The sequence below is a fragment of the Mustela erminea genome, chromosome 19, assembly GCF_009829155.1.
Source record: "Mustela erminea isolate mMusErm1 chromosome 19, mMusErm1.Pri, whole genome shotgun sequence".
Lineage (NCBI taxonomy): Eukaryota > Metazoa > Chordata > Mammalia > Carnivora > Mustelidae > Mustela > Mustela erminea.
Window position 1 is genome coordinate 40833517 of NC_045632.1, and position 288358 is coordinate 41121874.

Here is a 288358-nt window from a genome sequence, read left to right on the forward strand (position 1 = left end):
CTGGGCATAGCTGCTCAAGAAGTGATTTTGTTCTCAGGATTTGCAAAGAGAAAGAGATCGTCCAGAATAAGAAACATGGCATTGCTGTTCCATTCTGCACTGTGTAGTTGTTCCTGAAATGTTTAGTCAGATCTGGGACCTCACACATTGGAACAATCCAGAGGTGAGAGAAGAGGATGCTGGGGGGGTGGGGGGGGGCTAGAAACTGTAGAAACCATGAGGTATTACTGAAGTTGTTGGGGAAGTACTTTGGGAACTCTATTAAAAAATCTGAAGAACTCTCACGCTTGTAATGAAAGTGTCCTAAGTGTCCTAAAAGAGACAAAGAGACAGGAGACTATGGATGAACTTTGGATGGAGCCAGATGATGGCTCTCTCCACGGGAGAACAGTTTTGAGTAAATTGCCTGAACTGTGATATGGGCTCTGCCCAAAACTGAAAGAACACTCCAGGAATCAGTACTGTCATGTGGTAGAGTGGGCACACCTATAAATTTGTGAGGTTTCTGCCACTGGGTCAGCTGTAGACTGGCTGGTCCCATGGTGCTGGCATTCCACTCTTGTTAGGGATCAACAGTACGGGTACGGGGGGAGGGGGCAACTGACATTTATTTGAGAAGACATTTTGTGCCGGGAGTTTTGTTGGACTTGTTCCAAAATGCTGACTTGTATGTGCCCTGCCATAGCTCCATACGATAAGTATCTACTTCTGTAGTCCTGTTTAGTAGGGATAAAATTGAGGTTTAGCAGAATTAGGGACTTCCTCAGGATGGCAGAGATGGTATACGATCATTCTCAAATATCCCCCGCCCCTTTTTTTAGATTCCGTAATTCTATGCCACTTTTTCAAATTGATCCTCGAAGAGCCTTGGAGGACTCATTTCTAATTCCGTACCATGCTGGGAGTGACCCCAAACATGGTCAGCACGCTGAAAAACCCAACCACAGTGAAAATCCATTTTCACAACAGAACAGAAAAACAAGGGTCTTCAAACTGGGTCATTTCTAATTACCAAATGTAGCTGAGATGGCAGAGAATGAAAAAGGGAAGTAATAGTGGCAGAATATTTGTGATACACAGGATGGCTTTCTAATTTAATATTTTATTCAGATTTCCAAGAGGTAAAAGTTCCAGACTTGGCAACTAGGGAGGTTATGACTCAAGTCATTGAAGGGGAAACCTGGAAAATCATGATCAAAACTTCATTATGCTCATAATTAGGCTAAAAATAAGAGCATACGGGAGCTAAGGGAACACGAGCGCTGCAGATATTGGATTTCCAGTAGATAATGTTGAAACGGAATGAATATGTGAAGTCATATTATTGTAGGTGGAGACAGGAAAGAAATAGATGGAGTTAATAACTTAATGCACTGAAGAAATAGCAAAGCTCTAGAGTGATAAATAGAAGTAGAAGGAGAAGAAAATAAATGAATAAATAAAGCAGAGAACAAATGGCCAATAATGCTGGATACTAAAATCCTAAGCTGCCATCAAAGATAATAAAAATACGGGAATGGATATGTAAAAAAAAAAAAAATAGAAAGGCAAGAACAGAGTGCATATGGCAAAAATGGAGATAAGAAATATCTCAAAACAATGTAAGAAATCTCTAATTAATTGGTGAGATATATGTAGCTCATAAAACTCTACGAAATTAAAGTGTAGTGGGGTAGCCCCAAAGGCATCTGATTAGACATGCAGAGCAACCTGAGAGAGTGCCACAGTGTAGCAGAAAAAGAATGGAGATGTTACAGTCTAGGGATTTGTTTTTTTTTTTCTTCCTGCAGGTTGAAGAATGGAGTGGAGTATTTGAAGGAACAGAGATGGATTTGGGGACAATACTGTTGGGGTTAAAATCTTGGCATTATGATGTGGGGAAAGTATACCTTTTGCCAATTTCCCTAATCTCTGTAACCTCAGTATTTCCTCTGTCAAGTGGGAATACTAGGGCCCAATGTGGTGCCCTCTTGTGAGCATCAGATTTGAGAACTCCGTGTGAATGGCCTGCCCAATGGCTCCCCACACGAAAGCTTTTTTGATTGCAAAGTAGGGGGGTGGAGTGGAAAGAGTGAATACAAAACTGAACATAGATGGGAGGGAGGAAATTCACCTTGGTTGAGCCCTTGTCCTGTTCTGGACATCGGTACACACTCGTTTCGTCCTCGCAGTGACTCTATGGCAGTAACCTTCATTTCCCCCGCATTTCAGAAGAGCACATTGAGGTGCACAGAGCTTAAGTGAAATCTCTTTGGTCTCTTCACTAGTAACTGGTAAATCTAGAAATCAAGCCCCAATTTCTGAACAAAAGGTCCTGTTCTTGGCATCACACCAGACAGTTAAAATGGAGGCGCCATGTTCATGGGTCCAGTTCAGATGCCTGAAAGCCGTGACCTTACTCTAGCTGTTTGGAGTCCCGTTTTCTTCTCTTACGTTTGAAGAACTTTGTTTTCATGCTTTTGTTTTCACCTCCAAATGCATTGAGTAGGGAAAGACCTTCCGCTTATAAAGGCTCTTGAGAGTCCATGAAGTTGAAAAATTATCCCAACTCGGAATTCTCCATCCTAGGAAACATGCCAGGGGGTGGAAAGTATCAGGAGGAGGAGGGCGCCTGGGTGGCTCCATCCGTTAAGTGCCTGCTTTCGGCTCAAGTCATGATCTCAGGGTCCTGGGATCAAACCCTGCATCCGGCTCTCTACTCAGCCCTGTGTCTGCTGCCCTGCTCAGGGGGGAGTCTGCTTTTCCCTCCCCCTATGTCCCTTTCCCCCCACTCGTGTTCCTGCTCTACTCTTTTTCTCTCTCAAATAAGTAAATAAAAAATCTTTAGGAAAAAAAGAGGAGTTACCTAGACTCCAGACACCATTTAGGAAGCAGAGGAGGAAAGCTAAAGACTAGAATAAAGAGCCCTGAGGAGACTCTCTGCTCCATCCTCTGTCCTTTCAGCAAGGAGATCTTTAATTTAGATGGAAGACTTCTGCCCCAGATGGACACGGGCGGCCCTTAGAAATGTGTTCTCGGTGGAGGAGGTGTTGGGATGGATTCAGGAGAGGTATTTCATGCCTCACAAATCACCCTGAATATTTCATGTACATTAAAAAATTAGTAGACAAAACCAAGCTGTGGCAAATAATTTTCCTAGATTTGCAAAATGTTTTTGATATACAGCAGGGCAGAAGATTTATCTGTGGGCACATTAAGCTGCACTTGCAACAAAAGGCTGTGCATTGGTGCCCATCGGCAAGCGTAGCAGAAAGAGCCGCATGGTGGTGAGGCAGTAAATACGGGCTCAGCAAAGAGAAATATTAGCTTCATTTTTCTTTACCTTTTGCAGAGTGGATTGGTGAGTTTCTGCTCTCCGAAGGACAAGATAGCGTTGCTCCTATATGAATGAGTTTAAAAGGTATAAACAAGGGAGTCTGATGGCCTAATTTGGCGGGGTCCAGTGGGAATCTGCCTCCTTGTAGATAATGAGATCATATTTGGAATAGATATGCCACCAAGTGAGAAAATGAATTTAATAGAAATATCACTGCTATTTACAACTAAAGGAACATTGGCAAAATTTTCTGAAAAGAGAATGAATTCATGGCCTGGGACTTTTTTGGGTGTGGAAAAGCACTTAGTATGTGACCCTCCCCTCATCCTGTGGATAAATGCAACACGAGTTTATAGTAATTCAAACCTCTGAGTTATATTTAGCTAAGGTTGAAAGAGTTTGAAAATTCAGCCTTGAGCTACATTTACTGGCAGTAGGATCAGTGTCTTATATTCTCTTTCCACCTTTCTAGGTTCTAAAATTCTCAGAGCCTGGCTCTAGTCTCTTTTTCTCAACAGAGGATATGCCCCACCATTGGTGTTAGAAGGACACTGGTTCACCCATAACTCTAGACAATGACTGTGGCTTGATCAATGAAGAAGAGATGTCCTGGGTCTTCTGCTAATGGAAAATTATGCAACCATGGAGAAGTTTAATTTTTTTCTTCCTTTTGGCCCTTTGGCTTTTCTGCACACGGGGGTATGCTTCCTCGGAGACCTCATGTTGTTGATGAATGCAGAATTGATTTGCGTATACTTGCAGCACACACAGATTAATCCCTACACGTGAACCCTGAAGTAGGCATGTTTGTGGAACAGCCCTGAACGGGAGAGTGCATGTGCTTCCAACCAGCCGAATACTGGTCTCCCTGGAATCTCTTTTCTTTGGAAACTTGAAGAACCAGCATATATAGTAGCCAGTTCTTTCTTATGATTATAGATAGTGGAGGAAATAGACATGGTGGACCAAAAATGAGAGTAGGATGGAAATGCTGATGATGGCCCTTTGTGGCATGGCATGTCTTGATCAGTGCTCAAGAGATAGTCTGTGTTTTGAGTTGCTCACCTTCCTAGGGCACATTCACGGCTGTTTCATTTGAGTCACACCCCGTATCTACCATGCTTATCTCCATTTTGCAGGTGAATAAACCGATTTGTAGTGTTTTAATGACTCCTCAAGGTCACACTGTCATTTAATATCAGAATTAAGATACCCATTTAGAGGTCACCAGCCACAAACCCAGAAATGCTCAGGCTCAGGAACCTCAAGGAGATGATACCCTAGGAAGAATCACAACCAGCCAGAGAGGCTTTAGGAATCCTCCCCTCCCTTCCAGGTACCTGATTTCCTCTCTCTTCCCTGGTGAGAACCCCAGCCTCCTTTTATGGATGTGGGAAATAAAATGAGATGAATGAGCTGGAGACTTAAATAGTTATAAAACCATTAAAGAGAAATCTGTCTTAAGTTATCACCTAAGGGGCCAGTAAAAATTGGTCGTCATAGAGGTGGATTTTTAAATAAAGTTTGAACAAAATTACACTCAAATCCCTAGGGATGCTGCTAAATAATCTTTTCAAACAGGGGGTTACACAGCGAGGTGACCTTCCTGCCTCACTGCCTGTAAGTTTTATACGGAGATATCCTGTGTTGAGCAAGCCTCTGAAGAATTCCCATTCCCTCTGTGGATTCTTTTGTCTCCTGGGTCTTCTATTATCTTGCCCAAAGCAATATACTAATCTTGGGGGAGGGGTTGTCAGTGCTTCCTGCAAAACTGGGGACTCACCTGAAATTTCTATCCTTGAAAATCTAGTATCCTTTGAAGAATCTTTATCTCAGCAAATGTCTGCGTATCTAAGAATCTCTTAACCTCCCATCTCCAATATTATCAGCTTCTTGCTTGAAAACCTGTTCCAATACCCCATCCTGTCTCCTACAGCAATTCTTGACTCTCTGTTATTTTCTCCTGCCCTCCCCCCATACACCTATCGCAAAAATCACCTCAACAATTGCCTCCTATGTTATGTGCTAAGCCTAGTGCAACTGGGATGGGTTTTGCTTCTTTATGTCCCACACCTGCCCTACTGTGTACACGACACTCAGACAATATGTTTAAACCTGGGAGAAGCTCAAAGGCGGTCTGTGGCTGAAACATCACCCCCTCCCCTGCCCCAACCCCCACGCTTAGGGCAGTTTTAACCCACCGTAAGGAGAGAGTAAATGTTGACTGAATGGAAAGTAAATGAGTGGGTGAGTGGAATGTTTCTTCCAGGAAGGCACGTGAAGGCTTCCCTATCCCCAAGACACACCTGGTCATGCCCACTTTGCAGGACTGTGTGCCATACTTCTCTGACAGTCCAAATCTTCCCAGGCCGTCCAGACTCCATCTGTAATGTGCTTTCTATATGGACACACCTCCTCTGGTAACTCCACCTTCTAGCAGCTTTGTTACTAAGTCAACATTTGTGGATTGTTTGGTGGAAACTGATGGGAAAGAGAAGCTGCTTCAGGAAGGTTTGCATTGAGCTGAGGCAGTTTAAGCGGAAAACATCTCTCCTTCTTGACCTCATTTTCAGTCATCCAGAGCAGTCTAAGATGGAAGAGAGTGGGAATCTAAAGATGTTAGAAAGGAGATGCTGACTGGTGAGGGTCAGCTCCCAGGTGTGGAAATAGGGTTGTAATTTGTGGGTTCCAACTGACTCTATATCGAAGGTGTTTCCATACTGAGGGGCCTGGGGCCGTCACCCCACCTACCCATGTCAGAGGAGTGGCTAGTCTCAATATGCCTTTTCTCGAACAGTGCTATGTTTGAGATTTACCTGAAAGGTGAGATTTATATTCTCAGAGACAGCAAGAGGCAGCCACAGAGATTAGCCCATCATCTGCCATTGTCCTCCTGGAGGGCGATATCTCACATCCCAGAGAGTTCATGCTGGATGAAAACCACTTTCCAGTGCATTCAGTCCAGGTATGCAAAGATGACGAAGACCCAATGCATCATTCTGTCTACACTTGCCTAAGAGGAAAATTGTTTCTAGGCTGCAGGCAAGATAATTGTTTAGTCTTGATACCACATTATATCAGGATGGGGCTTTTGTCAAAAGCTCTTCATGACCATGATTCCATTAAGTTTCCCTACACCCTGTGATAGAGGAAACACCTTGCTTCCATCACAGATGGGCAAAATGAGGCTTAGAGAATGTGATGCTTCTACAGAGGAATTGGGAGTGAAAGTTGATTGTGACCTCTGAGTCCTAGCTTACCTGGTAACCTGAGCTCAGTTTCTCTCTCTGTATCATTTAGGAATCTCCACAATCAGCCAAAAGATTTGTATTTTCTCATTACCTTAGCAGCTTCTTCTGAATAAATCTTTTTTTCCCGGCACAAGGAATGAATTTAAAGGAATATATTAAATTAAAAAAAAAATTGGCTTGCAAAGCAAGGTTCTGCTTTGACCCTAATATCTCCCTCAGATTTCCTCCTGCACACATATGTCCTTATCAAACACAATTCACATTCTCTGGAAACAGGTTGAGATTGGCGTCATGGCCAGAGGCAGGAATGAAGGTGTGGGCATTATCATAGCAAATAACAAGCGAGTCGGTGATGGCTGTGAGGGAGTTCAGGTTCCAGAGCACTAATTGCTGAGAGTTTTCCAAGAGTAGAGGAACTTGGATAAATTATAATTTTTAATACAATTACATTGAGAAATACGTTTTGAAGAATGAATTTTAAAAATTGAGGTCACTGATGCTTTTGCATTTCTCTCCATTAGAGGGAATAAAAACAAGCTTTTTAATATCATTGCCTCATGCCAGCTTATCCTCTTGGCTCCTTGAGATTTCTCACAAAAGCTCATTGGATATCTGGAAATCAGCTCCATGAGCAACTTTAAAATAAGTACCTGCATATCTAAATATACACATATGATGGACACACTGCTTTTCTTAAAAAGTAGAATACATTTCACATGAACTTAATCATAAAAGAAAGACACAGAAAAGCTTAAATAGTAGGCTTTTCTGTGATATTCTAATTTGATTTAAAATCACTCCCAAGGGACACCTTCGTGGCTCAGTGGGTTAAGCCTCTGCCTTCGGCTCAGGTCATGATCCCAGGGTCCTGGGATCGAGCCCCGCATTGGGCTCTCTGCTCAGCAGGGAGCATGCTTCTCTCTCTCTCTCTGCCTGCCTCTCTGCCTGCTTGTGATCTCTGTCTGTCAAGTAAATAAATAAAATCTTTTAAAAATAAATAAATAGATAAATAATAAAAATAAAATCACTCCCAATTCAAATGAAAAATAGCCTCTTTGAAAAAAAGTACCTTTTTCCCCCTGATGAGAATACACAGTCACTTTGAGGAATTTTGGAACTGCTGCAAAAGTAAAGAAAATAAAAAGCACACATCATCTCACATCTCAGAAGCAGGTGTTAATCGTTCAGTAAATTTTCTCTCTCTGTCTTGACTTCATTTATCATTTTTTTTCCCACTTAACGGGTATCGTAGTGCACATAGAACTTTATATATTTTCTTATATTCCTTTTAAGATCCTCTCATGTTCATTTTCCCATGTTGATAAAAAATCTTCCAAAAACGTTTTTAATAGCTATCATATAGATACTTTCATTGCCTTACATTATCAATTTAAGTTCTTTAAATGTATTTCTTAATGAAAGAAGGAATATGAGCAAAGTGGGTTTGGATTTCATTTGGAAGAAGAGTGTATGAAATCACACAATTTTAAAACCAGAAGATTACTACCTCGCCTCATCTGGAGATCTGAAAATCCCAGCCTAGGGGAAGGAGACTTTTCCAGGGTTACACTGTGAAGGAGCAATGGAGGGCAGATTGGATGCAGAAATCTATTGATCTGGGAACAGCTACTCGTCCTCCCTGTGGAAGGCATGTTCCTTCAAGAAGGATGATGCCTTAGTCCACTCCTTGAGGTAACTTGCTTCTGAAACCTGCACCTGGGGCCCCACAGGACATGAAGAGACTGAAAGGCGAGTCTTTATAGGAAAGGACATCTGTTGTTATTTCAGGTTTAAACAAGGTCTTCTGCCAAACAAATCAGAAGGGCGTTCTGAGAACACCTGCAATAATGGGCTTAAAAATTTCAGATGCCAAAAAAAGAAAAGAGAAGTTTCAGGTACCAACATCAGAAAAAGTACTGGTGATACCATGTTCTGAAACTCCCCAGATCTCAGATATTTCATCACTAAGTGTCTTCATCATGATGTTCAGGCAAACGTGCCTAATGGTCTTACAACCTTTGTTGAGTAAGTGTGTGTCTGTTATACCCTCACAGTCAGTATGGAGTGGAGGGAAAGAATACCCTCCTGCTGGTACTATGGGAGCAGAGAACAGAAGAGAGAGAGCAGAGCTGGAAGGATCCTTCTCATTCAGACATCTGGGACAGGGAGAGGAAACGTAAGAGCTGTGGTTTTGTATTTGTTATTAGAATTAATTGCTAGACAACGAAGAAAGAGACGGAATGGATAGAGGGAGGGGGGGTGGATGAGAAAGAGAAGGAAGAAAAGAGACATGGAGGGAAGAAGATTAGAAGAAAAAGGATGGAATGCCTTTTATATGTTGATCCTGTTAGTAAGTACTCTAAGTATATTGCAAAGGAATGCCAGCTTTCTGAGCTACTCATTCCCTGAAGGGCTTCCTGAGAGAGAAGTTCAGAGAGCTTGGTCTCCACCAAACCCGTCAGCCCCATGTTCTCTGATTATATAAAAGGAAGACTGGATGCAGGCTTGCAGAGGAGGTCAATGTTCCTAGATGTTATTCTGTCCCTGGAAAAGGGGAGCGGATGCTACCTCTCCCTGAAACCAAAAAAATAAAGATGGGGTGGACCAAGACAGTCATCAGTGAAGACTGGGAAGACAGCACAAAAATCTCCATACTGAGGTCTCAGTAGATTTCTGCCCTGCCCTTCAGGTACCAAAGCAGGAAGCCAGACACAGGCAGTGAGTGTGTGGGATGCTCATACTTTCCAGTAGATTGGTATGGCTACCCCCAAACTTCCTCTCAAGTTCTTTTGTCCCAGAGGCTTTAGCAGGTGGATTCCACATGTGGTTGCAACCTGAGGTTTGGTTGAAGAAGGTTGTGAGTTGGATGAGTGGCTAACCATGGAGGGAATGCAACAAAACATGTCAGTTTCATCATCTGTGAAACAAGAATAATATTGCGCTCTTCTCTCAATGACACTTAAGTAGTAATTGAGCTACATAAAATATTTAACATAATGTTTAGTATAATGTTTAGGATTATGAGTAGAGTATGTTTGTGTTCTAAAGAGATTTATTATAGGAGATTGGCTAACATGATATTGTAGGAGGCCAGGCCTTGAGATCTACCTGGTGATTCCACAAGCCAGAGACCAAGGAGAGCTGAGTGTGTAGCTCCAGTCCCAGTCTTAAGACCTGAGACCAAGGAGATCCATTGAAAAGCCAGCATGCTTGAGATCCAGGCTTTGTCTCAGCTCAAATCCCAGGGAGGAAGAAAAGCCAATGCCCCTGTCCAAACTCAGTCAACTACAAAGAATTGTCTTACCCAAGGGAGGGTCAACCTTTGATCTAGCTCGCCTTCATCTGATTGGATGATGCACACCCGCGTTATGGAGAGCATCTGCTTTACTCAGTCTACTGATGTAAATGTTAACCTCATCAAAAAACATCCTCACAGACACTCCCAGAATAATGTCTGACCAAATGTGTGGGCACTTCATGGCCCAGTCAAGCTGGCGTAAAATGAGCCATCACAAGAGAGTACCTGACATAAAATAAGAATTCCAAAATGGTGAGTATTGATTACTCTTCCCATTTTTAATATTTTGGATCATTTCATTTTGCTTCATACCTCCTTTAATGAAAATGCAAAAAGTTACTAAACAAATCCTGGATGATGATGGGAAGGCATGGTTTTAGTAATACCTTAATTATAACCTGAGTCTAGTGAGATTGAGTTTTGCAGGTTAGAACCATGAGCATTTAAGCATTTTGTTTACACAAATATCCTACACGAAAGCTTTGGAGAACTTTTGTAATAAGATTCACCCATGAGCCAATCTCCTGTAAAACATTTTTTAAAGGTGTTGGCTAACAACCTCTGTGCATCTTTATTTATAGAGATACGACTGTCCATCTAGGTCAGATACTCAGACACACATAATCCTAAAGGCTTTTGGAACATTTGGAATAATTTAACCAACTTATGAATTTAATTAGGTTTTTCTCCACGTAGTGTGTTGGAAGAGACAGCAGTTTATACAAAGACCATAATCTAGGGAAAAAAAATATATATTTTTTAGAATGGAAACCAGGTCCACAGGGCAATTGGGACATTTTGCTTGTCAGCAAAATAAATTTATTCTGAATTTATGAATTGATAATAAGCCACCTTCTCATAATGATTAATGGTAATTAACCTTTTAAGGCTCCATCACTTACCTGGCCATCTCTGGCTGACAGCCCTGGGAGATTGGATAGAATGCTGATGGTAGAAAAGACCTTTCTCTGGACTCCCAAGGTCCTGTAAGGTAGAAAACAACATTTCTGTGTGGAGATGCCACAACTCTGATGCAGCCTCAGAGAATTTCAAGTGAAGGAAAAGTATGCACATGGGCCATCTTGGTGAGAGAAAGGAGAGCGCTACTCCTGAAAGCTGTGTGACTTTGGTAAAGTCTTTTCACCTGTGTGAAGCTGTCTTCCCTCATCTTGTAAAATGGAGGAAGAGTGAATACACTAAAAATTAACATTTTCAACGAAGAGTGGGAATGCAGAGGACCAAAGGCAAGCCCTGTTGTCAAGCGGCCAGCATCCGATAGAATCTGTCTTCCAACAAGTGAGCACTTACCACACATCCTGACACAAACCTAGCTCCATGACCTTCTGGTTTTGCCTGCCTTAGGCCTCCCCACCACTGACATGGACAATATGAGCTTCAGAGATAGCTTGGAAGGAGATCCAAGTAGATGGAGAAGTCGATGTAGGTGGGGACTTAGTATGTAAGATGTTTACCAAGGGGTGCTCTGGGGAAGAGAGGGGAAGAAAGCAGGGTTCGGCACAGTGGGAAAATGTGAGGCACAATGACAGGTGTGGTTGATGCCAAATTGAACCCGGAGTCTGTCGGAGTTATTATTATTTATTTATTTTTTAATTGAGGGAGAGCTGGCCTCAATATGTGCAGCATATTGATTCGATATTTGTGCCCATCAGAGTTGTTCTGAGTCAGCATCGGTGGCCTAGGCTGTATACCTTTTTTTTTTTTAAATTTAATTTAATTTCATTTTTTATAAACATATAATGTATTTTTATCCCCAGGGGTACAGGTCTGTGAATCACCAGGTTTACACACTTCACAGCACTCACCATAGCACATACCCTCCCCAATGTCCATAACCCCACCCCCTTCTCCCAAACCCCCTCCCCCAGCAACCCTCAGTTTGTTTTGTGAGATTAAGAGTCACTTATGGTTTGTCCCCCTCCCAATCCCATCTTGTTTCAGTCATTCTTCTCCTACCCCCTTAAGCCCCCATGTTGCATCTCCACTTCCTCATATCAGGGAGATCATATGATAGTTGTCTTTCTCCGACTGACTTATTTCGCTGAGCATGATACCCTCTCGTTCCATGCATGTCATCACAAATGGCAAGATTTCATTTCTAAATGGGCAGAAGGCTGTATACATTGGCAACAGTCAGTCGCTGGATGCAGGCTGCCCCAGAGTCATGACCTTGACCAAGGTGGCACTCTGCCTATGCCTGAGAGAATCCCTCAAGGGGCTGTGTGCTGAAGGAGGTTGGCCGAGAGCCCTCCAAGCTGCTGTGGCCACCGGCCCTTCATGGAAGGGGACATAGTGTGGCCTATCACAGTGTCCTCCACACCAGCATCCAGTAAGCACTTACTGTATCCCAGACAGGCTCTGTGGGTTGGCTCCTGCTTTATCACGTCACTCCTGCCACTACCCTATGATGGAATTAGTGTACACATTTGCCACATGTTGAAACTGATGCCAAAGGTCTACGAACCAATAACTTGTGCACCTAGAAGTCAAACCACATCATTAGTTCTATTTAATGTAAACTTGCATGAGTCCAAAGCTTTGCAGCAAACTGTCAGCTCATACTAACTGCCAATTCTTGCTAGTACTTCTCTGATTTTTACATGGGGACTGGTTTCACTTCCCCTCCCCATCACTTTTTAAATTCCCTCTCTCTGTGGAATCGATTCCAAACCATGACTCCATCTTTCCCCAGCTAGGTGGAAATAATCATTACCTGTTCTTTGTTCTCCATGTGTATGGCCAGTTCTGTTAACTTGTAGAGCTGTGAACTTGTCTTTCTGAGCCTCCATTTTCCTAATCTGTATTGTGGGAATGATAGTAGCACCTATCACATCAAATATCTAAGAAGACTAAAGAAATAAATGCATAGGTATCATATTGAGAAGATTGGTAGTATATAGCAAGGGCTATCTAAGTATTTGCTAGTATTTTTATTTGCATATTCCTCTAATAAAATATGTCACTAATATCATTTATGTTCATGCATCTGTAGATTTTTTTGTTTGTAAGCATATATTTTATAAGGATAAGATAGTATGATCGATATTTATTTTAATAGTTTTAGGTCTTAGCATAATACCTCATAGCAGTTGGTACCCAATAAAAGGCTATTACATTGAATTACATTTTAACAAAATATAATCAAATTTTACCACTTATAAGCTTTAATGTCTTTCAGATTGTTTACTTAGCTCCATGCATCACGCTGTCCAAGTCTATATAATTCCTTCCTTCTTATTTGAAGTCAGATGGATTTGGGGATCAAAGTCTGGCTGACATTTGTTAATTAGCCAGTTTAAGCCTCTATTTCTACATTGGTAAAATGAAAACAGAGTGCCTAGTCACAGGGTGTGTAAACAGAATTAAATGAGATATGTAAGTAGAGTAATTAGGATGTGGCACATAGCAAATCCTCAGCAAACGTTTGTCCAATAGTAGTAACAGCTACAACAATCATGTCCACAATCATTCTTCTAGTTGAATTTATTCAGTGCTTCTTAGCCTTTTGGGAGATAAAAGCAGCCAAACTGGAAGGATAGTAGAAAGATCATACCCACTGGAATCTGGTTACATCCAAAAGTATCTTTTAACCTTTGAACGAATTCATCATCTGCGTTAGTCTTGGTGTGTGTTTGTTTTCATTTGCAGTTGGGAACAATATCATGCAAATGTCATTGAGTTTTTAGGGTTAAGTGGGGTAATGCTTCTGAAGCATTTCATTTAGTGACTGAGATCCAGAAAGCATGCATAAAATCTTAGCTTTGTGATGCATGTGTAAAACGACACACAGAGCTCCACGTGTAAAATGACACACGGAGCATATACGCAGGGTTACCGAGAGAGCATGGGGAATGCCAGCGCGAAGTGGGTCCTATGCACATGGAAGCTTTTCCATTAGAGATCCTGTTCTCCCCTAGAGGAGACAGGAGACTCCCCAACCCCACACCCTGCACAATACTCGGGAGAACGTTAAATGGTGGAAAAACGTGACAGTCTGCTCTAATGAGACATCCCGTTGACTCTGGCTGCTCCCAGGTCAAGCTGCCTGTGTCAGAGCAAGAACGCTAATGGACGAGGTGGCTGTGTCTTTCCATCTGACTGAGCTCTGGCTTTTTAATGAAGCAAGCAGCCCACACGCCCAGGAGGTTTGGGGATGTGTGTGTGCCTGTGTCTCCAATGACAAATGATTTTTGTCCTAAAAAGAGAATGGAAAGAAATGACAGGACATGAAGGCTCAAAATATCCTCTTATTTGCATCCATCAAAGAAAAGCTGACCAAGACCTTCCCACACATACAGATGACCCTTGCACCAGACAGGAAGGAATAAAAAACACACGGCTTTTCCAGGGGGGCCATAATACCTTCAGTAGCTTTAACAAAGGCTAGTGTCAGCTGCTTGACTTCTTAATGATGAATAATTCATACACATCAAAGCGGCTCTCACAAAGTATTTTTTTCTACAGCCTCAAAGACAATGAAACAACAGCAAAAAGGCCAGAAGGGGAAAGTTTTTTTTTTAAATCACATCATCTCTACTATCTGTCTTCCCTACATTATAATACCCATGCTCTGGTCTTGATTGAAATCAACTGCAATGTTATTTTAAAAGAACATTTTTTAAAAAAATACTCTGATTTGCTACTTAGCCCACCTAATAGCAAACTCCTATTCAGCCTTCAAAGCCCAGCTTAAAATTCACCATGTTTTGAAGTCAACTCTGCCACCCACCTTTCCAACAATGTCAGTCTAATCTTTTCTCATTATATTAAACATAATCTCTCGACTGCAATCATTATGAAGACCTTATTCCTTTAAATCTTGGACTCAGACTTAGAAAGTCTAAAGCTTAGACACCACACCCTGTCTTATATATCTCAGGATCACTAGCACCCAACATGGAGCCTGAGATATAATAGAAATGAATAAATGTTCATAGAATTGAAATGCTTGGATTCTTGAAATAAACAAAGAGCATACTTAAACTGAAGAATTGGAATGCTAATATATATTATGTCTATAAAAACCAAAAGTAGATGAAAAGAGTATTTCCAGAACCTCAAAAACATCGTTGAGCATTATTTTCTTTTTATCACTTTGCGTTTACTAAGAAACCAAATCAAAGTCTTAGAAATGCAAGGAGTTGGGGGATCCCTTTGCAAGGCTTATCAGCACTCTTTAGGGGGCAAGCATTTTAAAGTGAAATATTTGTCAGAGCTGAGATAAAATTAAAATGGCAGACTCACAATGTAGGTTATTTTTATAGTCTGTCTTAAAACATAAACTCCTTAAACTCCCTTCCTTTTTGATCATCATAAATGAAAATTTACTACAGACGTACACACATCAAAATGCAGATGTTACCCACTTTTTATACTTCTCAACTGTTCGCCGCTTCAACAAAATACCACTTCAATGTCAAGGGAGAACACATTTCTTTTGTGGCGTAAATGCTCGTTATCAAAGGGAAAAAGGACATATATTTTAAGCTAAACCATTTATTCACTGACTATATGATAATGCTTATTGTGTGCCAGATACTGGGCTAATCACCACGAAGATATCTGGGTAAGAAATTGTTGGATCTTATACTCATGGACATCATAATCTAGCAAAGGAGAAAGATGCAAAGATCATTGTTTTAAAATATATTTTTCTACTTAATGTATGAACAGTTATGGTTTTATAGAAGGTGTTGTGCCTGATTCTTTCTGGGGAGTTAGAAATAGTTTCAGAGAAGAAATGATTTTTAATCTGATTCTTGAGGGCTGAGTGAAGAGAGATTTTCCTGTGGAAGAAAGGCAGCTGGAGCTTGTCCGAAGAAGTGATCAGTGCTTTCAAAGATCTGGGGTTATAGAAGGTATTGATGGAAAATACCATATGGCCGGGTGCCCAATTTATGGAAGGGCTGAAGCAGACAAAGTTGGAGAAACCAAAAGATAGCCTATGGCCAAGACCCTTGAATTATAGGTTGATAAATACAGTGTTTATGTTTAAAGATGACCTTGTCAGCCTCTTGGGTGAGAATGGGGAGAAAAGAAGCTAGGAGCACCAATTAGCCATTTCTTTGCGATGCATGAAGTGATGACGGTTGAACTAAAGCTACGGAAGAGGCTGCAGAAAGAGAGTCTCGGCTTTTCAAGGTTATTGTGATCTTTCTGAGAATATCAAATCCATAAAAAAAAGCAGACATGTCAGTGAGGATGAGGAGGAGCAGAGAATGACTGAGGGGGGAAGAGGTTTACACAGCTTTGTATAAAATTAGTTAAGTTATAGAACTTTGAGAAAGCTGGGAACTTAGTCCAGACATTTTAAATGGCTATGTTGGGGCCGGGGTGGGGGTGGGGGTGGTGCCTGGGTGGTTCAGTCTGTTGAGAATCTGACTCTTGGTTTCGGCTCAGGTCATGATCTCAGGGTCCTGGATTGGGCTCTGTTCTCAGTGGGGAGTCTGCTTGAGATTCTCTCTCTCTCTCCCCCCCCCTCCGTCCCTCTCCCTCTCTAAAATAAATAAATACATCTTTAAAAATAAATAAATAAATGGATATGTCAGAACCCAAGATAAAATGACAGTAACAAAATGAGACATAGTGAGTTTTGGGTAAGCGGGTGATGGCCAGGACTACAGAGCCTAGAACCAAAGACTGTGGTGTTGACTGAACTAGGGCAGGACTATCATCTGTAAGTAGCTTCAGGATCATGCATCTGGGTTTAAAAGGGTGGTCCTTATGGGATTGTGAGTGTAGGTGTGCAGCGACCATCTTGGATAGACGGTGAAGAGGGTAACAGAGCACATCCTAGCTCTCTTCTCCCACCGTCCCTCAACAACTCAGGCTCCTTACTCAGACAGCAATGAAGATTTTGCTACTCATGAGTCTCTCTTTTATGACTGTCGCAGGTATCCAAAGGAACATTCTGGCACCTGGGTCTCAACAGCCTGGGTATCCCTTGCAATCAGGAAATGTATACCATTTTAGGTGGACAGCAGCATGAGTAGGAAGGGAGAGAGAGATTAGAATCACATATGGAGGAACCAGGGCTATGACTCAACAAGACACAGACATAGCTAAATTATTATGCTTCACACCAAGGCATGTCAGGAGAACCAGCAGACAATATGTGGCCAAAAAGATTTAGAAAATAAAAAACAAGAGATAAAATGCAAGGTCAAGTGGGCAGTTCAGAAACCAGTTCTCCATTAGTCTGGACTTCTCCTTGTAGGTAAAGGTTAGTCTACCTTTGACCTTTGCTGCATTCATGTCTTTCCCTGCATTTGCAGAAAAGCTGCTATACAGTTTTCTTAATGATTGAATGATGAGGAAAATAAAGGCTTGCCTTTTAATAAACATATATAAAAGGAAGCCATCGGTTGATCCTAATGAATGAAGAATTCTAATTCCTTATCAGGCAAGTAAAATTGTTTTGCATGCTCTTCTGAAATGCAAGTTGCCAGATCTTCCTTCATTAATTCATTAACATATATTCACTGAGTATCTTCTATCTGTCAGGCGCTGTCTGCATGTGAGACAGTGCTTGGATACATGAGAGAGAGCAAAAAAGGGCATGATCCCTGTTCCATGGAATTTACAGTCTGCTGAGGAATGATAGACATTCAGGACATAATCCCAAAACTAAATAATTGAAATTGAGATTAAATCTCAAAGAGGATGGAATAAGTTTCTGTAAATGCAAATACAAGCAGACATGACCTTGACTCAGTGGGTGGTGGGTTACGGCTTCTCCAAAAGATAAGTCTTGAGCTGTGATCTGAAGAATGAGTATGGTATGAGCAGTTCAAACAGTGGGAGCAGCCTGTGTGAAAGTCCTGTGGCTAGGGTCCTGAAAGATCTCTACTGTGATTGGGGTTACAAAGAACCAGGTAGAGGGAAGAGGGGAAAGTATTCTAGAAAGAGGCTAAATGACAAGGAGGGAGCCACATGGACGGCTTTGCTAAGGTTTTGGATACTTTTCTTACTGTTCGAAGAACAGTGAGTTTCCATACACAAGTAAGTTCCATGATTTTGTTGCTTCAGTATGCATATGGCTTTTGTTTCCTTAACCCTTCACAACAGTATGATCAGAGCTGTATATCTTGGTTTAAGAAAGAAACCATAAATTAAATAAATTAGACAATTTTGCAACTCTCAAGAAATCCACAGTTTACAAGAGAGAAAAGTAAACCGGTAATTGTGAACCGTGCAAACTATGGTAGGAAAAAGAAAAGCTAGGAGGAGCTCATACCGGGGTCTCCTCACCGAACCTCCAGGGCAAGCCCAGATTCCCAGCTGGGGGACAGTTGAGCCCAAAAGACAAGTAGAGTTTTCCTAACCTATTTTGAATAACAGCTAATATACATTAAATGCTTACTGTATTTATATTTATAAATATAAATATATATTTATATTTATATACATATATAAATATATTTATATATTTATAATCATATTTATATTTAAGACAGCAAAAGCCACGGAGATATTTTCTGTTATTATCCTCCCTTGAAAGATGCAAAACCTGAGCAATCAGAAGCATTAAGCAGTTTGTTCAAGATCACACAGCTAGGACATGGGGGGAGAGCTGTGATTTGAACAAAGATGCTTAAGATAAGGGCCAGAGTGCAGGGAGACTAAATTGAAGATTTCAGATCAAAATATTAAAATACGAGATGTGATGATTTAGAATGATTACAACCTCTCTGAGATTGTAAGTGCAGCATCTTTGCCCAAATTTGTGAATAACAGCTTGTGCCAAAATAACACTAATCTCCACCCTTAAAATAGTGGAATATTTTGTGTGATGGGCATATTAAAAACGAATAATGCATATGCATCAGAGAACACATCAGTACTTAGACAATCCAAAAGGACCTGTTTTTATATCATTTGACTTTTCTTCTCTCCCCCTATAATTACTTCATTTCAGCTAAATCACACTGTATTATGATTTAACAACTGGAACAGTCACTTAAGCATTAATGTTTTGCAAGCACCTTTCCAGCGTTCCCACCAGCTATCCAGGCTTAAAAGGGACAACAATGAGGGATCAATCACTTAGTGGCCCAGATAAACCACATAGATGTGCCCAGTGTTCAGTTTTGCTGTTGAATGCTGCCCTGGTCGGCAGCTACCAGTTTTCTTATTATTAAACTCTGAGGTAGGCTAATCATGGAGTGAAGCAAGAAAATGACTGATGCTCTTAAAGGTAAGTGAAGCTGGCAGTGGGCGGGGAAAGGCACAGGTATTCTGACTATAGATTGCAACTTTGCCTACCTTTTCAAAATTCATTCCTCCCCTCTTTAGCCCATTCTAAAACATTGTTTCTTTCTTTACTCATTCACCTCCTAATGAAGAGACAGAATGTATCCGGAAGCTGTAAGATGAAATGCAGAACCCTAATCGTTCCCATGCTTCCTGCAGATTTGAAATTCCAGCCTGCATTTCATTCCCATGCATTTCTTGGAGACTCCACACATGTGTAAATAATCAAACGTATCGAGTGGTCAGTGGGTGTTTTCTCTGCAAATGCATATGGAGTGGGAGTAGGCAGAGCCCTGAGTACAAATAGTGACTAGTACTTGCAGATTTAGGTAGGGACTTTTAGTCTTGGAAAGAATCTTCATGACTGCCTTCCAGGCCCTGTTTGATAAATAGGGGGTCCTGGACATAGATGGGGGATGTGCACCGCCCAAGCTTGCAGGATGAAAACACTGGCTTCCTGACCTGAAGCGGCTGTTTTTCCAGCTACCCTGCACAGACCTAAAATAGCTTTGCATTTCCTACTAAGCTCTATGTCCCCTTCTTCCTAATGAGAGGCATAATCCATCATCATTTGGAAGGCACTCATTTTTAAAAAGTAGGAAATGAAATTCCCCAGTGTAGTTACATTTTAATTTGCAAGGAACCACTGATTCAGGAGCAGTATCTCTTCAGAGGAAGGTCATCAAAACGCATGCAGGTATCAACCTTACCACTCCGACTCGCTGTGAGTCTAGGGGGCACAGGTCAGAAAACTTCTTTCTGTACAGGTTCAGGCTGTAAATCTCTTTGGGGTTTGTGGCCCATATTATAGCATCACTGAACCCTACTCTTGTATCAAGAAAGCAACCATAGATGGCACACAAAGGAATAGGTGTGGCCAAGTTCCAATAAGACTTTAGTTATGGAGGCTGATCTTTGAATTTTGTATACATTTCACAGGATACAAAATCTTGTGAGGTTTTTTTTTGTTGTTGTTGTTTTGTTTTTTCAAAATGTAGATGCTGTTCTTAGCTCACAGTTCTACAAAAACAGATGGCAGGTTGCATTTGTCCCTGGTGCCATACTTCTGTTCCCTGGTGCAGAGTACAATACTTGTAACTGTTTCTCCGTGTGGTTTGAACTATTAGCAAATATTCCTTTGGCCACAGGAGACTTCTTTTTTAGCACTGGTCCTATTTTCCATTGTATTCCAGAACACAGCTAGATATTTCCCTGTAGAGAAGTCTTCAAAATACTTAAAGGTGTAGCTAAATCTATTCTTTCTCCCCTAGATTATAATCCTCCTCAAAAGAGTACTGTATCTGATTTGTCTTGAAGTTATCGAGATGTAGCAAACCACCACACCCATATTATCAAGACTAAACAAAGGATTCCTGGGGTAGGAAAAGCCATTCTAAAAACTCATTAGAATCCTTCAGTTTCCTTCTCACTGTAGACTTCATGATTCCAAGTATGGTTTCAAGTATTTTAAACTTTCATTCATTCGTGTATAGAGTACACGTGTCTAGAGTACATGAGCACCTACACAGTAGCATTCAAGTCTCCCTATGATCTGATGTGGGTGAAATTCTAATCTCCTCTCATGATATGCCTCCACGCGCAGTCACTCCCTTACTCCACCGAGAGTGACAATCAGCGTGCCAGGGACTGTTCTAGCTCCTGAAAGTCAGCAGTGACCAGGCCAGTTAGAATTCCTGTTCTCACGGAGCTTTCAGCCGGGTGAGGATCCTCAGCGGGTAAGGGATACGGAACAGTTGTATGAGTAAATGAATAGAAACATGCATACCTCATGGCAGCAGACCAGGTTGATGATGCATGGAGAGCGGCTCATGAGAATGTTTATATTGTGCATTAAAAACAAGTTAGCCCTTTCCAGATATGCCTAGTCTTCTGCCCCACTCGGGGCACCCCAACCCCCAACACACATACCTAAATTTCAAAGTATCATCATTTGCAATTTTTCCCTTATTCCCAAAAAAATCACCACTGGGGAGGAGGGTCATTTTGCTTTGCTGTCATTTTTTTTTTTTTTTAAAGACTCTGTCATCCCACCTCTTTCTTCCATCTCATCTACATTTGGCAGTTCCAGAAGATAAGTCCCCTCTTACATAGGGCATGGAAAGCAGCCACATTTGAAGAGTCCAAAGGAACCAGCCTAAAGCATTACTCTCCACAGAGAGATGACACAGTTTAAACCCAATTAATTCACGTCTTAAGTTCAAGGCTTCTAGTTTACTAACATGAATCAATACCTTACATTATCAGTTATGTAGATTCAAACCAGTGACATTTGTTGGCAGTTTTTGGAATTTGTATCAAAATCCTGCCAAGTCGGGCTTCTTTGGAAGCCAGGTTATGCTCCCGTCTGGAGATGTTGCAGGTCAATCTTAGTTTGCTTTTTTTTTGTTGTTGCTGTTAAATAAAATAACAAGAAGAGTATAGGGGGAAACTTGGTGCCAGAAGTATATTGAGTACTTGATAAATATTAATTAACATTAGTGTCACATCCCCAACTACATATTTCAATGTTTCATGATTCCCGGACCAGTTTCAACGTTCTTTTTGAATTTTCTTTTGTTCATTCATTCATTTGTTCAGTAAATATTTATTAAGCATCTGTGCGGTACTCAGAGCTGTATTATGTCTCGGGGGAGGAAGTAATGAATGAGCAAGACACCAATTCCCTTCTTGTGAAGCCTACAGTGTTCCCTGTCCTAGCACAAACATGTCACTTTTCAATCCAGACATTGCATCGATGTCCAGCTTTCGCTTACATAAAGAGTTAGTCTGCCAAGAATTATCCTCCTGTGCTTGGCATATCGTAGTTGCTCAGTAAATGCCAGTTGAACAAATAAATGTGAGCTGAATGAATGGATGGTGAATGGCAATGAATGTCCCGTATATTTGAATGCTGAGGTATGAGTCAGAGGATGTGGACCCTTTTTTACCCTTTTTTAATGTTTTTGAGAGATTGTGTTGTGTGTGCATGCACGTGGTTTGCCTAATTTACTCTCAGTCAAAGAAAGTATCCCGTGGAGATTTTAGCATGTTTAGATTAAAATTCTGGAACTAAACTTTATATCCAGTTGCCATGACAACTGTGTTATTGAGATAATTAGATACTAACCCGAGTGTCTAGAAGGGCCAGTCATTTCTGGAGTGGAATTTGATGGAGAAAGAAAGTCCTGTTGAACTTCGGGTCCTAGCCCTCACAGTTATTTATCTCTGACGACCTAGGATCCATCAGCCCTTCTGTGTCCGTGTGTTAGCACTGCCACATTAAAGTGCCACAAATTGCATTTACTAAGCAACAGAAATTCATTGTCTCATGGTTCTGGAGGCTCCGTGTCCAACATCAAGGTGTTGGCAGGATTCCTTCCATTCAGGGTGGTGAGGGGGAAGGGTCTTTCCAGGCCCCCCTCTCTCTCCCTGGCTTGTGGATGCGGTCTTCACGCTCCCCTGGTGTTCTCTCTGTATCATGACATCATCTTCCCTCTCTGTGTCTCTCTGTCCAAATTTCCCTTTTTGATAAAGACACCCTAATGACCTCACTTTAAAACTTGATGACCTCTGTAAAGATCCTGTCTCCAAATAAGATCACATTTAGAGATACTGGGGGTTAGGACCTCAACATGTGAATTTGGGGGGAGACACAATCCAGTGCATAACACCTTCTCCCCAGCAGAGGAAACTGGATCTTACTATCATGTGACCTCCCAAGGCATTATAAAGATGCAGTCAACAGCCCCATTTCATTTAGAGGAAAGGGAGGCCCAGGGAGGTGTAGCTATTTGCATCAGATTATATGGCTGAGATCATTGGAATAGTCCCATCATGTATGATACCCCAGAACGGTGATACCTCTTTGTTATCGGATCGTGTCTAGGTGTTTCCTGTTTCCTTTATGAGACAGGCAGAATCTCAAGCAAAAGACTAGATATTGTGACTTTTAGTGCTCAACTCCATTAGAGGAAGGACCAAGTCTTCCAGATTCCCCCAATATTAACTCATAATCAGTTTCGCGCAGCTCTGGCAAGCCCGGCAATAAAAGAGATCCAAGGTGCATTTGCCTTCTAGGCAGTGAACCTAGATAGCCACCAAAGCTGTCATTTTTTTCCTTCTGAAAATGAAATGTTAATTTACCCACTAGACCCTCCACAGATTTAGTTTGTAGGCTAATAAGAGTTCACATAAAAACAAGGGAAATGCCATCCTTGCTTTGATGTATAGTCACAAAAAAAGGAGTTATCTTTATAATTCCCTTCAAAGGGGGCAGGGTTTGTGAATGCACTTTCAGTGGGAGATATAAAGGGACCTGTCAAACCCTGGTGTGATTTTAGGGATACAGAAGAACAGCAGCCGCCTTCCCTGATCCAGCCCAGATGGGAGCTCCCAAATGAGGCTGACTTCCTCCTACAGCACCAGCGCCAGGGTTTGGTGCTGCCTCAGTCTCCTGGACCTGTTAAAGCTTTCAGGGCATTATTTCCTTTTCTTCTTGCTTATTAATTGATTGATTGATTGATTGATGTGTTGGTCCCTTGTGCTCTTGACTTGAAAAGTGAAGAATAAAATGGGAGACCTTTTACCCACATTACCAAAGACAGTCCTGGCTGGGTTTTGGCACCAGAAATGCCAAAGATACTGGGCAGTTTGGGTTTGTCTTTGGTGCTTTCCTTTCAACGATTATGCAGAAATGGTTGTCAACAACAGAGTTCATAGCAAGGTCATTCAAAGGCAGGAAGGTAATAAAATGTTTTCATCTTTATGGGTTAATAATGGGTTACTTGATATGTAATGCCCATTGTTTCATACTGCATCCAAATTTTTAATTACATTTTATATGTCCATTTTGCCGATGAGGAAACTGAGACCTGAGTGAGTCAGGCAGTTTTGCCAAATTTAAGCAATTCATTTAGATTCCATGGCAGGCTGATTGGCCTCTTCCTATATACTCTGATCCCATATGCCATAAAATGTCCATATTAACCAAACATCTGCTCATTCATTGGCCTGATGTCTTATTGCTGCCTTTGTGGATCTAAAATAATTCATTTCATAAGTGATGAAATAGATCTTATCTCTCAAGAACCATATAAGAGATATAGTTCTGGAAATCTGAGTGTTTGTTAGAGTTCCCCTTGTTTAGGATGAGGTTTCCTGTTACTCACTTTAGACCCCTCAAGAAGTCCTGTGAATGTCATTCTCTCATGTCCAGATTCTCATGGCCTTGGCTGCCCTTTAGCTACCGGAGGAGGGCAGTGAGGTAGGAAAGCACTGGCTTGCAGATCTTGAACCTGAGCTCTTTGTTCTCAGTTTTGCCTCTGGCTACTTGCATGACCTTTGTTAAGTCACCCAAGTCACGAGACTCCATTTGTGAAATGAGTAAAAAATGGGTATGCTATTTAAATACACACAAGTATGTGCATGCAACTCCCCCACACACATACAAAGCTGTATACATATAATTAATTATAAATGCTCAATAATTATTGGGACCCTGCTAAAATTCAGCTTCTGTCCTAGAGCCCTTATACACCTTAAGTATTAAAGTTATTCCTGTTGGGACGCCTGGGTGGCTCAGTTGGTTGGATGACTGCCTTCGGCTCAGGTCATCATCCCGGAGTCCTGGGATCGAGTCCCACATCCGGCTCCCAGCTCCATGGGGAGTCTGCTTCTCTCTCTGAACTTCTTCTCGCTCATGCTCTCTCTCACTGTCTCTCTCTCTCTCAAATAAATAAATAAAAATCTTTTAAATAAATAAATAAATAAAAATAGAATTATTCCTGTTTATCAAAAGAGGTGATGGAGGGTCACAGAGATTAAAAGTTTCTGTGGTCACACCACGGGGAAGTTGCAAGTCAAATTCAGGAGTGTCTGGCTTCAAATCCATGCTCTTCCTACAATATATATCCCCTATCTAGGATTGTCTGAAAGATTTTACTGTAGTTCATATAGATGCAACTTTGAACATAATAATGTTGAATATAAAGGAAGGTCCCTCTGTGATCTGACATTCTAATGGTGTGTCTGACAAGGACAACTAAATTTCAAAGGTGCTTCTCTGGGCCATAGGAGACCACTGGTGTATGCAGCCAGCCAAATGATCAGAGGGCTTAGTCTACCAGAGATTTCCCTGACTTTGAAAGTGCCCAAAAAGAGCAGGGCAGGCAAGTGCCAGACTCATGTACAGCATTTGTGTCTATTCTCATGAGTAAAACAAGATATTTCAACCCCAGCCACCTCACCTGCCTTGAAAATTTGGCTTGTTAGCCATACACCTGCTATACAAATTTTCCAGTGCCCATTTGACTACAGTTCCACTTTTCTGGCTATGATTTCCTGTGAGGGGAAATTTATGACTGGACCTAAACAAACAACTGTGACCTCAGCCTACCTTTGCTCTACAGCTGGGAAGAGACCATCTTTAAAGTGGTGAGAGACTATTTTTGGCATTGTCATCTCTTACTCCATTTCTATTCCATTTTAGGCATAACAAAGTGTCTCATATCCTTTCTGGCAAGAGGAGGGTTGATTTTTTTTTTAAAGACTTTATTCATTTATTTGACAGACAGAGATCACAAGTAGGCAGAGAGGCAGGCAGAGAGAGAGGGGGAAGCAGGCTCCCTGCTGAGCAGAGTCCGATATGGGGCTCGATCCCAGGACCCTGGGATCATGACCTGAGCCAAAGACAAAGGCTTTAACCCACTGAGCCACCCAGGTGCCCCAAGGGCTCAGAATTTTTAGGCACAGATAAATGTGGGTTAAAGATGGAGGGCTGTTCCTATCACTACACTGGAACCACCAATCCAAGTCTCTTAGAATTAGGCATAATTCCCTAATTCTAAGATTATTTCTTCATGAAATATTCCCAATGAAAATTTGTTCTGGACTTTGCCAGATGTGTAAACTCTCTTCATTTCATATGGCAACTGGAATATTTATTCAATAATCATAAACTAAGTACCTGTTATAATGGAGTAAATAGAGTAAATAGAATAAAAAGTACAATAGGGACTCTGTTAGCCTCAGCTCATGGTGTGGTCTAGACATGAAAAATGTGCTAATGCAATTATATTATGATGAGTCCTGACCACTTCTCTTGATGGGGTGGAGTTTTGAATATCAGAGGTAGTTCATTTTGCTTAATTTAACATTTTCTCATCTTTTCTGTCATACTTCACATTTCTCTTCATCCTGCAACCTAGATCATCACCTTTACGTTCTATACCAAATATTTACTTTCTCCAACCTCTTCTAATCTACTAATTGGCAAGTTGTCAAGGGATCCCTATTACCTGTAGTACCAAGAATAAATTCTAAGGATGCCCTTGATGCTATAGGACCATGATATACATCAAGACTCACCCTCCATAGTCCCCTCCATAAACTTCACACCCCACACAGCTGGGTTCATCTGTCTCCTTATGGTCATAGGAAAACCCATTCACACTGATTACCTGTTCTTTTTCCTCCTCCTCCCACCTCTGGTGCCCTCTACCTGTAAATCCCAAATCATCCCTTAAGCCCCAGCTCTGGACTCTGCTCTCTCCAGATCTTCCTCACCTGTGGCCATGGAATCTTTAAGTTGACTGAGTCACCTTTGGTCACGCTCACTCCAGTTCAGAATTCCATTGCCGACCTCTGAGATGATGACGGATACCACCCGCGCTCAACATTCACTAAAAAGAACCATCCCAGGATTTTTCAGGAAGCAGTACTAGTCGTTGAATTGTTCCTATCTCTAGGAATTTCTTTTTCTGCCACCAGAATTCACGTCCCTGGAACAACGTTCACACAGGTTCCACTCTGCCTTTTGAAAGAAAAGTACAAGTCTATTGTCTTTTTCACCAGCTTATCCTTCACAGGAGGGAATGCAGCCATTTTTCTGCCTTCCTCACCCTGCTCAGATCTCTTCTCCTGCAGCCCAAATATCCTAATGGCCTCGCATCTCCTGGGGGAACGCTGTGTTCTCCCAGCGCCCTGTTCAAACGCAGTAGTACCCCCAGTGCGGCCTACCATCCCAGCTGCACTCTTTTTATAGAAGAAGATGGTTCACCTATTTCTTCTCTTCTTCATTGATTTTGTTACTCAAACTAAGTTCATAATTGGTTTTTTTTTTTTTTTTCCCAGCAGCTATTTCATGCTGGTAGTCATTGTGAGAACAAGGTCAACCGAAACAACCCACTTTGTCTGCAGACACTGCTGTTTAGACAGACCCTCTCCATCCAGTGCTTGACTAGTGGAATTTAAAGCTTCATCTAGACAAGCCCATGCGGTTTCCACCCCACCATACCCTGCATCCACACAATAGTTTGCCTGCCTCACTAGGGTTCTAAGCACTGAAAGCTTCAAAAGCATGAGCAAAATATCACAGGTCCTGAGAGGTGGACAGAAATATTTAAACGTCATCTGATTCCAGCAGACCAAACTATCAGGAATAATAGTTATGTTTTACACATCAACATAATAATAGTTAATAATGATGCTCCGTATTTATCCACAGCCTTTGCTCTGGAGACATTGGCAGAGTAAATCAAGTCTAACACAGATATTAAAAAATAAACCCCTGAATTAACACCAGCATGATGCCCCCCCCCAAAAAAAAACCAGAATGCATAATATAAGGTTCTCTGATAGTCTGGGAATGAATGGTTTTGCAAAGCTTGAAAATCTGGCCCGTAGGATGATAAGAAAGTAATATGTCACCTGTGACTAGTCCTAACTCCTACCATCAGGGTTGGTGTTGCTTTCATTTCCACTCTGGAGAAAAGCAGAGAAATGGAAAGCAAAGAAAACACAGTGAAGTTGGCAAGATTACCACCTTGGAGAAAAGACTCTGAGAGTAGTAGGTTGGTGGTCTGAACAGAGGGGAAGGGACCCACTGAAAGGGAATTTTCAAAAGCTGCCCTGTGAGGGGTGTGAAGCCATGTTACATGCCTCCCTTCTAAGGGATGCTAAATAAAACACATTAGTCTCTAAGGCTTTGGACATAAAAGTAATGACTTCTGGGAAATGTAAACAGATGCCAAGTCCTATAGGTACCAGCAGACTCACAGCCAGGACTACGAGAATGAGCAGGATTAAGAGAAGAGCTGACATCTGCATAAGAGAGTTATTAGGCATAAATTAGTATATGCAAACACCTCATCTGAAACACTGCATCAATTATCATAAAAGTAATTTATACATGAGCCATTTTAAGCAGTAATAATGCCTTAAGCATAAGGAAGAAAGTTCTAACGGTAAAATTTTAAACATAAACCATAGACCAAATGTAGAGAAAATAATATACAGAACTTAATTGTAAGTCTTTCCATATCTGCAAGTAAGCCATGGAGTTATTAGTGCAAAAAATATTTAATAGACTAATAGATTAACCAATATTCCTTAAATGAGAAAGAAAATACAATTTAGTTTTCTCTCTCACTCTCTCTTCCCCACCCCAACTCCCAAATACCCATATTTGTTGAGCATTTAACTGTGGAAGACATAGAACATGATTTTTTTTTTTTAAGATTTTGTTTTTAAGTAATCTCTGTGCCCAATGTGGGACTTGAACTCACAACCTCAAGATTAAGAGTCCCATGCTCTACTGACTGAGCCAGTCAGGTGCCCCTAGAACATGATTCCTAAACAGTGCCTGCTCTCAAGGAACCAGTAGAAACCACCAGGGAGATGATTATCAACAACAAAAAGCCAAAATCTAAGGAAGAAGGTGCCCAGTGACACAATGTGAAGATTAAGATCTCTGTAGGGTCATTGGGAAGATGATCTCACTGGGAAGAGGAAACAATCAGGAACAATCAGGAACCTTGAAGTTGCAGAAAGGTCATCCTAAGGGCACCCATAGCAAAGACATACGAGGAAAAAACAATACAAAACAAACCAAACAAACAAACAAAAACCAGAAGATATAATAATGGTGGTCAGAACACAGGGGCTATCACTGTGGGAATCTGTTCTGTTGGTAGACTATGTCAATGTATTCATGGTTGTCTCTCTCAATTTTTTTAAAATTTTTTTTTAAGATTTTATTTATTTATTTCACAGAGAGAGAGAGAGAGATCACAAGTAGACAGAGAGGCAGACAGAGAGAGAGAAGGGGAACCAGTCTCCCCGCCGAGCAGAGAGCCCGATGCGGGGCTCAATCCCAGGACCCTGGGATCATGACCCAAGCAGAAAGCAGAGGCTTTAAACCACTGAGCCACCCAGACTCTCTCAATTTTTGTCCAGTAACACTGTTGGGCAATATCCAGTCTGCCGTCATGGCTGATTTTTATTAAGCAGTTACTATATGGACTAGTTTTATTGTCAGTGCTTTGTACTTTGTGCTAGATTGATTGTACTGTTGGCCTTAATTTTTGACCTCCTTGTATCCATTTCCCTGTCCCTTTTCATAACTTTACAACTCCCTTCTATTTTGCTTTGGGGTGGCTTTGTGGAGGAAATAATGTTGTACTAGATCTGAGTCTAGCCTCAATTGACTTAGAACCTCTCCCTCTTTCTCATTCTTTCTGTGTGTGTGTGTGTGTGTGTGTGTGTGTGTGTGTGTATCTTTATCTCTGTCTCTCTCTTTCTCAACTCTGCCCAAACCACAAGAACAAGTCCAGGATAGCCTCCTAGAGAATAAGAAACCATGTAGAACAGAATCTAGCTGTTCTAGCCAAGTCCATTCTAGACGAATACTTGAGCTATCCAACTCCCAAACATTTCAGAGAACACAGACAAAATCGGGGAAGCATCCTACCCATGTTGTAGCTAACTGTGCATGCAGAAGTGAGCCCAGGTAAGACAGAACTGTCCAGCTAACCCACAGACTCATGAGCAGTAATTTTTTTTTAATTTTAAAACATCGAATTAAAAAAAAAAAAACACTGAATTTCATTTGTTTTGCAGCAATAGCTAGCGGGTATATCTAGACAGCTCACAATAAACTGTTAAGTAGGTACTAGTATTCATCCTCATCTTACAGAAGAGATAACCAAAACTTAGAACAATTAAATCACTTATGCTAAGTCACATGTATTAAATTATAAGAGCCCATATTTTAATTCAGACAATCTTTTTTTAGAGCCAGTTCTCTTAATCACTTCACTGTATGGACTGGCCATTAAGATCCAAACTTTGTGGTTAAATTTGAAGTAGACAAAGTCAGGCACATACTAAGTAGCAAGACGAAGCTGCAAAGCCGGGTCTGCCTGACTTCAGAACTTCATGCTTTTGCTGCTACGCTAGCCCTTCCCCCACAGAAAAGAAATACTTGGAAATGCATGTCCTGGAAAAGGAAGGTTGAGGTCAGAACATGTGGGCTTCTGCACACCAGGCCAGAAGAGCTGTCCCCATGTTTGTAGATGATAAGTGGCCCTAAAATTCTCTGAATGAGGGCAGTGCAGGAATAGGTATCTCATTAGGAAGTTTAAAAAGCAGCAGGAGCACTTTTGAGCAAGCCGTAGCCCAGGAATGAATTTGATATTTGTGTTTTCTGCCAAGAAAAATATTTGCCTGTAGAAAGTGGTCCTCTCTTTAGCTTAAAAATAAATTCAGGATGGATAAACCTCAAAAACTTCAGGGGCTGGGTCAGAAATGTCTCTTGGATGCAAAACATAAACGCCAACTTTGTGCAAACTTGAAGTGTCCATATTTTCTTAAATCATAAAATATGTTGGCAAACTTTACTTCCACAAGAACCCCTACCATGAGGATAATCTTAATCCAGCACAAAAGAAAAATATTTACAGGAACTGAAGCCAGCAAGTTTCTCTCCCCTGTGCTCTATGATATACTGACTACCCTGATTATGTGACAGTTTGATAGGCATGGTAGAAAAAAATGCTCCGGAGTATAAATATTAATGCTTAGGCAGTGATTTGTGTAAACTGCATAGCAAAAACAAAAGGACAGATATAAGTTTTTCACATCTTTTGCCTTGTCCACAGCATGTATTATTCACCCCACATGTTTTCCATCTGAACGGCTCGTCTGTGTGACTGGGAGCCATATTTTTCTAATACTGAATTCTCATATAAGTTGTTGTTGTTTTTAAATCAGAACAGAATTGAAGCTGGTTTGCAAACTGGCGTTTCAAACATCGAAATTGAGCCTTAAAAGCCTTTCGTGAGTATTATGTGGTATCAGAAGGAATTCAGTGTGACAATATCACACAGCATCAGTATATTTCTAAAAATATTTTTAAAGACCATTCCAAATGATGCAGTCAATGTGGACGAAAAATGTCGGAATCCTCTTCTGGGCATCATCTGTACGTTAGGGGCTGGTGGCCTTATGCTACTTGTTGAAGTCTACAAAACGGCCCTCAGTGGTGACTTGGGAAAAGAAGTTCCTCTGCTCTTTGCCAGAGGTAGAAAAGAAGATGAATTCTTGGGGCACCTGGGTGGCTTCTTTGGTGAAGCGTCTGCCTTGGGCTCAGGTCATGATCCCACGGTCCTGGGACCAAGCCCCGAGTCAGGCTTCTTACTTGACCGGGAGCTTCCTTCTCCCTCTCCCACTCCCCCTGCTTGTGTTCCCTCTCTCACAGTCTCTCTCTCTCCAAATAAATAAATAAAATCTTTAAGGAAAAAAAAAAGAGAGAGAGAGAGAAGCTGAATTCTTCCTCCGGTATCCTGCATGCCACACATTTCTACTGCCACGACTCATACTTTTTTTTGTTCTCGAGCAAGGCAACTATACAGGTTCTCTGTTTCTTTTTTCTACCAACTATCCATCCTTAAGCTGCAACATGTAGTCAAACTGAGGAGAAATTTACTGTGACTCTAATATAGAGTCGTTGCTTATTTGGCTGATTCTGGTTAGCCCCAGTTAGGTGGGAACTGACCAGGCTACAGCTTTGACCTTGTAGGGTGAGTGGCGGGTGAGATCTGGGATACCATGTTCTACCCTTAGAGCCTTTATCTAACTAATGGATCACCTACCTGCTGCTAGACCTTGAGCGTGGTGCTGGGCATGTAATAGTCTGGAATGCACCAAGAAAGACATGCCCCTGGTGACCATGGGAGAGAGACACATTACAATCCGTAAAAAAAAATGTGAACAAAGTGATTTTGGGTTTTGCTCTGGAAGGAATAAGTATGGTGATCTAGTAGAAGGTTACTCTACAGTGGAGGGTGTCTGTAGGGTGATGACATTGGAGTTCAGATCTGAGAGATGAGGCAAAGTCAGTCACATGGGGTTGGGTAGGGGTACCTCCCAGTGAGAAGAAAAAAGGAAGTGAAAAAACCCCAAGATGAGAGAGAGCTTTGCATGTTTGAGGAACTGGAACAGGTGGGAGAAGATGAGGCTGGGGAATAACAGCTTCATATCATTTAGGCACTTGCCAGCTGTAGCAAAAGTTTAAGATTTTATGATACATGCAATGGAAAGTTTTTGAAGGGTTGCAAGCAGAGATGTAACATGGCCTAATTTATATGGAGTCTCACTCCATACTCAAGATAGGGTCTTCTCTCTAACCTCTACCTCGTGGAGGAGTTTCCTATAGAGTGATAGAGTGACTTGTCTACTTTCTGGCTGGAGCTGGAATCCCATCCTGACCCCAGGGGTTCTGGTTGTTTCATGACTCCCCTCTGGTTGTTTCCTGGTTGCGCTCCTTCTCCTGGTGATCGTCACTTTCTAGATCTCTCTTCTCCGTTAGCTTCCCATCCTTTTAATGAGCTCACGTAATTGCCCTGGCTATCCCTGAATTCTCTGTTTTGTCTCATTGTAAATAGTGGTTAAAGAACCAAGAGAGTCAGCCCCAGAATCTGTATGGGTCTCTGCTCTTTCTGTCAGCATCAACCTGGGCCACCAGCATGCCTTCTCAGAGGGAAACCCATGAGAGATATTCTAAAGCTTAAAAATCCCCAAATAGACATATTCCAAACTAGTAGACTATGCGAGAGATAATTGTATGCTTTGTCTTTCTCTGGTCATCCAAATCTTGTTAAAAATGACAGGATTGAATCCCAATCCTAATTAATTTGTTCCTTGGTTCCTTTCTCTTGTTTCCTTCCATCCTCTTTCTTTTTCCTTCCTTATTTTCTTCCTTCCCTCCTTCCTTCATATTTTCCTTTATCCTTCTAATTTTTCTTTTGACTTTCCTCCTGTCCTTCCTTCTTTCTCCCTCACCTTCACCCTTTCTTTCCTTTCTAACTCAACATCTAGAAGAATGATGGAGTCCTTTAAGGGACTTATGAGCGTGATAATCTGGTAATGATACTAATAATGGTTATGATGACAATGAAATAATCATTTATTGAACATTTAAATGCTCTAGGAATTGAACTAAGCTCCTTATAGACATATAATCTCATAAATCCTCACAACTCTAATGAGTAGCGTTAGTATCTCTATTTTAAACATGAAGAACTTAAAACATTTTAAAGGTGAGAGTCTTGTCAAGGTTGCACAGAGGGTGAAGGACAGACCAAAAGGTCCACGTGTGGAGGTCCTATTCCTTACCACACTGTTTTGGATGGCTTGTGTAGTTTTTTGTTTGTTAGTTAGTTTGTTTGTTTGTTTGTTTTTGAGAAAGAGGGAGTTCTCATATGGGTTGGGGGAGTGCCAGAGGGAGAGGGAGAGAGAGATTCTTAAGTGGGTTTCATGCCCAGCATGGAGCCCAAATATGGGACTTGATCTCACAACCCCAAAATCATGACCTGAGGCGAAATCAAGAGTCAGGTGCTCAGCTGACTGAGCTACCCAGGTGTCCCTGGTTGGCTTGTGTTGTTAAGTATGACTGATCCTATATTCTGTACTGAGAGCTTTATAAAATATATGCATGTAGAGACAGAAGCATCTTTAACTCCGGTCTTTTAAATGAAGGATTAATGGATCCAGCAGGCAAATTATTCTAATCTTGGCTTCTCATTCTTTCTCCCAGAAGTGCTGGTAGAAAGTCTGGACTGTTGTGTGGGATGGAAGAGGTCTGGCCCATCTGGAAAGAGCCATAGTCTGTCTGCACATGTGTGTGTGTGTGTGTGTGTGTGTGTGTGTGTGTGTGTGTGTGTGTGTGTGAGACACATCACTATATGCCATTCTCTGTCCCTCAGTCTGAGGTCGGTTTACATCAGTAGGGTTGTATCTCCCTCAGTTTATACAACTCCCCAAGATATCTACCTACTGCAGGTTGTACTTGTTTGAGAGTTCAGAGGTTGCTCTCTGTCCTGCTAACCTGAACCGTCCATTGGTGGTTTTGGGTTTGAGGGTTCCCTTTCATTCCCACCACTATGGCTTAAATAGGAGCATTTTAGATTCTGTTCAGAGAGAAGACTTAATCCAATGTGGAAATTTATGCCAAAACCAGGTTATCCATTGGGCAAATACAGCCAGCATAACCCTTCTTTTCCTCTTCAACCCCTTTAAATATCCCCTGTCACAAGGCTCAGCAGTGCCTCAGGGGTGTGACAGTATAATCACCGTATGCCCATTAGTGGGTTGGCTCAGTTGCAACATTTGCTTTCAGAATAAGTACACCTTTGAGATGACTTCTTTATAACAGAATGTAATTTAAAATAAAAAATCCAGCAGGTTTTGTATTTTAAGCTGTTGATCATTGAAGAAACTGGTCCTATTATCATTTACTTTGCTCTATCAAATAAGACATCATTGCACAGAGGTATTTATTTGACTAGGCAAAGTACACAGAGGCATACATACAAAATCATTATGCACAATGGTCTCTAGGAAATTAGAGTCTGGGATGAAATATTATTATGCTTTAGGAAGTCTCCGTGGCCTCAAGAACTGTTTCCAAAAAGATACCCAGGCTAAAGAGTTACCAAGTCATTTTTGGTTGTCCTGTGAGTTGCCATTTTTTTTAAATATTTTTTTTAATCTGGGGATATCAACATGTTTGGCCAAGTAACAGAGTATACTTTTCCACATAAGTGAATTTCCCAGATAACTAAGGCTTAGCCTCTACCCCATTGGAAATTGTTTCTTTTAACTATTGTAAAGGGGAAACCATTATTTAATGTATCACATACATCTTTGCCTTTTCAAACAGAAAATACAGAAAGCAGGTTAACCTTTCTCAATGTCACAGGCTACCATTATCAGCAGTTGTGGCAGAGAGAAAAAGTACAGTTTGAAGTTATTTGATAGTATGTACATGTTTATACTTTGCTTCTCTTCACAAAGAATTTGAAGCAGTTTACAAAATTGTATGGAATACATAGGAAAAAGACAAATAATTGAAGGAACAAACATAACAGGAAAATACAAACTTGCAAATATGAAAGACAGGAGATATCCACAAACAGGGACTTGCCTTAGTGTTCTGGCTGCAAGTGAAGGAAATCTAGCTTGGAATTGTCTGAGGACAAAATGAGGAATTAATTGCTACATTTATAATACTGCATTAGTGAGGAATGATGGAAATGGTCTTACGGTTGACCAGAATTAGCTCCTGAACACTGTCCGGACCCTCTCTATAGGTCCCTAAACTCTGTTTCTTTGTGCACTGGGTCCTATTTCTCCCACTGTGTAACAGGGGCAAGGTGGTCTGGCTCACAGGAAAGTACATTTCTCTATCACTTCTAGGAGAAAAAAGTCTTGGAGTAGGAGTCTAATTGGCCCAGCTCAGATCACATGGACATCCTTGGACAAATCTTTCTTGGTCAAGAAATTTTTATTATGATCAAACCAGTCACATTCCAGTACCTATCTCCAGAGTAAGTGAGTCTGTTATTAGATAAGGAAAAGAGATGATACCCAGGCAAAAACAATAGCCATTATATAAGCATTCCACAGGACCTTATAAAATACTCAGTGTTGGCTGGATTTTCATTTAAGCTTCCCAGTGGGAAAACCAAAGCAGGAAACATGATTGCTAACTTGATTCTCAATTTCTGTAATACACTAGGAAAGAGGGAGACGGGAGACAGTAGAAAAAGAAGAATCAGTTTTTCAAGGGAAGCTAGCTGCGCATTCTCTTTTATTGATACCAGAGGAACTTTTCACATGGAGGTGTCTGAGCTAGGGAACCATGGAATACTTGAATTCAGAACGTAGGATTTTAAGGGGCTCCCATCCCAAACTCTGGGGTTAGAATGGCCCTCCTTGAAGAATCAATGAAACAAGATGGGATTGGGAGGGAGACAAACCATAAGTGACTCTTAATCTCACAAAACAAACTCCTCAGTTTGCTGGGGGGAGGGGGGTTGGGAGAAGGGGAGTGGGGTTATGCACATTGGGGAGGGTATGTGCTTTGGTGAGTGCTGTGAAGTGTGTAAACCTGGCGATTCACAGACCTGTACCCCTGGGGATAAAAATACATGTTTATAAAAAATAAAAAATTAAAAAAAAAAAAAAAAGAACTGTCCTCCTTTGCCTTGAGCAGTGACCATTGTTTTCCACCTCTCAGTCTTCTACTGGGTCCCCCTAGGGTCTGGGCAGCCTGCCTTTGCCCACATTCAGAACTATCCCTGTTGCAAATAGCAACAAAAATAAACAAATGAAACATTCTGGATCCCTTACCCATAGCAGGGAATAGATGTCCACATCCTGGACACAGAAATTTGCACAAAAGGAGCCGTTCTGGAGTGCTCAGATGTACGAAAAAAAAAAAAAAAAAAAAAGCCCAAGAATCCAGAGACCTTAGTAACCCCAAGGAAACCCTGGTCTCTGCCTCAAGGTGCTGTTTTTAGATGTAATGAAACAGTCTGTATCAGTCCACGCGCAAGGGTATACTCCCGGGTTCATGGTCATGGAGATGTGGATTAGTTTGCATTCTTCTGCCAGGAAAAACATTAAGTGGCTTTTTGTGAAGCCCACCTTTGTTGTACATAAAGGGCAGTCTGCGCTCCTGTTCTTTAGTGATTCGTCTTCTCTCCTGACGATACCATGCCAAGCCACAACCTCACAGGAAGTGGATCCGACTTCCTGAGCTGGAGATGCTGTCCCAAGGCCCTGAGGGTACTTCTTGGCTCAGCCAGGCTTGCATCCACTGAGTCCTCTGCCTGCCAGGTCTCTCTGTTGCCTGTACTAACACCATTAGAGAGTTTTCCTGCCCCAGACTGCCGTGGCTTATTTCTTTATTGCTGGCCATTTCTATGATTGTTTTGGGGGGGACAAGAGTTCCTAGTTCTTTGTATTTGGATTGTTCTTTAAATGGGCAGGTAATCTGTCTCATCACCTTCAGTGCGCCAGACAGTAAATGGCACTTTTCGAAGTGTTTTATAGGTTGGAAACCATATAAGGAAGTTTATTAGAATCGTGTTTAAAGGTAGCCCATCGATGCTGAGTGAGTTCTAAAGTCTGTATGGCGGTTGGGGGATGTTTAAAGGCTTTCAGAAAGCCATTATTTCTGCCTATCTCAAGCCCATGTCACTTATTTCTAATTTCAAGAATAAATTCGGTTAAGTAATAGAAGTCTGACATCTAAGTAAGTGAAATATAACTGTTCTTAAGCATATCAAATAGCCAGCAAACCATATGTTCTGCATCTCTTCAATGACTAGCGTATGTGTTTTTGTGAATAGTTTGGGGACCCCAGTAAACTGTTGCCATGTCCACAATGAAGAACATCGTCACTGCTCTTGTACCACATATTATTTGCAAAAAAAAAAAAAGAGAGAGAGAGAGAGAGAAATATACCCAGAGCTTCTCTTCTAGAGGGACAAGTATGTTCTGTATGAATGCAGAGAGAAGCACCACCTTCCGTACACATTACTGCTTAGAGGAACCGCCAGAGTGCTCACATGTTCTGAAGAAGGAAGCAGAGAAGCAAGTGCATGGGTGGTTGCAAAGGGAGAGTCCTGCCCGAGCTGGGGTGGGAGGCATCAAAGGGTGCAGCTTTCCTGGGGCTCCAGAAGGCTTCTCATCAAGATGCCCTGGAACTCTCCCAGCTTTGCTTCAGATGTTCCAAGCTCATTTTGGTATGTGCATTTACATCGTCTCTGCCTTCCTCAGGGGACGTGCTTTAAAGTGAGGAGATTCTGAATTGGAAGTTTTGGAGTTCAGCCTGCCAACACTCCTCTAGAGGAAATAATGCAGCAGAATGACAGGATCACTCTCCAGGGCTTAAGTACAAAGAAACGAACCTTCCTTCCCATCCTACTGTCACCCCCAAAACACGCACACGCACACACACACACACACACACACATACACGACTTCAGGCAAATTGCTTAATCATCCCAGACATGTTTATTCACCTGCCAAAGGTGAAGAGCAATGCCCAGACTCCATCAGGGTGGTGGTGGGGTATGGAAATTAAGTACAAAATGCCAAACATGGGGCCTGAGACGTAGTCAGCACTCAATCCTTTAAAAAAAAAAAAAAAAAAAATATATATATATATATATATATATATATATATATATATATAAAATTACATGACAAGATACTTTAGGAGGCAGCTGAGATTGTCCTCTCTCCATGTAAGTCTCATAATTTTTCCAGCTGAAAGTTTGTATCCATTCTCCAAGGCTCTCTTAGCACTTTGCCAGTTTCTGGGCAGACACAGTCATGGTTTACTTTGTATCTGTGATATTTGATGTGTGTGTGTGTGTGTGTGCGTGCACGTGCACACACACATGTGTGTGCACAGGCATGTGTAGGCCCCAGTGTTTATGTGTGCATTGTGTTTATGTCTCTGTTTCTTCTCAGATTTTTTGGTCTTTAAATGTACTTGTCCCAGACAGGAAATGTGGCTTCATCTCTTTCTCTCTGTGCTGTGTACACAGGACGGGTTAATAACTTTGTGACAAGTTTATTTATTTACCTCCGTGTGAGAGCTATTATTGTGTTCCAGGCCACTTACTAAGTAAGTTACTTTATACATGGTATTTTATCTAATCTCCTTAACAGTACTGGAAGATAGGTTTCATTAACTGCTTCTTTATAATAACGATTTATATAGTCAATCAGACTGTAATGACTTAGAACCCCTGCTGAGCAGATGACGAAACCAAAGTTCACGGGGCTTCAGTGATTTGTTCCATGTCACCCCCCCTACAGAAGTGGGGGATCTGGGACCTAAACCAGCTGTCTGTGACTCTAACTCAGGCTCTGAAATCTAATTCATCAGTGGCTCTCAAAGGGAGGTCTCCAAACCAGCGGCATCAGCATCACATGGGAAGGTGTTAGAAATGCACATTCTTGGGCCCCTGCCCCAGACCTGTTGTATCAGAAACTCATGCAAACTTTGCATAATAAGACTTTCATGTGACACAGATGCATGCTTAGGTTTGAGAACTCCAGCCCTAAACCATCAAATCAGTCCCAGGCCTGGAAGTCAGGGCTGGAAATGTGCAATGTGGGGGTGCAGGGGGCTCTGGTTCCTGATGGCTTGAGTTCCAAGCCTGACTCCCCCACTTTCTAACCGTGTACCTCTGGCTATGTTAGTCATCAATCCTGGGCTCCAGTTCCTTCATGTGCAAAGTGGCCATAATGACAACACACTCAGGTCACTGTGAGGATGAAAAATACTGATAAAACATTTCACCCAATACCTCGCACATAGTAGGGACTTGGTAGGTGCTATTTGTCATGACTGTGATTTAAAGATTTTTTTAAAAAAGATTTTATTTATTTATTTGACAGAGATCACAAGTAGGCAGAGAGGCAGGCAGAGAGAGAGAAGGGGAAGCAGGCTCCCCGCTGAGCAGAGAGCCCGATGTGGGGCTCGATCCCAGGACACTGGGATCATGACCTGAGTTGAAGGCAGAGGCTTTAACCCACTGAGCCACCCAGGTGCCCCTGATTTAAAGATTGAAGAATACTTTTCCAACCTTGTTCTTCAGCATCTGACTCAGAGTTTGAATTGTTTTGCTTGCTTTTTTTTCTTTTTTTGATAAAAGAGAAAATAACTTGGGGTTGGCCTTGCTTAGGCTTCTGAATTTTTCTCCTTGAGCTATGTCAGTGTTCTAGGGATTGGCAGGTCTTTCCCCTCTACTGAATTGTCCATCGATGCTTTGGCAAGATTTCCTCCTTTTTTTATGACTTAGTAATATTCAATTACATTTACGTAGCACATCTTTTTTTTTTTTTTTTACTTTTTTTTTCGTTTTAATTTTTTATTTTTTATAAACATATAATATATTTTTATCCCCCGGGGTACAGGTATGTGAATCTCCAGGTTTACACACGTCACAGCATTCACCATAGCACATACCCTCCCCAATGTCCATAACCCCAACATAGCACATCTTCTTTATCCATTCATTTACCCATGGACACTTGGGTTGCTTCCATATCTTGGCTATTATAAACAACACTACAGTAAACATAGGGGTGCCCATATCCTTTCAGATTAGTGTTTTTATCTTCTTTGGGTAAACACCCAGTAGTCCTAGCCAGCATTCTTAACCACAGCTACCTTAATGAGCTGTCAAGAGAAATAAGTAAAACACAAAATGGTGCTTGGCACATGAATAAAATTATGTATTAAATACCAGTTGAAGCAATGAATAATAATAATAATAGTAAAAATAATAAGAACAATGAGCAATGATACTAATAATGCGGCTGGAAGGAGATATTTATCATTTGTTACAGGCGGGATTTAATCTCCTGACAACCAGGTAAGGAGATGCCTGTCTTGCTCATGAGTTCAACCAGCACTTACACAAGACGCCTTCTCTCTCTTCCCCCCCGGTGAACTACTGGTGTCATTAAGAAACAGTTAACACACATCATCTTTCTTAGCTATTTTTGCTGCCTGCCATCTGGAGTGCCTCGGCTCTCTTGGATGTGTTCACACTAAATCAGCAGATGAAAGCATTAACTAATTTCTCCATTTCAGATCTGCTCATTTGGGTTACGATGACCTTTAAAACTAGTGTCACCCACCTCATAACCATGTGCCATATGTTGGATGTCAGATAATAAAGCATATTTAAACTTAGCAGGCTCCATAACACCTTATGGCTGACTGGCAAGTAATTAATGACTTCCTTACCAGCATCTTCTGGGCTAAGGCTGACAAGGCGTTTTGTTTGCCACTTAGTGTCCGTTTGCATTGGAACACTTTCAAACATACTCCAGGGAGATTTCATTGTATACTAAGCTTCCCCATTTACTCTTGGCGTTTGAGGCCAGGACGCTTCCTCCCCAGACACTTATTTCCATGCAGAAGTATAGGCTAGATGGACGTCACTCAACGCTTAGTGTTTTACATAGGTTCTCATGTACCGCTCAGTCAGCTCACAGGACGAGGGTTTCTATACCCATTTACATCTACTTAGCAGACAGAGTGAGGATCAAAGAGGCTGAGCCGTTTGCCCACTTCATGGAAGAGCTTTGATTGGAATCTAGATTGTTGACTCCAGATGCAATGACTTTATTTTCATTTATGTTCTTTTTCACTGAAAGACAAGATACTGTGTTCACTGTCTTGTTGTTACCATGCTCAAGGAATCAAGCTCTGCCCTTGTTCTGTCTGAATCAGAATGGGAGACTTTAAGCATTAATTCCCAAATATTTCCAGGCTCCTTCCAGTTCAACCTTTGCACCACCCCCAGGGTCCATGTAGGGACAACTGAACAGGGGTTCGGACAGTTATCTTGCCCAGAACTTGTGTATCCTGCAACAGCCATTCATTCACAGCCTCGACCAGTAAGCCATGGCTGGACTCCTTTGTATACCATCGGATTTATCAGAAATCTTAAATCATACTACTTTATTGACCACATATGAGGAACAAATATTAATCCGTTTACCTTTTCTGAACCTTAGATTTCTAGGGGCTATACTTGATCCCAAGAAAAGTAACTTCCTGTCTTTGGAAGAAGTATTCTAAAGTGATTACCTGGGAATGAAGGGGACCCAAGGGAAACCACATATATACCCAGCCGCCCATGGGTTCTGATACTCTATGACTCAAGTTAGACCAAAAGAATTAGAATGGGAGAAGATGGGACCCTGGGTGACTTAGCTGGTTAAGAAACCAACTCTTGATTTTGGCTCAGGTCACAATCTCAGGGTCATGAGATCAAACATGTGTTGGGCTCTGTGCTCAGCAGAGTCTGGTTGAGATTCTCACTCTTCCTCTTCCTCAGCCTCACTCCCTGCACATGTTCTCCCTCTGTCTCTGAAATAAATTTAAAAAATAATAATAATTAGAATGGGAGAAAAGCAGTGCCATATTCCCAGAATTTCCTACAAGTCCATTTCTTGAACAATGAAGTTAAACAGTATTAAAACATAGCAATCTAGGACTCAAAGGATCTTTACCTGAGTTCATTTGTAAAACAGTGAGAGCCTGTTTAGGTAAGAGCCTGCAGAAGGGGTAGGGAGAGCAGACTGGCCAAGCAATAAGATGACTAAGATAGCTCCAGCAATATCCAAGTCACCATATCCAAGGAGGTGACACAGCCTGTGATGTGGTTCTATTATTGTTAATGGCCCAAAGGTTCCTTCATTGTGGAGGGTGGCACAATACTAGTCCCAAATTTGTTCTCAGGTTAGAGTCCATTGTATGCCCACAGACACAAAAGTATGGCATATATCCTTCTGTTCTGAACTTTCCTTGACCATTTGTAAAATAAATTCTATGTTGAAATTAACATGACTATAATAAGGAACAGTAACAACATTTGCCTTTTTTTAAACAAAAGGCTTTCTTTGGTCATTTCATTTTTCATTTACTCTTCAAGAGTGATAGAGAACTTTGAGGAACCACAATGTGTCTCACCTGCCCCTACAAACCCACCTGAAATTCTGTCAGAAGACCCTGTAGGTTTTTTGTTACAGAATTTGTCACAATCTGCATTTGTCTAGGGTATTGATCGCTTTAGTTCATGGTTTTCTTCTTTCATCAAAGCCTAAGCTCCAGGCAAGCAGAGACCTTGTCTCTTCTTGTGCATGGGAACACAAAGAGGCCATTTTACCCACAGCATCAGCCCATCTACCCATCTTGGTGTCCAGATAAAGAGGGTCTGCTGTAGTTTATTTTCTCAGCTCTAAAAATGACATTGACATGGCCATGGCGAGCAGCAAAGACACTTGGTGAGACATCAGCCAGTGGCTGGGAGTCAAAGATTAAAAAGATCAACCAAGCATGGCAAGATGAAGACGCCCAGATGAGAGTGTACCAGCTTGCCCTACTTATAGTTCTCAGTTGGCTTCTCTGAAGACTGGCTTACAGGCAAGGTGAGGCAAGGCTTGCTTTAGGGAAGTTCCCTAATACCTATAGGGAGTACCTGGGGACAGAAACAGACTGACACTAAGTGTTAGCCTAAGCCCCTCCTGGGATTTGATAGAGCATAGGTGAAGGGAGCCTTGATGGTCAACAGGACTTGCCTGTTATATCCTAGACCAGTTCATAAAAGGAAATGCCCACCCCACTTCCAGTGAGATCTAGCTTTCTCCCCCTAGGTTCATATAAGGTATTTAATTAAATCCAATCTCATTGAAATGTTGCATTTGAGATTCTCCACTTTTCACTTCTTCATTTACTTTCTGGTATAAAGACGCCCTGGGTTTTATTTAGTCAGCCATCTAACTAGAAATTGCACTTTTCAGAAAAGATAAAAAATAATGATCATCTAATTCCCTATTTTCTACAGAGCCACTTAACTTTCAAGTGCTCAGTACTAATCAATAAAAGCCTTTCATCACAAAACCCAATAAGCAAGATCAAATTCAAGGGAAATGCTCAAAAGAGATCGTGGTTGGCACCCAAACCATTTTGTGAGGTCAGAATCACTTTTCCACATGAAGCTAATTCCTACTTATGGCCAAGAGCCATCCCACCTCCTGCTCTCTGATCTCTTGCTTTCAAATGCTGAGTCCACTGAGTGTCCTGCTGAGAACACAAGGTCTACTATGATCGGTATGTAGTGAAAACCTAAAACTGGAATTGATAGCAGATATGTTGTATTACTAGTTTTGTGCCCAAATCAAGGGCAGCTTCTCATCCAGGAGAATGTGAAGGCATTGGTTTAGGGAAGAAGCAGATGTGAGAAACAATGTAAAGATTCAGTCTCTCTGACGATGATAAGATAGCTTTTGGACCAGGTATTTCTGGGCTTGTTCCCTACACTCCCTTCCTTTTCCGTACCTCTCCAGGGAAGATGAACACATGAACAGGAGAAACAGAAGTGCAAGAGCCTTAATTTTCAGTTGGGTGCCAGCCCCAGATCTCAGTACAGAAAACTCTGGTAAGCTGAGTTGCAGTTCACAGTCAATATTATTTGCCTTTCCTACCAAGTTCAAACCTAGCCTTTGAATATTGTCATCCTCCATGGGAAGAAAAGAAAGAAATATGAGAGAAAAAGCTGCCAACAAATGTAGACCAATCAGTTTCCTTGGAATTTGCTAAATGCTGTTAGGATTCAACTCTAACTTCTATAAAAATAACTTTCTTGTAATATAGGTGGAACTTACTGAATACTTGTTAATGTATGTGGGTATGTGTGAGAAAAAGAGGGATCATATGTATACAGATAAAGTCTTCTCATGGGCTTTTTTTTTTTTTACGTTGTTGTTTGTTTGTTTGTTTGTTTGTTTTTAATTTATTTGACAGAGATCACATGTAGGCAGAGAGGCAGGCAGAGAGAAAGGAGGAAGCAGGCTCCCTGCTGAGCGGAGAGCCCAATGTGGGGCTTGATCCCAGGACCCTGGGATTAGGACCTCAGCTGAAGGCAGAGGCTTTAACCCACTGAGCCACCCAGGTGCCCCCTCTCATGGGCATTTTAACGCCATTTGGAAACACATTACACATTACTGCAACTAACACATTAATAATTCCTTGAAATGTACCCAAAGCACAATTCATTGTTTTTTTTTTTAAATTTTATTTTAAAGATTTTATTTATTTGACAGAGAGAGGCACAGCAGGAGAGAGAGCAGAAGCAGGGGGGAGTAGGAGAGGGAAAAAGCAGGCTTCCCCACCACACAGGGAGCCCGATATGGGGCTCGATACGGGGCTCGATCCCAGGACGCTGGGATCATGACCTGAGCCGAAGGCAGACGCTTAACCACTTTGCCACCCGGGCGCCCCAGTACAATTCATTGTTAAATAGATTTTTTTCTTTACTTATTTTCTGTATTGTATTTAAATGTTACTATCAGAGGTTGTTGAATTTTGTTCTAAGTGAGAGACCTTACCATCCATGGGTAGCAGCAAAAATACACATAGGTAGAAAACTGTTGCAATATACATGGTATCACCAAATGGACAACAGCCCACAGTTGGGCTATTATACTATTATAAGCCCACAGCTTATAACAGTAAAAGCAATGTAGAAGCTTGAGGAATTTTTTTATGTTTATTCCAAGAGAACTCAGAAATGGGTTATTGAGAATTGCAATGCAAAACTATTGAAAATATACTAGTTCTGGGTGCCTGGTTGGCTCAGTTGGTTAAGTGACTGCCTTCGGCTCAGGTCATGATCCTGGAGTCCCAGGATCGAAGTCCCACATTAGGCTTCCTGCTCGGCAAGGAATTGGCTTCTCCCTTTTGACCCTCCCTCCTCTCAGACTCTCTCTCTCTCTCTCAAATAAATAAATAAAATCTTTAAAAAATAAAATAAAATAATTAATATAATATAATAATATATTATTATAATTTATTATAATAACAATTACCAATAATTACTAGTCCCTACACGAGTTGGAACATTTTTCTTCTTCAGATCAGGCTTAGAAATCAAAGTAAAAGAAATCATTCCCATCCAAAGACCTCAGTCCCAAAGATGCTGCTTGTTCAGGAGGATGACAACAGCCAGTGGCTTTGTACTGAACTCATCCATGTGAACCCACTCACCACTGAACAGCTCAGCCTACGCTAAGGAGCCTGTGGGCAGTACTTTACTGACCTTCAACATGACCAAAATATCCCTGATTGAAATCTAACACAAGGGCTGAAGTTGGTTCGGAGCCACTTGACTGTTTTCCTTCTAGAACCTGAACTTACGAACCAAATAACCAACATTTTTCATAAAGCTGGTATTTCATAAAGGAGAACTCTAGGAATCCCACCTGCAAAAGGTCAAAATATTGATCCCTCTCACATCATTGGCCTATTTACGATAGGGAGTTTGTAGGTTCTTCAGTTAGAAAACCTCACCTCCCCAACCATCCCACATCTACCGGAGGCCAAGCAGAGGTCGCTCTTCTGACAAATGGCCATTAAATTGGAACCACTTATTTGTACAGAGCACCTCGGTTGCCTGGGGGTGGGGACTTTGCCTCGTTTGTTGGTGTGTCCTCCAGGTCTTCCCATGGATCCCATGCATGTTAAGTCAAAAATAAATGAATGGACAAGTGAACTGCTTTAAATTTAGTGGGAATATTAGAAATCATAGAAACAAACAAAAAAGCACTGGTCCCTTTCTCAGAAAGACTTTGGCATTTTATTTTGAGCAACTTGAGAGCTGGATGGCTTCGTTTTGTAACTGGGCTACACAGTTTCCATCATCCACTGTAAGGAACTCTAGTTTTACCAGATCTTATTTTGACTTGAAATGTTTCATGACAGGTTTATGGTATTAATTTCCTCCTCTTGGGTGCCTGGTCATTATATGTGTTTTCTTCGGATGATAAATCAGCTTGCTAGGGCCAGATAGACAGATCGTTGGGTATGTGACCATAAGAAACGGTCTTTAGCGAACAGACCATGAGGGATTGAGACCCACGGTGGAATATCCACTCTGCCAGGTTGCAATGCTAGAAGCCACTAGAACATATAAGTAATCAGCTTTTAAAAATAAAGGAGTTTTAATTAAATGATTTCTCAGAGCCTTATTGCTGACACCGTCACTTCTATTTCTAATGGATTTTGAGACTTGTTGTTCAGAAGTTAATCCTGTTAATAAGATTCGATTTTCTTTTTGCCTTAATAGTGTACTTTGAAATACTTACATGAGGAAGCCAAGGCATGTGTGGTGTGCAGGACTGCTGAGGTTCTGCGTAATCTTCGCAAATGAGACCAAGAGGAGAATGGAGAGAGATTGGAGATAAAAGGGGGAAAGATAGACTCCTCTGTGATTTAGGAAAGACAATAGGCTGTTGTTTCCTTCTGTGGGTCCAATGCAATCCTGTTCAGTCTGTGATGCAAGTGTCATAGCCAATGGCCTTAAACCTGAAGGGACCAGCCAACTCCCTCTACACATTTTGGCTCCTTAATAACTGCATAAATGGCTGTACATTTGATTAAAAAGAAAGACAATTTCCTGGCATAAAGCAGGCCTGCCTGTTCTCCAGATTGTCTTTTGGTGAGATTTCCCTAATGGACTTTAATCTTCTTTTGTGTTTAAAACCTTTATTGTCTACCTTCGAGACATAAAATCCGTGGCCCCTGCATAGAATCCTGAAACACATTTGTTTTACGTACTCATTCATCATAGATACACTATTAAGAACCTACTGTGTGCAAGACAGTGGGTAAAGAGCTCAAAACATAACAAAATTTCATTTGTCTATTTGAGAACAGCAATTGAAAAGGAGGGCATCGGGGTGCCTGGGTGGCTCAGTCATTGGGCATCCAGTTCGGGTCATGAACCCAGGATCCTGGGATCGAGCCCCACATCTGGCTTCCTGCTCAGTGGGAAGCTTGCTTCTCCCTCTCCCACCCCTGCTTGTGTTCTCTCTCTTGCAGTGTCTCTCTCTGTCAAATAAATACATAAAATCTTACAAAGAAAGGGAGGGCATGGCATGGCAGGTGAGGGATGCTTTAACTGAAGGCGGTGTGATGTCATAAGGGAGGCAGACTTTGAGGCTCAGTCTGTGCAAGGGACGGACAGACACAGGGTTCATAAAGAGGAGCATCCAGAAGGCAACCTGAAAGTTAATCTAGGGCAAGAGGGTAAAGCTCTTGAACACCAGCCTAAGCAAACATGGGCTTTATTTTGTAGATGTGAGAAGTGATGCATTTTGGTAGGAAGGGGAGTGGGGGAAATTTATTGTCCAGGCTAGTGCTTGAAAACACAGTGAAAGTTTGGAATTAAGGAATATTTTCTTACACTTTAAAAATACTGTTTCCTAACTTTCCCAGAATTATAATATATCTGGTTATTGTTGATGCTCCACTGAACTGAAAACTTTTATTAATATTTGTGGTTTCATTTTATAAAATTATCATAACTGATGGATTTATGGTTCTGAAACAGTAACCAAATTTTAATAATGAAGCCATTAATACATACCTTGGCTTGAGGGTATGATATTTGTGACAATGTAATATTTGCTCTGAAAGTAGGAATCCCCAAACTAATATATTTATATCTCCATGTAAGTTGCACAAATGTCTCCCCAGCTAGCAGCACATTGTGTTTTCTTGACAATCGGAGTTCTTCCACTGATGTTGGTGCTTTCTCCCTCTTTGCAGGGTGGAAAAAAAAAGGATGCTTAAAATATAAAAGAAATTAATTATCAAGGTGATCTTGAGAGACTTAAAAAATAATTTAAGAAGGAATTTCAATTTGAAAAGCTCACTGTTCCTGGTGCTTCTCTGCAAAAGCTTCAGAGTGTGTATGTGTGTTTCCTAAGACTCACTGCTGCATTTACATTTAAATGAAAATACAGACATACGTGTTTGACAAAGACCATATACTTATCCTCCTTAAAACCATTCTTTCATAAAGGAAACAGAAAACATCTCGCTATGCCCATGCATCAAGATACCAATTTATTCTTTGTGGAAAAAATAGCACTTTAGGCAGCTGTCTGGGATATTCACTTTATTTTTTATTTATTTATTTATATCAAATTTATTCATTATTTTGCTGGATGGACGTACATGCTGAGTGTCAGTTTGCTGATGAAATGAATGGCTGGGGTTTGTAATCATTTAATTACTGACTATGAAATCTGAGAAAACTTTGAGGTTTGTTTTGACCACACTGTGGTCCCCTGATGCTACCATTTTTGTTTTCATGACACTGAGACCCAGATGGTCAGGTGGCTTACAGTAAATTGTGCCCCAAGTGACAGGGCTGGGATTTGGAATTCTATCTCTTGACTCCTTGCCAAGTGCTCATTTTTTACGTGTTTCTGGGATGCTCATTTAAGGTACTTATTGGGAGAATGTCAACTTCTGAAGAGGATCTTCCAAAAAGGATCTTACGTGTCTAAGATCTTCCTATTTGCTCAAAGCCAACCTGTGTCCTAGGTTGGGGATTACATGGACTGGGGGATGTGAGCAATTAGTACGATAGAAGAAGTAATTCTGATAAAGTCAGGGTGTATAATTACTTCCTTAGTGTGTGTTCTTTTGTTCTAACTCTAATTATTCTCTCAGCCGGTGCCATAATATCTCTCTTATTATCTGTATTTGTGTTGTGTGAAACTTGAAGACCTGAGTTGCTTACCTAATGTCATACAACTAGTGAGGTTCAGTGCAGAGTTCTGAACCCAAATTACTCAGAAATCAAAGTCCATGGTCACCTTTACGATGCTTGAGCTAACTCTTCCTGCCCAAAGAACTATAGCCAGAATCTGTCTTCACAAATCTGCCCACTACCTATCCCTCTGCACATCTTGTCCCTCTTGCTTCTGAACTCCATACTGATAAAATGCAACAACAGATCCAAGTGTAGGGACCATGTATGGTGGTAGAAATCATTATTTCCACCTAGAACCTCTGGGGTCTTCAATATTGAGTATCCAAGCAAGACTCACAGGCATTACACAATGATCTTCCTAAAATGACTAATGCTGCAACATGGGTATAAACCACTTTGGGAAGCTCCCAGAGCTAAATTACTCTTCTGACTCAAACACCAAACTGCTCTTCTGGAGGGGCTTAATTATAGTTAAGCAAGTACTTATTTTCAGTCCTTCGGGGCCAAGTTCACCCAAACCTCTTATTTTCCTAAGATGCAAAAATGTTTCCATGAAAGTGATTTTCTCAGTTTTGCTTATTTATTCATTGATTTCTCTATTTATTAAAAGAAACACAACTACATGCAGCACTGGTGAGGTAGACGCTTGGATGGGAGAATGCTGTTGTTTGTAAAGCATCTAGAAGGGAGACAGATGGGTAAATTTGTAAATTTGTAAATTTGCTTCCTGCCCAATGTCCTAGGGAAGGCACGGGCAGACACAGATTCCGAGGAACTGAACTGGAATTCCAGCCCAGCCACTCGTCAGCTGCTGAGTATCTCCAAACCAGGATCAGAGATGTAGCAAAAGCTGGTTTCAAAGTAACAGAGCTCAAATGTCAGAGCCAGTGCACATGTAGAGTAGATGCTACCCAACCAGCACTTGGAAGTAAACTTCTGTAGAATCGTGGAAGCTAATATGAGTTCTGGACAAATCCATGACAGATTGAGGCCAAAGAAGGAGATGAAACAGAGCTGCCCCTGGTCCCACTCATGGAGTTTTCGCAAGCACACTTGTTGCCGCTGGTTCTGTTCCCTTTTGAGCTGTCTAAAAGGCACCACTAAGTGTTTAAAATTTACTAACTGGCAGCTATTTTTCAGCAGTATTTCCCCGAAGACTGTAAACTCCACCAAGGCAGAAAGTAAATCTGTTTTGTTCCTTGTCATGCCCCAATTTAGTTCATTGGTTGGCCCCTGGCAGGTATGTCCTAGAGGCAATGGTTACAGTTACTACTAAAGGTCTTCCCATTTTCCATATTCAGATTTCTTTAATGGACTCAGATAGTTTCCCAGTTTTGCTGTACTCTACCATCTTGGCTCCTATGTTTGCATTTGTTTGGATCTTCTAGCTGCTTTTCAGTTTTCACTCCTTTTTGTCCCACGGCTCTTAATTTCTACTGGCACCTGATTCTCTTTCTCTGTTCTACACCTCGCATTACCGTCCTGACTACCCTTATGTCCTTGTGCAAGTCACACAAATATCTGAGCTTCATTTTCTTCCACATGTGTTGGGTTGCTGGGGGACTATCTAAGAAAAATGCATGTAAATTACCCTGCACACTATACAACATGTATTTATTCACAGCCACACTACAAACTTTATAACTAATCGTGGGCTAGGTAAACTCTTCTGATGGGACCTCAGCCTGGACAAATGGGGCCCTGAGAAGTAAACATGTGGGTTATGATCCTGTTGCACAATTTTCTGGGTTGTTTATAAAGGTGATTTCCAGAAATGAGCTGCTGTGAACAGAAGGCAAAGTAAAGATGTGTACATGCTGAAGTCCACCCGTACTCAGTTAACAAAGGAGCAGAAATTTCATTTGCACTGAAGAACAGAAAAATGGTGCAAAGTCGAAATTTATTTCACTGTGAAAGAGTTAAAAAAAAAAAGATATCTGGACAGACACAGGCATAAGCAAAAGCTCATGTTCCCAGTGGCCATAATGCTATGTGATTCATAAGGTCAGATTTTACAATTACAAATTTTGCATAGGTCACTCCTTTAGCTTGGAAGATAATTCTTTCTGAGATGTGCTCTCTCCTACCCTAGCTCTGTGTGGCCTGTCACACTCTTTAGGTGCATCATTGCAATTCAGCAGTGTAAGATATTCTAAATTTGACCTAAGCTTTGGCAAAATTAAATGTGCCCTAGCTAACTCCAAATTGAAGTTGGTTTTCCATTGCCCCTTTCCAGTATTTGCCACTTTATAGGAAAATGAAGTAGAAATGAGTAAACTCATCTACATATTGCAAAATGGGCTAACCTCACCTACCTATGAATCTGAACAGAATAACAGATAACCTTTACAGTCCATAACAAAAAAAAAAAATAAATGATATAAAAAGAAATGTATGGAATCAAATTATATGCAATATGCATATACCAAATCAGTCTATAGTTGAATAGCTGAATGTGCTTTATGTAAAGTAGGATTTAGTCAAGCACTATATACCTCTGCTCTCGAAAGAGTAGACTAACCATATTGTTGGAAAAAGGGTCTGGCCCTGATGCTGAAAACGAAGGAGAGAGATTTTTTTTTTTAAGATTTCATTTATTTATTTGACAGAGAGAGATTACAAGTAGGCAGAGAGGTAGGCAGAGAGAGAGAGGAGGAAGCAGGCTCCCTGCTGAGCAGAGAGCCCGATGCAGGACTCGATCCCAGGACCCTGAGATCATGACCTGAGCTGAAAGCAGCAGCTTAACCCACTGAGCCACCCAGGCGCCCAAGGAGAGAGATTAAAAAAAAAAAAAAAAAAAAAAAAAATTAGGGGTGAGGGAAGATCCTGGTGGAGAGAAAAGGCAAGAGTATTCCCAGGCAATGGCTCATCAGTCCATGCTGCCTTCAGAGTGACCTCCCTTAGTACCGGGTGTCATCTGTTAAAAGTCCTGTTCACGAACCTTCATTTTTCCCTATAGCCCAAAGGAAAAGGGCAGCCTGATGACTTGGCAGTCAAGATGCTCCGGAGCCTGCCCTTGTTCCCATTTATTATTCCTCCTTTCCCTCTAAAATCCAGTACACGTCCAATCGTTCTTGAATCTTGGCTGTATGGAATGGAGCCCCTCAGCTTCCTCTTCTCATTCTGGTGTCTCTCTTGGCTCCTCCTTAACCGTCCACATCCCCCCCGCCCCGCCCCAACCATCCTTATTCCAAGGCTCAGAAGGTGCCCTCTTTAGCTTGAGTCCTGTCTTGCCCTGGACCCTCCCAGTCCCCAAAGCCTGGAACATCAGAGGCTTCACAAGTTTGGGGGTGCAAAATGGCTAAAAGTCTGAGCGGTGGGGTCAGCCACATCTTGGTGACGACTCCTTTTCTGGGTGTGACCTTGGAAGGCTAACTTATCCAGCTTCCCCTGAGTTAGCACTGCTTGAATACCCGACGACCGTGCTCTAAGTCTTATATCCTAGCTGTGAAAATTAAGAGATAGTGTAAACAGAGATTCATGGCATATGTTCAGTAAAAGGGTTCATAACTCCTCATCGCAGCCTTCCATACTGGCTCTGAACTGAGGCTCCTTAAAATCCACTGACACTTCCGATGAGCCCATCAGTGTTAGCAAGAAATACGAAGTGAGGGGTTCGTGGGTCACTCCTTCAAAACACACTTCAGCAAGGATTTCTTTTTGAAGATGGGAGGATAGCATGGGATGTTTACTGAAAAGGCAGATCGTTCTGTCTCCCATTTCCACTGATTGTGTATGTGTAGGTTGGAAGAGGGTAGGTCCAGGAATCTGTATTTTTAACAAATACTCCAGCTGATTTTGATGTGGAAGTCTAGGGAACACCCTTTGACAAACAGGACCTAGCAGAGATAATACTCTAAGACGGGGAACTTAAGCCGCTATTTATTTTTTAAAGATTTTATTCTTTGCTTGAGAAAAAGAGAGAAAGCAGGAGGGAGAAAAAAAAATCTGAGATAGATTCTGCACTGAGCACAGAGTCCAACCTGGGGCTTGATCCCATGGCTGCAAGATCAGGACCTGAGCTGAGGGGTGCCTGGGTGGCTCAGTGGGTTAAAGCCTCTGCCTTTGGCTCAGGTCATGATCCTAGGGTCCTGGGATCCAGCCCCGCATTGGGCTCTCTGCTCAGTGGGGAGCCTGCTTCCTCCTCTCTCTCTGCCTGCCTCTCTGCCTACTTGTGATCTCTGTCTGTCAAATAAATAAATAAAAATCAAAAAACAATGTTAAAAAAAAAGGACCTGAGCTGATACCAAGAGTCGGACACTTAACCAGCTGAGCCACACAGTCGTCCCTCAAGCCATTAATTTAGTGTTGCTTGACATATATAGCTTTTATTGTCATACCATGCCTTTGCATATGTGTGTCATTGCATTGATGTGAAAATCATATAGAGAGAAGTACACACATATAATATTTTACATATGTATATTTAACCATTTGTGTGTCCATGTGTCTAACCACTACTCAGATCAAGACAAAACCATTTCCATTAATCCAAAACACTTCCTTATGTCTCTTCCCACTAATGTCCATCTCAGGGCTATTTTTACCTTTATCATCATAGTCTAGTTTTTACCTGTTGATGAACTGTATAAGTGGAATCCTACATTCTTTATTATCAACATCCCATTTATGGGATTCACCCATGATGTGGTGACATGATAGACATTAAATCTCTCAAACATTCTCTCTCCCTTTTCCCCAATGAAAGCTGCCTTCCTCAGCGGTGTCTGGAATTGCCTAGAGGGACCGACCTTTCTGATTCTTGAAAACCACAGCACACAGCCTGCAAGTTCCGAGCTGACTCACTGAACAAGTTTCAGATGTGACCTTTTTGAAATGATGCCTCTTCTGACACAAGCACATGTTTTCCTATCCAGGCCAATACTTTACATTCAATCCTGAAAGTAGGCACAAAGGGGAATACACGTCCTGGGCACCATCTATAATTAAAGATGACATTTTTTCTGAACTTGGAAAATAAACAACAACCTGCTGAATGAATCAGGACAGAGAGCACCACTGATAAAATCAGCAAAAGGAGCAGCCCCTTTTCAAATCGTATACCCCTTGAATTACATTAGCAATTTAGTGTGTCGTCTGTTATTCAGCCAATTTTATAGAAATTATAGAGAGATTCATTCCTAATTAAGAATAATCTGATGACTGGGCTTGACCCAGTTAAATTCTTATCTTTATGACATCAATCTTTTATAATGCTTCCAGAAACCTTGGCAAAGGCTCCAATTTTATAAGTAAAAATTAATTAATTGGGACATTAAATTTGAAAGATGCTTTTATCTTTTCCCTGGTTCATGCCTTCACAACAGAATGCAATGATTAACAGTTTTATTCAAATATATAAAATAATTCCTTGAAGATTTCTAACCACTTCAAGTACTCCAAGTATCAAATGATATAATGTCGAGATAGCAAGACACAAAGGAAAGTGGATCTTTTGCAGATGTTTTATCAAGAGAGCTCTCTGTGGTAATCACTCACACTGGGGTAAGGACTTGGTGGCCTGATGTGAAGCTGACTTGGGATCCAATTATATTGCTGAGGAAAAAAAATTCCAACATGATTTTTTTGTTGTTGTCAAAAAAAAAAAAAAGGTTTTTTTGTTGTTTTTTGTTCAGAATTTTCAAAGCTTTTTCTCTGGAGAATTTTCCTAGCTGAACTCATCTCATATGACCACCCACCAAATAAATTCTTAACCTGCATCTTGAAATTAGGATTGGAATCCATTGTCGCAAAACTAGCATTGGATCTGCTTATCCGTATAGGTTCCTTTGTTGATTTGCCTGTTCCGTCATTCGTCACTACTTCCCCAAGGACGGCACACTTGGAAGAGAAGAGTTAAGAAGATACAAACTCCAAGAGGCCAACAAGGACTCCTAGTGGGCCAAGTAACTGCCTCGGAAGGGTTCGCTTGGCCAGTCTGAAAAGAGGCCTCAAATGGCATGCCCCAGCACTCTGACCTGCCTGAAAGTTTTATTAAAAACTTGGGAGAAGCTGGGGTGAATAAACGGATCCTTCCAAACGGACTAACTTATTCAGATACCATGAAATGAATAATAACAAGACACTGAGTAGAGAGGAGGAAGCCAGTTTGCAAGTCTGAGAAGAGGTGCTGGCAAGCACTGCAGTACCCCTTTTCACAGATTCTGCTCTTTTTCTCACCCCAGAAAGGGAAAGGGTGGGTTGGGAGGAAGATCACTTGCTCCAGATCATACAAAAGTACTTATTAGAGCTGATGGCTTTCTGAGGTAGGTCTGTGGGCCACAGATTCTTAGGCACACCTCTTATTGAGAGGTGGGGTCTGTGTCTGTGGCCCTTGAATCTGAGTCAAGCTTTGTGATCTGTCAAGAGACAGAGTAAGGTAGAAGGGGTGCAGGCCTGGTTAGGAAAGGCCATGCAGGTTCTGCCCGGTTCCTTTGGGTTACTCGCCCTGGGAACCCAGCCACTGTGCTGTGACAAAAGTAAAGCCCATAGAGAGACACACGTTGAGGGAAGCCAGAGCCCCTGGCCCTGACCCACAGTCCCACTAACCTGCCAGCCATGTGAGCAAACCCGCCTGAAAGTGGATCCTCCATTCCCTCCTTGAATGCGCCCTTGAGGAAGGCACATAGAAATCCTGAGTGTTCACTGCCAACCACAGAGATGGAGCCCCAGGCCTACGGCGTGAGGGCCTTCAACATGGATTTATCAGTTGAATCCACCTTGTGATGGGTTAACTTGAGTGACCCAGCTGCTCCAAAGCATTTGTGATGGAAGCTGACTGAAGGACAAGCTTAGCAGAAAGTACACATGTGTCTTCAAGTACAAGGAGGGTAAACCCCTTCCCCTCCCAACCATGGCCCGCAGGGAATGCTCAGTTTGGGGAGCTCTGGTCAGGAAAACCTTTGAAGAAGCTGACCAGTATCCTGGAGGAGTTAGTTAAACAATGAGTGGTCTACAGATTCTATCCTATGCAGAAGAGACGGTGGTACCATTAACAGCCAGCCAGCCAGAACCAGGGACGTGTGGACCAAAGGTTAAGGACAGTTGCCAAAAACCAGGGCAAAAATGCGGTCACCATGCATGGAAAGAATGTCCACTTTGAAGCTGGATGACCTGGAGGATCCTCCCGGCTGTGGGGTTTCCGGAGAGTCTTACACGCCCAGACTATGATCTCGCTTACAGAAGGAAGGGGATGATCTCTATCTCCCTCATAAGCCTATAGGTACAATGTTTAGTTTACTGAAGATAATTTATATAAAAGCACAGTGCAGAGAAGACCCTCAATACTTATTTGCTATTAAACTCAGGAGTTTGAATTTTGGCTTATTTTTAAAGGGAATGTCCAGGGGCTCCCGGGTGCTCAGTCAATTAAGCACCTAACTCTTGATTTTGGCTCAGGTCATGATCTCAGGATCCTGAGATCGATCCCTGCCACAGGCCCTGCTCTCATCAGGGAGTTTTCTTGAGATTCTGTCTCTCTCCCTCTACTTCTCCCCACTCTCTCTCTATCCCTCTATCAATCAATCAATCGATCTTTAAAAAAAATTTCTTTTAATAAAAGGAGGTGTCGAGGGGCGCCTGGGTGGCTCAGTGGGTTAAGCCTCTGCCTTCAGCTCAGGTCATGATCCCCGGGTCCTGGGATCGAGCCCCACATTGGGCTCTCATTCAGCAGGGAGCCTGCTTCTCTCTCTCTCTCTGCCTGCCTCTCTGCCTACTTGTGATCTCTCTCTCTCTGTCAAATAAATAAATAAATAAATAAATGAAATCTTAAAAAAATAAAAGGAGGTGTCTGTCAGTGACATGATTTACCTTAGAAAGCAGTAAGCCCCCTATCTTACTTAGCTTCTTTCAAGGGCTAGGTGATTACTCATGAGATATATTGGAGAACATTTTGCCATACGTGGGAGGCTGGCCGCAGTGTCCTCTAACTTCCCTTTGGTCCCTGAAGGATTGCACTCACAGCTTCCTTCTGCAGCTCCAACGCTGTCTCCCTTACATGTCCCCCACTCCCATCCTAGAAGCCCCGTGTGGCCCAAATCTCAGTAAGCATTAGCATTGCTTCAGCATAAGATGAAATCCCCATGAGTTCAGTGGCCAGGAGGCCATTCACATTCAGACTTTGAAGCTGTGCATTCCGTAGTCCTCTCTCCCCTCCACCATCAGTAGAGAGCTTCTTGGTGGAGATTTTAAATATTTTCACAATTCATGTATGCAGAAAATGTTGTCTATCAGACAAATGTCTGTACATGAAAGGAACTATGAACATTTAATATTCTACACCAAATGTTGAAACCAAAATTCAAGGGCATTTTGTTCTTTGAATCAGAGATGTTGTCATGCCTCTTCTTCCCTCTTCTACTTTTGTGTCGCAAGTTACTTTGGGAGCCAGAGCTGTCTGTGAGGGGATTTAGTTTAAATTTCAGCTTCCTCCCTTACTAGCTCTGCAAACTTGAGCAAGTCACTTAACCTCTCTGAACTTGAGTCTCCATATACAAAATGAAAGTAATAGTAGTTACCTCTCAGGGATGTTGTGAGAATTAAATAAGATGAAATGTATGCTGGTGCCTGGGGCAAAAAGGATATTAATACATATTAATATCTTAATTTTTTTCCCACTGGTTGATTTCTTTGGGCTGTGTCCATGAAACTGAGAAAGAAGCATCATTTTTTCCCGTCTCTTTCTCTCTCCCTGAGACAGACATCTGATTTGTGCTTTATCAGAAGAAATGGCATTTAGGGAGTTGAATCCTTATAGAGGAAGGAAATGTAGCTCCCTTCACTTGCATTTTTTTTTGTTGTTTCTTTTTAATTTTTATCCTGGATACTGTGGCTGTTAGTTGCCCACCTCAAGGCACATTCTCTGTCAGCTGCTTAATCTCAGAACCCCCATTTTTTGGTGCAGTACATTGCCTTCTTGGGAAAAAGAGGGGGGCTATGTTTCTCATCCTCCCTTTTATCCAAATGCTGCCATGTGCTTACATTCTGGCCCGAGAGGTGTATGAAGCAATGATGTAGACTGCTTCCTACTTAAAGAGAGTCAAATCAGCTGAGAGATGCCTCCAATTTGCTCTTCCTGCCCATTTTCCTTCTTTCAGCCTAAACCTTTTCCTTGCCAGCTGTAGCATCAGTACTAATCTTGGACCATAAAGTAAGTTGGAAGACATGATAGAGAAGAAAGATAGGACCCTAGATCTCTGTGGTCCCAAAGGAAGGAGCCATCATAACATTTTGGACTTCTCAGTCTTCACACTTCTTTCACTTGGGATACAAACCAATGCTCAGCCATTGCTACTGTTTTTCCCTCTTGATTGTAGCCAACTCTAATGCGAACCAAGAAACATGGTGTGTGGGGGTGGGGGCTGTTCCAGGGAGAATACTGTTGGGAGTAAAGTTTCCTGATCCACTGTCCCTCTGGAGGACTCTGGCAGTTACTTCATAGGAGGCAGCACAGTTGGGACTGTGGTGGCAATATAGTTCTGTGTCACAGAGCAGAATCATATGGTAGAGGCCAACAACTCATACAATCATCAAAAACCATCACAGAGTGTGGAGATCCCTGTGGATGTTAGCAGTGTATAGATCTGGAGCAATTACTCTAGCTTGGATTGAGGAACGGGGTGTCATGGAAGTATTTGACGGGAAGATGTCTGTGCTTGGTATGGAAGGATAATGGGCATTAGCCACAGGAAGAAGGGACCTGCATTCCAAGGTCTGCAGCCCAGGCTGACATTCCCCACACCCCATGGCTGAGTCTGTCATCATTAATAACTTCTCCCTGGTCTTGATGTTTATTCACATCTGTCACAATTTAAATCTGGCTCAAAGGCCACTCAGAATCCCAGCCACTCAGTTAGTGTTGGATACAGACAAGTGAACACTTTAGGAAATCTGAATTTAGTAATTACCAACTTAATCTCAACAGCCTTGTGATTTGGGACATACTCTTCCATGTAACTGGCCAATTATCTGGAGAATTGTTCCCATCCATCCAGTGGTGTGTAGGGGCCAACGCTTAAGGCATAGTGACCAGGCAGAAGCTCCAAGTGCCCTTCCAAGATAGCGGCTCAGCACTTAGCAGACAGAGAGAGTCTGAACCTCATTGCCCAGGGGGCTAGGGCCCTGAGAGGTACAAAAATGGATTAAGTAGATAATCAGGCAAGATTGTATCAGCTCTTTAAGACATAATAGATATAATTTTATTGCTTGCTTATAGAGAATGAACAGAAACATCAGCAGAAGAAAGAGTTGAGGTTGCATTTATCAAACACCTACTATATGCCAAATTATTGTTATATGCATTTAGTATACATAGTCTTACTGAATCCTTACATTAACACTGTAAAGGATATATTGGAACCCACATTATGTAATTGAGAATAGAAGGGATGTCAGCGATTAGGAAAGATGACCAAGGGTCACAGAGGCAATCAAGGATTTAGGATACCACTCCAGTCTACCTGCCTCCCTTGCACAAACTCCACACTGTCCCCTCACATCAGAGAACATTCCATCCCTGGCTCCAATTCCAACATATTCCATGAGGTAAAGAGAGCATGCTTTTATGAGTGAAGACAGGATGGAGTGGAGGCTAATAAGGATGATGGACGAGCTGTGTTTCTTGGTTTTTCTGCATCAGGAGATGTGGAGATTTTCCCTGGTGGAGAAGAGCTACCTGACAAGATATGTTTACTAGAGATGTTTTATATTCCCTTCCCAAAGGGACAAATGTAGCTTCTGGTCTCTAACTAGGAGAAATAATTATATGTGTTTCCTTTTTGTCCTCTACCCAATAACGTTTGCCAAGCTGTTTGCTAATTACCCCAGAAACAACAGGTCCTCAACAGAAACTAAAGAGTGATGTATTATCTAAGTACCTTTCACTCTTAACACTCTGGGTTAGAGCAGAAAAGAGAAACACACCATATATCTTCAGTTAATGGGCAACCAAACAGATGACTTGGCAGAGAACAGGAGAAAGGACAAAAAATATCCTCTCTATGCCACAGGAAATACATAAACCAAAACAAAACTCAATATCACTGTCAAATGCTCTTGGGTGCTCCCCTGAAGGGACAAGCTCACACTCCAGGTTTGGCTAGGTTATAAACTTGAAAGCTTTCTCTCCTTTGCCCCTAAATTATCCAGCACTATTTCATCTTCCTCCCTCAGAAGAATCTTGACAACCCCTTTGGCACCTGGGAGATGGCTAGGTACAGCAGGAAGAACATGGAATTTGAAATCATTAGACCAGAGATTAGATCTGGCCCTGCCTCTTACTACCTGTGTAACCTCAGGCGAGTCACCCTTAGAGTCGTGCAGGACTGTTGAGAGGAACAAGCAAGGAATATGTATGTGTAAGCATTTTGCAAACTCACAGGCACTCTATAGTTTAGAAGAAAACAAGTAAACATTGGGTCATATCGTAAAGATATAGAATGTGAAAGTCACAGAAGATGTTAGTGATTAAGAGAATCGCATTCCCCATTCACTGAGCACCTACTAATTGCCAGGTATGGTGCCAAAAACCTTTCCTCTTTCTGGGGAGGTGCTATAGCCATGCCCATTTCACAGATGAAGAGGCTGCCCCTCAGATACGGTGGTTTATTCATAGGCTATCGAGCTGATAAATGGCAGTTAGGATTAAGATACTAGTGGGTCTGACCCCGAGACCCAAGCACCTTTCCACTGCACCACATTAGTTTTTTCATCAAAATTCAGATAAAAACTCCATGTCAGCTGACACCCGTGACATATTATGAAGTAAATCTAGCTGGATGCCATTGGCAGCACTCAACAGCTGGCTCATCTCCTGACTGGCACAGCACCCAGATGGAGGTTGGGATTGATTACTCTCAATTTGTCTGTCTCCTGTCTCTGCCACTCTTTGGAGCGAGGTCACCTCTGCTCCCTGGACACAGAAGGAAACTAGCAAGCGTATTGGAGAAAGAAGGCAACTTTTGCTTGAATTCTGAACACGCTCTGCAAACTATTCCACTAAAGTTTTGCAGGCTTAAAATGCACTGATTTTATACAAAGTGAGTGCAGGCAGAAATTGGTGAATTTTGAGTCAGATCTGTAGACTGATTATCACATTGTGCCAATATCAACTTCCCAGGTTTGATAATGCACTGTGGATCTTTTTTTTTTTTTAAGGGATTTTATTTATTTATTTGACACCAGAGAGAGAGAGAGAGAGCGAGATCACAAGCAGGCATAGAGGCAGGCAGAGAGAGAGGAGGAAGCAGGCTCCCCACCGAGCAGAGAGCCTGATGTGGGGCTTGATCCAGGACCCTGAGATCATGACCTGAGACGAAGGCAGCGGCTTAATCCACTGAGCCACCCAGGCACCCAATGCACTGTGGTTCTATAAGATGCCACCCTTGGAGGGATCTGGGTGATGTGTGCGTGGGACCACCCTGTGCTATTTTTTGAACCCAGTGTGTTTGTACTCTTTCATTTCATGGTTCTTCTGCCTCCCCTTGTTCATATCTCAGTGTCCCAGCCCCCTTCACCTTCTCATAATACCCCATATTTACCTTGATCTTGGCACTGAAATCCTACTTGAATTTCTTCCATTATCTTTTATATCCTACTGCTAGACTCTGAACTCATCGAAGACAGAGATATTTCCTTTATTGCCACAGTATGCCAGGAAACTGTATGGAGCCTGGTCCATAAATTTTTGCTGAATATATAGAAGAATAAATGACTAAGCTATAGTAGAGTCAGCTTGCGAGTAAGAAACCCATGGATAACTCACCAGGGAGACACGGGGTAATGTTGCTCTAGTTTCCGGGGCTGCTACACGATGCCCAGGCTGTTCCCAGAGGCCCCCTTCTGCAGGTCATTTCACTTACCTGGTACGTCAGGTGCGTAATGGGAAGTACAAATGGTGGGAACTGAAAGTAAGTAAAAAGCCTTTCTCACACACATAGCTCCACCTGAGATTTGTGCAGCAATTTTCAAAGTGAAATAGAAGGGGGAAATTGATGAGATAAAATATAAAATCACAGGGAAGAAAGTTTCCCTTTGTATCATATGGACTCTCGCCGTTACTGTTATTGCAAAATGAATGTTCCTGTTTTCTTGGAATAGTCACATGGCACTGGGCATGTCACCAAGGTGCAATTCGATCAGCATTAAGTGATGCAGTAGAGTTTGGGGTTTGGAATGGAATTTTAACAGAAACAATAAAACAGTCGGGATGGACCTTTCCCAGCATCGTGAAGTGAAATGTTGTTCCTGGAGTTGAAAATACGACTCCTGGCTTATCCTTGCACAATTATGCACATTCCTACTGATCAAAATAAGGTCCAGGCACATTCTACACCATATATTTACTGTTTTTCAGTAATTCTCAGACACATTTGACTTACCTTTTATTTTCTTTTACATATTAACTTTAAAATCGAATGCTACTGGTCTGGCAGGCAGAAATCTTGATGTAGTTGTCATTGCCCATCCAAATGTATTAAAAGTTGTAGAATAAGGATCAGTACCTTAGGAAATCCCCATTGCCATAATGGCATACTCTTTCAAGAAATGCTGTATCACCTGGGTCGTGGTATGGGGAAGACCAGGTATCAATAGCTCTCAATTGAAAAGCAAACCTGAAAATATTTACTTTGAATGTGAAGCAGTTTTATTAATACCCTAATCAATTAATTTCACTTTTTTTTCCAGATAAATGCACAAGAGTTTTATGTGACAAAAGCTCATGTCTTAGTAAGTCTAAAGAAGGTCTTTCAATGAGTTTTTCAAAAACTCAGTGCTCAGTGATAAGAAATTACTGTGTCATAATTTAATTAGAAGCAATTTTTCTTTTTTAGTTTTACCTATAATAATGATATACCTTAAAATTGATAGTTCCTGGATACAATGAAGTAAATTGTGTTCTCGGTACAAGTGTCAGAATTCAAGTTTATAAAACATATCGCAAATTAATTATGCAAAGCCAATTAGAGAAAGGACCTTTCTGCAAGCAACTACTGTCAATACCCAATATTTAGAAAGAGAAAATTTTCTGAAGTTTCATTTCATTGAAAATAAAAATTCAAATAATATACGGCAAAAGTGGAAATTGCCCATGTTACATTGAAGATCCCAATAAAAAGTTAGTAACAGCTTAGTAAATGCATTTCTCGAGTTCCCTTGACCACAGGAATCCATCTCACCACTGAAAGAAGTAGATTGTGGCTCCATTAACTAGGATTGTCTTTTATTATTATTATTATTATATTAAGTTTCTTGGATTTCAATTCCACTTTAGTTAACATATGGTTTTATATTAGTTTCAGTTATACAATATAGTGATTCAATCATTCTATACATTACTCAGTACTTAGTACTTATAACAAGGATTGTCTTTGACTCTGATCTAAAGATTTCAAGAGTAGAAGGGCACCTAAACAGAGCTCTTCATTGTACAGATGAAGGAATTTTCACCAGGTTGATTTTGAGGCTTAAATCCCTTCTAAGGCTTTGTTTACATGCCAGAAACATGAAAGGAAAATACACATGACCAACTGAGCCACCCAGGCACCTGAAAATGTTGCACTCTTTTGAAACTGACACTCTAGAGGGAAAGCGCAAATATGAAGATACATAGTTAAATGCATTTTTAAGCTTCAACACCAGCATTGGTTCTTCCAGAAGGACTCTTAAGACCTAGTTACTGATTTCTTCCTCTCTGCTCCCCCAGACCCCATGTTTTCCTTCATTATTGCACTGATGTCATTTCATAACAGTATCAAATGGGCCATTGGACAGTGAACTCCCCAGGGACAGGGAAGAGCCTTTTCATCTTTAGATCCCCAAGGATGGCACTGATGCAGGACTGTTGAATGAATACATACGTCTTTTGGATTGCTAAAACTTACTTGTCCTAATGTGAGGAGATACCCTTTTGCTTCTGAACCCCAGTAACCAAAATGGAGATATTTTAAGTGGCAGGGCATATGAGGAAGAAAGTAGTCTAGGTCCCTTTATTAAAAATTGCAGGGGCACCGGGCGGCTCAGTCAGTTAAGTGTCTGCGTTCGGCTCAGATCATGATCCCGAGGTCCTGGGATTGAGCTCAAATCAGGCTCCCTGCTCATTGGAGAGTCTGATTCTCCCCTCCCCTTCTGCCCTCCCCCTGCTTGTGCTCCCTCTCTGTCTCAAATAAATAATTCTTTTTTAATTCCATAACTAATTCCCCCAAACACACCATACAAACAAGGTTGGGGACAGTCTGTGGGAGGTGCTGAAAATCTCCGTCCGGGTTTCATGAAGCTTATTGAAAAAAGAAATCAGGAGTCCGTAAACCATTACAAGGTCTGTTTCTAAAAATGCCGCATACCTCTACCGTTGGGTCAGTGCCCGTACTTCTGTGCATCCCTCTCTTCCTTACAGAATGTTTTAGGATGGCAGAGTGCGATCAGGCTGTAAAGAAGTTAAGGAATGTCTAGGAATTGGTGAATGAACGGTGAGGGTCAGTTCAGGAGTCCAGATCTCACTTTCCTAACCTACGTCTTACTGGTTTTCCCTATAGCACAAGATATCTTTGAAAAACAAATTCCTCAACCTATCACTCCTAGCTTAGGATAAACATCCCACCAGAAGGTACCCACCAGGCCTTGCAAGACTGCCCCAAGGCTACTGCTCTGGTTTCTTCGTACTGTACCTCTCCTCTTCTCTCACTGTACCCTAGCCATACTGACTTTCTCCCCTCCCTGAACAGACCTATAACCTTTCTGACTTACATTCTTACTTTTGGAACTCTTTGTCCTCTCTCTTCATTGGGCCAACTCCTCCTCCTTCAAGTCAGTGCTAAATATCACTTCCTCCAGGAAGTCCTACCTTATCCCCTAGGCCTAAGTGGGATCCGTTATCTGTTCTTGTTGCGTCCCAGAGTTCTCCACTGGAGCACCTATTACAGTTGAAATTAAATAGTTATGAGTGTAATAATTAGTTGGTTAACTATCTCCCCCATTTGGATACCCCCTAGGGAAGACCACCTGTCTTTTTCACTACTCACTCCTGAGCACATGAAACAGTCCCATTAAAGTTCAAAAGTATTAGTTGGACAAAAGAAAAGGAATATGTGAACGAATATATAAATAATGATTCCTTTGGGGATTAAATGGGTACCATGCAATATAAGATAACACACCCCTCATTCTACCCTTCCCATCCTGCTAACCGTTTTCCCACCCTGCAGCTGCCTTCTCAAAGAATCTCAGAATCTCTGCTCTTTCAATCGTGTAAGCTTGCTGTTGGGAACACCCACAGACGCTCTCTGCAAACACACACAACGCACTCTGAGTAATCATATTGATTCGGAATTAACGGCCATTCAGATACCTCATTGAAGATGCCATCTGGGATGTTATTGCTCTTCAGAGGTAGATCATATTCTGAGAAAATCTGTCAAAATGTAGAAATAACTCATCAAAATGGCCATGCAGAACCTCACTGCACTTCAAAGCGAAGCAGAGTCTGATGATGCAGGTTTCATTCCCCCGAAGTAAGATGCAAAAGCAGGGAGGGCTGTTTCTTTCCTGTCTTCAAGAGTCAAGAGGAATGGAAAGTTGAAGCACGTGCAGGAAAGGATCTTGGAATCCTTTGCTCATTCTGAGACATCTCACTGAAGACAAACCCTTCACTTCTCAAGATGATCGCTGCTCCTGAGGGGTTGTGCTTGGGCAGAACTCAGTTTCGGTTCCTACCTGCCCATTTCCTCTAGAGGTTGCCTGTTTCCCTGGTATAAGTACTCCCACCATGTTCTGTTTCAAGCTACCTGCAGTTCAACAACTAGCTCCGCAAATTTCGGAATGTCTAACAATTAAATCTTGCAAGCTAATGCAAGTCAGCTTCAACAAACCACGGGAAGAACATGTTCACATCCTGCCTGCCCTCCTTCTGGGTTGCTGCCACGCCTCAGCTGTGCCTGGAGAAACCCAAAATACAGGCTTCTCAGTAGATGCCTACCCCCTCCACCATCTATGTGCACCTCCTGGAGGTAACCCAGGTTCTCTGGGCTTCTGAATCACCTCCTTCACTTCTACAAAAGACCCGCCCTCCGTGGGCAGCAAAGCATTGTCATAGTGGGAAATTCAGTATTATTCAGCAGGCACTTTTGAATTGAAAATAACATTTGAAAAGGATTATCCTGGGCAAAGTCATCAACTGCTGTGTACTCATTGAACTTAAAACAATACAAGACTGATTACTTTTGTAGTCTATGCAAATTACAAATGACATTGGTATTAAATCCTCAGTATTTAACTTCACCTTCGAGTGCTTCCTAGTTACTATTTTTTAAATCAAAAAGCTGGACTTCCGTGTGTGTGTGTGTGTGTGTGTGTGTGTGTGTGTGTGCTTTCAAAATCAAGTTCTGTATGTATGTATACGGCCCTTCAAGAAACAAAAAGGGAAGAATCATGTCATATCTGAAATATGCTAATAATCTTAAATGCTTGTGGAATAAGCACTTTATGAAATGACCTCAGTTCTCTGAGATTTCTGACCTCCCACATGGCACCTGTAATAAAATGTCATGCCTTTGGGTGGGTGGGTGGGGGTTCCTCATCTTTAAATGAAGGTTTTACCTTTTCCTAGTACTGAGCTGAACACCACCCTCATTCAAGGCTTGGCCTGGTGGTTTTATCGTCTTTGCATCCACTTTCAAGAGTATCATGGATGCTAGCATTTACCTAATTTACCTAATTTACCTAAGCGTCTTCAGTACACACAAACACTCTTTAAGGAGATTGAGCAGCATGACCTTGGACACCAGGGGTATGTGAGGGAATAATTCTTTAACATGGTCTGGTGGGAAATGGGAGTGCTAATATCTGCATAGCACCTACTGAATACCCAAAGAGTATTCTGAGCATTACATAAAATATCACAGTGTATTCTCTCAACATTTTAGAAGACATACATTATTTCCCTCATTTAAAAAAAAAAATGTAAAACCAGATGCTCAACAGTTAAGGAGACCTTCCCAGAGTGGTACATCTGAAACTGGGCCCTTCTAGTTGCAAAGACCTTTTCTTTCTGAGAAGCATCCCTCTGTTTTATAAATCCATGACCCAAGAGCTGCCTGGAAGCTTGACTCACTCCCTCCATCTATTTCAAATGAAAAGCAAAGGCACCTTCTGTCTCCACCTTGTCTAAAAGCTGAACTTGAGATGATGTCATGGGAGAGCCAAATTAAATCAGTACAGATTTATCAAGGTCTTACTTCATTAGAATTGCCATGCTGGGTGTAAAGTAACGACAGAGTCCTTCCCAGTGGGAAAGTTAACTCCTCTGTACAGACAGATGTCGAGTACGATGAGATAGAACCTGATTACAGCCAGACCTGAGCTCTTCCTCTCATCCTTTGACCCCTCCTTGTTCTGCTTACGCCGGAGACTTCTAGTCCTCCTCCCTTCTCTAGTCTTCTCCCCCCTCAGTTTCCAAGTCACTGGGAACCTACCTGTGCCTTAGCTCTGGATCCATGCATAGAGCAACCCCACTCCACCATAACCCCTGCCATCGCCCCAGCACTCGGTTCTACCAACTCTTGCCTGCACTATTGAAACAACTTTTAAGTTAATTTCCTCTTTATTTCAGCCCACACGTACACCCAGATTAATCTTGTGTTTATAAATGCGGTCTTTGTCATGACACTTCATGTCTCCAAAGGATGTACAAACTTAAAAAAAAAATGTAAGTCATATTTTATCAGAAAGAATCTTGCTGAGAAGCCTAGGAAATAAAACAGGTGAGAGCAGATCAATTATACTTAAGACTTGAGAAGTGGGAGGACTTTGGAGCTTGGATTTCCTTCCCCGGGCCCCAGAGCATTTCCAAGGAGCCTCCGTGAAACACTAGGGCAACACAAGCAGTTTGAGATCACTGGCCTGAGAAGTAAATCCCAGCTCATTAGCAAAATAGTCGAAGCCCTTCAGCCCTTCTGTCAGGCAGGCTTGAGAGCCACCCCACAGGGTTGCTGTAAGAATCATGATCAGTAGAGTCAAGGACTTAAAGCACTGTCCGTACGTGGTAAGTGCTCAGTAAATACTTGTTTCCAGTTCTTCACCCATTCGTGAACCCTTAAGTTTAGTCTGCATGAGCGTCTATGCCGTGTTTTCAGTCCTCATTTGGCTATCCCTAAGTCATGCTCTCAAACAGTTTCCTCAACCTGAAATCTCTTTGCTGTCTCATTTCTGCATGCACAACAAGGTCGCTCTTCTGAGGCCCACTCCCTCCCAGGTTCACATCTCAGCCAGGAGCCATCCCTCTTACCTCTGGACATTTGTAGACTTCTACCTGGGCCTCTCCCAGAACCTGGTTGCATTATCAGCTGTGCTATTCTTTTCTATCTCTCCCAGCCTAAAGGGCATGCTACGAACCATGGTTGTCCTGGTCTCTAGTCCTTCGTACCATAGCAGGTTCCCTGTAAATACAACTCACTTCATCCCTCAGGATGATGACGCGATGCCACCACTTTAGCATTGCCTACTGCTGAGTTAATCAGGATACCTATGACGATGAAATACTCCAAAATGTTATTTGAAAGCTAAAATGTCATGCAAGGTGAGAATTCCTACTTCTCAGAACATTTCTGATTGGATCGTGCAATGTGCTTGCCTGGCAGCCTCCTTTTAACCACTGGTGTATTTCATTCCTGTTGCTGACATGGAGTTTTCCTCCAGAATGCACTGACCATCATGCTGTTCTTGTCCCAGCCAGTAGGTCACGACTCTGCTGAATGAGGAATCCCAACAAGGGAAACTGCCCACAGCCCTGAGCCTGCTTCTGTGGTACCTCCCACCTCCTCAGCTCCTACCTCCCACCTGCCCGGACTGGGCCACTTGCCTCTCACACTTGGATTACTATGGTCAGCCTTCTAAGCTAACTCTGTCCCACTCTTCTCTTCTTGGCCATCCTTCAAGCCCCCCATGAGAGGGGTTTCATAAAACAGGAATGTGTCCACATTCTTTATTTTATCCTTTCTTAAAGCCATAAATAGGCACATTTCCCAAAATTTGATCCATGGGATTATCATCAGAAACCCTCAGAGTACTTGCTAAAATGCTGACTCCTGAGATCTGTCCTAGACTCAAGCCCGAGTAAACTGCATTTTTCAGTAACTTCAAAGGTGATTTCTGTGCACACCAAAGTTTAAGCAGCCAAGACTTAAATACAGGCCAGTTGTCCTTGTCAGCATCCCCTGGAAGCAGGATTGTCTTTCACATCTTGGTGCCATGGACCCTCTTCCCTTTCTCCATGGCATGCTCTTGCCCTGTGAAATACTGTTGTGTCGGGGACTGCCTCCGGCCGGGAAAGTCCCCGCCATTACAAGATGGCGCTTGGCTCACTGCCAGCAAAATACGCTGCAAGTAAACAACGAACTTTCTGGTGAAGCCCGCCTAAAGGAGGACATAGTCATTGGCTGTTTCAAATTTAATCAGCATAGTAACAGGACTCTCATTGGCTCTCCCCATTGCTTGGCCCCTTATTGGTCACCCTGCTGCATATAAGCTAAGGAAGTTGACGAAATAAACGAAAGATGAAACATTAACACCATACCAGGCTGATTGTCGTCCTTGCGGGATTTAGCGAGAACGACACTGTTGCTTCCCTCTTGCTGTCTAGGAGATGTCACTACTTCTAGAAAAACTCTTATTTTCCTATAAGGTGTGTTCAGTTCCCCCATTCAGGGCACCTTACCCCCTACGAACATTGATTTGTATGCTTTCCCTCCAATCCCCATAAGTCATCCCCATAAGTCCACCATAAGTTGGAACCACATGAGGATTTAAAGTTAATGTAATACTGGTTTTTTTGAGCCACAGACACAGAGTATGCTTTCTCTTGGTGGCCTTCTTGCTCAGTGACAGCAAGTATATCTGTGTACCTGCGTGGGTCTTAACTTCCTCATCTAAAATGACCACATCACTAACTAACTCCACCTCGTTGGGACTAAATGTGATAATGCATCTGAAGCACTTAGAAGGGTACTCAGAAAATATTAACCACCCTTTTGTTGTTTTTAATATTATTCTTTTATTATGTTATTATCTCAAGAGTGAAACAAAATGTCTGCCATAAAGGGTCAGTAAATTGGTGTAGACCTGGCCTCCTTGTGATGCTATTGGGATAAGATCTACATCCTTGGTTAAAAAAAAAAAAAAAAAAGTAACATTAGCTTTCTTTTCACCCTCTTACCTTATATAAGACAAATGTCCAGACTTTGCTGGCTTATCCACCAGAATTAAATTCTACATGGAGTTCCTTTGATTGCTGATGGCTCCTCCATGGCACAGGCAAGAGAGAGCTACAGTGGAGGAAGTGGGGGCATTGTGTCTGAACCATGAAGAAGGTGCTCTATATTGTCCACCACATACCAGAGACCAGGCTCAAATGTACAAGACTTTACTGGACACTGTGGGTGAGAGAAGGGGAGAGCAATGATGATAACCATTTATATTGATTGAGCATCCTCCCAAGCTCTTTATTCAGTCAAGAAACATCCATTAAGCACCTACTGTGGCCAGACACTACACTACGAATGATACCAAAAAAATGTTATACTAATTATTAGTCAAAAATTCCTGTACTTGGATAGTTTACATTTCCATAGGAAGAAAGAGTAAATAAAAACAATGATAAGCATAAAAACCTGCAGATTATGACATGTGCTAATGAGAAAAAAAAGAAATAGAACACAGTGAGGAGAATTTACATGTATTAACTTAGTAGCCCATTACTGAGTAGACAGATGTTATATTATTCTTAACTGAAAAAACAGAAGCACAGAGAGGCAAAGTGGTTTGCCACTAGCAAATGATCAAGTCCAAATTTAACTCAAGGGATCTGACTTCAGAAGCCATGCTGCTAACCGCAATGTGGGCCAACAACCAACGGCAGCAGCACTACTCTGGGCAGGAGTGCCGCCTTGCCTTGCTTGTGGCTACCATGTGGAGTGGGACAGTGGGACAGCTGGCCTCCTACATAACGACTATCCTGAGCATGACTGTTCTTCAAGGATCCAAGCCCCAAATGCAGTGAGGACCAGAGAGATGAAATTTTCCTTCACTCCAACCTAATGCCTTCACTTGTTGGCTCTGGTAGTACCTCCAGCCTCCTTCCAGGAAGACCGATAATGGCAATGTCCAATTCTTTCAGGGAAACCCAATTCCTCCCTGCAATTAAAATATATTAGAAAAGAATTGTGCCACCTCAATACTTTATTTGCTATTAAAATCATCACATTTTGCATCTCAAGGAATTAAATCTTCATTGAGTCACATCAAAGCCAGTCCATTTGAGTTTCACTGCCTCTGTGTCAGTGATAAGAGGTGGCATGTGCCTACACATCCTTGTAGCAATATTTTACATCTCTAATCATAGACCCTCAGAAGAACACCCATAATTCCAAAGTAAACTGATACATATGTATCATACAATACATATATAATGAAAACATAATTTCTTCCTCCAGAGCTGTAGAATGGTCCGCTACACAGCTTTGTAGAACTTACTCTCTGCCCAAATCACATGTCTTGAAGTGGGTCAGGGTTTCCATTTTTTTCTAGGGTCTTTGGGTGGGACTTTGTTTAATGTTGTGGTATCTAAGAGACCCCTGATGTGATTTCCATGGAAGGAGAGACAGTCTGCTACAATGATCAATGCAATTAAGTCTAAGAGACAGAGAACAATTTAAACATTCGAAATGGCAATTTTCATGTTTCAAAAATCTTGGAGACACTGTCATATCCAGGACTCTGTGTGATAAGTGCTACAACTAGGACATCCCAGAACTGCTGAGATTGAGAAACTCTAAATGGCTGACCCATCCATCAGTCCACGCCAGGACAGATAAACTCTTCACCAGAGGTGAAGCCCCCCCACCCCCGTGTGGTGCTGCGGAATGGCTCCACGGCTGTTCATCTCTTTCTAGCCACACGATGCTTACACCCACATCCCTGTGTCTGCTCCTGCTTATTCCCCTCAGAGAAAGTCATCCTGATTCTTTTCCACTTCCTGAAGATCTACTCTCATTATCATGGTAGCTGGTTCTCACCTCGGCTGCAAAGCTCTTCAGTGAAAGCTTTACCCACCTCTGCATCTCCAAGATTGAGATGCCCAGATTGAGAGAAGTGGTTCTCCACATTTTAACGTGAGTCTACATTCCCCTTACTGCGGTCACATACACTAAATAGGAATCACTTATTCTCTACCCATCTTTATTGAGCAGAAACTGCTTTCAGTACTATGGAACTGTAGTGATAGAACAGAGCCAGCTGGACTGGGAGCTGTTTTCACAGAGCTTTCAGTAGAATAAAGAAGTGGCCACACATTTCCCTTCTGCTTCACACACATGTGCATTCTAGGCACTCAATCAATATCCAATGACTGACTGACATTGATTGATTAATTGACATCTCTCCTTAATCAAAAGCTCTGACTTTGAGATCCTATGTGATGCCAGGCCATGTGCTAGGCACTGTGATTGCTGGGTGTGCGAAAAAGAAACAGTGTCAACCCTCATGAAGCTTTGAACCACATTACCTACGAAAAGCTTAGGGTTGGGTCAATCATATTTAAAGAAATAGTATTTGTAGAAGACTTCTAGACAAATGCATCTTTTCACCAACAGCGTCTACTCTGCTTTTTTTTTTTTTTTTTTTTTTGAAAGACACTGTTTAAGCCACACAAAGACGTGTGGTTGTTATGACTCTGAAAGTAACAACACTGATGTACAGAGAGGTTACGTGACTTTAGCCAGTTGACCAGGTGGTGGAGAGCCTGGAGCCCTGCATGGGTCCCCTGAGTCCAAACTTCAAACACTATCCCCAAACATCTGGGAATGCTTCTCTTACTTTTGAGGATCAGAACTGTGCCAGTGCTTTTTTAAAAAAATCAAATAATATAAAGAAGGAGTTGAGAGTCTCATGCAGACTGTTAAGTATTATGGAAAAATAAATGAGGAATAAAGTTAGTTAGGTCAGCAAGCATGATTTTCAGTGTGAAAGAGAAAACATAAAGACAGAGACTGAAGAGGTCAAGTAAAATCTTGCAGCCCAGAATTAGACCTAGGATGTATTTTTATTCCCTCAAAAATTGTACCTCAGATCTACTCTTTGAAAGGATCTAAAAACATGTGGGGAGTACTCAGTTTTTCTGTGCAAAATATTTGTATTAGTTTAATCACATGCAAAGATTTTTAAAATACCAGATAGGGTAATTTGTTGGAGAACAGAGGGAGACAGATTTCTGTCAATTATTAAATAACTTAGTTACTGTTCACAAAATACTTTGAGTAATGTAGAAGGAAACTTTATAACATAATGGAATATCCCCAAATTACATCTCACAATTATATTAAGACCATACTTCCAAGATCCTTATAGAGTCATGATAAGGTAACCCAAGTAGTTTTTCTTATAAACAAAAGAGATCTGTCTCTTACAGGATAATTATGTATTATTCCAATAAAAGATCCAAGACTTCTCCAGGCTCTGCCTCAACCACATGAATAAGAGCATCAATACCAAGTAATCCTTGTATCGTTGCTTTGGCCAAAAAAATATCTAGTTATTAGTTGTGGCTCGGTTTGGTTTTTCCTTGGATTTCTAACTCATTCCTGAGCAGAAGGGTGCATTGTATTTTACGTTAGCAATATTTCTTGTTTATTCTCATAACTCCACTTAATGAAAAATAGAACTTGGTCTGGATTCTTAGTGTCTTGTGGCTCTTTGTTGAGAACTAATGGATTTGAGACACAAATCCATTGCAGTAGTGTGGGAAACCATCAATATATTTTAAAGTCAGCAGGTATAGTGGAAAAAAAAATAATGAAAAGCTGAAGTCTCAGCTTTAGGTTCTAGCTTCCTAACTTCTTGTACGTAAACTTTGGAAAATTATTTAACTTCACAGAGCCTTTGTTTCTTCAGCTATAAAATGGGCTGACCCTCATAGGATCTTTGGAAGTCATGAAATAGTAACAAGCATGCAAAATATTTTGCATATAGTATTACACAATAAAAATTATTTATTCCTTTATCTTCTGAGCTCTAATACTACAACTGTCTGCTAGATTTTTAAAGAGGAATTCACTGCAACCATCTATGTATTTATTTACATACTAAATGTATATCCCTATATATGTCTAATCTATGTAGATTTCTACTTTACATGGAATTTGTAAGTCTTTCTCTTTCAGATTTAATGCTCTTTAAAATTCACCTCTTTCTGCCACTAATAACAGTTCAACCTGCATAATATTCCTCTATAACTCACATGAGCAAAGCTTTGATGAATCATTGGTTGTCCTCTCTTTCACCTTCCCAGGCTCTGCAAGGTCCTTGTCATAATCAGTCCCCTGCCAGAGTCCTTGACAGACAAAGGGAGAGAGCCTTTCTCAAGAAAAAGATGGCTGTGTCCAATCTCAAACCCAGATCCACTCCCATTTAAAAAGCAATGATTCCTCCCCACGTTCTACATTTCTGGGCACCAGTAGCATAAGTATTTATTTTGATGTAGTGTCTTATTAGGGATATCTTCACTATGGACTTTGTGCGATGCTGCTGTCCTAGGGAAAGGATTCAGAGACTTCTTCGTTGCCACGGGCATCTTGGTGGAAAATGTCATGTTTCGTGAGAAAATGGGCCTGATTCTCTGGTTCCTGTTCACTTGCCATTTAGTCTTTCTTCTTTTCCTCTTTATTTTTTCCCTTCTCTGCTCTGTCTTTAAACATTTTTGAAATATTGTGATGTGCCAAGACCTTTGAAACACATGGGTAAATAGACGATTCATTTTTAAAAGGTTAATTACCAAAAGTCGGTTTCCAGGTGTTTTAAATGTTAATGATTTAAAAGACATGAAAATACCATATAGATTGTAAATCACCATATTTTTGATGGTATCCATAAAAAATTGTGGTTGGGGAATCATGAAATTCTGCTTTTTCGGTGCTTTCTTCTTAGAAATACCTTACAAGTGGTAGAAAACTCAAGTAATGTTTTAAATAATTTATCTAGCTCCATGTGATGCAATAATCTCTTTGGGGAATACTTATTTTTCAAGGATTTAAGAAGAGTACTTTATGCAGCCTTTCAACACCACATCAATATGAAATCTATAATACAAACCTGGCTTAGAAATTGCAAATGCGTGTATGGATTTCTGTTTTAAAAGATAGTCACAAATCAAATGACAAATTAGAAAAAACATTTTGCACCAGAAATCACACAAGCAGGATTAATATCCCTTATAGAGAAAATAGAGAATAAAAATACAGAATAAAAATAACAGTTCTATAATAACATGGGCAAAAAATAGAATCAGGCAGTTGAAAGAAGAAAGAGAAAGAAAGAAAGAAAGAAAGAAAGAAAGAAAGAAAGAAAGAAAGATGCAAAATTCCATAAATATGTGAAAAGATGCTTAACCTTGATCACAGAAATGCAAATTAAAGCTACAATGAGATACTTTTTCTCACCTATCAGGCTGGCATAGATCCAAGTGATAACATTGTCTTTTGGCAACTCTGTGGAGAAATAGGCCTTTGCCTGCAATGTTGGAGAAAATGCAACAATGTGTAACTGGTCTGCAGGAGAATTTGACAATCTCTAGCAGAATTACTTAGCCATTTAAATTTGACCCAGTGACTCCGCTCAAAGACACATAGACAAAAATATAAAAGAAATAGGCAAAAGACCAATTCTTGCAGCACAATTTATAATAGCAAAGGAGGGGGAGAAATTGCCATGAAAATTGGACTCTGAACACTAACATATAGCCGTATAATGCAGGTGCAATGTCAGTATGAGAAATATATGATAAATAAAATGTACTTTCAAGTGAAAAAGGAAAGTGACAGAAAGGTCCATGATATATAAGAAAAGGAAGAGATACAAATACACAGATACAAACATGATTTGAAATATATATATATATATATATATTTTTTTTTTGAAATATATTTTTTGAAAAAGCTACAGAAGGGGAGAAAAAGGGGAGAAGAGACAGCCATAATCTAAACTCTCTGGACTGAAATAGGCTTGACTCAGGAAACACATCACTATCTTAATGATTATAAAACAGAATTAACTCTTAGGAAGGACTTTTCTAGAAGTGATATGAAAAGTAAAACAAATTAATGGTGTTTTAAAGTTGTTCACATTAGCACAGACAGGAAGGATTTTAGTAACTTTAAGACAGCGGTTTGACTGTACATCTCTAATAAGATGCACAAAGTTAACTCCAAAAAATCTTCAGTTCTTTTTGGTAATTTATTTTGTGGTAATGGCGGTATCGCTATAATGAGACTGTTGCATAGGGTGGGGGCAGAATTAAGTGTAGAGTGGTAAGTGGGAACTAGGAGCTTCAATATAAGGGTAAGGAAACAAACACTATTGAAGAAATTAAGTAAAAACGGTAGGGACACCTGGGTGGCTCAGTGACTTAAGCATCTGCCTCCAGCTCATGATCTCAGGGTCCTGGGATAAAGCCCCAAATCTGGCTCCCTGCTTAGCAGGGAGTCTGCTTATCTCTCTTTCTGTGCCCTGCCCCTTGTGCTTTCTCTGGGTCTCTTTCTTTCTCTCTCTCTGAAATAAATAAGTAAAATCTTAAAAAAAAATTCTGTAGTTCTAAATTAAAACCCATAGTGCATTTCTCCTATAAAGCAATGTATATCTTCATTCTGTTGTTTTCTTTTTTTTTTAAGATTTTATTTTATTTATTTGACAGATAGAGATCACAAGTAGGCAGAGCAGCAGGCAGAAAGAGAGAGAGAGAGAGAGAGGAGAAAGCAGGCTCCCTGCTGAGCAGAGAGCCCAATGTGGGGCTCAATCCCAGGACCCTGGGATCATGACCTGAGCTGAAGGCAGAGGCTTTCACCCACTGAGCTACCTAGGCACCCCCAGTTCTGTTATTTTCAAAGAAGTAGAAACAATGGCCAATTCAATAGCAATGAGGACTTTAGGTATATAGAGTATGGTCTCTAAGGACTATTTTCCATAAACACACACACACACAAGAAAGGTACAAGATGAAGTCTGAATCATCTTATCATACCACAAAACAAGGGAGCTCTCAAAGACTTCTAGTCATCCCGTCATGGCATAAGAACTTAAGAGTCAAGTTGAGTCCACTGGTAAAAGACAGTAAGTTAGTAAGGATAATAATAGCAATGGAATGAAATACATCAACCACACTTAAATTCATCCATGAGACCATAATTTTATCTAAGACACACAACACTGATTACTTTGGGATGGTGTTATGGAACTGATTGATTTATTCTGAGTACTGATAAGTAAAGGAAAGGAAGAGTCTTTCCTGTATAAACTATATCTCAGGGTTATGAAGTAGTCTATAAGGAACAATTTCTCTTTGTAGAATATTTCCATTAATATGTGAATCCATATGGAATGATGCAGGGCCAGCCATTTTTACCCCTAGTGAAATAATACATCCGAGAAATGATCATTGATGGGTTGTTAATACCACGGAAGGAGAGACAGTCAGACATTAAGAACCTCCCAATGAATTACACACTACCTGTGAAGTTGTCTTGAAAAAAAAAAAAAAAAAATCAAGCCTGAATCTAATTAGCCCTCTGGATCGAACTTCCAACGTAGAGGAACGGAGGAAACAGTGTCACATGTTCAATAACATCCTGGAGATAGAATCAACAAAATCTAGAATGTGAGAAATTCTGTAGGACAAAAGGATTTGGTTCCCTCCACAAATAAATTGGAGAACTGGAGAAAGAGGCAGAAATGGAAGAAGAAACAGGATAGGGAAGGCTAGAATGTGAGAGGAAGGGAAGGAAAAGTGAGGAGTTTGATGACGAGAGTATAGTTGTGCTGAAGTCATAGTTCTTTACTTTTAGAGGTACATAATGAGGTATTTACACATGAAATAAATTGTTGTCTAGAGCGTGCTTCAAAATTGTCCAGGGAAGGGAAGGTCGGTAGGGATATAAATGAGGTAGAGTTTGCTGTGAGCTAATATGTTTTGAAACTAAGTGATGGATACGTGGGGGTTCATTATATTATTCTTCCTACTCTTATATATGCTTGATCTTTTCTAGATTTAAAAAAGCTTTATTAAAAAATCATCAGAGACCGCATGGTAACATTTATGAACTTGAGAGTGACAGATCTTCGTTTAAACCTCTCAGTGAGCTCCTCTGTGGTTTTCGGATTGAATTCTAAACCATTTAACATGGGACATAGACTTGCACAGCCAGGCCGTTGCATGTACTATCTGTTGCCTAGAATATTCTCTATATTTTAGTTCTGCCTGGAGAAATTCTGCTCATCTTTCAAGACCCAACACAAATGCAACCAAATTTTCTTGCCTGCATTTCTGCCCTAGGTTTAGGCAGCATTAATTGCTCCCTCCTCTCTTCTCTTTTCATTACACTCTGTACATTCAGCAGTTATTTATTCACTTGATTATTTAAAAAAATTGCTTTTTGAATGACTAATGTAAGCCCGACATTGTGCCAGATACTACAGATATATATTACAACGACCTAGCCCTTGCCCTCGTAACCTAGGGGATGATGGAAAATCACTTAAACTGTAATGAATGTAATGCCCAGAGGGATACTAGGAGCCAGCTAAGGGAACGTCTGCTGGGGAAAGCTAATCTGGAGCAGGGAAATCCTCAAACGCTCTCACCCAGAACTGCCTTTATGTTTGTTTGTCTCAGTATCCCACCCACGCGACCTTGTAAACTCATTCGGGTGACCCTAAAATTTCTTAATGATTTTGCACGCTTTCTTTTCTAATCCTGCAACTCTACAAAGTAGCTATTATTAATTATTATTATTATCCCCATTTCAAGATGATAAAACTGAGGTTCAAAGAGACAAAATTACTCCCACTTAGTTAATGTGAAAACATGGTCTACTAGATGTCAAGCTTTAAGTGCTAGTAGTGTTCCATGCTGCCCCTGGAGAATGAACTTAAAAGTGAGAAATTTCCAGCTGATCCGTATAAATGTCCGTGGTCAACATTCTTAGAGAAATAGAAATATCCTTGTCCTAAGGGTGATCCTTGTGTCAGCCGGTTGGATGTCCTCTTTTCAGTAGGAAAACCACTCTCGATAGCTGTAGTACTCTCAAAAGGCCATGTGGAGACCACGGAGACCAAGAGAAAGGAAATGAATACCTAAGGCAGTGCTTTTCAATCAAGGACGCTTTTGCCCCCGAGGGGACATTTGACAATGTCTGGAAACATTTCTGGTTGTCAAAAACTGGAGAGAGTGTTCTACTGTTATTTAATGGATAGAGGCTGGTGTGCTGCTAAGCATCCTACAAATCGCAGGACAGGACACCCCCTTAACAGAGAAATTTCTAATTCAAAATGTCATAGTGCTGAGATAGAGATCCCTGCTTTAGGGTAATTAGTGGGCACACCTTTCTCCTCTATTACATATGGCTGAGCCCGATGGCTAGAGCTTCTTTTTCCCAACACTTGGAGATGAATGAATGAGACCAAGATGCCCTATCCCTTCGTGACATCCATTTAGTGCAGTTATTTGATTCCACCTGCTTTTCATCCGAAACATGGGCTTAAAAGAATGATTTATATTGCCAGAATGAAAAATCTAATATCTAAGAAATTTGGGGTGACAGTCCCACTGGTTGAATATACTTATTTTAATTTCTTCATGTTCTTGTCCAGTTCTCTCTTCTGTGCTCCCAGAAAGGGAGATATGGAGTACGGGTTAAAAACTCCAGCGCTAAGACTAGAATACCTAAGTCCTCCTATTCTCTCTGTCACCTTAGGAAAGGTGACAAAATTTTCTTGTCTGTAAATGGGATGCTAACCTCATGGGGTTGTTAGGAAGATTCAATAGGATAGTCAATGCAAAATGCTTAATGAAGTGACCGGCATTAAAGAATACTGTATAAATATTAGCTATTACTTTTTCATGTCTCTAATCACAGTATAGTTCCTATTAAATATTCTTCTTATTTATTTTCCACCTAATTGGGTATTACAAATACTTTTCATGTTGCTACAAAATTGTCATCATTAGAATGTTCAGTAATTCATCTAGGCAATGGATATGTCACCATTTATTTAACCTGTTCTGTGTTGGACATTAAGGCTGCCTCCATCTTTAAATACACACACACACACACACACACACGCACACACACGCACGCACGCACACACACACACACACACATATTAGCAATTTCCATTCATGCACCTTCTCCTGCATTTTGGATTATTAAACCCAAGAGAGATCCCCAGGGTTGATTACCACGTAGGAATGTATTTATAACTCTTGACAAATTCTTTCCAAAAAACAGATTTATAAAACTTTACTGCCATCAACAATATAAAAGCAGGACCATTCCAATGCATCTTTTGTGTTACCATTTTCTATCAAAATAAAAGATACAAAACGGTATCTCGTGGTGGTTCTACTTAGCACTCCGTTTATTACTCAGGCTAAACCTCTTAAATGTTTATTCACTGGGTGGATCTCTTCTTGTGTATTGTTCAGTATTTCTGTCATCTATGTATCGTTAGGATGTTCTTAATCATTTTGTAAATACTCTTTATATATAAATTATATTAATTCTTTTTTATTAAATACTCAGGTAAAATATCTCCCCTTTAAAATCACCGGACCGAGTTCTCTGTCTTCGTATGTATTAAAAGCAGGTGCATGATGTTGCATTCATGCCTGTGACCATGTGGAAAGTATCATAGCTGACTCTTGTTTCTCATTTCTAAGGAATCTGTCACATCATTTCTGATCTCCTTTCAGAGTCAAAGCCTTTTCATCTGAGTTCATTCTCTTCCACACTCCATTCCCCTGAAATTGCACCAGAAACCCATGATCACATCCTACCACCACCGATAAACCCTGTGCTGAGCGCTATTGTTCCTCCAGGCATCTGAAATCGTTCTAATGTTCAAGCTTCGAATGTCAACAGGGACTGTGCACCCTTCACTCTCAGTGGATGCCGCATTTTATGCCCACCCATTACTTTCTGTTCACTGCCACCAATTCATACAGTGCATCAATTTTCTTTCATTTTTGTTTCTCAACTCCTACGGCAAAGTTTAGCACCATAAAATATGTGACATGACTCGATGAAGCAGCAGCTTTCTGCTAAAACTTCAGAGCAAGAGGCACTTTTTTGTTGTAAAGAAAGCAAGCCATCGAGCTACCAGCTGTTCTCCTAAAAAAAGATGTGGCAGCATTAGCCATGCAGATATTCTGCAGTTGTTCCCTGGCCGTAATGAAAAGGGATTTTTATTTTTTTATTTTATTTATTTATTTTTTTTTTAAGGCTCAACTGCATGAGGCTTTCAGGAACTGTCCACAGCAATGAGACAGGTTGTCTTCGTAATGGGTAAACTGAGTCTAGGTGCCATACTCAGCCATTGTTAAGGTCCATCTCTTCATTTCTTGGTTCCTTCTGAAACTACAGGAAGGACATGTAAAAACATAGACAATGGTGTTTTTTTAAATCTTACATGATGTTAAATGTATTTCATTCTACTGTCAAATACCAGTAAAGGCCACTTAAAAGAAGTACTGCCCAGATTAGACAAAGCAAGAATTCACTTGCTCTTTCTCTCTCCCTGTGCCCGGCTCTCCAACCATATTGTCCAAGAAGAATTATCAACAACTTGGATGAAAAATTATACTAAGGACAGGTTTGATGATGGGGTGAGCTGTTATTCTCCAAATCACTTACTAAGGCCTGTGATTTCTATCCCCCCCCCGCCCCCGCCAAAATATCTCCCCATCACTTCCCTATCCAAAGCACCTCCTACCTAGTTTTTACAAGCTGGTTTTCCTGCCTTCTGGTTCCAACTCTCCTTTCAGTCTTTCACCCCAGACACTGGTTGATGGCTCTAAAAGGCAAATATATAAAATAATTGTGTTCATATATACAGTGAAATATTACTCAGCCATCAGAAAGGATGAATACTTACCACTGACATCACTGTGAATGGAACTGGGGGGTATGATGCTGAGTGAAATAAGTCAGCCAGAGAAAGACAATTATCATATGGTTTCACTCATATGTGGACTATAAGAAATAGTGTAGAGGATCATAGGGGAAGGGAGGGAAAACTGAATGGGAAGACATTAGAGACAGAAAAAACTTTGAGAGACTCTTAACTGTAGGAAACAAACTAAGGGTTCCTGGAGGGGAGGGGGGTGGAGAGATGGGGTAATTGGGTGATGGGCATTAAGGAGGGCATGTGGCGTGATGAGCACTGGGTGTTATGCGCAACTGAGGAATTATTGAACACTGAATCTGAAATAAATGATGTACTATATGTTGGCTAATTGAATTTAAATTAAAAAGTTTGCATTAAAAAACAAGGCATATATATACATCTATTTTATAAGGTTTCTTATTTTGCAAAGCAGAATCTCTGCTTTATATTCTATAAAGTATAAAATTTATATATTAAATATGTATACATTTATATAGAATATCTACAAAGAGTATTTGATATATTAATTATTATTTAATTAATTATTATTCATGATACAATTATTATTTAATATATATTAATTAATTAATATATATTAAACGCTCCCTAAAATAAAAAGGAGAGAAAGTTGCCCTGCAGGGTGAGGGGAGCAATCTGAAAATCCAGCTGTTTCTCAGGCCCACATTTAGCAGTGGTCCTGTTCCTTAAAGCTGTTATCTTCACCTTCACTTTCCAATGCGTTGTCTAATCCTAATCCATATGGGGGTTCTGTGGTCTAAATTGGGTTACTTCTCAACTTCCCCTATTTCCAGCTTGATTCACTTTTCTCAGTATTATCAAGCCAATTACTATTTATACGTCTGTTTCTAGCTTCCAGAATTTTGTGGATGTAGCCCCATATTTCATTCTGTTTCTTATTTATGCCTTTTAAAGAAACCCTTTATTGTCATTTTAATTGGATTTTGAGGAGAAAAAGTATATGTATATCTTCAATCTCCCATCTTTATTGGAATCCACCTGTAACTTTTTCTTCTTTACATAAATACAATAAACTAGTCACAGTCACACAGACCCATAACCACATACATACAGTATTTGTGTGAGGAGGTGAAAGGGATAGTTTCAAAATTAAAAAAAAAAAAATGTGTTGAGTCATAGTACCTTTCAGAAATGAAATTGCTAGATATCATGGTGTATTTTTTAATATGAAATGTTAGAACATAGTCCTAAAAGAGATGAACAATTTTTATGCTCTTAAAGTGGTACAACACACTAATAAACAAAACATGTTAAAAATTCACTCATAGTGTTGTATCCAAAATCAAACTATTTCTGTCTTCTTTGTAACCTCTTGTGTATTATGAAATATATAGTTTCACAGTTTCATGTCAGAATAGTCTTCGTAACTAGCTTTCGTAATTGTTGCGGAATGGTCTATTGGATGGATAGGCCATGATTTACTAATTCAGCTCCATGTGCTTTCCAAGCATGAATAAAACTATACTCATCCTTGTGTTACTGCAGTGGGGATCCATCCCAGTCTTACCATGAGTCCTATAGCATCTGGTGTTATCATTCTAAGACCATGTTTATTTAGTAGTGATGTTTGTTGTCATCATTATTTTTATTAATAACTTTAAATATTTTATTTCCAATGTGAATTTACTGTGTTATCTGTTGTGGGGAGTATTGATATCATCTCTCCTTTTACCACTGAATTATTAGTTTTCCAACCAATTGGAATGACACCCACCTACAGCATGTTGCAGGGACAGAGAGGAGGAAGGGACCTGACCGTTGCCTGTCTTGAGTTCACAAGATAGTGCAGTACAGAATATAATGAGCTCAAGAAGGGTGGGGTGGTCTTGGAGGGGGCATGAGCTGAGGACACCACGTGCCTGTCCAGGAAACAGTGTGGAGAGAGCAGTCTAGGTAGCTGAAACAGGAGACTCTAAGCCAGGGAGGTGTATATTTAGAAAACACAAGAAATGAGAATACCGGCTAAACTCTCACAATTGCTGCAGTTTTTCTCATTTTTGCCTTGTAAAAAATTATTTAATATTTTTAAATGCTTATGTATGATCTCATTTGTTGATCATATTTTGGGGTTATTTTTCTAACAACGATTACAACAGGATCTGGGTCATCATGGTTGACTTGGGCAAAGGCATGATAAAGCTGCCACAGCCAGCAGCTCTCCTTAGGGGCAGTTAGGCAAACAGCACTTTTTTAAACCATAAGCAATTGATGTAGAAGTATCTGATGAAGTGGACAGTGCATTAAGGCAGTGTTCTCGAGGAGCCTCTCAGAACGGTTTTGGCTGCCACGTGATATACTGGTCATCAGCATTGCTGCTTATTCTTCTGAGTAAAGAGTGTTGTCCTTTGGCTCTTAATGACAGACGTGGGATTGGCCTGCAGGGACTGGGTCTGGCCCTATTCCTGAGGCAGAAATACCTTTAATGTTCAGGACTTCATTGAACGCTATGGTCTTTGCTATGGTCTCTAATGTTGCATTTAGACACAGAGAGAGTCACATTTTCTACCACAAGCCCCCGAGGACTTGACTGTTGTTTGGACAACGCTTCTTCATTAAGATCCATGTAAGTGAACGGGATGTCAAGAATATGAGGGAGTTATTTCTTCTAGAATTCATAGACAATGTGGGCTCATCATAGTAATTTGAAGACTACATTCAATTACCACTTGCCTATCTATTGCTTCCTAGAGTGCAAGCTCCCCGAGGGCAGGGAGTATGTGTATCCATCCTTACATTCATAGTGCCCGCTATGTAATAGAAGTTCTGGGAGGTCCGTGAACATGTGTTAACTGGCTGGAAGATGTGTGTGAATGGGACATGTGCATGTTACAGCTCTATCTTGCTGCTCTGGGTGAGTGGTGGAGAGAGCTGCGAGCATGTACAGGCTGGAGAGAGGATGAGCACCTGGGGAGGATGCAAACAGACTACAAGCATGGCTGGTCTGGGGGGCTTAGCCTCTGCGTAAGCCTGGGGCATGCAGAGCTGGGAAGGAGGGCAGCTACGGCAGCAGAGGGAAAGGTGAGATTGAAAGTTACAACATCATGTCCCAGCAACAATGACTAGGTCAGATTGGCCATAATGATGGATGTGTGGGAGGAGAAAGGAGGGGAATCAGGTAGGAAATGCCATGTATAAAGTCAAGGGATGTTAGAATATTCTCAGCAGGGATGCAAAATCATATTCACGGCATATTTTATATATATATATGCATATATATATATGTATATATATATATATATATGAGAGAGAGAATACTAGCATCATCAGATCTGTGCATTTGAGAGAACATTCTGGCGGTGCTGTGGGGAGAGAGAGAAAGAGAAACCTGTTAAGCTTTCGCAGTAATATATGTGAAGGTGATACAGGGCAACCTTAGTTGAAACTATAGATTTTATGCATTTATTAGGCAAATAATACATAATAACATATTTGAGAGCTTCTTCATGCCATATCTGTGCTATGTGCAGAAGCTATAATCCTCAGTGTACAGATTCCCTCACCTGCATGAGAATATAATCACAAACTTCATTAAGGACAACAAAATCTTAGCAGGGTGAACTGTACATGACATTCTGCATGGCTGAAAGCACTGAGCGAAGGGATGCTTGCTGAAGGTGACTCCAGGGCTTGCCCATATCAAGCACAACCAGCCAGCATGAAGAGGTATTGAATTTTTTTAAATCAAAGATGACACAACCAGATGCTTATTTGGGGGGAAAAAAAGATTTCTAGCTGTTTTCTGGAAAACGGGTTGACAGGAGTGAGAGGTAGTATGGAGACATCAGAGAGGTGGTCACTAAAGGCAACAGGTAAGGGTTGCTGCTCAGACCACGGGGGTGTTGAATAAATGGAAGAATTCCATTCCAACTCCAAGAGGAGTACCATTAACTGTAATAGGAGTCTTACTAGGTCTCAAAAGGACCCCAAGTTTAAAGTAGCATGGGGTTTGATTTTGGATTTGATTTTGGACATGGCAGTTTTGAGATTTAGGGTAGTCAGGCACAGAAATAAATCTAGATTTCATGGTATGTGCAAATTTTAGTCATTGGCCCAGAGTAATCCAAGTCCTCAATGTTTATACCTTCTCCAGAAAGTTGGGAAGGCAAAAGGTAATATGCAGAAATGTAGGAACAAACTGGCCTACCATCCAGGAGAGTCCAAAGAAGAACAGAAGTCTCTGGGGTGAGTGGGGGACTGCTTCATATTTTTGACACTCTGACTACACTAGAAAACTTGCATAATCAGGCTTATTACCCCACTCCAAGGAAGACTGAAGTGGTGCCATTCTTTGAGGTGCTAATCGTGGAGACGGGGCCATTCTTCTAAGTCCACACAGAAAAGAGTTTCAGTGTGAGCACTTAAATCAAGTCTATACATCTTCTTCTATATCATGTTTAATACTCCAGTACATAACCTCTTAGGAGATCTTGAAGATCAAGAAGTCTTTCTCAGGACCACAAATTTGATGACCTTAGACCAAGAATCTACCCTAAATATAGAATGCATTTTTCCCCCTCTTCTTTTTTTTTTTTTTTAAGATTTTATTTATTTATTTGACAGAGAGAGATCACAAGTAGGCAGAGAGACGGGGGAGGGGGGAGCAGGCTCCCTGCGGAGCAGAGAGCCCAATGTGGGGCTCGATCCCAGGACCCTGGGATCATGACCTGAGCCAAAAGCAGAGGCCTTAACCCACTGAGCCACCCAGGCGCCCCTTTTCCCCCTCTTCTTAATGGATTTACCTTCTGTGGTAGCGCTGTGGAACAAGTATTTGTGTCTCTCCCAAATTCACACGTTGAAACCACACTCCACAACGTGATAGTATCGGGAGGTAGGCCTTTGGGGTGGTACTTAGGATTGGTTGAGGTCATGAAAGTTGAACCCTAATGAATGGGATTAGTGTCCTTATAAGGCCCACCTGAGAGCCTGCTGTTCCTCTTTCTGCTCTCCATCATGTGAGGGTATAAGAAGAAATCAGCAATGTGCAACCCAAAAGAGGATCCTCAACAGAACTTGACCATACTGGCACCCTGATCTTGGACTTTCAACCTCCAGAACTAAAAGAAATAAGTTTCCATTGTTTATAAGCCACCCAGTCTGAGGTATTTTGTTACAGCAGCCTGAACTAGGACAGGTAGGCAGAACAAAAAAACAAAACACTCCTGCTCCCCAAGATGTCCACATCCCAATCCCAGGAAACTGTGAATGTGTTACCTTACATAGCAAAAGGAACCTTGCAGATGTGGTTGAGAACCTTGAGATGGAAAGTTCGTACAAGATTATCCAGGTGGATACAGTCTATCCCATGAGTTCTTCCAAGTGAAAAATCTTTGCTGGCTGTGGTCAGAGGAAGATGTAACTATGGAATTGTCAGAGGGATGTAACATTGTTGCCTTTGAAGATGCAGAAAGAGAACCATGAGCCAAAGGATGTAAGAAGCTTCCAGAAGCTGGAAGTTAAGGAAACAGATTCTTTCCAAAAGCCTCCAGAAGAACACTGCCTTGCTGACACCTTGCTTTCAGCCCAGTCAGACTTATCACTTACAAAACACTGAAATAATAAATTTGTGTTGTTTTACGCCATCGTGTTTGTGATAATGTGTTACAGCAGTAACAGAAAACTGTTACACCTTACAGGAAGAACTCTACATTTAAGTTACGTGGTGGGCTTAGTAGGAATCATGTGAATCAGGGTAACCATGGAGTTGGGATCCAAATTTAGGTGGCTCTGTCCAGTGACCCCAACCCTGACACACTGCAGCTGCTAATTACCCTCACAAGCGTCAGGGTTCACTCCTTGGTCTATTGCAAAAATGGCATTTGGTTTCTCCTGAATGATATACCACACCTGGAGCATGAACACTCAAACTATATACCTTCGTGAAGAGATCATCAACCAAACACAATCACCTGTCAATAACTGTCTGAGTCTGAAAGCCTGAGATTCTAGGATGCCATGATGATGTAAATTATAATTCAAGGATTGGAGAAGGCCAGTGCCCCAACTTGAGGATAAGCCAAGAGAGCGAATTCTTTACTCAGACTTTTTGTTCTTTTAAGGATTAGATGAGGCCCATCCACATCAGGAAAATCAATCTGCTTGACTCAGCCTACTTATTCAAATGTTAATCCCATCTAGAAACCCCTCTCAGACATATCCAGAATGGTGTTGAACCCGATATCTGGATACTCCATGGCCCAGTCAAGTTGGCACATAAAATGAACTATCATAGATGAAGTGATAGATCTATCGATAGGTTGACAGATAGATAGATAGGTGTATAAAGGAAATCGGAGGAATCTTTACAATTGAGATCACCTATAATTTAGACTCAGCTAAGGGAAAAACTCCCAGAGATAGAAAGAAAAAAGCAATCACCACTGCTCTTTGCTTGATTACAGACAAAAAGGAACTGCTGTGGGCACTATGGTTAGAAGGATATTCTAACTTCACCTATTTCTGGAAAAAACACTAATTGCTGGTAACTAATCATTAAACAACTTAGTGTTTAAAAGTATAAATAGCTCTTAGTTTATGCATTTTGCTGATGGTGTTTGTTTATTTGAGTTCTTATCGGTTTTCATTGGTTTGGGAAAGGTGCCGTTCCTCAGGCCATGTTCCACCTCCCTTTCTAGTTCTCCGGTTCCATGTGAGTCCTGGCATGAACCCCATTAGTGCTCACCTGATATGGGAAGCTGGGCGAGTTCTTGGTGCCCGAGACTTCAACCCCCGGCAGGTGCCAGGTTCTTGACTTTGCCCAACAAAGAATTCAAAGGCGCGTTGGAGTAAAGCGTACCCGAAGCAGCTTTATTGTCAAACAAATGTACACACTCCAGAAGAGGCAGTATGGATGAACTCAGAGAATCTGAGTCACCCAGGGCAGATATGAGGCTCTGATTCTTCTTATCGATGGTTACAATATGGGCACGAAATACTCATGGGGGGTTCTGGAAATAGGCATGGATTTCCTAGAACTCTACGTAATATTATGCATGCTCTGTTAGCTACCATGTGCAAGGCAGAGTTGGATTTTTCTCTTGTGGACACGCCATAGTCAAGATCTACTAGGAGTCCTGTAGCGCCCCCAGTGGAGGGGTCATTCTCAGTGGTTGTGCTCATGCATGCCGAAGTTCACCGGGAGCTTCAAGATGCTTGTGGCCGTTACAAATCACAGATGTATCACAAGGGCACTTAATCTTCACAGACTGTCAGGTGTCAGACTCAGTTCCTTGTTTTTGTTTCTCCTGCAAATATCCAGAGCTTCCCTATTCTTCCTGCCTCGATTGCACGATCAGTGATGGAGAGAGTGCACTCCAGAGCAGGGCAGTGCCCTCCTGGATCTCATTCTGGGAAGGCATAGTAAATCAGTAACAATGGCAGAGCTTACTGCCCGTGTTTCCCTACAGTTCCCGGTGGGATAAACTTCTGACTTTCAGAGTGTCTTAAGGAGTGGATTAATTCATTGAAAAAAAAAAAAAAAACCACACTCACACACTATCTGTTGCTTACATTGATCACTTTTATAGAAACTGATGTATCAGGACATTTTAACAAGCCCTCTTCACCAGGGGTGAGGCTAGGAAGGAGAAAGCCAGTAAAAAAGAAGAGAACTCTGTGATGCCACATATATAAAGATTTCATGTAAATAAATAAGGAAAGAAAAACTAAAACGAAGCCCCCAGTAGAGAAAGAAAGGACGTAAACAAAACAATTCATGAAAGAGGAATTAGAAATGATTAACAAGCACTTTGTGGGGGTGCGGAGAGGATTTTAAAACTCTCTAATAAAAATTAAAAAGAGGCAATTGCAAAAATGAGAGGCAGTTTTTCACCCATCTAATTAACATGCATTAAAAATTTAAGAGACAAGAGAAAAGAGAAAATGATGCTTGAAAGAGTTTGGCTTAACTTCCTTTCTGTATTTCGCTAGGGAGTATTAATTAGCACAACCCTTTTAGGAACATTTTAGCAATATGTATCATGTGCCTTTAAAACATTCCTACCTTTTGACCCATTAATTCTACTTCCAGGATACACACAAAAATGAACACAAAAAGTTCATGCATAAAGACCTTTATGGAAATGATACTTACGATAGTGACACACTGAAAATAACTTTGCATAGCCAAAGAATTAAACTTGTATCCATGAAAAATAGCTTAAAAACAAATTTTGTTATTGTTGAATTCAAAACTAAGTGTTTTAGAATCAAAACTTCCTTGACATAGGCATATAAAGAGGTCATCCGAATTATAAAACTACTGTACAAAACCTTGAACGGAATCATAAGTGATTATACTTCTCTTTTATTTTCTTTGTTATTTTGAGATTTTATAAAGGCAGACTGTATCATTGAAATAATTAAGAAGAACCTATTTAAAACAAAAATGTAGAATCCATTATGAAGTGCTTCTATCATCAAAGCCCCAAATGAAGAGTCTTACAATGTGGCTTCCGCAGCTTGGACTGAAAGTGGCAGAAGGGCATTTGATGGAGTCACACCAGTCACACTTACAGAGGTGATCCCAGACCTAGTAATCATCTGTAATATGACAGTGCCAGAGAGGTCTCTGAAATCCTCCACGTACCAGCAGGAGGGAACAAAGTCATTTCAGGGAAAACTAAATTTGTATTGGAAGAGAGCAAGTCACAATCATTGCCAAAGCAAATTGTGTCAGAATTGTAGCTGATAAAAGTCCTATACTCCTAAAACCAGATTTTGCATGATTAGAAAGGGAAGGAATTCTTTGCAATCGCCTATCAAGTCCCCTCTCAAGGGACATTAGCTCCTCAAGAGCATGATACCTTTGCTGTCAGGTCCAACTAATGAACATCCAACATCGGGCACATACAAGTGCCCAAGGAATACATGTTAAGTGAGCAAAGAAACTCAGTTGCTCAAGCCAGATCCTAGGAGCCTTCTTGAGTTTTCTGTAGCCTCAGCCCCTTATCCAGTCCACCCTTTTGGTTCTTTCTTATTGTCCCCTTCTCCCTGCTCCCACCGTCCATCCTTCACTCCAGGCCACCATCTCTCATGTCTGGAGAACTTCAACAGCCTCCCATTGGCTTTCCTACTTCTGCCCCTCTTCCTGTGTGTTCTCCACCGATCAGCAAGATTGAAGATTGCAAAGCCCAAGCAGATCAGGTCATTCTGTGGCTTAACTTCGAATTTCTCCAGCTGCTCCTTTCGTGTTCCTGAGTCACCTGTGTTGTCTCTCCCTTTCTCTTCCCTTGCAGTTCTCAACTCAGGCCACCTCCCCCTGTTCACCATGCCACAGTCACAGTGTTCTTCAGCTTCACTTAAGCTGATTCTTCAAGAACCAATCTCCTTTCCACCTCAAGGCATATTTGAATCTTGCCCCTCCTGCCTATAGCACACTTCCTTCTATGCAGCTTCCAACTTAAATCACCTGTCCTCAAACACACCTTTCTTATCCACCTAATTAAAGATTTTCTTGCTATTTTCCATATAGCTCTCACTTCTTCTTGCCTTGTAGAGCACCTATGATAACTTATAATTATACACATTTATCCTTTCAGTCTACTTCTCCCACTCAAATGGCACCCCATGAGAACAGGGATGGTGACCATCCTTGTCTACTACTGCATGCCTAAATGCATGTCTAAATGCACAGCTGGGCAAAGTGGGCAGTTCATGTCTGTTTGTAAAATGAATGAGCTTCAAAAGGGAGAAGTGATTGAAACCACAGATCCATTGGATGAGTGAGAAATGGGGTGGACCAACATACCGTTGGGAAGCAGGTAAGAGAAAGGGACTAGAAATAAAAACAGCACTAAACTGTAAGAGTTCATCCTGCCTAGCTTCGCCAGTGTCCCCGGAAGAAGTCAATAACAGGGCATCATGATGAGGCCACGAGTACTCATGGAACATGATATACTCCTCACTATCTCTTTATATCTCTTTTTTTAAATCTCCCCCCCACAAATAAATAAATAAATACTATATATAAAGAGCTTTATACATTTGCTTGCGGTAATTCTCACCAATTTTTGTTCGTGTATCAGTTTTTGTGTGTTGTTATTGCTATTAGAGTATCGTGAGTTTTAAGGAAACCATTAGACAAACAAAATCAAAATGAAGCCTGGGTACCCAGAGTGAACAGAGCAGCTGACGCTCTGTTTTACAGCTTGGATATGAACGAAGCCTACTTACATGTATGGGACAGGACCATCTCTTAAAAGAACACAGATGGCAGAGGACACACTTTGAGACTCTGCACTGAACATGTTGAGAAAGCAGTTAAGAAGGGATTTAAGTAGATAGCAGAAATGGAGAGGTTAAGTCTTGGTCCCTTCTGTGGTATATTAAATGGTAAAATGAAAAAGCTTTGGAACATCAAACTAAACTCATCTGGCAAATTGTTTTTGGAAAGAGATGAGCTTGTGCATTTGGACTCCTGTCAGCTGTGTAAACACCCCATTATCTAGCTGGTTATCTTCGCGGTTCTGTAAGCCCCATGTGGGCTCGCTGTACCTGCCCACGGGTGCAGCACACACTGGGGAAAAACGCCTGGGAGAGGTGCCTGTCTGGGGGGCCCTGGCAGTTGCTGTCCCCTCATCGGAGCACTCTGAAGCTATTCACTTTAGGGTCACAATGACCTTTTTTGGTGGGAAGCCAGCCTTGGGAGGCACAATTTTCCAAAAGAATGACGGGTTGGTTGACATCCCTGACTGAATGGCAGGATGCAAAAAAGATGGTCGGCTGGCTGAATCGTCATTTTGTTTTCTTTTTAGGTCCCCCAATTATGTTAATTTGGAAACTGTATCTATTAATTGCCCAATTAGACATCTGGTAATCACTCTCTACAGAAATATCCCAAATCATAGTGGCAAGGGCTGGGTGCACTATTTTATTGTATCGCAAATAAAAATCTAATTTAGATTTAATAAAAACTAATTCCAGCTAATTTAATACCAATTGATCATTAACAGGGTGCATTTTGTGGTTTATCAAGAATATAAGAAGGGTATATAATTAACTGGAAATGGTGTCCGCAAGGTTATAATTAAATCCTTGGTAACTTTTAACTTTCAGCAAATGTTTTACCACTTAATTAACATTTTAGAAGATGATTTATAATATGACTTGTTAAAAACACCCATTGCACAGAGTGCTGGGCCAGCTAATCAGTGTAGTTAGGGAGTGTCCTGTTTACAGAGGGTTTCTCCTTTCAAACTATGTAAATATTTTGTTGCAGAATAAATAAGATATCCAAATATCCTTTTAATAAAAATTAATAATCAATTACGGGCTTACGTGAGTGGGTTTTTTAAACACGATGGTTATAGAATTTTCTTCACGCTTATTTAATTTCTATTCAGTAGAGACCCAGAGACTCAGATGGAATAACAGAAAATAATGGTTTCTTTGCTTGATTTTTGCTCACGTCCTTCACCGGACTCTAGGTAGCATCTCCATTAGACTATGAGGGGCAAGGGCTCTGGGACCCGTCAGGAAGTGGGAGGTGGCATCCCCAGGGCTTTGCATGTAGTCCACGATGAGCAGACCGTGCCTTACTGCTGAGATACGGAGCTGGGATGAGGAAGGCAGGGATGAGGAGACAACAGAGTCCGTGCTGTCTGCAGTATCTATGCCTGTTTCTGTGTTCAAAACTCCCTTTCTCCCAACGTTGCCTGTGATAATTGTTACATTTCATACTGACCCACAGCCTCGATGAACACATCAAATGGAAGTGCCATTGTGAGGTTTCAATAAGATAATGCCTCTTAAGAGCCTGATGGAGTAAATACTGAACAACTGTTGGCCATAACCCTTCTTCTTGGTAGCACGTGTCACGGCTGTAATTTCACATTGCTTTGGATGATCGCCTGATCGTTGTCTTTCTGCCCCCACTAGGTCTGGAGCCCTGTGAAGGCAGCATGGGAGCCAGGTTTGCTCGCCATTGTGTCTCCATCCTGTAGTAGTAAAGGGGATCACAATACTGACCTTCAAGGAACATTGGTTTAAGCAAGGAATGGGTGAATGGAATCATTATTCTTCTTAGTTATTCAAAATGATCAACGTTTTTTGGCCCTTTCTTCAAAAGAAGAAAAGAAAAAGCAGAAACTCAGCGCGTTGCTTGTGAAGTGAACAACGGCGTCGTAAAAATTGGAGCAGTTTGTTCTCTGTGGCAAGACAGGTCTCCACAGGACTCAAGCCACAGGTTCTGCCTTTAACCTTCCAGCAGACCTCCAGTGACTGAGAAGTTGTGATTTTCTTGCATTCTGTGCCATCTGCGTGCTCCCAGGATGGCCATCGGAGCTTACTGGAGAATCATTTCCCCACAATATCTCAATATGCTCTTACACCAAGCCTGGTCCTGCAGGGGCTGTCTCATTTGCATCTGGAGGTATCAAAATCTTGCTGAGCAAGTCCCTTCCATCCCAAGCATCTTTCGAGATGTGAGCTCAGCACCGTTTTAACGTGATGCTTCTCGCTTTCCCCGAGGCCTGTTCCAGGAAGGTAAGCTATATTAAACTTGCTGCTGTAATGTTTGGGCTTATTGATTTTTTTTTTTTTTAAACTTGGCACCAAACATCCAACAGGCAGTTAAAAAAAAAAAAAATCAGAAGGGGAAAGAAACAAGAAGGGGGGAAAAATGCAACCGATTGCAGCATTTAGCACTGTCCACCATGCAAGGCATTTAAGGGCTTATGCTCCAAAATGTTTCAAAGTGAGGGCTCTTTCCTTGATGGCCTTCGTAAATGGAGATGGCAGTTTAAGGCTGGAAGCAACACCGAAGGACAGGGATATGAGTCCATTGTTTTATATTGTCAGTGTTTGGCTGTCTCCCAGAAGGTAAAACACACACTTAGGTGAGGCTCCTTGCAAGTAAGGGTTCTCTTCTCCCATTAGTTCTGGCAACCTCTAAAATTTGACAGCCAGATTCATTATGGGAATCTTGAGGTCTGTAGTATTACCACAAATTCAAAGGCACTTTTCACACAGTTGCCTCTTGAGGGTTGTAGGATCAAGTTTGCTCATCGATTATATTTGGCTTTTTTGAGTAAAAGTGCAGGAAGCCTTAGGAAGGGATGTTTAACCCAGTCTGAGGTACGAAAAAGTCATCTCAGACTTGCCCTCTGAAACCATCACTGAAAAGGAGGATGAGACCAGAGTAAAATCCATCCATCCATCCATCCACCCATCCATCCATCCATCCGTCCATCCACCCATCAATCCGTCCGTCCATCCATCCATTCATGCACTGATTCATCTCTGCCTCCATCCCTCTATCTGTCCTTCCTCTTCTCCATCTGTCCATCCATCCATCCATCCGTCCATCCACCCATCCATCTGTCCATCCATCCACCCATCCATCCATCTGTCCATCCATCCATCCATCCATCCACCCATCCATCCATCCGTCCATCCACCCATCCATCCGTCCGTCCATCCACCCATCAATCCGTCTGTCCATCCATCCATCCATTCATGCACTGATTCATCTCTGCCTCCATCCCTCTATCTGTCCTTCCTCTCCTCCATCTGTCCATCCATCCATCCATCCACCCATCCATCCATCCGTCCATCCACCCATCCATCCATCCGTCCATCCACCCATCAATCCGTCCGTCCATCCATCCATTCATACACTGATTCATCTCTGCCTCCATCCCTCCATCTGTCCTTCCTCTTCTCCATCTGTCCATCCATCCATCCATCCACCCATCCATCCATCCGTCCATCCACCCATCCATCCATCCGTCCATCCACCCATCAATCCGTCCGTCCATCCATCCATTCATACACTGATTCATCTCTGCCTCCATCCCTCTATCTGTCCTTCCTCTCCTCCATCTGTTCATCCATCCATCCATCCACCCATCCATCCATCCGTCCATCCACCCATCAATCCGTCCATCCATCCATCCATTCATACACTGATTCATCTCTGCCTCCATCCCTCCATCTGTCCTTCCTCTTCTCCATCTGTCCATCCATCCATCCATGCATCCATCCATCCATCCACCCATCCATCTATCCGTCCATCCACCCATCCATCCGTCCGTCCATCCATCCATACACTGATTTATCTCTGCCTCCATCCCTCAATCTGTCCTTCCTCTCCTCCATCTGTCCATCCATCCATCCATCCATCCATCCATCCATCCGTCCATCCATCTATCCATCCATTCAACAGATATATGTCCAACAATCTGCTAGGCATCGTGGATTCATAAATGATAGAATTATTTCATAGTATCAAGTGTGTCTCCATCTTCCAAATCTTTCCTTCTCTTCTATCCTTCATACTTTTGCTCTTGCTATTACTAATCCCAAAATACCCTTTTCTACCAGGAAAATTGCTTCTTGTTATTAAAATCCCAGTCCAGAGATACTATTACCTGAAAAACGTCTCTCAAATGTTTAAGCCTAAATTATTTATGCTTCTTTATTTACTTGATACTTTATGCATAGGTATTCACCAGCTCTTGTCACATCTTATTTTAGTTATTTAAAGTAATAATAGCAAGAATAACAGTGATAATAAATAGATTTTATTTAACAAATACTACGACTAGGCACTTTTGACAAGCACCTCATATGTAATAAACATTTCATCTTCACGCTAGTCTTGGGAAGAATCTACTATTATTACCCTTACTTCACAGAAGAAACTGAGACATGGAGAACTCATTTATGGGTCACTATAAATTTGCAGTGAGCTTGGCTTGGGAAGTCTGAGGGGCACTCTGTACGAAAAAGTTGAGTTAATGTCTGTCACAGAGGTACAAAATGGATATTGAAAAAAATCATTGGATAAATCAGGGTTTAAAAGAAGAGGCATAACTGAAAAATTCTAGGTCCAGTCTTGCCTTCCTAAATAATTAGACCCAATTCTAGTAACCACAAAAAAAGCATAATGTTACCATGGTTCCTACTCGGTCACATATTTGTCATGTACCTGTGGATTTACTGTGAATTTTGGTGCAATTCAAGGGACTATTACTGGGTATTGAGTATATACCAGGCAGCCTGGTATGCATTTTATATAGATTACCTCATTTAGGAACTTACAACACTCTATGAGGTAAGGACACTTGCTAGTCCACTTCACAGGTGCCAAAAAAACATGGCTTAGATATATCAGAAGGTTGGCCAAAGTCAGCTGGCTAGGAAGTAATGAATTTGGTGTTCAGAGCCATGGAAGGTAGATCCAGGGCCCTCAAACCTCAACTGTGTATCTCTGCTAACAGGCACACAGAGAGAGAGAAAGTGGTAAATAGGAAGAGAAAAAGGCAGATCCAGAAGAAACAAGACAGGGACCTCATTTCCTGAACAGTAGCATACTTGGGCTGCTCTATCCCTACTTTTCGTTTGGGCTCATTGTTTTCAATATTATCTATTTAAAGTGCCTTGAAATGCTAAGCACTTGAATAAAATACCCTGAGAAAAGGCTGAACTTCTCCTCAATGACAAATTACGTGTAATTTGTAAGAGTTTCTATTAATGTTTTTTCAAGCTTTTAGATTCAAAATGATATCCTTAATTGCACAGCCACAGTGGTGGGGCTGACCGTGATGCCTCTTTAATCTATAGGGGATGTTTTCTGTTCAGGTTTATGAATAGATCCATATATACCACTGGCCTTGGAATTCAAAGTAGTCCTACTAATGCAATTATTTCTTATCGTACCTGGAATTCAGCAAAGCTATGAGTACAGATGGTATGCAATCATTCTGCAATCACTTGTAATTGTTTATCTCTTCCTACCACAACCTTGAAATTCCTTTTTCAAAGATCACAAATGGCCCTTTTCTCACCAAAATTAATGGCCTCTTCTCAGTGATCATGTTCCTGGAACTTGCTGAACCATTTGGTATCACTCATCTCCCTTTCTGTGAAGCCCTTTACAGGCTTGAGCTTCCTGATCTTTGGATACTGGGCACCTTTTAATTTCACAATTTATTTATAATTGCAGAGATCACATTATCTAGCCTTCAGGGTCAGCTTTTCTATTGATATCTCAAACAAAAATGGCTCAAAACCTGTTCCTGCAGTATGATGGGAAAACAGCATTTTACCGTCATCCCATAGATTTTGGCCATCCGTTTGAGAACTACTATTTTAAGATTATCAGCTGCCAGAGCCCATGCCCAAAACTCATGTTGAATTAGACCTACATAGAAAAGGAGCATAAACTTGAGTTTTTCAAAGTAGGTACAGGACAACTTCATTTCTAATCATCAGACTGTACTTGTGATTTATCTGGTTCTACCTGTTGAGGATGAAAAACTATATTCCATCATACTCGGACTTTGGAGCCTGAGAAATATGACAGACAGTAAGTGAGAAATGGAAAGAAAATGTGAACCTTCTTTAACTTATAAAAAGTAAGCATTCTTTGAGACCCTGTCTTCTGAAGAACAGTGAGAGAGGAATGGATGTTTATAGTTGTGAAAAACACCTGTAATTGACATCCAATTGCAGAAAAGAGTAAAGAAACAAAAATTATGTTTTTAGAAAGATCCATCTACTCTCTGAATTTTCAAGGAGTAAAAATTGTCTGAAGCAGAACACATGCACACATGCATGCACAATTAATGTTCTCAGTGCTTCAGCACAACAAGCCACCTGCTATGATTCTAGTTGAACTGATAGGAAAATGATGTTAGAAATATCTGCACTGACTCTTGAGCTGTTCACAAACGGTTCCTCAACTGAGACAGCCATCATATCCTGCCTTAGGAGTTTGGGGGGTGAGGGAAGCATGCAGCTACACATGATATTCTAAGCTAGTGTTCAAGGTTCTAGAACCAGGTTAATTTTTTTTCTTTCACCAAGCACAGCCAGAAAGGGCTAAGGGGTTTTCCGTGTTAAAGGGAACATCGATTGTCAACTCAGAGAATCTGAACTCAAAGGCAGACTTTGGTTACAAGGAGAACCAGGGAGTAATACAAAAAGAAAACAAAGTAAGGACTCAGGAGTCATTGGGCTATGGGTTAAGTAAGGTGTAGGAAAGTTGGGGGCTTGGGATAAATAACATGCATGTGTCTTGGATATGTGCTTGGATGTCCTCAAGGCTCCAGTGTGCCATTGTACTGGCTGCTGACTGAGTGAGGTATGGGTGGGTTGGTTTGGTTTCAAGCCATGATGCTGGCAAGGGCAGGAGCCAGGAGAGGAAGGGCACATGCATATTTTTCAAAAAATATTGAATGAAAGAACAAAATGTCATTGAAAGTTTGTTAGGACCATTTCTTTGCCAATGAGAGGATAAATGCTATACTAATATACATTGTTCTTTTTATACTTTTATGAGATGAGACATTATTTTAAGTATTTTAATAATATAAAAACTTGGTAAACTAAAAACTATTTATCCCTCCCCTGTTTTTTTGTGGATTTTTTTTTTGGAAGATTTTATTCATTTATTTGAGAGAGAGAGAGAGATCACAAGTAAGCAGAAAGGCAGGCAGAGAGAGAGGGTGGGAAGAAAGCTCCCTGCTGAGCAGAGAGCCTGATGCAGGGCTCAATCCCAGGACCCTGAAATCATGACCTGAGCTGAGGGCAGAGGCTTAACCCTCTGAGCCACCCAGGCATCCCTTTCTGTGAATTTTTAAATACTGTTTACATTGACATGACAGCCTATTATTCCTGTCAGTTGAGCCAATGGTATGGCAACATTTAATTTCTCGAATAAATGTATATCAACTTGGTGAAAAAAGTAGTACTGGTATCATCACTACCTCCACCAATAACAATGGCAAAATATTACAAAAATGATAATAATAGTACTAATGACAGCACCAAGCATAATAATTGAAGTAGAAAAAGCAGTCAGGAATCTCAAGACTCAGATTTCTAAGATCTCTTTCTAACTCAATAACCTTGGGTAAGAAACCCTCTAAGGGCAATTTCTTATTTAGAAAAGGAAGCTAATTATACATACCCAGTAGGGTTATACACAACTCATTAGGCTGGGGGAAAATGAATATATTATAAAATTTTTAAAAAGGAAAGAAAAAAAATGTCCTGCATATCTTCTAGTGCATTGTTGGCTTCTAATACATGTTAGTTTCCCAACATTTTCATGATCCCAAACCCAATTGAGTAACATTTGAAGAGTTTGGAGAGTTTGAAGAGAAAGATGGCACTACAGACAGAAGAGCAAAGGTTGTCCAACAGCAAAGGTTGTTTTTGTTTGTTTGTTTGTTTGTTTGTTTGTTTGTTTTCCCCACACACAAAGCAGTATTATTCCTGGAACCATGTGGAATCTTACTCTCCATAAACTGTTGTTAACTCCATGGCATCTCACTTGAGAAAATTTCTCTCTCTCTGACCTCATACGAATTTCTCCCTTAGCCATCAGGTGAGATACTTTGTTAAGTCAAAGCTGAGAGTAAAAGACAATGTTTATCCAGAAAGATGATGGTCAAAACAATTTTCAAAATAGAGAGTAGGAGTGAGCTTATATATGACATATACAAATTCAGTTCTTACATGAGAGGCAGTGGGCTAAGAATTTCATATACGGATCTTATTTAGTCCTCAAAACATTAGAGGCAAGGAACATCTGACCCTCACTTTACATGTGAGAAAACAGATTTTAGTAGCCCTTAAACCAACTGTTCCAAGTCACACAGCCACCATGTAGCTAGCTAAAAGTCAAATCGAAACAGGCTTTCTCTAGCCTTCTAACATGCTGAACCTTAAATTTATCCTACCCAGAGAAAAGGGAAAATGTACTATAAACAAAGATTGGAAGAAAAGCAGGAAGGGAGAGACAGAAGCCGAGACAGAGAAATAAGGAAAAAAAAAATTTAAAAAGGTAAATAAAATTTCCTAAGGACCACAAACAATTGAGTTGCTTCCAAAAAGGGGAAAAAAAAAAAAAATCCCATGACTTTAACACTATTCCCCCCCCCTCCATAACCCATTTTGAATCACATTGGAATGTAAACACCTTGAATCAAATACTCAGAGAAAAGGTAAACTTCAGTGCATAGACGCAGTGCATTTGTACATGTGATGAGCACAATTTGTTTACATGTCATCTAGAACTTTATTCTCAGAAGAATGGTCTTATTTCTACAGCCTATTATTCGGGCTGCTTTGGCTAGACCTTCTTTTTCTCCTCCGAGTCCCAGTGGTACAATGTTGTTTTCAGTTTACATCTATGAATAGACCTACAAACACCACTGACCTTGGAAGAGGAAACTCATGCCACTAATGGAATTATTTTCAGGCTGGAATTACCCCCAGGAATTCAGCAAAAGGTGGGGTAGTGATAGAGCGTTATCACTCCACAACCTTTTCAATCTGGTATATGCTCTCTCTGTAATCTTTAAATTCTTTATCTCAAGGATTGCAAGTCACTGTCTCTTCCAAACCTAATGGTTTCTTCTCAGCCTTCAGTTATTTCATGATTTCTTTTTAACCACTTGATCCCACATATCTCTGCAACACAGCTTCCAAGCTTTTATAATGTGTTGACTTCATTGCATGTTTTTAGCAATGAAACTATTTTAACATCTGAATGACTTTAAGAAGCTTTAAAAAGTCAAGGACTTTCCTTTGATACCCACCATCTCCCCCATGGTGTCCAACCCTGATGTCTGTGTACTTTGGTTGACATTATCTCCATCTGATCTCCAGTGTCTGGTGTGAACTCAGGTCTCCAGGATCAGCCCAGGTGGACACCTGGGCCACAGTGATTGGTTCAAGAAGCAGTGTGTCACCTTCTGTTCCATCTTGGGATTTCTGGGGCGAGGTATCCTCTTTCCTTTTGAATTAGACTTGAAAAGATATGAGCCTTCAAGTGCTGGCAGCCATTCTGCTGCCACGTGTTATGTGAGAATTAATCCATCATGGAGGAGAGCAGAATTAGATTTTCTGTTGGAGTCCTAGCGGACACTCCAGTGTTTTCTGCTTAGTCCTGGGTCAGCTGACACATTTCAGTCTCTGGCCTTGCTTTTTGCTTCAGCACTCTCTGGACAGCTGGACAGCAGATCACCTGTTGCCCAGTTCTCACTGTTTCTTCATGCTGTTGCTCTGCCCATTCCTCTCAGCCCAAGAAGTAGATGTCGACTCTCTCCTAATCCCCTATTGCACAGCTGAAACCAGGCTGTTTGAAAATAAGCCCTTGACCTCAGGACTTAAAGCAGACAATATAATAAAGGCATATAAGCCTCAAGCTAGATTGTGTACTCTGGATTCTTCAGGTCCCGTGCTTCTACAAGGAAATACCTCCTCCCCATCTTTCCACTTAGCCTCTGGCCTGCTGTCATGTTGCAGGAGCCAGATTAAACATCCCGGGTGGAAAAAAGTGCTTAATTCTTCCCCATCCCCTCTCAGAATCTATACCCACAGTTTCCTGTAGCCCTTAGAATGGGAAATCTTTTTATCAGACCTACTTCTCCAGAGCAATGTAAGAAAAGTTAAAAATAGCAGTACTGATTTTTAAGTTCAAATTGTACTCCATTTGTAGCCATCAAAATTATAGAAATACATCAACAGTTTAGCCACACAACACCTAATTGTACAATATACCTTTTATCTCATTTTTTTAAAGATTTTTATTTATTTATTTGACAGACAGAGATCACAAGTAGACAGAGAGGCAGGCAGAGAGGGGAGGAAGGAGGCTCCCTGCTGAGCAGAGAGCCCGATGCGGGGCTCGATCCCAGGACCCTGGGATCATGACCTGAGCTGAAGGCAGAGGCTTTAACCCACTGAGCCACCCAGGCGCCCCTATCTCATATTTGTAATAACATTAAAGGCCCAGACATTTCTGTCTCCGGTAATTCAATTAAATGGGAAATGATTAACTGATCTTACTCAGTAACACAGATGTAAAAATCTTACATGTTAGGAGAACGAATTCTAGATTGTCATGACCAAATAGGATATACTGAAGGATGAAACAATGGTTAAGTGTTAGAAGCTGATGTAATTTACCATATTACATAAATCAAGGGAAAAAATTATGTAATCGTTCCAAACGATACAGAAAACATTAATTAAAATTTAGTACCTATTCCTGATCTTAAAAATAAACAACACTTCTAGGAAATTAGCAATGGAAAGGAATTCCTTTAACCTGACAAAAGGTAAATGAAGATTTAGAAGCTTTTCTATTAAACTCAGGGCCAAGATGTGAATTCATATTATTACATCAACCATGTTCTACATATCTTAGCCTAGGAAGAAAGGAAAGGGAGAAAAGGGATGGAGGGAAGCCACTGAAAGGGAAGAACTGAAGGTGTTCACAAATGATATCGCCTTTGTTGAAAATATTAGGACATGAATATTTACAGATAACTTATTGGACCTAGTAAGAGTATTTATCAGTATTGTTAGGTAATAGGTCAATGTCAAAATATACAAATTTTAAAAAATGGGTTTTTATAAATAATAGAAACAAATTAGAAAATGTAATTTATAAAGATTCATAGTAGCAAGAAAAATATAAAATACTATGAGAAATTTGCAAAACCTTACAGAAGGACATGAAGACCTAAATAAAAGGTGAAGTATAATGTAATAATAATAAATAACAATAAATGGGAAGATTTGATGTTTTAGATATACCAATTTTTAAATTAATCTGATTTGACTCTTATACGAAAACATGTTCTTTACCCCATCAAATACTATCAAAATCCCAAAGGGTTTCTCTTGAGAACTGCATAAGCTTAACCCCAAATTAATACATAGAGGTAAGTGACAGAGAAACAAAAAGGTGAGGATTAACAATCAACAACACTTAATATGGATCATTATTTCAAGCAGTACGTTGCCGCCGTGGAGAAATAGGTCAGTCTACCTATGCACCAGTATCGTAAGATGTAAGTTATATGCTGTAATTCGAGAGCCCCCAAACATGGCCATATGTAAATGGGTACTTGCTGTATTTCACATTTTTAAGATTTATTTATTTGAGAGAGAGAGAGAGCGCACGAGCAGGAGGGAGGAGCAGAGAGAAAGAGACAACCAGACTCCCCGCTGAGCCAGAAGCCTGACCCCAGGGCTGCATCCCAGGACCCCAAGATCATGAACTGAGCTGAAGGCAGGCACTTCACCAACTGAACCACCCAGGTGCTCCACGATATTTCACATTTCGCTTTATAACGAGTGAGCAGTGGATATACGGTTTAATAAATGACATGAAGTTGGGGAAGGGGGGTTCCAGATTGTCATCTATAGACAAAATGAAAGACATTTAGGTAACTGTCTCACACTGAATACTCAAAAATAACCACCAGAGGTACAAAATGTCCAAGACAGATGGCACTGATTTCCATGTGAAAAGCATGAAACAATCTAAGATATAGTTGTAGGGACATATATATGAAATTAAAATGTGAGAGCATTCCTGGGAGGACTTCTCATCAATTTTAGGACCAGGGAAGGAGGATAAGAGGAAAGTGGTGGGTCTTTAGTGCTCTCTCTAGTATTTTATCTCTTTTCAAAATAATAATAATAATACGGTAAACATGGCAGAATGGTAACAGCTTAAAATGTGGCCAATAGGCACAGTAATATCTGATTTTTTTTTTATAGTTTTCTCTGTGTTGAAATATAATTAAGAGGGGAAAAGAAGCAGTTATAATAGAGCAGTCACCATGTAGTCAGTCAATTAAATTCACCATTTTAATAGAATAAAGAGAAAAAAATACGAATATTTCAGTAATGCAGAGAAAGCGTCTGTGAAAGACAGTCCTCATTCCTGATAAATGAAAAAAATCTCACAGAAAATTAAGAATGGAGGTAAATAGCTTAATCTGATAAAGGACATTAGACAGACAATAGCTAACATAATATTTAGTGGTAAATATGGAATGCTTTACCCTCTATGTATAGAAATAAAGCAAATATGTTCACTCATACCTCATCTCTACATCTCAACAATGTATTAGAGGCTTCAGTCAGTGAAAATGAGGTAAGAAAAGAAATACAAGACATACCATTAAAAGAGTTATAATTCTTTTTAATCACGGTAAGATGACTGGGCACATAGAAAAACCAAAAGGCAACCAAAAAAAACTATGAGGATTAAATAAGTAGAATTAGTAAGGTCACTGCATACAAGGTCAAGATATAAAAACAGATTGTGTTCCTATATTCTAGGAACAAAAAATTGGGAAATTAAAATCTCCAAACTTATTGAGACACAGTAAAGGAAACATAATTAAATGAAGAGAGGTGTATCATTTTCAAAGATAGAGTAACCTGATGCTGAAGAGATCATTTTACCCACATTACTCTATATTCAGTCTAGTTTCACTCAAAATCCAATAGGGGTTTTGTTTTGCTTTGTGTTTTTTTTATAGAAATTAATAATATACAGTGCAAAGAAATTCAAAAGACCTGGAATACCCAATGCAATATTTAAAAAGAACAAAACAAGAAGAATTACTCTTTGGAATGTTAAAATGCACTGTGTAACACTACAATAATTAAGACATTGCTCTCTCAGTGTGAGGATAGGCAAATGAATTAACCAAACTGGGAAGGAAGTTTAGAAACAAACCTACGTGTATGTGGTCATTTGATTTTTAACAACAACAAAAAAAGAAATACTTAACATGATTCAATATAGAAAGGAAATCTTTTCAGTAAATGGTGCTGGAATAACTAGATACTTACAAAGAAAAAAAATTAGTCTTAACCCTTACCTAACACCATTCATTTTTTGAGGTAGATAACAGGCTTTCATGTAAAAGGAAAAAAAGAAAAACCTTGGGAGAGAAGGAAAAAGAGTAATACAGGATATGAAATACTGTTCATCATTAGTCAGCAGAGAAATACAAATTTTAATTAAATAATTAAATTAAGTTAAATTAATATTCTGGTTTAAAACAAAACAAAACAAAAATACAAGAATTCAGATTTAAAACCATCATGGGTGGGGTTGCACCTGGGTGAGTCAGTGGGTTAAGCTTCTGCCTTTGTTCAGCTCAGGTCAAGATCTCAGGGTCCTGGGATCGAGCCCCACATCGGGCTCTCTGCTTAGCAGGGAGTCTTCTTCCCCACCCCTGCCTGCCTCTCTGCCTACCTATGATCTCTGTCTGACAAATAAATAAATAAAATCTAAAAAAAAAAAAACCAAAAACAAAAAACAAACCCACCATGAGGTAACACACTGTACCCCACAGCATAGCTAAAATTATAAAGTCTGATAACACCGGGTATTTGCTACGATGTGAAGCAAGTGGAACTCTGATGCATTGCTAGTGGATGTGTAAAGTAACACTACCATTTTGGAAACTGAGAGTTTCTGGCAAAATAATTATATATTTAACCTTTGAGTCTGTTGTTCCACTTCTAGGTATTTAAGAGAAAAGAGCCCTATGCCCTTACAAAGACTTGTACAAGCATGCTCAACAGAATCTTTTTTCATCTTTTACCCTAAAACTGTGAACAATCAGGTGTCCATCAGTAAAAAGATGGATAAACAAATTGCGGTATATTCATTCAGTGGCAATGCTGCAGTCCTACTTAGTCATGATAAGGAACAAGCTAATATGCTCAACAAGTTGGGTGAATCTTTAAAATGTTATGTGGGGGCGTCTGGGTGGTGCAGTTGGTTAAGTGTGGATTCTTGGTTTCAGATTAGGTCTGATCTCTGCCTCATGAGATAAAACCTCACATCAGGCTCTGTGCTCAGCGTAAAGTCTGCTTGGGTTTCTTTCTGCCCCTTCCACTATGCTCTCTCATTCTCTCTCTCTCTCTCTCTCTCTCAAATAAGTAAATAATTTTTTAAAAAAATATAAATAAATAAATTATGTGGAGCAAAATAAACCACACAGGCCAGTAAATGCTGTATGATTCTATTTGTGCCCAAAGCAGGGAAGGGGCAGCCTGATAGTGCAGGACTGAGGCAGTCTATTAGGACAGCTAGGTAGTTTTGGGGGGGGTAATTAGTAACCTCAAAATTTCAGTGGCTTAAAACAAGAATTGGTTTCTTGCTTATGTTGTGTGTGTGTTGTGAGTTCACAGGAGGGCTTTGCTACAGTCAGGCTGAAGGAAGAGCCACTATCCAGAAGGAGAATTAAGAGGATTTCGTACTAGACATTCAAGTCTGGGGGCGACTGGCTGGCTGAGTCAGAAGAACCGGCATCTCCTGATATCAGGGTTGTGAGTTCAAGCCCCGTGTTGGGTATGGAGCTTACTTAAGAAAATGAAAGGAGGGAGGGCGGGGAGGAAAGAAGGAAGGAGAAACACTCAAGTCTAGAAATGTCACAAGATACTCGGTCATTAAAACTCATTGGCAGGAACTTATTCATGGTCCACTCAGCACAAGGGGAGTTGGAGAGCATAGTTCTTCCATGTGTTCAGAAGGCGGAGTTAGAAATACATGTTCAGGGGCGCCTGGGTGGCTCAGTGGGTTAAAGCCTCTGCCTTTAGCTCAGGTTTTGATCCCAGGGTCTTGGGATCCAGCCCCGCATCGGGGCTTTCTGCTCAGCAGGGAGCCTGCTTCCCCTTCTCTCTCTCTGCCTGCCTCTCTGCCTACTTGTGATCTCCGTCTGTCCAATAAATAAATAAAAATCTTAAAAAAAAAAAAAAAGAAATATATGTTCAGTAGCATGAATGACTACCACAGCAAGCTGGGTAGTAGGGGCTGGAAAAGAGATGTTAATAATAGGAAAGTCTTAGAGATACGAGGCTGCTGTAGGCAGTGGGAGATCTCTTGTAGTGGCTTTAGTAACAGGAATCTGTCCTCTTCCATTATAAGCCGTTGGCTTTGGTTGGTTTTATATACTCCTCATCAGAATCTTCTACAGAAACACACATGTACTTTTTTCTTTAATTTAGGTTTTGTTGCATGAAAATCAAAGTAGGTAAAGACATGGTATGGACCAAAGAGTGGGGCTAATATCAGGGCTCTGAATCAAATTTGTCAATGAGAACATAGCTCTCAAGGAACCTACGAACATCGTGAAGGGGCAGTTGGACTGTCTTAGGATCATGGATTGGGGTCGCACCTGAAATTACGCACCTCGGAAGGAGCAGAATTGCCCCAGCTCATGAGATTATCAGGAAGAAAGGGAATCAGCGTTCTGTGACGTGGTCTCAGAGTGATTAACCTGGACGCAGTGTTCCAGAAATATTAGTTTAAATGTAAAAGAAGAGGCAGTACCCGAGGGAATTATGTAAGCTCTGATGAGAAAGGATGCTGTTAAGGAGTGACAGCATGACCAAAAATAAGACACAACGGTTTCAATACGGTCCTGGGGTCCACGGCTGGGTCTCCAGACACCCAGCTCCCATTCATTTCAGAAGGACAGTGGCTTCTGTTATGGCGATGGGAACACGGCCCAGGCTGTGTGTTTCCTACCTACTTGCAAGGGTGAACCAAAAACCTAGAGGAAAATTTCTCCATTGCCTGGTAGAGTTAGGGCCCCATTTTCTTTTTCACAGTTGAATGTGGAAACTGGAACTGAGGGCTATAAGCCAGGCAGGGGCCCAGGGTAGGGTCAGCAGGTAAGAAATGTCCCATCCATCGAGGAGGTGTCTTCTGCCTGATTCCCCATTCTGATGGAAACTTCGCTGGGACTTTCTAAATTGGCATTTTTTGCATGTTTGTCTTTTTTTTTTTTTTAAAGATTTTATTATTCACTTGACAGTCAGATCACAAGTAGGCAGAGAGGCAGGCAGAGAGAGAGGAGGAAGCAGGCTCCCCACTGAGCAGAGAGCCTGATGTGGGGCTCAATCCCAGGACCCTGAGATCATGACCTGAGCAGAAGGCAGAGGCTTAACCCACTGAGCCACCCAGGCGCCCCTGTTTGTCTTTTCTTTATCAATTCACCCTTTGTGTCTTTTTATCTCTGAAAAACAAATGTTTTAATAATAGTAGTAGTAGTAGTAGTAATAATAGGCAGAGACCATGATATAATGTTCCTCTTCTTCCCCTCGGCTTTACTGACAAAGTGGGGCTGATTCTGGCTCACGGTGTCCACTTCTGCCTCCACCCTCTGGCCTGCCTGAATTCCAGCCCTAGTTATGACTTCTTTCGGGTCACTCCGCCTTCCTTCTTGTGCATTCCCAGCCGTTCTCTATGCTGTCCCCAATCAAAGCTCTCAGGTGGAATTGAACTCCCATAACTGATTTAAAAATCTTGAGTAGTCCCCATTGTCTGACAGAGGCTGCAAGCAGGCTGCCTGTCGGGGATGCTGATGGGACACCTCTCAGGTTTGCACATGTCTTTTTGCGGTTTTCACTTGACCCTCTGTTGACTTCCAGGTGCTTTTGCTCCCTACATTTGGGATGGAGCCTCTTCACCTACGAGCACAGGGAGCACGGAGAGGTTTCCGTCCTGTGGGAGGGCTCTGAACCAGTGACACATGGGCATGAAGTCCGAAAATATGAAAGCAAGCCGCCCGTGCCTCAGGTCAGGAGCACTGGGAGGCATCACTTCCCCTCCAAAGCTCCTGGGTAGAAGCAGCCAGAAGCTCCCTTCCCCAGGCCTTCCTTGCAAACACTCCCGCTTTTCTACCCCTGGCCCGCCCCATGCCATTCCCCAGTACCCCCTCCATTGGCTTCTCCTTCTTTTTTTTTTAAAAGATTTTATTTATTCCTTTGACAGAGGCAGATCAGAAGTAGGCAGAGAGAGGAGGAAGCAGGCTCCCTGCCAAGCAGAGAGCCCGATGCAGGACTCGATCCCAGGACCCTGAGATCATGACCTGAGCTGAAGGCAGATGCTTTAACCCACTGAGCCACCCAGGCGCCCTGGCTTCTCCTTCTTAATAAGGCACTTGCATACGAATCCTCATCTCAGAATCCACTTCTAGGCACCTGACCTAACACTGCACTCCCCATGGGCCACATTTAGATCGAAATGTTGTTTGTCATATTTAATTTTCAAGATGAGTATTTTTAAACTGCATTTACTAACCCAATTTAGTTCTTACCACTTCCTTCTCTTTTATTTTAGTCCTATTTTGTTTACGGACCTTCTTCGCCCAGCCCCTGAAAGCATTTGAGTTTTTAATCCCTGACCTATGGGTTTTTAACCAAGATAGGGTGATTTAGGGTGATTTAGGTGTCTGGCTTCATCTCCCACCTCCCTGTCTCAGGCACCTGAATTTTCTGCCGCCACTAATGCCTCTGTATCCCCCAGGCATGTAGGCGCTTGCTCAACTCTGTTCCTTTACATGTGATTCTTTGTCTGAAAGAAAGTCTCCTCTATTTAGGTCCACCTTGCAAAATCCTGTTCATCAAAGCTCTTATCAAATGTCCCTTCCTCTGGGAAAGCCATTTCTTCGGCTTTCCATGGGTTCCCCTTTTACACACCTGTGATGTGACATACCATATCACAGTAAAATCTGAAGGACATCTGGGATAAACTTATCCGAGGGAGAGCGTGTGAAAGTGTTTCAGGCAGAGAAACAGCAGGGGAACGACACTGTGGTAGGTTGGGGGAGAGGATGGAGTGGAGCATCCCGTGCCGGAAAAACTGCATCCAGACCAGAGCTCGAGGCAGCTGGAAAGGCAGAGAGAAAGGGTGCAAGATAAGAGGGACAGGTGACCGGGAGGCACAGCAGTCCCCAGTCTGCAATTCATGGGTGAAATGTGAGGGGCTAGGAAAGCACCCTCAATTCTGTATCATGTTGGTATATTTCCATTTTGGGGGGGGGCACACAGAGTTCATAGTTTCATCGAATATCTTTACTAAGAGTAAGAGAAAGGGAGGGAGGGAGAGGAGAAAGAGAAGGATGGAGAGAGAGAACAGAGAGAGAGAGAGAAGGGGGTACGAATTTTTGAACCTTCTACATGTCAGAACAGCACCCAGGTTCCTACTCCCCGTAACTACATAATGGGATCTACAGCCACCGTTGATCCCATTTCGCAGGGGACAGATCTGAGGTTCAGAAGGGCAGAAGCTCTCCAAGGACACAGCCTGTCCCTGTCGGAGCCAAGAGGCCAATTCAGTTTTAAGACAGGCACGATCGTGCTCTTTGCCCTACTGGCTCCTGGACAAGAGAGATCCAGTGGAGGTATCTCCGGAGGCTTTTGTGTGACTTCATGAGGCTAAGATAGGGAGAGCTGCAAGCAGAGGGTGGCTGGTGGTGTTCACTCATATGTTCCCCTGTCCTGTTAGCTTCTATCACTGAGGTTGCTTGGGAACTGTGGTCCTGGGGCCAGAGCTTGCCTAGACAAATTCATTGGAGAAACAAAAGTGTCTAATAATCAAAAGCTTGAGAATATAAGGAGAGAGATAGAAAATTAGAAAGCCATCTGCTCTCTCACAACCCTGGAGTCTCCTTTGATTTAACATGTGTTCTTTATAATTATCTACATTTTAAAGCTGCGGTTCTCAAAGTGTGGTCTCAGGAATGGCAGCATCAGCGTCATGTGAGAAGTCGTTAAAAATACAAATTCTTAGGCTCCACTTCTGACCCACCGGATCAGAAAGGCTGGGGGCGGGGGGGCCAGCAATCTGGTTTAACAAACCCTCTGGTTGATTCAAATGCTCAGATTCATTATCTCAGCGGTTCTTCCTGGAAATGTTGAAAACATTTTTCTTAGTTCTACTGTACATTTGAGGACACTGAGGATAAAAGGGGATGTGGTTTCCTGATCATAAATCCAGATAGGTTGGCTTTGTAGGATAACCCACTTTCTTTAAGAACAGTATGTCTCCTGCCATGTTCTTATTGGTATCCCCATGAGACCCACAACTTGGACGGGGAGTTAAAAAGACAGCTTTGTCACCTTCCCTCTGAGCATTCATGTGCTTCGTGACAAACCAGTTGACAGATACCCAGTACAGATACCTTGTAGGACCCTACCTAATGTGGGAAAATATATTCAGACCAATCCACTTGACTTCAGCTATAAAAATAATTTGGATATCTAAGAAGACTCTAAGATCCATTAGAGATTTTTGTTGTCCCCGTTTAAAAAAAAAAAATTCTGCAGACAGATGAAATGGCCATGTTTTTAGAACCATAAAGTGCTATAAAAATTTTTAAGAATCACCACCCTTTTGATGAGCATCTTCTACTCAGCATTACTTTCCATGGGTTATCTTTTTCAGTCCTTAGAACAACGGTGCAGAGTTGGTCTCTTCTTGCTCATTTTATTAAAGGAGAAACATTAAGTTTCTTAGGTAATTGTGATCATGATCACACACCTGCTTTAGACCTTTCAGTTAATTTCCAACCACCTACAGCAGTGTCTGTCAACTGTGGTTGCCCACCAGAATACCTGGGGAATTTAAAGTCGTGATGCCCAGCCCCTATTCCAGACCAATTAAAGTAGAACCTCTGGGAGAAGGCCCTGTATTTTTCAAAGTCTTCCAGATGGTTCCAGTGTAAAACACAGTCTGAGAATCACTGATCTAGAAACTGCAGTCTCCTTACTGTTGTCTACAAATGCCTGGATGTTTGGGCTCCTGGGTACCTGTGTAAAGGACATTTTGTCTCAGCTCAGCATCCTCACTTCATTCTGTGCCTCGGCTGTATTTCAGTGGCTTCATCACTCTGAGGCCTTGGCACGGGCTCTTCCTTCTGCCAGAACGCTGGTTCTAGCAGCTCTTCATGTGGATGACTCACTAGCATTCTTCAGGTTTCAACCAAATGCCTCCTCTTCTAAGAGAACTACTTTGGCCACTTCATCTGATGTCATGTTTAGTGTCATTCTCACTTACTATCTGGTTTATCTCTTTGGAAGCATGTTTTACAGTCTTGGTTATATATTATTGACTTGTGTGTTGTTGGTCTTATCCCACTTTAATGAAGGATCCAGAGAGCCCAGAGACCATGCTATTATTCACTACCACCCCCCCTGTGTCTGTAAGAGGGTCTGGTTCAATAAACATTGCTTGAATAAATGAATGAAGGAGAAAGAATGAACTCAAAGGGTTTAAGTGATTAATGCTCAGCCCTGTAATTGTATTCAAGTATTTTGACTCCACTGTTCTGAGTCCAGGTTCATTGATTTTTTCCAATACAATCTAGCCATTTCTGCTTTCACTCTATTCACACATATTTAAACCAACAAGGTTGGATGAGATGTACTATTCCTAATAAGAAACATGGGAGTTGGTGACTTGGAGTTCACCTTCTGTGATGTGGCAAGGAGTAGGCGAGTGGGCACGGTACAAAACCAGCTGTGTAAATAGCATCACCTCCAGTCCAATTTAAATGAAGTCAGTAAATTATGCCTCCAGACCTTAAACCATTTATTTCACCATGCTGGAGAAAGAAAAAGGAATGCTCAGAGAAGTAATTTCTTTGCTCAGGTATTTCATTAAAAACAGAATGGAAGTGGCCCCTGTGGGAGAACATGGCGCCTGATATGATGGTGGGAGACACATTCTTGCAGAATGGAATAATCAAATAGTGGTTCACCTACCCCAGTTGGTTCTCACCATTATCAATAATGGAGGGCCACAAGCGGGCATGAACTCCAGCCCACAGTGTGCCCTGGAGGAGACAGAGTGCCAGACCAGCCCTCTGCCAGCTGAAGCAGTAACACCAGCGTTAGTAACAAGTCTCACCTTTGTCAACTCTCTGGGGGGGTAGCTATTGTGTGTGTGTTTGTGTGTGTAAGGAGGTAATCTTAATATTTTTCTCCTTCTCCATTGTTTCTGACAATGGAAATGCACCTGATAATATTTTATTGGCTTAACATGCACAATAGAGACAGCTTTTGCCCGTTTGCCACCACAATAAAACAACCTCATCCAGTACCAGTAACACAGAAGGTTAAGTCTGGGCAGCTGTGGCTGAGGGTTGCCTATCAGCATTTACCTAACTAGCATTTGTTCTTAAATGATTGAGGGACAGGGGTACAGAGCTTTCAATAACTGCATTTTCTTTGAACCTTGTTATAATTCCAAGAACAAAGCAAGAGCTCTTGTTTCCATTTGAGAGAAGAGGAATCTGAAAGGAAGGTCATGTACTTTGTTTAAGATCCTTTAGTTACTGAGTCACAGAGCTGGAGAGTTCAAACCTCGGCAGAGCACAATTTGTAATGCACAGTAGACTCAAGGGGACTCTGTGGGTGCTAATAGCAATTATAATGATAATATTGATATAATTAATACTAACACTAATATTTATTATTAATATTAGCACCTAATAAATGTAAGTATGTGCCAACACTCTAAGTGTATTACACATATAATTTTATTTAAATCTCAGACACAATAAGTTATTAATTTTCACCACAACCTCATCAAGTAGGAACTATTACTTTCTCTTTATGGATAAAAGTACCAAGTTTCAGAAAGTTTAATGGCTTCCCTGTGATAGTCTAAAAGTGGCAGAGCTGTAATTCAAACACACATCTTTCAGCCTCTTTTTGCTCTTCCCAGTACCCCATGCAAACCACACCAGATAGCCCTAGGCTTCGCACAGCAACAGTAATGAACCCAGAGATGTGCAACCTGGTTTGGCTACTAAGTCATGGTGGGACCTTCATGAGTCTTCTCTCCTTTTCAATGGGCTGCAGGGCTGACCAGCGCCTGTTCCATCTCGATTCGTCCTGCAGAGTTTGCTCCCACTGCACACAGACAAGGACAGAACACACAAAGCCACCATCGGGTAAGCACTCCAGCTGAACTCCTTCAGATGCAAAATCACCAGGTTTAAACATTAATGCTGAAAGGAACTTTCCTCGTCGGACCCAAGTCTCAGGAAGATAGAGTAGGGACTGCTGGTTCAGGACGGGCAGGAGATGCTCTCACGTTCTTTTGCGATTGCTCCAGGAACAGGAGCAAGAGGCTCATTGCCTCACCTCATGCACTGCTCACAAGGGGCTTTGGGAAAAAAGAAAAAAAAAAAAAAATCACCTGGAGCTGAAAACATAATTACACGAACTTGAAAATGAGGTAAAGACCAAATTAAAGCAGGAAGCCTTAGGCATAAATATAAATGGATGACGGGCTGCAAATCCCTCATGGCAGCAAGTTTAAAAAAAAAAAAAAAAGTCAGAGAGATCCCCTTGATATTAAAGTAGAAGTTGAAAACAGTAAAATGCGGCAGGTAGCACAGAGGTGGAATCCCGGGCTTTCGCGTTCCCTCTGAGGCTCCGAGTAGGAATGATCATGGTGACAGCGGAGGCACCAGCCGCCGTGCTGGGCTTCGTCTCCCTGTAAGTCACTCAGCTCCAGAGACAGGTGTTGTCACGACTCCCGCCTCACAGAAGGACCAATGTGCTACAGTGCTAAACTCTCATCCGGAACCTACAGCCGGGATTCGCAGTCACAGTGTCCTCGTCCCGAGCTTGGCTCTCCACCAGTGTGATAGACTGTGTGGGGCAGAGCTTAAGAGCAGCCCCGCTCCCTGGCTCTGTTCCTGACCAGGGAAATCTTTGGCCATTCAAGGGCCAAGACAACGTGTTCAAACCCAGCGGCCACCTTTGCCATCTTGACCCTCTCTGCTGCTTTTCTCAGCCCCGCGCTAAGTACTGCCTCTGCCCTGTTTCTTAATACCCCCCACCCCCATCGAAGTCATTGTTTTCTCTCACCATTACCTGTGACATGCATTTCTTCCATTATACTCAAACTCCTTTATTTGGTTATTGATCACTTGTTGATTGACTGATTGGTTGGTTGGCTGAGTCCTGAGTCCTCAAATATCTCCTAAGGCGTGTACTTCGATCCTAAACTCTGTCAAAGTGCCTAGCCATAGAGGGAGGGTGAGGGTGTGAAGTAATGGGCAGGAAACCCCTCAGGAAGCGCTTGACACAGGAAGACAATGTGTCAGGCAGACGTACCTCAGCTGACAGAGGAGGGGGTACAGTTGAACTATCTGGAGGCGCTGAGAGAAAACACAGAAGGAACCCCAACACTCACACGGCAGGGATAATAGGTCCCCTAGAGGTGATGCTGGAGGAGAGGTGGTCTTCAGTCTCGCCTAGGCTAGTGTGCATGGGAGGTCGGCGTGCGCCAACTCTGCAGTGTATGAAAAGCCCCAGGGGACTGGCAGAGAAAGGGGAACATGGGGCTCGTAACCTCATGAGCCACAGAGTCTTAGATGGCCTTCTGGGTGATGTTGGGAACCTGAGCTGTTCACAAGTTCCGAAAGGGATTTCACGGCAGGCGCTCTGAGCTGCCACGGGCAGGCCACTAGTAGTCCTGCATACAAACGCACGTACACACACGCCATGGAAACAGACAAGTGCTTAGTCCCAAGTTTATCACGTACTCCTCAAGGAGCGTGTTTCAGAAGGCTTCCCCTCTCTTCCCCAGCGTAGCTTCTGCACCGTGTCGCTGGGTGAAAGAGTCTGCTTTTCTGGAACCCCTGGAAATGCTGATATGAAGGGTAAGCACACGTAGATCAAAATCATAGTAAGAGGTTTCAAGAACACCAACAACCCAATAAATGCTTGTTGTGTCGGATAACTTGATGCTGAAGTCTGCCCTCAGACTCCGTTGCTCAAGCCCAGTCCCCTCTTCTGCCTCATGGGGCTTCATTTCTCTCCTGGTGGCAGGGCCCGTGTCCACGTCTACCTTTCTACCTCTGGTGCTGCCCTGGAAATCAGTTCATACTGAGTCTTTAGAAGTGCCACAGTTTGAGCCATCCCAGCTTCTCAACACAGATGGTGGCTTTGCCTCCTCAGCTAATTAACCAGCCTCAAATCTTTTGAATTTTCTCTCTCCTAGATGTCTACCTACCACATAGCAGCTATTACCCGACTGCTCACTCATCATCTAATAAAAGCTTAGCTAAATTAATTATTCATGCACGTAGCTGGTGTTTCTTGAGCATCTACTAGCCACCCAGCTGTGTTCCAAGCACCATGTGCCTTGCAATGGAAAGGCAGACGTAGAGCTCCTGCTCAGAGAGAACCTGGGAAGACCGTCATTTTAAAATAATAATAATAATAATAAGTAAATGAGCAAATGCTTCACACTATGAAGTGTTTTAAAAAAGAAACGTGCGGGTCATGGGAATAGGAATATCACAGAGGTGATAGTGTCCATGAGTCTGAGGAACCAGAAAATTCAGGACATAATATCCTCAAAAGGCTGAGTCAAGAAGGGACTTCGCACTTTCATGAAATGTCCTGTCAAGGTGAGAGTAGTGAGAGAGGAGAGGAATAGTATCAGACCACACAGGAAAAGCAAGGCAGGTTAGGTGACCTGGTACCTTATAGCTATGGATGGTGCCTTCCAATGTAATACGAAATGAAATGGAAAGCCATTGGGGGGTTAAGCAAAAAAGTGAATGATTTGTTAAGAAGGATGCCTGTTGTGTGTCTATAACACATTTTTCATCCATTCATTCGTTGATTGATGCTTTGGTTGTTTCTGTCGTTGACTATTGTGACTATTGTGAATGGCGCTACCATGGACATTCGTAGACAATCTTTTGTTTGAATACCAATTTTCAGTTATTTTGGACATATACCCGAGAGTGACTTAAATAGGTTAATTAAATAGGTTCTTAAGGAATTGTGGCAATGGCTACACCATTTTCCATTCCCACATCTGTGTGAGAGGGTTCTCACATCCTCTGCGTGTTACAAAGTGGATGAAACCTGAGCATGTTATGCAAAGTGGAAAAACGTCAGACCCAAAAGGCCATGTATTGTACGACTCCATTTATGCGAAATCTCCGAGATAGGCAAGGAGTCTGACGGCATGTTAGTAGTTGCCAGGGGATGGAGGAGAGAAGAAATGGGGAGTGACTGCCGGCAGGTGCAAGGTTTCCTTTCGGGGTGATGACCTGGAGCTCTAAGTTCTAGAATTAGACGTGGTGATAGTGGTTGCACAATATTGTGGATCTAATGCTGTTAAATTGTACTCAAAATGGTGAAAATGGTAAATTTTATTGTATATGTATTTTACTACAATTTTTAAAAAATGGATGCCTCACAATTGCATGGAGCATTAGTGAGGGGGTAGATGTGAGGAAGGCCGCATGGAGACGGCTTCAGTAGTCTGCATAAGGGACCACGGAGGCTCCGAAGAGGAGGGAGGCCATGGGATCCTGCAAAGACAAATCGAATTCCATTCTTTGACGCCTTGTTGTTCCTTCTTAATGCAACCTCTTTTTCTGTTTCCCATCAATTTACTCCTTGTACCCACTGATTCATCCCTACGTCTCTCCTCCCACTGAACCCTCTATTCTACTGGAGGCATCTGTATCTTATTACATTTGTTAAATAAATAAAATAAGTCAGTAGCATCAGATAGCTTCAGGTTGTATGTGCAGCCCTGCTGAGTGGCTCTCCTCATTACAATCTTCCTCCCCATTTTCCTAGCCCAGCCAACCTGGGGTCCTGGGCTGCACGGAAGGAAAAAGGCCCTGAAATCAATACAGTATTTAACGGGAAGGCGCTGAAGCGTGGCCAGTCCAGAAGCAATCTGCTGACTCGAAGCATCGGGAGGGCTTCCCAGGTCTGGCTGCTGCCTGCCCAAGCCGTGGTGGAAGCCCCAGAAAGACAAATTGCTGTCATCAATCCCAGGGAAGAAAGACTTGCATCCTATGTCCTGTATCAGCAGGAGGGAGAAAGAGTTGCATCCTGGTAGCTCTGTTTCTGAGATGGTAATGAGGGTCCTTCCGACACCAGATGACAGTAGACTTGAAAGCAAGTCGGAAATCACCCGGTTTCCTGTTAGCAGCCTGACTTTATATGCTGCGGGGTCAGCGTGGGCCAGGCCTGTGGGTGTGACTTTGTGGAGAAGGTGCTCTGATCCCATTAATATGGACTCTGCCTCCTTCGACCCTAACACGAATAAGCATGCTGCCATCCACTGTGCACAAAGATCAGGGACAAGGAGGAACGCTCAGTCATGAAAAATAAACACAAGAGACTTGTGCGAACATCATTGACTATATTCTCTTCTCATAGAAAACAATCCTGTGTCTTATAATCCAATTATAGTGGAGCCTGGTGTTGGACATCATTACATTTCTTTATTGAAAGAAAAACAAATTTATAGGCATCCCTGAGTAGAAAACAAAGTGGCAAGGAGGTTAAGACTGTGGCCTCTGAAGTCACAAAAACCCAAGTTCAGCTATTGGCTCTCCATCTTCTAGGTGAATGACCTTGTTGGAAAGAGTCTTAAAGCCTCAGGCTCCTTCTCTGGAAAATGGACATCAAATGGACACAATCATATTGACTTCATAAAGCTACTGGGGAGTTTATGATACATGTATGTTAAGATCTATGATGTAACTTGGGTGCTGGTGAAGGACTTGCACAATAACACAATAGATATGTAGAGCAAATGTTCAGTACTTTTCAACTGTCATCCTTATTGGAATCATCGCTTTAGGCAAAAGCAGAAAATTCGTTTGCTGTATCCACCTACCTCACCTAGGATTGTGGCAGCAAATGTCCACTATACCGACCTACCTCACCTAGGAATGTGGCAGCAAATGTCCACAACTATAAATGACCAACTTACTTTTTCTTAACCTTTGCATCACCAGAACCCACTTTCAATACTGATCAGGAGCCCTGGTTTGAATCTAAGCTGTATTTATCCCTGTTCTAGTGGGAAAGCACCTCTCTGAGCCCTGGAGAAGAAGCCACCCAGAGGAGAGAAAAGTGAGGTCCACCCATGGGACGCTGTGGGAGCAGAAGAGAAAGGAGATTTGGGGGAAGCTCAGTGCCTGTCACCCAAAAGCTCTTTGATCCTTTGCACATGTCCCCACCCATGGGAGAAGGTGCTTTCCCAAGACTCTTATCAAAGACATGCTGAGTGAGATGTTCTCCTTCCGTCTGGAGCTCTTTGCTCTAGAAAGCTCTGATGACTGTCCTTGGCATGATGGCCTGGGGGCTTGTGATCAATTGTAGATGCCAGCAGGAGGTTGGAAACCACTTTACTGAGGTGAAGGGCCTCAAAGAAAGCATTTGCTGCAAGTGAAACCTAAAAGCTAGGACAAGTGAAAGAAGGTTTATACCCATGTGATTCGTAATGAGTCCAAACTGAAAATATCTAAATGTCCGTCAATAGGAGAATGATTCGTGTGTTCTGTGATTTCCTTTTTACGACGTTCAAAAATAAGCCTAACCAGTTGATGGGTTTCCATATGAGAATAGTGCTTGCTTTGTAACGGGAGTGACTGAAAGGACATACAGAAAACGTCACTGGAAGGTTCTAATTCCTGATGCAAGTGGTGGTTACACAGGTGTTTTCATTTTGCAAAACTTCTTTGAGCTCTAAAGGTATGATTCATGCACCTTTCTGTATATATATATATATATATATATATATATATATATATATATATATATATGATTCTTCTAAGAAAATATTTCACTTACGTCTAAAGCACTGGCTTCCCAAAGACCCAGGAGGCTTTGAGTGGATTCAGAACACATGGCTTCAACAGACATGGGCAAAGGTGGGTCAAGACTAGGACCAGCACCCTTAGCACCACCCGCTGGTGGTTTTTCCAGTGGCTGCAGCAGGATAGGACAGCAGCAGCATCTCCTTCACAGAAACCAGAACCCTGGAAGATTTTACATGAGCTGAATAAATCGCCTGGTGAAGCCCACAGATACAGACATCCCTCACTTAAAGATTCCCAGGAATTATTTAGGGAGGGCCTGGAACACCCTGAGTTTCCGACACAGTGGGTTAGTGCACACAGAAAAAAATGCCACGTTGGAAAGTGGCCGTGACCCTGTTTTCCCTGGCAGGCAGGTGATAGCTAAGAAATGTATTTTGAAATCTTTTGTGATGACCTCATCACAAATGGATGTAAGAAACTTCTGGAAAATAAAGGCACAGGCCATGTTCATTCCCCTTTCCAGACCATGTGAAATTGAAGTCATTGAAAGACAATAAAATAATTTCTTTAAATTTAATATTATTAAATAATCTAAATTTCTGAGCTATGGGCACTTTTGCTTCTGGGTGAAAATTATTTAAGTGAAAATGTCTTTCCTGCACCAAGAATATTAATATAATATTAATGACTATCAAAAAATGAAAAATGATTCACTCATGTACCTCTGTGCCAATGAATAAGACTGTTGTCTTTAAACATCAATCAGTGGGCATATGTTAAAGCTTGTAACCACTCCTACTTCACTGAATATGGATATTTTCCCAAAACCTTGATGTTATAAATATCACTACAAAGCAGTGTTTGTGCATAGTTTATTTTTCTTTCTCTTTTTGGAATATCTCCAATAAGTTATTAGAATTAATCCTATAAGTAGAATTACTAAGTCTATAGACCTGGGCATGTTTAAGGCCGGTGACAAAATAATTCCTAAGCTTTCCTTATAAAAACTGTACATTTTACTTCCCAAGTTTATTTTACCCTTCTTCTTTTGTTTTATGTTGTTGTTGTTATTTATTTTAGATTTGTGTCACAAGGTTATTTGGGAAGAGGTCAGAAAACTTTGGCCTCATGTCCAACTTTGGCTTAAGTGAGCACTTTAGATTGACAGGGAGAGGCTGTTCTATGGAAGGCAAGCTTTATGGTTTCAAGCTTATCCGGGCTCTCAAGATAAGAACAGCCACATGCAGGACCCTCTCAATATTTCTAAACCAACTGAAATCAGACTTCATATTCAAATCCTATCTGACTGAATTACTTCCAATCTAAAATGGCTTTGAAATTTTTCATATTAATGGATTTGGATATAAAAAGTAATAAGAGAAATCTATAGACCTATATAATTTTAAAGTTTTATGTGTGTGAACCTGGAAAATATTAGAAACGTATCTCAGGCTGGTGAATAATACTCGCAATCTAAGAAGATCTATGATGTGGTCTGGGTGCTGGGGAAGGATTTGTCCAAGAGCACAACCATTTTCTTGAAGGGCGGCAAGAAGGAATTTAAGGCAGGGAACATACTGCAGCGCACAAAAGAGAAAAAGAAAGGATGCAAGCATCAAACTGCCCCTATTTCCTTCGAGTGGGATGCTTCAGTCCTGTTCTCCTCTTCCCACGGATGTCACACTGCACTCTCCAACCCTCAGATTTTCATGATTTGTTCCCCCAAAAGTTTTCAAATGATTTATTCAGATGACATTGATGAAGTAGGAATTGGAAAAGAAATCATTATGAGTAAAAAAGAAAAAAAAAAAAAAAGAACGGTTGTTAAGTGTTCAGGTGTTTCTGTGATTAAGGAAAAAGTAAGGCTCTGAGCTCCCTGGCATCCAAAATAAAGAAGGAAACGTGGTCTATTTCTTGTGACATTAGACATCCTCCAGATTCTATAACTGAATCAGAAAGAAACTTGATTGCTGAGTAAAACTTCTTTTCTGGGCCATTTATGCAAGGGGCATAGGGTAATATGAAGGTCAATATTATCTGCCAAAATTTTACTGCAAATGCAGAAGTTAAATTCATTCTTTGAGCTTTTAGCACAACCTTCAATTAAAGTTAGAGGATTGGCTGCCATCCAAGTCAGCGGTGGCAATTGTGTGAGGACAAGAATGATATATTTCAGGTGTGTAATAAAAGTACCACGAAGACCTATATCACATTCAGGTTTCCAGAGAATGACCCTTTAGCTCAGGGTCCATCGAGACAAAGGTTCGGTGTCAAGAGACAAGGTCAGCATGACATTTAGAAATCAGAGTTTCACAAAACTGATTAAACATCAGAATCACTTGTGGACATTTTTTTTTTCTTTTTTACACACTGAATCAGAGGAACTGGGATAATATTCAGGAATGAGTGTTTTTATTTTTTGGTTTTGGGGGGTTTTTTTGTTTGTTTTTCTGTTTTTTGTTTTTTAACTAATTCACCAGTTGAGTCAACAGCAGACAATTTGGGTCAGCATTTGAAAACGAAGAATTTTCTGAAGACCTTTTCTCTCTTCGGGCCTTTGGCAGGAACCATGTAGCAAAGGTCAGGAGACTGGACCCCTGAAGAATATCTACCACGCGGATCACCGTATGTGGAAGATAAAAGGTGAAGCCTTCGGGGCACCTGGGTGGCTCAGTGGGTTAAGCCTCTGCCTTTAGCTCAGGTCAGGATCTCAGGGTCCTGGGATCGAGCCCTGCATCGGGCTCTCTGCAGGGAGCCTGCTTCTTCCTCTCTCTCTCTCTGCCTACTTGTGATCTCTCTCTCTCTCTCTCTCTCTGTCAAATAAATAAAATAAAATCTTATATAAAAAAAAAGGTGAAGCCTTTATCTTAAAAGCTGTTTATAGGGCCATAATGGTTTGGGGAAGAAAGAACAAGAGCCCGGACCACGAGTCCATCCTGGCAAGCCTACCTCTAGCATTCAAGGAACCCAGATAGCCCCTGCAAGGCGTGAGGGCCCATTACGATCATTCTTCTAGCATGGCAATGCCTGTCTGCCCTGGCAAATTTTGATAAATGCAATGCCAAGCTGAGCAGTGTGCAACCCCCACAAGCATTATTAATCAAAGAAGGGGCCAGTAGATCTCTCGGGTACTTCTGTAGCAAGGGAAAAATAATCACATGTCTGATTTCTTCAAATGTCCACATTCTTTGGTTCATTTTTTTTTTAACCTAACAATCCGACTGTCTGCCATTTAATAGTTAGAATGGTATCACCAGCCAGTGTGTAAAAAGCTGTCCCCTGGAGGCCTATTCCTGATTTGTACTCTCTCCAGGTCCCTGAAACACTAAATAAATAAAAGCGAATGGCTTTTAATGAAATCCGTAGCCCCCTTGGTTTAGGTTTTAATTGTGTGACAGTCAAAGACACACACACGCATCGCATCCTGAGCTGTTGATTGGAATTACAAACCCTCAGCCTAAATGTCAAGCTATGCCACAGAGAAAAGTGAACAGCTCAGTTTATTAATGGCAAGTCCGGTGGTTGGTCCCATCATTCACGGCGATGGGGACTCCAGCTTGCTCAAGCTCTAAGCTTCTGGTACAGATCAACATGATCACAGTGTTGACTTAGAGCAGATAGAAACCCAAGACACGAGAACAGATTGATGCGACCCTTTTGCAGGCTCTGAGTCATTTGCATGCAGAAACTTGAAACATAAAGACAAGAGACGCCTGTGTTGGCTTGGATTAAAGATTTTCCAGGTTTTGCCTGGTTTGGATCTGTTCACTACAGATTTGACATTTAATGAGAAAAGTATGAACCTTCTTTTTCTCGTCAGAAAGTGGCCATCAATCCCCTGCCTCTGTAGGGTTGCTACAGAGTTTTTATATCACATATTTTAGTGTCTACTAAACACATAGTTGGTTGCCAAAACAATGGCTACTAGTTTAATTGGCAGAAAAATTCTTTAAATATATAGGGTATGGTCTAATTTAAGTTGAATAGTTAATTCTTTCAGTTTGGAAATTCAAGCCAGACATTTATGCTAAAGACACATACAGATGAAGGTCTATGATGTGTATAAAATGCTACAGTTGGAAGTTCAGTACCAAGTCAGATGGGACATCTTATAATGCTGACTCCATACTCCTACTGGTACCCTTAAATCAGAGCAGGTCTGCCTATATCAAAAGCAGGAGTTACTTTTCCAGTTCTTGTTGTCATGTCATTAAGGTAACAAAATGCTAAAGGGACAGGAATCCATGGAGAAAGAACAGTGCCAGGAGCCAACCATGGGCCTTGTGGCATCTTACTCTAATGCTACTGTGCTGGACATTACTAGCTTGTGGCATGTTCTCTGTGGAAAGACAGCAAAGAAAAAAAATTGACTAAAAGAAATAACTTTAGGTTAATAAATAACTTCAACCCCACAGGCATCTCAGTGTTTACAAATCCGTTAATATTTTCATCCCGAGGAATGGAATAATTAATATAGGAAAAAACAAGCAGCCAAGTAAAGATGGGTATCTTCTTGTTTTCGTTTTTTTTTTTTTTAAATTCCTCAAGGACAATTCATTTCCATTGATCGGCTATTTACAGACTGAAAAGCTTTCCTTTATATGGTTCTAGAACACATCCCCTGTAGATTTCATCTCCCCCTGAGTGTCAAAATGTGGGAACCCATTTACCATAAGGAAGAAGAGATACTTGGCTGTTACCAGGAAATTAATAGCAGCTGCTGAAAATGACTCCATTAAGTGACTGTCAAATTTTATCAGTTTTGAAATGGAAGCAGTGAAGGGTTATCCGGATGCCTTGGGGTTCCCAATACACCTTGGTGACCTACAGTTGACTCTCCTTTTATTATAGCATGGGAGGAATAGGAAGGTCTGAAATGAAAGCAGCATATGCTAATGTACCACCAAGAATGGTCCATCAGCTCTCTACCATAAGCACTTGCCCCAGACCTGGACATCATATCCTTGGGGACCCAAAGATATGTGTGAGCTAACATGTACTGGGAGCATAGCATTCGCCGGCGCTGTGCATACTCCATGCATAGTTCATGCCTCACAACATTTTTCTCCCAATTTACAGATGAGAAAACAGATTTAGAGAGATTGGGTGATTTGCCTAAAGGCACCTAGCCAGTGAATAACAAAACCGAGGCTTGAGCCTAGCTTAGTCCCAACTTCATCCTGCCTCCCTATGTGCCACTGTTGGGATGTAAATGCCATTCAGGGAGTGAGAAATCTCTGTTCAGTCCTATAACCTCATCATCCAGCAGTGGACCTGGTTCAAAGCATGTATTCAGTAAATATCTGGTTGGGGCTAACATCAAGGACAGCTGATGTCGAGAAGATTGGCAACCTTAAACCCCACATCTCTTTGCCTCTATTTATACCCAACACCAGACTGGGCATTTTTCATATATTCCCACCACCACCACCACCCCCCCGGAGCTTATACTGATTTCACCATATGATTTTAGCTTTGTTTGCTCGCCGCCCTCAGAGTTTCTCGCTTCTCACAGGAACATCCCTTGTTCTCATGCCCAGCATCATGCATTTTACAACCCTCTCTCCCATTCTCTTACCACCAGCTTGGCCCCTGACCGATGCTTGATCACGAACTCCATCTCCCCACGCATGAGATGAGAAGCAGGTCTTTTAGACTAGAAGAACAATTTGATGTCTCTAGGGTGAGAGAAAATACCAGGCATTCAGGACAAGTCTCTTCTTGGCAAAATCTTTTGCTTTGTGCATCTACACCAGACGCTAGAATGAATGACATCCTTCAAAACAAAACCTACTTATTTTCATAAACTTACAAAGCTCCCCTATCTTGTGGGAGGGTTCACATTGTCCTTTCTTTGTCCCTTCCTCAGTGATCTCAGAAAAGAGAGATAGACGAGTCCTCCGAGGAACACACAGGAGCATATTAGATGCTTCATGCTACACTGAGTTTTGACTTAGGAGTTCTTCATATATAACCAAATGTTTTAGTATACATATGTATCACCATGAATGGAATGGTGAATAGAATTGAACTCTAAATAAAGTCAAGTAGAGTAGGTGAGTTTCCAGTTATATCAAGGCTCTTAGGTGGGAAGGGTTTCTTTTGGAACAGGAAAGTTCTTTTCAATGTGTTCCCAATGTCTTATACATGAAGAACCTGTGTTCTGCTTGTTTGGGAGTCCTGTAATACCCTGTGACCCTGTCTTCTTAAATTCAGTGTGAAGAGGGCATAAGACAAGAGCAGTCAATCTGAATCAAGCCCTGGGCAGGACTTCCTGTGTGTGCTTTGCTACTCTGGACCTCCTGCCGCCTTCCTCTGATTGCTCTGTGGCTATTGATTGCTTTTCCTGGGAATGGGAAAATGACTGCAATAGAATGTGAATGGGGAGAACTTCCTGTTTCATCCCCATCAAGCTTGATGGTGATCAACCTTGACCTCACCGTAACCCAGGTATAGAAGGGAAGGGGGATTTGTGTGTGTGTGTGTGTGTGTGTGTGTGCACGCTAATGTAGGGTGAGACAGGAAAACACAATAATTGGGGCCATTTGGTTTTCGTTACACGAATGAACAAGGAAAGACAGGGACAGAAAAACAAACTGAAATAACGTGTTTCCCATCAGAGGATGGCACCCTCTCCCTGCACCCTATCTTCAGGCCTAACCTGCTACCTGGCCCACATGTCTTAGCTCCATACTTCAGCCTCAGTTTCTGCCTTTGGCCCCTTCAGATATGGACACTTCTATGTTCTCTCCCCTCCTGAATACTGGAATTTAGGCAGAGGTTCCAACTGAAAAACCTCCTTCTCCCCCTATGCATCCAAAGGCTCCAATTAATCTCCATTTACTTTCATTTATTTTTAAAATCTGTTTTATTGGGGGGGTTGTTTTATTTTAATTTATTTTTATTTTTTTCAGTGTTCCAAAATTCATTGTTTATACACTGCACCCAGTGTTCCATGTAATATGTACCCTCCATAATACCCACCACCAGGCTCACCCAACCCCCCACCCCCCCTCCAAAACTCTCAGTTTGTTTCTCAGAGGCTCAGTCTCTTGTGGTTTATCGCCCCCTCCGATTTCCCCCCCACTCACTTCTCATCTTCATTTACTTTTAAACCCACGACAGCTGAAACGAAGCCGACGTAGGTTTGTACTAATGACTTTCTGGGTGGCCCCAGGCACAGAAACGCCAGCCGCATCCCTCCAGCACCTGTGCCCCTGCCACCTTCATTCCCTTCTCTGTCTTATGTTAACAGCGCCTCGGTTATGGTTTCTGTTCACTCAGCTCCAACACTATTTTTACCCTTTGGTCAAAGCTCTCCCTGATCTCCGTCCTTTGAAAAGGATCCTTCTAAATCCCATCATAATGGCAGGAACGCAAGAAAGCACAAGGGCAGGAAGGGATTGTGTATGGTCCTACAGCTGTTACCATTTTGGGATCAGAAAGCTGGTGACATTTTTTTAAAAGGTAGCCACGCTGCCATATATCATACCATGTCTGTCTTTCACACATTTTAACCCTCTGTCTTCAGAAGGCCTTTCATGGCTTTCATTTTAATAAATACATAAGTAAAATTTTAAAAACGAACTTTTCTTTTTTAACCAAGCTCTGTGACTCAGAATATAAGCCAACTAGAATGGCCCCATTATTTACTTACATAACCCCTGTCCTCATGAGCCCACAGCTCATTTATGGGTACTTGATAAGGGGAAAGGAAAGGTAGACTGCAGATAAATAACCAGGAATGACCTACAGGGTGACACATATCCTTGTTGATGAAAACCCAAAAGCTGGAGGAGCCCAGTGCCAGGGTCCTAACTCAAGTTTGTTGAATCCAATAATACCATCTGGAGGAATTAGTGTCTAGGCTAGAACCTGAAGGATGAGTGAAAAGCCAGATATAGAGGGAACAGATAGTGTTACAAAGAAATGCTCCAGAATGTGCAAAGGCCCAGGGGCCAAAAGTGGTGCAGTGAAAGAAATCTGGTATCGTTTTTGTTTGGGCTCCAGAGAGAGATGGTGAGAAATAAAGCTACAGAGTTGATCAGGACCAAATCATGAAGATCATTGATATCAGCTTCTAATGCCTTCTTAGTCTACTCCAGCCTTGAATCTGGACGCCAGAGTCTTTCCGTCTCTCTTTCTGGACAATGGCGTGCTTGGCTACTTCTGGAAATTCTGAGCTTCCCATTACCCAGATGATAAAGTTCACATTCCCAAGACTTTTATTAGATATCTCTAACCAGCTAACCAGCTAATTCGAATTCCAGCTCCCCATCATCATTGTCCCATACAACTTGAGACCATCATCGCAAATTTCTCTCATTTCATAAGACTCCATACTCTTCCTAACGCCCTGTATCTGCCTGTGGCACCCCCACCTTCCAGAATTGACTTCTTGCTTTCACTTTCTGCTTACACATCTCTGTCCAAACTTTTAAGATCCAACTCAGTGAGTGCCACCTCCAGGAAGTCCCCTGCAAGGATTAGCCATCCCTTTATTAACACTTTACAACACAATCAGCTTTCTTCTCTATACCTTTGTTCATAAGACTCTATCACAAGCTCTCAATTTCCTTATATAGGGTTTTCCCACATGTGCTTAGGTAAATAATATGAAGTACTTTATTAATACCAAGAAATGACATGAATAGTCATTCAATAAACCGTATAATTCGTAATTACAGTTGATAACTATTTTTTGTATATTCATGTTGGCTTGTTTGTATGTTCTGCATCTCCAAATAGACTGTAAGCTCTTTCAAAAAAGTACAGAAATGAGAAAATACAAGAAATGAATTCCTCCCATCCCCCAACACCTCCACACACTCTTCCCCATATACACACTCAAAAAAACCTTAATCCTCTTTAATTCCCTGCTAAGAATTCCTGGGTCAATGACTGAGAACAGCAGTTAAATGTCCATAATGCTTTTTCGGGGATGTCCAAAAAAAAAAAAAAAAAAAAATGTAAGCTTTCTGTGGTGGATTATTCAGCCTAGTGGAATTCAACAAGATGGAGTCACTGGGGTTTTACTCTTGACTTGACCACTGATCTTTGAAAGACACTCAACATACCAATTAGAAACTGCACATTTGTCCAACTCAGTAAATTAACAGATGACCAAAAAAGAAAAAAAAAAGAACTTTGTCTTCAATTCACTGTCATCTTTCCAATCTAGTGCCCAGATTGCCACACACACCTTCACTAGAGAAAAAATGGAAGGCAATTTTCATCATCAGCTACTTTCTGCTTTCTTCATTTTTTTGACCCCATGCTGTATGCAAAATTAACTGTCCTGGAAGAAAGAAAATGGTTACTGGGTAAGTCTGTGGGCTCCCATTTCTGCATCCCTGTGACATCTGAGACCTTGTGCACTCACTCATATTTGCTGAACTTGGGGCAGGGCTAAGGAGGGTATGTTCCACAGACTCTGCCTCTGTTTCTAATCTGGCCACAGCTCCAGGGAGTTCTAACCTGAAGTTTGTTCAAGGGAAATTCCTAAAATCATCACTGGAAAAGATTCCTAAGGATAGAGGCCTTTCTGAAGGTAAAAGCTTAAAAGCTCAATCAGGGAGAACCTGTTCTTCTGAATGACAGAGAGGACCAGCAGGAGAGCAATAAGCTTTCTCCTAGTTATGGGAATTGAAAATGAGCTTATGGATTTCACTCAGTTTAGCATCTGATCTCAGTGACTTTTTAAAAAATTACTTATACGAGGATATTAACATTGCACCTGCTGGAAGCTTCCTTTATCGGAGGCATATTTGTAAACAGAAAGCATTGAAGATTTATGGTAATTGTAACATTAAAATTATCCTAGTGTTTTATACAAATCTTGTAGCAGTTGCAACTTACTCAATTCCAATTGCATTGTGCAAATTGGCCTAATAACGAGAAACCATACATTTTCATTAGGGCAGTTGTCCTGTCTGCTGATGGCTGACATTCTAACTTTTGATAAACAGCAGGATTCTCTAAACTGCTGATTTTGCAACTCAGAACTTTCTACTAAGATGAAATGAAATTTGACTTCTGAATCTCGCTGGTAAAAACTCCTCCTCAAAGATATCCTAAAATTATAGGCATATTTTGTAAGACACTTGAAACGGCTACCTCTTATTTATAAACTCTCTTTTCCCATTTGTAAAATGTGCACAATAAGGCATTTTAGGGGCCCATTCATTCATTTCTTCATTGTGTGGCAGATATTTGCTGATTACCTACCAGGTGACTCATCCTACGCTAGGGCTTATGAGGTTGATATAATGTGAGTAGCCAATGGCTGGTGCATAGTGACAGGTCCTTCTTCCCTTTCTGTAAGACTCCAGGTAATATGAATATTCATAAGATGAATATTATAATATTCATGAATTTTTATTCAGGTTTTTATATTTATAGTCAACCTTTTGGCCAAGGAATTGTCATCTGTCATGGGGAAAACTTAGGTTTTGAGAGTTAGACACACTCTTTGATACCAAAAAGTTCTCTCTGTATCCATACTGGGACCCCCTCCAAAAAAGTACAGCTCGTATCTATGTACTTTTAGCAAAAGTAAGCTCAGAACCTACAAAGCAGCCCATTCTATGAAGAGACAGTTTGAGGAATTGGATCTTAAAATATGCCTTCAATAGCTGTCTACCCATTCTTGAGCTTCTCTCAGAAGCAGAAACAGCAAGCCATCTCCATTTTCTATATTTGAAGGTAGTTTGTTTTTGTTTTTTAACTCCTAAGACTTCCCCCAAAGCTAATCACCTATTTTTCTTTAAATGATTGTTTCAAGTTGTTGATGTAAGGTTTAGCCTCTTCTCCCTGTTGTTCACTTATCTCTAGATATCTGTCAGTCAAGGAGCCTCTTAAAATAAAATATTTCTATAGCTTTGACTCAAAGTAAATAAGAAGTAACATCAACAGATGGGTGTAATGCTCATGAACCACTGTGTTCAACTTCTTGGGTCTTCACGAGCAACCTCTACAAGGTTCCTGCTTTAGGGTTGAGGAAACTGTGATTCAGCGAGGCAATGATTGGCTTGTGGTCACACAGACACTGAAGGTCAGAGTCAACACGGAAAGCCTGGGAGCTCCCTCCCCAAAAGTCATTTCATCTTTCCCTTCCTCCACAAATCCCCTGTAGCTGGAATTAGTTCATGAGTCATTCTCATCTGCATTATTTACAGAAAATACTCTCTTGCTAACACTGAACCTAAAGAGAGACTATAGAGGCAAGTTTTGTATGGAACAGTTCTATATTACCCTCTGTGTGAAACTGTAAAGTGAAAAGACAAGGACCCAGACAAAAGAGAATTATGTGGAATCAAGAGGGCTTTAGATGATATATGAAAGCATTAATAGAAAAGTGGCTATTCACAGAGTTATGATTGATTATGTATTTAAAATAAACACAGTTGCCTTTCTTTACTTTGGCTCTAAGAAGGGCTGAACTTTAGCACCATAATGGCCCACTGTTGTCTACATGGCAGGTGGCTGGTACATAAATCCTCGCAAGTGGCAGACTGAGGGGCCAATGTATGGATTCGATCTATGAATATTGCATACACTGCATTTTTGCAAAAATACAAACCAGCCATGTCTGTGTTCCCAAGTCTATGCCTCAGCTTCATGGGAGAAGCAATGAGGACCTACCTCCCCTTTAGCTTAAAAATGGGGAAGACTAAGTGCAATTAAAAGTTAATTGTTGCAATTCCTCATGTAGAATATCTTTCCAGAGTATGGACGGAGCATTTTCATGTGTTCTGAGGTTACTATAAGTTCTCTAGGGTTATCCAGTCCAATTCCTAATGGGATAGTGTAGGCACCCTTAGAAGAACTTCAGGGTATCATAATGACTAGTGGAATATTTTAGGGGAAGCAGACTTATGATTTCCCAAAGTGACCCACTATTTCATATTTAAATATGCATTACTTTAATAGGGCAACTCAGTGGAACATCAGATACTTACATGACTTTTGTTCCCTTTAATAATGTATATTCGCTGGGATGTAAAAGATAGGAGGGTCAACTTAAAAAAAAATTTTTTTTTCATTGAAAATCCATTCATGTGCAAAGTGAAGATTTGGGGGAAAAAGAAGAACTCTTAGAGCTGGGATTATCTCTATGGATCACCTGGCCCACCATCCTGATGTACAGATGAGGAAAACAAAGCCCAGATAGAGCCGTGACCCACCAATGGAGGGCTATTCCTATTCTGCTAAACCAGTAATGGTCTCTGGCTTGATGTTGTGACCACTCCATTGCCCTCATCATCAGATACCTATTTAGGCAGTGTCCTGCAGTGGTTTTAAATGTGTGTGACTTTCTCTCTGATTTCACACATACACTGCCCTCTAATTGAAGGACCAGACATTTGTTCCACAATTATTTTCAGAAAATGGGTAATGGGGTGCCTGGGTGGTTCGGTCGTTAAGCGTCTGTCTTTGGTTCAGGTCCTGTTCCCCGGGTCCTGGGATCGAGCCCCACATCAGGCTCCCTGCTCAGCGGGAAGCCTGCCTCTCCCTCTCCCACTCCCCCTGCTTGTGTCCCCTCTCTCGCTGTGTCTCTCTCTCTGTAAAATAAATAAGTTAAAATCTTAGAAAAGAAACAAGAGCACTTTATCTGTGCCATATCTTCTGATCCTCCTTCAAACAAAAATGACAACCAACAAACACATTATCCGGGGGCTGACCCTATTTTACAGAAGATGAGGATGAGATTTTGTTGTAAGTTGCCATTTTCTTCTGCTGGTATTAATGGCAATGATGAGATAGTTAACATTTACTGATCTATTAGTATGTCCTGAACATTATTCTTAAACTCTCCCACAATTCTGTTTTTTTTTTAATTTTTATAACAATAATATTTATCAAATACTGGTATCATACCCATTTTATAGAGGAGGCAACTGAAGTTTCAAGAAGTGAAGTAACTTTACTAATGCCACAGATCTGGAAAGTGATGATGCTGGGATTTTAATGCAGATAGTTGAATCCCAACCCGTATTTGCCCATATAGCCCCATTCTTTGGGAAGGCAAGTGTGAAGATTATGCAGCAGTGGGATACTTACTCATATAGTAGAAAGGGGAACACGAGCATCTGCCTTAAACACTTTGAAGAACTAGGTGAAACGGAAAGTAAATAAATAATTTAAAAAGTGAGAAAAGCAAAATGTCTTATTGTGCGTGACTTGTAATGATAGTTATGCAAAATCGTATGTCCACGCAGACAGACGTTGAAAAGATAAAATCATTGATTTCTGGGTAGTGAGACTTGTAGCAATTTATCTTTTAATTTAAAATATCCTTCCCTTGATGACTATTTTTAATCAATATCAATGTTTAAAGATCAAACAAAAAGGACACCAGGGTGGTTCTGTCAGTTAAACATCCAACTCTTGATCTCAGTTCAGGTCTTGATCTCAGGGTCATGAGTTCAAGCCCTGCCTTAGGCTCCATGCTGAGCATGAAGCCTACTTTAAAAAAAAAAAATTACAGAAAGAAGTGGTAATAATATAGACTTTTCCATGTTGTCTTTGGCCATATTAAAGGATGATAAGAGTAACAAAACTCCCCACAGGACTCCCCGTTCTGGCCCCAGCACATCCTCCCAGCAGCAGGGCACCCCAGTCTGCCTCTGTTTCTGTTGCATTCACAGATACTGTTGGGAAACCACTCCATGCCAGATGTCTGAGCCAAGGCTTGCTCTGCTCTCAAAATATTCTAGAGAAGTGAGGTGACCCTCACACAGAGACCAACAGATGTAGAGAGAGAAAAACCAAAGGCTGCAAGGTCGGAAGGAGGGTATACATTATCTGAGGTCTTATCTGAGGGGAACCTGTAAGGATGATTAAGAGTTTGTCAAAAGAGGAAGGCAATACCTGAGTGTAGGGGGAACCGTTTGTGCCAAGACATTGAGTTGCAAAACCAACTTAGATGGATGGGTGCCGAAGGATATGAATTATAGGTGGATTGGCTAGACATAAAGGTAGACAGATACTAGGGGGCACTTCTTTGAGGACTTTGTAAGCCATGTTGAGGAGCTGGATGATCTCCAGATGCACTTTGAGTAGATAACATGCCAGAACAGAGTGTAGACCTTCCTTTCACATAGTTGTAATGGTTCCCATCCCCTCATGCTACCTCCCATTCAAAATAAAGAGCCACTGAAAAAAACTGGCTGGCTGGAGGCTTAGGTCTCTGGTTTGGAGCACCTTGGGGCTCTCTCCTCCTGAGACGAAGGGCTGTGCTCACATCAGTAAACCATCTCACAGACAGATGGACCAGAACTCAACATCTTAAGTTCTGCCCCCTTGTCCTGTGGATCTCAAAAACCCCTTCGTGCCCAATCTCCTGTAAGTAGACTTTGCGACAGATTAAAACACCTACAAGTCCCTACGTACAGAAGTCTTTCTTCCAGTTTGTGTTTTTCGTTTTGTTTGTAAGAAACAAATCAGGAGCAAGGTCTGTTCACCAATAATCAATTGAATGGTATCCCAGGGTCCTGCTATGTTCTGCTTTCGGGTTTTAATAAGCTTAACAGTGAGCACAACTCAATGTTATTAAAAAAGAAACCGCGTATGGCTGTTTCTTCCCAGTCATCCTATAAATGTGCTTCCCTCTGTTATTTTAGAAGTATTAAAAGGTAATTGTTTTATTTTTCAATTAAGGCCTGCATTTGCGAGAGTTTGTGTCCATAGGCGCTCCCAACACAACTGCGTTTTCACGGTGCTGTGGCTCTCCCTTGGGTGACTGTTCCTCCATTTGGTGGTGAATGATGGGAATTCCAGCCCGGCTCTGGTGAGCAGTTGGCAGAGTCTGAGCTAAAACTCACCCAACGATCATACTGCCTGGGTTTTTGTCAGCAAAGGAATATGAATAATTGAAAGCAAGAAGAAGCAAAGATGCTGTTTCTGGAGCCTGGTTCGACTAACGGAGATAAAATGGCTTTGATTTAAGGGGGAGAGAAAACCACACCATAATGAACTCCAGGATTTCATAGGCGAATTTTGCCATTTTATCAAGGGAACAGGCAAAACCGATGTAACTCAAAGTGCTGATTACCTTGCTCCCTGGATTATGCAAGGTAGTAACTTCTGGGAGCAGGAGACAAATTGGAGCAAGTTTTAGGAGAAAATGATTGGGCTGTTCTCATTTAAAACCATCTCCCTTTCCCCAGACCTGCCCCAGCAAAAATGCAAATGGAAATTGCCTGGCAGTTCTTTCTAATCAATCTGCCTCCAGAGGTAGTAAATTCTCCCTGGCCTTCTCTTAACTGAGCTCTGCTCCAGCTAGAGCATGATAGATCCTCCTCCTTTGGCCGCCTCCATCTGTGACACTTCTGGGAATTAGCATCTGCAAATTCACCACCAGGAGAGCGTGGGGCGCCCAAACACAAGCTCACCAATTTTGTGTTGAATTGTTTCTCAGTGAGAAAACAGCTTATTAAGAGCCATGATATTTCATTCAATTGCAGCTCATCAGAAATTATTCAGTCAAGGTGCCCTCTCCACCAATGACTGCAGAAAGTCTCTGGCACGTGAAGACAGCCAAAGGTGACATAGATGGTGAAGTCTGGGGCACGGCTCCCAAGACGTGGGATATACTCAGCATATTTACCTGCTTGATGTCAGTCTTACTTGTGGCATTATACGCCACACACTGACGGAGCCCGAGTCTGACTTGATCATCCTCCTTCTCCCCATGCCAGGTTAATGGTGGGCCTCACAACCTACACAATCAGTGCTTCATTCATTCATTCTTTCATTCATTCAACAAACTGTGAGGGCCTTCTCTGAGTAAGCACCGTGCTCACCCCTTGGCTTATAGCAATCAACATAACAGGCATGGGTTTTGGACTCACAGAGCTCACGCTATGTGGGGGAGACTTGAATTAACAGACAATCGTGGAGAGCGAGAGAGGAAATGGACAGGCTCTGTGAGACACTAATGAGAGAGGGGAGTTTCATTCAATTTGGGGGTAGGGAAAGCACTTACGGAAAGGTGACATTTCTGTGGATACTGGAGGCGTGAGAAGGACCCAAGCATTGCACAAGAGAAGGAAGAGAACTTCTGGCATCAAACAGGGCCGGCTATATCAGAACTTGGCATGTTTGGGCAACTCATGTGTTAGTCTGCTAGGGCCGCCATAACAAAGTACCACAGACTGGGTGGCTTAAACAACAGAAATTTGTTTTCTTACAGCTCTGGAGGCTGGAAGTCTGAGATCAGGGTGTCAGCAGGGTTAGTTTCTTCTGGCGCCTCTCTCTTTGGGTTCCAGATGGCCGTCTTCCCCCTATGTCTTCACATGGTCTTTCCTCTATACCCATCTGTGTCCACATTTCCTCTTTTTAGAAAGACACCAGTCATATTGGATTAGGGCCTACTCAAATAAATTATCTCATTTTAACTTCATCACCTCTTTAAAGACCATGTTTCCAAATGCAGTCACATTCTAAGGGGTTAAGGACTTCAACGTGTGAATTTGGGGGGATATTGTTCATCCCACAACCCTTGGAGAAGACCAGTTGGATTGGATCTTTCAGTCTAAGTGTGCAAGAGCCATTGAAGGGTAATAAAGAGTCCCAGGTCCAATTTGCTTTTTTGGCCACTGCTTTGAGGGAAGTATGGAGAAGAGATCATGGCATGGCAGAGATAGATACAGGGAGACCAGTTAGGAGCTACTGCAGTTGCCTACAAGAGGTCAGTGCAAGTGAGGGTAGGGAGAGGAGGGCCTCACGATGAAACCGGGAAGCAGAATGCCGTGGTTTGAATGAGTGAATGAATGAATGAGTGAACGCAGGAGTTAGTGAAATCTACAGGATGAAAAAAAATCAAACCCCACACACATTTATGAAAACCCTGTCTTTTCCCTACAGTCAATGAAATGAGACCTCTTGTCTTTCTGTCTCTGTCCCCCGCAGGAACGAGACTTCTCTGCCTTGTGTGGTGCCTTTGTGTGGGGGAGCCTCTTGCTCTGTGTGCAAAGGGGCAAGCTCTCTGTTCTCCCTCTCCCTGTCACACAGCAGGCATTGCACATGCATTGTTTGAGTGAGAAGAATGCAAAGCAAAGGCAGTGTCCACCTCGCTGACACTTAACTGGGGACACTGGTGTCCATAATTGTCATTCATCAGCCTTTCTGCTTTGGGATAAGCCCCTGTCTTTGAGAATGTCTTTCCAATGTCAGTTGCAAGGTAGTTTTTTTTTTTTTTTTTTTTTTTTAAAGGAAAGTGGTTTTACTCAGTTGGGTTTGTGACATTAGCCAAGCACCATTTTCCACGGCACTTATAATGTGGATTTTCTTCCTTCACCTCAGACACGTACACACAGAGCGAGGGAGCCATTCCTTGCAAAAGAGGTCCAAGTGATTGATTAATTAGTGCAATCAGGGATTCACAGAACCGTTCACTTGCAGCTCTGGATGGGGCCGTCATGACATGTAGGTCCACCCACCCATCCCTACTCCATCCTGATCAGAATTTTCCTCTCGAGAAGTTGGGACAGGTACCCCAGTCTCATCTTGTACTACGCCCAGAACAGGGAGCTCACCACGTTTACAACACTCTCCTCCATGCTTCTGCCCGTTTATTCAAACTGTTAGTTTTGACCTGAAGAAGAAAAATTTGATTGTCCTCCCCGTATTCACGCAACTCGACCCCTCCTTTCCCGCGGCACCATTCGCAAGGTTTGCTTGTTTAACGGCCCCAGTTCCTGTAGCAGATGCACAAGGCAGATGATTTGGGTGCCTTCACCAGCCTGGGCATCGATCTAATTGAGGCCCAGTTTGGTCATCTTCTCTTCTAAACAGGTACAGGCATTGAACAGTGTTCCAGGCGTGTATTGGCAACGAGTCTCTGTCTCGGTTGCTGGAACCACCATCCTCCCAGAGAGGAATTTTTTCCTTTCCCTTCTTATTAAAGACTGAATGTTTGTGTCACCCCCACACCAGATTCCTGTGCTGAAATGCTCCCCGCCACCATGATGGTATCAGGAGGTGGGACATTAGGTAGGGGATTGTGTCAGAAGGGTAGAGCTCTCGTGAATGGGATTTGTGCCCTTACAGACAAGACCCCGGAGAGCTCTCTCACCCTCCGTCTGTCGTATGAGGATACCATGAGAAGTTGGCGGCCTGTATCCCAGAAGAGGGGCCTCCCCAGAACACAGCCATGCTGCTGCCCTGATCTCAGACTGTCGGCCTCCAGAACTGTGAGAAAGAATCGTCTGTTGTTTATAAGCCACCCAGGCTGTGGGGTTCTGTTAGAGCAGCCTGCCCCGACTGAGACCATTCTCTTTCTGCATGCAAACCACACAACCTTGTGATAGGTGTCTGTTCGTTTTCTCTGTTGTTTTTTTTTTCCCCCTCGTTTCTCTAATCTATTAGCTGTTCTTCTCTTGCCTAAAGAGTACAAAAATCTCCAATTAAACTATAATCCTATCTCCAGTCTTTTTACTCTTGCCTCCGTGTTACAACACTTCCCCAAGGACTACAAATTGTGCAATCTGAGCTTGCCCTTTCTTTAAAAGCTCTTTGATTTGTGTATGTGTGTGTGTGTGTGTGTATGCGTGCGCGCATGTACGTGTGTGTATGCGTGCGCGCATGTACGTGTGTGTGTGTGGTGAGGTGACAGGTTTCCAGTGGCTTTAAAACACCTGTTAAGCTCAAACTTCAGATTCATATACTGCCTTGGTGATCTATCCGTCACCTAATTCCCTAGCTAGCCCCATCTCCCTTCCCTATCTCCAGACCATGTTTTTTGAACACCCCATGAGTCCTCAGCCTCATCACGTTCTCCCACCTGCTGCCAATAATGGCCTGCCCTACTTCCCTCCAGGGCAACACCTACTTGTTTGTCAAGAACTAGAGCCCCACCCCTCATGGGGCCAGTCCTGATGGCCCACATCAGGGTAACACACCATCCTTTTCTCATGAGGCTTTTTCCTGGCCCTGAAGGAGAACCATATCACAGTGGAGTATACACATCTGGTGACTTGTATATCTCTCCCATTAAACCACAGAGCGGTTCATCTGTGTCCTTGGTGTCTGGGACCTTACCTAGAATGGAGGCAACACTCGATGCATGTTTGCTGAGCTCCACTTTTATCATCCAGTGCATGGAGCCTTGAAGATCAGGACTGCCCTGTCGTGTCTGGGGAGGCCATATCATGTGTCACATATTCATTTCCTGTGTAGTACTGGGCATGGGGAAGATGGGGTACCATTCTCCACTGAAACCCAAGGGCTTAGCCAAAACCCTGTACCTAAGTATTTACATGTGACTGGAACCCCAGATCCAAAACAGCTCAACAGTGCCTCACGTCACAAGATGGGAATGTTTCATGGCCAAAGACATCTTCAACCATAGTCACTACCAACCACTTATTATCTCAGCCCAATATTAGACATATATTAAGTTGATTTGATAACTGCCCCACCCAAGTATTAAGGAAGAAAGATGCATGCACATTCTAATTAGTAATTTTAAAAAGTAATTTTATACATACTTTTATGATCAAACAATGCAATATAAAACAAATATTTAAAACTTATCTTAAAACATAGCTACCCTGATAAGCATAATTTAGAAACCTTTAATGAATTCACCTCAATTAGCCTTTAATTAAATAGCTCATTAAAAGCTGATTTGAATACTGCTCATGGAGAAATCCTTGTTCAACTGTTGTGACAGAACAGGAAGTTAATGAAGTTAAAATTAAGCGCAATTTTGGGGGAACAGTCTGAAAGTCATAAAGCTACAAGAGGAAATAAAATCTCTGAAATTTGTCTGACACCTGAGATTTTCATCCTAACCAGAGCCTCAAGTCAAGGGTAGATTTGAGGCCCCAGGCAGGAAACATGTCTTTCCACCCTTCGTTCTCAGCTTAGGATGTTGGAGGCAGAGGTAATGTTTGATGAATGAACCAATGAGTGAATGAATGAACAGAACAGATCTGCACACATTCTAAATTCAAGCAAAAGAGAAAATTACATAAAATAAAATTACATTTACAAAGCACCTACCATGTGTCACATGCTTTGAAGGAACTTTAAAAAATGTATTTCTCCTCATAGCCCTTCATGCTGGGAGCTAAAATATTTTTTCTTTTTATTTATTTTATTTTATTTTATTTTTTTATTAAGGTGAACAAATAAAACAAAGTGGTCAGCTAACACAGGCAGCAAATATCTGAGCTGAAATTTTAGTTCAGATGGTAGAGAACCCCAAATATTTTAAACTTTTCAAGGCCCCTTTCTAGACGTCCCTGAAAAAAAAAAATGTCTGCTATCAGCCTTCACCTTCTCATGACCCTCCCCACTGCCAACTCCTGCCAAAGAATATATATCCCCAAGTCACTGACTTTTGTTGCCATAGCTCTGTCATTCTTGGGATGTCATCTATCAATTGATTATTCCTGTAAATCCTGCTCCGTTGCCTCCCTCTGAGAAACCTGAGCCTGACTTTAGCAAGGCAACGCTGAGGGACAGAAGCAAGCTTCTGTGGGAGACTTTGGACCTCTTGCATTGAGAGGCACTAGCACACCCTTTTGGAACAGGAGAAAGAAAGGATTATCCTTTTCACCATCTTCATCATTTCAGGACAAATGCAGGGGATTTTAAAGCAGAAAAGCACCGAAGGAACCAATTTGACTTGAAATTCCCAGCTCAGAATCCAGTGTTCGCAGACCTACAAGGCTGCCATCCAAGAGGCTTCCCTTGGGTGTGCAGGGCCCAACTTCTGGGTGTGCAGCTGGGGTGAGTCACCTTGGATGGTCAGAGGTGTTCAAATCTTGGGTCCATAGCTTTGGGAGCAGGACCTAAGGAACCATGGGGAAGATGGACCTGCGTCCTCACCATAGCAGGAAGCAAGAGCCTGCTTCACAGGAGTGAGACCTGTGTCCAGGATCCAGCAGAACGGTTGGGGGAAACCAACTCACGGCAGCCGGTGCCATTCTCAGCAGACCACAGCTGGCCCAGATGTGGGCTTGAGTGGAATTGGAACTTCCAAAGACCACAAGAAGCAGGGAGTGGAGAACCGAGATTTTCTAACAGCTCCATAGGGCCACATTGAGAAGATGAGAAGCTACGGTGAGGGAAAAAGGGGTGCTGACAAGCAGGGATCTGGCCCTGCACCCCAGTACGATCAGAATAGCCATGTTTCTCTCTTTTTTATATCAGGTTGTTGTAAGTCTTATAGGACAAAAGTTTTCCTGGCTTAAGGATAAAGGGCATTTGGAAGATGCTGATATGGCCTGGCTCCTTATTCATAACAACCCCACTGATGTTTTTACAATTTCTGATTAAATACTTCAGTGCTAGGCTAGAAGTCTCTCTGAGAGCAGACTTTGCCATTCTCAGACAGGTAGGACCTTGAGAACAACTTTCCTTGCATCACACCAAGAGACCTCTCTGAAGCTTATGGCCCCTGGCCCTGTTTATAGTCTTTGTGGTCTCATGGAAAACCCATCATCTACGTAGACCTTCATTAGCCTCTAGGGAGCACCAGCTATAGGGCCCCCCAACCTCTTTCATACACCAACCCCTACCCCCCCCCAACACACACAGGTATGTCAGGTAGGGATTCTCAATGTTCTCAATATTCTGTTGAATATTCTATTCAATATTTGGGGCACATATGCCCAAAAGATCTTGGGAAAGGTGATATCAAGATATATCACGTGAGAATGTATCCCCAATATCTGTGTTTTAGAAAATCTCTAGGTTAAAGTCCGAGGACCTGGAATTATGTTCTCCATGGTAAGAACGGAGCCGAGTCTAAGGCTCAATGAGTTGGGATAACTAGGTCCCACTGATGGTGTGTGGCAGGGATGAGATTCTAGCTGTGTCTCGGAGTTAAGATCCCATGTCGACAAACATGCAGAATACAGAGGGTGGGGAAAAGATGGCCTCTCTAATTGGCAAGGTCCCCCAAAATCTCACACTGGGACACAGGAGCCTCTGTGCCCTGTGGCCTCTGGAATCCACATCCACTGGGTCCTATCCAGGACCTAGCATGGACAGGCTGCTCAGTAGATGTGTGCCCCTGAAAGAAATGAACACAGAGGGCAGAAAACTCCTCGAGGTGCCTTCTATTTCTTTAATTCAAGTGTTCTCTGGACCTTGGTTTGTTCATGTATAAAAATCTGCCAAATGGCCTGCCTGTGAATAACTTTTTGAAATATGTGAAGCATCATGTAAAGGAACTCGTGCCCATCTGTCCCGTACCCATTTCTCCAGCCTCGTGTGCTGCCAAGTTCTCTCTGCCTCTCTGCGCTGTGTCTTCCCAGCATTGTGAATGGGCCCTAGACCTTCACTGTGCGGTAGTGCTGGCATGAACTCCCCCTGGGCTTCCATTTGCTTCCATGTTTACTTGCTACTTCCGACTCACCCACCCTTTCTTCAAGGAGGCTTTCTGTTTCTTTCCGGTATAGGCTGAGTGTCCACATGTATTATCCAGTGGGGTTCTAGGCGGTTTCCCTCTTTACAATATCATAATTCCACATACTGAACATCTTCAGGGATGTTCTCTGGCAGGGAAATCTCTGAGATGGAGGGAATGCGTTCTCCTGCTCACCATGGGATTGCCACCACGTGGTGTTTAGCAGATGTACCATAAATATGTATAAAACAGGATGAATAAGGGACTGAACAAACCATGGTTCTCTAATATATGCATAGAAACAATTTTAAGATATAAAACAAACAAATACATAAGCATTTCCATCTGTATAAATAGCTCGTCCTTCTGTCCCCTCCGGACAACCCCAGGAGGTTCACTGCATGTCTTTCCTTACTTGCCAAGGTGCCTCCATCTACGCGCCTGACCATGCCATGTCTGCATTTCTGGGACTTCTAGGAAGGTTGACTTCGAACCACAAGTACTGTTTCCAGACCATGAAGAGCATATGGGACACAGCATCATTAAACTGAAGGTAATTGGTTGTGAATAAGTTTGCAGGTTTTTCAAAGGTCCACCTGTGTGCATGAGAACACTTGGGCTGGGTTTGCATCTCCTTCCAAGAGTCAGCACATGAAGGAGCACATTCATAGTCTTGAAGCAGCTTTCTGTGCGGTAATACAGCGCAAGTGACAGTCAGGCATTCCCTTGCACAGACCACTGGATTTCATCGTGCGTCCATCATTCATTCGTTTCTCATTCAGTCCTTATTAGTTCATTACCCCCCTTCAGTTTCTCAGTTAGACTGTAGCATTTTAGCAGGATTCAGCCAGCCAGCCAGCCAGCCAGCCAGCCATTTGCATTTCTAAGCATCTGATTTTTGGCTAAAGTCACTGTCTTGCGCCATAGAGGGGCAGTTCTCAGGCATGTTCTATACAGACTCTCAGAGGGCCCGAGCAGAGCCGAGCTGCTGTTGCCCACAGCATTAATCTGTCCTTGACCTAACCTTTACTGGCTTTCCTTAGTTCTTTGTCTCATTCCTCTATTCTCTCACTGAACTCCCTAAAATTACCTCCCTAAATAAATAATTTGTACCCAAACCATTGTCTAAGGGTATACTTGAGGGGGAACAAAGTAAGAGATCATCACAGAAGCATACTCATTTCTTCCAGATCACCGAACTCGTTAGTGATTACATACCCATTAGAGCCAATCTGGGCGAACTGTCAGTCTCCCTCTTTGGACTGGTAGCTCCCTGAGAACTGGGACCCTGGCAGCTGTTAGTTCTCCATTGACTACCTAGTGCCTGGCACAGAGCAGGTGCTCAATGAATCTTTCTTAAATGAATAAAAGGGCATGCCAGGCTGTGTCTCCAGTGCTGGAAATTAAACTGTTATTGACTCAGTCCCTGCTCACAGGCTGGGAGAAGCAAATTGAAATATTTAAAATATACTCTCATTGAACTAATTGTCATTCATTAGCATCAGATGTTATGAGGTCTTAGGAAGGGTACTGAACCCAGCTAAAGAGTAATCAGGGAAACCTTTTCAGGGAAGTGATCCTGAAGCCTAATCACACAGGGCACATAATCCAAGGGAAGAAGGACACATACAGCAAGAATCTGCGAGATCATTGAGAAGAGGCAGAATACAAGTTTGTGGGCTTGATAGTTGGAGAAGTTCTAATACCCTCTAACTCAAAGTCTCAGAATGAGACTAATCGTATTGTAGGCAATACTAATAATGAGAATGAATAGCAAACACATCTGTTACAGCATACACATCTAGTGTGTGCTCAGATGTGGCTTTTTCTAGAAATTAGGCTGATCTAAAAATACTCTTGTGGAGGTGATCTCATTTTCTGGAAGCAGTGATTAGGGCAGCAGGGGGCTTGGCCCCGGGATGTTTCCTGTCTGCCAAAGCTTTGTCAGTCCCCAGGGGCCAGCAGTCTTGTTCAGGGAGCAGATACCCCCCCACCCCCCCCCCCCCCACAGAGCCTCTGAGTTCTAAACCTCACCTCTGTCTTTCAAGATCCATACCTGCAATTGTCAGAAACTCTGTTTTCTTTTGCAAATGTGCTTAACCCTGGGAGGGATTTGCCAAATTGTCTATCAACTGTGATCCTGGAGTAGATTCCAAGTGTGTCTCTTCTGTCACGGTGCCACTGAATGCTGTAACCCCCAACCACAGAACCTCAATGGCTTCACAGAGAATCAAGTTTATTTCTTGCTCACATGAAGTAGCAGTGAGCAGTAGATGGGTGGTCTTCCCATACTGTTATTCAGAGACCCAGACCTCATCAGCTGGCGGTTCTGCCCCTTCCTTGCATCTCAGAGCTCCCCTTGGATGCTCCGCACCCCACCCAGCAGCCTGGGCAAGGGTGTCTCAGGTTGCCAAGGGGGCTGCACTGGTTGGGCCTGGAGAGTTCTGCCATGTCTGCTCTCATGCCTTGATCATGACTCAGCTCCAAACCCCACTGAAATGAAAGGGGGCGGGAGAGTCGGGTCCAGCTGTGCTCCCAGGCGGAAAAGATAACAGGATTTTGAGGAACTAGGGTTCTCTCCCATACTTTTCAAGGTGTATTTTGAGAGGATGAGGCCGTGGGAGAATAACCAAATGTGGCTTTCTCTCTCTGGCCCGTGGAATGCGCCTGCGCTTCTTTTTTTTTTTTTTTTTTTTTTAAGATTTTATTTATTTGATAAACAGAGATTACAAGTAGAGAGGCAGGCAGAGCGAGAGGAGGAAGCAGGTTCCTCGCTGAGCAGAGAGCCCGATGCCTTGCTCGATCCCAGGACCCTGGGATCATGACCTGAGCTGAAGGCAGAGGCTTTAACCCACTGAGCCACCCAGGTGCCCCACCTGCACTCTTTCTTGATAAGATCACATTTTCTTCTTCTTCACTGACAATGAGGTTGAGGAGCTGAGTCGTTGGAACCCGTTGATCTAGTCTAATGAATGTGTTCATAGGAAGACTTACTGGAGGATGTGTCCAAACCACCTTTTTCACTTTAGGAAATGCAAGAAGCAACAATCAGTGATGGTCAAGGAATGGACTGCCTCTTGGCTCCAGAAGAGGCTTTAGTTTTGGGGAAAAGTTCAGAAAAACTGTGTGTGCTTGCGTGTGTGCACGCACCGGTGCGGGTGTGTGGGTATGCCCAAAAGACCTTGGGAGAGGTGATACCAAGATATATCAAGTGAGAACATATCCCCAATATCTGTGTCTTAGAAAAATCTCTAAGTTAGAGTCAGAGGACCTGAAATTATGTTCTCCATATTAAGAACAGAGCCGAGTCTAAGGTCTGCAGTCATATTAGATCATTATAATCATCTGCATTTTAAAGGTGAGTAACCAAGGCTGAGTGGCATTAAGAATTTTGCCTCCAAGATACATAGCAACTAATTGGTGGTGGTAGAACTAAAACCCCCCAAATCCTATGTGAAAGCCCATTGTCAACAGTATGTTTTCTGAAACCTCTTAGAGGTATTTGCCTGTTATAGGAAAATACTGCTTTCTAAAATGCACATAAGTCATTTGCAACCATTGTATGCTACTGTCTAAAAATTTAGGCTTAAGTAGAGTAAGTGAAATTCCATAGTGTCTCTACCCAACCACAACCATGGCTAAAATTTTAGCAAAAATGAGAGCAAATATTTATTAACCATCCCATGCTCCATATCCCACCTTCAGAAATCTTCCTTATTAAATTATTAACTTTGTCCAGTCCTTCTTTATGCTTTTAATCACCCTTAATATCTTCCCTTCGAAGCATGAATGTGGAGAAGCCAAATAAACCTCAGGGTCAGTCCAGACTGCTTTTACTAAGTCTGTTTAATGCAAATTAACAGTTTTGGCAACTCCAAACTCAGGGGTGATGTTACAGGTGTGGTCGGTGTCCTAGTGATGTTGCAGTTCTCCAGAAGGGACCAAAGTCATGGCAACTGGAGGCTGAGTTCACTGTTTCCAACATGGGTGCATTGTCTCCAATATTGTGACATCTCTCTTTTCCATCTTATTACGGAATAACAGAAATAATTGAACAACATTTAAATACAATGCTATGAACACAGCCATTCATTCCTCCATTATTACTGTATTCTCTGTTCAAAGTACCATAGCAGGTGCGAAGGATACAACACAGATAAAATTGTATACCATGGCATGTTTTCTACTTAGAGTCTGGGAAAAGAGCAATGGGAACTCAGTCCTTGGTCACTCGTGTTACATTTGTTCCTCTTAAGTATGAAAGGTAACAGGGACATTTCAATATCCTCATTTTGCTGAGGAGGAAACCGAGACCCATAAAGCACTTAGTGACTGACTGAGGGTGAAGCATAGATAGAAAGTAGTCAGTCCAGAACTCACAGCTTTGTTTGGGATTTGTGATGTAAATGAAGGCATGGTAGGGAGTTACAAATGGTTATTTAGATACATTATACCTAAAACGCAAGACCTGTCCTGCCCAATTTGCTTTCCTAACTACTTAGTTAGAGGATCATGATAGTCAGCTGTTGGAATGTTCTGGTTGCGAGTCCAAAAATAAAGCCCATGTTTCCTCTGTTTTGGGAATTGTGCATTAAATTACCTAGCACAGCGCTTGGCACTTGACAAGTGTTGGGCATATGTCACATTTTCCCGCACTTGTCACATTTGAGATCATGACACATTATTACCAATTTACCTACTTTTCAGATATATACCTATACACCCCCCCTCCAAAATCAAGACTAAACTTATTTTGGTCCCTGAGACATTTCCATAAATTACTGAGGAAAAAGTACCAATTTACTAGCAAAACAAAATTTAAATCTTAGCACAAATCTGCTCTAACCTCAACATCTTTAAAAAGGTGGCTTTGTCCATTGTTTCACTCCTAACAATTTTATTGCCCGTAAGTCCTGGGCTGATGTTTTTTAACAAGAAATTGGTTTGAACTGCGTAGGATTAGGTAACATGGCACATAAAGTAAGCACCGGAGGAGCTTTTCATTTTGGCCATATCATATGTGTATAAATTACCTTCAGCAGGGAGAGCTTTATTATTAATCATTTGTGCCAATAAATATCTCATTAAATCTAACTTTCACTTATGGAGTATGCAATTGTCATTATATAAATATTATTACATAATGGCTCAACTGTTAAGAAATCTGTATTTAACTAATATTCAAGCCATATTCATAAGATGCTCTATCCTAGCGACTATTTGAGGATTCTGTAATCTTTTGATTAAAGACTGTAGTACTTTACTGATTGTATTTGGATAAGCCATGTTGTCTTTATAATAAGGTATGTTGATATTAAAACTGATTAAACATTTTCAAGGGAAGAGCCACTTCATGTTCACCCACCTTTCATCTCCTTATTATGAATTATATATAATTCTTTCACTTCTATATCCTAAATACTTTTTTCCCTTTCTTTGTAGGCAATTATACAATGACCCATCCATATAGCTCATGAGATTTCTCAATTTTTTATGAACATCTGTAAATACGGAGGAAATGAGAGCAAAATTTATAACCAGTTGGACCATATTAATTTTTTTTTGTTGGGGGGTATAGTCATTACACTTCCCTGTTTGAATTTAAGAGGAAATTATTAGAGAGTAGTATAGAGAGTGATATTTAAATCTAGGAAATTCTCTTAGCCTAGTGTGCAGCCAAGTTCCATGGAAGCTGAATTTGGGAGGGCTAAGTTGAATGCTACTTTGATATGTTTTCTGGGAAATGGCAGGAGATTCAGAACCCAGGGCGTGATGAGTGGGTTCTGACTTCCCAACTACCAAGAAGAGGGTGAATGGGGGTGGGGCTGGGTTGGGTCAAGTTTTACAAACTAATCTATGAAGAGTCTCAGTGTCCAAGGAGGCATGGTAGGCTGAAATTTGGTCTTGGCCCAGTGCTAATATTCACCATCACATAACATCAGGATTCTTCAGAGAGCAGCTGCACTTAACATGTGATTAGGGCCAAAGTGGTTTGAAGTCTGCCCCAGAGAGGAGGCAGGAGGGAGAGTATGCATTCCTCCCAGGACTTAGAACCTCTAATTATCCAGGCTAGAGTATAATCTCTATCATGGCCCACACAATCTCTATCACAAGGGCCACACTTTTCTCGTGCATGTTATATCTGTAGTACCCAGTACAGACAGGGTCAGCACACTAGTTTTCTAGAAATATTTGCCAAATTGCAGTTGGAGGGAGGATGCAGCCAATGTTGAGGCAATAGATACGGCCTCAGACTTGCAGGTGTGATTTAGTACATGGTTGGAGACCTAAAGAAGACCCTTAAGAAAAAGTCCAGGTATGTGGACTAGTCTAACAGTATAAAACATCTTAGGATAGGGGAAGGTAATGATGCTCAGAGCTCACTCAAGGAGCAATGGATACCAATCTGAGGTGGGATGTGTTTCTGTTCTTCTCATTTACTCATTCAACAAACATTTACTGGGCACTGGCTTTGGTCCCAATATCATGTGAAGCTTTGGAGCACAGTAATAAAATGTCATGATGCCTGGCTTGGAAGAACTTGTGCCCTCATGGGGGGAAAGGCGTTCAAACATCATTCCACGGTGGGCCAGGATAGGCTTTAAGAATGGTGTTTGCTGAAGCTCAGCATGGCTGCCTCCAGCATGGTGATTTGGGTGTCCCATTTTGAGGACAAGTTCGGAGCGCCCAAACTCTCCTCCACAGCAGAGCTCGAACATTCTAGAAACCCCAAATTATACTTTGGGTGTTGGCTACTGCATTTCAATAAGCAATTAGATTGAGTGAGGCACTATGCAAAGGGGTTCGCAAATATTAATTCACTTCATCCTCACAGCAATACTGAGGAATAGGTACTAATGTTCCTATTGTATAGAGGAGGAAGCAAGAATTCAAAGGGTAAGTCATTTGCCCAAGATCCCACAGATGGGGGAATCCTGGAAAACTTAACAGTATTTCACTCCCAAATCTATCATGGTGAACCCTACATACCTCAGCCCACACTGACCTTTTTTTTCTAGGTAAGTGTGACGTGAAGTTGGTGAAGATGGGTGGGTAGAGTTGTCTGGGGGTGTCTCATGGAAAAGATGGACTTGAGTTAAGTCTTCAAGTGGAGGAGAAAGGCTGGTCATTCTAGAATGGGTCTCTAGTAAAAGTGAAGGTATGAATGTATAAATCTGTTCATTCATTGAAAAGATGGTTACTTAGGATCTGCAAAGTATGTGTGGCCTCGTGTGAGATGCTGGGCACGCAGTGGTGAGCAGTGGGGCGGGGGTGGGGGTCAAGCCCTTCTTGCTTTCAGAGCTCCCAAGCTAATGAGAGATTCAGCAAGTCAACAGGTGATTCTAATAGGGCGAGTTCAGTGTGGGGTGGGGACACTGAAGAGGGGCTCCTGACCTGTGAGAGGCGGCTAGCTGAGGGAGGATTTCTGGAAGAAGTGCAACACGGAGACAACAGCATTGGAAGAGTCTATAACGAAATTTGGGAAGCATGCTGAGCAACCAAGCAAGGGGTGTGGAGGCAAGAGGCAGCAATCCAAGAGGACGCTGGATTTAGACAGACCAGCTGCTCTGCAGTTACCATTCCTGCTGCCCAGGACGGAGCCCAGGAGGCCTCACCAAGGACAGCATCTCCGTATCTCAGGAAAATATTATCGATCACGCTTGGTTTCTCAAATGCAACGCAACTTTTCCCCTGCATCAACAATTTAGTAGATTTAACTAAATTGTAAGACACTTCTGTTCCAATCTGCTTTGTGAAGCGCTTATGAAAAGGCTCTTTATAAGTCTTTATAATAATGAATTATGAACAAGAAAAAAAAAGGGGGGGCTATAGCAACTCCCCCACCCCCACCCTCCTGCTCCTCCGAAGGGGAAAGCTGAGCCTGATTCATATATTCTGCTTTGTCTGGCCTTGTTTTCTTTTGAAGACAAGAGAACATCATAACCTTGAGCTATCTGGTAGAACTAAAAGATTGATGCAAACTTTACTGTGTAAAATTTGGGGTCTTTCATCCAGATGTGAAGACAATTGAATATTATAAAAATGCACAGCCCACTCGAGGAAAACTTATTTTATCTAAACACCAAGAACCTTTACCTTGAGAGAAACCTCTTTCTGTGAAAATAAATAAATTAATACATGCCTTCATGAGAAATAGATGTTTCAAATCTTGAAGCTGGAAAGTCCAACTGCCTCATTTTAACAGTGCAGAAGCTGATGACCCAGGAGGGGACATGATTCACTTAAGGTCACCAAACACAAACTCAAACCCAGAGCGTTTGCCCCAGAGTTTCCTTTCACATGAGCAACGTGCCGTTAGTATCACCTTCTGGGCCATGATGTGAAATTGGCTCTCCATCCTGAGACGCTCCAAGGGCATAGACAAGAAGGACCACCAGAACCCTCACTGGCTGACCCACAATGGAGAGGGGACCAGAAGGAGTGGAAAACACTTAATATGAGGTTGTTCTGAAACTACCTTGCAAGAGTTCACATCAAACTGTTGTGTTCCATACAAATGAGCATTAATGTGTCTGATAAAAATGGTATGGGCAGAGGGCAAGGCAGCCGGTCTCCTGGGGCAACATCAGTCATAGCACCCAGTGCAGTCCAGCCCATCCTGCACAACTGGAATGTTGGAACCAGTCCTGGTACTGTCCACACATTCACCGAGAAAGCAGGAAGGAGAAGAGAGCTGGTCCAGCAACAGTTCATAAGATGAAGACCTAATTTACCTCCAGAACAAATCAGTGGCATGATCCACTGGGGAAAACATGCATAATTATATTATAAAGACAATTGTTAAAATTTGAAAGGGCAAATCCACAAACAAGTGAAACCCTAAGATAAATTTAAAGTATATTATGAAAAGCAGAATATCCAAAATGTGGATGTAAAGATATGATAACGGCACGCCATTCTTCTTCACATAAACTATCATCAGCAGCGTTATTATTAATATTAATAATAACATTATTATTATAATCATCTGCCATTTTTTTAGTGTCAAGCACTCTGCTAAGCATTTCAGATGGTTTAATTCATAATTCATCAATCTCCACAGCAACACGATGAGATGAGGGATTTTATCCTCATTTTACAAATAAAGAAAATGAGACTTAGTTGATATGCCCAGAGCCACTTGACTACTAAATACAGAAATAGAGAGGTTCAGAGTTGGTTAACTAGGGGTTCACCGACATCTTCCATGTCCTAAGTTCTCTCCATCTTTCTGTTCAACCATCCCCAGTGGGTCAGCTTGTCTCCAGCTGGCTACTGAAGTCCCAGGTGTTCAAAACAGACAATCTGTCCTAAGGCAGAAAGGGGCTTTGTCTTCCCTCCACGGGTCTCTTATTAAGAATGAGAAAGCCATTCAGCACATCTGCCATCATAGCTCATTGACCAAAAATGGATCTCAAACAAATAATCCCAAGTGGAGATTTATTTTATTTTATTTTTTAAAATTTTTTCAGTGTTCCAAAATTCATTGTTTATGCACCACACCCAGTGTTCCATGTGATACGTGCCCTCCATAATACCCACCACCAGGCTCACCCATCTCCCACACCCCCCCCACCTCAAAACCCTCAGTTTGTTTATTTTAAAAGGCCCTCAAATGGTTTCCCAAACTGGACGGAGAGCCACTGGTCAAGACTACTGTAAATGGACTTGTTGAGCCTCAAAGGGTTAGAGACTCCCCTGAGATACAAGGTACCATACACTGACCAGCTGAGGTAATGCTGAAACAGGAAGAAGGGGGTGGATTTTAGTGAGCAATCCCCGCCCCTTTCCCCACCTCCCACAGCCAGCATGGCCAGGGGCAGTGATCCACACGCACTGGGGTGGGGACTGAGGCTTCCCAGCAGCCACATGCTCTTAGGAAAGCTCCTGTTTCCATCACACACCTCCAAGATTCTGGATTCCTTGCTCGCAAGGAGGTGATGGCCAAGGCTTTTACACAGCCTAGGAAATCCTGTTGTATTGTAGGGAAGTTTGCTGGGTGGCAGGAGAATGATGGGATTTCCATCAAGTAAGAGTCCACGGGGCAGAAAGAAGGCTGAATCGCCAACTGGCTTTGCTTGCAAACCCTTTCAAAGATGTTCATCTAGGGGCGCCTGGGTGGCTCAGTGGTTTAAGCCGCTGCCTTCGGCTCAGGTCATGATCTCAGGGTCCTGGGATCGAGTCCCGCATCGGGCTCTCTGCTCAGCAGGGAGTCTGCTTCCTCCTCTCTCTCTCTCTGCCTGCCTCTCTGCCTACTTGTGATCTCTCTCTGTCAAATAAATCAATAAAATCTTTAAAAAAAAAAAGATGTTCATCTAAGGCAAATGTAAAAGATATCCATAAGTTTTCTTAGGGCCCAAAGTTTAGCCTCGTGTTTTCCTTTTTTCCTTCCTTCCTTCCTTCCTTCCTTCCTTCCTTTCTTCCTAACTTGTTCCCTTCCTCCCTCTTTCCTTTTCTCTCCCTTTCCTCTCTATAAGGTGAACTCTACCCTGGTCAGCTTGGGTCCTCTTGTCTTGCATTCATATCCGGCTCCCTCTCCTTCTTCATTAGGGGGAACAACCTCCCACCACACAGGCTGCATATCTCTCTTTTAATAATATCTATTATTCTGGCCGGGCCCTGGGTTCCACACAGTCCGGCACTATCATCCTTCTTATTTTCCTCCTCCACTTCTCGACAGGTTAACACAATGCCTCGCCCATACAAGGCACCCGGTGTCTAACTAGAGAGGCAAGCCCCCTGGGCTGAGGGAGCCGAAGCCATAGGAAAGCTTGAGGAGGCAGCTCATCAGTGACTGGGTGAACCTTGGGAGAAGAGATCCTGTGAGGTTCCGGTGGCCCTGTCGCTCTGAGGGGGACTGCCACAAGGCTTCTGTCTGGTGGGGAGGGATGCAGCAGAGGGCCTCCTGCCCTGTCCACACTTCTCTGTAGCAGCGGTCCTCAAACACCAGAATGGCCTGCAAGGCTGGTTGAGACAGACTGTGCCCCTCTCTACTTCTGATTAAACAGGTCTGGGATGTGGCCTGAGAATCTGCCTTTCTAACAAGTTCCCAGGTGGTGCCGAAGCTGCTGTTCAGGCACTTTGACAACCACTACTCCAAAGCATCTCCTGGGGGAGTTAGCTCCTTATCTCCGGAATCCGCAAACACTTCTGAGGGCTGTTGTGAAGGACTGAGTCAGCCCACATGTCCGTCTGGATGGAGGCCACACCTTGGCCAAGTCGAGGGGCGGACATGAGGTCTAGGGCCAGACAGCTCTCAGGGCCAGTGACCCTTTCTGAGCTGCGCTGGTGAGAACCACGACCTTCCTGGCTGGGGGAAGATGCCAGAGCTGTGAGCCCTCTGTGAGTCGAGGTCTGCTGTGCACCCAGATGGGGGCCTAAGGGAGACTCTGTCCTGGTGATGCTCACTTCCGCCCCCAGGACTTCCCCACTGGGCCTGTTTCCACCATCACTCCACACACAGTCTTTATCAGTCGGAATATTTCAACACACTTCAGCTCCCCGGCGGAGCCCCTTTCTCTGCCCTGTGCCATCCGTACTTGAATTCGATGTCTCTTTGGCCTGGCCAGGGTTTTCCTCCGTGTGTAGCAAATGAGTATGCACTTGGGGGGGAAAAAAAAAAAAAGTTGTGCTTTTTTTTTTTTTTTTTTTGGCAGGAATAATCACACTCTGCTTGATTTCCGATCTAAAAATAGATTCTCAGCATTGTGGGGAAAACGTAGAGGCCAAAAAAGTACAAGGTAACATCAACCCTGTCTCCAGAAGCAGGAACACCTGGAATGGCTGCTTAATTATTTCGGAAGCGATGACACGCAATTTAGAGGTTTCGGGAGCATCGTGGGGGAACCTCGCACGTGGTTTTGGCAGCTGTCCATCACAGCGAGATCCCGCCCCCGCCCTCCAAGCTGGGTGTCCGCTAAGTCCATCACTCATGAGTGATGGGACCTCGGGAATGTCCTCTCCTCTCTGGGTGTCTTCCTCATCAGTAAGCTGGGGGGAATTGTACTTCGTTTTCAGAGCCACCGTGACAGCTCACTGACAGAGCATTTCCGGAAAGACTCCTTCCTACAGAGAAAAGGAACCGCGGGCGGGTTGGGGAGGGGAGCGGGGGGAAGGGGGCTGAGGCTGAGGAGGACATCCCAGGAGAGATGAGCTATCCTGGCGGGGTTGCACAAGAGACAGGGACCCAGAAAGGAAGAACCAGTGGGGTTTGTTGACCTAAACAAAGCAAAAGGGAAAAGGAGGCATACCCAGAGCTGGCTGAGGCCCGAGGGAGACAGAGACAAAATACAGCTTGGGATCTGATAGAAACTGTTTTCTGTGGTTGATGGGGTGTCACCGGAAGCTTTTAAACAGAAAGGAACATCAGAGTTGTAGTTTAGAAAATGTGGGGAAGATAGGAATAGCCTGGAAGCAGAGAGCCCAGGGAGGAGGTTTGGGCCAAAAGAAAAAGAAAAAAAAAAAAAAAAAAGGCAAAACAGTGCAGAGACAGTGGGGAAGGAAAGTAGCGACGCACAGGATTTTTTTTTTGGAAGGCTAAAAAAACAGGCCTATTACTGATTAGAAATAGCTAGAAATTAGCATATGCAAATGAAGACCTCCCTCCTAATGACGGCCTCCTTCTCAAGCAGCCACCATGTCCCTGGCAAAACCCTGGCTTCACAGCCCACTGTCCTCCTCTCCCCCTTGTCACGCCCCAGGGTTTGGCCTATTGTCTCCTTCCCAGAGAGCTCCGAGTTCACCCTGCCGACTGGGGGCCAGGGAAAAAGGACATCCAAGTGGGAGGAAACCGTGGAGTTTTCTGTTTTCTTCTTCAGGAGAAAACAAGGTTATTTTTGGCCCCGTTCAGTACAAATCAGATTTTTTTTTTCTTTCTTTCTTTCTCAAAGCCTTGTGTCTGGCAGGCTTCAGGCAGGGGAGTGGAAATTAGAGCTTGCATTTTGAATACCTTTGCATTTTTGCTGGGTGTCGGTTTTGTTTGTCTTCCTCTGCCTGGCTGTCTCCCCTGTCTCTGGATTGTTGACTTCGCTCAAAGGCTGCTCTTAAGCCAAAGAAAGTAAAACCAAGTCCTCGTGCTCAAGGATGGGGTGCTTCGGTTAGGAAGAAAGGACAAGAGGGAAACGTCCCACAGTCTGGATCTGGCTGTGCACCCGCTTTCACACACAGACTGTTAAGGTCCTCCTCTTAACTCTTGGGCTGGGAACCCCTGGTGCCCAGGGTAGGTACAGCTGGTGGTGCAAGGTTAGGATATAAGCAGCCTTTCTGACCCTAGAGCCACCTTTCTCCAAAGTTCACCTCCCCTCCTTCCTGGGTTATAATATGTGGGTGACTCCTACCACCTTACAACCAGAGGTTGTGAGCTCAAACTGGACCCCAAGGGCAGGGAGGGCTGGAGCCCACACTCAGCAAATGACTGAAGCTCAAGAAACCACAGTTTCCCTGGTTTATGAAGCAGGGGTATTAACAGTGGACGCTGAGTGGATGTGAGCCTTACGTGGGATGATCCACACGGAGAACTTTGGGAGCAGCCAGAGGGCGTGTGTAGTGCTCCCCAAGTGAGTGTATGCCTGTGGGAGTCCCGTGGCCGCGTGTGCAAGCCACGACATCACTTTCATCCGGTGGTCATGTGATTTTGTTTAAACCCCGCTCCTGGTTGCGAAGGCAGAAGTTGCGAATGCATTTCAGTCCTTTTCTTAGAAGATTCTTTTCTCCCTCCCCGCCTTTCCCATTGGAATCTTTCACTCAAGGCAGTTCGGGCTCACGTAAGCTCTAAGGATGTGACAAACAGTAATTGGAAGGATTTTAATTCTCTACATCCCTCTGCACATTTTTAGCCCATTCTGTGTGGGTACGGCTTGAAACTTTCTTCCTTCGATCGACACGGGCATGCGTGCCCACAAAGACACAGTACGTGCGTTGACCATTCTGAGCAGCGCCGTGTGAACACCATCTTCTCTCACCTCCCATTCTTCCTTTTGGAGAAAGATTCCTCTGCTCGCTCCAGGGGAGGCCCTCCAAAAGCTCCTACTCCAGGAAACACTACATGAAATTGGCTATAATAGTGCTGGGAACTTTGCTGATGTTAAGCCAGTCTTTATAACAACCCTGAAATTGATGCCCATTTTTAATTGAGAAAAGTAAGGCGTAGGGAGTGAGGTTATCAAAGTCACTCGGGAAGATAAGAAAGCAGGGCTGATAAGGGAAAGCCCACCTCTCTAGTTTCAAACAGTGTAGTGTGTATTTCAAACAGGGGGTTGATATTAGCATATACAAATGTTTGGGGTTTTTTGTAGCATTATACCAAGAGGCCTCTCCTTGAGGACAAGAAGGATGCCAGCCTTGTTCTCGCTTGTGTTTCCACGTATTTGTGGCACATATTTGTTCTGCAGTGACGTATATGTGTTGGAAGCCTGCAGAAACTAATGGGCATGTGAATACACACTACACACAGACTGTTCTGTTTTTGTTTTGTTTTTATAAGATACATGTGGCTTCAGACACAGGCTTCAGCAGCCACGGAAAGAAGAAGTGGCAGGCACCCTGCTTTTGGCAACTGGCAATTATAGTGGGGGTAATTGCCTAAATTACCCCCCAAAATAAAGCTTTTGGAGGTGCATCAGTCCATCACTTATGAGTTCTGTGACCTTGGACATGTTCTCTCCCCTCTCTGGGTCCCCAGTTCCTCATTAGTAAGTTGAGGAAAGATCTCAAAGAGCACAGGTGGGGCAGCTCCCCAAGGGACCCGACAGCACAGAGAGACCTTCCAATCCGCCCGGTTTTCCGCAGGTCACAGGGACCACTGAGCATCCTGGAACTGGTCTCCATCTCTGAAAGTCAACCAATTAATTCCTGATAGAAATGCATCACCGGCACCTGCTCGCCGGTGCCCCAAGTCAAATGTTCTCAATTTTCCAGGTCTGCAGAGCAGAAGGCCTCTAGCGCCAGCTTTTCTCCCCATCGCCGCCACTCGCCGCGTTAACCCCATGAGCCCTCCCTGCGCTGTCACAGGAAACACGTGAATCTAATTCTTCAGGTTTGCTTTCAGGGCTTCTCACCCTCACTAGAGGTGGTCATGTGAAAGCCTTTGACACTGACCCTGGGGCAGCCTGTTGTGGGCAGGTTAGGCTTCTCCGCAGAGGCAGGAACACTGTTCCGTGCAAGACTGTAGCATACATACTGAAAGGGGCATTTCTTTGATTCATTCGTTCACTGAATGAAGGACTGTCCCTTCTAGGGCAGTGTTTCCAGTGTTTCCTCTGAAGGACGTTGTTCCTGTGGTCGGCTGTTAATGTTAGACTAGAAAACAGATACGAAGAGGGAGGAAGGGCAGAGAAAGAGATGGTACATTCCTTGATCAAATAATTTTGGGAAATCTTGAACTAAATATGAAGCCTGCTTTTTCTTTTTTCTTTTTTCTTTTTTTTAATGCAGGATTTCTCAGCATCTTTAAGAGGCTAAGATGCATTTGAATGCATAGACGAGAGATGTGGTCTTTTCTAATTAACATGCTCTTCTGACAATGGAATGACATACCTCCAAGAACATCTGAGGAAATGAATGTTCTGGACTGATCGCACTTGGAGAAAAAGAACTTCCGCAGGAAAAGAATTGGAACCTGGCCCTTTATGCAGTTCTTACACAGGTGGAAGTCATTCCAAGTGATTCAGAACAGGTGGGTATAAAAGGCCTCTGTCGAGGGGGCGTCTTCTTTTCAACGGCAGCTCCGGCTTCCGGTTTCCTCCCAGGCAGGCTCCCCGCCTCTCAGCTCGGAGCAGGAAGGTCTCTGCCCTGCCTTTGCAGAGCAGATGCTAGGGCACCATGCTGAACCAGATGGAGAGGGGAGCAAGAGCATGGGCGACGCAGCTCAGCTTTCCTTTCTTGCTCTTTTCTTCTCCTACCCAGATCAGCTTCGTGCACCTTTCCCTGGGAGAAGCTTAGGAAAGGGATTTTCAGGTGTGTGAACAGAGGTGTTGCTTGAGGGGCATGTTAAGACCAGGGTTTCTAGGCTGAACCTGAAGTGCTTGTACCCCGTAGGGTCACCATTTGGGAAACCCGTGTCTAGGTTGCATGGACACTGTTGACTGGGGGATGGCATGTACTGGATGTACAATGGAGACCAACTCAGGCATGACCCGGTTGCTGCTTGAGGATTTGAGGGTCTAAGTAATTTCCCTAAGAGGAGTGGTTAGTCATGAATCCTTACAAGTGTCCTTGAATTCGTGGTTATTCTCAGTTTCTTAATTCACAGGCTTATCTTTAAGTAACCAGCTGACTTTCGGAGGTAAGATCAAATAGAGACTTTAGGGGGACCCGGAGTTGATGGGCTTTTGAGTCTTGCCTGGTGTCTGTACACAGAGGTGCCCTGCCCCCACCCAGGAGGCTCTCTGTTACCGGAACCTCTCACTCAACACCCTCCCTGTCAGAGAGATTGGCTCAGAGCTGAGCTGATAAAGGGATTGTGATAAGAAGGAAGGGCAGAAATTTCAGAAATGCCGTTGCCTCACTTTCCAGAAGCTTCCAAAAACTCAAACCCTGACCTCACACTATACCCTTGCTCTCAGAGTGAATGGAGAGTCCGGGAGCTTGCGTAAAGTGGCTGCCTTGGGGCCCCTTGGACTGTTTGGCTTCATGTATGGGTGGTTTCTCAAATAGCGCTTGGAGATTTACATTTTCTTTAGGATTTAGGAAAGAGAAGGCAGTTACTAGCATTCATTGAGGGATGCCTACCGATGGGGCAAGCACTGGGTTCAGTCTGGTTGAATCGGACTCGGCTAGACACGGGGATCCGTGAGTGGGTGGTCAATTGGTTTATAAGTACTGAATCCTGGGTCCCGGTCTCTGATATTTTGATTGCATTGTTCCAGACGTGGCCTGGGCATTCGGGTTTGTGAGGACCTCTAGGCAGGTCACCTGTGCGGCATGGGTTGAGAACTGCTGCTCTGGTAGCTCCTTGCATTCCCATTAACTCACCAACAACCCTACAATGTGGGGTCCACAGCTCCTTTTGGCAGTTGAAGCAACAGAGGCTCAGGGAGGTAGGGGCTTTCCCAAGCGCACACAGTCATAGAGGCCAGAATGTGGGTCCACCATTCTATCCTACAGATTCAGATGAGGCCATCGTGGGCCATTGCTGGGCTTGAACAAATCGGCATCTACTGCAGCCGTAAATAAAGCTCACTCAATGTGCTCTTCTCCTGTGCTCGCTTCAAAGTGCAGGAAGTTATAACCGGGCCCGTGAACTAAGGGACTGAAGGCCGACGGCTCTTAGGCCCACCCAGGAATCAAGACGGGCTAATGCTGGGCCAAGTTTATTTTTCTTTCCCCTTCGCGAATGATAGCCACAAGAGAGGGCTGCACGGGAAGTGATGCAGACCCACGTGGGCCCCCGAGGGTGTGGGATTCACAGTCCATCAGGAGCCAGCCAGGCTTGACGCATCATTCCTCCCCTGCGCTTCCTCAGACATGAGGATGTTTGCATTCCCACTGGTATTCAGGAACAGAGAGCCGACTTGGAAAAGAAAAATGGGGCCAGACACCGTGCTATAGCGGGCTGGACACCAAGAGGGTGTGGTTTGTGCCAAATTTGTTGAAAGAAGTTTGGGGTGTGGGGAAGGCACAGCCTAATGGATAAAGGAGGTGGTTATACAAATGAGCGTATATCCTTTGGATGGAGTTCTTTGTAGCTGTTAAAACTAAGCTCTCTCCGGCTATCCCAATAAGGAAGGCTGTTCCACAACATCCGTAGAAGGAGAAGCAGTGTGCAAGGCCCTGAAGGATGCCCCTTCTCCTTGATGGAAAGCATTTACATGTAAATGTGTACATGGATACAATGTAAAACAAAACCAAAAACCACAGTCTAGCTGTGCATACCAATGTGCATCTCCTTGGGGGGGATGCGTATGTTTTCTAGAGAAAATACATTTCTGGCGAAAGTACCTAGAAGAGTGGGATTTGGCAAAAGGAAAAGGGAAAAAGAATTTTCTGTTTCATTTTATACTTCCCACCTTATTTCATGCTCGCATGAATGGTTTGTATGTGTAGTATGTGTGTGTGTGTGAGAGAGAGAGAGAGAGAGGGAGAGAGAGAGAGAGAGGGAGATTTTCAGGAACAGAAACAAAAGGGATTTGCATTAAAACTCAAAGGCAAACAAGGATAGGTTGAACCCTGAGCCTTGAGCTCCTTTCCTGTGTTCTGGGCCAGCTCTCAGACGCACTTATTTTTCCAGCTGGGAATCATTTCATTTTCTTGCCTTCAATCCTGAATGAGCCCAGATCCAGCAGGAGGCTGAACAGGCCTGGGCCGAGGGAGGACAGCCATCCCCTCCCCAGGCAGGTGCTGTTGTTTTGATGTCTGAGCACAAGGGGTGGGGGGAGGGGGGCATGTTTGGGGAGCAGTGGGGTGGGGAGGAGCTGTACAAGCCTTCAGAGGAGAGGAAGAAAGTGACAGTGCCTAATAAGGAAACCCATGTGGTGCAGCACGAAAGTTTTAAATGCTTTAAAATAAAACTGGAAGTAAATTCAACTCAAAAATGCTGATAATTCATGCATAGAAGCTGGGATCCTTTGTGTGAACAGATACCAACTTTGGGATCAGTCCTTCCCTTCACCTGCTGTAATGTTTGGACTGGTGACCCCAAAAAGACTTATCCATACCCCCGTGTGTCTGGATTACCCCCGAAACCTGTGAACACAACCTTACTTGGGAAAAGGTTTTGGCAGATATAAACGAGTTAAGGATTCTGAGATGAGACGATACTGGAGTATTTGAATGGGCCTTAAATCCAAGGGCGAGGTTCTTGTAAGACACTCGGATGAGTCAGAAGAGAAGACAAAGACACAGGGAGAAAGCCACATGACAACAAAGGCAGAGATTGAAGTGATCCCTCCAGAAGCTGGAGAAGCACGAAAGGGTTCTCCCCTGGAGCCTTCAAAGGGACCATGACCTTGTCGACACCTTGATGTCAGACTTCTGGCCCCTCGAACTGTGAGAGAATAGATTTCCATTGCTTTAGCCACTGATTTGGTCAAATTTAGTGCTGCAGCCCTAGGGTACTAATATTCTTGCTGAAGAGACAGAGGTGGCCTCAGATCAGCTTCCCAGCACGAGGGGCAGACTCTGAGATTTGGGAAGAGAACACACAGCCCTCCCTACCCCACCTGGGACACCGTGTCAAGCCCCCAACACCTGTGGGCCATGATCCTCCTCTTTTTCTAAAATAGCTTCTTCTGACTCTCTGCCTTGGCTTATTCTGCCAACATTTTCCTGCATGGGGCCTCTACCTATTTGTCTGATTTAATTTTGTACTTGTACAGTAACTCTCTCTCTCGTCAGCATGCCTCTGAACCTGCCCCTGGAACCGTACTGGGCATGGAAGGGTGCCAAGGTGATGAGATGTTCTTGGAGGAAATGAGAGGGGGGAGAGCACTGTGACCAAGACCCTGGAGGGCGCATGGGGTCTGAGAGGGACATGGGGAGCTCTCCCCCTGAGCTCGCAGTCTCGCCAGGTGAGCCCAGCACGCGCTGGAGAAGTTACAACACAAAGTCCGGGGGGTAAAAAGGAAACAGAAGTTGTAAGAAATGGGTGGACAGAGTGCTCGGGGAGTAGAGAGATGCAAGAGACGGTCTCTGCCAGCAGGGATGGGGGCGATCAGCCCCACAGTGGCATCAGCTGGGTCTCACAGCTGCGATTGAATCCCCTGGACAGAGGAGGGAAGGCCTTGTCCTTGCCACCGCATTTGTGACGGGCAGTGAAGGAAAATGGGGGGCATAGGCCCATCGAGAGGCCCTGCAGAGGATGCCCAGTGGGGCCAGCTGGAGACAGTGCTGCGTGTCCGCAGGTGCAAGCTGCCAGAGGGGCTTCAAGCCGGGAGGCTGCCCGAGTGACTGTCAGGGACCCTAGAGCCCCTGTCCCTGGACACTGGCCTCTCAGCCCCCAGGAGGTTGGTCTGTGTTCCTTTCTGCTCTTCCCGAAGTTCACAGTTAGGATGGCGACTGCAACTGTACATGGAGGCAAAATTGTGCTAAAAAGCTTTCATGACTAGATTTTTTATCCTTTCCATACATTGATGGGATAGCATGATTATGCCCCTTCTATAGATGAGAAAACTGAGGCCCAGGATGGTAAAGTGGCCTCGGAGCAGGTACGGGGAGTGGGTGATGCTGATTCAACATTTAACCCTGCATCATCCGGACTCCTAGAGGCTGGCCTAATTTTCACCAGATCCTGGGCACCTCCCTTACTGCAAAAGGTGCCATGGTTCCTAGAGTCGCTCCCACACAGGACTCTCATTTGACCTGAAAGCAGAATTTGCAACTGTCTAGGGCCAGGATGAGTCACCCCATTTTATAGAAGAGAAGGCTGAGAATCAAAGGAATGGATTCTCATCCCCAGTGAGCTGCATCTAGGGAGCTGCAGACCTGGGATGAAGAAGGCCAGTGTTTTGTGCTTAAAATCCATTGCTTGGACTGTCCTGTGATCAGTTGTGTTGATACAAAAATGCAAGAGGCCTGCTGTGGAGATAAGGGTGTGGCCGGAAGTGGGTGCTGTTTGCTCTGACCTCAGGTCCTCCGACCTCTGAGCAGCAGGACTGTTCTCCACGAACCTGGATCAGTGGGCAGCGAGGCAGCACATCCATCTGCAAAGAGCCTTCCAGAGAAAATCGTACTGCCTGGAAGGGGCTGGATGCATCCATCTTGTAGGACAATATGCTATTTGCACGAGAGAGCTACAAGGCATAAATATAGATTTCAGAACATTTTTTATGAGCTGACATGATGGCCTCTGGTCCTCTCTTCACTAAACCATAGAAAGCCAGACAGCCCATTTCAGAAACTGCACATCTACCTGTGTCCAGGGTAGAGCTGGAGCCTACAGCCACATGGTAGAAAGAGCCCCCCCTTTGTCTGGGGGGATGGAAATCCTTGGCTAGCTGTCTTCGTTCAACCTTAGAGATGACTGAAGTCATCACCAGGGGCCCCTCTCTATCTCTCTTGCTCTCTTTCATTGTGCCTTATAACGAGGTCAAATCCTGGGATGCAGACCCAAGCCTGAGTCCTGTGGTGAACTTCCCTCAGCCACTGTCTTCCTTCCCATCTTCCCTGTGCTCTCTCTTTCTACCACAGGGCCTTTGCAGGTGCTCTTCTTCTCCCTGTAAAGCTTACCTGTCCCTGCCATCCGCGCCTACTCACCGTTTAGTTCCTAGACCTCCAGTTAAACTCCCCGAGCTCCCCATTTGTGTTAGACCCCTTTGTTGTAGTGTCTACCCAGAACCAGTGCCCTTTTATTCTGAGCATTTGCCCCAGTTTGTAAGGCGCTGTGTGATTATTTGATGAGCATCTATGTTCCCCCACTCCACTGTAGGCTTCGTGAACACAAAGACCATTTCACAGCCTAAAAAAATACCTGGCCCATATTCAGTTCTAAGTAAATAGTTGCTAAATATAAACAAAGGCACCAATGAGTGAGTAAATAAATAGATGAATAAATTAATGAGTCAGTAAGTGAGCAGTCCTTTGTCCCAGTTAGGGGTGGTGGTGCTGCTGCCTGCACAGTACCTCACAGGTAGGGGTGCTGCTGAGCATCAAACAGACACAGAATCTGAACCATCCCCCCACTGCCTGCAAAGACCTGCCCCTGCCCCCATGAGCAGTGCTAAGTGTAAGAAGCCCTGACAATTTATTCTCTAGCACCACATATTAGGCAGCTTCAAATGGCAGAAATTTATTAGATTTTAGTTCCAGTAGCCAGAAGTTCAGAATCAAGGTGTTGATAAGGTTGGTTCCTTCTGGAAGCTCTGAGGAAAAATCTGTCCCATGCCTCTGTGCTGGCTGGTGCTTGTTGCTGGCAGTCCTCTGTGCTCTTGGCTGAGGGCCATCTCACCCCCATCTCTGCTGTCACCTTCCCTGTGTGTGTCTTTGTTTCTTCATCTCGTAGGAGGACAGCAGTCACTGGATTTAGGGCTCACCCTGATGATCTCAACTGATTACATCTCAAAAAATGTTACATTCACAGGTATTGGGATAGAAAGTGAACCTATCTTTTGTAGCAGATACAATTCAACCCACTACACCCTGGTTTAATGGGAAATTCATCATTCTTACTCCTGCCCCCCCCCCACAAAAAAGTAAAAGGGGCAAAGAAACCTGCTTTCCTCTTCTTCTCCCACAGTCCCCTGTGGGTTCACAATCACTCAGCCAGATGCCGGGGGGCGGCTCCTTAACCTGCCTCTCCTCGCCCCCCTTCCCTCTGCCACCTGCACCTTGTCCATTTCTACCTGAGGAAGCTGCCTCTGTGTTAGAGATGTCCTTCCACCAGGAGCCTCCCATAGGTGTCTGTGTGCATTTAATCCTCGCACCAATCCCAGAGGCAATGGATTCTTCCTGCTTCTGTGTACGGACAAGGAAACCAGGGGGCAGAGGCATACATGAAGCGCCCAAGGTTGCAGCGCTGGTAGGCGGCAGAGCTGGGGCCATTGATTCCCCAGGCCACACATAATCCCTGTTCTCTGGGGGTTTCTCCATCCCCTTCCTCATGTCTGCTTCTCTTGGGGGCTTTCCTGGCCCGAGCTCCTCCCAGTGCTCTCGTCGTGTGGAAGACTTGCCTCAGCCCCAGCCCTGTTCTCCTAGCTTCATTCTTGTTTGTTTCTATTCCTCTCTCTGTTGGAGACAATGGGGGCATTCAGGGTGGATACAGTGTTTATGCTGTGTCCATACCTACCCCAGAGCAGGGCATGCACAACCAACCCGTGTTGGCCAAATGAATGAATGCATTCATGGCTTCAACAGTGTGGTCTGAAGACATGACCTTTCTTTCTACCAGAAATCCCCAAGTTACACTGCCATAAAGACACTACAGCACTGTGGCTTTCTAAGAAGTGAATCAAATTATAATCACAACAGAAAGGTTGCTCCATAATCAAATTAGCCTGGATAACTCTAGGGAAACCAACACTCAACATGTTTTCTTACTGCTGGATGTCACAAAGCCTTAAATACTCTCAGGTGCTTTAGGAATTGCTAAAGCTAGATAGTCTTTTCCAGATATGGATGATTTCTTTTTAATCAATAAAACTGGTCTTATTTTTTTTCCAAAAGTCCTAAGGAATACGAACCCTACTACAAAACCAAGTTGGAACATGCTGGAGTGTCCTCTGGTTCTCCCAGAGAAAGACTCTTTTTCCTCCTGGTTAGGGGAGGAGGAGGCTTCCCTCCAGAGCTGGGGATGCCATCATCTGAGGGCTGGGATGATTCTTCTTGCCCTCTGGTCCACGGGTCTGCACCCACATTCTCCTGTGATCCTTTTCTGTCTTGTTTTTGGTTGGTTTTCTCCCAACTCCTCAGAGCTGGAGTTCCCTGAGCTGAAGATGAAAGTGGATGGCCTAAAGCTCCCTGTACCTCATTAACCTCCACATTATCTCAGGGAAATTACAGCAATTATCACACCGGGGCTCAGGATTGAAAAGCCACCACGCCTGGGCTGACGGAGATGGATGCTACCAATTCAGGGAGAGGAGGGGCAGCTCCTCGGGTGGTGAGAGAATCATTTGTTTTGCCAGGAGATGCTTTCCTGAGGCAGACCCCAAGCACGGCTCTCCAGAGGAGCCCTCCTGGCATTTTCCTGAATGCTGCGCATTCTGAGGGGGCTTTGTTTTAGTAGCCTGTATTGGTTAATCTTGTTTTCTTATTGTCTAAATAGAGAAAAGTGTCGGGGGGGAGGACCTATAAAAATGGTCCATAATCCCCCTACACAGTGATTTCCGTTGACCTTTAAAACCAATCAAAATGGAAGTAATACAGTCTAGGTCTAGACAATTCAGTAAGTTCCATAAGAAAGTTAAAGTGAATGTCTTCTTGGCTACCTTTCCAAGCTCAGTGTCTCAACAGCCAATAGGGTTCTGTGGTTCCTCTAGAAATAGTGTTACTGGCTGAGTGTCATGGCTTAGAGAGGTGGTTTTCTCACCTGCGTGGACTAGAATGCTCACTAAATCGCAGATCACAGGGCTCCAAGCTTCCAGATTCTGGTTCAGCAGATCTGGTCAAAGGTCCCCAGCAGTGCCTGTTTAACAGTTGCTAAATGAGGATAGTCAGTCTCAGATCTACCATTTCCAGCTGCGTGATTTCAAAGACCGCCTCCTTTTGCCTCCTTTTCTTCTGTAAAATGGGGCTCATTGTGCTGTTGTTAGGTTTAAATGACTCAAAATATTAGAAATTTCCTGCATATTATGAATGATGCCATGTTGCTACTGTTAGACCTATACCAGCCTGGAAATAAGTATCCAGCAATCATCTGTGATTTTTTTTTTCTTTTTTAAAGATTTTATTTATTTATTTGACAGACAGAGATCACAAGTAGGCAGAGAGCAGGCAGAGAGAGAGGGAAGAAGCAGGCTCCCCGATGAGCAGAGAGCCCGAAGCGGGGCTCTATCCCAGGACCCTGAGATCATGACCTGAGCCGAATGCAGAGGTTTAGCCCACCGAGCCACCCAGGCACCCCTCATCTGTGATTTTTTTTTTTTTTAAAGATTTTATTTATTTATTTGACAGAGAGAAATTACAAGTACACTGAGAGGCAGGCAGAGAGAGAGAGAAGGAAGCAGGCTCCCTGCTGAGCAGAGAGCCCGATGCGGGACTCGATCCCAGGACCCTGAGATCATGACCTGAGCCGAAGGCAGCGGCTTAACCCACTGAGCCGCCCAGGCGCCCCGGTGATTTTTTTTTTAATGTAATTTTTTTAATCTGTAATTTTTTAAATTTAATAAATTAATTTTTTTTTAATTTAACAAAAGGAATAAAGCTCTATATGCACCAATACTTGGCTTTATTCACGATGTTGATTTCTTCACCTTCTTACATACAGATATGTTTAGTCCTTTTGAATTATCTTCACATGAAATCATAGGTAGATGTATGTTCTGGAGGATCTACTAGCCCTCAAAGTGGCCACACTAGCTTCCAGGTGCTCGTGAAGGTGACCGGTGTGGGTAGCAGCGTCCTTGCACATGTCCCAACACACACCTTGTCAGCATATTCATGGAGTAAATTCCTATAAGGGGGGTTGTTAGGCCAAAGTCGATGTGTATTTTCCATTTGGGTAGTCCAAAAACTTAAATACAAATGCATGTTCTTGGGCGCCTGGGTGGCTCAGTGGGTTAAGACTCTGCCTTCAGCTCAGGTCATGATCCCAGGGTCCTGGGATCGAGCCTGGCATCCGGCTCTCTGCTTGGCAGGGAGCCTGCTTCCTCCTCTCTCTCTCTGCCTGCCTCTCTGCCTACTTGTGATCTCTGTCTGTCAAATAATTGAATAAATCTTTAAAAAAAATGCATGTTCTTGGGAAGGCTACATCCATCTCTAAACATAGGTCTGCCAGAAGTCCTGATGGAACAACCTAAGGGAAGCAAATAATGTTGCATATGGAGGGTCATTTGTCTCTGAGCTCCTTGTTGAGCATAGAGCAGGATGCCAAGGATCCAGAATGGGTTAAAGCACGCTCTCTCTGCTCAAGGAGCTCTGCTCCAGAAAGGTATCCCTCAAGAAAACAGCTGCATTACAGTCTGCTATGAGAGATGCCTTTAGAGGGTAATGTGTACAGATCAAAGACTGCATAAGACGTGAATAGAGATCAGGAGAACTTCTGGAGGATGAGGTGGAGTTTTTGTGAAGTGAGTAAGAATGGACAGGCGGGAAGGGCATTGCAAGATTAAGGACAGTACATGTGAGAGCCTGGAGGTTTGGAAGCACCTTACCCGATGTATAGCAGGTGTTCATGTAGTGTTAGTTGAACATAGTCTCAGCCCCGTGGGGTGTACGATGTACAGTAACCAGTGCTTTACGTTCTCTCTGATCCAAGAATTCCTATAGACAGGGCTGCTACATTCTAACTGTAATTTTAGGTTTATGAATAGTAATGAATTCTTAATTCACACAATCAAGACAAGATCTGTCTTCTTACACCCCTAATGACTGGGTTGGAATATACATATTGAAATAGTCTTCAGATCAGTCTGGCCTTGCCTGCACTATCTATGCCCTGGAGAAAAGCCCCAGGACTGAGTGTAGAATGATCCTAGCCCCTCCCTTCTCCAAAGACTCCATTCCCTGGTTGATGGCCATTAGACATTGCTTGAACTCTTCTGCCAGTTGAGGAGGTCTACTTACACAGTCAGCTGAAACCCTGGACACGTATGCAACCTTTTAGTTACAACACTTGGGTCTTGCAAACTCTTTACCTCAACGGTAAAGGAGAAGATATGAATCAGAACTGTAGGGGACATTTGCTATCACTCGCTTCAAGGGACAAAGAGTGTTCTGGTGCAGGCTGCTCTTCCAATATGTCCCAAGATGAACTGGAAAGCACACATCAGAAAGGTGTGTTTCATTTTTACAGTCTGCAGGTGGACTTGGATGACGGTACTGAGCTGCAGTTTGTAAGACAGCGTGGCCCACTGGCAAGGAATGAGAGCAGCAGATACCGACTTCAGGTATCTGCTATATGTTCAGGTATCCCCAAATATTCTAAAACTATCATCTCAGGAAAAAAAAAAATAGGTAGAAGAAGATCTTGGAGGTGCTCTGATTAACCTGCCCCATTATCAGACCCCTGAGTGATAACAAGCAGGGTCTTATCCCTGGTCCCTGCTCACTTCACCAGCTTTCCACCCACCGTGTTTCCCTGCCAGCCAGTCCTGCGGCAACCCAAGCATGGACGCAAAGTCTGACTGACTTCCATCCAAGCAATGCTACTTTGCAGCTACACAACCAGAAGAAAGTCAGCTCGCCACTCTGAGCCTCAGTGTCTCTATCTGTATCATGGAGATAATGTTGAGAGGATTAAACAGTAACCATTTTTGGAAGGGTCCAGCTCAAAGTGTCAGTCACATGCATTTATATTTTTACAGTGCCCTCTGTGCCATGGGAAGAGAACCGCCATCACATATGGACATTCTTAATCCCCCTTAGTAGCGCTTCCCTTAACTGTGGGTTTCATTGGTGCTCTCACATATGTGCTAATAAGAGTTAGGCTGGGAAAATAAAATGAATTAGTTAGGACGTTTTGTGCTTGCCAAGACTAAACCCAACTTGAGCGGGCTTAAGGAAAAACACAGATGGTGTATTAGCAATACTGATGTTTCGTGAAACGATAGAATAGAAATTACAACGGAGCCCAGCCACGGAAGTGTCTGCGAACCAGGACCGGAAGTTATAAGTAAATCTGATAATTGGCTCTCTCCACTTGTTATCCCTGCTTCCCTTCATGTGCTCAATTCATTGCTGCTTCTCTTTTCCTTACAGCCCCTTTCTGCTCCCAGTTCCGTTGGCTCCACAAATCCTGTATTTACCTGCGGACCAGCAATCAGAGATCATCAATGCTATATGCCCGGTCTCCGTGTGAAATTTCCCGGAGGTGGCATCTGAATTTTCCGGCTGGAGCCTATACTTGCTCTAATCAGCTCTGGGTGGTGAGTAGAGTCATCAAATAACTAATGGGTACTGGGGGCTCTTGGGCATCAGGCATATAAGATCTCAGTCTGTGATACTGAGGCAGATTGATGATGTTAGCAAGAGAGGAGAAGGAGAGAGGTTTAAAAAGAAGTAGTAGTAGATTAAATGTTACACAGTCTCCACTCACTATAAAGCACTATTGAATACCCAGATGTATACATCCAGTTTCGGAGAAGTATCTATTTTTACATGAGAAAGTTGAACAAGATCGATGGTTCTCAGCCTTGGCTTATCATTTGAATAACATAGGGAGCTTTTAAGAATCTCAATATTTAGGCAACATTCCCAGACCAAATAAATCAGAATCTCTATGGGATCCTAATACCAATTGTTTTTAAACTTCTTTAGATAATTCCTATTTCAGCTAAGGTTTGTAACCATTGGACATAAAAAATGACTCACAAATCAGAATCTAGTGAAACGGAATATTGTGATCTAATAGGTTCCAAGTGAGGCCTAGGGTTCTGCAGGGCTAACAAGCTCCCAGGTGCTGTCAGCACGGCTTGTCCACAGATTGTACTTGGAGCAGCAAAGCACTGCATTATCCCTGAGTTCTAGTCCAGCCCCAAGACTTTAAGAAAGAATATTTACTCTGCAGATTTTTATTTTCTGCTCTGCCCTTGACCTTGTGCTCAATGCTAAGGCAAAGAAATCTCATAAACTTCTACCACGGGTATGTGTTGGGGGGGTGTCCCATGTAGCCCTATAACTTGAGAGAGGCTAGAGGACTAGCCCATACATACTATATTGTCTTAGTTGTATTTGCAAGTCTGTGCATCAGGGATTTTTGTTTTGTTTTTGTTTTTAAGAAAATGTCCTTATTGAAAAGGCAACTGGCTTGCCTGATGAGAGAGAAGCCAATTCAAGTCTGGGGCTGAGGCCGTTTGACATAGAAGGAAGGGAGGCTTTCCCATCTCATTGCTGAGGTTGATGGGAACAGAACATGTAGTGTGTGTGAGGCGAGAGCAGCGTGGCCCTGAGCAAAAACAGACAACAGAGAAGCTAGTGCTTGGGGATAAGACAAGGATCTGCGTGATGTTACACAGCTGTAAAGATGCTTCATGGAAGAATCTCCTGGTTTTGCAGTCGATTGGATGATTAACGAGTCAAGGCCACTCTAAGAGATCGTTAGCATGTTTTAGAGCATAGCCAGAGCCCCCAGTAATAACAGAACCAAAGTCATCCTGATGCTTACGGTGCAAGTCTGCTCACGTTTCATTAAGCTACTTTGTACCAGAATGCCTGGGAAGGCACAAGGTATGATGCCTCATTTCCATATCATGGAGTGAGCATCTAAGTAGTAGAGGCGGGGAAAAAGCCATAATAAACAGCCTGATTTCCATTCAGCAAACATTCCCAGAGTGCCTCCTCTGTGCCAGGCACTAACCTCGACAGAAGTTTCATGTAGTTCGATGGTTATTCCAATGCTTTCATCTTTTGGTGATAAGTAGCTGCTCATCTATTCATGGTTACATGTAATCCTCACCGAGGCCGGGGATGTGGAGTCAGGCTGGTGATGCCGTTGATGTGGCTGATGATGGTGATGGTGGTAGGTGTTGGGATAAATTTCCTACCTAAGAAAAAATTTAAAATGGGCTCCTATGTGACAAAGGGTTATAGAAACATCCCACAGCTGGTACCTAGCCAAGCTGGGGCAAGAACTCAGATCTCAGATGCTCAAACTCCAAGCTCGACTTGCCGCTCATTTGGCCATGCTGAGGGACTAGAACATGAGCCAGTCGCTCAAGGTTAGCTTGGGGCTGGTCGTGCTAAACACGGGTGGAAAGATGAATGAAAAATCCCGGATCTACAAACACTGTGGCTCCACGTATAAGAGAAGGAGAACTTCACAAAGGCGACTGCGGAAGTCTCACTCAGTTTTCACTCCCGGCTCACATTCTTCTCTCCTGGCAAGGAAGGCTGGAATAAGGATCGGTCGTAAAGGAAACGTTTCACTCTGCCTCAGAGATGCATTTCTGTGCCAAAGTTAGCTTCTACCTTTATAGCTAATACACATAAAAAAGAGAATATTTAGACAGGCACTTCACAAAAGCGTGCTTGGCTGAGTAAGTCAAGAGGTTTATAACTGCCCCCAAGAAAATGCTGTGCTTTTCCGAGGGCTTCAATCTTGCCGGCCTCGCCGCGTGCCCGCCGTCTGGTTGCGCTCCAGCCCCACCCCCCAACCCGCAGCCAAGGGAGTCTATCCAAAATGCAAATGTGATGGCCTCTCTGAGGGGGCTAAAAATTCGCAGTGGCTCCCTCATCTGCGGAAGAAAGTCCAGGCTCCTTAGCCATTGCCTTTTGTGATGTGGCCCTCGCTGACCACTCCAGCCTTATATTCCTTCTCTCCTTCTAGTCTTCCCTAATGTTCTTCAGCAAAAGCAAATCACATATAGCCACAGTCCCCCTTACTGAACTCACAGCGTGTTGCCCCTCTGCCTTGGATGGTGCCAGTTCTGCTGCTGGGAGGCTGTCTTTGCCTTCCTCCCCTAGCTGTTGGTCACCTCCAAAACCCCATCTCGGACCAGTCTCAGAGCAGAGCAGAGGGGCCACCTCAAGCATATGTCTGTCATCATCCTCATCACCCCCCACGCACAAGCAATCATGAAGGTCTACTAGGTTCCAGCCACTGTTCTGACCACTTTATGTGTGCTCTCATTTTAAGTATTCACACAGCTCTGTGGGATTTGAAATTAACAACAACAACAACAACAACGAAAATCTCAAGCTTCCCAAATGTAGCAGTACCGGGAACATAGTAAGCCTAGAACGACTCCATAATTTATAAAGCTAAATTGATAACCCCTTATTCATTCATTTTTAAAATAGGCTTTCTTTTAGGGCAGTCTTAGATTTACAAAAACATTGAAAATAGAGTACAGAAAGTTTCCATCTACTTCACACCTGGTTTTCCCTATTACTGACATCATGCATTAGTATCCTATATTTACTATAATAGATGAGCCTATATTTAAACAGGAATATTAATTACAGTGTATGGCTTATTCAAAGTTCCTTAGTTTTTAATCTATTGTCCTTTCCACTCCAGGATCCCATGCGGAACATCCTAGTACATTCTCTTGTCATGTCTCCTTAGGCTCCTCTTGGCTGGGACAGTTTGTCAGACTTGCCTCATTTTTGATGACCTTGACGGATGACTTGCTCAGGTCTTTTGTAGATGCCCCTCCATAGGAATTTGATGTGTTTCTCATGACAGTCTGGAGTTGGTTAGTGTCGTAAAGGCTTTATTTTAATTCCAGTTAGCTAACATAGCGTGCTCTATCAGAGTCAGATGTGTGTGTGTGTGTGTGTGTGTGTGTATACACACACACACTATATAATGATTCAACACTTGCCTGCAACACGCGGCGCTCATCACAACCTGTGCACTCCTCGGTCCCCAACCCGCACCTCCCCTCTGGTTACCCTTGGTTTGTTCTCTATAGTTAAGAGTCTCTGTTTTGTTCTCTTTCTTTGTCCCCCTTTTTTGTTTGGTTTCTTAAATTCTGTGAGTGAGTGAAATCGTATGTTGTCTTTTTCTGATTTCACTTATCTTTATACTTTTTAGCTCTCTCCACACTATTGCAAATGGCAAGATTTCATTTTTTTGTGACTAATACTCCATCATATATACATATATATGTATGTGTATGTATATGTATGTATGTGTATATATATATACACACACATATATATGTGTGTATATATATGTATATATATATATGTATACACATATATATGTGTGTGTATATATATGTATATACCATATCTTCCTTATCCACTCCTCAGCGGATGGACTCTTGGGTTGCTTCCATATCTTGGCTATTATAAATAATGCTGCTACAAAATAGGACCTGCAGGGGCACCTGGGTGGCTCAGTGGGTTAAAGCCTCTGCCTTCAGCTCAGGTCATATTCCCAGGGTCCTGGGATTGAGCCCCACATTGGGCTCTCTGCTCTGCAGGGAGCCCACTTCCTTCTCTCTCTCTCTCTGCCTGTCTCTCTGCCTACTTGTAATCTCTGTCTGTCACATAAATAAATAAAATCTTTTAAAAAAATGGGACTGCATATATCCCTTTGAATTAGTGCCTTTGTATTCTTTTGGATTCTTTGGATTCTTTGGATACATACCTAGTAATGTAATTGCTGCATCATATTTTTAACTCTCTGAGGAACCTCCATACTGTTTTCCAGAGTGGCTGCACCAGTTTTCATTCCAACAGTGAAAAAGGGTTGCTTTTACTATATATCCTTGCCAGCACCTGTTGTTTCTCGTGTTGGTGATTTTAGCCATTCTGACAGCTGTGAGGTGATCTCTCACTGTAGTTTTGATTTGCACCTACCTGATGATGAGTGATGTTGAGCATCTTTCCATGTGTCTGTTGGCCACTGTCTATCTTCTTTGAAGAGCTATTTGTTCCTGCCTTCTGCCCGTTTTTTATTAGAGTATTTTTATTTTTTGAGTGTTGAGTTTTGTAAGTTCTTTGTATATTTTGGATACCCATCCTTTATTGGGTATGTCCCTTACAAATCTCTTCTCCTATCTGTAGGTTGCCTTTCTGTTTTATTGATTGTAGTCTTTGCTGTACAGAAGCTTTTTATTTTGATGGCATCCGATAGTTTATTTTTGCTTTTGTTTCCCTTGCCTCAGGAGACTTATCTAGAGAAAAGTTGTCAGAAATATTACCGACTGTGCTCTCTTCTGTGATTTTGATGGTTTCAGGTCTCAATTAGTCTTTATTCCATTTTTAATTTATCTCTGTATATGATGTTAGAAGTGGTCCAGGTTCATTCTTTTCCATGTTGCTGTCCAGTTTTCCCAACACCATTTGTTGAAGAGACTCCCTTTTTCCCATTGGATATTCTATCCTGCTTTGTCGAAGATGAATTGACCATAGAATTCTGAGTTTATTTCTGGGTTTTCTATTTTGTTCTGATCTGTGTATCTGTTTTTGTGCTAATACCATATTCTTTTGATTACCACAGTTTTGTATTGTAGCTTCAAATCTGGAATTGTGATGCCTCCAACTTCGCTTTGCTTTTTCAAGGTTGCTTTGGCTACTGGAGGTCTTCTGTAGTTCCATACAAATTTTAGGATTGTTTATTCTAGTTGTGTGAAAAATGCTGGTGGTATTTCATAGAGATTGTGCTGAATGTATAGATTGCTTTGGGTAGTATGGACATTTGAACAACATTTGTTCTTCCAACCTGTGAGCATGGGATGCCTTCCCATTTTTTCATGTTGTCTTTAATTGCTTTCATTGGTGCTTTATAGTTTTCAGAGTTAGAGTTGTGAGTTTTGAGAGTAAGATCACAGTGGTTAAGTTGTATTTCTATCCTGTCATATCAAGGATACTTACCATCTACATGAGTTCTTTCTGCTGATATTGACCTTGATCACCTGGCTGAGGTAGTATTTGTCAGGTTTCTCTACTGTATAATTACTTTTATTTGCCCCATTTTCATGTTTTTTGTTTTTTGTTTTTTTTTTTGAATGAAGTCACTGTGCAGAGACCATACAGAAAGGGTCTGGAGTTAGGCTTCCCCTTTCTTGGGAGCAGAGTATCTACATAATTATTTAGAAGTCTACATAGGAGATTTGTCTCTTTGCCTGATACATTTATTCCATCACTTATTTAGAAAAGCATGGACTTGTGAGCATTTATTTTCTATTTTGCATTTTAATCCAACACTACTTAATTTTGTTGCTTAAATTGTACAAGCTTTGGCACTGAAATTTCTTTAAAGTGATTCCTGTGCTCCTTTGACTCACCACCCCCCAGTTAATGCAAGATTTTTAAATTTGGGGTACCTTCTTACTTTTTGGTCCAGGTACATCTTGTATAATTCCTGCGCTGGCCCTGGAGTCAACCATTTCTCCTAAAAGCTCCAGTTTAGCAACCAAGATCTGGGTTCTAGATGTGCACATTGTTGTCAGGGTGTTGTTTCTTTTAGGTCTTCTCAACTGAGGGAAAAAAAAAAAACAAACCCATATGTATTATGTATGTCCATGTATTCTAACTCCTGGGTGTATGCATTTATATGCTCCTGTAAAATACACACACACACACACACACACACACACACACACACACGAATATTTCTACTGTAATTGTCTGTGTCTCTATGAAGCTACTTGTGAGTTCATACTCCGATCTCCAGCTTTAATCCATTACTACACGAATCGCTCTAGCCTCTTTACCTTGCTTCTCTGTAAATTCCTTTTATACAGTGAGAAATGTAGCTCCCATCACCTGCCATCCATTTACTTCATTGTTGCCTTATGGCGTGCATGCAGAGCTGCATCAGAATTGTTCACCTTAGCACTGTGGGAAACAACATTATCAACCAGAGTACAGTGCTTATGTGTAGTTCTCTTTGCCTTTTTAACCTTACAGACTCTACTCATTTCCAAAGTTACCTCGGTCAGCACCTTCTCTTCCTGGCCCCCTTCAGCAAAGTTGTTTCACACATTTGGAATACACTTGGATTTTCTACATCTACAGTCTACATCTCTTCCTGAGCTTCTCCTGATTTCCTAAATGATTTTTTTTTATGTGCGTGCATTAAGGTTCATTCTTTGTGCTGTACAGTTCAACTAGTCATTCACTTTTCACCATCTATTTACTCCCCAGTCATTCATTGTTTATAGCACTCCTATCACATACTCAAAAATAAGTTGAAATAACTGACATCTAGAAAACATCTCTTAGGGGTACCTGGGTGGCTCAGTGGGTTAACCCACTGCCTTCAGCTCAGGTCATGATCTCGGTCCTGGGATCGAGCCCCACATCAGGCTCTCTGCTCTGTGGGGAGCCTGCTTCCCCCCCTCTCTCTGCCTTCTTCTCTGCCTACTTGTGATCTCTCTCTCTGTCAAATAAACTCTTTAAAAAAAAAAAGTCTCTTAGGGCATTTAGAATAGAAAAGATTAAAATCTACAGAGAGGCATAGAATGGATAAACCCTATCAGAACTTAGCGCAGAAGAGTTAACTGCAGTAGAGAATTAAAGTTGGCTTGGAGTCTCCTGACTGCCAAGCTGATGAAAAGAAGTATAGCAGGATCAGCTAGCTAGATTGTCTCCTGGCCCTAAATACTGAGTAGCAGCTATAAGGGCTAATGGGAGGGTGAGGTGAACTAAGGTTGACTTGGGATCTACATGCAGACTCCCAGATGGCAGGTGTTCAAATAAACCCTAAGTCCAGAGAAACTTGCATTTCGGATTGCTTTAGGTTGCACCAGACCTGACTCCCCCAGAAGTTCACAAGAGTGTGGGAGATTTGCTGTCAGCCTTAGATAAGAGGCTTCATCACCGCTATCATCATAAGGGACATTTGAAGGGGCACATTACCCCTGTTTTTCCAGAATGCTCGTGTGTGCTCTTCTTCTCATGCTCCTGCCCTCCCCCTCCCCAGAAAGTCCAGGTGTGTGGTCATCCCCACTTTACACATAAGTGGAGGGTCAGAAGGGGCTTGATGTCCTGGTGAGGAATATTGAGGACAAGGAACTTAATCCCAGGATCCATCTTTCTGTCCACTCCCCAAAGTGATCCTTATCATTTTTTTCAACCTCAACAACTTTTTGGGGACAGAACCCCAAATAAAGGCCATCTAAACCAGGGTGCATGCATCCTCATTTCTGATTCCTGTTAGAATCCACATCAGAGGGACTGAGATTTCATATACATAAACTTGACAATTCCCCAGAGACAAGCCAGGCCTGGATGTATCACAGCACTGCAAAGCAGCCAGTGGCCTTCTGTGGCAAAGGAAGCAGATGTTCCCTTTTGTCTTCCCAAGTCCTTCTTAGGTATCAATGTGTTCTCATGTCGATATCATTTTTTTTTTTAAATACTCTGAAACTAAGAGGTAAAGAATAAAAACTTCTGAACAGAGCAGGTGGTGTTCACTCCTTTCCCTCTTTATTTGTACACACTTACTCAGGGCTTCTTCACTCTTATTGTGGAAGAGAGATGAGTGGTACTGCAAGGATGAGGCATGAAGGATTCAAAATAGGAAACTGGGGGAATGTGTAGATGAGAGCACAGTGTCTCTGGGAACCTCCACTTCCCCGGAGAGTACTGGTTCACTGAGCACAATGGTATGACCTGTGCTAAGATAAATGTTTAGATACAAATACCTGAAATGTTTTTATTCAAAATGATTAGAATAAGTACACATTTCCTTATTTAAAGTAGGGAAGCCTTAAATCTATGGAAAACAAGATTATTCAGTATAGCTCATTAACTTGGTAAACATTTACTGTGTATAAATTGTGCAACGGGAACTGGGGATAGAGAAATAAATAATATCGATTGCTGTCTTCAGGAAGCTCAACATCTAATTTGAGAATCTGCCCCCAGAGGTCTGGATTGCTGAGGTTTTTAGGGCATAAAATGCTGATGGTTACACCTTTCTGCTCTGTGAGTCTTGAGGACTCCTACAGGTGAGAACCACGAATCAAACATACAAAGTTTGAGAAGAAACAAGACGGATACAACAAGGAAGGAAGGAAAGAAGGAAAGAACCCTGCTACCTTCCTGACTTTGGGCTGATGGGAAATTAAAAAAAAAAAGTCTTATCCAAAAACTCCCATTCTGTTGATCCATGTAAACTTAGCCAAATGCTGTAAACAGAAGGAGAATTTTACAAATGTCGTCCCTTCCCTGATTGGTAAGTTAGCATTTAGGTGTTATCATCCCAATTTTGTGGGGGTAGGAAACTAAGACCCCAAGAGTATAACCATCTGACCCAAGCTTAAATACAGACAGGAGGGGTTAGGGCTGGATGTGAATCAGGCCTGTCTCATTTGGTGTGATATCTCAGCCTTCTTCCCTATGCAACATTGCCTTCACCATAGGAGGTTGGACTGATGCTAGAAGTGTCTATAGTGGTGTGATACAAAAATAAAAAGAACATCCTTAGGATTCCCTTCCCAAGAGAAGCAAGTGCTCACTCCTCATTCATCCATGACTTAGTAGCTAATCCATCCCCTTGTAACATGGCCACTCTGTCAGTCAGCATCATGGTGCCTTCCAACTGAGTGACTTGAGAATTCCATAAGTAGAATATTTAGTAAAGACATAACACCATGTAGGAAACCCACAAGACATATGTACAGTAGTCAAAGCCTATTAAAGAAGCAAGGGGAAGGAAACAGTGACTGGATTCTGGAGAGAGATCTGAGTAGAGGGACCTCCTAACAGGAGCTGTGCCCTTCCTTTTGAGGGGGTGAAGTCATCCATGGTGACCCACAGTGAGGGAACCACAGGGAATAAATGCCTTCACCGCAGTCTTCCCCCCCCCCTTTCAATCTCTTGATGGGTTCCCCACTGGCCCAATCCATTTGGAAGCTTGGAGGTGAGGGACCCTTTGGATATAGATTGTAGAGGTCAAGCACAGAGCAGAATAAAAAGGGAAAGTAGATCTGGGGAGGCAAATAAAACCTATTCATCCCAGTCCCCCTTAGGCATTCCAACATTGAATCAACTTAGCTCAATATCAAAAGATGTTTTCCCATTGGGATCAGAAGCAATCTCATTATCTGTGCTCACTTTGGCAACACATACACTAAGAATTTGAACAATATAGAAGTAATCTCATGATCTTTCTTAGCATAGCCCTCCAGGGACCTCAGAGTAATTGAGTGGAATTGGACTAGAAATCGGGATACGTTTCCCATCCTTGCCCTAACCCAAGCCTGGACTTTATTCCTTATTCTTCTTTGATTGGTTTGATCATTTTGATACCAATAATGCCTTATAACGAACTTTTTGTGATTTGCTAGAAACCGCCTAGATAAAATTTGTGGATTCAAAATATCCAAGGAGACAGTAATGTTGTCATGATCTTGAAATCTTGATTTTAGACTTGATTTTAGAAATCTCCATATCTTACAAACTGGGTGAATGTGGACAGGCCGTGTGCCTTATCAGAGTGTCTGATCTGGTTGGGGAGTGTCCTTAAAAACAGGTGACTGCTGACTGACCTGTGAGCTGGACATGGGCACTCGGAGGATCCCCACCCCCACCCCTGTCCTTGGAATGTGCCTTTCCTGCTCCCAGAGGCTGTTCCAAGGACATAGCCTTGAGACTGTGACATGGTATCGAGAATATCCACGTGGATTATGTAACTGAGCGCAGTTTAGAGCCTCTTTATAAACTTCTGAGATTTGGCAGGTAGGGGCAGGGATCCATCCGTCTTGCTGCTCCCCATGACAAGCCTTATATTTAAGTTTTTTTTGCTTATTAAAACCTCCATGTACCAGCCTGTACATGGACCAGTGTCCCGCCTCTCCCTGCACTCCCAGTATGGGGGGTTGGTTTCAGATTACACCTGGGAAGCTCTGGGAACATTGCAAACCAACAGATCTCCCTGGTGTGAGATAGGAATATAAAGGGACTTCTCAGGATGGCCCATTTTGGGGCAATCTAAAGACACAAAGCAAGAAACAAAAATGTGATTCCATCATACACAAGAGGGTCATGACTTTTCCATTTACTTTTCAGTAAGGCATTACAGCAGTTCAGAAATCCAGTTCTAGGTCACAAATTAAGGCGTTGAACCTGGACTCTGGAACTTCTTAGCTGGGTGACAATGAGCAAATGCCGCAATCTTCCTATACCATAGTTTCCTAATCTACAAAATGGTACTAACTAAAGGACCCACCTTACAGGCTGTTATTTACTGGTTCATAAATAGTGAGAAAACCATGGGTATTATTGTATTGTCCTAGATGCAAAAGATGCCTGCACAGCAATAGCCAAGTCCATAGTTCATGTCATTCTTTAATTAAAGAGCGCCTATTGTGCCCTGCTATTTTTTAAGATGTATTATCTAGCTGGAGACAAAACATCAGTAGTTACATCTACTTCTCCTGAGACCACAGTCATAAACAGAATTAAACTCCTCCGTGATGCTGCTTCTAGCGTTCTTCCTGAATTTTGTTTACCAAAGAGATCTTTGCTTTAGTCTTAGAATTTTTTTTTTTTAAGATTTTATTAATTTATTTGACAGAGATCACAAGTAGGGAGAGAAGCAGGCAGAGAGAGAGGAGGAAGCAGGCTCCCCCCTGAACAGAGAGTCCGATGCGGGGCTCGACCCCGGGACCCTGGGATTATGACCTGAGCCAAAGGCAGAGGTTTTAACCCACTGAGCTGCCTAGGCGCCCTAGTCTTAGAATTTTTTTTTTTTAAGATTTTATTTATTTATTTGACAGAGACACACAGCAAGAGAGGGAACACAAGCAGGGGGAGTGGGAGGAGAAGCAGGGTTCCCGCAGAGCAGGGAGCCGGATGCGGGACTCAATCCTAAGACCTTGGGATCATGACCTGAGCCGAAGGCAGAGTCTTAATGACTGAGCCACCCAGGTGCTCCTAGTCTTAGAATTTTTTTTTGTTTTTTTAAAGATTTTATTTATTTGAGAGAGAGAGATCACAGGTAGGTAGAGAGGCTGGCAGAGAGAGAGGGAAGCAGGTTCCCTGCTGAGCAGAGAGCCCGATGTGGGACTCAATCCCAGGACCCTGAGATCATGACCTGAACCGAAGGCAACGACTTAACCCACTGAGCCACCCAGGTGCCGCTAGTCTTAGAATTTTTGATGTGAGCTGACTGAACTCACTGGCTAGGGAATCAGAGAAGTTGGTCCATTTCCTGTTGCGGCTAACTTGCTGGTTGCCCCTCTGTCAACCACTCAGTTTCCCTAGGTCTCCTCGACATCCTTTGCTAAAAAAGATAGACAGACAGATGGATAGGATTTAACACCAGCAAAAAGACTCAGTTTCCATTTCAAAGATTCTGTGGCTTCATCAACCCATTCTCTGAAAGCAAGTTCACTTACTCCTGGAGTTCTTTTACCACTCTTCACCCATGGAAAGTGTTCAACAAGCTCAGGAGAACACACAAATATCAAGCATGTATGATGTGCCCGATACTAGATACACACTTAATAAATTCTGGGTATTTTCTGAAACAAACAACACGTTGCGTCATCAATTCCCCAAACCAAGACATTCACCTGTCTCCGGCGGAGTAGACGTCACTCACGTTGAGTCCCACCTTTGTTACACCGTGCAGTGGCCCTAAGAGCTCCCAAATTCCATATGGAGGCACATTGCTGTGCTTTGATTCATACTTAATTTCCTACAATGGGAAGGGAGGATTCGTTGAATGAAGGGGCTGCCGTAGAAAAGCAACACATATGTCTTCTTGGCTAATGTCTGCTCTTTTTCCAGTTATTAGAGTTAATGCCGTCACAGGAAGGGAGCAGAGTTGTTTTTCCCTGTTAGAACAACAGGGGGAATGTGCTGCAGATAAGAGACGCTGGGGTGTTTTGGCTTTTGGAAATGGAAATAGAATAGCTGTATACATGACAGCTTGATCTGAGAAGCCTGACAGCCTTCCCCCTTCCCTCATCTTTTAATTCTGATTACTGCCAGCCGGAGATCTAGCTATCAGTTCTCAATGCTCTTTGCAAGAAAGGTTTCATTGTGAAGGAGGGGGGGGGCTGGCCTTATTTTACCAGTAGAAGGCTATTATCTTGCAACAGCTGTTTATAGTTAGCTGCAGCCCATACTTAAAGCCTGAGCGCTGGAGCCTTATTTAGTGCCTGTGGATTTGCGGTGAACAGAGTGGGGCTTAACTCTTTCTTCCCCCTGTGGTTGATGACTTCATTGGGGATTCGACTCGGAGAAGGTCTGTGAACAAAGAGGGTGGGCATAGATGGAGGGTTGCCCAGGCGAGTGGAGGAAACACTTCTCCCTAGCAATGCCAAGTAGCGAGGTGTTAGGAGAATTTAGGGATGTGTTGAATACTTTGTAAGCATTATTTCAGTGAATTTTGACTATCGGTGCTCTTGATGTTGATAGGGTTGTGCCCATTTCACAGGCGAGGAAATGGAGGCTCAAGCAATGAAGGCTAGGATTCAAATCCACACAAATCTTGGTATAGAGGCAGCAGGCTTCACTCCCACGGTCTGTTGTATTACGCTTTCCAATATTCCAGAGACATTAACTGAAGATAGCCTGTGTGCTCTGCCCTGTGCTGCCCTACCTATGGGGATAGAAAGTTCCCACTCCAGAGGACTCTCAGGCTGGCCAGGAAGGTGAGCAAATACAGTTGATACACTGTCAATATAGAAAAGCAGTAACCACTTAAGAAACTTCTCACACTATCTAGGGTAGAGAGAGTAGATAAGGGCCCAGAGAGACTTAGGGAAGGGGCAGCGTTTACTCAAAAAAACAAACAAACAAAAAACAAAAGCAAAAACAAACTAAAGAAGTAGACACAGCTACAAAAAAGTAGGAAATAGTGCAGAGAGAGAGAGAGGCTGATTTAATCAGCGGGCCGAGGGGGCCAGGGGATACAACCAGAACCCCAGGAGCATTCTTGGCTGCCCTGCCAGGAACCTAGACTTGATTCTTCAGGAAATGAGCAACAAGGTAGTCAGATGGGCCTTTTAGAAAGATGGCTGTGGCTGCGGTGGGAAGATGTTTTTGGAGGGAGCAAAGCAGAGGAGAAGAGTTAGGACACACTGATGATCCAGGAAGGCGAGAATGGCCAGGAGAGTGGGAACGAGCTGCGGGACCTGGTTTAGGAGCTACTCCGCAGGTAAGAACAAATAAAATGGTGCTGAGCTTCCTTGCCGGGCTAAAGACTAAAAAGAGGTTAAATTTTCCAGCAGGAAGTTGGAAGGAACATTGCTCAAACCACTAACTCAACCCCAAAGGACATACATTCCTGAGGGTTACAATGCTAATCAGTGGCATTTGGCGGTGGTGGGTGAGACTATGCCAACACACACACACACACACACTCTCTCTCTCTCTCTCTCTCTCTCTCTTTCATTTTCTCAGCACGTCTGGAATTTTTGTTCTCCTTTGTTTGACTCCAGCATCTTTCCCAATGACAAAGAAAACCAAAGATCTTGCCATCCATTGTTAAGCACAAAGAGAGGCGAAGTCGGGGGTTGTGGGGGAAAAGTTGGCCGACTCCGAATTTTATTCTCTGCCGAGGTTCCCAACAATTCACAGTGGGAGAGAGAGTGGCTTGCCAGAGGGCTCCATGTGACTGGGCTAAACTAGAAGAATATGTCAAGTTCAAGATGAAAAGACAGCCCTCGCAGTTGAAAACGGAGCTGGGAGCTAATGGAGCTGGGGAAGGGGGCCTTTACAAAGAAAAGTGCTTATTTGCAAACTTGTTTCTCTGCAGCAAATGCTCCCAGGACCTCTGGCAAAAGGAATTCCTGGACACAGGCCTTCCCATTGAGCCGTTAGTGATCTGCGGTTAATTACCTCTCGCCAGGCTCCCTTCTGCAGCCCATCCGTGGGGCAGCTGCAGAGGTCGGGGGTGGAGGTTTTGCCCTTTTAATTCCAACATCCAACAAAGTTTAAGTCTTACAACTGCAGAGCTAGAAGAAACCTTACTTCTCCTTCTGCTCTAAGTTCCTAATTGTTCCCATGGCAGGAGGCCTGGGTCAGACAAAGCAGGGAGAAAGGCAAGGCTTCCTTGGGAGGCCCTGGCGTCTGTGGGTGGTCCACAAGCAGGGAGTGGCCGTCCTGCTGTGAGGATATTCTAGGAGATCCTGTCACTCAGCAAGGATTATCTGCCCTCATTAAAGGAAGTGGAGTGTAAACTATCATTTAGGACCAGATTCCACAGGCCCAAAGAGCTAAGGCCCTTTCCAGCAGTGCTGTTCTAGGCTCCCAATATTGTACATCAAAGTGAAACAAACCTTTCCTAAAACGAAAGTGCATGAGTCAGATTAGTCAGTGCTCTCCAAGGATAGGTAGATAGAGATTTATTCTGAGGAATTACCTGATGTGATTGTAGATGCTGGGAAATCTGAAATTTACAGGGCAGGCTAGCAGGCTAGAGACTGTGGTCAGAGTTGATGTTGCGGTCTTGAGAGTTGCTTCATCACTGGGAAACCTCTCTTTGCTCTTCAGGTCTTCCACTGATTGGATGAGGCCCGCTTACATTATGGAGGGTAATTTGCTTTATGTGAAATCCACTAATTTAAATGTTAATTACATCTTTTAAAACATACCTCTGTTTGACAAAACAACGGAGCACCACAGCCTAGCTAAGTTGACACATAAAATTAACCATCACAGAAGATACTGAATGTGTCAGCAGTCTGTATTGGGAGGTCTTGGGAATAAAGTCCTGTCCAGGGATTTTTATTCTTCCTCCCAGGACTAGGGTTGAACACGTGCCACTTTAGATCTACCTGCATTCCCCACCCATCTCATCATCCCTAACGCTAACATTCTACCCCTTCCAAAAGTAAACATAAATCATAAGACAAGTGAAACCCGGGACTCTGCTTCTGGATCACAGATTTCATAACGGGCGTGAACCCTTGGCAGGGGATTGTTGAGGACTCTAGAAACCATAGGGTTGTGTGAGGACTTTTACGTCCATGATTTGTTCATTCCATAACTGAAAGCCTGTATCTCCCACTCCCCTTCACCCATTGACCCAGCCGCCTCTCCTTTCTCCCATAGCAACCGTCAGTTTGATCTCTGTATTTATGGGTCTTCTTCTGCTTTTTGTTTTTTCATTTGTTTTTTTTAGATTCCACATATAAGTGAAATCATGTGGTATTTGTCTTTCTCTTTCTGACTTATTTCATGTAGCCTAATACCCACTAGGCCCATCTATGTTGTTGCAAGTGGCAAGATTCCATCCTTTTTATGGCTTAGTAATATTCCATTGCATATTTATACCATTTTCTTTTCTTTTTTTTTTTTTTTTTGAGAGAGAAACAGAGGGAATCCAAAGCTGGGTGTGGAGCCCGACATGGAGCTCAGTCTTAGAACCCTGAAATCATGACCTGAGCTGAAACCCATAAGCAGATGCTTGACTGAGCCACCCCTATTCCACAACTTCTTTATTTATTCAGGTATCAGTAGACACTTGGGTTGCTTCCATGTCTGGAGTATTGTAAATAGTTCTGCACTGAATATAAGGGTGCATATATCTTTTTGAATTTGTGTTTTTGTTTTCTTGAGATGAATACCCAGTACTGGAATTGCTGAGTCATATGGTATTCTATTTTTAATTTTTTGAGGAACTGACTTTTTATTACACAGTGGCTGCATCAGTTTGCATTACGGTGGATGAGGGTTCCTTTTTCTGCACATCTTCATTAACACCTGTTATATCTTGTCATTTTGATTTTAGCTATTCTGACAGGTGTAACTTGGTACCTCATTGTGGTTTGGTTTTGTGTTTCCCAGATGATTAGTAATGTTGAGCATACTTTCATGTGTGTGTTTCATATCAGCATGTCTTTTTTGGAAAAAAAAATGTCTATTTGGGTTCTCTGCCCATTTTTAAGTTGGATTGTTGGGCTTTGGGGTATTGAGTTATATAAGTATATATTTTGGCTATTAACCCTTTATTGAATCTAACATTTGACTTTCTTCTCCCGTCCATTTTATTAATGATTTTAACAAAAACCTTTGTTAGGTTTTTTGTTTTTTGTTAATGGTTTCTTTCACTGTCCAAAACCTTTTTATTTTGGTGCAGTCCCAATAGTTTATTTTTGTTTTTGTTTCCCTTGCCTGAGGAGACCTATCTAGAAAAATGTTGCTAAGGTCAATGTCAAAGAAATTACTGCCTTTGTTTTTCTAGGCGTTTATGATTTCATGTGTTACATTTAGGTCTTTTACCCATTTGGGGTTTATTTTTGTGTATCATATAAGAAAGCAGTCCAGTTTTATTCCTTTGCATGTTGCTGTCCAGTTTTCCCGGCACCATTTATTGAAGAGACTGTCTTTTCCTCATCGTATATTCTTGCCTCCTTTGTCATAGGTTAATTGACCATATAAGTATGGTTTTATTTCTGGGCCATCTCTTTTCTTCTGTTGATCTGTGTGTCTGTTTTCATGCCAGTACCATACTGTTTTGATTACTACAGCTTTGTAGTATGTCTTGAAGTTTGGAATTGATACCTCTAGATTTGTTGTTGTTTCTCAAGATTGTTTTTGATATTCAGGGTTTTTTATGATTCCATACAAATTTTAATATTTTGTTCTAGTTCTTTGAGTAATGCTGTGGTATTTTCATCAGGAATCCACTGAATATGTAGAGTGCTTTGGGTTGTATGGACATTTTAATAATATTCTTCTAATCCACGAACATAGACTACTTGTGTCATCTTTGATCTCTTTTTTCAGTGTTTTATAGTTTTCAGAGTACAGGTCCTTTACCTCCTAGGTTAAGTTTATTCCTAGATATTTTATTCTTTTGGTGCAGTTTTAAGTGGGACTGTTTACCTAATTTCTCTTTCTGCTAATTTGTTGTTAGTGTATAAAAATGCAACAGATTTCTATGTATTAACTTTTATCCTGAACTCTACTGAATTCATTTATTCTAATAGTTTTTGGTTAAGTCATTAGAGTTTTCTATGTATAGTATGTTAACTGCAAATAGTGATAGTTTAACTTCTTCCTTCCAATCTGGATGCTTTTTATTTCTTTTCTTGTCTGATTGCTGTGGCTATAACTTACAGTACTATGTTGAATAAAGGTGGTGAGAGTGGACAACCTTGTCTTATTCCTGATCTTAGAGGAAAGTTCTCAGTTTTTTTACCATTATATGTTAACTGTGGGTTTCTTATATATGACCTGCATCATGTTGAGGTGTTTAAACCCACTTTGTGGAGAGTTTTTATCCTGTATGTGTATTGAATTTTGTCAAATGCTTTTTCTGCATCTATTTGAGATGTTCATATGCTTTTTATTCTTACTTTTTTGATGTGGTGTATCATGTCAATTGACAGGTGAATATTGAACCATCCTTGTATCGCAGAGTAAGTCCCACTTGATTGTGGTGAATGATCCTTTTAATGTATTGTCGAATTTGGTTTGCTTATATTTGCTGAAGTATTTTGCATCTGTATTCAGCAGGGATAGTGGCCTGTGGTTTTCTCTTTTTGTGTCTGTCTAGTTTTGCTGTCAGGGTAATGCTGGTCTTCTAGAATGTATTTGGAAACTGTCCTTCTTTCTCTATTTTTTTGGAATAGTTTAAAGGAATAAATATTAACTCTTCTTTAAATTTTTTGTAGAATTCACTTGTGAAGCCAACTGGTCCTGGACTTTAGTTTGTTGGGAGTCTTTTTTTTTTTTAAGATTTTTAAAAATTTATTTATTTGACAGACAGAGATCACAAGTAGGTAGAGAGGCAGGAGGAGAGAGAGAGGGGAAGCAGGGTCCCTGCTGAGCAGAGAGCCTGATGCGGGGCTTGATCCTAGGACCCTGAGATCATGACCTGAGCCGAAGGCAGAGGCTCTAACGCACTGAGGCACCTAGGTGTCCCGGGAGTCTTTCTATTTTTTATTTTCTTAATGAATGTTTCATATTTTTGTTATTAATGTTCTTTATGTTCTTTATTTTTTTAAACCAAGACATAACACAAGGGGAGAAAAGGCCTGGGAAGAAACAAATTTAAAACAAAAATCAAAATGTTAGAACTAAAATGTTACTCTCTTATTCTAAAAAAAATTGTACTTTTTTTTTCCATACTGCTTTTGGCCTGAGGGTCAGCTGATATAAGAGGAGGGACAGCCTTCCTCTTGGATTGGGAAAGGTCCCTACTGGGGTTTTTTCAGACGTTTAGTGAGCATATTCTGAGAATCCCAACTTTTTTCTCTTTTCCTAAGAAAGAGTCATATTTGTAAATACAGGTGGCAAGTCATGGCATATGTCCTTGACTTAGATAAAGTGTATGTCCTAAGAAATGCCTCTAAAAAAAATCACATTCATAAATGCCTCAGTAACACACAATTTACCCCCATAAAATTCAGTAAAACATAGATAAAATTCAGAGTAACCCAACTCAATCTTTAATAAGAATCATTCATTATTACATGATGAGAAGAAAAAACAAAACCACTTGAGTTTTGGATGCCTATAGTCAGGTTTAGGGAGATTTGCAGGTTGAAAGGTTCATGTGATTCTGCCAATTTGCCAGTAAATATTTATGTACAGGCTTCAGAGAAATGGCATGCTATAGACCCAGGAGACCTCACAAGTATGATCAAAATCTAACATCCGGGGCGCCTGGGTGGCTCAGTGGGTTAAAGCCTCTGCCTTCGGCTCAGGTCATGGTCGTAGGGTCTTGGGATCAAGCCCCGCATCGGGCTCTCTGCTCAGCAGAGAGCCTGCTTTCCCCTCTCTCTCTCTGCCTGTCTCTCTTCCTACTTGTGATTTCTGTCTGTCAAATAAATAAATCAAAATAATAATAAAAAAAAAAAGTCTAACATCCTTTAGTGAATGCCAAAGCATAAGACCTTTCAGATGCCTTCTGATAGTCATGCCTACTGGCCAAGGCTGCCCTCAAATCTGTGTTTCTCCCTTTGTGGCATGCCTTGTCACTGTGGTGAATAAATTGCTTGTTCATTTATTTGTTTGATGGTCTTTCTCCTCTGTTGTATAGCAGATTTTGTAAGGACAAGATCTGAGCCTAGTGTAATGATTGACATAACACTAGGTAAACTATAGCTCGATGAACACTCATCAAATAAATGAATGTATTGACCAACCAACCAGTAGCCAAAGTACTATTTGCCTCAAGTGTGATTCACATGGCCATGTCTACTTCCAGTTACCATAGATATAAATAAAACCTTAGTTTCCCTCTCTTTTTTTCTTTCTGCTTTTAGAGTATGGACATTGGTAACTTGCTCCACACTTTCAAGAATATTTAGAGGCTACCACATATTTGAGGCTGCCACCATTATCTCCCACTTGAGATTAATTTTTAGAAAACCATCATCATATTAGTGTTTGTCAATTACTCCTCTTTTATCATCCTTTCCTATATGTTCCTGCAAAGCTTGAAGAAAATCTGGTGTGTTTGTGTTTCTTCCACATTTGGTTTAGTTTTTCAAAACCAAGGTGTCTGGGAGCATATTTAAGGGGAAGACTTCAGTCAAAGTGCTCTATAATTTTATCTCCCTCTGTTAATTTGTTGTTCTCATTCCTAATGACTTTCCACCATGCCCTGAGTCCATCCCCCAGGCCACCACTGTGTAGAGATGCATATAGATAAGTGGTAAGTAGGTATCAGGTCCTGAAGAAAGTGATGAAAATCCATCAGAACAAGACAGATGTGGTCTCAACCCTCATGAATTTACACTTGTTAAAAGGTAGACCAAGGCATATTAGCAATTTTAAGAGTTCCTTTCCTTTTTTTTTTTTTTTAAAGATTTTATTTATTTATTTGAAAGAGAGACAGTGAGAAAGATCATGAGCGAGGAGAAGTTCAGAGGGAGAAGCAGACTTCCCATGGAGCTGGGAGCCTGATGTGGGACTCGATCCTGGGACTCCAGGATCATGACCTGAGCCGAAGGCAGTCATCCAACCAACTGAGCCACCCAGGCACCCCTAAGAGTTTCTTTGACCAAAAACCAGTTCAAGTTAGGCAGCATCAAACTGGAAATGGTTAGGAGCATACTGCTGACAGAAGTCCCAGAAAAGACTTGTACAGAGGAAGTGCAGAAGCAAAGAAAGGAAATTATAGGATTGGCTGCAGTGTAAATCCTCGTTGGCTATTTGTGATGGGTTGTCCTTAGCTTTTCAGTTTTGTAACTTTGAGGCATTTACAGGCTAGATTTTGATTTGCTCAGTTAGTCCTCCGTGGATTAGGGACTCAGCAGTCTCATGGCCTCCTTGTTTAATTAATTTAACACACTGGATTGGGGAAGGCAGACATTAAGCAAGTATGTTAAGTATAATGCAAGTAAAAAGAGGATTTTAGAAGTGTGATAAGAGCATAAATGTAAGAATTTCACTGAGTCTCCTGTGTCAGAACAGGCCAACTTGAGAATAGAACAGTTAATCAGGAAATTGGAAGAAATGGGTAGAAGTTAGACAGTGACCAGAGCTGGGCTGGGAACATTGTTACAGGCAGAAGGAAGAGTGGTTAAGGAGACTCAATGTTGAAAAAGAACATGCTGTATTCAAGAAAATGAAAAAAGCCAGAACACTGGCAGTGGAGGAAGAGTTCTCCCAACATAACATGCATAAAAATGTTGTGTCCTTCTGTCTTTTGTATGCTGTTCCCTTTCTCAATCGAGTGCATCATTGGTTCAATATGAATGTTCTAAAAGTTTGCCCAGTGTCTCCCCTGATGGAATTACTTCTTCCTTGTCAACTCTTCATTCAGACTCTTCCATGGTGCTTATCCATTTGCAGTTCTGCTGTGTCACTAATTCCTTCTCGACATGCTGGTGACCTCCATCCACCTTATTCTCTGGACTTAGGTAGTGGCCAGCGCAGAGAGAAAATCAGTGTCTTTCCCAAAATGATGTAAATTGTTTGATTCAGCAACATTCAGCAGGCAGAATACTGCCAGCAAGCATCATGTTTGCAGTCCCACCTAATACTGGAACTCTTTCTTTAGCATTTCTAATGGACAACAGGCTTTCTAGCTAATTATTCCCTTAAGAAAGCCCATAGAGAGCAATGAATGTAAGCTTCTGAGTTTGGAAATATCTCTAAAAGAACAGATTGGGAGAAAGGTTTAACTCGGGTAAGAAGATTAATAGTCTGAGCTTACAAATCATTAAGAAGATGTGAAGGAGGAATGAATTTTGAATAAACAAAGCCATATCTAATGAAACATTTTTTCGATACCAAAGTCAAGTTAGGAGCAAAGGGACTGACATGGGACTTAATGAACATCATAGAGTCATGGATCTTGTGAACAGGAAAAGCTGTCACAGTCAGATACGGCCATGAGAATTAGGTCAGCATGGAAGATCTGAGACTATTCTAAGTGTTGCTGGGTGGTAGACTCAGGAATGTTGAATGCCTGCTTGTTCCTCAGACCCAGCTGGCCCCTCTTCAGCTGTCTTGGTCTCTGGGCCCCTGTGCTCTTTTCTCAATAGGCAGCTTAGCCCTACGATCCCTTCTGCACTTGTTTTTCTTTGGGCTTGTAGGCCTTAGTGTGTGCCAGGTGCACAAAAGTGTATGTGGCCTCACAGTGATAACAGGAAAAGCAGCAACAACAGCAACAGTGATGCAATCTACAAAGAAAAAAATAATAAAATAATTTCTTCACCTCCGTGAGCTGCCCTTTCTCCCTTTCTAACACGTAGCTCATAACATTCATCCTAAATTTAGAGGCTGGCATCAATGGGTTTAAACTGTAGTGAGTACATGTAAAGGGTCACGGGAAGTAAAAGGGAGCCTCATGTCGTGAGAGGAAAGCATCAGTTGTTACACTGATCACCGTGGCAGACTTACCTTCATTTATCCAATCATTTGCACATTCATTAGCGAATGTTTATTCCGTGACTGAGAAAAGCTATTGTTAATAATATACCGTATTTGCTACTTACCACTAAACATGGTATCTAGAATCCTCATGATGAGAAACTTTGATTGTAAGTCGAAACACATAGCCGTTTGGTTTAGAGCTTGTGCTTGAAATCACAGTGTATTTGCTATTTCATATGATCTTGCATGAAGGAGTTTTCTTTTTCCATTTGGCTATCCTGGGGCATCTTGTATCTCAGTGTTTACAGCTCAGAAATGCAGTGGTCTTTTTTTTTTTCCCCTCCCTATGGTGCCCCCGCCACCCCAGAGCCCACCTGCTGGGAATTTTAGCTTTAACAAATAGTTTATATTTTGTCCTAGACCATCCCAAACATACCTTCTAAATTGCTGGTATTACATCCACAAATGCTTGTGAAATGTGGTAACAAACAAACAGAAATGGGATTTTATTTATAGGGACATGGTCCTGGTCCTCGAGCCTGTCATCCTACACAAGGGAGGCCCAACACCTGTTCTCCTACAGCTTGAAGTCTCTGAGGAAAAACAAATGTTCTACAAGAAACCACAGTAGTGGTTTGAACACTGATGAGTGTTGGAGTAAAGGAAGAACACAAGGATATGCAGGCAAATAACAGGGACCTAACACAGTGGTGGGGTCAGTGACATTTAATAAATATTTATGAGTGTGTAATCCTGAGTAGTTGAAGGCAGAGGTGGGGTTAGATGAGATTAGGAGAGAGAGCTATCCTCCAGCTCACACAGCCGGATGACATTTAGAGTGTGGCAGTGAAGGTTGAGCGGTGAATACCAGATGCTAGGATTCAAGTCCTACCTCTGTAACTTCCTGTGTGACTCTGGGAAGGTTACTTCACCCTGCTGTGCCTCAGTTTCCTCATTTGCAAAACGTAAAAATACAGTGCTCGATCTTGGGGCATTATTTTGATACTCAAATTGATATATAAAAACCTCTTAGAAGACTGCACAGCTCATAGTGAGAGCTACATAAATGTTAGCAATTATGATTATCATCATGATTATCCTACTGCTACCAACTTAGCAATTTCAAAAGAGGCACACAAGCTCCCAGAAGCTCGAGGTCCTCAGCCACAAAATGGGAATACTAAAACCTTCATTGCAGGGGCATTATTAACTGAAATGTTAAATGCAAAGCATGTGTATCCTCTAGGCATCCTGTAGATATTTAACAGATGCTACCTGGTTTTCATAGCAATAGCCCAAATTTGACCTTGGCCTTGACCTTGGCCCTGGCTTCTCTTGAAAGGCTGTGTTCATGTGTATATCCTATTAGGTCTTCCTCCTCCAGGTCTGCCTAAGGCAGCAAAAGGTCATGTAGAGGACAGGTCAGGTGTCCCTCACCCAGACATAAAGATGGACCACCCTTGAAGTTTTCATTGCCTGGCTAGGGCCATGTTAGTGAGCCCAACACTACCTGAAGACTACATGCTTATTTTGTAAGTTGCTTAATGATGGTGTTCAGACATCTCCAACTCTGGACAATTTTCCATGGCTTGCTCTGAGTGCCACACTCAGTGGGGGAAAGGTCAGCAACAAAGAGGAGGTGGACACAACGAGGAAACTCTTGTGCCAACACCTGTCAAAGAGAGATGCAATGACCTTTCAATGGCTCCCCTTGGGCTCTCCTTGATGCAAATCTGGGAGGCAGAAGACGGGGCTGCTCTCCGTAAAAAGAATCCATCACCCAGCCTTTTCCCCAGGTCCCATTAAAATGCTGACACCATTAATCTGCACTACTTTACTTCTCATTATGCAGAAATGTGCTCTTGATCAAAAGTCCCCTTGTGTAGCAGCCTGATTCATCACCAATAGCTATGGGCCACACACCAGAAATTCATAATCGGTTGACATTATCCACCCAAATCATTCCCAGGGTTTGGAAGCTCAAAACCATGCCTGCCATTGGGAAGGGGCTGCCACACGGGATGCAGTCGGCAAACATCCGCAGAGAGTGCTGGCGGTAAATACAGCCCAGCACGTTTGGAACAGGGTTTAATGAAGGAATGCACTATCTTCCCTCTCCATGTTTGGTTCATCTGTTTTCCAAGAACTCACCCTCGTTGACCCCATGTGGGAACTAAACAGGTTATACAGTTTGGAGACAAAAAGGACCTAGGATAGGGAGATGGAGACTCAGGGACACAGAGCCTGACATTTTTACTATCAGCTTGCATACTTCTGAGTGTGATACCCTTTCTCCAACACCCAAACCTGACAGTTGCCCCTCAGTGGTATGTGAGCTTGGTCTGGTCATTTCCATTCTATTTTCACTTCTTATTCCATCTCTCACTGCCTCATGTAAGAGTGACTTGGATTAAGTAACAGACTGTGAGTTACAAATGTGTTAAGACTCTCAGTCTGTTCTCTTGGTGACAACCTCTCAACTGACTCGCGCAGTTTTTGCAGGAGATGGAGTCCTAATCAAGCTTGTGAAGAGAACTAATAGCTACGTAATTCCCTAAGAGATGATCAGGTACCAGGGACTGTGGCATGTGCTTTGTAAGCATCACAGCAATTATTTTGACAAACTGCCACAACGTTGGAGGATTGTTATGGGAATTCAACAATTAATACAAAATGCTTAAAACACAGTGCGTACTCAATAAATGATATTCATTAGCATTAGGGATCCCTGCTAAACATTCTATAAACAAGGCTGCTTTATTTTTTTTGTTTGAACATTTCCGGACAAGAAGATGGCTTCTGAGCACTCTGTCTCAGTTCCAGAACCTTCTGGCCATGGGATCGATCTGCTGTAACTCGGACTCGAACGTTTCTCCTTTCAGGTCCCATCCACTGCTTCTCTACTTCCCTCCTACCTACACAGAACAAGCCCAGTTCTTTCCTTTAGGAAAATCTCACTGGGATCATTTAAAAAGAGTAATCCTAGTCTTCTTTTTCTTTTTTCTGTATTTATTTTATTTTATTTTTTCAGTGTTCCAAGATTCATTGTTTATGCACCACACCCAGTGCTCCATGCAATACGTGCTCTCCTTCATGCCCACCACCAAGCTCACCCACCCCTTCCACCCCCCCCAAACCCCCAGTTTTTTTCTGTGTTTACAGTCTCTCATGGTTTGTCTACCCCTCCAATTTCCCCCAATTCACTTTTCCTGTCCTTCTCCTGATGTCCTCTGTGTTATTCCTTATGCTCCACAAGTAAATGAAGCCATATGGTAATTTCCTCTTTCTGCTTGACTTCTTTCACTCAGCATAATCTCCTCCAGTCCTGTCGGTGCTGATACAAAAGCTGGGTATTCATCCTTTCTGATGGAGACATAATATTCCATTATATATGGACCATATCTTCTATATCCATTTGTCCGTTGAAGGGCATCTTGGCTCTTTGCACAGTTTGGCAATTATGGCCATTGCTGTTATGAACACTGGGGTACAGATGGCCCTTCTTTTCACTCCATCTGTATCTTTGGGGTAAATACCCAGTAGTGCAATTGCATGGTCATAGGGAAGCTCTGTTTTTAATTTCTTAAGGAATCTTCATACTGTTTTGCAAAGTGGCTGTACCAACTTGCATTCCCATCACCAGTATAAGAGGGATCCTCTTTCTCTGTATCCTCTCCAACACATGTTGTTTACTGTCTTGCTAATTTTGGCCATTCTAACTGGTTTAAGGTGGCATCTCAATGTGGTTTTGATTTGAATCTCCCTGATGGCTAATGATGATGAACACTTTTTTATGTGTCCATTAGCCATTTGTACGTCTTCTTTGGAGAAGTAGCTGTTCATGTCTTCTGGCCATTTTTTGATGTGATTATCTGTCTTTTGAGTGTTAAGTTTGAGGAGTTCTTTATAGATCTTAGGTATCAGCCTGTTGTAGTGTCATTTGCAAATATCTTCTCCCATTCCGTGGGTGGCCTCTTTGTTTTGTTGACTATTTCCTTTGCTGTGCAGAAGCTTTTGATCTTGAGGAAATCCCAAAAGTTCATTTTCGCTTTTGTTTCCTTTGCCTTTGGAGACATGTCTTAAAAGAAGTTGCTGTGGCCGATGTCAAAGAGGTTATTGACTATGTTCTCCTCTAGGATTTTGATAGATTCCTGCCTCACGTTGAGGTCTTATATCCATTTCGAGTTTATCTTTGTGTATGGTGTAAGAGAATGGTCAAGTTTCATTCTTCTATACATAGCTGTCCAATTTTCCTAGCACCATTTATTGAAAAGGCTGTCTTCTCTTGTATTATCTAGTCTTAACTGGCTTTCTACTGGCCCTATTATGATATGAGCTTCACTTCCTAACTTAACTATTTCAAATCAAGCACCTCCTCATCCCTGCGCTTCATGTCGAGGAACAATGGCGAACAACCTAAAAATTTCTTTGTCTAATATAGTGAGAAAAGAAATAGGCAAGAACCAGACACCCAGGTACTCTTCAAGGATTAAACAGATGCTGTCATTTAATCATATTTGCTTTAATTTTCTTTTAAGGAATAAATAATATTATGGCTAGAACCTTACCACACTTTCCTTCACCTGTGGCTCACTCCCCAGTGATGACCAAGTTGGAAGTTGATTTGTGTCTTTTTCACACATGTTTTTCTATGTGGAGACATGTGGATATTTTGACACATATGCACTGGTATGAAAATATTAAGTGTAAATAAATGCTTCCATGCTATACATATCATTTTATACCTATTTACACTCCACATTAAAGTTTTTTATTTTAATTCTTTTTGTTGTTGTGTAGCAATCCACTGTGTGAGTTAACCAGTTTATTCAATCCATGATAAAGAACAATTACCTATAGGTTAATGAGGTGGATTCTAATTTTTAAAAATATTATAGTTATATATGTATAAATGTCTATATATACACACATAGAGGTGCACACATATATACATATACAAATACACCCTCTCCTCCAGTATATATGAATCCATATGTGTGTGTATATATGCACACGGATACACACATACATTCTCTCCGTGTGTGTGTGTGTGTGTGTGTGTGTGTGTGTGAATTTCATATAAATTTACAAGTGGAATAGAATAGGCTGTCACATCTAACAACATTATTGGATATTGAAAAATTCTTCTCCCAAACCACTATGCCAATTTATAAGCATCATTAATATATGGAATCATATACTTGTTCTCAAAAAAATAAAATTAGATTATATAGGTCACATTTCCTAATCACAACCCAATAAAATTAGAAACAATTACCAAGAAAAAAAAGCAAAAGGAAAATTACTTGAAAATTTAAAAGAGGACTAGATAATTGAATTTTGAACCTAGGAAGCAAGGAACAAGGTAAAGTGTCACATACCAAAACTTACAGAAGTTAACGCAAAACTGTACACAGGGGAGAATGTAGAGCCACAGATTAAACTCATAAATTTTAAAAGCATTCATTTCAGAACCAAAGAATAAGGACAAATTAAGAAATGTGATATTCAATAAGCAAGAAAAAAAGGAAATAAAAGGAAGGAGGAATTAATAAAGTCTATAGTTAATAAAATTTTAGAAGTAGCAATGTCAAAGAAAGCCAAAATCTGTTTCCTAAAAAGACCAATAAAATAGATCAGGAGTTTTGTTAAGGAGGGATAAAGACAGAGACACAGAGAAAGAAATAGGAAATATTCTGAGGAAGAAGACCCAACTACAAACAGGAGATTAAAAGAATGAAAGGAATCATACATACAATATTAGGAAATCAGTTGGAAAACTTCAAGGAAAATACATGATTTCTTAGAAAAATATAAATTACCAAAATTAGCCCAGGAAGGAAAAAAGAGATTACCGTATTACTCTAAATGATATTAGGTAATTAAAATTTATCACTGAAAAAGGCAACAAGACCGGTGAGTACAAAGTTGACTTTCGTCCATCATTCATAGAGTTAGCTAACTCAAATGTTATATTAGCTAGTTCCAACCATAGAAAAAAATGGGAAACTAACCAGCTTTACATGCAGCTGGAAAAACAGCAAAATCTGATGAAGGTAATATAAAAAAATACAGAGTACTTTCACTGCTGAATATATAAGCACAAGTGTTATATAAAATGTCAACAAATTGAACCAGTGATATGCCAAAGACTAACAGCTATGAGAAGCCACAAAGGTGGCAGGGGTTCATTTCAAGTCTTGGGAAAAGAATGGATTATCTCCAAATGGCATTGGCACAACTGGCTATCCATCTGTAAGACAAGAAACATCCAAGACCATATACAAAAATATATACCTTAAATTCTAAAAGTAAAAATAAAATCCTATATAAAAAACAATAAACATCCCATCTAAGACAACTATCATATGATCTCCCTGATATGAGGAAGTGGTGATGCAACATGGGGGCTTAAGTGGGTAGGAGAAGAATCAATGAAACAAGATGGGATTGGGAGGGAGACAAACCATAAGTGACTCTTAATCTCACAAAACAAACTGAGGGTTGCTGGGGGGAGGGGGTTTGGGAGAGAGGGGTGGAGTTATGGACATTGGGGAGGGTATGTGCTTTGGTGAGTGCTGTGAAGTGTGTAAACCTGGCGATTCACAGACCTGTACCCCTGGGGATAAAAATATATGTTTATAAAGAATAAAAAATTAAAAAAAAATAATAAACAAACATAAAATACAGGAGCTGGGGACACTTTTCGACCAAAAATCTGAGAACCCAGAAACTTTCTTTAGAAAATATTGGTGGGGGCACCTGGATGGCACAGTTAGCTAAGCATCTGACTCTTGGTTTCGGCTCAGCTGGTGACCTCGGGTCCTGAGACGGGGCCCTGCGTTGGGCCCCATGTTGCTGCAGCATCCGCTTGAGATTCTCTCTCCCTCCCTCTGCCCCTTCTTCTCATTCTCTTCTCTCTTTCTCTCAAACAAATACATCTTTTTTAAAAAAAAGAAAATATGGTCATATTAGTTCAGGTAGAAATTGAAAGGAAATTGTATAGCACAATATAGTGTATGCAAAGTTAATATGAAAAGAGTACTTCCCAAATGTCTTTGTATTGCATCCAGCACTTGGGTTATATTATAATATTTAAAGTAACCACATATATTGACAAAGAAAAACTCCAAGGGAAAAACGTGTGAGAGTGTGAATAAATAACACATAAGAGAAAAAAATCAGAACGGTTCACAAACATCTAAACATGTCCCAAGTCAGAATCAGAGGCATGCAAATTAAAGTTAACAGTCAAGTAATAATTTATACATATGAATGATAATTACTTAAAATTTAAAAACAGCTATTGTTGTCAGGGATACAGGAGAATGGGTACTCATACATTACTCATGGAATTCAGACTCGTTAACTTCTATTATGAGCAACCTGACAACATTTGTTAAACCTAGAAATATACCTTGTCTGCAATCCAGCAATACCAATCTTGGGAATTTATTTTGTAGAAATAGAGCTCCAGTGGGGGATTTGTGTGATAATATTTTGAATATTTTATTTATGTATTTGGAATCAATGAACATTATTATATTTGAAATAAAAGTGAATAGATGTACCAAATATATATAAACACACACATATATTAAAATTATATCATTTTGTCCAGAAAGGCAGTCACATAGTACAATTTTTTTTGCATTACTAGTGCTTTTCTAGTTCAACAGTACCTCATGGATATCTTGTCAAACTAAAAGGTACACCTCTAACTGTTATTAATTCTGCAGATTATTTTTTGATGTGGGAAGATAATTTAGTCAAACATTCCCACAGACTTGGGTGGCTTAATTGGTGAACTCTACTAAACAAAGAAGAATGCATATTAATTTGTACCAACTCTTCAAAGAAATTGAAGAGGAGTGAACGCTTCCCAACAAATTATTTGAGGCCAGTATTATCCTGATACCAAAATCAGACAAAGACTGTAAGAAAATGATAGGCCAATATCTCTGATGAACATAGATTAAAAAATTACTCAAAACAATGTTAGCAGACCAAACCTAGCAACATACAGAAAGAATTACATATCAGGGCACCTGGGTGGCTCAGTTGGTTAAGCATCTGCCTTTGGCTCAGGTCATGATCTCAGGGTCCTGAGATTGAGTTCCGCCTGAGCTCCCTACCCTGCAGGGTGTTTGCTTCTCCCTCTTCGCCTGTTCCTCCCCTACTCCTGCTCTCTCTGTCTCTCTCTCAAAGAAATCAATAAAATATTTAAGAGAAGAACTAATAAGAGTTTAGCAAGGTTATAGGACACAAGACAATATATATTATATTTCTATGCACTAGAAATGAAGTATCTAAAAATGAATTGAAGAAAACAATTCCAATTATAACATCAGAAAGAATAAAATAAGAACAGATTTAACCCTTAAAAAGTGCAAAGCTTATATCCTGAAATTTACAAACATTATGGAAAGAAATAGAAAAAAAAAATCAAATGGAGAGTTAACCCATGACTATGAATTGCAAACCCTTATGTTAAGATGGCAGTACTCTCCAAATTGATCTACAGATTCAACACAGTCTCTATCCAAATTTTAGCTGGCTTTTTTTTTTTTTTCCCTGCACAGACTGGTAAGCTGATACCAAAATTTGTTTAGAATGCAAGGAACCCAAAATAACCAAAACAATCTTGAGGTAGGAGGAGCATCAAGTTGGAGGACTCACACTTTCCAATTTTAAAACTTATTGCAAAGGAACAGACACCAAGACAGTGTGGTGTTGGTAGAAAAATTGCCATCTGCAGAATGGCATTGACAATCCATAAATAAACCCTTACGTGCATAATCAAGTGGTTTTTGCACAAGGGTGTCAAGACAAGAAAGTGGGAAAGATGAGTCTTTTTAATAAATAGTGCTGGGAAAACCGGATAGCTATAGGCCAGGAATGAAGCTGGGCCACTCCGTCCACAACTGCAGTGGATCACAGACCTAAACTTAGAAGCTGAAGTATAGAATTCTAGTGGATCACAGACTTAAATTTAGAAGCTTAAGTATAGAATTCTCTGAAGAAAATGCAGGAATAAATTGTTCCGACCTTGGGTTAAGCAGTGGTTTCCTTGATGAGCAACAAAATAACAACTACATAGACTGGACTTCATCAAAATTAAAAACTTCTGTGTATCAAAGGATACTATCAAGAAAGTCGTATGACAGACACAGAATATGAGAAAATATTTGCAAACCATATATTTGGCAAAGTACTTGTATCCAGAATATATAAAGAAATCTGATGATCCAACAATAGAAAGGCAACCCATTTAAAAAATGGGCGAGGGTCTCAATATATATTGTCTCCAAAGAAGATGCAGAAACAGCCAAGAATCACATGAAAAGATGTGCGGTATCTGGGGAAGTATCTGGGCTGGGGAAATGCAAATCAAAACCACAGTGAAATACCACTTCACACCCAGTAGAATGGTTAGAATAGAAAAGATAATAACAAGTGTTGGCAAAAAGGTGGAAGAATTGAAACTCTTCACTGCTGGTGGAATGAAAAATGATGCAGCCACTTTAGAAAAAGGTTGGGCCCTCTCGTGCACTGTTAAACATACAGCTGTCCTATGACTCATCAAATTCACTCCTAGCTATACGCTTAAAGGAGGTGAATACATATATCCAGACAAAAATTTGTACACTGACCTTCATAACCGCATGTTCACAAAGCCCCAAAGTGCAGACAAATGAAATGTTCAAAAACAAATGGATAAAATGGATCATTTGATAAAAAACAATAATAAGCAGCAAGGTTGTGATACATGCTACAATCTAATAGTATGCTCAGAGTAAAGTCAGGGAAAAAAATACATGTATGGTACTATTTATATGAAATGTCCAGAACAGGTGAATGCACGGAAAGAGAAAATAGATGGAGAGTTGTAGGTTTGGAGAGAATGGAGAGAGACTGCTGATGGGCGTGCATTTTCCTGGGGGGAGGAAGGTGATAAATATGTTCTAAATTTAGACTCTGGTGATGACTGCATAGTTTTGTACTAAAAATTATTGATTCGTACACTTTATTTTTTTTTAAGATTTTATTTATTTATTTGATAGAGATCACAAGTAGGCAGAGAGGCAGGCAGAGAGAGAAGGGGAAACAGGCTCCCCACTGAGCAGAGAGCCCGATGCGGGACTTGATCCCAGGACCCTGGGATCATGACCTGAGCCAAAGGCAGAGGCTTTAACCCACTGAGCCACCCAGGTGCCCTGATTTGAGCACTTTAAATGGGTGAACTATATGTTATGTGAATTATATCCAGAGAAAGCATTTTTAGAATTGAAATAATGGATTGGAAGTCAAAAGATGAATCGGACTGGCCTATGTCTGGGGCCTGGTATTATGAAATGTCTCTTATCACCTGTGAGACTCCAGGTTCTTTACCTGTTCCAGTGTATACTCTAAAATGAAATAGAGAATTAGGCCTTTTATTCTTCTGTGGAAATTCATATGACATGAAAATTGCCATTCTACTCCAGAATGTAAGGAAATATCTCATTGTAAATGGTATGCCTATTCCAAATTGATAGCTAGAAGTAGTTGAAAAGCATATTCTAAAATTTTAGAAATAATGAAGTTCACAGAAAAGGCATATTTGTATCAACAATCTTAATGACAAAATGAGAAAATTAATTATAAAGTGACTTGGTGGGGTTGGACCAGTGTTAAAACCATCAATATAATATACACTATAAAACCATGTATATAATCTTCATGTCTTTGTTTCTTATTCCTGAATAAACTAAGACATGAGCATTATATATCAAACTGTAGACTTTCATTCTAGAATGTGGTAGTTTCAAAGGTGAACTTCAACTCAGTGGCTTCCTTCAGTGATTTTTTTTTTCATTAGGATTCATCTGGAAACCAATTATTGACTTGAACTTAACACATATAGACTTTTTTTTTCTAGAAGTATTCTGGGATGTTAACTACTAATTAAGTATGACTAATACTAAAGAAGAAAAAAAGGCATGTATCTGGGCTGATTCACAAGATCTTTCTGGAGTTCAGGACGGTCTACACGTGTTGTCATCTAGAGTCTTCACAGTCTCCACAAAACTTATGGTCACACTCCTCGAGGCCCTTTAAATGAGCACAACAGGCCACCCACAATGTCTTAAAAAGCCACTAGAGTGTCTTGCTTTTGAAGCTTTTCCTCACCATCCTTTGTGGGTCTTGATCTTCTCTGTCAGCCATAATTATTAAGTTAGAAGCTCCATTCCATTCCGTGTGTCGCCTTCTTGAGCGTAACTTTGTGAGGTGAGACTCTAGGCCCCTGGCGTTTCTACTGTTGTATGGAATGAGAGTTTCCGAACTGCCCATGAGCTTGATCCGTACCCCCAGAACCTCTACCCTTCTCACTGGAGTGGACATAAGAAAAGTGAGGATGGTTAAGCAAACAGTGGAAATCGGTTTTGACATAGGTACTTTAGATAGATTACCTTTCAGTGTTCAAGGCCATTTTCCCCCAGAGGGTTTCAATGGGAAATGCTTTCAATGTTATGGGAACTTTCATACAACGAAACCCCGAAAATGGGCAGAATCTGAGATTCCATCTAGTGCCAGTGTTTCTGTCAGCCTGGAGGAAGAGCACGTGCCAGGTTACCTGGGGCGTTTGTGAAGTGCACAGATTCTCTGGGTGGGAGGGTTAGGTGGATATGTTCGTATGCCACAGTTTCCACTGGTGATTGTGATGCAGGCAAATGTAACCTACAACTACCTTCTCTCTTGAGCGTGTAGTACAACATTTCAGCAATTTCCTAAAAAGTTTGAATCCCCTCACGGCCAAGATGCACTGCAGCGCCATCATTTCTACAGCGGATGAGGGAAGATTTTCCGATGCTTCTCTTTCCAATCCCCATTTGTTATATTGTTCATAATACATTATGAACTGGAAAATCTAAAAGGAAAAAAAAAAAAAACCCAGCAAATTATTCAGCGTGTCTGTGGCACCTCTCGACTAAAAAAGATGAGCTCCCAAATCTGGTTTTCACTAGTCATTGTTCAAACATATGTCGAGCACCCCCACCCTGCCCCTCGCAGGGCTCAGTGGCAGAATTATCCCGGAGCTACTGACCCCTCTTGTTTGTGACTTGAAAGTTAGTTTCCAAACAGAGTCGTTCTGCTTCTATTTCAGATGCGAGATCCACAGGCATGCAGAAATGTCGATAATCTCCCTAGTCTAGAGAAAAAGGCCCTCACAGTGGTTGGGGAAGGGTTTTATTGGCTGCTTGGTAGAAAAGGTTTTTTTTTTTTTTAGGATTTAGCTTCTCCAACACCCAACACAATGCCTTATTAATGGCAAATTGCTTCACACGTAGGGACCAGAGAAATGCGTCAAGGTGCTAATGGTAATGGTGTGTGGATATTAGAACTGGAGGAGACCTTTGATGGGGTTGGTTTGAACATGCGCATCTCTTTTCCCAGTTGAGAAAACATGATCGTCCATCAGAACTCTTGGCTTGGCTCCTTTCCCCATAGGATGAGGCCCTCCGTCTCTTTCTCTGTAGTTTAGAACACTTGATTAAGTGTCTCTTGTGCCATCCCCATGAAGGTCTCTGTGAGTCTCAGACCTTTGACAGATTTCTTAATTACACTGTCGTTAGCCCAAATAGCTGCAACTTTTGCTAATACCGATACCCGCCATCTGCCTGACAGAGAAAAATAAAAAGCACGCTTATTGAGAGAATAAAACGAACAAGAAGGAGAAGATGATACCCTAAGATGATACCCTGAAAACACTAGGGTAAAGTTTGGTTCATACTGATATGACAACCACTTTCCCAGCAGAGGAAGTTTAACACATTATATAAATACCCCAACACACATACACAGTGGTAGTAATAATTAGTTCTCTCCCCTTTCATCTCCATTGTGTCTGCCCACACAGATTTCCTATTTCGAGCTTTGGTGTAACAAATGCATCTTTCAAACTGGAAGCCCACGCCTTGTTTGCACAAACACAGGTCTCTCTATCACCACGCGCGGTCTCTCTGGCTCACGGAACTGAACAATGAGGCATTTTCTTTTCTCCCTGGCCCCGGAACTCTGACAGAATTCATTTAATTTCCCTATAAAATGTAATCTGCCCATAATAGGTCACTCACAACGATATCATCCCCCCCCACCCGGCCCCCCGCCCCGATCACCCATCGCCGCGCTAATTGTGGGGATAATGGAGTAGACAGCCACGGCACGCAGACGGAACGGGACTGCACATTTGTTGTTTTGTAACGCGATGACGAGGGGTGGAGGAGAAAGTGCCGGCCAGTGCCACAGACACTGCACCCCTCTTCCCAACTGGCTCCAGAAACAAAAGTTAAGCTCCCCGTGCGCAGGTCACCCTTGATATTCTTGATGTCACCTGCAAAATCGACAGGATTTTGAAGTTTCCCTGGGCGCGGGGACACTGCGTAGCTGCTCTCCCACGCCCGACGGAGCAGCTTCTTGGGAAGAAGCAGAGAGTAGCCTAGTGATTGATTGCTGGGCAGGTGACAAGCACCCGCTGATTCATCTTGCTTTAAAATATTTCTAATATCGGGCTCCTGGGTGGCTCAGTGGATTAAAGCCTCTGCCTTCAGCTCAGGTCATGATCCCAGGGTCCTGAGATCAAGCCCTACATCGGACTCTCTGCTCAGCAGGGAGCCTGCTTCTCCCTCCCCCTCCTCTGCCTGCTTGTGATCTCTGTCAAATAAATAAATAAAATCTTAAAAAAATATATTTCTAATATGTTGGTCACAAACCTCCGGTTCTTCTTTCTAGGCCCACAAGAGCAGCAGGCCTATTTCTGCATAGAAGGAGCCGGCATCTACCCACTGCTTGCCGTGTCCTTTTGCTTCTGAGTTGCTGAGTCAGGAGCTGTCACGGACTCTGCATGTTGGAAAGGTGGGTCCGAAGAAGACGACCCTCAACACACTCGTTGACCCGATTTCATAACATTCTTTTCTTATTGCAAAGATAATTCACGGTCATTGTAAAATTATTTTAAAAAGGTGAAGATGGTGGAGACAAGGTCCCCCCACCAGAGAAGCCCCCAGTGTCGTGGGTGAGAGTGAAGCCCACTGCTTTGTGTGTCAGGATGCACGGCAGCGGAAGGGGCTTATGTTTAGTGAGGTTTGGAAACTCACACCTGGAAAGAGTGTGTGTAGGTGTCCCTCTTAGCTGTGGGCGTCACTGTGCGCCCACTGGATGGGGCAGAGGCGGGCTGCTCAGGCAGAGCCTCCCAGCTCTCCTCCTGCCAAAAAGCAGAGGCCTGCTGGGTCAGCGTGCAGCTTGGCCAGCTCCAGGGCGTGGCGCCAGATCGTCAGGCTCTGGAAGAGGCAAAGAGCTGGCCCATGTCCTGCACTCTTCCTCCTATTTGGTTTGGGTACATAGAGCTGGAAACGATGCCCACACTCCGGAGACAGACAGAAAGCTGGGGCCAGTTACAACAAGGGAGAGTAAGCCCAGGGGAGAAAGGGAAGTGGGGGCAGTAAGGGGCTGGCACAGAAGGGGGAGAAGGGGGGATGCAGGACTCAGGCTCTGGGACAGGGGAAGAGCACTGGGACAGGGGGATGGAGAGAAAGACAGGCAAGGAGGACTGAGAGAGAGAGAGACGGCAATAAGAGAGGAAACAGCAGGAGCGCTGGAGCACGCACTGACGTGTGCATGTGTGTGTGTGTGTGTGTGTGTGTGTGTGTGATAGATGTGCGTGAAGGTGTGGGTGTGTGGTGGGGCAGTCAGAACCAGAAGGGCTGAGATGTGCTTTATCTGGCTTTTACGATGCCCTCCCCCACATCTGCCCCAAAATACATCCAGCACCTCTGTAAGCCTCAGAGAATTTTCTCTTCGTTCTGCCTGTTTTCCTTCAATAGTATCAGTCCTTCCTCCATTTCAGTCAATCTGTGGACAGCCTGGTGACTCTGGTTTGTAACTCCACACCCTGGGCTGTAGCAGGGGGTCATTCGGAAGGGGAGTCCCGTGGCCTGAGAGTGGTGTGGGGCAGGAAGCTGGGCCCCACGGGTGGGAGAGGGTTCTGATACAGGGCTGAGACCCTGAGGGCGACGTCACACCGTAGCTCAGTGGTCTGATGGAGTCAGGTGGGGGACTGCTCCCCATCTGAGAGGCCGGCTGTGGGTGAGGAGTGAACCATGGCACGGGGACACTGGGTCCAAGGCACAAAGACTAGGACCAAATCCTCGAGACCATTATGGGCTGGGGGACAGGTAAGAAGAAAGCTCTGTCTGTGGCAAGGCCACTCTAGGAACACTGAGTTCTTTCTCTCTTTCTTTCTTTCTCTCTCTCTATCCCTCTCTTTTTTAAAGATTTTATTTATTGGAGAGAAAGAGAGAGAGTGAGCATGAGCAGGGAGAGGGGCAGAAGGAGAAGCAGACTCCCGGCTGAGCAGGGAGCCTGATGGAGGGACTCTGGGATCATGACCTGAGCTGAAGGCAGACGCCCCACCGACTGGAGCCACCCAGGTGTCCCAGGATACTTAGTTCTGAGAACGACTCAAAGTGGAGGAGATCCAAGGTAGACGGTGAGGTTTCCCAGCAAATGCAGCTGGGTTTCTCCATCTCAGGTCACAGGAGTGACTTGACGTAAAGCCTCCTAAGGTGGAAGTGGAGAAGCAGCCGGAACCTTCTGCCTGTGAAAGTTGTTTCAAGTCCTGGACAATGGTGAACCCATGGGTGGGGAGTGAGAAGAAGATAGATGTGATGCCTGTCCCGTAGGTTCTCTCTCTCTCTCTCCCACCCCCGAGAAAGGAATGGCAACTTTACATGCTGTCTGCTCCAAGCGCGGCCAGCAGCACGAGCATCCCCTGGGGGTGGTTAGGAATGCAGAAGATCGTGCGGCCTCAGAGACATACGGAATCTGATTCTGTGCTGTGACAAGAGCACTTCCAAGTCTGAGAAGCGGTCCTGCAGCTGGCAGGCGGCTGGGGAAGGCTTCTGACAGGTCTACCAATTTCATGAAATGGGCATTACTTTCTTTGTCTTGTAAGTAAGGAAATGATGTTGGAAAGATTCTGTATGCGTGGCCCAAGGTAGCATAAGCTGTTAGATAAAAGCTGCTCTCAAGCTAGGTATAACGACCCAAAATGAAATTAGTTAAACTGTGACTACCACTTATTCACGGTTGTTCTGTGCCAAGCCCAGAGTTGAGTTCCTTATTATATCCATTAGCTGCTTGGATTCTCACAACAATCATGTTAGATATATTTTCTCCAGTTCACAGAGCAAGAAACTGTTGGCTCAGAGAGGTCAATAATTTTTCCTAAAGCCACACAGCTAGCAAGAGGCAGAGCTGGGATTCCGACGCACACTGACTAACCCCTAAGCCTGCCCTTTATTTTTGCTGCTGCTCTACATTACCCGGTAGTTCACCACCATGCTTTCATTTGGTGTGGATGGAAAATCCGTTCCTCTGGTCTCAGTCGCCATTCCCTTCCCCTCTCTAGTCGCAGCTGGCCATAGCAGTCAGGCCTGTGGCCTGCAGGCAAGAACCACTAGAGCCACATGTTGAGGGCAGGTGGCAGACAGATCTGGGCACCTGCTGATCAGCAGCACTGAGCACAAGGACTCCAGACCAGACCAGCACTTGGACCCCAACTGTGGGGTCAGAAATAGCAGTTGGTGTCCTTTCTGCCTGAGCCACTCAGTTAATGTCTTCCCATGGCCTCAGGCTGGACCCCCTGGAGCTGCCAGCCTGGGAAGAGTTCAAGGAAATCCGTTAATGAGAATGTCTTGAGGCTTCCTGGTAGCAGAACATCTGGGGGACACGTTTGCTCCACTGTTTCTCTAATTATAGTAGAGAGACTTTCAACCCCCCTGCTCACTGTTCTTCCCATGTGAACTCCAGGCAGCATTTCCTGTCCTCACAACTGTTGCTTCAATGCAGGCCTCTGAGAAACCCCCCCCACCACTGCCCCGCCCCACCGTGCTATACTGATCCGCATGGCTCAGGTCAGGCACGCACGCTGGTGGACCTTCTCACAAGGTTGTTTTCTGAGTTCCAGACTCCCCCAGCCTGTGTGTGAATGCATCTGCCTGTAGGAGGGAGTCCTCCAAAATGCAAACCACATGGGCTTGAAGCAAGAAGGCTGGTTGTATTCTATCCTACAAAAAACCAGCAAAATCCAAAAATACAGTCAAATCCGGTGACTGAAGATCTCCACGGATCGTAATGTCCTCAGGGACATCACCATTCAGAGCGCCCCTGGGCAGGCTGGAGGCTACGGGCCCTGCTCAGGTGTGGCTGCGGAGTGGAATAGGTTCCTAATAAGGCAGGTGTCAGTCCAGAGAGAAAATATGATTAGTGGTGGTTTGTGAAGGAGCACATGCACCCGGAGAGGCTAGGAAGGGAGGTGACTGCCGAAGGGGTATGCGATCAAACTCTAAAAGTCCTCATATCCCCAACAGGGCTGATGGGGATTCAGGAGCACGAACACGTTGATCCTACTTCTGTGTTGGAGAGCAGGGAACTCACGACAGCAAGCCATCCAGATACCGAAGCTTTGGATCATCTAACAGGTACAGAAATATTTAAGGAAATGGGGGGCTTGTCGGCGCTCACTGTAAAAGTATGTCGAGGCAGGCTTGGTGATTGTGGGGAAGTTACCCGGGAATGCAAACACAGCTTTCAGCTCTACAAATGCTTTTGAGATTAGAGGAGCCCCTTGGTGGCTTTGACTTTAAGTGGAGATTGTTCCCCTGAGAGAAATCAGCCTCAAATTTTCGAGCGTTCTTGGGCATAAGGAAGGAAATTGTTCCAGCAGGGAGGCTTTTATCAAAGAACCCGGTTTGAGTCAGAAGGAGAGAAAGGCACTTGTCGGCAGGATGGGCTGCTGACCCCCTCCAGTCAGACACAGGTCCAAGAAGATGCTGGTGCAAAGTCAAAGGTGACCCCTTCCCGAGGTGAGAGCATCTCAGGATACCAAAGACGGGGGGTAAAAAACAGTGGGATTTCAAATCGAGGCTCCTGGCTTGGAGAACCTGACCCAGTTCGTTCCTTAGCCTGTCTGACCCCAGAAGGATATATATTGCTTTTGGTTTTTAGGTTTTCTAACTGAATTATCCTTTATACACAAAATTCTCAGATTTAAAGTGTGCGGCTGAGTTTTGACAAATGCTTTACCCATGCTTCTCCCATCCTGATTAAAACACGGAACATTTCTGTCACCCCTAAATGTTTCTTCCCGCTCTGTTCAGCGAACACCCGCCCCACCCCACTTCCCTGTCCTGGGCGTTCACTGTTCTGAACTCCACCATCAGAGGTAAGTTTTGTTGGTTCTACAGGTTTATATAAATGGAAGCATACGATATGCATCACTTTATGTATGGCTCCTTTCACCCAAAAGAATGCTTTTCAGATTCGTCACTGCTGTTGTGTAGAGTAGAAGTTGGTTCTATTTTATTGCTGAGTGGTGTTGCATTACAAGATTATATCACAGTTTGTTTATCCATTCACCTGTAGAAAGACTTTGGGGTTGGCAAGTCTTGGCTCTTATGAATAAGCTATTATGAACATTCCTGGATGGACATTTTTCTAGAGACATGCCCTCGTTTCATTTGGATAAATTCGAAGAGTAGGATTTCTGAGCTGCAGGATAGGTTTATTTTTAGTCTATAACGATCCACCAAATTGTTTCTCGACATAGTTGAACAATTTTATATTCCCAAAAGCAATGCAAGAGTGTTCCAGCAGGTTCCACATCCTTACTACCCCTTAATATTGTCTGTCTTTGAAATTTTAGCCATACTGGTATCTGTCGTAAAGCAGTGTCTCACCTGAGCTTGATTTTTCTCTCCCGATGACTGTGTGATGTGGCTTCTCGAAGACTTATTGTCTAAGTGTACATCTTCTTTTGCCAGTGATGTGTCCATTTTCTTAATGGGTTATCTGTTGTTTTATACTGTAGGAGTTCTTTGTATATTCTGGACAAAAAGTCCTTTGCAAATTTTTTTTTCTAGGCTGCCACTTTTTGGATGATAATTTTCTTCAACATATGTTAAAGTCTTTTTTTTTAAATTGTTTTATATGTGCTATTAGAGTCCTATCTAAAAAACTTTTGTCTATATTATGTCATGAAAATACTCTTATATGTCTTGTAGGAGTTGTCTGATTTTAACTTTTATGCTTAGGTAGATGATCTGTTTCAAATTAATTTTGGTAAATGATATGAGTAAGGATTGATGTCCCCCTCTCTCTCTCTCTTTTTTTTTTTTTTTTAATACAAGGGTCCAGTTGATACAACAGTATTTCCTGAATACTTTCTTTTCCCCCCTCAATTGCCTTGGTACCTGTAGATGAGTTTATTTATGGACTCTTTTTTTTTTGGTTCTAATTAATTATTTATCTATCCTCCTAGTACAGTTGTATAAATATTCATTACTGAATCTTTTCATTAAGTCTCAAAATCAGGTATTATAATTCTATCTTTTTTATTAAGATAGATTTTGGCTATCCTAGGTCCTTTGCATTTACATATAAAATTTAGAATCTACATATCAATTAGCACAAATAAGTGTGCTAGGAATTTAATACGAAACACACTGAATCTTAAAAAAATAAATAAAAAATTTAAAAAAGAGAGAAACACATTGAATCTTTAGAAGAATCTGGGGAAGAATTACATCTTAACATCTTAACAGTATTGAAATCTTCCAGTCCATGAACTTGGTAAACCTTTTATTTAGCTCTTTTTAATTTTTATCTGGATAGTGTTTTATAGTTTTTTGTATAGAGGTCTAGGTTACTTCCAATTTAAAAAAAAACCTACATCCTCAAATATTTTGTTGATGTTTGTTAACGTTCATGAATGTTGTTGTAGAGGATACTACTTTAAAGTTCATTTTCCAATCACAATATAGTTATCAATTGCTCTACAATAAACCACTCAATAATTTAGTGGCTGAAACTAACTGTAATCATATATTTTTCTTTTGGGCCTTCTCTTTTTGGAACCAATTAGATGGTGAGTTCCAGTTCTCCTAAGGTTTCAGTAAAACATCAAACAGAATTGCTGTCATCTGAAGGTTTGACCCAGACTAGATGATCCCATCACCAATTAGCTATTTCACATGGTGTTGGTCATAATCCCCAGGTGAGCTTCCTCTTGGGGTTTCTTGACTATCCTCACATGAGGGTAGCTGGCTTCCTCCACAATAAGTGATCCAAAAGACCAAGGGAAAATATGTGATCCCTTTAATGCAGTACCTTGCAATGCCTCATTAGTTATGACTTACCATATTGGTTACTTAAGGCAGATGTGATTCAATGTCTTTGGGGCCTACAAAGGGAATAGATAGAGGCATGGATCATGGAACCATCTTAGTGACTACTAATCTAGTCTACGGAAGTAGAATTGATCTCTGTAAGTTGATTTGTGTGCTGTGGCCTTGCTAATTTGACACTAATTTTTAGTAGGTTTTATTAAATACCTTCCTTATTCCTATGTAAATAGCTACCCATCCAAGATATCTCTTTCCAATCTCATGCCTTCTATTTCTTTAGAGCACTGGCTAAAATATATGGTATAATGTTGATTAGAAGTGCTGAGAAGAGACATCTTTGTCCTGTTCTCAGTCTCAGATACAACATGTTTAATATTTCACCTAAAGCACAGTGTTGCTTGTAGGTTTTTCATGGGTGTTCTTTATTAACTTGAAAAAGTTTCTTTCTATTCCTAGATTCTTGCAAGCTTTTTCCCCCTCTAGGAATGTCATAGGATTGAATTTTTGTCTAAGGCCTTTTTCCCTACATCTATTAAAGTAATCTTATAATTTTTCTCCTTTATTTTGTTAGTGTAAGTTTTACTGGTTTAGCATGCCTAAGCCAATCAACTTACCATTCTGGAATAAATCCCGGTGATGCCTTAGTCCCTTTATATGTTTCTGGATTAAATTTTCCAACACTTTTTAAGGACTTTTACATTTCTAACCACCAAGGATACTGGACTATAATTTTACTTACTCATTGTATGTTTGTCAGGTTTTGTCAATCAGAGTAATATTGATCTCAAATAGGTTGGAAGTGTTCCCTAATTTTTGTTTTCTAAAAGAATTTGTGTCAGATTAGTGTGATTTCTTCCTTAAATGGCTTTTTTAAAAGATTTATTTATTTATTTGAGAGAGAGAGAGAGAGCATGCAAGTGCATACCCAAGCAAGTTGGGGGGAGGAACAGGAGGGAAAAAAAGAAGTCCCAAACAGACTGTGCTGAACCCAGAGGGCCACATGGGGGTGGATCTCACAACCCTGAGATCATGACCTGAGCAGAAATCAAGAGTCCGACACAACTCACTGGGCCGCTCAGGTGCCCGTTTTCCTTAAATCTTTTATGGAATTTAAAAGAACATTTGCAGCTGGATTTTTCTTATAAGTAGATTTGCTCCCTAATTCAATTTATTTAAGAGATAAATTACTATCATAATTATTCTTGTGTTAGTTTTATGTGTTAGTTCCCAGAAATTTGCCATTTTGTTTCAGTTGACAAATATATTGGCACAGAATTGATTTGTAATTTTTATTTATTTTTTTTTTCAACATTTTTTTTTAATTATTTTATTATTTTTTTTTATTTCCAGCATAACAGTATTCATTATTTTTGCACCACACCCCGTGCTCCATGCAATCCGTGCCCTCTATAATACCCACCACCTGGTACCCCAACCTCCCACCCCCCGTCCCTTCAAAACCCTCAGATTGTTTTTCAGAGTCCATAGTCTCTCATGGTTCACCTCCCCTTCCAATTTCCCCCAACTCCCTTCTCCACTCTAAGTCCCCATGTCCTCCATGCTATTTGTTATGCTCCACAAATAAGTGAAACCTTATGATAATTGACTCTCTCTGCTTGACTTATTTCACTCAGCATAATCTCTTCCAGTCCCGTCCATGTTGCTACAAAAGTTGGGTATTCATCCTTTCTGATGGAGGCATAATACTCTATCCCCAGGGGTACAGGTCTGTGAATCACCAGGTTTACACACTTCACAGCACTCACCAAAGCACATACCCTCCCCAATGTCCATAATCCCACCCCCTTCTCCCAAACCCCCTCCCCCCAGCAACCCTCAGTTTGTTTTGTGAGATTAAAAGTCACTTATGGTTTGTCTCCCTCCCAATCCCATCTTGTTTCATTTATTCTTCTCCTACCCACTTAAGCCCCCATGTTGCATCACCACTTCCTCATATCAGGGAGATCATATGATAGTTGTCTTTCTCTGCTTGACTTATTTCACTAAGCATGATACGCTCTAGTTCCATCCATGTTGTCGCAAATGGCAAGATTTCATTTCTTTTGATGGCTGCATAGTATTCCATTGTGTATATATACCACATCTTCTTGATCCATTCATCTGTTGATGGACATCTAGGTTCTTTCCATAGTTTGGCTATTGTGGACATTGCTGCTATAAACATTCGGGTGCATGTGCCCCTTTGGATCACTACGTTTGTATCCTTAGGGTAAATACCCAATAGTGCAATTGCTGGGTCATAGGGCAGTTCTATTTTCAACATTTTGAGGAACCTCCATGCTGTTTTCCAGAGTGGCTGCACCAGCTTGCATTCCCACCAACAGTGTAGGAGGGTTCCCCTTTCTCCGCATCCTCGCCAGCATCTGTCATTTCCTGACTTGTTGATTTTAGCCATTCTGACTGGTGTGAGGTGATATCTCATTGTGGTTTTGATTTGTATTTCCCTGATGCCGAGTGATATGGAGCACTTTTTCATGTGTCTGTTGGCCATCTGGATGTCTTCTTTGCAGAAATGTCTGTTCATGTCCTCTGCCCATTTCTTGATTGGATTATTTGTTCTTTGGGTGTTGAGTTTGCTAAGTTCTTTATAGATTCTGGACACTAGTCCTTTATCTGATATGTCATTTGCAAATATCTTCTCCCATTCTGTCAGTTGTCTTTTGATTTTGTTAACTGTTTCCTTTGCTGTGCAAAAGCTTTTGATCTTGATGAAATCCCAATAGTTCATTTTTGCCCTTGCTTCCCTTGCCTTTTGCGTTGTTCCTAGGAAGATGTTGCTGCGGTTGAGGTCAAAGAGGTTGCTGCCTGTGTTCTCCTCAAGGATTTTGATGGATTCCTTTCGCACATTGAGGTCCTTCATCCATTTTGAGTCTATTTTTGTGTGTGGTGTAAGGAAATGGTCCAATTTCATTTTTCTGCATGTGGCTGTCCAATTTTCCCAGCACCATTTATTGAAGAGGCTGTCTTTTTGCCATTGGACATTCTTTCCTGCTTTGTCGAAGATTAGTTGACCATAGAGCTGAGGGTCTATTTCTGGGCTCTCTATTCTGTTCCATTGATCTATGTGTCTGTTTTTGTGCCAGTACCATGCTGTCTTGATGACGACAGCTTTGTAATAGAGCTTGAAGTCCGGAATTGTGATGCCACCAAAGTTGGCTTTCTTTTTCAATATCCCTTTGGCTATTCGAGGTCTTTTCTGGTTCCATATAAATTTTAGCATTATTTGTTCCATTTCTTTGAAAAAGATGGATGGTACTTTGATAGGAATTGCATTAAATGTGTAGATTGCTTTAGGTAGCATAGACATTTTCACAATATTTATTCTTCCAATCCAGGAGCATGGAACATTTTTCCATTTCTTTGTGTCTTCCTCAATTTCTTTCATGAGTACTTTATAGTTTTCTGAGTATAGATTCTGTGTCTCTTTGGTTAGGTTTATTCCTAGGTATCTTATGGTTTTGGGTGCAATTGTAAATGGGATTGACTCCTTAATTTCTCTTTCTTCTGTCTTGCTGTTGGTGTAGAGAAATGCAACTGATTTCTGTGCATTGATTTTATATCCTGACACTTTACTGAATTCCTGTATAAGTTCTAGCAGTTTTGGAGTGGAGTCTTTTGGGTTTTCCACATATAGTATCATATCATCTGCGAAGAGTGATAATTTGACTTCTTCTTTGCCGATTTGGATGCCTTTAATTTCCTTTTGTTGTCTGATTGCTGAGGCTAGGACCTCTAGTACTATGTTGAATAGCAGTGGTGATAATGGACATCCCTGCCGTGTTCCTGACCTTAGCGGAAAAGCTTTCAGGTTTTCTCCATTGAGAATGATATTTGCGGTGGGTTTTTCATAGATGGCTTTGATGATATTGAGGTATGTGCCCTCTATCCCTACACTTTGAAGAGTTTTGATCAGGAAGGGATGCTGTACTTTGTCAAATGCTTTTTCAGCATCTATTGAGAGTATCATATGGTTCTTGTTCTTTCTTTTATTGATGTGTTGTATCACATTGACTGATTTGCGGATGTTGAACCAACCTTACAGCCCTGGAATAAATCCCACTTGGTCGTGGTGAATAATCTTTTTAATGTACTGTTGAATCCTATTGGCTAGTATTTTGTTGAGTATTTTCGCATCTGTGTTCATCAAGGATATCGGTCTATAGCTCTCTTTTTTGGTGGGATCCTTGTCTGGTTTTAGGATCAAGGTGATGCTGGCCTCATAAAATGAGTTTGGAAGTTTTCCTTCCATTTCTATTTTTTGGAACAGTTTCAGGAGAATAGGAATTAGTTCTTCTTTAAATGTTTGGTAGAATTCCCCCGGGAAGCCGTCTGGCCCTGGGCTTTTGTTTGTTTGGAGATTTTTAATGACTGTTTCAATCTCCTTACTGGTTATGGGTCTGTTCAGGCTTTCTATTTCTTCCTGGTTCAGTTGTGGTAGTTTATATGTTTCTAGGAATGCATCCATTTCTTCCAGATTGTCAAATTTATTGGCGTAGAGTTGCTCATAGTATGTTCTTATAATAGTTTGTATTTCTTTGGTGTTAGTTGTGATCTCTCCTCTTTCATTCATGATTTTATTTATTTGGGTCCTTTCTCTTTTCTTTTTGATAAGTCGGGCCAGGGGTTTATCAATTTTATTAATTCTTTCAAAGAACCAGCTCCTAGTTTCGTTGATTTGTTATATTGTTTTTTTGGTTTCTATTTCATTGATTTCTGCTCTGATCTTTATGATTTCTCTTCTCCTGCTGGGCTTAGGGTTTCTTTCTTGTTCTTTCTCCAGCTCCTTTAGGTGTAGGGTTAGGTTGTGTACCTGAGACCTTTCTTGTTTCTTGAGAAAGGCTTGTACCGCTATATATTTTCCTCTCAGGACTGCCTTTGTTGTGTCCCACAGATTTTGAACCGTTGTATTTTCATTATCATTTGTTTCCATGATTTTTTTCAATTCTTCTTTAATTTCCCGGTTGACCCATTCATTCTTTAGAAGGATGCTGTTTAGTCTCCATGTATTTGGGTTCTTTCCAAACTTCCTTTTGTGGTTGAGTTCTAGCTTTAGAGCATTGTGGTCTGAAAATATGCAGGGAATGATCCCAATCTTTTGATACCGGTTGAGTCCTGATTTAGGACCGAGGATGTGATCTATTCTGGAGAATGTTCCATGTGCACTAGAGAAGAATGTGTATTCTGTTGCTTTGGGATGAAATGTTCTGAATATATCTGTGATGTCCATCTGGTCCAGTGTGTCTTTTAAGGCCTTCATTTCCTTGCTGATCTTTTGCTTGGATGATCTGTCCATTTCAGTGAGGGGAGTGTTAAAGTCCCCTACTATTATTGTATTATTGTTGATGTGTTTCTTTGATTTTGTTATTAATTGGTTTATATAGTTGGCTGCTCCCACGTTGGGGGCATAGATATTTAAAATTGTTAGATCTTCTTGTTGGACAGACCCTTTGAGTATGATATAGTGTCCTTCCTCATCTCTTATTATAGTCTTTGGCTTAAAATCTAATTGATCTGATATAAGGATTGCCACTCCTGCTTTCTTCTGATGTCCATTAGCATGGTAAATTCTTTTCCACCCCCTCACTTTAAATCTGGAGGTGTCTTCGGGCTTAAAATGAGTTTCTTGGAGGCAACATATAGATGGGTTTTGTTTTTTTATCCATTCTGATACCCTGTGTCTTTTGACAGGGGCATTTAGCCCATTAACATTCAGGGTAACTATTGAGAGATATGAATTTAGTGCCATTGTATTGCCTGTAAGGTGACTGTTACTGTATATGGTCTCTGTTCCTTTCTGATCTACCACTTGTAGGCTCTCTCTTTGCTTAGAGGACCCCTTTCAATATTTCCTGTAGAGCTGGTTTGGTATTTGCAAATTCTTTCAGTTTTTGTTTGTCCTGGAAGCTTTTAATCTCTCCTTCTATTTTCAATGATAGCCTAGCTGGATATAGTATTCTTGGCTGCATGTTTTTCTCGTTTAGTGCTCTGAAAATATCATGCCAGCTCTTTCTGGCCTGCCAGGTCTCTGTGGATAAGTCAGCTGCCAATCTAATATTTTTACCATTGTATGTTACAGACTTCTTTTCCCGGGCTGCTTTCAGGATTTTCTCTTTGTCACTGAGACTTGTAAATTTTACTATTAGGTGACGGGGTGTGGGCCTATTCCTATTGATTTTGAGGGGCGTTCTCTGAACCTCCTGAATTTTGATGCTCGTTCCCTTTGCCATATTGGGGAAATTCTCCCCAATAATTCTCTCCAGTATACCTTCTGCTCCCCTCTCTCTTTCTTCTTCTTCTGGAATCCCAACTATTCTAATGTTGTTTTGTCTTATGGTGTCACTTATCTCTCGAATTCTCCCCTCGTGGTCCAGTAGCTGTTTGTCCCTCTTTTGCTCAGCTTCTTTATTCTCTGTCATTTGGTCTTCTATATCACTAATTCTTTCTTCTGCCTCATTTATCCTAGCAGTGAGAGCCTCCATTTTTTATTGCACTTCATTAATAGCTTTTTTTTATTTCAACTTGGTTAGATTTTAGTTCTTTTATTTCTCCAGAAAGGGCTTTTATATCTCTCGAGAGGGTTTCTCTAATATCTTCCATGCCTTTTTCGAGCCCGGCTAGAACCTTGAGAATTGTCATTCTGAACTCTAGATCTGACATATTACCAATGTCTGTATTGATTAGGTCCCTAGCCTTCGGTACTGCCTCTTGTTCTTTTTTTGTGTTGAATTTTTCCGTCTTGTCATTTTGTCCAGATAAGAGTATATGAAGGGGCAAGTAAAATACTAAAAGGGTGGCAACAACCCCAGGAAAAAATGCTTTAACCAAATTAGAAGAGATCCAAAATCGTGAGGGGGGAGAAAGGGGATAAAAAGAGGTTCAAAAAGGAAGAAAGAAAAAAAAAGAAAAAAGAAAAAAAAAAAAAGAAAAAAGAAAAGAAAAGAATAAAAAAAAAAAGGAAAACACCTAAGAAAAATGTAAAAAAGAAAAAATATATATATTAGATAAACTAGTAAAAAATCGTTAAAAAAGAAAAAGGTAACAGTTAAAAAAAAAAAAAATTTTACCCGAAGGCGAGAAAAAAAAAAAACAAAACAAAAAATGAAAAAGAAAAAAATTAAATTAACTGCAAGACTAAAAAAAAATCACTGGGAAAAAGCCATGAGTTCCGTGCTTGGCTTTCTCCTCCTCTGGAATTCTGCTGCTCTCCTTGGTATTGAAACCGCACTCCTTGGTAGGTGAACTTGGTCTCGGCTGGATTTCTTGTTGATCTTCTGGGGGAGGGGCCTGTTGTAGTGATTCTCAAGTGTCTTTGCCCCAGGCGGAATTACACCGCCCTTACCCGGGGCCGGGGTGAGTAATCCGCTCGGGTTTGCTTTCAGGAGCTTTTGTTCCCTGAGCGCTTTCCGTAGAGTTCCGGAGGACGGGAATACAAATGGCGGCCTCCTGGTCTCCGGCCCGGAGGAGCCGAGAGCCCAGGGCCGCACTCCTCAGTGCGCCCTCAGAAAACAGCGCCCAGTTATTCCCGTCTGCCTGACCTCCGGCCGCGCTCCGAGCTCTCCGAGCCTGCGACCAGTTCAAGGTAACATCGAGCTGTGAGCTTACTGTCGGCTCTGTCTCTGTAGCCGGCTTTCCCGTTCCAATACCCGCAAGCTCTGCGACACTCAGACACCCCCGATCCTTCTGTGACCCTGCGGGACCTGAGGCCACGCTGACCCCGTGTGGGCTTCGCCCCGGTTTAGCCTCTGGAGCGATGTCCCTCAGTGGAACAGACTTTTAAAAGTCCTGATTTTGTGCGCCGTTGCTCCGCCGCTTGCTGGGGGCCGCCCCCCCCCCCCCCCCCCCCCCCCCCCCCCCCCCGTCTATCTTCCCGTCGCTTTGGATTCACTTCTCCGCCGGTCCTACCTTTCAGAAAGTGGTTGTTTTTCTGTTTCCAGAATTGCTGCTGTTCTTCTCTTCGATCTGTCGATGGATTTTCAGGTGTTTGCAATCTTTAGATAAGCTATCTAGCTGATCTCCGGCTAGCTGAAGCAGTCTCAGCCTGCTACTTCTCCGCCATCTTGACTCCTCCCCTGATTTGTAATTTTTAAAAAGATTTTATTTATCTTAGAGAGAGAAAGCGCACATCTCCAAGTACATGAGTGGAGGAGGCAGGCAGAGGGAAAAGCTGACTCCCCACTGAGCAGGGAGTCCAACATGGGGCTCTGTCCCAGGACCCCTGAGATCAAGACCTGAGCCAAAGGCAGATGCTTGCTTAACCAACTGAGCCACCTAGGCACCCCAGAGCATTAAGGTTCTGTTCATCATTTTTTTATATTTCTCCTTTCACTCATCTGTGTCTTCATATTTAAAGTGCATATTTTAAGAACAGGTACTTGATTCTTCCTTTATATCTAGTGTGACAATTCCTGCTTTAAAATTGGAATGTACACAAAAACACTAATTGTAAGGTATATACACCCTGACGTTCATAGGCACATTATTTACAATAGCCAAGATGTGGAAACAACCTAAGTATCCATGGACAGAGGATTAGATAAGGAAAACCTGGCATATATATATATATATACATATGAATATTCTGCAACAACAACAACAAAAAAAGAAATCTTGCCATTTGTGACAGCATGGATTTTGAGGGCATTATTCTAAGTGAAATAAGACCAAGAAAGACAAATACCATGTGCTCTCACGTATATGTGGAATCTGCCCCCCAAAATTAAATAAATTAAAAAACATCTTTAAAAAGCTAAGTTCATAGAGAACAGATAGCTTGTTGCCAGAGGCAGGGATCATGGGCAAGATGGGTGAAAGGAGTAAAAAAAATACAAACCTCCAGGTATGAAATAAGTAAGTCATGGGGGTATAATGCACAGCATGGTGACTTTAGTTAATAATCATGTATTGCAAATTAGAGGCTAAGAGAATCGATCTTGAAAATCTTCATTACAAATAAGATATTTTAGAAATTGGAACATGAAAGTCATTTGCATTTAATAGAAGTGCTGAGATAGTTGGGGTTAGTGATAGCAACATCTAATTTGTTTTCTCTGTTCTTCAGTTCTTGGTTCTGTTTTCTCTTGAGTTAGTCAAAGTTTTGGACCTTTTTTTAAAACCTATCTCTTCTATTAGCCTTCTTAATTTTTTTTATGATTACTCTAATACTGTTATTAACACTCCAATATGTTATTAACATATCACTTCATATATAACATAAAAACAACAAATAAGCATATAACTGTTTGTTCCCATCCTGTCTTTGTGTTATCACCATATATTTTTTATTCCTGCTTTACCAATCTTGATTTTTATTGATCATTTTACTCTAAAAAGTCCATTACAGTGTATACAAATTGAGAAAAGAAAAGAAAACCTCTCATATTTACTATTTCTACTACTCTCCTTCTTCCCTTATTTAGTTTTTCATTGGTGGAATTCATATCCAACCGGAAGAACTTCCTTTAGCATTTCTTACAGTGTCAGTCTGAATGTATTTTCTGAGCTACTATTTGTCTGGAAACTGTCTCTTTTTACTTTAAAAAATACATTTTTATACTTCATGGCAGAATCTGTGTAATAGTACCTCCCACACTTGACCCTCTGCCCTGATATTTTATTTTATTATTGTTTTTAAATATTTTATTTATTTATTTGACAGAGAGAGATCACAAGTAAGCAGAGAGGCAGACAGAGAGAGAGAGAGAGAGGGAAGCAGGCTCCCCGCTGAGCAGAGATTCCCCGATGCAGGACTCGATCCCAGGACCCTAAGACCATGACCTGAGCTGAAGACGGAGGCTTAACCCTCTGAGCCACCCAGGTGCCCCGCCCTGATATTTTAATGTCATCCTTTTATCTTCTGAGTCTCCATTGCTCACTCTTTCTCTTTCTTCCTTTTCTTCCTTTTTTTTTCTTTTTCTCTTTCTTTCCTTCGTTCATTCATTCGTTCTCTCTCTTTCTTTTTTACCTCTCTCTCTCTCTGCTGTCTTTCTATCCCAGGTTCTACTGTATATGAATGCTCTTAAGCACCCCCCCCCCACCCCGGTGGTTGACAGCAGTTTGACTACAGTATGTTCAGGTGTGGTTTTCTTTGTATTTGTACTAACTGGGGTTTTCTGACCTTGGACCTGTGCATTGATGACTTTGAGGGCAATTTGAAAAAATTGGCCAATATACTTCAAATGTGTCTTTTTTCTAATTCTTACTTTCTTCTTTTGGGTTCAATTACAGGGTCTTCCCCTCTCCCTCCTCCCCCCCAGTTTGCTTTCCCTTTCCTCTGTTCTTAGTCTAGGATAAATACTATTAATGTGTCTAAGTTTATAACTACTTTCTTTGGTTGCACACACTCTGTTAATCCCATCTTTGATTTTTCTGAATTTTAGCTATTGTACTTGTTCACTTAAGATCTCTATTTAATTGCTTTCTTTTTTCAGCTTCTATGTCTCTTTTGAAATTATCCATTACTTTATTGTAACATTTTCACATAGATTATTTTATTTTTATAAAGTGAAGCTGCTTTTTTCCAGTTTGGTTGATATAATTGACAAGTAATATTGTGCAGGTTTAAGGTATAGAATGTGTTGATTTGATACATTTATAAATTGCAAAATGATGATTACCATGGTATTTGCTACCACCTTCATCCCTCACACAGTTACCATTTCTTTTTTGTGGTGAGAACATTTTAGATCTACTCTTTAAGCAATATTAAAGTATATTTTATATGATAGAGTATCAGCTATAATTCCTATGCTGTATACTATCGCCCCAAACTTATTAATCTTATAAGTAGAAGTTCATACACTTTGGGAATAACCCCTCATTAACCCCAAACCTTGGTAACTACCACTCTGTTGTTTCTTTTTTAAGATGCCATGTATAAGGAATATCATACAGTATTTGTCTTTCTGTACCTGACTTCACTTAGCATGATGCCCTCAATGTCCACCCAACTCGTTTTAAACACAGCATTTCCTTCTTTCTCATGCTGAATAATATTCCATTGTTTGTATATCTTATATCTTATCTATCCATTCATATGTTGATGGACACTTAGTTTGTTTCCATGTCTTAGCTATTGTGAGTAAGACTTCAATCAACATGAGAGTGCAAATCTCTCTAGAAGATTCTGATTTCATTTTCTTTGCATATATACCCAGAAGTGGGTTTGCTAGATGACATGATAGTTCTGTTTTCTTTGTTTATTTTGGTTTTTACCATTGTTGAATGGGATGCATTACTCAGTGCTCACCATGATAAAGTATAGTCCCCATCTGTCTTCAAACATCATTATTAAAATATTATTGGCTGTATTCCCTATGATATACTTGCCTTCACTATGACTTATTTTACTACTAAAAATGTGTACCTCTTAATTGCCTTTAGGTATTTCACCTCTCCTTCCACTCACTTCCCCTCTGTCAACCACCAATTCTCTATATTTAAGAATCTGTTCTTTGTTTGTTCATTTGGTTTTTAGATTCTGTATATAAGTGAAATCATATGGTATGTATCTTTCAGTGACTTATTTCACTTAACATAATACTCTCTGGGTGCATCTGTGTTATTGCAAATAGCAAAATGTCAGCTAAACAATATTCAATAGTGTGTGTGTATGTGTCTCTGTGCTCACACACATGTTCCATATGTGTTATATATATTCCATAGTGTGTGTGTGTGTGTATATATGGTATTTGATATATATGGAATACACGTATTCCAGAGTATATAGTGTGTTTGAGTATATATATGTTTGTGTATATATACTGATATACACATGGAATATATGTATATATATTCCATAGTATATTCCATAGTGTATATTCCATTGTTATACACATACACATATATACCACTTCTTTATCCATTCATTTGCTGATGGATACTTGAGTTGCTTCCATATCATGTCTATTTGAAATAATGCTTCAATGAACATAGGGGTACATATTGTCTTTTTGAATTAGGATTTTCATTTTCTCTGGGTGACCCAGGAGTAGAACTACTGGATCATGCAGTATTTCTATTTTTATTTTTTTTTATTTTATTTTTTTTTAAAGATTTTTATTTATTTATTTGAGAGAGAGACAGTGAGAGAGAGCATGAGCGAGGAGAAGGTCAGAGAGCGAAGCAGACTCCCCATGGAGCTGGGAGCCTGATGTGGGACTCGATCCCGGGACTCCGGGATCATGACCTGAGCTGAAGGCAGTCGTCCAACCAACTGAGCCACCCAGGCGTCCAGTATTTCTATTTTTAATTTTTGAGGAACCTCCATACTGTTCTCCACAGTGGCTGCACCAATTTACATTCTCACCAGCAGGACACAGGGCTCCTTTTACTCCACATCCTCACCAACATTTATTTCTTTTTGATTCTAGCCATTCTGATAGGTATATGAGAATATGTCCTTGTGGTTTGGATTTGCATTTCCCTAACGATTAGTGATGTTGAGCATCTTTTCATGTGTCTCTTGGCCATCTGTATATTTTCTTTGGAAAATGTCTATTTAGGTCCTCTGCATGTTTTTAAATTGAATTATTTGGGGAGGCGTTTTTTTGTTTTTGTTTTTGGGTTTTGTTGTTGTTGTTGTTTAAGTTCTTTACATATTTAGGATATTGGCCCCTTATTGAATACCTTATTTAACACTATCTTCTCCTATTCAGGAGGTTTACCTTTGTTTTGTTGATGGTTTCCTTTCCTGTGCAAAAACTTTTTATTTTACTTTTGTTTTCCTTGCCTGGGGAGGCCTAGCTAGAAAAATGTTGCTAAGGTCAATGTCAAAGAAATGTCTTTTTTTTTTTTTTTTTTCTAGGATGTTTATGATTTTATGTCTCACATTTAAGTCTTTAACCCATTTTGAGCTTATTGTTGTGTATGGTATAGATAGTGATCCAGTTTTATTCTTTTGCGTGTGGCTGTCTAGTTTTCCCAGCACCATTTAGGAAAGAGACTGTCTTTTCCCCATTGTATATTCTTGCTTCCTTAGTCACAGATTAATTGTCCCTGTAAGCATGGGGTTATTTCTGGTTGTCTGTTCTTTTCTTTTGCTGTGTCTATCCTGGTACCAGTACCATACTGTTTTGTCACTATAGCTTTAGAGTATATCTTGAAATCTGGAATTGTGATACCTCTATCTTTGGTCTTCTTTCTCAAGATTCCTTTGGAATTTTGAGGTCCTTTGGGGTTCCATACAAATTTTAGGATTGTTTGTTCTAGTTTTCTGAAAAATGCTATTGGCATTTTGTTAGTGATTGCACTGAATCTCCAGAATGATTTGGGTCATAGGGACATTTTAACAATATTCGTCGACTCCATAAGCATGGCTTTCTTTCCATTTGTGTCATCTTCAATTGCTTTCAGCAGTGTTTTATAGTTTTCAGACAACAGGTCTCTAACTTCCTTGGTTAAGTTTATTCTTAGGTATTTTATTTTTGTTACAATTACATAAAAGGGATTTTTTTAAGTTTTTATTTAAATTCCAGTTACCATACAATATAATATTAGTTTCAGGTGTATAATACAGTGACTCAATACTTCCATACAACACTCGGTGCTCATCACAAGTGAACTTCTTAATCCCCATCTCCTATTAACCCCATCCCCCCACCCCACCTCTCCTCTGGTAACCATCAGTTTGTTCTCTATAGTTAACAGTCTGTTTCTTGGTTTGCCTTCAGCTCTCTTTTTTTTTTAAGCCTTTGCTGATTTGTTCTGTTTCTTAAATTCCACATATGAGTGAGATCATATGGTATTTGTTTTCCTCTGACTGATTTTGCCTAGCATAATACTCTCTAGCTCTGTGTCGGAGCAAATGGCAAGATTGCATCCTTTCTCTGGTTGAGTAGTATTCCAGTGTGTGTGTGCGTCTGTGTGTGTGTGTGTGTGTGTGTATCATTTCTTTATCTGTTCCTCAATCAGTGAATGCTGGGACTAGATCCTTATCTTGGTTAGTGTAGATAATGCTGCTATAAACATTGGGATCCCTTTGAAATAGTATTTTGTACTCTTTGGGTAAATATTCAGTAGAGTTGATTGCTTGATCATGAGGTAGTTCTATTTTTTTTTTTAAGATTTTATTTATTTATTTGACAGACAGAGATCACAAGTAGGCAGAAAGGCAGGCAGAGAAAGAGAGAGAAAAAGAAGCAGGCTCCCTGCCGAGCAGCGAGCCCGATGTGGGGCTCGATCCCAGGACCTTGAGACCATGACCTGAACCGAAGGCAGAGGCTTAACCCACTGAGCCACCCAGGTGCCCCGGTAGTTCTATTTTTAACTTACTGAGGAACCTCCATACTCTTTCCCATAGTGGCTCCACCAGTTTGCATTCCCACCAACAATGCACGAGGGCTCCCTTTTCTCATGTCCTTGCCAGCACCTGCTCTTTCTTGTGTTGTTGATGTTAGCCATTCTGACAGGTATGAAGTAGGATCTAACTGTAGTTTTGATATGCATTTCCCTAATAGAGAAGTGATACTGAGCATCTTTTCATGGGCCTGTTGGCCATACAGATGTTTTCTTTGGAAAAATGTCTATTCATGTCTTATGTCCACTTTTAATTGGATTATTTATTTTGGGGGTGTGTTTCATAAGTTCCTTATATATTTTAAATACTCACCCTTTACCAGATACATTCTTTGCAAATATCTTCTCCTGTTCAGTAGATGGCCTTTTAGCTTTGGTGATTGTTGCCTTTGCTGGGCAGAAGATTTTTATGTTGATGGAGTCCCAATAGCTTGTTTTTGCTTTTGTTTCCCTTGCCTCAGGAGATCTTTCTAGAGGGAGGTAGCTATGGCCGATGTCAAAGAAGTTACTGCCTGTGGTCTCTTCTAGGATTTTGATGGTTTCAGGTCTCACATTTAGGTCTTTAATCCACTTAGGATTTATTTTCATAAATGGTATAAGGAAGTGGCCCAGTTTCATTCTTCTGCATCTCGCTGTCCAATTTTTCCAATATCATTTGTTGAAGAGCCTGTCTTTATCCCACTGGATGTTCTTTCCTGCTTTGTCAAAGATGAACTGACCATAGAATTGTGGATTTATTTCTGGGTTTTCTATTCTGTTCTATTGATCTGTCTTTTTTTTGTACTAGTACCGTACTCCTTTGATTACCACAGCTTTGTAATATAACTTCAAGTCCAGAATTGTGATGCCTCCAGCTTTGCTCTTCTTTTTTCAAGGTTGCTTTGGCTATTCTAGGTCTTTTGTGGTTCCATATAAATTTTAGGATTGTTTATTCTAGTTGTATGAAAAATTCTGGTGGTATTTTGATAAAGATTGCATTAAATGTGCAGATTGCTTTGGGCAGTATGGATATTTTAACAATATTTGGTCTGTCAACCCATGAACATGAACATTTTTTCCATTTCTTTGTGTTATCTTCAATTTCTTTGATTGATGTTTTATAGGTCTCAGAATTTATGGTTGGGTTTATTCCTAAATATCTTACTGTATTGGTTATAATTGTGAATGGTATTGCTTCCAAAAGGCTTCATTTTCTTAATTTCTCTCTTCCTCCTTATTAGTATAGAAATGCAGTGGATTCCTGTATATTAATTTTATGTCCTACAGTTTACTGAATTCATGTATCAATTCTAATAGTTTTTTGTGTTGTCTTTAGGGTCTTCTCTATATAGCATCATCTGCAAATGATGATAGTTTAACTTCCTTACCAATTTGGATGCCTTTTATTTCATGTTGAACTGCTGTGGCTAGGACTTCTAGTACGATGTTGAATAAAAGTGGTTAGAGAAGACAATTCTGTCTTTTCCTTGATCTTTAGAGGAAAAGCTCTCAGTTCTCCACCATGGAGTATGATGTAAGTTGTGGATTTCTCATACATGGGATTCATTTTATTAATGTATGTTCCCTCTAAACCCACTTTGTTGAGAATTTTTGCCATGAGTGGGTGTTGTATTTAGCCAAATGCTTTCTCTGCATCTACTGAGATGATCATATGGCTTTTATCCTATCTCCTCTTAATGTGATGTATCACATTGATTTTGCAACTATTGTACCACTCTAGCATTCCTCCAATAAATCATATATCATAGTGAATTTTTTAAATGTATTGCTGAATTCAGTTTGCTAATATTTTGTTGAGGATTTTTGCATATATTTTCATCAGAGATATTGACCTGAAGATTCTTGTTTTGTTCTGTTTTGTTTTAGTAGTGTCTTTATCTAGTTTTGGTATCAGGATAATATTGGCTATATACAATGAATTTAGAAGATTTCCTTCCTCTTCTATTTCTTCTTGAATAGTTTGAGAAGAATGGATATTAACTGTTCTTTAATTGTTTTTGGTAGAATCCACATGAATCCATCTAGTCCTAGACTTTTGTTTGGGAGTTGTTTGTTTGTTTGTTTGTTTTATATATGGATTCAACGTCATTACTAGTAATTGGTCTCTTCAACTCTGTTATTTCCTTTTGATTCAGTTTTGAAAGATTGTTTGTTTGTAGGAATTTATCCATTTCTGCTAGGTTCTTCGATTTGGCATATAAGTTTTCATAATAGTCCCTTTTGCATTTCTTTGGTGTCACTTGTTACTTCTTTGCCTTCATTTCTGATTTTGAGTCTTTTCTTTTTATTTTCTGATGTGTGGGTAAAGGTTTATCAATATTTTTATCTTTTCTAAAAATCGGCTTCTGTTTTCATTTTCATACTTCATCTCTATTTCACTATTTCTGCTCTAATATCCATTATTTCTTTCCTTCTACTAGCTTTGAGCTTTGACTGTTCTTTTTCTAGCCCATTTAGGTGTAAGGTTATGTTATGTGTTTGAGATTTTTCTTGGTTCTTGAGGTGGATCTGTATTGCTCTAAACCTGCCTCTAAAAACTGCTTTTGCTGCAACCAAAAGATTTTGGATTACTGTGTTTTCTTTTTCATTTGTCTCCATGTATTTTATTTCTTCTTTGACGTCTTGCTTGACCCATTCATTGGTAACATGTTATTTAGCTGCCGTGTATTTGTATTCTTTCTCTATTTTTCTTTCAGAATTGATATCTAATTTTACACCCATTGTGGTTGGAAAAAATAGTTGGTATGATTTAAATCTTATTAAATTTCTGAGCCCTGTCTTATGATCTAGTCTTTGCTGTATCCTGGGGAAAATTCATTGTGCACTTGAGGAGAATGTATTTTGCTGCCGTTGGATGAAATGTTCTAATGTATCTGTTAAGTCTACTTGGCCTAAAATGTGGTCCAGATATAAAATTTTCCTGTTGATTTTCTGTCTGAATAATCTATCCCTTATTACAAGTGGAACACTAAATTCCTCTAGTCTTATTGCTGTCTATCTCTTCTTTCAGATCTGTTGGTATTTGCTTTAAATATTTAGATGCTGCATATGTATTTATGATCTATCTTCTTGATGATTGGACCCCCTTATTATATAACATTTTTATCTCTAGTGACATTTTTGGCCTAAAGTCTCTTTTATCTGATATTAATAAATCTACCATGTATGTGTGTGTGTGTGTGCGTGTGTGTGTGTGAGCGCATGTGCGTGTATCCACTTTCATGGAACACCTTTGCCATCCAATCACTTTGAATCTGTTTCTGTCCTTAGAGTTGAGGTGAGTCTCTCTGGTAGGCAGCCTATAATTGGGTCTTCCAGGTTTTGTTTTTTGTTTGTTTGTTTGTTTGTTTGTTTTTTTAACATACAATCAGCCATTCTACACCTTTTTATTGGAGAGTTAAATCCTTTAAATCCATTAATATTTATAATAATTATTGATAGGTAAGGACTTCTTAATGCCATCCTATTTTTCTGGCTGTTGTGTATTTGAATTTTTCTTCCTTTTTTGGTAACTCTATTTGTATATTGGTAATTTCCTATAGTGCTGTGCTTTGATGTCCTTCTCTTTATTTTTGTGTGTCTACAGAAGATTTTTGCTGTATGCTTCCCATGAGGTTTATATAAATCACTATGAAGATAAAATAGTCTATTTTACGTCAATAACAGTTTGACTTTGATCACAAATTTCTACCTTTTTATCCTTTTTTCCCTCTATTACATTTAGGATGTACATTTACTTTTTGTGTATTGTTTAAAAATTGTTGAAGTTACATTCTTCCTCATTAGTACTTTCATCCTTTGACCTTTATTGTAGAGTTGGGTTAACACATCACCATTTTACAGTATTAGGTAAACATATGGTCAGAGTATCCTATCTTGTAAGTTTACCAGTGGGGTGTATATTTTCATGTTACTATTTAGCATTCTTTTTGTTTCAGCTTGAAGGACTCCTTTCAGCTTTTCTTGTAAGGCAGGTTTAGTGATGACGAATTCCCTCAGCTTGTGTTTATAAGGGAAAGTCTTTGTTTTGCCTTCAGTCTAAAGAATAATTTTGGTGGGTAAAGTATTCTGGTTGGCAGTTTCTTTCTTTCAGTACTTTGAATATATCTTCCCATTCTCTCCTGGCCTATGAGATCTCTGCTATAAAATTTGCTAACAGCCTCATGGAGGTTCCCTGGCATGAGAGAAATTTTTTTTTCTCTTCTACTTTTAAAATTCTTTGTCTTGGTTTTAGACAGTTTTATTCTTTGTAATGGAGAAGAATATTTCGGATTGAAATTTTCAGGTGACCTATTACCTTCATGAGCTTGGATGTCCTCATCTTTTTGAAGTTCTCTGTCATTATTTATTCAAATAAACTTCTTACTCTTTTCTCCCTCTCTTCTCCTTCAGAGACTCCAATAATGCAGACATATTTCTTTTGATGGTGTCTCCTCTGGGCTTTCCTCCTTCCTTTTCATTTCTTTTTTCCTTTTTGTTCTTCTAATCGTATAATTTCAATTGATTGGTCTTCTAGCTTACTGACTCTCTCTTCTGCTTCTTTAAGTCTGCTGTTGAAGTCATCTATTGAATTTCTTAGTTCAGTTGTTTTATCTTTCATTTCACAATTTCTGTTGGGTTCTTTTCAATGTTTTATCTTGGAACTTCTCATTTTGTTCTAGTATTAGTTTCCTCTGTTCTGTGTTTTTTGTTGTTGTTGTTTGTTTGTTTGTTTGTTTTTCTTCAGCTATCTGAGAGTCTGTAGAAAAATCATTTTGAAATCTTTGTCAGATAACTACTGGATCTCCATTTCTTTGGGCCCAGGTACTGGAAGTTTACTATATTTTTTGATGTAGACGTATTTCCCTGATTCTTTACGATCTCTGCAGCCTCAAATAGTTGTCTGTGCATTTGAAGAAACACAGATTTTATGCACTAATTTCAGATAGGGAAGTCCTTCATCTCAGGATTGTGCTATGACTCTGGGTCTAGTGATAGAGGGTGTCAAGTGTTGGGACACATGGTGGCACCATGCCCAAGTGTGGTGTGACATCTCTTTGGCTCAGGCCACGGGAGTCTACAGTATTGCCAGTTGTGTGGTCCTTAGCAAGCACTGTACAGGGAAGTGTGCAGTGGCCTCATGGGCTATAGGGCTCCTAAGCAGCATCTCCAGGACTGGTAACAAGGGATGAGGCCAGGTAGTGGTGGTGACAGGAGTCAGTGGTATGCACACATTCAGCTGCAGGTGCTTATGTGGTGGTAGAGGCCACCTGTAGACATGTTTGTAGTGATGGGGACCAGGGCCAATTCTGGGTCACTGGTGTCTGTAGAGGACCTGGGTGTCAGCATGTCCTCATATGACCTTGCACTTTATTCCCAGGTCTGCATACTGTGGAAGCCAGTGACAGGGGTCAAGCTGGGGGACATGCAGGCCGAAAGCTAGAGAGACTGGTCTACAGGTGGGCATGGTGGTGCTGGCCATTGACAGAAGACAAGACATGACATGGACTTGTAAGCAGCTGTGGGGGACCTGGATACTAGTGTGCTCACCTATAGTTGTACTCTCTTTCCCTGGTTATGCACACTGTAGTGAGGGTCAGTGACAGTGGTAAGGCTGGGAGTTAGGGGCATGCCAGAACTAAAGCAATCTATAGCTAGGAGTGATGTTGGTGACTAGTGACAGAAATCAGGGCTTGATCCATATCCACAAGCAACTGTGGGAGGCCCTGGATATTTGTGTGTTTATTGGTGACTGCACATGCTCCCCTTCATGTTTATGTTCTACAGTAGGGGGTCAAGGATACACATCAGGCAATGACAAGCAGGTGCTTTTCCAGGGGATAACGACGCAGGCATGCTGGTGGGGGTCAGCCCAGGTTGCTTACACTGGTATCCTGTAGTCACACAGCTGTAGAAGCCTGGGCTGACGGTGAGTGTAGCATCCAGACCCTGATGGATGTGGGAAGGAACCAAGGTGCTGAGTTCTTACACTTGCACTGCCAGAAAGATCTTGCATAGCTGCCAGTGTTGGGTCCAAGCTTTGGCAGAAGGAGTTTTAAGGGAGGGAAGAGGATGGAATAAGGGAGGGACTGAAGGGGAGCCAGTGTTAGTAATAGTGAGTACCCATGGCAGAGCTGCTGAGTTTGTCTGAAAAGCAGGTCTCTGTGAACCACAGTCATTCCTGCTATGTGTTTGCTAATAATAACCTGTTTTTCCTCCTATTCCTAGCTAGCTCTCTTTACCAGTTTGGGTGGTGTAAAAACTGAAGCATGACCTTCACACAGTGCCTGGAGAGGCTAAAGATACTCATCTTTCTACCCATTCTTTTGTTTCTGGTGAGAGGAACTCTCACTGGGTGGAAATCTCCTTCTTGGAGTTGAACATTGCTGGCATGGGGATGGGATGCTGTGGAGAAAATAAACTTGTTTTTCTTCTCTTGTGTGAATATTCTCAGTTGTTAGGTTTTTTTGTTTGTTTTTGTTCCATGTTTTTGCTAAAATTTCTGAAGGAGAATCTCGAGCTCTTCTGGAGCTGTGTTTGCTCATGGATGGCTAATAATTACTTTTTATGGGCAAACAGGGAAGCTGGAATCTCCAACATCACCATTTTTTTCTAGAAGACCTTGGTTGCCTTAAAGTGATTGCCTGCTAATTCCAACCTATGGTCATTTGAGGGGTTTACTTTTATTGACTGGTTTCCCCATTGGCTATTTTCACCTACATCTATTTTTTATTGTGTGTTGGGCATCATTGGTAATATGTTGTAGAGACTGAATCTTGCTAGCTCATTTGGAACTGGGATGCTTTTTCCCCCCTTAGCAGTTGAGTGTATTATTTACAGATCACCTTCATCCCATAGCAGCTTAGTTTTAAGTTTTGTTAGGGTGTTTGGTAAGCTGGTTTTGCCCTTAGTCCTAGGACAAACCTCTCAGTTCTTAGATATGGAAGTGAAGTCCAAAATATGAAAGTGAAATGACAAAGATACTTATAAGCACCTCTCACATACAGGGATTCTAACTCCAAACTCTCATTCTTCTATGGTGGGCAGCTGGTTAAATCTCTTCTTAGCTCTTTCAATGCTTCAGGTCATTAATATTGCCTCTGGGCTCCATCCTGTCTCCTCTAAACGTGAATAATAAGGATTCAGGCTAAAATTACAGAAGAATTCTTATGTGGACTTTTGGAGTTTCCGATCTGTGATTCCATCTTTCTGAGAATTTTCCTTCTCCATGTTCAAGGATTTCTGGAAATCCCAAAAGAGTTTTCTGATTCCACAGGTCCCAAAGACTGTCTTCAGTTCTTGCTGTCAGGTTCTAGGACTACTGGAGTATCCTCAAGGGAAATGTAAATGTGGATCTTACCCAGTATGGCTCCTTTCTGTTTCTCCCAAGGATCAAGTCTTTACTTGGTTTAAGCCTGTATTTGGTCCCTGTTCAATCACTCTAGTTTTACTGTGGTTGTTGCTTAAATTGTACCCAAAATTTTTTAAATTGCTTCCTCTGGAGTGATTAGTTCAGTGCATGCTGTCCTATTGCCTAAATTAAAACTCCTTGAGTAATTTTTACCTATTAATTTATTCAACAAGTATTTGTTGAACCCCTACCATGGACCTTGAAGTAGGTTAGACATTGGATATGCAATGGCGAATAAAAACAAAAAAGGGAGTGAGATAATCATTAAAAAAAAATAAGCTATAATTCCTATCTTCATGAAACTTCCAATTTGAGAGCAACACACACAAAGAAATCACACAAACATATGTATACTGATAGCATGTGGTTATGAGAGTCTGTAATAGGGCAATTTTAACTGATCAAGGAGATTCGGGAAGATGTCCCTGGAGAAGTAATAACAGTGCTACCATCAAAATTTGCTGCTGGCACCTGGGAAGTACTCATGTGATTAGAGAAGCTGAATTCCCTTTGCTGAGTCCATGGCCACAACCTTGAAATCAGTTGTCCAGTAAACCATGCACTACCAGCAGAGGAGTCCAGTAATGTGCTGGTTACTAGGAAGCAAAGATTTGTCTTGGATATCAATTGTGTGAGAAAGCATCTGTAATACATCATGGATCAGGAGACCTGTGATTAGAGTAGGTGGGGGTGGTGGAGGGGGAATGAAACTCCACCAGATGTAACACTCCAGTGCAGGGATGTGTGAAAACAAATGGCCACTTCTAGCACTTCTGAATAATTGTGAATAGATTTCAATGACCTAAATGGGATAGGATCTGAGAATTGCTTTCTTTTATAAGGCAGTGAAGAACTAGACCAGACAAAAATTGCTTTTATGGATTAAAAGTTCTATTGGTGACGAGGAACTCTGAGACACCCAGGATTTTGTCCCTTTATTGGAAGCCTGGGCATCCACCCATAGGAACTGGAGTTGAGTCACCTGGGAGGTGGAAGGCAGGGGCCACAGTATGAGCCCGAGGGAGCAGGAGGTGAGCACTTTCCCCATAAAGCATGAAAAGAGAGGGGAGGGTATTCTTTCACTCCTTCACTTTTGTCATAGCAACTGCTTAATATTCTTTTATGAAGATTTATTCTGAGTCCTGTCAGCCTTATGGTAATGTTTTCTCAACTTATTTTATAATTATGAAATAATTATAAATGGGTGACAGATACTGAGTTCCTCTTCTTTCTGTGCAGTGGTCGACATTCTGCCTGAAATTCTATTCTGATTAGCCAACTCTCGGAATAATTTGCCTTTGTAAATCTTCCTAGTCTAGTGTAAACATGAAAAATAACAGGGAGAGAGAGCACTCATTCTTTCAGTATCTGTTGAGTCTTCATAAATGGAGGTTCTAATTCTATGAGAAATATTTAAGAAAACAAAACAGAATGGTAGGACAGAAGACTTAAAAATACTCATAGCCTGTTACTTAACGTTAGGTGTTAGCAGCAATGAGCTTTAAGTGCTTCATGCGTCTGGACCCAGAACAGGACTCTCAGTGAACCTCACAGTGGTTGGGTAGATAAGGCAAAACATGATGAGGCAGGAAAGGTTTCCTCCGGCCAAATCACACATAAAGCCTTTTGAGGTGTATTAAAGATTTTAGACCTTCAATAACCAAATTCATATAAAAATCATCCTCTGACTTCATCTAAATGAAGCAAAGGTGCATCAGGAGAGGCTGTTAAAAGGTTCTTGATTTCATCCTGCTGGAAGTTAAGAGTGGCCAGGAGGAAAAAGGTAGTGATGGAGAATTAGAGGTGTTTACGGGTTTAGAAGATGTTTAGGAAGAGCAAACGAACTGGCTTAGTGATTGGACATGAAATGTGTTCCAAGCATTTCTTTCCCATGTACTGGTTTCTTCTTAACAGTATTGTGTTGTGCATAACAAATGTTTTACTCTGATTCTTCATTCTCTTTTTCTTGAAGATTTTATTTATTTATTTGAGAGAGAGAGAGAGCTCAAGCAAGCAGGGAGGAGGGGCAGAGGGAGAGGGAAAAGCAGGACTCCCTGCTGAGCTGAGCAAGGAACCTGGCTTAGGACTTCATCCCAGGACCCTGGGATCATGACTTGAGCCAAAGGCAGATGTTTAGCCAACTGAAACACCCAGGTGCCCTCTGATTCTTTATTTTTAACATTGTAATTATATACTGCTATTAAGCAATGTGTAATGACTCATTGACCTTATGTACCATAATTTAATCCCCTGCTCCCCATTGTGGGATGCAGAAGCTGTTCCCCAAGTTTTGCTAACATATGTGATTCTGTGATTGATATCTTTGGGCATAAAGGACCTTTGCTATAGCTGATAATTTATTTAGGATAAATTCCCACCAAAGGATTCACTGGGCTAGGATCATATTGAGATTCATACGGCAATAAACAGATATGCCTATTGTAACATCATAATTATATCATTTCTTTAGGGAAACAGCCTTATGTCAGGTTGATAACATCAAGGTTCTTTCAGCGTGGAAGAGAGAGCAATTTGTCTTCACTGCAATACATACATGCTCTGGATACAGATTTGTCTTTCCTGCCCACAATGGACTGTAGAACACCATCCATGGACTAGGAGAACCTCTTATTTGCCATCAGGGAAGAACACAAAACATTGCTTCTGAATATAGAACTCATGTTATACCAAAATAAGTGGTGGTTGGTTTATATATGGAATTCAGTGATCTTAAAATATTACCCCGTTTCCCTCAAAAGCAGCTAGTATCCTGGAATGGTCTACTGAGGAGTCCGTTATAGTACCTACAAAGGAACAACACCCTGAGAGTTTGGGGTTAGAACTTAAAATATGCTGTATATACTTTATCCAGCCAATCAGTACATGGTGTATTTCCCACAGTCAGAAACACAGGTGTGAGAATCAAGAGGTAAAACTGGGAAAAACTCCAGTATTTTTTAATACCCATTCATAGAATTTTTTCTTCTTGTTCCTACAACTCCGCCCTTGTAATCTGAATGTTTTACTTCTCAGTGGAGAACTGTTTTTGCCAGGGGACACCATGTTCCACTGAATCAGTGGTCTCGTTGGTCCTCTGCCCATGTCAGGCTTGTTACCGATACTACTAAACCAAGACGGGGAAAGTTGCTGTCCCAGCTAGATGTTTGTTCTTGATCATTGAAAAGAAATTTGAGTTGCTGATGCACCTGGATCAGAAAAGACTATGTCTGGAACCTCGGGGATCCTCTCGGGTTTTAGAGTCCCCATGTACAATACTAAGTTAATAGAGAGCTGAAGGAGCCAAAATGGAAGGTGGAACAACTAAGGGTTTAAGCCATCTAGGAAGGAACCCAAAGGAACACTGATGAGTGGGGGCACCTGGTGGCTCAGGCAGTGAAGGGTTTGCCTTCACTCAGGTCATGATACTGGGGTCCTGGCATTGAGCCCCACATTGGGCTCCCTGCTCTGTGGGGGTCTGCTTCTCCCTGCACCTCTCCTTCTGCCCTTCCCCTTAGCTTGTGCTTTCTCTCTCTTAAAATAAGATCTTTTTTTCTTCACTGAAAATATTTTAATAAATTTTTTTAAAAGAACACTGATTAGTGGAGATCATGGATAAGGGGAGTTACCAAGAGCAACCACTGCCTTATGAGCAACTACATAAAGGCTAATACACGCATGTACTTGCACACGTGCACACACACACATACACACCCTGTTGGTTTTTGTTGTTGTTGTTGTTTACTTATCCTCTTCCTTATTCCTTAATTTATATAATACTTATTAACAGTGGTTGAGAGCATGTGTGGCATCTATATTGAGTTACAAGATTTAAAGAAAAATGTTCAATGGCTTTATGATGTATACCAGGACAAAGTAAAAGAAATGAAAATGTTCAGATAGTATATGGGCAGAATCCAAGAAGGTACCTCTTATAGGGCTGGCACAGACAGGAAGATATCCCTGTCCTTACAGACCAGTGGAAGACTGAGTTCAGCTTAACCTAAGAATGGAGCTTAGAACAATACTATGCAAGAATGAAAGGAGCCTCCTTGTCCATATAATAAGTTCCCTGTCACAGGGAGGCTAAATGATACTCAATGGGATTTATGTATTAAGCACAAGACTGTGAAGCCAAATAGGGTATTACTGTTTTTGTTTTGCATTTGAGGAAAATAATTGTCAGGTGATAAAACTTGCCTGTTCTCATACAGCTAACAGTGGGGCTGCCTAATTGCATCTAATACCAAAACGTAGCTCTGCATTTTGCTGGTAACCCAACAGGACCACGGGGAAAACTAGGAGATTATTTTTTCTCTCTTTCTAAGGGTTTCAGTTTGTCTCGGGAGCCAAGAAGTTCTTTCTGTGTGTCAGGCAGCTTATGTGAGACCTACTTTAATATATTTATTCGATTTCCATCATTAAATGGTATTTAGACCGATTATTTATCCCATTAACCTATAAAAATTTATAGAAAGCTGGCATAGCATTACACAGCTAAAGGTGCTAACTGTTGTCAGTATGTTGTCAGTATGTTTCCTCTGCTCCCCTTACCTAATCACCCCTACCACACACAGCATATAGGTATACAACACATACACATACACACACACACACACTCACACTCACACTCCAGATATTTGCATAAGCAAGTGTGCTTGAGTTTAAACATGCCTCGTGTTGTATAGTGATGCACTATTTTAAACTAGAAGGTGGCTACATGGCTTAGACACTCAAACACTTATGTACAAAACAAAATGTTTTTTCCCGGTATTACTAAGATTCAATGAGAACACTGTACAAGCTGCACAGCCAGATGATGTACACATACTGTGAAACAGTTAAAACAGCAAGTTTAGTGAATATCCATCTTCTGATGGACATACAATTTTTTTTTTTTTTACCTTGTAATGAGAACTTTGTGGATCTACTATCTTAGGAACCTTTAAATACACCATGCAGCAGTGTTAACCATAGTCGTCACATTATACATTATATTCTTAGTATTTATTTTATAACTGGGAATTTGTACCTTTTGAACAATTTCATCCAATTCCCCTAATTTCAGTAACAACACATCTAGTCACACCACATCTGACCTCTTTTTTCTGTAAATTTTTATTAAAATAGTACATGTAAGTAAGATCACAGAAAATCTGTCTTTCTCTATCTAACAAGTCACTGGGTATAAGGCCTTCAAAATCCATTCTTGTAACAGATGGCAGAGTTTCCATTTTTATGGATAAGTAGTATTCTTTGTGTGTTTCTGTGCGTGTAATATATATACACCACATTTTATTCATTCATCCATTCATGGACAGACACATGGACAAGGTTGTTTTCAGGTCTTTGCTATTGCAGTGTTGCAGTAAACATGAATGGGGGTACGGATGTTGCTTTGACATAGTAGTATCATTTCCTATGAATACATACCCAGAATTGAAATTACTGGATCATAAGGTAATTTTAGTTTTAATTTTTGGAGGAACCTCCATACTGTTTTCCTTGTAACTGTCCCAATTTATAATTCTGCAACACAAAGTTTCCCCTCTTCTCCCATCCTTGCCAGCATTTGTAATCTCTTATCTTCTTGATGTTAACTGTGCTAACAATAACAAGCATGAGGTCATGTGTCACTGAGGTTCTGACTTGCCTTTACCCAAGAATGAGTGATTCTGAGCACCTTTTTAGGTATCTGTTGACTATTTGAAAATCTTTGGGAAAATGTCTATTTAGGTCTTTTGCCCATTTTTCAAAAAGATTTTATTTATTTGATAGAGAGCACAAGCAGGCAGAGCAGCAGGCAGAGGGAGAGGGAGAAGCGGGATCCCCACTGAGCAGGAAGCCTGATGTGGGGCTCAGTCCTAGGACCCTGGGATCATGACCTGAGCCAAAGGCTGATACCACCGAGGTGCCCCATCTTTTGTCCATTTTTAACTGTATAATTTGTTGTATTAACATCATGTCTTCTTTATCTATTTTGCATAGTAACACTTAATCAGATAAATGATGAGCAAATGTTTTCTCCCATTCTGTAGATTGTCTTTTTAATTTCTTGATTGTTTCTTACGCTGTGCAGAAGCTATTTAGTTCAGGTAGCTCTGCCGGTTTATTTTTATTTTTGTTGCTTATGCTTTAGCTGTTCTATCCAAAATCCATTGCCAAGATTCATCTCACAGAGCCTGTTTTCTGTTTCTTCAAGGAGTTTTATAGTTTCCAACCTTACATTTAAGTCCTTCCTCCATTGGGGGTTAATTTGTGACTGGTGTAAGGGAAGGATCTAGTTTCATTCTTCCACGTGTTGAAATCCATCTTTCCGGAACCATTTGTTTCTCCATTGAGTGTTCCTGACTCCCTTGTCAAATGCTCGTGTACCATATCAGTATGGGTTTATTTCTGGGCTCTCAATTCTGTTCCATTTTTTTGTGTGTGTCTGTTTTGATGGCTGTAGCATTATAATATTGCTTACAATCAGGAAGTGTGTTGCCTCCAACTTTATTCTTCTTTCTCATGATAGCTTTGGCTATTTGTGGTCTTTTGTAGCTCCATGTAAATTTTACGATTGTTTTTTCTACTTCTGTAAAAAAAATAAACCAAAATGCCAGTGAATCTTGATAGGGATTACATTGAATACATAGATGACTCTGGATAACATGGGCATTTTAACAATAAATTAATCTTGAACATAGGATATCTTTGCAATTATTTGGATCCTCTTCAATTTCCTTCATCAAATTCTTATAGTCTTCCATGTAGAAACTTTCACCCCTTGATTAAATTTATTCCTAAGTATTGGGGCGCCTGGGTGGCTCAGTGGTTTAAGCCTCTGCCTTCAGCTCGGGTCATGATCTCAGGGTCCTGGGATCAAGCCCCACATCGGGCTCTCTGCTCAGTGGGGAGCCTGCTTCCCCCTCTCTCTCTGCCTGTCTCTCTGCCTACTTGTGATCTCTCTGTGCCTATCAAATAAATAAATAAAAATCTTCAAAAAAAACAAATTTATTCCTAAGTGTTTTATTGGTTGTCGTAAGTGTGTGTATATGCTGTTGTACATGATACTATCTTTTTTCTTCCTGATAATTTTTTTGTGTATAGAAAAGCTACTGTGATGGACATTAAGGAAGGCACGTGATGTGATGAGTACTAGGTATTATATACAACTGAAGAATGCTGAACTCTACGTCTGAAACAAATGATATACTCTATGTTGGCTAATTGAATTTGAATTAAAAAAGAAAAGCTTCTGATTTTGCACGTTATTTTTATATCTTAGACATTTACCGAATTTGATCTAGTAGATTAAACAGTGTTTTGTGGAGTCTTGCGGATTTTCTATATGTAAAATCATGTCATCTGCAAGTAGGGACAATTTTATTTCCTCCTTTCTAATTCCACTAACTTTTATTTCTTGCCTGATGGCTTTGGCAGAATTTCTAGTATTATGTTGAAAAGGAGAAGTAAGAAGGGGCACCCTTGTCTTGTTCATGATGTTAGGAGAAAAGTTTTCAACCTCTCAACACTGGGTATGTTAGCTGTGGGCTTGTCATATATGGCTTTTATAATGTTGAGGCATAGTCCATCGATACCTAATTTTTTAATAGTTTTTTTTTCCCCATGACTAGATTTTGAAATTTTGTCAAATGTTTTTTCTGTATCTGTTGAAATGAGATGATTATTATCTTTTAATTTGTTAATGTGGTGTATCATATATATTGGCATATGTTGAACCATCCTTGCCTCCCAGGGATAAACCTTAGTTGATCATGGTGAATGATCCTTTCAATGTGATTCTGAACTTGGTTTTCTAGTATCTTATTAATGTTTCCATGTATATATTTCAGGGATGTTGGCCTATAGTTTTTTCTTCTTGCACTGTTTTTTTGTAGTTCTTGTTCCCCTCCCCCACCGCTCACCCCCGGTGTTGGTATGAGGTACTGCTTAAATGAGTTTGAGAGTATTCTTTCCTGTTAAATTTTTTGGGAAGAGTTTGGAAAGGATTGACATCAGTTCTTTAAATGTTTGGTAAAACTTATAGTGAAGCCATTTGGTCCTGTTTTTTTCTTCTGTGGAAGATTTTTGATAACTGATTGAAAACTCCTTACTAATAATGGGTATGTTCAGATTTTCTGTATCTTCCTGATTTAGTGTCTGTAGGTTGAATGCTTCTAAGAATTTATTCATTTCTTCTGCATTAGCTATTCTAAGCTGTCCATTCTGATGGCATATAGTTGTTCATAGTAGCTTCTTCTGGTCCTTTGTATTACTGTGGTATCAGTTGTAATGTTTCTCTCTCATTTACAGTTTTGATATGGGTCCTCTCTCTTTTTTCCTTGAGTAGTCCAGCTAAAGGTTTGACAATTTTCTTCTTTTCAAAGAACCAACTTTTACTTTGATCAATCTTTTCTTTCTGTTTTCTGTTTCACTTGTTTCTTCACTAATTTTTATAACTTCTTTCCTTTTGGTAAATTTTACTTTGTTCCTCTTTCTTTAGTTCCTTAAGCTATAGAGTTAGGTTGCTTATTTGATTTCTTCTTTCTCAGTATATGCATTTTTTGCTGTGAACTTCCCTCTTAGAACTGCCTTTGCTGTGTCCCATAAGTTCTGGTATATTATGTCTACATCTTCATTCATTTTAAGAATATTTTTAAATTTCCCTTAATTTCTTCTTCAGTTGGTCATGAGAGTGTTCCTTGAGAGTGTTCCTTGAAGCTACTTGGTGTGATTTTAATCTTCTTCAATCTGGGGCCCCTGGGTGGCTCAGTGGGTTAAAGCCTCTGCCTTTGGCTCAGGTCATGATCCCAGGGTTCTGGGATCGAGCCCCCAAATTGGGCTCTCTGCTCAGCAGGAAGCCTGCTTCGTTCTCTCTCTCTGCCTGCCTCTCTCCCTACTTGTGATCTCTATCTGTTAAATAAATAAATAAATAAATAAATAAATAAAATCTTTAAAAAAAAATCTTCAATTTGCTAAGACTTGTCTTATGGACTAACCTGCTGTCTAGGATAAATATCAATCCATATTGTCCACCCTAAAAAATGTTCTGTGCTTGAAAAAACTGTATATTTTGCTGGTTCAGATACAGTATTCTGTATATATCTGTTAGGTCCCTTTGGCCTGCAATATTGTTCAAATCCTCTGTTTCTGTCTGGAATGTATCCATTATTGAGACTATAGTGATTAAAGTCTTCATTATTGTTTTGCTGTTTACTTTTAGAGCTTGTTTGTTTGGTGCTTAAAGTATTTACAACTGTTACATCTTCTTGCTGGATTGACCACTTTATCATTATATAATGACCTCCTTTCTCTATTTTTGCCCCTTTAGCCTAAATTGTATTTTGTCTAAGTATAGTTACTCCTACTTTTGGGGGGTAACCATTTCCTTGAAATACCTTTCCCTATCTTCACTCTCTGTATACATGTGTTTACTTTACAATTAAATACTTTAAAATTAAAGTAAGTCTCTGGTGGGCAGCATATCATTCAATCTTGCTTCTTATCCATCAGATACTCTATGTCTTTAATCATACTAGGACATTTAATCCATCTACATTTAAGGTTATGCTGTTTAAAAGGTTACTTTCTGTTTTGTAGATCCACTGTGTTTGTGTGAATTTATGTGTTTTGGTGTCTGTATGCTTGAACATCTTAATATGTTCTTTTGTATAATTACCGCTGGGTTTTCCCTTGTGGTTATGATGAGGCTTCCATAAAATATCTCAAATTAAACAAGCTACTTTAAAAATTAAAACACCCTGGGGCATCTGGGTGGCCCAGGAGGTTAAAGCCTCTGTCTTTAGCTCAGGTCATGATCCCAGGGTCCTGGGATCGAGCCCCACATTGGGCTCTCTGCTCAGCAGGGAGTCTGCTTCCCCATCTCTCTCTCTACCTGCCTCTCTGCCTACTTGTGATCTCTGTCTGTCAAATAAATAAATAAAGTCTTTTTTAAAAAATAGAACACCCTCTTTTAAATTGATAACAACTTCACTTGATAGCATTCCTAAATTCTATACTTTCACTTTTGCTCCTCCTCACATATTAGGTTATTGATATCACAGTTTACATATTTTTATATTGTGTGTCCAACAGCAGATTGTTGTAGTCATAGTTAATTTTACTCCATTTGTTTGCCATTACAACTATAATTTAAAAGTTAATCCTACACCAATATTACATTACAGAATCTAACTTTGATTATATGTTTAGCATTACCAGGGAGTTTAACACAACCAGCATATGTTTTTATGGTATTAATTTGTATCCTTTCTCCTTGACTGAAAGAACTTCCTTGAGCATTTCTTGTAAAGCAAGTCTAGTGGTAATAACTCCCTCAACTTTTGTTTAGAGAAGCTGTCGTCTCTCTTTTCCTAGTCTAAGGCAGGTATAGAGCTCTTGGCTAACATTTTCTTGCTTTCAATATTATGAGTATATTACCCCATTCTATCCTGGCCTGAAAAGTTTCTGCTGAGAAATCTGCCCATATTCTTATTTGGTTTCCTTATATGTAAATTCTTCATCTTTTATGTTTGTGGTTTCAAAATTCTTTGAATTTAACTTTTGCAAATTTGATATTTCTCAGTGTTGTCCTATTTAGATTCAGCCCATGTGAGGTCTTTTGGGTCTCATGGATCTGGATGTCCATTTCTCTCTCCAGGTTTGGGAAGTTTTTATCTGTTATTGCTTTAAATATGCTTTCTGTCCCATTCCCTTTCTCTTCTCTTTCTGTGATTCTCATTATTCTCTCTATATTCTTTTGATGGTATTCTATATTTCCTTGAGGATCTCTCCACTCTATTTTTTCCCCCTTTTCTTCCTCTCACTGGATAATTTCATAAACCCTGCCTTCTGGGTAAGTTGTTCTTTCTTTTGCAGGGCCAGGACTGATGTTGAAGCCTTCTCAAATTCAGTTCAACTACTGTATTTTTCAGGTCTAGGAATTGTTTGGTGTTATTGATGGTTTGTGTTTCTTTAAACTTCTTATTTTCTCTATGCATTGTTTCTTTAACTTTGTTGTTTGTATGTTCACGAAGTTCACCAAACTTCTTTTAGAGAATTATTATGAATTTTTTATCTGACCAGTCATAAATCTCCATTTTGTAGGGTCAGTTATTGGGGCTTTATTAGTTTCCTTTTGATTGGTGTCATGTTAACCTGAATTTTTTATGATCCTGATTCCTTACATACCAATGTAACATTTCAGTAACTGGTATCTCTTATAGACTTTACAGGTTGACTTTGGCAGAGACAGTCCTCACTAGTAAGCTTAGTTTGGGTTTCTCAGTGTGTCAGCTGGTAATGTCCCTAGGATGGAATCCTAAGTTGCCTGAATCCTCTCTCTTTTCAGGCTTCTGAGACCACTGGAGTTGAGTACCATAGTCAGTAGGTGGTGGGGCTATCAATTAGTTTCCTTGCTCTGGTAGGGCATCAGAATAGGTCCCAAATCCTCAACTCATTCCATGAGGACTCTCAACTCAGGTCAAACTGCAGTGGAAAACCTGGCAGATGAGGCCACTGGTTTTCTCTGCAGATGGCAAAAGCCATGGGCCGTGCTCTCCATTCAACTGACAGTCTAGACAGGACTGTAGGATGCAGGTTTCCATGTACTGTGGTTAATTTTACCATTCAGGAGGGTTGAAGGCTGTATTCAGCAGTACACAGGGCTATGAATCAGTGTCCTTACACAGGTCTGGCTCCAAGGTTGGCAAGCTTCCTGTTTGAGGATCAAATTAGGCAGAACTGTACAGCAACTTTCCTGTCTTAGCTCTGTAGGTAAGCAGGTCCACCTACATAGCTTTACTTAGGTGTCACTGTAATCTGATTTTCAGGGTGAGCTACACAGATCCCTGGGGGCTCGTGTTAGATTTCTGGTTAGCCTGGGCTATAGGCTATATTAAGCAGTGTGCATTATTATAAATTAGCTTCCCTCCTTGTTGGGCTGCTGAACAGACTCCAGTTCTGGAAAGTTTCCTTTTCTGTGTAGATCAAATTAGAAATGTGTGCCAAACTCCCTGGACAGAAGGGGTCACTGTTTTGGCTCTGAAGACACTGAGTCACAGACTGGGATCCTCATTCAAGTACTGAAGAGTAGGCTACCAAGATTCCCAAGAGTTCTGGTTCCTGGTTGGCAGTGTTGAAGCCTGGATTTAGCAGTGGATGGGAATAGAGATTACCTTTCATGCTGGGGTGAGAGGAGCCACAGAGCAGTCCCTAATATTGGTGAAACTCTTGTTTGGGAAGCAAGTCAGGCAGAGCTATGTATCAAGCTCTCTGGCCAGGTTGGGTTACAGTTGGCCCAGGGTGATAGCTAGAGTGTTGCTGGACCAAGCAGTTTCTCAGGTCTCAGTCAGACTTCCTGGCCAGGTGGAGTATGGAGCTATATTTAGCAATGAATGGGACTATGAATGAATTCCCTTACCCGGGCAAAAACTTCTCCAAGGCTGGGAGTGCTTTTTGGGGTCCTGACTTAAGCTGAGCCATGACCCAAGTTCCCTGTCAAACAGGGTCACTGACTTTGGTTTACAGATGGTCAGTGCTATTGAACAAGCTCTTAGCTTTAGTTTTCCTGGCCTAAGTAGCTTCCCATTTGCCCCATCTAGGTTTCCTTGTTGGGTGGATCTAGGAGCTACTATACTCAGGAATAGATAGGGTTATGACTTAGCTTCCCTACCTGGGCAGAGGGGTAGACCAAGCTCCAGCAATGACAAAGCTCTTTGTTGGAGATTACAAATCAGACAGACCTCTGCCCTGCCATGTTCCCTGATCAGACTGTGCCACCAGCGTAGTTCTGTAGGTAAGCAAAACTGCTAATGAGAATTTCTTTTGGGTGTTGGAAGTAGGAACTCAGTCTGCCAAGATTTGAACACTGGTTGCTACAAACCCCTGCCACCTCTTCATTACAATTCAATTCTGAGTGGCCCAGTCCTACAGATTTCCCCACAGTACACATGGAGACCCAAGTGTGCCTATCAAAAAGCAACCCACAGTGCTCAGGGTGGGGCTGGATGTCTACCTGGGTTCTCTCTTCACTCCTATACTAAAGAAAAGTATAGGGTCAGGGGAGTCCTCTTGTCCTTCTAATGTAGTTCATCTCAGTGTCAGTGGCCTCACCCCTGTGTTCCAGTGTTTTCTCAGCGGAGCCTTGTCTGTGAATATGTGTTATTCTTCTTGTGAAGTAGAAGGAAGTCAGTGATGGTAACATCATTCCTCCAGGATTTCTATTCCTCTATCCATCCCAAAGACATGGAAGGGTTATACTTCCCCACGCCTTTGAAGTTCAGCATGGCCATGTAACTTGCTTTATTTAATGAAAAATGAGTAAGAGTCACCCTGAAGCCTGGTATGGAGATGTTAATGTTCTAAGAGGTATAGTCTCTGGATCAGATCCTCGCAGGACTACAGACAGCAGAGCCCCCTCTCGAACTTAACTGATCATGTAGTATGCACAAGAAATAGTTCTTTGTGGTTTTGAATCCCTGAGAAGCAAGTTTGATTGTTCCTACAGCAGGCCCTCATCTACCCTAACTGATACACATGCCTGCCAAGACCTATAGTAGAGACAGAATCTGCAAAACATACCTATACAACAGAAATTATTTACGTTTCCTAAATAAGGAAATTGAGGTTCAGTCATTAGCATGACTTAAATCACATAGTGAGTTAGAGTCTAAACAGTTGGAAGAGACAGTGGTCCATATTTCTAAGAAAAATAAGGATTTCAGTTTGATGCTGGTAAGAGTCATTTGGTTTCTTCAAAGGGAATCCTTTCCATAAGCTTTGATAGTTCCTTCCCTTAATAGCATTAATGTTTGGAAAGACAGAGCCAAAATATGGAACTAACTCCATGTGCAATCTCTCCAAGATGAAGTTCTTGGCTGAGGTCAAATGAGAGTGACTATAGAGGCATATATATATATATATATATATATATATATATACACACACACACACACACACACACACATATATATACACACACATACATACATACATACAGGTAGAGGCAGGTGTGTATGTATACACACACACACACACACATATAGGTATAGGTATACATATATATAGGTAGAGGCAGGGGGCTGGGAAGGGCTTATCTTGAAAAATAACAATATACTATATGTTCAAAAGTAAGGTCTTCTCTGAAAAGAAAGACCCACAAGAAGATGCAAATATTTGCCAGTAAGATAAAGCTGTTTCTAATCTGTCTAAAACGGTACATGTTCAAATTGTAGGTGATAAAACATCACAGTAGTGGATGAGGTCATACAGGTAACTGTATAACATGAGGAAGAAAAAAAATGAAATAATTCAAGGTATCAGTTCTGGTAAATCAGGTTTAGAAAAGCCACATCATAATACTGTGGCTTCCAGTCAACATATTACTGCACATTATCGAAACTGTCCAGTGTGGAATCCTATGAAGAAGGACAAATTTTTTACTGTAGTAAGTATATAAACTATTAGAATAACTGGCCCATTAAAACCCTCCCCTTATTTGATGGGCTATGATCTATATAAGCTTGCTTCTGTACACAGAAAGCAAGAAAAGGAAGATATCCAACTTCTTCTTAAAATGTTATCTCATCTGTAAAAACAAACCAACAAACTAATTATCCCTTTACCTGGAATGTTCTCCCACAGATGGAGACATATGGTCCCTAAACACAACTGCTCTATGAGAGTGAACTATATAAACATGTTTTATACTTTAGCAAAATAATGTTAAAAGAGGCAAAATGAAGCAAAGCTTAAGGTAGGGCAGAACAAGGAAGCCCTTTGCTCTCCCTTGACCCTGCATAGAACCATTCAGTTGGTCTTGTTTAATGTGTCACCATTGAAGTATTCAGAGGCCCTCTTTCTCTTTCCTTCCTTTCTTGGTCTACCTCTTGGCCATTGACTTTCACTTAGGACTCCGCAACCATCCCCAAACTGGTCTTCCTGCCTCTGGTCTCAACTTTCCATCCCATCTCCAGTAGATGACAGATTGATTTTTCAAAATAACAATTGGATCACATCACTACCCTAATTTTAAAGTCTTCTTAGGTTCCCTCAAATGAAATCAAAACACCTCATGACTGGGAAGACCCTTCCCAATGAGGCCTGTCTCTAGTTTTTCGTCTTACTCCCTAGCAGAGGCTTATGAACACTCTTTCCTTTAGTTCTGTGGAACCACAAGGAATTTCCTGAACCTGTATACTCACCCTTTCTTTCCTTCCAAACTCTTACCCTTCAAATGCTGAAGTAGGCATTTCTTTCTCCAAGAAGCCCCTCTAGACCTCCCACTTCACCCTAGCATTTTAGAGATGTATTTGATACTTGATTTCAGTTCTGTCTCAACTTGAGCTTCACCACCAGTGCATTTTGAAGTCACTGAGATGAGGGAATCATTTTCATTTATTTTGTATCATGAGACATAATACATGGTGGTCATGTAAATAAAAAAAGGAGAGAGGGAAAAAGTGAAGAAGGAGGGGAAAAGAAGAAAAAAAAATACATCAACTCTCATGTCCTCAATATCTTGGCCCATAATCCTTTCTTCCATTTCATGGCTGTTCCAGCTACAGCTACAAATAAAACGTGACTATGTAGATATGTTAATAGTTGATGGAAATTTTACTACTATATAGTTAATACTTCTAGAAGTAACAGGATTTCTATAATGGGGTGTTATTGAAGAGATATTTTCCAAGCTCAAAAGCTGATGTTTGAGATTAGATGTTGAAATAAAATAGCCATAAAAATGACAATAAAATAATTTATAGAGTTATACAATCTTTAAATAACATACATGGGTAATATCTTATGTGGTATTCAAGAACACCCAGTGTCTTATGTTAGGCGGGTAGTACAGTTTCCATCCTGCCTAAGAGGAAATGGAGGTTCAGAGCAGAGGTCATTCCTCAAGGTCACCTTCCAAGTCATTGGCAGAACAGGAGACCATATGCAAACCTCTGGACCTCACATCATTAAACTTCACTTTCCATACATCCTGCTGAGCCACTTTTCTCTAAATAAAAAGGCAAGGAAATTTCCTTGCCTTAAATGCTGCCCTAGGTTTAGACTGCCCTTTGTTTGGGATTTTATATTCAGCTTTCTATGCAAGTTGTTACAACTCAGCACTTACCCAGTAATCTTCTCCAAGGGAAAAAGTATCAATAGTTTTCTTGGGCTTATACTTTTTTCCCTAAGATCTCAAAATTACTATTTCCCAAATATCTTCCCTGAAGTTTAAAGTGTATAAAACAAAAGTGTATAAAGAAAGGAAAGAAAAGCCATTGGTCCCATTAAGCCAAGGACTTTTGCTGCAACCAAAGACCAACTTCAAATGAAGATGTGATTCCTAACTTAGATTCAGGGACGAATTTTTTGCATGAATAGAGGGAATTTATGATAAAATATTTAAGTATCCTTGGGCCTCCAGACAACAAAATTATACTTTAATTGGTCCATTTAATTGATCATTTGGTAAACATTAATCTCCTATACTTGGCATTATGTCTACCTAGAGCTTGCTTACTTACTAGGTTAAAACCCCAATCTTGGGAGCATTTTAAATCTAGTGGAATCCTCTTCTCTCTTCCTGAATTTCATTCTTGAATTCTTTATTTCCATGGCAAGAGGCTTTTCTACCTGTCAAGTATGGAATTGTTCTGATGTGCGTCCCGTTACTTTTAAAGGTTCCTAAAGTTGAACGGGTTGCTACTAACCCTGGTCAGTTTGGGGGACAAACAGATAATTCTCTCACCCTTGGGGAAAGACAGAAACACAGGGAGGCCAGCTCATTAGGAGACTTTGTAAAAAGCTTCCCCGTGGTACTACATTGGACTAGCAGACTATATAGTCTGCTTTAAGACAAAAGAGACCCAACCGTAATTAAATAGTCCCAGAAATTCTTTGTGGGTTTCTGTCTATGCCCATTTAGAAGGACACTAATTAGATGGGGAGTCCTTGTATGCCAGGCTCTCCTGAGGCAAAGAGGGGGCCTACCTTGGAGGATTCTCCCCGACCAGCAGAAGTGTCTGGCCTCTTCATTGATTCTCTAAATTATGCTTGCCCTAGTAATAAAGGCCTAACAGTGGGAGCCAGAAGGCTGCCTGCCTTTCTCCATCCGGGGGACGCTGCTTTCCCCCAGTGTGGGCTGCTGGGCATGAATGACCCCTTTGTCTTTATCCCAAATGTTTTGGCAGTGCTTCTGAAAACAGTGGTGAATGAAAAACCACATGGTTCTAATTGTTTTCTCTGGGATCAGACTGATTTCCTTAGGGGGTCTAACACACACACACACACACACACACACACACACACACACCCCAGTGCTTTGGGATCAACACTGTCCTTAGACTTCCCAGCTAATACCCCAAACTGTACATTTTTTTAAAGTACCAACACACACAGACAATTGCTTTCAGAGAGAACATCTTCGCTTCCGTTTGGTTATCAACCAGGTGAAAACAACAGGGTGTGATTTTTCTTTCCAATTAGAAGGTACACTAAGCCAAGAAAAGCCACTTGTTTGTATCAGAGAAGGTAGGAGACCCTGAGGAGAGGGCAGCAGTGTCTTGAATGAAGAAACAGATGAATAAACAACTGAACCAAGGTGGAAGGGAGTAAGAGAAATGGGTCTTTGCAAAACTACAAATACTATTTGGATGCTTCCTTTGCCCCAGTTACTGGGTCAGGGTACCCCAACTGTTGAATTTTGGGCTGGAGACTTCTTTGTTTTAGGGTCTGTCCTGTGCACTGCATGGTGTTTAGTAACATCTCTGCCTCTATCTGCCAAATAGATGCAGCGACACCCTACCCCCAAGTGTGGTGATCGGAAATGTCTCTGATCTTGTCAAATATCCACTGTGGCGGTGCAGGTCGGGGCCAAATCATCCCTGATGAGAACGACTGAATTAGATGAGTCAGAAAGACAAGAACTGTGGAAATGTTCAACCGGGTGCTAGAAGTGCTGGCTGGGTGAGAATTCTAGCTCTGTCTGTTCCTGACCCACTACCCACCCTTCCGGAAACCCCCTCATAAGGTCACGAGGATTAAATGAGAAACCACATACAAAGCACTTAGCACCACGCCAGGTACACAGTGAAGATGTCCTAAACGTGAGCTGGTGTCAATGGCCTCCTCGTGGTTGTCTCTGCTGTGTCACGTGGATGGCAGTCGTCTGAGAACAAGAGATTCACACATCCGCTGGGATCCTTTAAGGCTGCTCATGGTCATCAATTCTGAAGTTTCCTGCCTCCATATTTCAGACTCAAGAGCAGCAAGGAGCTGGCATCCCCCATGACCCTTTGGCTCCCTCCTGGGGTACACACATGCCGGGGGCTGAGAAAGAAAGATATTTCCCACGGATGAAATGGCTGCTGACATTTTAACAAGCACATTCGGCAGGCCTTTGACCAGCCAGGGCCATAGGTCAGATTCCTGGCTCTCCCATTTTCCTTCCTCCCAAAAGAAAAGGTTGATGGTGCTAATGGATACTTTCAGCCTCTGGTTACAGCCTGGGAAGGATACGATGTCCCCACAATGTGGCTTTTGAGAAGATTTTCCTACCTCACCCTGATGCCCGTACCAACAGCCCGCGCCCCACACGCCCTGCACCCTGGACCTAGCTCCTCTCTTGTCCTCACGGCTCCCTTGGTTTCTCTCAGTCTCTCTCTGTCCTCACTCTTGTGTTCTGCTAAGTGTCCCTGCCACTCCTGGGATTGGAGATTTGTACCAGCCTCCTTACCACCCCTAATCCAGTGTATCCTCCAAGCCACCAACCGGTATTTTCCTGAACTATAACTATATCCATCGCTCCCTGCTTAAAGAACCTTCCATGGTTCTCCTTTTCTTTTGCTTGGACTGAAGACTCAGTATGACCTGTGAGCCCCTGAATGTCCTGACCCTCGCCTGCCTCCCTTCATCTTTCAAGACGTAGCTCTCTCCCTCATCCCCATTCATTGTCTGCTGCTTGGGCAAATAACTCCATGCAATTCCTTGAAAATGCCTTATTCCTTTTTAGGAGCTAATGCAACCTCTCAACACCAGAGACAGGATGCTCGGGGCCAATGAGACCGTCAAGAGTGTTTGAGGTCCAGAAAACAAATGTGGCAGATTATATATAGGAAAAGAAAACTGAGAAATCAAAATAAACAAATTTAAACATCCACACACGTCAACTATCACTCAATTCATATAATTCTATATAAATAATATGGATTAAATTATATCAATAAGTTATTTTGCCAAAACTGAAAAATTGAAAAAATAACATGAGCTGTGCCCATGGATTTATATTTGATACAGAATGAGGTTGGGGTTTCTACCATCAGGAGAGGCTTGAATGTGAAAAGGTTTTAAAATGTCTCTTTCAACTCTAGACCTTTGCACGTATTTTTCCCTCCCCCCAATTTTATTGCTATGATTTACATCCAATACCACGGAAGTTTAAGGTATATGGCAATAACTTGACATGTCTATATTCTGTGAAGTGAGTACCAGAATAAGTTCACATTTATTACCTCATATAGTTACAGAACAATTTTTTATTGTGATGAGAACTTTGGGAATTAAGCCATACAGCATTGTGAACTGTAGTTATTATATATGACATCCCTAACCCTTATTTATCTTGTAAGTAGAAGTTTGTATGTTTTAAATACTGTACCTAATTCCCCCATCCCTACCCACTGCCCCAATAACCACAAATCTCATCTTTTTTCTAATTTTTTTTAACCATTGCATACATAATTGAGATCATACATTATCTGTTTGACCTAGTTACTTCACATAATGCCTTCAAAATCCATCCATGCTGTCACGAATGGCAGGATTTCCTCCTTTTTATGGCTGAATAATATTCCTCTGTGTGTGTGTGTGTGTGTGTGTGTGTTACATAGACTTTCTCCATTCATCTGACAACGGACATTTAAGTCATTTCCATGTCTTGACTATTGTAAATAATGCTATAATAGACATGGGGTTGCAGATAGCTCCTCAACACAGTAATTTTTGTTCCCTTTGGCTATATATCTTGGAGTGGAATTGTTGAATAAAACAGTACTATTTTTAGATTTTTAACTTTTGGAGAACCTGCGTGCTGTTTTCTGTAAAGGCTGTACCAATTTACATTCTCACCAAGAGTACACAAGGGGTTCCCTTTCCTCTAGAGCCTCGCCTGCATTTTTCTTACCTCTTGTCTTTTTTGACGATAGCCATTCTAACAGGCATGAGGTGAAATCTCCTTCAGGTTTTGATTTGCATTTACTTAATGATTATTTTTCAAATATTTCTTGGCCAATCTTCTTTGGAAAAATGTCTGTTTAGATCCATTGCCAGTTTTTATTTTATTTTTATTTTTTTTTAAATTTCAGTGTTCCAGAATTCACTGTTTATGCACCATACCCAGTTTTCCATGCAATATGTGCCCTCCACAATACCCACCAGTCTCACCCAACCTCCTACCCCCATCCCCTCCAAAACCCTCAGTTAGTTCCTCAGAGTCCACAGTCTCTCATGGTTCATCTCCCCCTTCAATTTCCCCCAACTCCCTTCTCCTCTCCATCTCCCCATGTCTTCCATATTATTCCTTATGCTCCACAAGTGAAACCATATGATAATTGACTCTCTCTGCTTGACTTCTTTCTCTCTTTTTTTTTAAGATTTTGTTTATTTATTTGACAGACAAAGATCACAAGTAAGAAGAGAAGCAGGCCCCCCACTGAGGAGAGAGCCTGACGTGAGGCTTGATCCCAGGACCCTAAGATCATGACCTGAGTGGGAGGCAGAGGCTTTAACCCACTGTGCCACCCAGGTGCCCCTGCTTGATTTATTTCACTCAGCATAATCTCTTCCAGTCCTGTCCATGTTGATACAAAAGTTGGGTATTCATCCTTTCTGATGGAGGCATAATACTCCATTGTATATTTGGACCACATTTCTTTATCCATTCTTCCATTGAAGGGCATCTTGGTTCTTTTAACAGTTTGGCAACTATGGTTATTGCTACTATGAACATTGGGGTACAGATGGCCCTTCTTTTCACTACATCTGTATCTTTGGGGTAAATACCCAGTAGTGAAATTGTAGGGTCATAAGGTAGCTCTATTTTTAATTTCTTAAGGAATCTCCACACTGTTTTCCAAGGTGGCTGCACCAACTTACATTCCCGCCAACTGTGAAAGAGGATTCCCCTTTCTCCACATCCTTTCCAACACTTGTTGTTTACTGTCTTATTAATTTTGGCCATTCTGACTGGAATAATGTGGTATATCAATGTTGTCCTCACCCATTTTAAAATTTATTTATTTAGCCACTGAGTTGTATGAGTTCTTTATATATTTTGGATATTAACATTTTACCATGAGAGTTTACTGCAAATATTTCCTCCCATACCATAGGTTTCATTTGGTTGATTATTTCTTTTGATTTGAAGAAGTTTTTAAATTTGATGAAATCCAACTTATTTTTTGTTTTTGATTCTAGTATTTTTACTATCCTATCCAAAAATCATTGTTAAGTTCCATGTCAAGAAGCTTTTCCCTATGTTTCCTTCTAAGAGCTTTATGGTTTCAGTTCTTATTGTTTCGGGACTTATATTTGAATCTTTAATATATTTTGAGGTAATATTTGTGAGTGGTGGAAGATAAGGGTCTAGGTCCATTATTTTACATATGCATATCCAACTTCCTCAGTGTCATTTATTGAAGAAATGGTCTTTTCCCCTTTGAATACTCTTGACTCCCTTGTCAAATATTACTTAGCTGTATATGCATAGGCTTATATCTGGGTTCTTGATTCTGTGCTCTTGGTCTCTGTGTTAATTTTTATTCCAATACCATGCTGTTTTGACTGCCACAGTCTTATAGTATAGCTTGAAATCAAATAGCGTGGTGCCTCCAGCATTGACCTCTTTCTAAATATTGATATGGCTACTCAGGGTCTTGAGTGAACCACACAAATTTTGTGATTGTTTTTTCTACTTATGTTAAAAAAAAATGCCTTTGGAATCTTGATAGGGATTACACTGAATCTACAGATGGCTTTGGGTAGTATGGACATTTTAACAATGTAATTTCTAATCTGTGAGCACCAGATCTTTGCACGTATTTGTGTCTTCTTCAGTATCTTTCATCAGTGTCTTATAGTTATCAGTGTAAATATCTTTTACTGCATAAATATTTAGAGGCTACTGCAAATGGGATTTCTCTTTCAGATAACTCATTATAAATGTATAAAAACACTGATATTTTATGTTAATTTTGTATCCCACAAATTTACTGAATTTGTTGATTATATTTAACAGTAATTTGGGGAGGTCTTCTGGATTTTCTACATATAAAATTACGTATCTGCAAATAGAGACAGATTTACTCCTTCCTTCCTAACTCTGCTTTTTTCTTTTTTCTTGAGTCCTGTGTTGAATAGAAGTGGTAAGAATGGGTACATTTGTCTTATTGATCATAGTAGAAAAACTTTACAACTTTCACCATTGACTATAATTTTAGTTGTGGGCTCGTCACATATGCACGACCCTTAATATGTGGAAATATGTTCCTTCTACACCTAATTTGTTGAGAGTTTTTCATGAAAGAATGTTGCATTTTTATCAAATGCTTTTTCTGCACATACTGACTTGATCATATGACCTTCATCTTTCATTCTATTAATGGGAAGTATTCCATATATATTCACATATGTTGAACCATCTCCAATTCCCAGGAGCGAATCCCACTTGATCATGGGGTATAATCCTTTTACTTATTTTAAGTGTTATTTTTTTTTAAAGATTTTATTTATTTATTTATTTGACAGAGATCACAAGTAGACGGAGAGGCAGGCAGAGAGAGAGAGAGAGAGAGAGAGAGAGAGGGAAGCAGGCTCCCTGCCGAGCAGAGAGCCCGATGCGGGACTCGATCCCAGGACCCTGAGATCATGACCTGAGCCGAAGGCACCGGCTTAACCCACTGAGCCACCCAGGAGCCCTTTAAGTGTTATTTTAATGCCAGTATACTTAACATACAATGTTTTATTGGTTTCATACAATAAAACATTTATTGGTATAATACAGTGATTCAACAATTCTATGTATTACTCAGTGTTCATCCTAATTAGTGTCCTCTTAATCCCCTTCACCTATTTTATCCACACACCCACCCATCTTTCCCAAGGTAACCATCAGTCAGTTTGGTTTGTCTATTTTCTTGCTCACTTGTTTCTTAAATTACACAAACAAATGAAATCATGTGGTGTTTGTCTTTCTCTGATTTATTTCAGTTAGAATTATACTCTCTATGTCCATCCATATTGCTGCAAATGGTGAGATTTCATTCTTCTTTATGGAAGAGTAAAGTATATATTTATATATAATGTCTTCTTTATCCATTCATCTATTGATGGATGCCTGGGTTGCTTCCATAATTTGGCTATTGTAAACAGTATTTCAATGAACATAAGAATGCCTATATCCTTTTAAGTTGGTATTTTTGTATTCTTTAGGTAAATTCCAGTAGTGGAATTATGAGAGGATATAGTAATTCTATTTTTAACTTTTTGAAGAATTTCCATACTATTTTCCATGGTGGCTGTACAATTTGCATTCCCACCAACACTGCATGAGGGTTCCTTTTTCTCCACAACTTCACCAACACTGGCTTCTCATTTTTAATTTTAGCCATTCTGACAGGTGTGTGGTGATACCTCATTGTGGTTTTTATTTTCATTCCCCTGGTGATGGGTGATGCTGAGCATCTTTTCATGTGTCTGTTGGCCATCTATATGTCTTATTTGGAGAAATGTCTATGTCTTCTGCCCATTTTTAAATTGTAGTATTTGGAGTTTTCGGTGTTGAGTTTTAGGTTCCTTATATTTTTTGATTACCAAGACTTTATCAGAAATGTCCTTTGCACATATTTTTGCCCAGTCAGTAGGTTGTCTTTTAGAACAGTTGATTGTCTGCTTTGCCATGCAGAAGTTTTCTGTTTTGATTTAGTCCCAATAGTTTATTTTTGCTTTTGTTTCCTTTGCATCTGGAGACATATCTAGAAAAATGTTGCTGTGGCTGATGCTAGAGAAATTATTGCCTGTGCTCTCTTCTAGGATTTATATGGTTTCATGGCTCACATTTACGTCCTCAATACATTCTGAGTTTATTATTGTGTATGGTGGAAGAAAGTGGTCCAATTTCATTCTTTGCATTTTTCCCAGCATCATTTGTTGAAAAAATGATCTTTACCCTCATTGCATTTCTTGCCTCCTTTGTTGAAGATTAATTGACCATATAACCATGGGTGGGTTTCTGGCCTCTCTATTCTGTTCCATTGATCCATGTTTTTGTACCAGTACCATACTGTTTTGATTACCACAGATCTGTAGTGTATCTTGATACTTAGGATTATGATACCTCCAGTTTTGTTCTCTTTAAATATTGCTTTAGCATTTTGAGATTTTTGTGGTTCCCAACAGATTTTAGGATGGTCTGTTCTAGTTCTGTGACAAATGCTGTTGTTATTTTGATGGGATCACATTTAATCTCTAGAGGGTTTTGGGTAGTATAGACATTTTAACAATTTTCTTCCAAACCTTGAATATGGAATCTTTGCATTTGTTTGTGTTATCTTCAATTTTTTTCATCAGTGTTTCATAGTTTTCAGAGAACAGGTCTTTGACTTCCATGGTTAAGTTTATTTGTAGGTATTTTATTATTTTGGATGCAATTGTAAATGGGATTGTTTTCTTAATTTTTCTTTCTGCTACCTCATTATCAGTGTTTGGAAATGCAACAGACTTCTGATGTATTTATATTGAGTTTTGGATGTTGTGACTTTACCAAATTCACTCATCAGTTCAAGTAGTCTTTTTGTTAGGGTCTTCAGGGTTTTCTATATAGATTATTCTGTCATCTGTGAAAAGTGGAAGTTGTATCTTCCCCATCAATATGGATGCCGTTTATTTATTGTCTGATTGCTGTGTCTAGAATTTCCTGTACTACTGGTTTTGATATCAAGGTCATGCTGGCCTTAGAGAATGACTTTGGAATCTTACTTTTCTGTTTTTTGGAATAGTTTGAGAAGAATAGGTATTAACTCTTCTTTGAATGTTTGGTAGAATTCACCTGTGAAGCTCTCTGGTCCTGGACTTTTGTTTGTTGGGAGTGTTTTTGATTACTGTTTCAATTTCATTGCTGGTAATAGGTCTGTTCAAATTTCCTGTTTCTTCCTGCTTCTGTTTGGGAGGTTTAAGCTGTCTAGGCATTTATCTGTTTCATTCTGTTGTCCAGTTTGTTAGCATATAATTTTTCATATTACTCTTATAATCCTTTGTATTTCTGTGGTATCAGTTTTTTCTTGGCTTTCATTTCTGATTTTGTTTGAGTCTTCTGTCTCTGTGTCTCTTCCTGTGTGTTGGTGTCTCTTTCTTGCTGAGTCTAGCTAACGTTTATCAATTTGGTTGCCCTTTCCAAAGAATGAACTCCTGGTTTCACCCATTCTATTGTTTGTTTGTTTGTTTGTTTTGTTGTTTTTGTTTGTGTTACATTTTTTTGTTTGTTTTAATTTCTATTTATTTCTGCTTTAATCATTAATTTCTTTTACTGGTTAGGGTTTTTGTTCTTTTTCTAGTTCGTTTAGGTGAAAGGTTATTTGAGATTCTTCTCACTTTCTTGAAGTAGACCTGTATAAACAGGTCTCCTACAATAGCTTTTGCTGCATTCCAAAGATTTTGGATCATTGTGTTTTAACTTGCATTTGGCTCCATGTATTTTTTATTTCTTCTTTGATTTCTTGATTGACCCATTAATTGTTTAGTACCATTTATTTAACCTCCATGTATTTGTGTTCTTTGCAGATTTTTTTGTTGTTTTCTAGTTACACAGTGTTAGGGTTGGGGAAAATGCATAAATGACTTCAATCTCTTTTGAATTTATTGAGCCTTGTTTTGTGGCCTTATATGTGCTCCATTCCAGAGAATGTTCCATGTGCACTTGAAAAGAATGTGTATCCTGCTGTTTTAGGATGGAGTGTTCTCAATATATCTGTTAGATCCATCTGGTCTCACGTGTCATAGAAAGCCCATTTCTTTGTTGATTTTATGTTGTGATAATATATCCATTGATGTGAGATGTTAAAGTCCCCTACTATTATTGCACCACTATCATTTATGTCCTTTGTTTGTTATTAGATGTTTGATGTATTTAGGTGCTCCTATACTGGGTGTATAAATATTTATAATATATCTTCCTGCTGGATTGTTCTCTTTATGATTATATAGTGTCCGTCATTGTCTCTTCTTACAGTCTTTGCTTAAAATCTGTTTTGTCTGATATAAATATTGCTACCCTGGCTTTCTTTTCACTTCCATTTGCATGATTAATACATTTCTATCCATTCATTTTAAGTCTTCGTGTATCTTTAGGGCTGAAATGAGCCTTCTTTAGGCAGGATATATAGAGGGTTCTTACTTCTTATCCATTCCGTGACCCTATGTCTTTTAATCAGAGCATTTAGTCCACTTAGATTCAAAGTAATTACTGATAGTTATGTACTTCCATTTTGTAACTTGTTTTATGGTTGTTTTTTGAAGTTCTCTGTTCTTTTCTTGTCCTCTTGCACAGTTTGCTCACTTTTTAAAGTAATACACTTGGATTCCTTTCTCTTTATTCTTTGCACATCTATTACCAGTTTTTGATTTGTGGTTACCATTAGGTTTATACATAACATGCTATGCATATAGCAGTCTATATTAAGTTGATGGTTGCTTAAGTTTGAATTTATTCTTTACTCCTCTCCTCCCTACCACTGATTTTCATAGACACTTAATTTTACTGCTTCGGTGGTTCCTATTTTTCTTGCTCTTATTGTCTTTCCTTTCCACTCAAAGGCTTCTCTGTAACATTTCTTTTAGAGCTTGTTGAGTGGTGATGAATTCCTTGAATTTTTGTTTGGAAAACTCTTTATCTCTCCTATTCTGAATAGTAGCCTTGCTGGAGAGAAAATCTTGGTGACAATTTTTGGGTTTTTTTTGTTGTTTTTTGTTTTTTGTTTTTTCCTTTCAGCACTTTGCAGGCCAGAAGGGAGTGGCGAAATAAAATCAAAACTGCTTCTGAAAAATCAGAAATCAGATAGTAGCTTTATGGGCTTTCCCTCCTATGTAACTGTTTTCTTTTGCTGCTTTTAGAATTATTTATTACTGCTTTTTGCCATTTTAATTACTATGTGTCTTAGTATGGACCTCCTTGGGTTGATATTATTGAGGGTTCTCTGTGCCTCCTGGACCTGGATTTCTGTTTGCTTTCTTAGATTTAGAAGTTTTCAGCTATTACTTTTTCAAATTTTCTGCCCCCTTTCTCTCTATTCTCCTTCTGGAATCCTATATATGTTATTACACTTGATGGTGTTGCTGAGTTCCCCTACCCTATTTTCATTTATTACACTTTTTTTTCTGCTTCTTGTTCAGCTTGATTGCTTTTCATTACTCTGTCCTCAAGGTTTGCTGATCTGTTCTTCTGCTTCCACTAGTCTAATATTTAATTTTGCTTATTGAGTTAATCTCTGATTTTTTTTTTTATGTTTCCTCTCTGTTGAAGTACTCACTGGAGGTTTCCACTCTTTTCTCAAGGCCAATGAGTGATGTAATCAATCATCATCATCATCAATCATGATGATTACTTTAAATTCTTTATCAGCCATATTACTTACCTCCATTTCATTTAGCTCTTTTGCAATGATAGTGTCTTCTTTTTTTTTTTTAATTAGTATGTATTCCTTTGTCCCCTCATTTCGTCTAGCTCTCTGTTCCTTTTTCTATGTGTTAAGAAACTAAGCTATGTCTCCTCTTCTTAAAAGTAGTGGCCTCATGAAGAGAACGTCCTGTATTGCCCTCCAGTGAAATTTCCCCTGTTCACCTGAACCAGAAGCTACAACTGAATCTGCTCTGTGTTTTGCAGGTGCCCTACTATTGTGGCTGGGCCACATTTGCCTTCAGTCCAGTCATCTTTAGTGGCTCTCTCTGCCTGTTGTGGGCAGGGTTTGAGAGGTAAATTCTTTTAAATGGACTGCTTTCTTCAGTTTGGTAGTATTTTCTTGAGAACTTTTGCATCTCTAGGCAGAAATATTTTTCCTTAACTTTATTTTATTGTAGTGTCCTCATCTGGCGTTGGTATCAAGGCAATGCTGGCCTTGAAATTAAATATAGGAATGTTCCTCTTCAGCTTTTTGGGAGAGTTTGGCATTAATTATCCTTTACTTAATCAGAGAAGCCATCTAGTCCGGAACTTTTGCTAAGATTTTTTTTTTAATCACTTATCCAATCTCCTTGCTACTTATTAGCTGTTAATTTTTGCTATTTCTTTCTGATTCAGTCTTCATTATGTTGTAATTTCTAGGCATTGATCCATTTTCTCTAGGATGTCTACTCTGATGTTCACAGAAACACAAAGCATCTAAGAGACTACTGAAGGATTGGCTGTAATGTCTCCTCTTTTCATTTATAATTTCTTGTTGATTTGGGTCCTCTTCTTTCCTTGCTAAGTCTACCTAAAGATTTGTCAATTTTGCTTATCTTCTCACAGAACCAACTCTTAGTTTTGTTAATCTCTTCTATTGTTTTCCTGTTCTCTATTTAATTTGTTTAAGCTTTAACATTTTTTTCCTTGTTTGGATGTACTCTGTTCTTTCCTTGTTCTTGAATATATACAAAGTTAAGCTGTTTCCCATAAGCTTTGGTATGTTGCTTTCTCATTTTCATTTGTCTTAAAATACTTCTTTATCTTTTTAATTTTTTATGTGTTGGCTCAGAGTGTTGTTGGATTGCCATGTACCTGTAAATTCTCCAGTTTTCCTCCTTTTAATGACTTAATTGTGTTCAGAGAAGATATTTGTTATGATTTCCGTTGTCTTCAACTTGTTAATACTTATTTTGTGGTCTATCATTAGCATACACAGAACATTTCTCTAGAGTAGATCTTAAGAATGTATATTCTGCAAGGGAGCTAACAGTCACATAGAGAAAATTTTGTCTAGGGGTGCCTGGGTGGCTCAGTTAGTTAAGTGTCTACCTTCTGGTCAGGTCATAATTCCTGGGTCTGGGGATAGGCCTCCATGTTGGCTCCCTGCTCAGGGGGGAGCCTGCTTCTCCTCTCTCTGCTATTCACCCTGCTTGTGCTCTCTGGCTCTCTTTCTGTTAAATGAATAAATAAAAATCTTTTTAAAAAATAGAAAAAGAAAAACATTTTTGTCTATATGTGATTGTTTCCTTTTTTTCTGGATGCTTTATCCATTTTTGAAAGTAGGATATTAACATATCCAATTATTACGTTATTGCTGTTTATTTCATCTAGGTTTTTTAAAAAGATTTTCTTTATTTGACAGAGAGAGAGATCACAAGTAGGCAGAGAAGCAGGCAGAGAGAGAGGGGGGAGCAGGGTCCCTGCTGAGCAGAGAGCCCTATGCAGTACTCAATCCCGGGAGCCTGAGACCATGACCTGAGCCAAAGGCAGAGGCTTAATCCACTGAGCCACCCAGGTACCCTATTTCATCTAGTTTTAATAGTACTTCATGTATTTTGATGCTTCAATGTTAGGTGCATAAAGATTTAAAAAACTGTGAATATGTTTGAAGCATTGACCTCTTTATCATTAAATACTGACCCACTTTGTCTCTTTTTACCACTTCTAGCTTAAAGTGTATTTTGTCTGATAAAAGGATAGCCATTCCTGATTTTTGTTTTTTGGCTACCCTTTGCTTGAAATATCGTTTTTGATTCCTTCACTGTTTATGTCTGTTTGAAGTAAATCTCTTATTGGCAACATATCATTGCATCGTGACTTTTAATCCATTCAACCACTCTGTCTTTTGACTGGAAAATTTAAGCTATTTATGTTTTAAGTAGTTATTGATATATAAGGACTTAAGTTTTCTGACTGTTTCTAGATCCTTTTTACTTGCTGCTTATCCTGCTGTTTCCTTGTGATTTGCTGACTTTTTATAATTGGTATGCTTTGCCTTCTTCATGATGATCTTTTGTACAACTACTACAGAGTTTCACTTTGTGGTTATGAGACATATATATGATATCATACAATCCAACACCCCCATTTTAAACTGAGGATAACTTATTCTGAAACATATATTTTCACTCTCGACCACCAATTTAAATTTATTGATATTATAGTTAACATGTTTTTATATTGTATATCCAGTAACAGATTGTTGTACTTATGGTTATTTTTAATATATTCACTTTTAAACTGAATTATACACCAACATCATCATAAAAAATTCTGACTTTGACACTACATTCATGTTTTTCCTATGTTACTCAGCATCCTTTTACTTGTACTCAAAGTAACTCCTTTCAGCATTTCTTCTACAACTCGTCAAGTGGTGATGAGCCTCCCCCTCAGCTTTTGTTCAGGAGTTATCTGTCCTCCATTTCTGAAGTATAGCTTTGCCAGGTATTTAATTCTGGGTTGACAACATTTTTTCTTTCAGTATTTTAAATATTTCATCCATATTCTGGCATAAAAAGTTTCCATTGAGAAATAGAATATTAGGAGATTCCCTTGTATCTAACTTTTCCTTTTTTCTTTTCTTTTGGTTTTTCAAAATTCTTCATCTTTGACTTTTGACTATTTAATTATAGTTTGTCTCAGGGTTACCCGATTTGGGTTCAACCTATTTGGGATCCTTTAGGCTTCGTGGATCTGCATGTCCATTTCTCTCCCATGTTGTGAAAATTTTTAGTCAAGCTCTGAGTTTGTGGGGGTGCCACTGATGAAGAACATCTGAATAGGACCGATGGCTTCATTCTCTGTCCTAGTGCAGCTACTGCATAGATTCCACAGTTGCCTAGATTGTCGTGTCGGGCTGTTTAGAGGGGCGGGATTGGGTAATCTATGGCTCAGGAGCAGAGCTATGAATTAGCTTTACTGCTTCAACAGAGCAGCAGAAGGTGCATTAAGGTTAACACAGCTTGCATCAGGCAGGACTGTACACTTACTTCCCTGGTCATAGCAGGCCACTGGTTTGCTCTGCAGCTGGGGACAACCACTGGCTGTGTTCTCCGTTCAAGTGCTACTGTATAGAGAGCTGAGGATGAGCTGTACAGCTTCCCATATGGTTAGGTTTACCGGCTGGGCAGACTGAATGCTGTATTCTGCAATGTTGGGGCTTCAAATTAGTCTGCCCATGTTGTACAAGAAACTCAAGTTCTTACTCGGAAACCAAATTAGGGAGAAATATGCACCAAGTTCCCTGACCTGACAGCCCTATCTGCAGAAACAGGGCACTAGCCTGACTGCTGGACTCTATATTTCCAGTGCCACTATAATCAGAGTTGCTGGATGGGCTTCATGGATTCCCTGGAAGTCTGAATAGGCCTCCTGGTCAGGAAGGCTAGAGGGAGTATTCAATAGTGGGAAAGGTTATAAATTAGTTTACTGCCCAGGTGGGGCCTCAGAAAAGGCCTGTGGACTGGCAAGGTTCTTTGGGGACCAAATCAGGTATAACTATGAACCAAACTTGCTGGTCAGCTGGGGCCACTGTCTTGGCTCTGCATATGGGCAGAGGTTTCCTGTTCAGGCAGGGAAGGGATCTATACTCAGAAGTAGGTGGTTCTATGAATTAGCCTCCCTGTCCAGGTTGAATAACTGAACTGGCTTCAAAGTTAGTTAGGCTTATTATTTGGATTCCTGAATCTGGAAGACCTGCACCTTGCCGAATTCTCTGGTCTGATTGGGTCACTGTTGGCAATATCTTAGGTTGGGATTTATAGTTGGATGCCACTGTACTAGGGACTGGGTATGCCAAGGTCTGACCACGGTTACTGTTAAGCCCCATCCTCCTTTTCCATTGCTCTCTGATCCCCAATGTTGAAGTCCTGCAGACTCCTCCACAGTTCATAGGAAGTGAGACCCTAGTGGGCTGCCAGAATGCAACTGATCATGTGAGGGGTGCTGGATGTTCACCTTGGGCTCTTTCATGCCACTGGATGTGTGGTAGGCTCAGAGGGGCCCTCTCTATGGAGTGCTGTCAGTGGAGCCTCCCCACTCTTATTCTAGTCTGTCTAGGTCTCTGTGGTACAGGGGAATGCCTCAGCCTTATCTTGTTTTAAAAATCTTAATAGTTGGGTGTGCCTGAGTGGCTCAGTGGGTTAAGCTTCTGCCTTCGGCTCAGGTCATGATCTCAGGGTCCTGGGATTGTGCCCCACATGGGGGGCGGGCTCAGCAGGGAGCCTGCTTCCCCCTCTCTCTGCCTGCCTCTCTGCTTACTTGTAATTTCTATCTGTCAAATAAATAAAATCTTAAAAAAAAAATCTTAATAGTTGGGTCTTGCCCATGGATCATTGTTTCATGAGGGGGACTAAATTTGGGAATAATTGGGGCACCTGTGTGGCTCAGTAGGTTGAACTTCTGCCTTCAGCTTAGATCACGATCCCTAGGTCCTGGCATCAAATCCTGAATAAGGTTTCCTGCTCAGTGGGGAACCTTTTTCTCTACTGTTCCTCTGTTTGTGCTCTCTTGCTTTGTGAATAAATAAAGTTGGGAACAACCTTTGTTACAATCTTGATGACATCACTCTCTGCATGTATTCTCTTTCTGCAGAAAATGGTCTCCAGTATCTCCACCTAAAACAATTGTTTCTTATTCTTTAAGATTTACCTTAGAGGTCTTCTCTTCTGTGTGCCCTGGGTTCTCTATCAGCCCTTTTCTGTCTGAAAGTGTGTATCTCTTGCCAGATTTGGAGGGAGAGGAGGGACAGGGCCAGATTTTTATGTTTAAGCAGTTCTCAAGTGCCTAGAACTTGCTATTTAATGGATAAGTGTTCACAATGGTAATAACAATGGCAATAATCATCTAGGTGCACTTAACTGGTAGACCCAGAACCTTAACTCTCAGACTATGTGAGAAGAGCTCTTTCTCCAGTTGTTGTAACTGTATCAGAACACGCTGTGCTCTAACTGTGGGTCAGGTCATGTAACACCAGGTAGCCATTAGCTGATCATGCTGATGACTGATGATTTACCTGTTCAGCTTTTTCTCTCCAGACTATAACATGGTAATGAATGAGACTGGCAACTCTCAGATCTGCTGCTCCCCATCATTAGTATCTCCAGGGTGTGGCATGGCCTATCTCCCTGCAAAGTAAGATCCTAAGGGAATTACTCGGGATTGAAACAAGGGACCAGCTACACTGGGACTATCGTGGCAAACAAAGTCTTTTGTGGCTGAAGAAATGAAATTCTGAGCATTTGAAACATTATATGTCCAGCCATAAAGCATTCCTGGCTACTGTGCCTAAGGGAACTGTTGAAATTACATAAGACATTGTCTCTTTCTCCCCTTTCAGGGATTGGGTGTGAGAGGAAGGAGGAAGCCAGAAGAGGCATGTTCTTATTTCATGAACCAGATCCTTTCTTCATCATTGTTCAGAAAAGCTAAGGGGAGAGAGCAGAAGTTGCCTTGGGCAGTGTTTTTTTAAAAAATGGCTTTTGGTATGAGTCAGGCTTGGGTTTGAAGCCCAGCTCTGCCCCTTAGAAGCTATGTGATCGGGAGAAAGATTACGTAACTTCCACCAAGGCTCAGTACACTTCTTTGCAAATGGGTATAACATGTACCTTGAGGTCATATATTTAATAACAGAGTGTCCATGGTTCATAGGCAATGACTGATGCTGTTGGACATCACATGTGCTGGGTGAGACTGATCCTGGCTCTAGTACCACTCTACCCCTATCCCTTCACCTAAAATTTGAATTTTCATCTTTGGAAATAGAATAATAAAAGATAAAAATGCTTTCCTGATAAATCCTGCTCTTAAGGACCCTACTTTAAAGTAAGCCATGGCAATGGACTACATTGCAAACACAGCCATAAGTTTCATTTTGAATCTTCCTCCTGTTGACTGGGGACAACAATTAGTCATTTGAGAGAGGCTTCCAGAAAGAGTGGGACATCAGAGAAAGTCCTGGAGTGGAATTTTGGATACTTGAGCTATGATCTCAAATTTACCTTCCCACTGGATGGCCTTAGAGAGAAAACAGTATTAGTCTGTACAGTTTCAGGGATAGCACTGTTTATAAAGTGCTTTAACAAAACAGAAAGTTAACAGATGTTATGATCTGGAAGGTATATTAATCATATGGGTCTATATTATTTCATTTTACCTCTTTAGTGACTACCTTCATCTATAATTACCCTTGTTAGTATAGGACTTTGTAAGTTAAAGGTTACACAACAAATAAGTGACTGAAAGAGGATTTGAATCCCCAGATACGATTCCAAAGGAGCCCACTGTTACTGGGCTCCTTTGAACCTTAAGAGTAGGGTTATCAGACATAGCAAATAAAAAATATGATACCCAGTTAAATTTGCATTTCAGATAAACAACAAACTTTAGAAGTCTAACCAAAATGTTATTTATATTTAAAATGCAAGATGCCCAGTTACATATGGGTTTAAGATATTTTTATCTAGCACTACCCTCCTTAGGAGGCTCATGTCACATGCACCGGTGAGAAGTGGCATCTTAGAGCATTTTCAAAGACACCTAAAGGTTGTTTTCAAGGAAATGTGCCCTTCAGAAATAATAAACACATTCTTTCATAATAGAAATTGTAAGAATTTCAACAAAACCAAGAGAAAGGAAATCTCCAGAGGTAATTTAGAATGTTTTCTAAATGATCTTAACATAGGTCTAGATATTTCAAAGCTGTGAAGACCAAGAACTGCAAATCATGGTTGGTAGTGGCATGTATCATAGACACACAGTCTTGGCTGGTAAACTCAGGTCCCAGAATCCTAGCCAAAGAACTTTTCTGTCACCCGGTACTCACTGAAACCCTACAACAGTCAGTCACCATGTTGGCATGTTATTATGGCGTCTCATTTAGAATCAAGACAATGCTGTGAGGTGTGATAACCCCATTTACTGACTAACAGTGATAGAGAAGCAAATGCCACAGCTCATGAGTGGCAGAGCTGAATTTGATGCAGGTCTATCTACACAGTATCATGCTGTGTACTTCAAGGGAAGTCAGGTTGGCTACAACCTAATAATGATTGAGATGTTACAGATAGTTGTTGAGTAGTCCTGTGTAATAGAGTTCAAATTGTTCTTTTTATAGTCATGTTACCTGAGTGTTTTTATCTATGTTCGTCTGTACCCATCTTAAAACCCTATGTCTTTCAGGAACCATGCTTCATGCTTGCAGTGAGAAATGGCCCCTTTTCTTTTTTTTTTTTTTTTTAAGATTTTATTTATTTATTTCACAGACAGATCACAAATAGGCAGAGAGGCAGGCAGAGAGAGAGAGGGGGGGAAGCAGGCTCCCTGCTGAGCAGAGAGCCCGATGCGGGGCTCAATCCCAGGACCCTGGGATCATGACCTGAGCCGAAGGCAGAGGCTTTAACCCACTGAGCCACCCAGGCACCTGAAATGGCCCCTTTTCTACACCCCCAAAGTATTCCCTGACTTGGCTTTTAATGGCATAAAGATTTGGACTCTCAGTGTTGTACTGGGTACTTCCTCTCCCACGGTGTATTCTATTGGTGGTCTTCTACAACTACTAGCATAGCACAGTAGTTAAGACTATAGGTGATGGAGTCCTACTACTGGATCTACCACTTAATGGCTGTGAGACCCCTCCATGCCTCCATTACTTCATCTTTACATGAGAGATGGTAATACCCATCTCAAGGGGGTGTTGTGAGGACTGAATGAGTTAATGCATCAGTCACTTAGGACAGTGCCTGGAACACAGTAAGTATTCAATACATATATTATTATTACTTTAAAGTTACCATGATTTGAAGTGCTGGCAGGCAACAAAGCCAGAGCTGAGCAGCTCACATGCATCATGTCTTTCTAGCCTCACAACCCTCCTACAAGTAGATGCCATTATTCAAACAGCAAATCAAGGAGGGAAGAGGAAAACCCTGTCTAACCATGGAGCCCACACTCTCAATCTCGACCTTCTGTTCTCATATTTCCCTCTTAATTTCCTAGAGCTTCCAGAAGTTACTCCAAAATGGTGATTACAGTGAAATACATTATTTTCTCTATTAACATAACCTATGAAGAGATCAACGTGTTTCTCCTCCACAGAATTGAAGGCCACTGACTTGTATAGATGTGCAAATAGAAGAATTATACAGCAGGGGTTTAATGAGGCCATTCCAGTATAGGTGTGACCATCACCCTGACTTAGTTTTCAATATGGGAGCTGCCTTTTATGTACAATGACATGACCACTCCAGGTCTCAGATTCTGCCGTGGGCCAGGAGGCTAATACAAATTTGTTGTACAAGGGTCATAAATATTCAAATACTTTTTCTATCCTTTATTCCTTACAATGATACCTTTTTTAAAAAGTTGGCATACTATTTTACTAACCCCAAGCTGGGGTGTAATAGGAGGAAAAATCAAAGAAAATCTTTAGATCTAGATCACGCAACATAACACCATCAATACCCACATTTCTGCTGCCATAAGAACATACTATACCAAGTGAATTCTCTGTCTTGAGCAAACCACGCTTCAGTTGAGTATGTAATCTCTGCAGAGGTCTACTTCTAGCTCTAGCATACCAAAGACTCTAGACAGTTAACTTTGCTAATGAGTAAGAACGGTTCTTTTTACAAAGGCCTGAGCAGGGTTTGTTCGAGCCACAGGTGAACAAATGAACCATTTCAGGCAGTGGCAGCTTCAAGAAGATACTGCATCTTCACAGATGAGCAAAGTCTATGAAAATTTTCATGCAGCATTGGGAGACATGAGGTTTAGGACCCATCTTCGAATAGATCCAGGGATGTCCTCTCAAAACTGTTTGGGCAAATTTCCTAGCTCTGCTGAACCTTAGCATCTTCTATGAATCCGAAAACCATGCTTCTCAGAATTGTGACAGGCACACAATGAGGTCACAGATGTCAAAGTGCCCAGTATGATAGCTTTCTACCAATTATGATATTTTGTTAGGGAACTTGACCTCCCCAGCATCAATCTTACCTTTAGTGATAGTATACACATTTCTGATTTAGGGAAACAATGATTATTCGATCAAACTGATAACTGATGTGGCCATTGAAATTCAAAAAAAAAAAAAAATCTCTGCCTTTGCTATTTAACAGTACTGATTTTCTGGGTTTTCCCTTCTTCCCCACTCATAGTTCAGTTATCTGAGTGAAAAAGACCATGCTAGAGCTATAAAAATATGATTGCATTGCTGTTGCAAGTTCCCAAACTCAGATGGTTATAACCTGATGCCGGGCATTCCAATTTTAACTATCTACTGCTGTTTTTATTTCATAAAACCACTAAAAACATCCGGCACTGCTTTTATATACATCACTACTTTTATGGCTTTTGTGTCATAATAAAAAGCAGCTCATTGGAAGCTGATGGCTTTTTTTCCAGCAGAAAAAAAAAAAATAGCAAACTGAGAGTAAGACATCTTTGTGTAGTTTCTCTGCCTTCTAACTCCGTACCATGCAATCAGTTCATGTTCCTCCAGGCTTCCAGGCTATTTTTCCCAAAAAGCTATTTGTAAGGCATTGCCCTGTTCAACCTTCAAAGGCTCCCCATTACATTGATTTGGAGGCTGTACATCCTTAGTCTAACCTTTAAGATGTCTAGTATCTTTATAACTCACTTTTGTTTTTATAAACAAAATACCTGGTTTGCTCTCCATCTTCTTGCGTACTCATGGTTTTACCCACATTGTGCTTTCTCCATCATTTTTGGGAAGTCCTCTTCCTTGATTCTTTCTGTCAGGTTAATTCTTACAAATGGAAACCCTGCTTTCTACCCAGCTTTTCCAGGAAATCCTCCCTGGGATTTCTCCCTCTCTCAACTCTTAGCAGAACTTACTGCCGTCTTTTCTTTCAACATAATCATGCTCTGCCTAGTCATGTGGCTTTGGTGGTTGCCTCGAGTTACTACTCATGTAGTTACTACTCATGTGACTCTCCAAATCTAGATACAGATTTCGCTTGGATTAGGAAATTGTTCACTGATAATAAATACCTAGTGACATGAGTAAGGGCTCTGGGTTTGGTTATCAGCTCTCATTTTCAGACAATTCTGATTCCTAGAAAGTCCCTTGCCTAAAGGTCACTTTGTTTAGTTCATGTGAACAAACGGTTGTTGACACTGGAGGGTATGGTTGGCATAATGCCGCACATGGAGACTGTGGTTCCTTGTCCAAATCACTTTCAATCTAGGTAAAATATCCATTTAAGCCCCTTCTCCCATTAAATCTTATATCAAGCTAAACCTTGTAATTATCGTTGAATAATCAGCTCTAGAGGAATATGAAGAATAATTCTTTGAATCTGAAAAATAATGATTTTCTTCCCTATCAGCATCTCTCCTCCTAGCTACTCAGCTCAGTGCCCTCATTTCTTGCCAGTGTGAGTTCTTCCACAGTTCTGGTCACCCGACCTGTGACTGCTGCTCCCTCTTGGGAGTGAGTTATAAACAAAGGAGCCATGTGTCCTTAGCTCTTACCATTGATAGATCTTTCTACTGATAGTCCAACAGTCCCTAATTATAGATCATATGGTCGGTTAGGTGAGTGAGACCCAAAGCCAGATCAATAATCCTCAGCACTGGACTATCACCAAAGTCACTAAAGTCCAGAAACTCTGACATCCCACTTCCATAGTGGGCGACTGGCCCTTTTCAAGATAGGCAGGTGCTGAGTGCAACAGCTTCAGCTGTTCTTGACCTGAACACCCTCACATGCCACCTCTGCTTGGGTTTCACACATGCTTCCCTGACTTGACTTGCCTGTCCCAAAAATTTCCACTGTGCCCCACACAGCCCCTGATTTATCATAGCATTCTAGAGGGGATCTCATTCTGGTTCAATTACAGGCTCTTCCTTAGCCACAGTCCTCAAATGACAGTATCCCTGTGACAGGTTACAGTAAGCTTTGAGAAAATGTAATACGTGTTAACCGCACATCCATCCTGTTGCATTCTGTACATGTGATATATGTAATACGATATAAATATGTAATATGTAAATGGTGCTTTATAGGAGATATGACAAAGGCTGAACAACATTCTGTAGGTGCTTATCTATTACCAATTTTAGGAGCCAAAACAATCCATGCATCCAGCAGGTTCTACTCTTTCTGGTTCTGAGCTTGGTTATGTAGTACCCCAAAGAATGAGGTGCAGTCTATCAGACATGAACTAGTAGGACTGAGATTATCAGTTATCTGCCCCCTGTTTAAGAAAAGCCATGGCATTTCCAGGTTAACATCAGAGAAGAAATATCTAGGAGAGGCTGGGACCATTGAGGCGCAGATCACCTTGAGGTTCCTCATACCAGGGTTTTTGCCACCTTTGCACTGACCCCCTGGAAGTCCTAGAATATCCCCAGTATGGATGCAGACACCTCCTATTCATGCAGTAACATCAAGGTGAATCATTATGGTGAAATTTTATCAAAGAGTCATATTTAAGAGAGAATGAAGGAAATCATACCCTAGAACTTGAGCTCTATGGCCAGGCAGTTCTGTGGTGTGTGTTTTTGTTTGGCCAAATTCTGTGATCTTGAGTAAGTAGCAAAACTAAAAATCTTAGTTTTAACCACACTGGCCAATGGTAAGGATTTAGTGAGAACAATAGAACGTGCTAGATACTAAAAGGATTGGCTATAATTAAACACAGAACAGTAATGAGGCCTGTATTTAAGGCATGTTCTCTAGATTTTCCCTGTAATTTTTAGTCTAATTTTATACTGTAGGTATCATCCAAGAATAAAACTTTCAAGAACACACCTCAAAATCCAGATCCAAAAGAGAATGACACGCTTGCCCTTCTCATCTCTTAAAAATGCAAACTTTATTTGCTTCACATTTTTTTTTCTCCAAAGTATTAAACATATGGTATTTCATCTGTCTCCATAAAATTTTAAAGCAGATACAGATGTTCTTCTCTACTAAGTGTAGAATTTAGAGTCAGAAGACCTGGTTGTGAATTCTGCCTTCTCTGCTTATTAACAGTGGGATCTGAGTCAGCTGGCTTCATCTCTCTGATCTTTGGTGTCCCCATATGTAAAGGAATAGCAATGATGTCAAAGAAGCCCTTACTTATGTCACTAGGTATTTATTATCAGTGAACATATAAAACAATGAGGGCAGGGATAGTGACATAAGGACAGCTACCTTACAAGCTTATTAGTAAGATAGTATGAACTATATTATAGGATAACAGTTGCAATGTTTAAACTGAAAAGTCCCCTTTGGTCTTTTTATATATGACTGGGGGGACCAAAACTCATGGTGGAGAGAAGGGGTCCAAGACGAAGACTGAGTCTATGAATGTAAAATTGAGACACTGCGGAAGGAGTGACCACCTTAGGGTATTAGAGGAGCATGAATGAGTTATTCTGCCTCCAGAACTCTGGAGGGATACCCATGGACAAGAAGAAGTCCAGAATCTTCACATCTGTATGATCTTAATGTGATAGATGGACCTCCCTCCACAAAAGAATAGTATGTAAGCTTTTAATTAGTGTGATCTCTTACTGAAGGCTCCTTTGTCTAATTGAAATACATTGGGGGTTTTATCAAAAAGCCCTGGGGTCACTCATAAAATTGATACAGCTTTTTTAAACAATCCAAAGAGGCTTTGTAGATATCCTTAGAAACCAAAGGTCGTAATATTGGACTCTAGCACTATGCTGTCCAAAATAATAAACAAAATAATAAAGTTTAATTCTAATATAAACTAAGTAAAAATTCAGTTCCACAGTCACTCTAGCCACATTTCATACACTCTGTATCCACAAGTAGCTACTCTATTGAGCAGTATAAGCTGTAGAATATTTCTATCACCTGAGAAGTTTCTATTGCAAAATACTGCTCCAGACTGATGCCATTTAAGTGTCATTATCCATAAGACTCCAAGACTCTGTATCCACTCACTCCAATTTTCTAAATTTTGGGGAAGAGAATTGGCCAGGTAGACATGGTGCCTACATTTGGAAACAATCAACTATGATCAAGGTGCACAGTATCCTTTAACACAGTCCTGGCTTGACTGCCCTCCTTGATTCATGTGGGGTGTGGGGATTGTGGGGATCATTCCCAGAAAAAAGGTATGGTTATGCCTCCCAGAGCTTTCCTGTTCAACCCTCTTGACCCTCTCGGCAACCTGGGATAAGAGGGAATCTAGAAAGCAGAAGAAGGCTCCGCCGAGACATCAGAACGAATGAGTGATTCAGGGTAACCACCCACTTCCTATGTCTTGTCTGTTACATTTATGAAGCCTCGCTTTCCTCTTTTTAAAATCTTAATAGGAAAGATTTTTGTTCATTTTGTTCATATCATATTGTTCATTTTGGGCAGCATTCTTGAAACATCCTAATAAGTATCAACCTCTTAAGAGAATCCCCCCAGACATGTTAATAAGAACAAAAGATGTCTCTTCATTTCAAGGTATAACCCACTATATCTGGGGCTGTGTACACTAAAGGATGATTCATTTTAAATCTAGACAATCTCCTAAAGGCATGATGCATTCAAGTTCAGAGGAGGGACAGAGAAGCCAGAAGAGGTTTCATTTAGGAGTTTTTGTCCCTTCGATGAAAAGCATCTAAGCTAATAACAAAGAAACTAAACACACACAACTAATTATTAGAGTGATTTTTAATTAACCTGGCCAGCTAATGTAATCCCTGGAACATTTTTTTCATCCCTAGGAAATTTAGGACAAAATCATCATTGTATCATTGGATCTGCTTTGCGCATAATCAAATCCTCCTACCAAGGGGATGTGTTTGCGCATCTAGGTCACTAAGCAGGTTGATGGGTTTGGTTTCTGCCACTGCTTGTATCTTCTCCTTGAGTTGGTCTCCCTCTAGTTTTCATTTTCTGAGTGTTCTCACAGTATACTCAGGTCTTGTGTCTCATGGTATCTAAGTTGTATGCACGCTCTCTGATCAGGATTTGCAGTGCCTCCCCTGTCCACACAGGCAGTGGCATTCTGAGGATGCATGTGCCCTTGAAAGCAGTTCTTGACCTTGACTGAACATTAGAATTGCCAGAGGAGCTTTTACAAAGACCCAGTCCAGCTGTCCTCCAGACCAATTAAATCAGGATGTGGAAGGGTGGGACCAGCATCAGTACATGCTAAAGCTCTGTAGAGGGCGCCTGGGTGGCTCAGTCAGTTAAGCCTCTGCCTTCAGCTCAGGTCATGATCCCAGGGTTCTTAGATCAAGCCCTGCATCAGACTTCCTGATCCTTGGGGAGTCTGCTTTTCCCTCTCCCTCTGTGTACTCTCTCTCTTTCTCTCAAACACTCCCTGGATGACTGTGGAGATTTGTAGTACTTAGTGGACAGCATGAGCACCACGTGGCATTTGTTAGAAATGTAGGCTCTCTGACCTCACCTCACATCTCCTGAACAAGGATGAATTCCAGTGACATATCCCAGGTGGCTCAAATGTATGTTGAAGGTCAACCAGTGGCTCTCAGGTTTGAGCACGCATCACAAGTACCTGGAGAGCCTGTTAAAATGCATTGCTGAGCCTCACCCCAGAGTTCCTGGTTCCTAAGGTCTAGGGTAAGGCTTTGCATTTCTAACAATGATACAATGCGGGTGGATCACAGTTTCTGACACCCTGCTCTCCAAAGCATAGTTAACCCTCTTCCCTAATTCATTTATTCTGCCAAGAATCTTTTGAAGTACAGGGCATTTTGCTGTGAACAAAGAGATAATCCTTGCCATCTTAGAACTTAAATTCTAGAGGAGGTTCAGACAATAAGTAAGTAAACTGATTACGGAAAGAAGTATTACAGAGTAACTTAAGTTTTTATGGAAAAAATACATACCGGGTGATTAGATCTAGGATGACTAAAAGATGCCATTCTAGATTAAATGCTAAGGTAAGGACTCATATGTGAGTCAAGACCTGATGAAAGAAGGTTTTAAAAGCACAACACAGAACAGAAGAAACTGGGTTCTAGGCAGAAGGAAAAAGAACCTTAAGTGCCCTGACCCAAGGTGGGTTTAATACACTCCAAGACCAAGGAATCAAGGTTTTCTTCTTCATCTCTCAGGTCCATAACCAGCCTGCCAAATGATTTTTGGAACATTACCTTTCCTTTTATGGCCTGTTCACTCCTCAAGCTTCCCCATAGCATTCTTTGGAAGATGAAAACTTCAGTGTGAACAGAGCATGAATTAAGTTCTTAATGAAGTTACACTTACTCACTGGCCCAGGTCTCCAAGGAAAAAAGAAAACAGAACTTTCCAACAATGGCGGGTGGACCATCCATCTTTACTGAACCTTGTAATAGGAGGCATGAAGGATGAGAAGATTTTATTGCCACCGGGAAACCCCCAGCCACACAGGATAGAAAATGGCAGGAAGAAATAATGAAGATGTAAAGAGCAGAAATGGCTACAGAGGTTATTATGGGCTAGAAGTGATATCACCAGGAAGGTGACAGTGGTAGATCCTGACTTTGCGCCCCTGCCCAAGAACTGAACACATTCTAGAATGTGAAGGTGAGGCTGAAGCTCCTCTGCACCATAACCACAGAGAAAGAAGGTAAGAGAAGCAGTTACAGCTCACCCCACTCCAGGCTTGCCGAGTGCCACACTGGGAGGTCTCCCTAAGCCTATAGCCCACGAGTGTGACAAAAGAGCTCATGATGGACATTGAGCTCCCCCAGCATTGTGGGTCACTTTGGGGGAGTTTCCACTTCGGTCTTACCTCAAGGAGATCATGGGGGAATCTGCAGGGCTTGTAACAACCTGCATTCCTATCTCGGACAACTGAGTTCCTACCTGCAGTGCCCAGGTAGATGTCCCAAAGAACCGCCTTCCCCTAGGTACAGTTTGACCAGAGGATGAGGGAGGGTACAGGGCAGCCTGATTTGGGACCTCAGATGAAGGCCTTGCTGCACCATCAGGCTGGTCTCCTTGCCCCAGCCTGGCAGCTAATTCATAGCCTAGACCAATACTGTGAGTGTAGTTCCTGGCCCTGCCCAACCGGTAAGCCTGTTCTGATACCTGGATTATGTCTTGGCATAGCAGCACTCAGAGAGCCCAGACCAAACAGTGATCTCATCTGGCCACAGTTTGATGCACTGGTCTATCTATTAAGACTCTTAAACAGGAGCTAAGCAGCCTTGGGACATGTTCTCTGGCTCCCTGCCTCTCCCCTTGCAGGGAAGCTAATGCAACCCTGATTACAATGGTACTTGAACAGATGACGTGACCAGCAGCTTTATCTTTGTGGAGCCAAGACTATGGCCATCTGTCCAGGCACCTGAGTATGCAGATCTGTCTGATTTCACTCCCCCCAAAAAAGATCTATTGACCCTGAAGCCTTGTCTGCTGCCTGACCAGGCAAGGGAATATATAGACCAGCCCAAGATGAATGTAGCCTCCAGACTGACAGTACCAAGAACCCTAACCAGAACTCCTCGGAATCTGTTGTTGATCTTGCAACTCCAATTACAGCAGCACATGAGTACAGAGCTTGGTACATAGTTCTGCTTCATTGGACTTCAAAACAAGAAACTTTCCAGCTTGTGGCTTGTGCAGGGACCCACTAAGAAGAAAAACTAAGAAACTGCCCCTTGCTCAAGGATGTAACAAACTGATACATGTAGAGTATCAAGTCTAGTGATCTGGTAAAGTCTGGAAGAGGAGACTATTTACTCAAATGTACAGATACCAACATAAGGATCACAAAAAAATGTTTATATGATAGCACCAGGGGGAAATAATAAAGCTCCAATAAATGACACAAAAGAAATGGAAGAGCTATGGACTGTCAAAAATTTCAGAATTCTCTTAAAGAAGTTTAATGAACTACAAGAACACAGAAGAAGGCAACTAAACAAAATTAGGAAAACAATGCATGAACAAAACAAGTTCAACAAATTAAAACCATAAAAAATTAAACAGAAATCCTAGAAGTAAAAAATACATTGAATGAACTGAAGAATTCAATAGAGTGCTTCAACAGCAGACTTGAGAATGCCAAATAAATGATCCAGGCAGAAGAAAAAAAAAGAATGAAAAAGTTTAAAAAGTATACAAGGCTAATAGGGCACAGTTAAAAGAAAAAATAGCCACATTATGGAAATCCCTGGAGAGAAAGTTTAAAGAAATAATCACTGAAAAATTGCCAAACTTGGGGAGAGAAATGGACATCCAGATCCTTGTGGCTGAAAAAGGATCTCTCACAGGTTGAACCCCAATAGTGCTACACCAGGCCACATTCTAATTAAATTGCCAAAAGTAAAAGACCAAGAAAGAATTTTGGAAGCAGCAAGAGAAAAAATTACATAAAGGGAACCCTGTAAGACTATATGTATATTTCTCAGCAGAAAATTTCAGGCTAAGAGAATAAGTTTCTTCCTTTCAGTATTTTGAATGTCTCAACCAAGAATTCTATACCCAGCAAAGCAATTATTCAAAAATAGAGAAATTTCTAAACAAACAAAAGGTGAGAGAGTTCACCATGCCTGGACAGCCCTTATAGGATTACTGGTAAAGGGAAATCTTCAGTGAAGAAAAAAGATGCTAGTTTACATCATAAAAATAGTAGCAGTATAAAACTCACTGGTAAGGGCACCTGGGTGGCTCAGTGGGTTGAGCCTCTGCCTTCGGCTCAGGTCATGATCTCGGGGTCCTGGGATCGAGTCCCGCATCAGACTCTCGGCCAGGAGTCTGCTTTCCCCTCTCTCTCTGCCTGCTTCTCTCCCTGCTTGTGATCTCTCTTTCTGTGTCAAATAAATAAGTAAAGTCTTTAAAAAAAAAATTAATTAAAAAAAAAACTCACTGGTAAGAGTAAATATATGATCAAAGATATATCTTGGTATTTGGTAATGATGATGTATAATTCACAACTATAGTTTCAAATTTGAAAAACAAATGTAATAAAAATCTTTGGGGTTATTTTGTAAATGAAATATAAAAATATGTAAATTGTACTAGCAATAATCCACACATGAGGAGAAGTACAAGTGTAAAATATAGGAGACTTCTGTATGCTTCCTAACTGAAAATAATAAAATAAAATAGTGCTGTCAAAATTAGAATACACTGATAACTCATGTAAGCCTCAAAGTAGCCCCAAGAAAAAACCTATAGTGATTATAAAAAAGGAATTGATAATCAAGTCATAGCATACTGATATCAAAAGGCCTCAAATACACAAGAGAGAGTAGGATACAAAGGAGGGAACAGTGTTACCTTTATTATTTGTTACCATTATTAACAAAATGGTAATAGTTAAGTCCTTATCTATTAATGATTTAAGTGTAAATGGATTAATTTCTCCAAACAAAAGACATAGAAAAGCTAAATAGAAAAAACAAGACTTAACAGTATTCTGCCTATAAAGATTCACTGTAGCTTTGAGAACACACAGACTGAGTGAAAGGATGGAAAAAGATATGTTAAGCAGAAGGTAATTTTTTTAAAAGCAGGGGGTAGCTATAAATCTATCAGACAAAATAGAATTTCTCTTCTACCATTTTTACTTTAAAGAAGGTCATTATATAAAAAAGGCATCAATCCTATCAGAAGGCACCAAAATTGTAATATTTATGTACCCTACATTGGAACACTTTAATATATAAAGCAAAAGCAGAACTGAAAGAATGAAAGGCAATAGAAAAATGGTTAATATCTTACTCTCATTAATGGTTAGCTCATCCAGAGAATAAATAAGAGTCAATCTGAACACTATAGCCAAATGGACCAACAGACATACACAGAGCATTCCCTCTGACAAAAGTGGAATACACATTCTTCTCCAGTAAACACAGAACATCTTATAAGATAGATTATATATTGGGCAATAAAATAAGTCCTACTAATTCCAAGAAGATAGAAATTATGCTCAGTACCTCTCTGATCAAAATAGTGTGCACATTTGATAGGAGAGCTAGACAGTTTCCATGTATTCATATGTTTAATAATATTTCTCCTTTGAGCCACCAATGGATCAAAGAATACAAGAAGCACAACATACCAAAACTTAGAACTTATTTTGTTGCATCCCCTAAAAAGTTTCTAACAGTAAATAACCACATTAATAAAGATATCAAATAAACTAGATAATTCTATGACTCGAGGAATTAGAAAAAATAAACTAAGCCCATAGTTAGCAGAAGGGAAAAAAAGATGAAAGCAGAAATAAAGGAATTAGGAAACAGGAAAACCATGGAAAAGATTAGCAAAACTAAGAGTTGGTTCTTTGAAAAGGTACACAAGATTCACAGACTTCAGCTAGATGAAGGAAAAAAGGACCCAAAGTAATTATGAATGAAAAAAGACTGCACTAAGGATCATAAGAGGCTATTCATGAGCAGCTCTATGCCAGCACACTGGACAGTCTAGAAGAAACAAATTATTAGGAACATAACCTACCAAGACTGAATCAGGCAAAACACAGAAAAGAAGAACAGACCAGTTATTATTAAAGGGATTGAATTAGCAACCAAAAATCTCCCAACAAAAAGGATGCCTAGGACCAGATGGCTTTACTAATAAATTTTGACCTAACATCTAAAGGATTATAAGAGCTGGGATCAAGATAAAGTGTTATCCTCATCTCACTTGCTCAATTGGACACGCCAAAGAACAACTACATACAGAACAGTTCTCTTTGAGAATTATCTGAAAGCTAGCAGAGAAGCTCTTCACAACTAAATGCATAAAGAAAAAGCCACATTATAAGAGGTAGTTGGCAGAGATGCAGTCTAAGCAGGACTTCACACCCCTAGTGCTGCAGCCCATGAGTAGGAGGGATACCACAAAAACAGAGACCCTTCCTGAGGAGCAAGGCATTCGAGACTTATATTGGAAAGCCCTACCGTGAGATAAACCAAATAATGTCTGGATTAGAAAATCAGTGAAACTTAATTCTGGGAGAGCCAGAGAGCTATAGGAAGTCAGATTTCCATTTTAAAGGGTCTGTGCATAAAGTCACTCACTCTGAGACCCAGCACACAGGCAGCAATTTGAAAAGAACCTGAGCCTTATGTGAGGGAAATTTCTCCAGGAATAGAAGCAGTGGAGGGTGCTATTTTTCTTACTTCCCTCTCTTAGCTAGCCCAGCACTGGTGAATGCTATCTCTGACATTTTCCATCTACTTTTCTAGCACCATTCAGTCTGCCCTCTCTGGCAGGTTATCTCTCCAAAGCCACTCCTGTCCACCACTTCTACTGAGTGACCTTAGCTAGAATTGGTGTCCCCACACTCAACCACACCAGCATCCAGCCCTGTCCATCCATGTGCCTGTAGTAGTTATAGCCTAGCATATAAGGACCAGCCCTGGAATGCCTAGTTCTGATGGCTGAGGGGAGGGGATTGCACTTCTTTACCCCATAGGACACCATTTACCTAAAGCCACTCTTCTAAGACTGGGAGATATAGCTGATCTAATACAAAGAAACAAAGAGAACCAGGCAAACTGAGGAGAGAGGGGAATGTGTTCCAAAGAAAAGACACAAATCTCATAAAAAGGACTAAATGAAATGGACATATGCAGTCTACCTGATAAAAAGTTCAAAGTAATGGTCATAAAGATGCTCACCAAACTCAGGAGGACAATGGATAAACACACAACTTTGCAAAAGAAATAGAAAATAGAAAAACCAATCGGAGCTGAAGAATACAATAAACAAAATGAAAAATTTGCTCAAAGAAATCAGATAAGAGGATGCATAAGAATGAACCAGCTATTTGGAAGATGGTAGTGGAAATCACTCAGGCTCTAAGAAATTTAATGTAATAAGGATAGTCTAAGGGACTTCTGGGACAACATTGAGCATACTAATATTCATATTATAGGAGTATTGGAAGCAGAAGAGACCAAGAAAGGGGAAGAAAATTTATTTGAAGAAATAATAGCTGAAAATTTCTCTATTCTAGAAAAGGAAATGGACCTTCAGGTCCAGAAAGCACAGAGAGCCCCAAAGAGGTCCATATCAAGACATATAATTAAAAGGTCAAAATTTGAAAACAAAAAGAGAATCTTAAAATCAGCAAGAAGAAAGCAAATATTCAGATTTTTCCTGGGAACCTCCCAAGACTGTCAGCAGATTTATCAGCAGAAATCTGTAGGCCAAAAGGGAGTGGCACAACAGATTCTAAGTACTGACAAGAAATATCCTACAACCAAGAATATTCTACCCGGCAAGGTTATCCTTCAGAACTGAAGGAAAAAGATGTTTCCAAAATGAAGAAAAGCTGAATAAGTTAATCCTTACTAATCCAGCCTTAAAAGAAGTCCCTTTAACATTTCTTTCATGTTCAAAAGAAAAGGCCACAAGTAGAAGGAAATTATGAAAGAAAAAAATCACCGGTAAAAGCAAACCTACAATTAAGGCAAGTACATCAGCCATTTGTCAAGCAAGTATGCAGGTTAAAAGACAAAAGTAGTAAAATCAACTATATTTGTAATAATTAAGGGATACACAAAAATATAAAGTAGGATATCAAAAATATAGAACATGGGAATAAGCACTATAAAAATATAGTGCTTTTAGACTGTATTTTAAATACCATTAACTGAAAATAGACTGATACATACATAGGGTGTTATATATGAACCTGATGGTAAACATGAATCAAACACCTGAAAGTGATGCACCAAAATCCCTGTGTAACACTAAAATTTATCAAATCACAAAAGAGAGGAGCAGAGAATTACCAAAACAACCAGAAAATGATATACAAAATGGCAGTAATTCCATACCTATCAATAATTGCTTAAAACATAATGGACTAGTGAAAGCTACCAGGGAAGATGTTAACAATGCTATCAATGAGTTCCAATCTAATCTAAATTCTCTAACAGCTAGGGTAACTGAGGCAGAAGATAAAATTAGTGATCTAGAGGACAAACTGATAGAGGAAAAGGATCAGGAGGAGGCCTGGAACACACAGCTTAAAGGCCATGAAAACAGAATTAGGGAAATAAATGATGCCATGAAACGTTCCAACATCAGAATTATTGGAATCCCCAAGGGGGAGGAGAAAGAAAGACTAGAGGATATAGTTGAACAAATTCTTCATGAAAATTTTCCCAATCGGGTGAATGGAACCACCATTCGTGTCCTAGAGGCAGAAGGGTTTCCCCCCAAGATCATAGAATCTAGGAACACCTCGAGACACCTGATTGTGAAACTGCTCAATCATAATTTTAGACAGGAGCTCTTGAAAACAGCTAGGGGAAAGAGATTCCTTATGCACAGATAAAGACCCATCAGAATAACATCAGACCTGTCCACAGAAACCTGGCAAGCCAAAAAAGGGTTGTCAAGATGTATTCAGGGCACTAAATGAAAAGAACATGCATGGGGCACCTGGGTGGCTCAGTGGGTTAACCCTCTGCCTTCAGCTTAGGTCGTGATCTCAGGATCCTGGGATTGAGCCCCACATCGGGTTCTCTGCTCAGGAGAGAGCCTGCTTCCCCCTCTCTCTCTGCCTGCCCCTCTGCCTGCCAGATCTCTGACAGATCTCTCTGTGATCTGTCAATTAAAAAAACAAAATTAAAAAAAAAAAAAGAAAAGAAAAGAATATGCAGCCAAGAATACTTTATCCAGCAAGACTGACATTCAAAATGGATGGAGAGAGAAAGAGCTTCCAAGACCGGCAAGGTTTAAAAGAATATGTGACCACCAAGCCGAGACTACAAGAAGTATGAAGGGGGTTTCTATAAAAGAGGAAAAAACCCAAGAATATCATTGAACAGAGATTTATGGAGACAGTCTATAGAAACAAAGATTTCACGGATAACATGTTATCAATAAAAACGTATCCCTCAATAATCACTCTCAACGTCAACGGCCTAAATGCGCACATAAAACGGCACAGGGTTGCAGACTAGATAAAAGGGCAGGACCCATCCATATGTGGTCCACAAGAGACCCATTTTGAACCTAAGGATACATCCAGACTGAAAGTGAAGGAATGGAGAAATATCTTTCATGCCAACGGGCCTCAAAAGAAGGCTGGGGTAGTTATTCTCATATCAGATAAATTAGATTTTAAACTAAAGACTATAGTCAGACATACAGAAGGACACTACATCATTTTCAAATGGTCTATCCACCAAGAAGATCTAACAATTGTAAATATGCCCCCAATACGGGAGCAGCCAACTACATAAGACAACTGTTAATCAAGATAAAGAGTCATATTGATACAATTACATTATTAGTAGGGTATCTTAACATGCCACTCTCAGTAACAGATCATCCAAGCAGAAAATCAATAAAGAAACAAGAGCACTGAATGACACATTGGACCAGGTGGACCTCATAGATATATACAGATCATTCCACCCTAAAACAACAGAATATGCATTCTTCTCGAGTTCACATGGGACCTTCTCCAGAATAGACTACATATTGGATCACAAATCAGGGCTCAACCAATACCAAAAGACTGAAATTATTCCCTGCACTAGGGATCACTAGGCTTTGAAACTGGAGCTCAACCACAAGAAAAGGTTCAGAAGAAATTCAAACACCCGGAAGCTAAAGACCACCTTGCTTAAGAATGCTTGGGTCAACCAGGAAATTGAAGAAAAACTTGAACAATTCATGGAAACCAATGAGAATGAAGACACTTTGGTCCAAAACCTATGGGATACAGCAAAGGCGGTCCTAAGGGGGAAATACATAGCCATCCAAGCCTCCCTGAAAAATCCAGAATACACCAGCTGTCTTTATACCTTAAAGAACTGTAGGATAAACAACAAATTAAGCCTACTCCACACACAAGAAGGGAAATAATCAAGATTAGAGCAGAGATCAATAAGATAGGAACTAGAGATACAGTACAACGCTTCAATGAAGCTAGAAGCTGGTTTTTTGAAAGAATCAATAAGATCAATAAACTATTGGCCAAACTAATCCAAAAGAAAAGAGAGAAAACCCAAATTAATAAAATTATGAAAGAAAAGGAAGAAATCACAACTAACACCAAGGAAATAGAAACAATCATCAGAAATTATTATCAGCAATTATATGCCAATAACTTAAGCAACCTAGATGAAATGGATGCATTCCTGGAAAACTATAAACTTCCAAAACTAAATCAGGAAGAAACTAACAACCTGAATAGACTAATATCTAGCAATGAGATTGAAGCAGTGATCAAAAACCTCCCAAAAAAACAAGAGCCCAGGACCTGATGGATTCCCTGGGGAATTCTACCAAACTTTCAAAGAAGAAATAATACCTATTCTCCTAAAGCTGTTTCAAAAAACTGAAGCAAAAGGAAAACTTCCAGACTCTTTTTATGAAGCCAGCATTACCCTGGCCCCCAAACCAGGCAAAGACCCAACCAAAAAGGAGAATTTCAGACCAACACCCCTGATAAATATGGATGCTAAGATTCTCAACAAGATCCTAGCAAATAGGATCCAACAGCACATTAAAAAGATCACCAACCATGACCAGGCAGGATTTATCCCTGGGTTGCAAGGGTGGTTCAACATTCGCAAATCAATCAATGTAATAGAACAAATCAGTAAAAGAAGAGAGAAGAAGCACATGGTCCTTTCAACTGATGGACAAAAAGCATTTGACAAAATACAGCATCCGTTCCTGATTAAAATACTTCAAAATATAGGGATAGAGGGAATATTCCTCAACTTCATAAAATCTAACTATGAAAAACCCACAGCGAATATCATCCTCATGATCAGGAACAGGACAAGGATGCCCACTCTCACCACTCTTGTTCAACATAGTATTAGAAGTCCTAGCAACAGCAATCAGACAACAAAGAGAAATATAAGGTATTCATGTTGGCAATGAAGAAGTCAAACTCTCTCTCTTCCCAGATGACATGATACTTTATATGGAAAACCCAAAAGACTCCATCCCCAAACTACTAGAACTCATACAGCAAATCAGTAATATGGCAGGATACAAAATCAATGTACATATATCAGTTGCTTTCTTATACACTAACAATGAAAATACAGAAAGGGAAATTAGAGAATTGATTCCATTTACTATAGCACCAAGAACTATAAGACACCTGGAAATAAACCTAATGAATGAGGTAAAGAAACTGTACTCGAGGAACTACAGAACACTCATGAAAGAAATTGAAAAAGACACAAAAAGATGGAAAACCATTCCATGCCCATGGATTGGAAGAATAAACATTGTTAAAATGTCTATACTGCCTAGAGCACTCTATACTTCCAATGCCATCCCAATCAAAATTCCACCAGCATTTTTCAAAGAGCTGGAACAAACAATCCTAAAATTTGTATGGAACCAGAAGAGACCCCGAATTGCTAAGGAAATGTTGAAAAAGAAAAACAAAACTAGGGGCATCACATTGCCTGATTTCCAGCTTTACTACAAAGCTGTGATCACCAAGATAGCATGGTACCAGCACAGAAACAGACACACAGACCAGTGGAACAGAGTAGAGAGCCCAGATATGAACCCTCAACTTTATGGTCAACTAATCTTCGACAAAGCAGGAAAAAATATACAGTAGAAGAAAGACAGTCTCTTCAATAAATGGTGCTGGAAATATTGGACAACTATGTGTAGAAGAATGAAACTCGACCATTCTTTTATACCATACTCAAAGATAAACTCAAAATGGATAAAAGACCTCAACTTCAGACAGGAATCCATCAGAATCCTAGAGGAGAACATAGGCCTAGAGGAGAACCTCTTCGACATTCGCCACAGCAACTTCTTTCAAGGCATGTCTCCAAAGGCGAAGGAAACAAATGCAAAAATGAACTTTTGGGACTTCATCAAGATCAAAAGCTTCTGCACAGCAAAGGAAACAGTCAAGAAAACAAAGAGGCAACCCACAGAAT

The 288358-nt window shown here is 41.4% G+C and overlaps 1 long non-coding RNA gene across 1 annotated transcript in view; it reads left to right on the forward strand.

The window, feature by feature from the left end:
• The first annotated feature begins 277978 nt into the window (after positions 1 to 277978).
• The window catches only part of LOC116579916, a 20694-nt gene continuing 10314 nt past the window's right edge, over positions 277979 to 288358 (forward strand). Inside the window, exon 1 of the long non-coding RNA XR_004281456.1 lies at positions 277979 to 278076. This is a non-coding gene — a long non-coding RNA (uncharacterized LOC116579916). The remainder of the gene's footprint in view (positions 278077 to 288358) is intronic.